The 209,391-nt window shown below is 41.0% G+C and overlaps 2 protein-coding genes and 1 long non-coding RNA gene across 9 annotated transcripts; 2 read left to right on the top strand and 1 right to left on the bottom strand.

Annotated features, from left to right (window-relative positions):
- The first annotated feature begins 8,186 nt into the window (after nt 1–8,186).
- slc37a1 (solute carrier family 37 member 1) lies at nt 8,187–113,496 on the top strand. 7 transcript variants are annotated; one of them, XM_033617347.2, is made up of 20 exons: nt 8,210–8,512; nt 31,968–32,219; nt 50,963–51,044; nt 55,806–55,935; nt 56,174–56,252; nt 68,269–68,404; nt 68,909–68,985; nt 74,990–75,156; nt 75,585–75,637; nt 84,378–84,452; nt 88,663–88,785; nt 93,409–93,499; nt 95,894–95,956; nt 96,177–96,262; nt 96,720–96,768; nt 98,987–99,060; nt 99,170–99,248; nt 106,510–106,607; nt 106,829–106,893; nt 111,036–113,496. In XM_033617347.2, the coding sequence occupies exons 2-20, from the start codon at nt 32,164–32,166 to the stop codon at nt 111,049–111,051; spliced, it is 1,599 nt and encodes a 532-aa protein (XP_033473238.1). In that variant the 5' UTR covers nt 8,210–8,512; nt 31,968–32,163; the 3' UTR covers nt 111,052–113,496. The 7 variants fall into 7 exon arrangements, with proteins under 7 accessions (XP_033473239.1, XP_078030397.1, XP_078030398.1 ...); XM_033617346.2 differs by lacking the exon at nt 106,829–106,893 and having other exon boundaries at nt 8,204–8,512; nt 32,041–32,219; XM_078174270.1 differs by lacking the exon at nt 106,829–106,893 and having other exon boundaries at nt 8,204–8,512; nt 32,038–32,219.
- A 9,603-nt stretch (nt 113,497–123,099) lies between these two features.
- Nucleotides 123,100–166,443, top strand: LOC144466843 (uncharacterized). Its single transcript, XR_013493246.1, has 3 exons — nt 123,100–123,387; nt 155,823–155,863; nt 164,195–166,443. It is a non-coding gene; the product is annotated as an uncharacterized LOC144466843 (long non-coding RNA).
- A 13,270-nt stretch (nt 166,444–179,713) lies between these two features.
- Nucleotides 179,714–186,908, bottom strand: LOC144466898 (uncharacterized). The gene is made up of 5 exons (XM_078174822.1): nt 186,774–186,908; nt 184,284–184,957; nt 181,055–181,062; nt 180,328–180,563; nt 179,714–179,995 (listed from the first exon to the last, which is right to left on the bottom strand). Exons 1-5 carry the CDS (start codon nt 186,801–186,803, stop codon nt 179,714–179,716), a joined length of 1,230 nt encoding a protein of 409 aa, XP_078030948.1. The 5' UTR covers nt 186,804–186,908.
- Nucleotides 186,909–209,391: the final 22,483 nt, after the last annotated feature.

Below are 209,391 nucleotides of genomic sequence, written 5' to 3'. Positions count from 1 at the left end.
TTTTGTACTTGTCAATGGAGCAAGCTGTCAATGGAGCAAACTGCAGATATGGCATCCAGATACTCGCGCCGGGTCGCCTCCAACCCGCCCCAACAGTGAAGGGTCTGGGTCAAATAGGTGACACTAAAAGGTAACACTAAACCACTAAACCCTGCAGGGTGAGCTTCGGCAACCACGCACAAGCAGCTAGGTGCCCGTGCTACCTTTATTTGGATGGGGATTTTATTTTACTTTTATTAGGGCCCGAGCAGGAGACCTGCGAGGTCCCTATTGTTTTTCTCCCGATTATTTATATATATATTTTTTTTCTTCCGCCCATATGATCGCATTTTTCACTGCCTGAACATACCCCAAAACTCACCAAACTTGGAATATAAGTCACACCTGGCAAAAATTTTTATAATCTATTGTCGTCCTGAATTTCCACCACTAGGTGACACTATTATTAAGGAAAGTGCGTTTTGGCTCATAACTCCCATATACTTTGTCGCACATTCAAAAACCTTATATCCACGTGTTCAGTGAATTGTGCTGAATCTTGTGGTATAGGCCACGCCCATTTCCGCCCGCCGTTTTTTTCCGCAAATTTGCAAAATGTCGCAAACCTACTTTTTCGAACTTCTCCCAGACAATTTCACCGATTGGCATGAAACTTTGCACACAGTATCTGTGGACCCTCCCGACAAAAAGGTATTAAAAGAATTTCGATATTCCAAACAATACTCAAGTTATTAAATAGCAACTTCCTGCAGATTTCATTCTAAACAGGAAGTGCTGCATATCTCCACATTGGTGTATCCGAATGACATGAAACTGAGGTTACCACTTCCCCATGAGCCCCTGAGGCTCTGTGCAAAATTTCGGGTGATGACCACAAGGTGGCGCTCTTTAAATTTAAGTATTTTATATCTCAACATCGGTTGGGCGGATTAACATGAAACTTGGTATAATTATTGTCAATGCCCTCCTGAGGATATCTGACGAAGGACTTACCAATCCACCACTAGGTGGCGCTGGTGGCTGTCTAATTTAATATTTGGCACTGTGCCAACACCATAACACTCATGGAAATAAAATTGATAGGGGTGGTATAGACTGGTGCCTGTAACTCACACACCAAAAATGACCAGCAGGTGGCGCTATTTTCAATGCAAAAGCGTTTTTGGCTAATAACTCCCACATAATATGTCGCACATTGTTAAACCTTGTATTTAAGTGTTCTCTGAATTCCGCTGAATTGTGTGGTGTAAGCCACGCCCACTTTCGTGGTAACTTTCCATTTGCAAAATCGTGACAAGTGAAAAACATACTTTTTCGAACTCCTCCTAGGCGATTTGACCGATTTGCACCCAACTTTGCATGTAGCATCTGTCAACCCTCCTGACAAAAACTTATTAAAAGAATTTTGATGGTCCAAAAAACGGCCAAAATATAAAACAACAAATTCCTGCACATTGTTTTCAAAACAGACAGTCTTTCATATCTTAACCAAATACAGTCGGATTACCACAACACTTTTACTAATTGTGTTCCATGGCCTGATGAGGGTTTGTGCAAAATTCGGTGCAAATCAGCCAATAGGTGGCGCTCTGGTGGCAGTCAAATTAGTGTGAATGGAAGTAAATTGGAAAATCTTCAAATCCTCTTCAAAACTCATCGACTTTCAACCTCTTCTTGTCCCTCATACTTTGAGCTAGAGACACCATGTCAACTTTCAAAGAGTTAGAAGACCTTGAACTATTGGGCATGTATTCAGCTTCTACTTTTTGGAAAAATACATACGTGGGTTGGGTGCCTACCTGTACATTGGAAATGTAAGTAAGAGATAACGTTTATTTTTTAATTTATTACAGCTGACAAGACATCTAGGTGCACGCCCCCCGACGGCAGCATGCCCCGACGTGCGTGGACTGCGAGGGCCCGTTCATCCCTGCTTGCAGCTTTAATTTTTAATTTAATTTATTATTTATTTATTTATTTATTTTTACTATTTTTATGCTTCTGCTAAGAGGGACAAAATCTGTCTCAAAGGGTTCAAATGTTCACTCTCCAGATCTTGCAAAACTGATGCAGCCTGTTCCATCAATGCCAAGTCTAAGAAATCCTTTATCCAGTTATCAATACTGAAACAATTTGGTTTCCTCACCTTCCAATTAATAAGTATTAATTGTTTCACTGAAAGAAAAGCTAGGCCAAACAGATAGTGTAATTCTTTAGAGAGTTGTACTCCTTCCATCTTGCTACCTAGTAAACATGTTGTTGGGGATAATTGAAAATTTATATGGAATAATAAACATAAATAATCCTTAACCTTAAACCAAAATGTTTTCACCTCTGGACAGCTGGTGCATCAGAGTGCCTCTCATTCCGCATCCATGCCAGCACATATCTGGAACATTATGATCCATTCTTTTTAATTTAGATGGTGTGATATATGCTCTAAATAAGATCTTCATTTGGATAACTTTATATCTCACACATTTAGAGAGGTAATTTGAGCGAGTTAATATCCCCCTCCATTGGTCAGGAGTGAGAGGTGCACCAAGATCATTCTCCCATTGAGTTTTAGTAGATGTACTGCATTCAACAAAGGTATAATGTATTAATTTATAAAGTTTAGACACCGTACCACTGCCAGAAGGTGCATCTTTTAATTTAATATCAATGGTTTCATTATTTCCGAAGATAATATTTTTAATTGAAAAGCTGTGCAAGATGGATTTCATCTGTAAATACTGGAAGAAATTTAAATTGTTCAAGCCAAAATTTAATTTAAGATCATTAAAGTTGATTATATCTCCCTTATTTAATAATTGACCCAACTCAGTAATATTTTTGTCTTGCCATTGAGCATTCCACAGAGGTTTCCCGCCAGCTATAAACACTGGGTTTTTCCATAAAGGACATGAGGGCAAGGACAGACCACTGATTTTAAGGCGTTTATGTAATATTATATGTCTCTGCCTTATAGAAAAAAAAAAGGTAGGAGAAAGATGAACTGAAAGAAGGCAGACATTAGAGCTTTAGTGCGTTAATCTAATCATACCTCTATCTTACTCAAACACAGACGGGAGACGTGCTGTCAAATCCCTGGAAGCTTCACCAGGGGTTGTGTAGATGGACTTTTCCTTATCCACAGTGACGATGAGTCTCAATGAGAATAACAGGCCATAGCGGAGCCCAGCTCCGCACAGCTGGTTTGTGATGTCGGCATACTCAGAGCATCTTTTTTGGATCTCCGGTGGAAGATCTTGAAACACTCGAAGGTGTTTATTCTTGCATTCCAACTTTTTTCCTTTCACTGCCAACCTCTTCCCCTTTTCCGCTGCAGCTCTCAGAATGAGTTGTCGGTCGCTCCATCGTAGTAGCCGGACAATGTACGGTCTCAGTGGTTCTTCAGGACCTGGGTGGGGCTGGAGGGACCGATGGTGCCTGTCCACCTCTGGCACTGGGTCCGTGTCATCCCGGTCCAGAATGTAGCGGAGGATCGCTGACAATTCTTCCTCTGGATTGCCGCTCTCCAGTAGGCCCTCCTTCACGCATGCAATTATCACATTGTTTCTCCTGCTCTGTGATTCCAGGTGGGACACTTTGCCTCTTAAAGTTTTTACCTCCGAATAGCATTCATCAGCGGCTTTCTTGTCAGTGGATTGTTTGTCCTCTAGGGAACTGATGTGTGTCTCAGCGTTTTCCCTTCTGATAGCCATGGCTCATGTATCTTTTTTGATGTCCTTCATTGTGGTTTTCACATCATCAGTCTTTGTTTGGAAGGAATCTCTAATGTTCGTAACTTGTGCCAGGAGTTCTTTGGCCCAAGCAGATGGTTCCTCTGTCTCGTTGTCCCCCATGCTTTGCTTAATTGAACGCCACAGAGCCTTGCGTTTCTCCGTCTGTCTTGTCTCACGGGTGCGTGTTTCACTTGACATGAAATCAACTTGGGTTTAAAAATTAATTCCCTTAGTTTGCACGCTAAACTTTTAAGAGATCAGAGGTATATATTAATCAATTCCTCTGGTATGTGGATGCCACACGACTCAGTCTGCCATACTCCTTTGTCACGTGGTATTGTATGATGAACTGATTGTGGTCTTTCATGCAAAATGCATGTCCCAGCCTTACAGGAAGATCACATTCAATAATCAGTTTCTGTCATCTAGTGGAGCTTTACAAGGCAAGATACCTCTCCTTGCCACGGCTGTAACACGTACATGAGCTCATTTTGACAACAGCAGCTACAAGGATAGGCACACCCACTTTGATCATACATGTATATGCATTTCATTTTCATTTATCTTGCTTTGTCCATAGATCACATCCCTTAGCTGATGCTCTGAAGTGTAGAATGTAGTGGCTTTAGATCTGAATATACTGGAGTCAGTCTTTCCAAGCTTCTTTAGTGTGTCCAGTGTTCTGGTGAGCTTTAAGTGCAATTTCAGAAAAAACAGAGCATGAAGAGCAAAAAGAGCTCTAAACTTTTCTGTCTGATTTTATCTCCACCAATTGAACTAACCTCCAAAAGCAGAAATTGAAAGCCACCATAGATTCTCACAGGCTGATATCCAACAGAGAAGTTAAACTTTGTATGGATCCAAGGATTAGAGCTTTTATAGCATAACCATTTGGGGATCAGTACATTTCTGAAACATTTATTTTAAGAACCTAATTTTAAACTTGCATTAGTATTACTTGGTATGCAGTAATGATTTGTACAAAAAGACCCTCCTTAAGCAAGGATAGAAGAACCAACCTCTATAAACAGATGTCTGCAGATGTATGCAGATATCTTTATCTTTAGGCCTATGCTAGTTTAAACCTAGTAAATTACTTTAGTAGGGTTAAATAAATGATTGGGTTGGCTGCAGACACAACGAAAAAAAAAAAAATAGGGACACATAGGCTACTTCCTCAAATTCCAGGAAAAATATTCAGTCTTATGTTCAACAGTTATGACTTGGAGAGGAAAGAGCTAAAATATACAAACTTCTCACTGATAGTGACAAAAAAAAAAAAAATAGAATTACCTCTGCATGCTTCTATGCCTCTGCGAACCCATCAAGTTGCACTTACAGTTTACATCCATGTCTGTGAGAACATGGATGCTGAACACACATCTTCCCCCAGGCAGCAAAGATCTAAACAATCAGTATAAAGGTGGACACCCAGGATTAGTGTCACTAATACAGTATCTGACCAAATGTATGCCCCTCTGTTCCTTGGATATGATGTTGAATAATGTCCAGAAAAGTGTTTTTGGAGAACATTATGATGTCCAGTGAAGTTGACCTTTGACGTTCAGATATGAAATGTCATTATTTTATTATAATGAAATACGGCATTTTAAAGGCACATTATTTGGAGACTGTTGTCTGTGCACTTTTTTTTTTAGCAAAGACATATTTTGTACTCATGGGTGCATTACTCTACATGGGGGTCCTTGGGCAAAAATCAGATGCTAATGACCTCCTGTTTTCCCCCTCTCTGTTTACTGTGTTCAGTGTTCTTTTGTTGGAATGTCACATAATCTCATTGCTGGGAGTCAATGGACCATAGATAATCTATCATTTGTTAAGATCTAAACTGGACATGTAAAGGTTTCTTCTCTGGGCCTTGCCATCTGAATTGGTGGCCAGAACCGCGTGTTTTTTGTTCTTTCTTTTCTCCCTGAACCATTGAAGGGAGCACTTGCCTTCTTGCTGTTCTTTCTCCTGAGCTGCTGACCGTCCCTCTTACTCAGACTTTTTGTTCTTTCTCCTGAGCCGCCAACTGACTCTGACTCAGACTCTTGCTGCTCTTTCTCCTGGACCACGATCGAGGTAGGACGTAGGCAGGAGGACCTGCCATGCCCTTCCCCTATTTTCACACCCCTGCATGCCCACAACAGGAGCAGAACCTGGAGACCAGAGACGTTAGTGTGCCAAACACAAGGTTTGCAACTAACTTTCCAACAAGGAGAACCAACCAACCACACGGCCAGACAAAACCTCCCCTTGTCTGAACCCATCTGTGATTCATTTACAATTACAATTACAATTTATTTATTTAAGGTAGGGACAGTACATATTAATAAACATAGTACAGTAATACATGTAAATATGCCAGATTGTAGCCCACGGCTAATTTCCATCTGTTGTCCCTAGGCAGGTTGTTGCTACATTAGTAACATAAAACCAAAATGCATAAATAGCACACGAGATACAGGAGAAACATGGAGAAACAGTATAAATATACACATAGTAAGTAGTAAACAGTAGAAAACATTCGAATACGCCAGGAGTGACTGAGGAACTAGATCAGGAGTGACCATAGAAATTAAAAAGAGGATGAAAATTGAAATTTCATTGTATTGCACATTGCATTATATTGCACATAGCCCTATTATATTGCACCAACCCTGTTGCACATAACCCTATTCAACAGTACAGTTAAGCATGGTCACATAACTGGTTAGCTTTGAGCCACACCTTTAGATGACCCTTAAAAGTGGCTAGGCTAGCACATTCCCTTATGGAGATTGGCAGGCTGTTCCACAAAGAGCTTCCTTTGTACGACAGGACATTCTGACCAAAGGATGTTTTTCTGAGGGGTACCACACACTCCCTGTTTGTTACGGCCCTTGTTACCCGGGTAGTGATTGGCCTAAGTGTAATGAAGTCGTGAAGTGGGGGTGGTGCCAATCCATGCAATACTTTGTACATCAAACACGCTGATTTCAATTTTTTAAAATTTTCAAAACTTAGCAGACTATATTGAGATAAAATATTACAGTGATGATACGAGAATGGCTTCTTACCCAGTATTTTCAGTGCTTTTTTGTATAGAGATTCGATTGGTTTCAGTGTTGTCGTAGCTGTCATTGACCAACTAGTTAGACAGTAACTCAGATGGGAAAAAACCATAGAATGCAAGAACAACATAGCAGCGCTATCAGTTAGTAACCTCCGTAGTTGCCTGAAGTTATACAGGTTGAATTTGACCATCTTTGTTACCATTTTAATGTGGCTTCTAAAAGACAGAGTAGAGTCCAGCATCACACCCAAGTATTCAAACTCTTCTAAGATTCGGCCATCTTGTAGTTCTCTCTTGTCAGCCATTTTGTTTTGTAGGCCAGATAGCCTTTTGTTTCACACATCCACCTTTTGTCTCTCTCTTTTGCATACACACACCCACACACACATATACACACCCATGCTTATATATAGTTAGTCAGTTAGAATGTGTGTGTTCTGTTGCTTTGCTTTCTTTATGAATAAATATATTTGGAGTCATAAATGCTGTCTGTTTGATATTGCACAAGAGTGAATGAATAGTCAATCTCTGCTATGTCAAGAACTCCAAAATCCTTCAGCCTTTACTATTAATTTGTCAACTTTGGTTATAGTTGCTAACTTAATTATTGAGTAGAATTCCAAGTTGATAGTTTAGTGTATTTTATCAGACTGATATCATTGACTGGCTATACTTTTTCCCCCCTTTTGAAGGTGTCTCACGAGGTGATTTAACGTAAATTAAGTCTCATTTTTTAACATAATTAATTATTATTGATAGTTAATTATTTCCGATAGCCATTTTGATACTTGAATTGGAGATCTGTTACGAGGTTAGATCACAACAAATGTTGCCATGTGTTAAGGCTTAGATCCCAGCATCATGTTCATTCTCACATGATAACACATATTGATTAAAGAAAATGCACAATGTAAATATATCATCTGGAATAATAAAGGTCTCATTAAAACTAGATGTTGACATAGGGTCCCTTACGTGTTCAGTGTCCCCGATGTTATAAAGAAAACTGCCACTGCCGAAGAATCAAAGGGCAATGCATAAAATTTGCTCCAATGATAATGTAAATTCGCAATGTGTAATATTTGATACAGATTAAGGTAAATGATTACCTTAACAATTGAGAGTGTGAGGTGAAATTGTGTCTTTCATACAGACACTCCTCGATACATCCAAACTGAGTCTAATCACCTTCTCCTTATGCAACAGCCTCTGAATAAACTGTGCCTCAAAGTCCACAACTTTATTCACAAAAGGAAACGCCATGTTTCTCCTACCTGCTACACGATCAGCCTCAGGCTTAGATGAAGCAAACCTGCGAACCAGCAGGTTTACAAAATTATTTAACATGACTTCCCCTTTTTTGCGCCACCTCCTCCCCCCTCATAAGTAAGGAACAGTCCCTAAATGCTGTCCAGTGTGGTGCCAGAGGTGGCTAAATCCGTGAATACTACAAATGATGTTACTGTCTATCAAACTCCCAGTAACAGAGGAGTTATCTGACTGTAGTGGATCGCAGGCAGAGACTCCGGTCAAAGATCAAACAATCATCTGAACGGCAGCAAGAGCCGGGGGTGACGTCACAGCAGCGAAGAGGAACGTGCGCTGCGACCTGGCCAGCTGTGTGTGTTTGAGTGGCTTCGGGGTGACAGTGGCTAGCTTTAACACAAGGAAGTCGAGGACATGAACGCAGAAACAAAGACAAAAACCGTCGACTTTCCCTCACGAGGTAAGCTCATGAGAAGAATGGAGTATTTGGCGGATTTGTGCGAGCACGAGACCGACCGACGTCTGAACGAGTGATTCCACCGCGCTGTGGTCTAGCTAGCTGTCGTTACAATGAGGAGGAAGCTCGGCTTAGCCTGTCATTGAACCGATGTATTGTTTCCAGCAATGTGTGGCGACGTTCAAGGTTTGTCTATCGAGAAACCTAATCTCTGTCGACTTTGTCGTAATGTACATTATTGATGGCCTAACTGGAGTGTTTTTGTTATGTTTTTTAGTGGCTGTTCGACATGATATGACGTTACATTAAGAATGGACTATAAAGAGGAAATCACCTTTCAGTCCCTACAGTAAACTCCAGTATCGTCCACGGCGAAAGTTTCAGATGCTCTTCTCCGTCTCAGCAAACAGTGCAGTCGTGAAGGACAAAAAGAATGATTTCAAGTATAAATTGACTGTTAGGTCTGTTGCTCTGGCTGGGTTAGATTAGTTTGAGTTTGGATTTATTGCTGGGATCTGGAAACTTTGATCAAGATGCAGCAGAAACCATTGGTCTGGTGAGATTACAGCTCTGACCCCCGTAAAACATGAGATGAAGTTTCGATGGTGAAGTCAGGAAGCTATAAAGTTATTTATATCACATGACATTTTCAGCTGTATATGGTAGCAGCGATTCTAAATGTCTCAGGACTGAAATACATACATTTCCTAGCTGTAACGTGGCCACGCTTCCTGGTTTCTGCTGTGACAGAGTGTTTATTCAGGCCGTCTCATGCAGTTCCTGGCTCATCATGTTTCCCTCTGCAAAGCACGTGGTGTTGGTGTGCTGAACAAACCTGAGGCCAGGTGTGTTTTGTTTAGGTAAGGGGAAAAGGCACCAGCATGGAGGTTAGAGATGAGGCTTTGTAACTCAAGTGAAAGGCATGACTTTGAATCTAGCCTTGTAAAATCTCAGTGGGGAAACCGGGTTGGGCTGCTCTCTGGTTAAATGTGTGTACTGACAGTAAACAACTTGTGTCCAAACATACATGGTTAAATATATGGTTTCAACAGGAGTACTCTAGTTGACATATTCAGGTTTCTCAACCCAACTTGTTTACCTGTGCTAACACATAATCAGGATTCACCAAAAACCTTAGTATAACTCGGACACTAATGCACAAGTATCAGTTTCATTTTTGTAAGTTGGAGAAAAGCAGCAAAGCTGTAACCAAGAAATATGTGACATTTTTACTCCATAAATCTTTTTAAAGAGTAAGTAATTATCAGAATTGTTGATTAATGTTCTGATGAGTTATTATTTCAGCTGTTAAGTTTCACCAAAGTCCATATGACAACACATTTTCTCAGCACAGGATGGCTCTACCTCTCCAGGGGCTTACACACAAAAATATCCTGATTTATAACACAGTGCACACTAGAGTTGGGTGGTATCCAAATTTTGTTACTGTTAAACCTTCCCCACATTTTCCTGGGGTATACAGTATTACAGTGACTAATAAAAAATCACTTTGTGGGGCTCAGAGGGAGTCGCCAAAATGTCAGCTTGTGCCTATACCGTTCAGAAACAGAATAGCAAACATTACATAGGCCTAAGAATACTGAAAAATAACACCAAAACATGTACAACATTAACAACTTTAATTAATAAATATTTAAAAAAGTGCAAACAGCAGTCAGCCAAACAGAATGAAATTACAACAAATTGTCTGTGGCTACAGTCCACTTCCAGTACAGTAATCGACACAAATCATTAAATTAAAACACAGCTCTATAGCATCCAATATCTGTTCATTGGTTTGTTTTTAGAGCCTACCTTTAGTTTGAAATGTTCACCCTCTCCAAGTCTGAACTGTTTTGCCCGTCAGAGGAGGCTACTCCTCTTTGAAAATGAAATAAGAACAAAGTATAATGATAACTATAGCAGCATCCTATGCTTCAAAACTGTTCAAGGTTTTTGGCCAGAAAAACCAGCATGTTTACATTTTCCGACTGGAGCAGGGCACGTAGTGGATTGACAACTTTGGCCGCGGTGCTGGTTGGTTCGGGTTGCGCTTCTCCCTCCTCCACTGTGATGGCCACTGGACCTGCTGCTGCTGCTTGCAGAAGTTGTGAAGTTGTTTTTTTTGTTTTTTTGGGACCAACTCGCTAGATGCGTGGCTTTCCATCTTTATTTCTCTTTTTCATGTCTGAGCTGTCACGTGACGACGTCACATCCAAAAACTTTATCAAATGTTGTCTCCCGACAACAGTTAAGGGCAGTTATAAGAGAAACATTATAGCCTACTATTAGTTTTAAATTGTAATAGTATTAAATTGAAAACTCAACCACACATACATAGGTGCTGGACAAACACTCATTATTTAGGCATTAAATAGATTATATTTAATATTATATCAGCTGTTTTTTTTATAGGCCTATGTGCGCAGTAGATTTTTTTTGGTGACGGTAATGAAACTGATACTGTTGCTATTTTTAGATACTGCGGGATACCTTATTATCGTATTATCGCCCAACCCTAGTGCGCACACATTTCCCACACCTGTTTCCCTTTATAAATCACAATCAACTCGAAATGTGGCGCAGGTGAACGAGCGTCTCGCCCCACCCATAGGTGCCTATAAATGGCCAGTGAAACACCCTGAATTAATATTCATTAACAAGAAACAGCATGAAGGAGAGCACAGCAAACACAGCAAGAAAGGGTAAAAAACAAAACTTCACACTAGGGTTGTCATGAGAACTGATACTTTGGTACCAAGTCGATGCCAACACGCAAAAAATACGTCGGTAGCTGTATTTTTTTCAGTACCGTAAGTACCGGATACAACTTTGCCCTCAACGGGCCGTGTCGATTCCTGTCGAATCTGATGGGGACAGTATACATGCGTCAGTCTGTGCCGAGGACGAGCCCCAAAGAAGAACACCTGTTCTCCATCATCTTTGCTAGAAACAATGGCTTCTATAAGTGCTAGAGCTTAGATCGGGCCCAAAAAATCCAGCCCCACCCCACCCGAACACGTGCATTTTCTGTCCGAGCCCGGCCCAGTTTAAACCCGACTTTTTTCTAAGGATACGAGTGTGGACATTGAAGGCTGACTCTCGTCTTTCTTTCCATGGCAAGCCTTCTTCATGTGCCTCTTAAATGTGAGGTCCCCGTCTTTTTGCTCTCATATACCAGCTTCGTGCTACGCTTGGTACACTTGACAAAGCCGACACACGTTGTCACTGTCAACAGCTCGAATGTGCATGAATTCAAGGTGAGTGGGTTTCAATTTCTGTTTTTTGATTTTTATCGTGGTATCTGATGAGTATCGAGAATCGTGGAAATTCGCTGGTATTGGTATCAACTACTGAAATTCTGGTATCATGACAGGCCTACTTCACACAATGTGAAGTTGAAGTTCTTTTTGGGGAGGTTGATAAAAGAAAGACAATGTTGTTTGATGGACTCAGTATGGACATTACTAAGGCTAAAAATACAGTGGAGTGGCAGCTGGTGGCAGATGCTGTAAATGCTGCTACCTCAGGCAGTTTTAGAGGTCAAGAAGAAGTGATCCAATATTCAGGTGTTAAGGCTATCTGCCCTGCTTTATCCTACTATTATCACTATTATTGCACATAGGCTTTCATCTTTGTCATGTGCAGACAGCCTCGATGCCGTTTTTGCATTTTTCCCACATTTCTACTGTTTATATTCGCGTTTTTGTCCACTACCCAGTCATACTGTGAGCACCATTAGCAGCGCGAGCTGCGCATGCGCGGGTCATGTGCAGACAGCCACGATGCCGTTTTTGCATTTTTCCCACATTTCTCCTGTTTATATTCGTGTTTTTGTCCACTACTCATTCATACTGTGAGCACCATTAGCAGCGCAAGCTGCGCATGTGCAGAGACCACTTCGAAAACACCTGCGATGGGACCACAGTTTGGCTGGGAAGCCTTCATCTCCAACACTTGCGGATCGAAACCTGTAGGTGTGTACCTGTGTGCCCGCGCATGGCCCCGCGCACACGCGTGCCTCCGTGCGGTCAGCCAAAACTATGCTCCATGTATTTTGCCATAAAGCATGTTTCTAAATACAGTGTGCATTGTTTGTCTTACATTAATATTTATTACACAGTGCATTTACAGTGCTCTGATTTTGCATCTCCTCTAATATACTGTCTTTGATTTCTTATTCCTCTATACATAACACATCCCCGGGGATGGACTAGTTTAGACAGAAAACAGAGGGATGTCAGTGTTTCGTCTAGGATTTTTTTCAGCAACGGGGGTGGCGGGGGGAGGGGGTGAGAGACATCCCTATTATCAATTATTTTACCCACGTCAACTTAGCGATTCACTGAGTTGGTGCCAGGCCAAACTAACTTAAGCTTCAATATTTTGTAATATCAATATGTTGTGATTGTCTATTTAACTTGTAAAATCTATTATAAGTTATCTTCAGCTAATAAAATCTACCTTTTTCTTTTCTCTGGTTCGCTGCCCTATTCTTCAAGACGACAGACTCTGACCCGGTGCTCCAGTGATGATGTCACTTTCAAGATCCCACGAATAACGTTAATTCCAATAGGAGCCTTCCCCCACTCCCCCCTCCCCTCACTGCTGCTCTCCTCACTACACTGGCTGTTGCGCTGTGCAAGTGCACAGATGTCTCAGAGTGGTGGTGGTGCATTTGCAAAGTAAATGTTTTGAAGGAGCGGCGGCGGCGGCGGCAATAATTTAGCATGCTGCTGCTGCTAAATGAATGTAGCGGAAACACTGGATGTTTGGAGCTGACTGTCAGTTTCAGTGACTGTCTGAAATAAACACTCTAAATGAGGGATACAGTTACCACAGCAAACAGTCTGATTTTCTTGGCTCAAATGATTTCTTAAAATTCCCAGTTTTCATAAACGATGCATCACATCCAGATGCTGGCACGCAGCAGCATATGGCTCAAATGTCCGGGGATAGGGGTCAGGACCAGCATTCGCGTCAGGCGGCAGTAGCAAGATTTTAAGGTGTGCCACATTGTGCAGCACAGCACCGGCACAGCTTGGTTCCTGCGAGTGTTTCTTTGTAGCGCTGGCCCTGACGCAGTACAGAGATCCAGCAGCACTGCAGTAGCAGTCGGAACCGGCTCATAAGCCACTCATCGTTGGCCAGTAGGTCTTGCTGGTCCCTGAATATCCGCTCCCTCCGGTGTCTCCCATCCACCACATCCTCTAACAGTGCCAAGTAAATTGTGCTTCTTTACGCACTATGTTCGCTGCTTTTTATACCCACCCATCAACTGATTGATTGCATGTTAAAAGGAATTCTCTGAATTGTAACTGAGGGGCAAATTTGGCCACTTAACACGTGAGATAAATATTAATACACGTTATTTGTTTACACTTTTTCTAACAGTGACACAGTGCTTTTCAATATATACAACCCATTTAACACACAGCGATAAAGAGAATTAAAAGCCATAAAACAAAGACATTATAAAACACAATGTCTTGGTTCATATAGGATAACAGTGACTCTCTGCACTCGGATCTGCCCAACTAAGGCATCGAAAACAGCAGCAGTTTCTCCTGTCTACAGTTTTTGAGCATACGCATGGGTCAGAGCTTCCGTGGAAGACAGCACATTTTCCCATCAAGTTAGGTTTTTATAAATCCCAAAGTTTGCTTAGAAAGTGGCATATGTCGCCTTTTGTGCATACGCCAGGTTTATAAATGAGGCCCCAAGTTTGGTTTTATGCTCTATCACTGTGGTGTAGTTCCTGCAGGAGCTCATCAGTCAAGTTTCTCAGCTGTCCTATTCTAAAAAGACTGCGTCAAACTTTGACAGGTGACCCTGCTCTGATGGATATAGGCTGTATGTGGATTAAGCTGAGCAGTAGAAACAAAATGTCAAATGACACCAGCTGGGAAAACTGGTGGTTTAAGGTAATTGTGGCCTTTTCATGCCCTCCACTAGGGTTGGGTGATAATACGATAATAAGGTATCCCGTGGTATCTAAAAATAGTAACGGTATCAGTTTCATTACCGTCATTAAAAAAAAAATCTACCGCGCATATAGGCCTATAGGGGCCTGATATAATATCAAATATAATTTATTGAATGCCTAAATAATGAGTGTTTGTCCAGCACCTATGTATGTGTGTTTGAGTTTTCAATTTAATACTATAACAATTTAAAACTAATAGTAGGCTATAATGTTTCTGTTATAACTGCCCTTAAAGGGATAGTGCACCCAAACATTAAAATTCAGCCATTATCTACTCACCCTCATGCCGAGGGAGGCTCTGGTGAAGTTTTAGAGTCCTCATATCACTTGCGGAGATCCGAGGGGAAGTGGGTAGTAGCACAACTGCACACCTAATGGCTGACGGCGACCCAGATTAAAACATCCAAGAACACATATTGAAACCACAAAATATCTCCATACTGCTTGTCCGTAGTGATCCAAGTGTCCTGAAGCCCCGACATAAAAAGTTGTTTGGAAAAACGTCATTTAAACTCTGTTTTTAGCCTCATTGTAGCCTGTAGCTCTAACTGCCTCTCTGTGGACCGTGCTCACGTATGCGCGCTTGCACGCGAGACCAGCGAAAGCACATCAACACACATGAAGGCGGTGCCCATGTCTCACGGTCTCGCGCAAGCGCACACATGTCAGCACACACGTCAGCACACATGTCAATCAGGAGTAGCCTGTTCGGACGGACAGAAAAGTTCTATTGAGTATCTTTAAGCAGTGAAAGTTATTATTTATTTCTTTTTTGTTTATATGCTACAGTGATTTGTTTTCCACAGAGCTCTACGGTGCAAGCATTTTACTCGCATTTGCGACTAAAAATAGTTTTGTGTGAGCAAAAGAAATCATTCAGGAGCACGCTGTGTGAGTACAGATTTCGACCAGCAGCAGAAACAAAAAGGCGAATCCTGTCGGTTGTGGGTTGAACAGGGGTCACAGACAGGAATACGGCAGAGCACTATGGTCACCGCAAGATAACACGGTTTACTGGCGAACGAGAAGCCCGGCTCCAGGTCCAGTAATTTCCTCTTCGTTGGTGTCATGACTGCCCAGAAGTACCTGAACAGCCAAGCCGTGGCGGCACACAGGTATGTCAAGTGTCAGAGGAGAAACAAGCCGTTCACATTTCTCTCTTTATTTATTTATTATTTATTTATTTTATTTTGATCCCCCCTGTGTTAATCACTAATTGATGATGTTTTTGAAGTATGAATAAGTCAGTAAGTAATTTATTCCATTGAAATATTATTGATGAATTATAGAAAAGTGATTTATCTTTTTATAAATGACAAAAGGCACATCTGCCTAATTTTTGCTGTGGTATCGTGATACTACTCAGAACCATGATACTTTTACTGGTATGGTACCGTGGGTCCCAATTTTGGTACCGTGACAACACTACAATAGTGGGATAGTTAGTGGGCTAAAACTGTACATTAGTAGTTGAGGCAGCACGTTGAAAGGCAGATAGTTAAAGTCATTGCCTTATAGAAGCTCAGTTTTAGTTTAGTTAAGTTTTCCAACTTTTGCCAAGGGGGATATTGGTCCCTAGATTATGTTCACCGAGTTTCATGCAGATCGGTCAAACTTCTAGGAGGAGATCAATATTAAGTGTTTTTCAAAAAATTCAAAATGGCGGAAAATATATATTACCGGAAGCTATGGATTCTTGAGGCAAATTTGTTCCTCATGAGGAGAGGCATCTCTGTGCAAAGTTTCATGTCTCTACGACCTACAGGGCAAGAGATATGCCCATTCAAAGTTTGCAATTTCAATTGGTTGCTATAGTGCCCCGCTTTGGCCAATTGTTGTAATATTGCTTCATTCGCATCCTCCCATTACCCTCTACCACTGTGCCAAATTTCACATGGATTGACCAAGTCAGTGAGGAGAAAAACGTGGAACAGACTAGGGATAGACCGATATGGATTTTTTAGGGCCGATACCGATTTTTTTCCATCACCCTTAGCCGATGACCGATTATGGACTGCCGATTTTCTTGAGCCGATATTTGGGGCCGATACTGCTTTTGTTCCCTCAATTTACATCAAAAAAATGACACAATGATAACAAATATTACAGGTCTCAAGTTTAAAATAAGAAACATTTAATGAACAGTAAAGAATACTAAAACAAGATAGAAAGTTGAGGTAGAACAGGTAGAATATTATTATTATTATTATTATTATTATACATTCAAATAAAAAAGAGTTCAGTGCTCTTAAATCTTCCAGTAATGTCTTTATAAAATAAACAAATATTTAAGCTGAAGCATAAATAAAACAACAACTAATGTACACAGTAGGATTCGCTGCATGTGCGCTGCAGGGTCTTCCGGCAACACAGAGCTGCCCGTGGATGCCTGTCTGTAAATCATGCCAGGGAAAAATAAATCTGCGAACCCACGCGCGTATTGGCCGATGCCGATACAAGTAAAAAACTCAAATATTGGCCCGATATATCGGCCGGCTGATGTATTGGTCTATCCTTAGAACAGACTAGGGTTGTCAAAAGTATTGATACTCAAACGCTGTATTCAGATACAATACTAATTTACAAAAGTATCGATACTAACAGTGCACGCCACCTCAGCGCCTCTCGGGTGCGCGCGACGGGTTCGACGGACACGCACTGTGCAGGCAGCGTCTGGCAGGCACAGAGCCCTCACTGCAACCCAGCTTGTTGTTGTTGCTGTGCATGCATGCACACATTTCTGTTGCTGTAATATGGCCAGCACGGCTGCAGGAGGATCAGAGCAGCCAGATTTGGTCAAAAATGATAAAGGAAAAAGCGCTTTTTGGAAATATTTAGTGAAGTGAACACAGCACGCTGCTGATGGCAGGTACAGCCCCTCCCCTCACTAGCAGCTGAGCAGCTGGTGTCACCAGCATCAAACTGAAATATAACTTCTAACGTTAATGTGGGAGCTAAGCAGAAAACTTTATCAGTCATGCCCGTCTGTAACATTAATAGACAATGTTAGTTTAACAGGACAACACAATTATGTGTGTCTGAAAAGTTATGTTAACTGTAAAGTCACAGATTGAAGCTGAAAAAAACGTTTGGTTTCTCCTTTTATACAGTCTATGGGTTTCTCCCGTAACCCCTGGTTCTCTGATCACATAGTGAGGTAGAAACAGGAGCATCCTGAGCCTAAACTACCAACTCTATTTGATCAGCAACGAAAATATGGTGCCAATTCACCAGAAGCACAGAAAATAAACAGGGCTGTAGATAAATACATTTGTATGGACAGATCTTGTTTCTGGTTGTTAATTATTTTGGGGGGATTTTTTGTTGTTGTCATTGATGTTACTGTTCTGATCTTTATTTAAAAAATGACATGCCTCTTAAGTTTTTTTTACTGCTGTATCGAAAATGGTATCGAGTATTGAATATTTCCCTGGGTATCGATATCGAGTTTGAAATTTTAGTATCGTGACAACCCTAGAACAGACACACCCACAGACAGACAGAGTTTTTGTCATTATATAGTAATATAAGCCTACCTTTATCGGCTGCAGCTGTGATGATGTCTGTTTGAGGTGGATGCATATATTAACGTGCATGCACAGTGTAACTCCACTGCTTGGCTACAGCTGATGTCCGTTTGAGGTTGGTTCAGGCTTCCCTTTCATTACAGTGTAGCTGGCTGCTCTGGTGTTTCTGTCGAGCGAGCTCGTCCCTGTGCATCTCTGTTGGCATAACAACTGACCCCGCTTAACAATTGACCCTGGTCTCCCCTAGCTACGCTCACGAACACACAGACACACAAAGTTGAGGGGTATGGGGTAGGGTTGGGAACGATTAACCGATACGACCGGATATCCAGTTTGACAAGCGAGAGATACGGCTGCGTCGGTAGCAGCCTCCTCAGTCGATATGAATCAGCCATGAATCCTTAGATGAATCGATTGTAGAGTCATGGATCGGGTATCGCGAGATTAGCAATCGGTTGACTGGCTTTAACAGTTTGCATCTCTAAAACAACGCGAGAGCCGGCGGCATGCTCCGTAGCAGGCATTACTAGGCTTGGGCGATTGGACGAATATATCGCCAATCGCCCATCGGCTGAGTCCATCACGGTTGGTTTCATTTTTGGCGATTTTTTGGGCGATTTTTGTCATTTTATTTTGCTAAATTAATGGTCTGTCTCCACAGAATTAAACTCGGTACATATAGTCCATAATAACTATGTAGAGCTAGGGGTGTAACGGTACACAAAAATAACGGTTTGGTATGTACCTCGGTACACAAGTCACGGTTCGTTTTTTTTCGGTACAGTAATGAAAAAAATAGACAACTATTAAATATCTTTTACTTATTGGTAACCTTATTAAAACATACCACCACAGCAGTTAACTCTTTTTATCCAATTTTTGAATGAAACAAATATATATATAAAATCCTGCTTTTTCACATTGTTTGAATGAAAATAGAAATATAAAAGTGAAAAATAAAATCCTGCTGTTTTTTTAACACATTTTTCGAATGAAAAATATAAATATAAATTTCTGCTTAAACAGTTTTACTCAATTAAAATAAAAAGTATAGTGCAGCTGGTCAGCTTTAAAGCCTGCTCAGATTCAGTTTTACTAGGAACTTACTTAGCTTTCCCACTTTGTTAAAGTGCAGTAAACAAAACATGCTTATATCTAAAGTGCAGCTTAAACAATTTTACTCAACTCCAATGGTGTTGGTTATTTCTTTAGCGCAATGGTCAGGGAAATGCTCTTTCTTTTTAAACGACGACGATATCGTAGTTTGCACCAGATTGCTTTTTCTAGTCGTGCCGGTTAATGTTCAAACTCGGGTGGTGTCGCTTTAGATGCGTTAGCATGTTAGACGTGTTTCCAAGTACATACCCGACCGCTGTTCTGCAGTGTCGGCACACTGCTTTTGTCTTGTCCACTTGTTTATTTCCATCTTCGTATTTTACCCTGAAACCAAAGTAGGGATGCACCGAAATGAAAATTTGTGGCCGAAGCTGAAGCCGAATATTATTAAATGCTTGGCCGAATACCGAGTACCGAATACCGAATATCATTGTTTAGTTTTTCATTAGTTTTTGCAGATGAACCCCCTCTAGATTAGTGTTGTCACGGTACCAAAATTGGGACCCACTGTGCGATACCAATGAAAATATCATGGTTCTGAGTAGTATGACGATACCACAGCGAAAATGAGGCAGACGTGCCTTTTGTCATTTATGAAAAAATAAATCACTTTTCTATAATACATCAATGATATTTCAATGGAATAAATTACTTATTGACTTATTCATACTTCAAAAACAGCATCAATAAGTGATTAACATAGGGGGGATCAAAATAAAATAAATAAATAAAATGAAAATCAACCAGCCACCCTCCTCCCCTGACAGTCCCTTCATAAGTAATGAACAGTACCTAAAGTGTGGTGAGGTTTGTGGGCCGTTACTGCCGGAAAGAGAGAAATGTGAAAGGCTTGTTTCTCCTTTGACACATCACATACCTGTGTTAGGCTGGCTCGGCTGTTCAGGTACTTCTGGGCAGTCATGACACCAAGAAGAGGCTATTATTGGAACCGACTTCTACGTCGCCCGGTAAGCTGTTGGCCGCCGTATTTTACAGGATTACATTAACGTTACTCTCTGTGTCTGTGACCCCTGTTCAACCCACAACCGATGGGATTCGCCTTTCGTTTCTGTTGCTGGTTGAAATCTGTAGGCTGCTCGCACAGCGTGTTGAATGATTTAAGCCTATTTTGCTCGCTCGAAACTATTTTTAGTCGCAAATGCGAGTGCCGTGACGGCCGGTTCGCCACACTGCCGACATTTTATTCCGCCCGTCACGGCACGCGTTATCAAAACGCTGCTATTATTCAGCCTTGCTTTTAACTTAGTCCACCGAATACCGAATGTGTGTTTTTTTGCAATATTCGGCCGAATATATTCGGTTACCTGTTAACTAGATATTTTAAATGGTTCGGCTCGCAAAAACGGAATTAAAACAAAACAAAACAAAATAAAACAATATCCTGCGCCCAGTAATTCGGTACAGGGTCGTGCTGAACCAAAAGTCGTGTACCGAACGGTTCGACACAAATACATGTACCGTTACGGCCCTATGTAGAGCACAATTCAAAGTGTGTGCGTATTGGAACTGGCAGCTTCACACTGATTTCCGACGAGTCTTTCACAAAACACGTCAGTGATGGCGGAGCTGAAAGTTACGGCCGGGGTCCACCGGCAACGGAAGCGGCGCGACACGTCTGCAGCGCGAGTCCCGTAGCAGCTCGCCCCCCCGTTAATCAGTTACAGCGGCTGCAACGGGTGCGGCGTGACAATCCTCTATTTTAGGATGCTCTTCTATTTTTGTCGCGCTACGCTCCCCTACGCGACCCTCCAGCAGATAAAAACTACATGAAATAGTGTGCTAAACGAGCACAATGTGTCTTTAAATGAATAAACCATTATCAGAGGTGATATGTGATGATTTTCATTTTCATGCATTTACCCATGTTTATCCGTGACATTGTGTAAATTTGGAAGCAAGTAGATGACAAACAGTACAGTAAACTTGTAGATAACTCAAATATATGTAATAACTTAGGTTGGAAATGCTTTAACTATCATCGCTCAGCAAACGGTAAACAAGACGCTTGATGTGATGCTTACGTTTGCAGCCAGTGGAACCTGGCCGTAACATGAATTCATATGCGCATATGGTTAACAATGTTACCAGCCGTGCTAAACACCCTCTCTGATGGCGTGCTTGTTGCTGGTAAGCACAGATATTTCCGCGCCATGTTGGACATGAGTGGGCTCGCAAAGCACGCTGCATTTTTTTGCTGCATTCATATGGTGTCGGGAGATCCGAGTTGCCAAGTTGTTTTTCTGACATGAGGTGGCGTTAATGTGAATTATCCCATTCTGAAAGTCATTTTTCGATTCTTTCCGATATCACATGAATGCAACATCCCCCCCCTTTTTTTTTTCTCCGCCACACACACAACTGCCGAATATATCGGCAACCACCAGTTGATGGGCTGACGGTGGCCGGTTGGAAATTTTTAACATATCGCCCAACCCTAGGCATTACTGACAACGATAATGGATGTAAACATCAGCGCCGGCTTGACCAGTGGAGATGAGGAACAGAAGCTAATGCTGGTTGGATAAACCAGGGAGCAGCCAAGCCGCAGCAGAAACGAAAGGCGAATCCTGCTGGTTGTGGGTTGAACGGGGGGGTCACAGACACAGACAGAAATACGTATTCCTGTCAAATACGGTGGCCATAGTGCTCCGCGGCGCAAGATAACGGCTTACCGGTGACCGAGAAGCCCGGCTCCAGGTCCAAGGAGTCTTCGTCGGTGTCATGACTGCCCAGAAATACCTGAACAGCCGAGCTGTGGCAGCACACAGGTATGTGACGTGTCAGAGGAGAAACGAGCCGTTCACATTTCCACAAACCTCACCGCACTTTAGGGACTGTTCTTTACTTATGAAGGGACTGTTCTTTACTTGTCAGGGGAGGAGGGTGGCTGGTTGATTTTTATTTTATTTATTTATTTTATTTTGATCCCCCCTATGTTAATCACTTATTGATGCTGTTTTTGAAGTATGAATAAGTCAATAAGTAATTTATTCCATTGAAATATCATTGATGTATTATAGAAAAGTGATTTATCTTTTTATAAATGACAAACAGAGAGTGTAGCAAACGCAGAGAAATAGTCTGACATGCTGTCAGTGATAAGCTGCTAGTCATCACAGTCCATGATATCAACTAATAACAGGAGATGTCAGATTCTGCCCCTACATTGCATGTTATTATTTTATTCTGCTTTATGTTTATATTGTACAACGTTATGATAAACTTTATTCCAGACTCAAGTCCATATAAGATACATACAAAAACACAGACAATACAATAAAAACAACACAACAAGTAGGTTTAAAACACTTAAATTTTACTTAAAGGTCACTTCACTTCAAGTTTAAAACTTCTTCTCATTTTTATATTGATCACATCCAACAAAATGATGTTCATTCAGCAAGTGTTTTTTTGGTCCATGTCTAAAAATAAATAGATTTGACATGTGATTTTGTTGTTGTTTGTCTTTATATTTTATTTTTGCCAGTGCCATACAGCAACAATGCTTGGGGATGTGGTCTTGGGGATACTGTAAGAATGTCACTTTTATAGAATTGGCTTCTTTATTTTATAATGTATGATTAATGTCTACATCAACAAATGTTAACCGTAGAATCGAATTGCATAGAATCGTATCGCTCCTACACTGTATCGAATCATATCGAATCGTTCTGTATTAAAAATATATCGTTTTTGAATCGTATCATAACCCGTGTATCTAGATACGTATCGAATGGTCTATCACAGAGAGATTCCCAACCCTAGTATGGGGCAACTTCCCACGTGCACATACACTTACACAACATGGCAATTGGTTAGCTTGTCAGTGTAACATTAATGTGCACGTTTTAGCAGTGTAAATGTAATTAAGTAATTAATAAGCCTACCTTTATCGGCTACAGCTGATGTCCGTTTTGAGGTGGATACATATATCAACGTGCATGTGCAGTAACTCGTGGGGTGAATGCATCGACTTTGTAAAACAATATACTAATGATAGTGTAATTTTTGGAAAAAGTAGCTCCATCACCTTCTACCTATGCCAGTCCTCAATGTCTATGTGAGTTTCACATAGATTGACCACGTCAGTGAGTAGAAAAACGTGGAACAGACACACCCACAGACAGATAGAGTTTTCGTCATTATATAGTAAGATGAGCCCTAGTACTGGATGCTGTATAGCTGTGCTTTTAATTTGATTTATGTTGATAGGTTCTAAAAATAAACCAACGGACAGTAGCCTACCCATAGCGTCTCATGATACGCTGTATAGCACACATTATCGTAACTGCCTTTGTTATTAGGGTTCTAACCCCGAAGGGGTAGAACCCTTCTAAGATTGTACCGGTTTATTATTATTAGGGTTCTAACCCCGAAGGGGTAGAACCCTTCTAAGATTGTACCGGTTTATTATTATTATTATTATTATTATTATTATTATTAGGGTTCTAACCCCGAAGAGGTAGAACCCTTCTAAGATTGTACCGGTTTATTAGGGTTCTAACCCCGAAGGGGTAGAACCCTTCTAAGATTGTACCGGTTTATTATTATTATTATTATTATTATTATTTTTTGTTGTCTGCCGCTTGAGCTCAAATTCCCGTGAGCTGGAATAAGCCAGAAACCTGAAACTTGGCCCAATGATTGGAAATGATGTGCATCAACTTTTATTAAAATATGAGCCCAGTCGGCCACATGGTGGCGCTGTAATTAAGGCTTAAAAATGACTTTTTTGGGAGGCCACGCCCCTCACACCATAAGTCTGATTGACTTGAAATTTGACACACAGGTCCAGCTCAATGTGCTCTACAAAAAAGCCTCTGGGACCATTAAGCTCCGCCTGACTAGATTTTTTGCTAATTTGCATAATTTGAAAAACAGTAAAGTGACATAAACTTTTACAATTTTGACTCCATCAACACCAAATTTGGTACACGGCTTTGGGGGATGATAAGACACATTTCTATCATAAATGAGCCAGATTGGTCAAAAAACATGGCCGCCACGGACCAATGAATCTTTGCTGTGGGCGGAGCTTAGAATTGATTGGCCATAACTCCCACACCCTTTAACCTATCATCACCAAACTTGGTGGGTAGGTCCACAATGAGACTTGGAAGCTGCCTACCAAAGCATTTTGAGCTCAGCCTATAGGGGGCGCTATAAATGCCACACATCTGTATCTCAAAGACCATTGGATGGAATTTCACCAAATTTGGTATGCATGCTCTAGGGGTGGCTATTAACTCATATCTTGAGTGCCATGTTGATAGGTGAAAGTGGGCGTGGCCTATTCGTCATTAACCGTCATAATTTGCGTTTTATTAATTTATGACCAGCTGGAAGGACCTAGGGACATGAAACGTGGTACATGGACTATAAATGACATCCAAATACTGCTCAAAAAATTTGGTCCCAATCGGCCTTATGGGGGCGCTATAACATAGAGTGTAAAGCTTGAAAGGCTCTGCCCGCCGCACCACAAGTGCTATTGACTTGAAATTTTACACACACATCCTCCTGATAGTCCTCTACAAAAAAGCCTCTTGCACCTGCACCTGAATGCCACCCTTACAGAATTTTTGCTAATTTTAATAATGTTAAAAACAGTAAAATGAATAAGCTTTTGAAATATTTGTGCTATCAACACCAAACTTGGTATGAGGCATCGGGGGACCGAGACACTCATTTCTATTATAAATGAGCAAGATCGGACGAAAAACACGGCTGCCATCAAGCAAAGTGTCCTTGGAAAGGGCGGGGCTTAGCGAATATCGGCTGTAAAATGTTAACCATTTTTCCGATCGTCACAAAACTGGGTAAATATCATCAGAAGGGGACCAAGAACACACCCAAAAAAAGATTTTGAGATTGGCACATAGGGGGCGCCACCGCCAAACCGTTTTCTCCATTGAAAATGAATTACGGAATCTTCAAAAATCACAAAATTTCAAACGGTAACTACGGATTCATACTTTCAGCTAGAAACTCCATTCAAACTGGAAAATATTCAGCAATTCCTTGATTTTTTACATATGATTCAACTTTTCAATCCCATTCAAACTTTCCAAAATATTCAGCGTTTTCTGAAACTTGGTTATAATGGAAGTCAATGAGAAAATCCTTCAAACTCACTCATCTTCACCCACACTTCACGAACTCATACATTCACATAGAAACTCCATTCCAACTCTGAAATGTTGACATTGCCATCGACTTTCAGTGACTGATTCATATTTTCCATATCTCTTTTAGTTTTTCTACACCAGCTGTTTAAAAATCATGAAATTTTCAGCCCTTCTCAGAATTTATAATGGGTGTGTATTGCGTGGAATGTTGAGAGTTAGAGTGGGTGATGTCATCGCTAGAGTGCACAGCACCTCTGAAATCATCAAGAAATTTTCTCTTAAACTCGCTGGTGCGGCCACATCGTTCACTCTACATACACAAATTGTACACCAAATTGTAGGAAAAGCCGTTCCGGTCGCAGAGGTGCGACCGCTGAAGAAAATGGATTTAGGGTTTTGGCTGCAGGTGGTCTAAAAGGACAACAAGTCCAACCAACTGCCCCATTCACTCCCACGTTAAGTGAGAGCCCAAATTTCTGGAAGAAAGCAGACCATTCCACTTATGTCCATCATGGCTCTGGCCTCATTTTTCACACCACAGAAATGAAATTTACACCTTTGTGATCCGCATCCTGTCCTCTCGCTCACGGTGTGCTTTTTGTAGCTGTAGCACTTACGGTTTTTCATTAAACAGTTGGAGTTTGAGAGGAACTTTTGGCTCAGTTTCTGCCTTTTCTTGGTGTATTTAAATTTGACTGTGCCATTGCCAACTGGTGATTGGCTGAATCAACTCCAGCCGTTCGGCCAATCGTCTGTGTGTCACAGCACAGTCAAATTTGAATATTTCAGCAACCTGACTTCTTTGCAGTTAAAGCCTCATCATACAGAGGTAATTACATATGTGTCAGTCTGCCTGTCTGGGTCTGTCTGTCTCTGTCTTTCTGTGTCCATCTTGGACATTTTAGACTGCAGTCTTTTTTAGCTGTTAAGTTAAGCTGTTTTTTCTATCTGTAAGTGGACATACACACAGACAGACAAACAGACTCACACATACACAAACGCGGCGACAGCACGTGAACATACACACATTCAGGCATGCACACACACACAGACACACAGTGATACATTTACTGCTATTAATAATTAGCGTATTGGTATGGGGATACTAGTTGGCAGCGAGCATCAGGCACACTCAAAATTTCATGTGAAATTTTCTAGTTCATTCATTCACTCATTCATTCATTCTTGAAAATGAAAATTTCATTCATGAAAATTTCAAATGCTCTGCAGAGATCAGATGAAAGCCACAGGATTTGTTTAAAGCCAATTTCCCAATTGCATATTTGAACCTAGCAACAGCTTTCTTTTTAATTTCACTCTCAGGTCCATGCCTTGATTTACCAGCGATAACCCAATTTTTAAAAGTTTCTCTGGCTTGCTGGTGGAGTTCATCCACATACTCATTCCAGCCTGGCCTGAAGCTGTACTTCTTTGCTTTTCTCTGAATGAGTGGTTTACTAGCCTCATTCAGACCCTGCACAATTCTGTCATATATTACACATACAGTGCCCTCCAAAAGTATTGGAACAGTGAGGCCAATTCCTTTATTTTTGTTGTAGACTGAAAATATTTGGGTTTGACATCAAAAGATGAATATGGGACAAGAGATCAACGTTTCAGCTTTTATTTCCAGGTATTTACATCTGGATCTGATACACAACTTAGAAGATAGCACCTGTTGTTTGAACCCACCCATTTTTCATGACAGCAAAAGTATTGGAACATGTGACTGACAGGTGTGTTTTGTTGCCCAGGTGTCTCCCAATTACATTGATTATTCAAACAATAAATAGCACTGGATGTCTGAGCTCAGTTTCAGATTGGGTACGATAGGTTTTGCCTGTGCAGACTGCATTTAGAGGTGGAACCAACATGAAAACCAGAGAGCTGTCTATGGGTGAAAAAGAAGCAATTGTGAATCTGAGAGAAGATGGACAATCAATCAGAGCCATTGCACAAACATTGGCCATAGCCAGTACAACCATTTGGAATGTCCTGAAGAAGAAAAAAACCACTGGTGTACTAAGCAACAGACGTCGAACAGGTACACCAAGGAAAACATCAGCAGTTGATGACAGAAACATTGTGAGAGCTGTAAAGAAAGACCCTAAAACAACTGTTAGTGACATCAGCAACAACCTCCAGAGGGCAGGAGTGAAGGTATCACAATCTACTGTTCGCAGAAGACTTCATGAACAAAAGTACAGAGGCTACACCAGAAGATGCAAACCACTCATTAGCAAGAAGAATAGGAATAGGAGGCTGGAATTTGCCAAAAGGTACAGAGATGAGCCTCAGAAATTCTGGGAAAAAGTTTTATGGACTGATGAGAAAAAGATTAACTTTTTCCAAAGTGATGGTAAGGCGAAAGTTTGGAGAAAGAAAGGATCTGCTCATGATCCCAAACATACAAGCTCATCTGTGAAACACGGTGGAGGTAATGTCATGGCTTGGGCTTGCATGGCTTCTTCTGGGACGGACTCTTTCATCTTCATTGATGATGTAACACATGATGGCAGCAGCAAAATGAACTCAGAAGTCTACAGAAACATTTTGTCTGCTAATTTAAAGAAAGATCCAACCAAACTGATTGGGAGATCCTTCATCATGCAGCAAGATAACGACCAAAACACACTGCCAAAACAACAAAGGAGTTCATCAGGTGCAAGAAGTGGAAGGTTTTAGACTGGCCAAGTCAGTCTCCAGACTTAAACCCAATAGAGCATGCATTTTACCTGCTGAAGAGGAGACTGAAGGGAGTAACCCCCCAAAACAAACAACAACTGAAAGAGGCTGTGGTGAAAGCCTAGAAAAGCATCACAAAAGAAGAATGCAAAAGTTTGGTGATGTCAGTGGGTCACAGGCTTGATGCAGTTATTGAAAGCAAAGGATTTGCAACTAAATATTAAGTCTCATTCACTTTAATCTATTTTAAGTTTATATGTTCCAATACTTTTGGTCACCTAAAAATTTTGTGTTCCATTACAAATAATGCTATCTTCTAAGTTGTGTATCAGATCCAGATGTAAATACCTGGAAATAAAAGCTGAAATGTTGATCTCTTGTCTCATATTCATCTTTTGATGTCAAACCCAAATGTTTTCAGTCTACAACAAAAGTAAACGAATTGGACTGACTGTTCCAATACTTCTGGAGGGCACTGTAGCTCTTCTTTCTGATTTGGCATACCACAGTTGAAATTATCACACATTATAGCATCATATGGAATTTCAGTGTTACCTATGGTCTTCTCAGTCAAGTCATGATAATGTAGCAGGTCGTTCTCTGAGAGTTTAGCCCACTCAATTTTCCCACCATGATTAACCTGATTATCATCCGTGGTCATTGTAGGTAGGTTTTCTACATTGAGCATAATGGAGACAGGCATGTGGTCCATTGTTGCAAACCCATACAAAATCTCAACTTTATCCACACATTCATGGGCATCAGCTGTGCTTACACAATGATCTAGCCAGGATGTTGTATTCCAAGCCTCACTGACATATGTATAGCTATCTGTTGGCAAATGGATCTTACTTGTTAACAAGAGCTTATTATCATGACAAAATTCAACTAGGTATCGGCCAAACACAGACTTCCTATCAGAGATATCTGCATTCAAATCACCCATTACATAAATACGGGTACATTCATTTTCCTCAATAAAAGAGCCAATAAAAGCAAGCTTTTGAAGATATTGGTCCTCGTTACTGGAACATTCATAAGGTGTGTAAACATTCAAAATGATAAGAACATTACCATTATAAGAAACTTTTATTGCAACACACCAGTCTACTCTCAATCTAATCACACTGATCAGAGGGTCATATTTTTTATGCCACATAATGGCCACACCTCCAGGTATTCTGCCTTGAACCAACCCCAAGCTCAAATCTGTGGTTGACTCCCCCACCCCATGGAAGTTACTATGAACAGAGTTAAGCTTGTCCAGGTCCTGTTTAGCAAGAAAAGTTTCTTGTAGACAAAGAATGTCAGTTTCCTCAAGGAGTTTGTCAGCAACAAGTCGCCGTGCCTTATCCGCTGCATTGTGTCCTAGACGCAGGCCGCGTGTGTTATATGACACAATTCTCATGAGAAGTAGACAAATCTTATGCATGTCACCCAAGTAAGCAGCGATGGACGAAATGATTACTGCATGTCATTTACCCAAGCTTTCTCTTTACATCATGTTTCTCTCCACTCTCCTTTCTGCTTACATGTATAACTCCTTGTATGTTCACACAGTTGATCCTGGGTTCCAACTCCAATGTAGTTACTCAGTCTTGTTAATCATTAATGATATGGTGCAGATTTTAAGTTTAATACTATTATGGCCAGGACAGTCTGACAGACTGACAAACAGACATTGCAGGTCTCTCTCACTCTGTGAGTTTTGCTAATATTTGATGACTTCCCATCCTACAACATAAGTGAAACAAACATGATGTCAGGACATTTTTTACCCTTGAAGAGGGCGGCACATGTAGGCCTATTTTAGATTTAGTAAAATGCCACAGATTAGCCTATGTTTTTGGAACTTCACCTGGTTGAACAATATGGTAAATAGGCCTACTATCATTTTGATTTCATTTGATTTGGAAACATAAAACATTACATAACATTTTTATAGACTAGTGGTTGTTCAGGTGGGGTTAAGAAAGATAAACACAAAAAGCAATGTTGTAGGAATTGAGCAGAGAGAAAACAATGACATAGAGTACTGGGCCTATCCTATTTGTACCTAGCTAATGCATCTGGGTCTCGTTTCAATTTGGTTTTTCCGTAATTTGGTTTTGAAAGAGAAAACGGGAAAACAGAAGCACTTCCGTTATTTCGTTTTGTGTCTCAAAACGGAATAACGGGAAAACGGCCGTATTTCCGTAAATCCGTTTTATTTTGAAAACAAAATATGAAACTATCAAAAGGTACACGGACCCTCACTACCACATAATACCACTTCATGCAAATGAAGCTATTATGTCATGTTTGAATAAAAAAGCCTGCATGTGCACATGTTGCTATAGTTATGTGACTTTTGAGGTCACGTGAATATATTTAGAATGGTTTGATAATTTGCCACTTAGACCATGGGGAGGAGACCAGCTGAGTAAACTGATCTGTGGATGAGAAACTTGCAACTGAAGAAGTTACCCCCACCCCCCGGCCTAGACACTGGGGAAGGTAGGGAATCTTGAGGTCACCGGATGAGGGAACTTCTGGGTTGAAGATCCAGATTAAGACAGTCTGTATCTTGATGGAGGTGGTGCAGGGGTGGAGGTGGGCTGGGAGTTTTGCTGAAATGACAGCTGGATGACAGCAGAGAGAGAAATTTGACAGCTAATGACGGATTGGTAGAGAACAGGGAGAGGCTGGCAGACTGTGACTTGTTGAAATATGTGAAGAAGGGTGGAGCAAGAGGATAGTGGGAAAACAGAGAAGTGGCTTTGAGGTATACTTAAGGTAAACATTAAAATACCTATTGAAACTTTGAAATACGCATCAATAGGTAAAATTTCAATTTATGTTTTGATGTTCAAATGGAGTCTCTATGTGAAAGTATACCACAAATGTTATTAGCATGTAGGCTAGCTGAAAACCCGATTTCAAGAAATGTGTGACTTGGAAAGAGTATGTATTGCTTGGAGCTTTCAGGGACAGAGTGGGGAACGTCTTGCACTACGGCAGATGAGGGTCACGGTGGGTGGTGAGGGTCACGGTGGCTGGTTTGGGGCGGAACAGCTTAGAACCCGCAGATTGCCGCTCGCGGCTATATTTTATTGTTACTTTTTTATTATTTGAAGCCTATAAGCCTATAAGTATTGGATGCTATAGAGCTGTGTTTTAATTTAACAGATTTATGTCGATTATTGTACTAGAAGTGGACTGTAGCCCACAGACAATTTATTGGTATTTCATTCTGTTTGGTTAAATATTTATTAATAAAAGTTGTTAATGTTGTATATGTTTTGGTGTTATTTTCAGTATTCTTAGGCCTATGTAATGTTTGCAATTCTGTTTCTGAACAGTATAGGTGCAAGCCGACATTTTGGCCACTCCCTGTGAGCCCTTCAGAGTGATTTTTAATTAGTCATGGTAATACCATATACCCCGGGAAAATGTGGGGAAGATTTAACAGTAACACAATTAGGATAATGATAATGATAATAATAATAATAATAATAATAATGATAATAATAATAATAATAATAATACATTTTATGTCTGGGCGCCTTTCATGACACTCAAGGTTGCCTTACAGAGTAAAATACAGATTAAAATACAATAAAATACTAAGTACAAGATAATTCAACATTTAACAACAAACAAACAAACAAATATCAGTTTAAAAAGCAAACAAAACAAACATAAACAAAACATCTGTTCAGGCTTACCCACTCAGAGAGTAGGAAAGCCTGAACAGGTGAGTTTTCAGCCTGGATTTAAAGTGTGGGAGTGAATCAATGTTTCGGAGGTCGGGGGGAGTGAATTCCAGAGTTGGGGAGCAGAGCGGCTGAATGCTCTGCCCCCCATGGATACCGCCCAACTCTATTCTCCACCTCCCCTTCTCCTTATTTATCTCTTAAATTATACCCTTTCTCCTTGCTGAACATTCTTTTTCTTTTTTCCTTTCTTTACTGCTGCTTTTCTTCACTCCCATTCCTCTCTTTTCATCTTCTCAGACTCCTGATTTTTCCATCCAGCTCAGGCACACAGTGTCAGCCATGTGTCCTCTTGTTGCCGATCTCCCAGCAGTTTCCTCTAAGATGGAGATGAGCCGAGGCAGCACTGCCATGTCTGTGTGTACCCCATCAGCCTTCTCAGTGTGAGCCACCATCAGCTGCGTGTCACTGTGATAGTCAAAATTTGCATTCGAACATGGCCACTGTTCCTCCTGGGATCCGCCTGCTAGTGGCCTTCGACAGGGACCAGTGGTGAGTCTGAACCTGACTGTGGATTGTGTGTGTTTGTGTTTGTGTGTGTACTTTTCAGTTCATCAATGTGAAACCAGTTTGAAAGTGTGAATTGTTTGCCAATTCTTTCTGTCATGGACAATCAGTCTATCTAAATGTGTGACACTTTATTAAGAGATTATGTATTTAGACATTTCTGTGCAGATTAATTTGGTTTAGTTAGTATTTACAGCACTAGGGCATTGCATGTGGAATTGACCTGTTTATGCAAATGTTGGTCAAAAGTTTGTTGAAATCTGTGACAGTGAGCGCTTCTCCTTTTCCATGAAAATCTATCCACCTGACCAGAAGTTGCGCTAGACTTTTTCGTCGCAGGTCATTTTAACCAACAGGGTTGTAAAAATCCGGTCATAATCTATTTTTACTGGTCATTTTAATTTTCGTTTTTAAATGATAATAAAGATAGTCAAAGACATTTAGTTTTCATTAGTTCGTTTTTAATAAATCCAACAAGCAAGTTATCAAGTGTGCATTAATAAGGACATGAACGAAAAGATAAACAGACGTCCACACACCGCAGTGCTTCAGTTCGGCGTCTGGTCTACACGCAAGCCGCGAGCGCTTCTCTCAAACTGGATAGAGCGGATCGTACCAAACAGGAAGTCGGACACAGAAAAGACGAGAGAATCCGGCCAATTTTCAAAATAAAATAACAACAGCATGCACTGAGGAACGTGAGTGAATACCATGTTTATAATTTAAAATAACACAACAGTGCATAACCGAACACATTTTTCAATACCCTAATCACTTCATTACAATTTTAATTTTGTGTCACCAAGCCTACAGACATAACTACATAAATAAAATGGTCAGAACAACATGCCCTATTCATTCAGTGTTAATCCAACACGCTCAAAACATGGACATGCAATGACAAATTGTCATTAACTTATTACATTATAAAAAACGATTAAAATATGGACTTACCCATGTTTAAAATGACCTGTTGAAGTGAAAAAACGAGTACTGACGGGAGCAGATGAGTGGAGTCGATGTTTAACCGGCGCGGAGAGCGCAGGAGAAATGCGCTTCCTGTGTGGACAGTCAAGCACCTGCGAGTATACTCGCAGGACTTCTGCGGCACTAACGCTTCTGGTGTGTCCAGGCCGTTATGTTAACAACGCTACATGAAGCAGATGAATGACTTTTTCTCTGCAGTGTGAAAACGGCAGCCACTTAAACCACTGACTGTTCACTCCGCCGCCAAGTGGGCAAGGGTGGTAATTGCAACTGGTCAAATGACCGATGGCCTTCAGATTTTCCGGTCATTGTTGTAAAAAAACGGTCAATGACCGAGAATATCCGGTTAATGCGACCCCTGCACCTGACGGCCATTACATGTCAAATTGTCAATGAAACAGCATCATGGGCCTTCTTCACAGCAGGCATTTTGACATGTCATAGCAGGAAAAGCACAAGTTGAATTGATAACATAAATGATGGCTTTTATTAAGTGTCCCTGTAAGCTATTCTAGTGTGCCAACACAATACCAGGGCCTCCCCTAAGTGGATTGTAGCTGTCATTCATGTTAGTAAATACACCTGTGCTGTTCCTACTATGACTTGTCAGATTGTCCACTGTGAAAAAAGTCTATTACTACACAGGTGTGACTTGTGCCTAGGGATGGGAATTGATAGGATTTTTGATATCAATGCCATTATCGATTCTGCTTATCGATTCCTCCTGTGAATTTTCTGTGTAGAAAGAGTAGACCTTACAGGTTTTCGGTGTCAGCAATACAAATTTTATTGAGTTTCTATTCTAAACAAGAGATAAGTGCTTGTGTAAGTAAACAAATATGACATTGGTCCACCGCTATCATCTAAAATGGAACAAATGAAAGAATATTTGTACAGCATTTGTTTTCACCTACGTCTTACCTACATTACACGACAACAAATGCTTCAGCATGTTGTGGCTGCACGATATTGGGAAAAATTGGCATTGCAATTTTTTTTTGCCCCCAGTGATATATATTGCGATTTATATATTTTTTTTAAGGATGTATTATTTTCCACCAGATGACTTCAGTAGCTCTACTTGGTGAGAATTATGATATTGCTTTGAATGCAACAGCATAAAATGTGCTGAAAATAGGCATTTGTTCAGTGAAACCACCATCTCATTCAGTGGTTCCCCTATATGCAGCAGCGCACTGCCACTGCTGAAATATGACCACTGCTGCTGTTTTTTAATTTTTTGTCTTAGCTCTGTAGTAACTACTGTTATATTATTATAGGGACTACAGATGGAAAGTAGCTAGAAGCTAAATCTGGTACAAAACATCTTTTTTCCTAGCAAGCTTAATGTACTTTGTGCACTGCCCCTGTTACAAATAAATTTAATAAACTAAACTAAACTAAACTAAATTTGGCGCTACAGACGCTTCATATCCAGGTCAATTCACACACTTGTGAGAGAGGAGAGGGCTCCGTCTTATCTCTTCATAAACTAAAGTTATATTATTTTGCGCGACAGACGCTTCATATAATAACATAACAATACACTATTTATTAGACTTGCACCGATTACAATTTTTTGGGCCGATACCAATTTCCGATTTGCAGAGTATTTGGACGGCCAATTCCGATTTTGGACGATTCTGATTTCATGTTTTTTCAAACCACTTTACAGCACCCAAGATATTGCAATATTTTCTGTCTTTCCTTCATTAGAACATTTTAATCAAGATACAACAGTAAGAACATTCACATGGAAGCACAACAAATAGCAGCATGTCATGTCCTCCCACGCAGGGATAACAAGACTAAACCTACTATTGTTGTTCGGTTTACAAATTGAAAGCACAAGATTGATGTGCTGAAACAATCAAAAAACCTTAAAGGCACTGGAGTATATGTGAATGAGCACTTAACAAAGAAAAATGCAGAAATTGCTAGAAATGGTCGAATGCTCAGAAAACAAAACAAGATTCAAGCTACATAGACAAGAAATGAAAAAGTGTATATTAAACTTAATGGGCCACCAGAACAAGCCAAGGTGTTTGTGGTGCGGGACTTGCAAGATCTGGAGCAATACAAGTGACCATGTGTACAGAGGAGACATCCACCATGGCAATAAACTGCACAGATGTAGAGTGATGGCATCGAATGTAGGTCAAAGAAACTGCATCTTTAGCTCGGTTTTGGTCAAGTCAGAACAGGCACCGGCACTGAAACTGATTGTGTCTAAAACCTATGACAGAGAATTAATTTCTTTTTCAATGGCATTTAATTATTTTATTTTTTATTTTTATGATAGATAGTGATTTACTCTTTCCATTTGATGAAACAGAGAGCAAAACTTCTGATAATGAAAATTTTTTAGTGGATGGAAACTTTGGTAAGAAAAAATATGTGGAGTCAAAATTAAGTTTTTCAAATCCATCTGAATACAAGCAATTAGTTTTGAAAATGATATTGATTCTGAGGCTAATCTTTATGATCATGAATTAAATTCTAAGTATTATTCTGAAAGCCAGTTTAGAAATCTTAATTTGCATGGATTTTCAGTAATACATTTAAATAGCAGAAGCCTTTATAAAAATTTTGTTCAAATTAAAGACTGTTTAAAGTCATTAAAACATTCATTTCAAGTAATTGCTATAAGTGAAACATGGTTAACAAATGAAAAAGGTGCCGATTTATTTTGGAAATCAGATAAATAAAAGAGGTGGTGGTGTGGCATTTTACGTACAAAAAAAATTTCAATGTAAGATAATTGATTGCACAATCGTCAATGATATCATGGAGAGTTTAACAATTGAAATTCATTCTGCTAAGTTTAAGAGTATATTCTTGAGTTGTATATACAGAACACCTGGTTCGTGCATAGATAATTTTACAAATACCTTATCTGATATTTTGGGGAAAATATGTGGTAAGAAAAATGTTTTTGTTTGTGGAGACTTTAATATTGATTTGTTGAAATGGAATGAACATAAATTAACAAATGACTTTTGTAACACAATGTTTAGTTTTGGGCTTTGGCCACTTATTGACAAACCAACTAGGATAACTAAGGAAAGCGTTACACTAATTGATAACATTTTTACAAATGCTCATGAAAAGTTGACAAGTGGTTTGCTCATAAGTGATATTAGTGATCACCTTCCTATTTTTGTAAATTTAGATAATTATAACGTTAATGGCTCAGTTAGCCTTACTGAACCTACTTATAAACTTCTGAGAATAAGGACACCAGAAAGAATTGAGGCATTGAAGTTGGACCTTGCTAACTACAACTGGGATGAGGTATATGTTGATGATCCAAACCAGGCATATGATGCGTTTTTGTTTGGATTTTTAGAAGTATATAATAAACACTGTCCTGTCAGGAAGTACTTGGTTACTGAGAATAAATATAATGGAAAGCCATGGTTGACTAAAAGTCTACAAAAAGCATGTAAAAAGAAAAATTCACTTTATAAGAAATATTTACAACTGAGAACTAGTGAAAGTGAAGAAAAATACCAGTAAAAATAACAGTATAAAAATAAATTGACTTCTATAATTAGAAATGCAAGAAAGAAATACTACAATAAAATATTAGAGGACAATAAAAATAATATCCAAAGAACTTGGAAAGTAATTAATCATATAATTTACAATAGAAATTACAAATCAGACTTTCCTAGTTACTTTGTGAACAAATCTGATGTTGCAGTGGATAATTTAAACAACATTGTTGACAATTTCAATGACTATTTTGTGAATGTCGGCAGTACACTGGCCAGTAAAATACTTGTGCCAGACGACAAAAAAGACATGTTTGATCACCTCATTGATGTCAATATTAATTCTATGTTCCTTTGTGGGGTTAATGAAATTGACATAATTGAAACAATAAGAAAACTAAAAAATAAAACATCATCTGATATATATTCTATTGACATGAAAATTATTAAAGAAGTTACTTGTTCTGTTGTTAGACCTTTGACCTACATATGTAACCAATCACTTCGACGCGGTGTTTTCCCAAATGGTATGAAAACAGCAAAGGTAATACCAATATTTAAAAGTGGAGATAAACATTATATGGACAATTATAGACCTGTATCCCTACTTCTCAATTTTCAAAAATATTAGAGACACTGTAAACAATTAGATGTATTCATTGAAAAAAATAAATTATTGAGTGATCATCAGTATGGATTTAGAAAAAACATAACTACTACTTATGGAGTAATGGAAATGGTTGAGGATATGGCAGAGGTAGTTGAAAATGATAAATTTTCTTTTGGTATTTTCATTGATCTACAGAAGGCGTTTGACACAATTGATCACAGTAAATTGTTGAGAAAATTGAACAATTATGGAATAAGAGGCATTGTTCATTTTTGGTTAAAAAGCTATTTGGAAAATAGAAAACAGTGTGTGCAAATAAATGAAACTGTGTCAGGATTTAAGGAGGTCACATGTGGGGTACCACAGGGTTCAGTGATTGGTCAAAAAAATTATTTTTACTTTATATAAATGACATTTGTAAGGTTACGGGTCTATTAAAATTTGTAATTTTTGCAGATGACACAATTTTATTTTGCTCTGGAAAACATTTTAGGGAACTTGTGTTTACTGTAGAAAGGGAACTTGAGGTTTTAAAATGTTGGTTTGATGTTAATAAATTGTCTCTTAATATAAAGAAAACTAAATTTATAGTTTTTGGAAATAGAACAAAAAGAGATGAGGATATTGAATTAAAAATTTGTAATGATAAAATTTAAGAGTTTTTGAGACTAAGTTCCTTGGGATAGTGATAGATGATAAATTAACATGGGGACAACATATTGATTATATAAAAAGTAAAATATCAAAATCAATTGCAATCCTTTATAAATCTAAGGATATATTAAATTACAAATGCTTCTATATTATTTATAATTCACTTATACTTCCATATATGTCGTACTGTGTAAAGTTGTGGGGATCAACTTTTAAAACAGTTGTCAATTCAATAATTGTGTTACAAAAATGAGCTACTCGTCTTATCAACAAGGCTGGTTATTATGATGACACAAATCCATTGTTCATGAAGTCACATGTATTGAAATTCAATGATTTGGTTTATTTTAAAATAATGCAAATAATGTACAGAGCAAAAACAAAGTCACTGCCAGATACAGTACAAAGATTCTTTTCTGTGTGGGAGGGAAAATATGATTTAAGAGATGTTTCTAAGTTTACTGTCCCAAAAGCAAAAAAGGGGATTAAAAGGAGATGTATTTCTGTTGTTTGGGTTAGATTTTTGAATGATGCTGACTTAAATTTGCGAATGTGTAATTCATTGTTGATTTTCAAACAAATGGTTGTGAAGGCTTTTTTTGAGAGTTATAAATTGGAATAGTTTTTTTTCTTTTTTCTTATAAATGACGTTTTGTGGGTAGCATAATTTAGGATTTTATGTAGGATAGGCAAATACAAGCATTATGCTTCAGCCTATACCTTTTCAGTCATTACATCATAATTAATTAGCAATTTTTTTGTATATAATCATTAGTATTGTTGTGAAATTTGTGTATGTTCCTATGTTGCATGTGCTGACGATGACTGAATAAAAACAAACAAACAAACAATAATCATCTCAAACAAACAAAAAAAACTTTGACACAGGTTAAGAAACATTTTCCTTTTTGCTCAAATATAACTTCAGGTACAGTATTAAAATAAATACGTAAAAAAGACATACATAAAAAAAACATACAGGAATTAAAGCTGCAAGCAGCGATGACCGGGACCTTGGGCTCTCGCTGTCGGCCTCCAGCTCACATAGACAGTGTGAATTAGCCTATTCGTAAGAGTCGAGATGTCGATAAAACAAGCAATGTCAATAGAACGCAAGGTCATTTTTGGCAGTGAACCCATGACTTCGGAGTAGAACTTTGATGGCTTCCGAAAACCAAACTACTGACGACATCAATCAATCACTCAATCAATCAATTTTATTTAAAAAGCCCAATATCACAAATTACAATTTGCCTCACAGGGCTTTACAGCATACAACATCCCTTTGTCCTTAGGACCCTCGCAGCAGATAAGGAAAAACTCCCTTTAACAGGGGAAAAAAATGGTAGAAACCTCAGGAAGAGCAACTGAGGAGGGATCCCTCTTCCAGGACGACAGACGTGCAATAGGTGATATACAGAACAGATCAACATAATACATCAACGGTAATCTGTATGACACAATGAGACAGAAGGGGAGACAGAAAGAGAGAGAGATGCAGGAGAGACGATAATGTTAATAGCGTACAACAACATTAATTAAAGTAATAATATAAGTATAATTCTGGCTACTGTGGTACAATATGTTGAAAGTATACAGTGCCCTCCAAAAGTATTGGAACAGTGAGGCCAATTCCTTTATTTTTGTTGTAGACTGAAAACATTTGGGTTTGACATCAAAAGAGACAAGAGATCAACATTTCAGCTTTTATTTCCAGGTATTTACATCTGGATCTGATACACAACTTAGAAGATAGCACCTTTTGTTTGAATCCACCCATTTTTCATGTGAGCAAAAGTATTGGAACATGTGACTGACAGGTGTGTTTTGTTGCCCAGGTGTGTCCCAATTACATTTATTATTCAAACAATAAATAGCACTGAATGTCTGAGCTCAGTTTCAGATTGGGTACGATAGGTTTTGCTTGTGCAGACTGCATTTAGAGGTGGAACCAACATGAAAACCAGAGAGCTGTCTATGGGTGAAAAAGAAGCAATTGTGAATCTGAGAGAAGATGGACAATCAATCAGAGCCATTGCACAAACATTGGCCATAGCCAGTACAACCATTTGGAATGTCCTGAAGAAAAAAGAAACCACTGGTGTACTAAGCAACAGACGTTGAACAGGTAGACCAAGGAAAACATCAGTAGTTGATGACAGAAACATTGTGAGAGCTGTAAAGAAAGACCCTAAAACAACTGTTAGTGACATCAGCAACAACATCCAGAGGGCAGGAGTGAAGGTATCACAATCTACTGTTCGCAGAAGACTTCATGAACAAAAGTACAGAGGCTACACCAGAAGATGCAAACCACTCATTAGCAAGAAGAATAGGAAGGCCAGGCTGGAATTTGCCAAAAGGTACAAAGATGAGCCTCAAAAATTCTGGGAAAAAGTTTTATGGACTGATGAGACAAAGATTAACTTTTTCCAAAGTGATGGAGAGGCGAAAGTTTGGAGAAAGAAAGGATCTGCTCATGATCCCAAACATGCAAGCTCATCTGTGAAACACGGTGGAGGTAATGTCATGGCTTGGGCTTGCATGGCTTGGGGGGACGTGCTCTTTCATCTTCATTGATGATGTAACACATGATGGCAGCAGCAAAATGAACTCAGAAGTCTACAGAAACATTTTGTCTGCTAATTTAAAGAAAGATCCAACCAAACTGATTGGGAGATCCTTCATCATGCAGCAAGATAACGACCCAAAACACACTGCCAAAACAACAAAGGAGTTCATCAGGGGCAAGAAGTGGAAGGTTTTAGACTGGCCAGGTCAATCTCCAGACTTAAACCCAATAGAGCATGCATTTTACCTGCTGAAGAGGAGACTGAAGGGAGTAACCCCCCAAAACAAACAACTGAAAGAGGCTGCGGTGAAAGCCTGGAAAAGCATCACAAAAGAAGAATGCAAAAGTTTGGTGATGTCAATGGGTCACAGGCTTGATGCAGTTATTGAAAGCAAAGGCTTTGCAAGGATATTAATTCTTATTCACTTTAATCTATTTTAAGTGTATATGTTCCAATACTTTTGGTCACCTAAAAATTTTGTGTTCCGTTACAAATAATGCTATCTTCTAAGTTGTGTATCAGATCCAGATGTAAATACCTGGAAATAAAAGCTGAAATGTTGATCTCTTGTCTCTTTTGATGTCAAACCCAAATGTTTTCAGTCTACAACAAAAATAAAGGAATTGGCCTCACTGTTCCAATACTTTTGGAGGGCACTGTATGTCATTAAGATGAAGTATTTGCTTGTTTTGTGGTTAATAATGCACATAAGCCATTTGACCCCATCATGAATGGGATTTATATTCGTTCCTGCAGACAGAGGAAAAAGGATCAATGCGCAGCCTCCGTTTCCTTTGCGTCCGTCTCGTTCATTCAAACTTTGTAAACACAGTTGGGATTTGTAGGGGACATATATGTGTATGCTGCTCACTATAAAATGTGTTTACTAAAATGTGTTTACTAGCCTCATTTCTAGTCAAAACAAATTTCTTTACACTTAAAAAATACTTGTTTCAAGCAAATTTTCACTTGAAATAAGTAGGAAAATCTGCCCATGGAGCAAGTTTTTTTTTCTTATTGCAAGCAACAAAAAAAAAACTTGCTCCACTGACAGATTTTTTTTTCTACTTATTTCAAGGGAAATCTTCCTGAAACAAGTGAAAATTGTCTAAAAACAAGTTACTTTTTACATTACATTTTTGACCATGTTGTGACTGTTTGAAGCAGGTCTTCATTCTTGCTGTTGTGGTTTGAGTTGTGTTGGGAGTTAGTGCAGCTCACTGTTCAATAAACAATTGAACTTAACTTTTTTTTACCTGCCTATCTGTTTGACTGACAGTTTTATTGATCAGTAAGATAACACTGACTTGGCACGAAGTTGGTTCAATTTAGTAAAAAGCTTGGATGTAGTTGCACTAGTTACTTTCATTTTGCTGTAGCTTAGCTTGCTACATTTTTGAGGGTGATAGCTTTGATGTAGTGAAGCTTCATTTAATATTAGAATGACTAGTAGCTTAGCTCACTACACTTTCCAAGTAGCTTGGCCAACACTGGAGGAACGTCTGGAAGGCATCCTTACCAGATGCCCGACCCACCTCAACTGGCTCCTCTCGATGTGGAGGAGCTGCGGCTCTACTCCGAGTCCCTCCCGGATGTCCGAGCTCCTCACCCTATCTGTAAGACTGAGCCCAGCCACCCTATGGAGGAAACTCATTTCGGCCGCTTGTACTCGCGATCTCGTTCTTTCGGTCACTACCCAGAGCTCGTGACCATAGGTGAGGGTTGGAACTTAGATTGACCGGTAAATCGAGAGCCTAGCTTTCTGGCTAAGCTCCCTTTTCACCACAACGGACCGGTTAAGCGCCTGCATCACTGCTGATGCAGCCCCAGTCCGCCTGTCAATCTCCCGCTCCATCCTACCCTCAGTCGTGAACAAGATCCCGAGATACTTAAACTCCTCCACCTGAGGCAGGACCTCCCCCCCGACCTGGAGTGGGCAATCCACCCTTTTCCGGCTGAGGACCATGGCCTCAGACTTGGAGGTGCTGATTCTCATTCCAGCCGCTTCACACTCAGCTGCGAACTGTCCCAGCAAGAGCTGGAGGTCACTGTTCGATGGAGCTAGGAGGACCACGTCATCCGCAAAAAGCAGGGACGAGATCCTCCCGTCACTGAACCTGACACCCTCCACCACTCGGCTGCGCCTAGAAATTCTGTCCACGAAAGTTATGAACAGAACTGGTGACAAAGGGCAGCCCTGGCGGAGTCCAGCTCTCACCGGGAACAGGTCCGACTTACTGCCGGCCACGCGAACCAGACTCACGCTCTTTCGGTACAGGGACTGGATGGCCCCTAGCAAGGGGCCACCAACCCCATACTCCCGGAGCACCCCCCACAGGATGCCCCTGGGGACACGGTTGTAAGCCTTCTCCAAATCTACGAAACACCTGTGGACTGGTTGGGCGAACTCCCATGCCCCCTCCATTACCCTGGCGAGGGTAAAAAGCTGGTCCACGGTTCCGCGTCCGGGACGAAAACAACATTGCTCCTCCTCAATCTGAGGTTCAACTATCGACCGGACCCTCTTCTGCAGCACCCTGGAGTAGACCTTACCGGGTAGGCTGAGGAGTGTGATCCCCCTGTAGTTGCAACACACCCTTTGGTCCCCTTTCTTGAAGATGGGGACCACCACCCCGGTCTGCCACTCCAGAGGCACTGCCCCCGATGTCCACGCAATGTTGCAGAGGCGTGTCAACCAAGACAGCCCTGTAGGATATACATATATATACAGTACAGGCCAAAAGTTTGGACACACCTTCTCAAACCTTCTGCAAAGCAGTAATGAGAGCAAAGGGTGGCTATTTTGAAGAAACTAGAATATAAAACATGTTTTCAGTTATTTCACCTTTTTTTGTTAAGTACATAACTCCACATGTGTTCATTCATAGTTTTGATGCCTTCAGTGAGAATCTACAATGTAAATAGTCATGAAAATAAAGAAAACGCATTGAATGAGAAAGTGTGTCCAAACTTTTGGCCTGTACTGTATATATATATGTATGTATATGTGTATATATATATATATATATATATATATATATATATACACACACACACACACATAGATAGATAGATAGATAGATGTTATGTTATGTTATGTATATGTTAGATAGATGTTAAGAGTTTTATTGTGACAAAGTTACAAGCATTTGAAAATGGCAGGGGGGTAAAAATAACCCCTTGCCGGTTCTAGTGTTAATAAATAGTAATAAACATTTTATTGCAAATTCCTCTTGCATCAGATCTTGTGAAATTTTGCTTCCATGAATCTGTTAAAACAGAAGGCGACAGATCAATGAGGTGAAGCCGTGCTGTGAGTGGCAGGCAGAGTGTGTGCACAGCACTGTACAGTCCAAAAATTAATTAAAAAAAAGATCTATGTAATAATTTCCAATATTCACCAGCTGTTTTTATCTAATGAAAGATTCTGCTTCAGTCCATATTTGTTGGTGTTTAGTCTTTGAAAAACAACATTTTAGCTGAGGTTAAAAAAAAATCCTCGTCTTTCGCACATTCTGTAAACAGAGTGTGGTGGTATAACAGCAATCGAACAGCACACTTACATTTATATACCCATAATAATAGTATTATATATATATGGTGATAATGTGCTCTGTGTAGGAAGCTCTTTCCCACTAATACTGGGGTTTCCATCCAAATGTATCGACATTTTTGAGCGAATTTTGTGAAAATGCGCAAAAGAAAATGCGAATTTATGTCCGTTTCCATTCGTTATTATTTTGCGATTACTGGGAGTCAACAGAAAGAGCAGTAGGTGGAAAGTGATGTCTCCAGACTTCATGATAAACTCTATCATGTTATAGCTTCCTCCTCAAATTTGAAGAAAAACAGAGTAGCGATTATTGCTAAACGTAGTTTTCAGTTTACAAATTTAGGTTCTGGGAAGGACTCTGAGGGTAGTCTATTTTAAAACTCTAGTGAATGGTAAAAAATTAGCTTTTATTTCTGTTTATGCCCCTAACTCATTTGATAGAAGCTTTTTTGATTATCTCACTAAACTTATGCTGGATTTATCTGATTTTGGTCTAATAATAGGAGGTGACTTTAATGCGGTTTGGTTGCACTCATTAGATAGAACTGGTGTAGCTGACGGGTCAAACCAGCGTCTTTCTTCCTCTGCATTAAGGAAGTGGGCATCGGACTGTGCTGTAGTAGATGTCTGGCGGACAGCTAATCCCTCTCTAAGGGAGTTCTCTTGTTTTTCATCGCGTCATAGATCTTTTTCCCGTATAGATTACATTTTTATTTCTAAACATTTATTTGAAAAAGCCTCTGATCTTGCTCTTCTTCCTATGTCTCTTTCTGACCATAGGGCTGTATTTGGCAGACTGGCAATCCCTTCTGGCTCCAGAAGGGTGGCCCGTTGGCCGTTCAATTCCACTTTATTGCAGAATGAATCTTTCCTAAGGGAAATGAAAGATCAACTGGACCAATTTTTAGCGATAAATAGACCCTCTGTTGATGACCCCAGGGTTCTCTGGTCAGCTGTGAAAGGGTTCATAAGGGACAAAACAATTGGATTTGCCTCAAATTTAAATAGACCAAGACTGCAACATATTTTAGATCTAGAAAATAGAATTGCAACTTTAGAGAGTTCTATGTCTCTGAATGTTACTCCTGACCTTATCCTTGAGCGAGGTTTACTAATAAAAGACCTTAATCAATTATTGAGGAACAAATCTGATTTTCTAATACATAGGACTAGGCATCTTGATTACTTGCATAGTGTGTCCCACCAAGTCATCTACTGGCTTTGAAACTCAAAACCAATGGACAATTGGCTAACATACCTTCAGTCAAATCTTCCACAGGTAAATTATGCTCTGATCCAACAGAAGTCAATGATATTTTTTGTTCGTTTTAGATATATACTCATATATATCTATTAAACAATCTAAGTTGAAATTTGGGTCTATTATCGCAGCGCTTACCTCCACCTGTCACTAGTGACTATTGTCACACAAGTATACTGTCAGATATTAATACATACTTTCAACATATTGTACCACAGTAGCCAGAACTATAACTATAATATTATTACTTTCAATAATGTTGTTGTAAGCTACTGTCATTACCTGCATCTCTCTCTCTTTCTCTCTCTCTCTCTCTCTCTCTCTCTCTCTCTCTGCCTCATTGTGTCATATGGATTACTGTTAATTTATTATGCTGATCTGTTCTGTACGACATCTATTGCACGTCTGTCCGTCCTGGAAGAGGGATCCCTCCTCAGTTGCTCTTCCTGAGATTTCTACCGTTTTTTTTCCCCGTTAAAGGGGTTTTTTTTGGGGGGAGTTTTTCCTTATCCGCTGTGACGGTCTTAAGGACAGAGGGATGTCGTATGCTGTAAAGCCCTGTGAGGCAAATTGTGATTTGTGATATTGGGCTTTATAAATAAAATTGATTGAATTGATTGATTGACCTGGAGCGCTGTTGAAAATTTTTGCAATGTGACTCCCAATTGGTACCTTCAGTCAGCCATATTTTGGAACCCTTGTCTCCAGCTGGGAGGGCGTCCTATTTATTTTTCCAGCTGGGCAAATAACGGTATATTTACACTTGCTGATATCTTTGGGGCTGAAGGTCTCCGCTCATTCACAGATATTCACAATCTATTTAATCTACCTGGTTCCTCCTTCTTCTTTTATCTTCAGCTGCGCACAGCAATGCGCACGTATAGGGTGCCCTGGGATGTTACATTAGGTTTGCATGCTTTACATAAGGCACTGATTGGGAGTAAGGGTTTAGTTTCTGTGGTTTATGCCATCTTGATACAGGCACCAATTAAGCCACTTTCCCTTGACAGAGTTTGGAAGCAGGACCTCCCATCTGATGACAATATTCTGGACTGGCACTTGATCTGGCAAAACTTGTCTTTATCTTTCAGAAACCCTAATCACTGAATTATTCATTACAAGTTCATACACAGGTCCTAGTTCACTCCACACATTTTGTTCAAATTTAAAGCCTTGCCCTCTCCTAATTGTACCCTGTGTTCTCAAAAGAGCTTAGGCACTTTTTTCCACATGGTTTGTGAGTGCCCAGGTGTTGCAGATTTCTGATAGAAAGTTTGTAGTGTGCTGTCCATAATATTGTCAAAGCAGATTCCTTATTTGCCTTCTATCTTATTACTTAATGACTCTTCCAACTTGGATCTACCTGTTAAACTTAAACGCCTTTTGCTGGCTGTCCTTACTGCTGCTAAAAGGCTGATAGCATGCAGATGGAAACCTCCCCATTTGTTATCTTTAAAGAAATGGTTGTTAGACTTCATAGATATAGCCATCATGGAGCGTTGGGCAGCCAATTTGCATTTGGCCAAACCCGACAACATTTTATGTTGGGATGATGCCATCACCACTTTAAAATTATTATTGTAGCCAACACTGGTTCTTCTTTGGGTCCTGTGGGTGGGTGGGTTTAGGGTAGGGGATGTGGTACTCCCTATTACTATTGTTACTGTCTTTTTGCTATTGTTTTTTGTTTATTTTTGTTTGTATTTATAAGGATCCCCATTAGCTGTGCCTTAAAGCAGAGCTAGTCTTCCTATATGATCATACCTTTTTTTATGTTTATTACTGTTTATTATGTTGTTATTTTGGTTTAATCATTGTGTGCCACATCTGTTTTATAAAATGAAAAAAACAATAAAAAATTGATCACAAAAAAGGAAGAACAGTAGGTGGCGCTTCTTGTGAAAAATGAACAAAATAAAACACCCCCGTAGAAGAAGAGTGCGCCATGAGATGACGTCATAAGAGAGCGTCTTATGCCCACTGTAAACAACAACACACTCAACTGATACTCAACAACTGACCATGGACAGATTCCTGATAAACCTGTCGGCTCTTGGGAGAACTCTGGTTAGCATTTTGTCAGCGTTCACAGCGTACCTAACCATCTTGAAGAAGAGACGACAAAGAAGAACTTTAATGTTAAGAGTACTGTTGGAAATAGCTGGAAGGAGACCACCGCGTAGTTCTCCGTGTGTATGGGAACGTAGGCGTGTGAAGGACTTTTGGGAAGTAGTTGTCCAGCAGCATTTCACTCACGAACTCTGGCTGAAACATTTCCGTATGTTAAGGGCCACATTTGAGGATCTGTGTGCCGGTGCGTCATCGTTTATTCGCAAAACCTGTTTCCGTAGCAAAAAGTTGCATTTTCCTTTTAACGATACGCTGACAAATCCACCCCCTCCAAGCGTAATTTTTTTGTGTGAATTTTCGGCGTTTTTTCGAATTTCTGGCGTTTCCATCCAAGTTTTTTTTCGCATTTTTTGAAAATGCGAATAAAAATAGGTGGATGGAAACCCCAGGCGCAGTAAACGGCTTCAGCTTCCACACTCACTGCTCCTCCTGGTGTATAGACAGACCAATGCAACTGGTTTCTACAAATTAAACTTAGGGGCATATCCAGTTGGCCCCGTATTCTCTACGTCATCGTGGGGGATCTCATTAGAGCTACGAGCCCAGCCAGGTGACGACAGGGACCTGTCACGGATCAGTCATGGCTCCACCACAGACCAAACAGAAATTTGAATTGGCTGCACCTGTATGACACCAGTATCATCACTCTAGCTTTAAAACTCAGGCCACTATAGCCTCTTAAAGAAAGGAGTGTCGGCTGGGATTGCTGGTGGCCGGTAGGTCTCAGAGCTTTAATCCATTAGTTGTCAACTATTAAATTAATGGTCAACTAATTTGATAATTAATTGATTGGTTTGAGTAATTGTAAAGAAAAAAAGTCAAAATTCGCTAAATCCAGCTTATTTAACTGTAAATATTTTCTGGTTTCTTTCCTCCTCTATGATAGTAAACTGAATTTCATTTCACCTGATTGACATTTTCACAATTATCAAACATTTTAAAGACCAAAGAAAGAATCTGTTAAGTGATATACATTAATTAACAATGTTTGCTTTTTGTGTTTAATGAGTTGAAGACAAATTTTCACCCTTATGATGATGGTATAGATATATTCTACTGTACTCTCTTTGGTCCTGACATTAATGTCCATAGTACATCATTTACTTAACTGTCTTATCAGACCATTGACAGCTGGGTTAGAGCGCTGCCTTGCCAGCTGTCTAGCTGTTATTTGTGGTCAGCCTGCTATAGACACACACTGGCACACACTGAAACAGGCTCACAGCATGCCATCCAGCTGTTGCTGTGTCTAGTTGCTCTTTTCAAACTACACTTCGGTCCATCTCCAGTGTTTGCTGCACAGCCTGAAAAACAGCCTAATGTGTGAACTACAAGATAGATGACAGGCGCAGTTCTGGCTCAGGCTCAACTGTTTGCCTCCCAGCCAACTGATGATTACTGTGCAGCACGTCATTACCACTGAATACACACATGCACACACGCACACACACACACACACACACACCCCACAATGGCAAACAAACCCAATTTGAGTTGCAAAAGTACACATTCAGGTTACAGGATATCCTGTACTGTATGAATAAAATAAATTGTAGAAGAACATTGACAAGTGATAAATGTTAAAATGTGTTTGGCTTTGTCACAAATACAAAAGGCTCTGTTAGTTTTTTTTTCCTTATCCGCTGTGAAGGTCCAAAGGACAGAGGGATGTTGTATGCTGTAAAGCCCTCTGAGGCAAATTGTGATTTGTGATATTGGGCTTTATGAATAAAATTAATCAGGTGGTGCTACTGTGACTCCAGACTTCAGCAGTAGACCTCCTAAACCTGTATCGACTCTTTATCCCTATGGCTTAACGTGGACAGCTTTGTAACTCAGCTGCTTCAGACATTCTGATAAGTCGGTATCTCTCTTTTACAGTGAACATGTCTGCAAGATAATTCTCTCGTCACATATATAACATGTCATTCAGACCTCGGCCATGTGTCAAACAGCTTATTCTTTATGTCTAGGGCAAAGCACAACACTTTGCCCCAGGGATGGGTGATATGGCCCTAAAATAATATCAAGATATTTCAGGGGTTTTTTTCGTGATAATGATAGTCTTGACAATATGACCAATTAGTACAAAAAATATATATATATATTATTAATTTAAGAACAAATAATTGCAACAAAACAAATGATACAATACTATTAGGTTGACAATGTCAACCTAATAGTTTGCCTTCAAATATTCTGTAAAAAATAAGCAAGAATGATCTCTCATTTCTTCAGTTTGTAAACAACAGTAGTAACACAGAGTGAGATTCAGATTCTATTTACAATATTAAAAGTACAACAAAATAAAATCTACCACAAATTACGCATTTAAATAGCTCTTAAATACAGCAAAAAAGTATCCAGGGATCTGTTTATATAAACCAACAGGTGATTTCCATCTCCTTTAGCAAAATCCTAAATGATTGAGTTGTTTTTTTCCCCACCTGGACTTTTATGCTTTGCCATTTCTCCCCTAATCATCACGCTGTAACCTGTGACAGCCTGCTATGCTATAACTATTGCACAATAACATATATGCACTTTTTTGTTGAGTCACGAGTGACACGTAGGTTTATCCTACTAGAGGTTTATGACAAAATGATACCGACTCCCTTGTGTGCATGGTGAGAGAGGAGAGGGAGGGACGCTGTGCTGCTGTCGGCCAAGCCGCTGAATGAGTTCCGTCTGAGCAGTAACTCGCTAAAAGAGTCTGAGAAGTCTGGGCCAGTTATAAAACATGCAGGACGCCCAGACCTAATGACGCCACAGTTTATTCCACACCACTGAAGCTGCACCTGTTTTTGGAACAGCCATGGAGTTGGTAATAATTTTGCTTTCAGCCATGCTAGTTGTTGCCGTGCCTAACAGTATGACGTCAATTTTAACAATACTAAATATCGCAAGTATCACAATATAATTTTTTCCTATGATACTAAAACTATATACCAGTATTATCATGAACGAGATGATGTGGCACATCTCTACTTTGCCCTGTCGTCTGACATGTTGTAATCCGTCAGGAACATGTGGAAGGTCGCATCAGTTGCAACACACTCATTCTGGCTGGAATTACATGTTTTATTTATTTGCTTTTTACATAATAGAACCAGAAGATGCGAAATGACAGCCACACACATTTGAGTATCTGTTAATGTTACACAAATATCTCTTAATACCATCTGCTTTCTTTGACTGCTGTGGATTGCGTTGATTGCTACTTTTGAGATAAGAGTAATCTTTGTGAAGTGATATCTGCAAATATGTGTGCTGCAATTAAAGCATGTCTTGTTGGCAATGAAGCTCGTAAAAAAGATATATAAAAAGATAAGTGTGAGCTGTGTCCTTTCTCCTTCTTACGTCAAGCTGAAACTGAACATGCAGGTGTCATTTCAAGGGGGTGTTTGATTTTGTTCTCTAGTCCGTCAGACCTCAGTGCTGCTCTTATGTTTCCTCTCTGCAGGTACAGAGCTCTCACATTCATCCTCACCTTTCTGCTTTACACCAGCTTCCACCTCTCCAGGAAACCCATCAGCATTGTCAAGGTACCTTATGTTCATTGTTACAACTTACTCTTTAGAACACATACATGAGCTCACGTGCATCTGCATTTACACATACAGTAAAACACCCTGAGTGTTTCGGACAATGATAAAGTCCAGTTTTAAACAAAAGTCTAAATTCAATTATTATTTCCATTGATAATAATATCATTTAGAAGCTGGGCTTTGGCTTTGTACAGGCAATTAGCCTTTTGTGGTCAACCAGCGCTGTTGACTATGATTCTGACAGTACAACAGCAGCTCACAGCAGCAAAGTGTACTATCAGTTATCTTACATGAGATAGTGTGTGCTCCATTAGACAAGGTTGAGGTGAAGGTGTGTCTGCCCTAAGCCACAATGAGCAATACTATACAGATATTGTACACTGCAGAATGTGTATGGATGCAAGAAGGTGGAAACCTGCAACATAACACCAAGGGCCTGTCCCAATACCCACACCCGTAAACTCATCAGCAACTCAATTGAACACAGCGTCAAAATATTTAAACAAATCAACTTGAACAAAATCGATCAGAACTAGAAGACGTCGTAGGTGCCTCCTGTTTTCAGCATTTCTTCTCCGTTGATTCATCAGACAGAGAAGAATAAACATAGCACACGCCGCAACACAAGCACTGAAGCCTGCATTTTCAAACCTGAATGACTACCAGTATCTTGCGTCGCTACTACGCATGGCGTATGCCTGCACATCTACTATGCGTGACGTATGCCTGCGCGTCGGCCACACTGATTTGCATGAAGTGGTGTCCCATAAGGAAAGATCTCCCTTTCAAGTGGAAGATTTAAGGCATAGAAAGAGCAAAGAGCAAAACAACTGATTTAATCCACACACTGTCTGCCTAATGCTGCAGTCATACTTCAAGGTGTTGGGATTCACTGGACCATAGATGATTTGTCATTTGTACAGATCTGAACGGGACATGTGAAGGCTTTCCCTCCGAGTCTTGCCGTCTGAAATGGTGGCTGAGACTTCATGTTCTTTGTTCATCAAACAAAGGACAGCCATTTGGTACTCATGTCCACAGGATGCCTCATGGTCACACTTAAGTGAGAGTCTGGTTCCACGGACGCAGTTTTCAAACTTGACTGGGCACTATTGTCACAGTGACATGTGGCCCTATGATGTCACCAAGCCAGCTTAAGGAGAAACTTCAACTCTCCATCACTCTCTTACACTGAATCTCTGAAGGGGGCCCTTGCTCTGACTCCCTTGCTCTTTTCTCCTGGACCTCGACAGAGGTAGGACATAGGCAGGAGGACCTGCTTCACCTTTCTCATGTTCTCTCACCTCTGCATGCTCACAGCAGGGGCTGCACCTGTGCTCTCAATATGGCCTGCTCCCAGCAAACACAGAACCCGAAGACCAGAAAAGTTAGTGTGCCAAACAAAGGTTTGCAACTAACTTTCCAACAACAAGGAGAACCAAGTCGAGTTAGCACCAGACCTCTAACTCTGCAAGGATACTGAGTGACCGGACTCCTTGGCTCTGCACCTTTGGAACCAAGGACACAGCAAAGATTGCATCTGGAATCACAGTTCTTTCCGGCCTTCAACTGCTGGCTAACAAAAGCAGCATGCCACAAAGCAACTCTTACCTACATTCAAGGATTGGTAACGTAACAACTGGGCATAGTTGATTGTGATTTAATGCTGTACCGTTGTGATTGTTTGCAGTTAGGTTAACTGGCCTCACCAAAGCTAAGTGATGTTCGTTTGCTAATGCTTTACACAGAGTTTTGCATGCAACTAGATATTGTCTGTACTAACCCAGACCCTTTTGCAACACATCGCATACACAAAAATAAAATAAATTAATAAAAATAAAATAGATTTATTTTTTGCCCCCATGCTTTATTATCAGTGTTCAACATGGGAGAGGGCGACGGGAGGTCGGCCACTTCCAGAGAGTGGAGGGGGAGAAAAATAATAATTAAAAAAATAAATAGATGGATGGATGGATACATAAAATGAATTAGAAAGATCTCTCTCTCTCTCTCTCTCTCTGACTTTTATTTTTTTCATGTTTTATTTTCAGTGAAGAGAAAACTAATAAAAAAAATAAAAAAATAAATGAATGAATAAATAGATATATAAAATGAAATAGAAATATTCCTCTCTCTTTGACTTTTATTTATTTATTGTACGTTCAGTGTTCAGTCTCCCTGAGAGGGGAGAGGGACAACAAAAGGATTAACGACTCACATTGTGACCTTAACGATTCTGAAACTAAGAGCTCACATGTGACCCCTACGACTCTGCCAGGGTCCATACCCACACAGGGTTTAAAGCCTGCAACTCTGTGATAAAATTAAATAGAAAAATGTCTCCCTCTTTTGTTTTATTTATTCTTGTTTTATTTTCAGTGTTTAAGACAGGTGAAGGCAGCGGGGGCCTGGGTTTGGGGCGGTCGGGCAGGCCACCGCCATCACGTAGTGAGGGAGGTACGTGAGGCAGGCAAGCAGGCAGGCAGGCCGGCCGTTCTGCCGCTGTAGCCGGAGTATGACGGTAATCACAAAACCAATACCGCCCAGCCCTAATAGCAACACTCAAAGAGGAGATTCAGAGTTCTCGTTTCATCTCCTTATCTCCAACTCAAATCATTGTCACGTTATGTGCCCTTATTACCTTTTTTATTTGCCTTCTTACTTATATTTTTATATTTCTTACTTATCTTTTTATATTTTCTTCATATTTTTATATTTATTATATATATTTGAATTGTTTACATGGGCTCTACCGGGACCTGAGAATCGAAATTTCGTTCCACTGCATGTAAATGTAATGTGAATGACAATTAAAGATCCTTGAATCCTTGTCTTTGTCCTGGATGACCACACGGTCAGGCAAAACCAGAAAGATGCCATCTTTGATTCGGCCATCTTGTAGTTTTCTCTTGCCAGCCATTTTGTTTTGTAGGCCAGACGGCCCTTTGTTTCGCACACCCACCTTTTTGTCACTCTCTTTGGCATACGTACACACTCACCCACACCCACACACACACACACACACATATAAACACCCATGCTTCTGTATAGTTAGCTGATTAAAATGTGTGTGTTTTGTTTTGCTTTGCTCTATTGTGAATAAATACTTTTGGAATCGTACCTGCTGTCTGTTTAATACTGCACAAGAGTGAATGAATAGTCAACCGCTCCTGTGTCAAGAACTCTGAAATCCTTCAACTTTTACTGTTAATATGGTAACTTTGGCTATAGTTATTGATTTAGCTATTAATTAGAGTTCCAAATTGATAGTTAAGTGTATTTTATGAGACTGATATCATTAAATAATTTTTCCGTTTTCAAGAATGGTGCCCCACAAGGTGATTTAATGTAAATTAAGTCACGTTATTTAACGTGACCTTGCATGTCACATTCTCGTGAAAGTGATATCTCAAGAACACCTGGAGGATTTCTTTTCAAATTTCGCACAAAAATCTACTTGGACTCAAGGAAGAACTGATAAGAATTTGGTGGTCAAAGGTCAAGGTCACTGTGACCTTGCATCGGTCTCATTTTGTTTAGGGGGCGGCAGTAGCTCAGTCCATAGGGACTTGGGTTGGGAACCGGAGGGTTGCCTGATCAAGTCCCCGTCCAGACCAAAATATGGAGCAAGGCACCGAACCCCCCAACCGCTCGGAGCGCCTGTCATGGGCAGCCCACTCTGACATCTCTCCACTTAGTGCATGTATAGGTCCAGTTTGTGTATGTGTGTGTTCGGACCTGTGTGTAATTGACAACAGAGTGAAAAATTGAATTTCCCCTCAGGGATTAATAAAGTATATAAAATTTAAAAAAAATAAATTAATTAAAATTTACGGGATATAAGAAGGCCTTGAGGGAATCTCCTCAAGTTTGACACAAACATCCACTTGGACTCAAGAATGAACAGATTAGAATGTGGGGGTCAGAGGTCAATGGTCAAGGTCACTGTGACCTCACAAAATATGTTTTTGGATCTAATTCAAGAATTCATATGCTTATTATGACAAAACTTCACACAAATTTCTAATAGGATATGATGAAGGGATGACCTTTTACAAAAGGTCAAAGGTCAGCTTCACTGTGACATCATACTGTTCTGCATAAAACACTTTTCTGTCCATTACTCAGCATCATAACTCAGGAACAGAAGGGGAGACTTTTGGTCAGTTACTGAATTGGTGACTCTAATCTTGACACAATGCTGTATAGATCTTCTGTTCTGCTAGTGGGAAGATGTTAGTGAAGCATCCGTGTTTTCACAGACATGGATGTAAACTGTAACTCCAACTGACGGGTTTGCATACAATTGCAAGGCATTTTTTCTCATTTTCTGTTATGTTATAGACCAAGCTGTTTTCTTAACTTTACTGTTTATAGATGCAAGTCCAAGTTCTAGAACCCAGCAGTCCTCTCCACAGAACAATCAGACATTATAGAAAACAGTACAGAGGTCACTTCTCTCAGACATTGTCAGACATAAATATATCCTGATGTTATCATATGATAGAACAGGTATTAAGAAAGAGCCAGTTGGTCATCTGTTCAGCCCAGTGGTGTCAAATTAGTGAGTATGTCATTCGAATGATCTTCCCCATTCTTTTGATATCCCCTAAGAAATAAACCTTGTATGGATTAAGAACACAGGTTTAGATGGAATATTAACATCTCAGGCACATATTTTTCAGGTCATATTGTGTGCCTGTTACACATCGTTTTCTGCCAGCTAAACATGGTGCCCTCATTGTTTTGTATTGACAGAGCGAGCTCCATAAGAACTGTTCATCTGTCAGTGAGCTAGCCACCATTGCCTCCAGCAGCAGCAGTAGCAGCCAGCAGCCCTTCCTGCCATCTCTTCACACAGACATGGACTGTAGCTGGAAACCTTTTGGTTTGTGTTTGCCTGACTCCTGTGTTTGTGTGTGTGTGTGTGTGTGTGTGTGTGTGTGAGAAATAAAAATGTAATGTGCAGAACATGTAGAAATGCACTGCACTGCTGCTTTTATGACTTGTTTTTTGCAGCTTTTGTCAGGAACAACCTGACCACATAAAGACCAATAAACACAGCTGAAGATGAACTACATCTGATGTGCTGTCCTGAACACTACATCTTTTCTTTATATTGTCAGATAAAAGGAACTACAGGCAGCTGCTGGGAGCCATGGACTACTCCTTCCTCTGTGCATACGCAGTGGGAATGTACCTCAGGTAAGATGGCAAGAACAGGAGGGCAGTTTGATCCATAGCAGAGGTGAATAGGTGAAGAGTAAATTTACCAAAGTTTGTAAATGTAAGAAAAGAATATCAAAACATTTAAGAACAAAAAATAAAGATGATTCATTTTGTTAACTGTTTACACCCTTATATAGCTTCATGAAAAAAAAAACACCAAAATGCAGCCTGTATATGGATACATTATTTATAAGGAAAACCACTTGTAGATTAATGCAGAACGCAATTCTAATGCTGTCAGAGCAGCCAGACCACATTTAGAGGTGGTCAAGCATTGTGATTGGATCTCAGCCATCTGTATATGCAGTCTGAAGGAAAAAAACTCTTTCTGCTTCTTTCTGTTAGCTTCAGCAAGTCTAGCAAAAACTACAAGTACCAGTAGTCACGAGCAAGTCTTCCTAAGCAAAAAGTGATGACTAGGTTGCTATTATCCAGATAACCTATCCAGATACAGATCACATGAATTTTGATACCAGCGGTGCCCTACATTAAAACCTGGTAATTAAAACCTAATTAACAATTTGACTTGTATTTTTTTTTGTATTATTATTGTTTTGGATCTGGTTGCTGTACGGTCCTGTAATTGATAATGGACTCCCTACCCCCCAAACTGTATTTATTGGGTTTCCAGACAAATAACAGTAATGTAGTATATCTAGTTTTAAATAAGGCTTTACGAGAAAGTAAAACAAACAGGAGAACTAAGAAATGACATAGTTATATGGCAACTATAAAAGTTAAACATTTAAGTGTGTGTCTACATACACTTGAGTATATGAGGAGTATGAAACATCACAAAGCAAATCATTTCAATTGATTTGGTTAGGGACATTAAAAATTATCTAAGAGTTTGTCAGTCAGGCATGGAAGTAAACGTCAGGTTATCAGCATATGAAAGAAAATAGTTGCCATGTCTTCTTAAACCAGCGCATGATCCTCACAGTGTACATCTATTTTTTTTCCATATTAACAAAGTAGAAGAGATCTCTAATCTAAGAGTGATGAGCTTCAAATCCTCCACATCATCTGAAATTGCTGTTATGAAGATGACTCTGAATAAGACAGTGATTACAGGTGGTTTGACAGAGACAGAGATAACTTGTGAGATTCTACTTAATATTTCCAAATAAACGTTATGCAGAGAGGAGTGTGTTCATAATAACGTGTATACAGGTAGCCGGAGGCTGGCGACATCGGTGGTAGACAGGATCAACATCCATATTTTACTGATAATCTGACCTTGTAGTTAAATGATAGTGGTGAAGAACCTTACATTATTGCAACCTGTGCAGTGAGCCCGCCGCAAACACTTAACCCATTCATTACCTTCAATTTCAAAAAAATGTAAATCATCCTGCCCACGGAGTTTTAATAGTGTGCAGTGACATATGGTTTAGTGAGTGGATGAGACTATACGAAGCAGAGATGTACCTTCATAGTAAGTAGTGAGGTCACAAAGGGGTCAACACTAGTAGCCACTGCTAAATTAGGAAAACTAGGGTAAGCATTTCTAAAAAAAAAAAAAAAAAAAAAAAAAAAATCACAAACCTGTGCTAGGGGAACAAGAAAAGAGAATATTGCCTGAAATTATTTCCATAACCTTAATGATAATTTAGTTATGGCATTTTTTGGACAGGGAGAGACTTATGCCTGGTTCATGCCTGTCGAAGTTGCGATTGTGGAGTCACAAAATCTTGCCGTGACTTGGCCGACAGACATGACAGACTACACAATGGTCCATTTCAATCATCCCCGTTCGTCTTTCACAACATGTGTGATGTCATCAGGTTATTCTTGTCCTATTTTTATTATCATTACTAATATTTCAGTCACCGTCTGTTCATGTGCCAGCTGAAATGTTGTTGTAGTAACATAAAAAGCACCACCAGATGGCAGGAGCTACATTTGATGTACCGCATGCATACATGCAAGTCACTGAATCCTCCGCAACAAGTTCCTGCAAATGTTTCACAATAAAAGCCTTTTTAGAAAATGCAGAGGTTCTCTCAATCAAATTTATAAGGAGCTTTTAATTTTATACAGATACAGGAAGTGTTGAGATTGAAATGACAGCGCAATGCATTAACTTTATCAAAGCAAACGGGAGCAGATAAAAAGTAAAAATATAAAAACATGAAATAATAAATGACGGACTGTTTATAATGTCTATTTCAAATGAAGCTGGTAGCCTCTGCAGTTGTGGTAAGTAAAAGCCCCACAACATTTTTTTTAGTTTATTACTTTATATCCTTCTTTATGAAAGCTAGCAAAGAATGTTTTCTTTGCTAGCTTGATGCTAATGGCACTACTTACCAGGTTGATAAAGTTCCTCTGCTGTTTCACCCCATCCCTTTTCCCTTTCTACTCTCTTGTGGTAAAGTCTAGGGCTGAAACGATTCCTCGGGTTACTCGAATAATTCAATTACTACGTGACAAATTAATTGCATGTGCATGTGCGCCCAGCTCCACAATGACTGAAATATAAGTGCACGTGAGGCTTTATAAATCCATACGCTCCATAAGTATAACATCCGGGCGTAAAGGTACCTTCATATAACTTAAAGGGATAGTGCACCCAAAAATGAAAGTTCAGCCATTATCTACTCACCCAAATGCCGAGGGAGGCTCTGGTGAAGTTTTAGAGTCCTCACAACACTTAAGGAGATCCGAGGGGGGAGTGGGTAGCAGCACAACTGCACACCTAATGGCTGACGGCGACCCAGATTGAAATGTCCAAGAACACAGAATTGAAACCACAAAATATCTCCATACTGCTCGTCCATAGTGATCCAAGTGTCCTGAAGCCCAGAAATAAAAAGTTGTTTGGAAAAACGTCATTTGAACTCTGTTTTTAGCCTCATTGTAGGCTGTAGCTCTAACTGCCTCTCTGTGGACCGTGTTCACGTGTGCGCGCGAGACCAGCGAAATCACGTGAACACACATGAAGGCGGTGCCCATGTCTCACGGTCTCGCGCAAGCACTCACACGTCAGCGCAGTGTACACAGAGGCAGTTAGAGCTACAGCCTACAATGAGGCTAAAAACAGAGTTTAAATGACGTTTTTCCAAACAACTATTTATGTCGGGGCTTCAGGACACTTGGGTCTACGGACGAGCAGTATGGAGATATTTTGTGGTTTCAATTCTGTGTTCTTGGACGTTTTAATCTGGGTTGCCGTCAGCCATTAGGTGTGCAGCTGTGCTGCTACCCACTTCCCTCTCGGATCTCCATAAGTGTTGTGAGGACTCTAAAACTTCACCAGAGCCTCCCTCGGCATATGGGTGAGTAGATAATGGCTGAATTTTCATTTTTGGGTGCACTATCCCTTTAATCAAGCAGCCAGCGGGCAGTGAGTGGCTAACAGTGGTCCTGAGCAGAGTCTTTGTAACCATGGCAATGATGACGCTGAGTGACAGACCTGCCATTATGTGACATTGTCCTCCACAAATCCTGATTTAATATTTCTCCGCTATGTCTCGTGTAAGTCTTTTGGTTTAATATTTCTCATGTCATTCATAGCAGGTGAAAACATAGTTTATGCAGTAGAGTATTGTGTGCACAGAAATATGGGTCAAACTGTGTCCCATATTGAATCAGTAAGGGACAGTATACATTTTATTTTTCAACTTGGGACTATCCCATACTATACGAGACGGGTGACGACCCTATCGTCTACATGCCTCAGTGTGGCGCTGGTGTCAGTCACAGTACTTATCCTCAGTTTTACTATCCTTGCTTTTATCCAGACCAATTATCCAGTGTGCGTGTGTGTGAGAATGCTGGTGCAGTGTATAAGGTGCGTAAGGAAGAAAGACAGGGAGAAAGGGGTGAACAGTAAATAACTATATACAAACAAAACAAACAAAAAAGGAAAAAAGAAAAGGGTTAACTGGCAGAATAGCACTTCTGCTGATAGTACTACCTATATACCTATAATGCCCAAGGAGGGTGACAGCAGCACATCTGCCCCTGCCACCGGGAGTGGAGCGGAACGGGAACGGGGCACTAGAGTGGGCTGGCAGGGCAGACACGCTAGGTCACATGTTTTGTTTGTTGTTTATTACTACCTTCAAATATTACTACTGTGAATATCATTTCCTTCCTGGTACCATATTTGTTTGTTGTCATTTTTGTTTTGTTTATTCTTTTGTTTTTATTTGTTGTATTTTACTGGTACCAATTTGGGTCACCTTCAGACCTTTAGTGGAGGGGGCTTGCCCATTTGGGTATGATGCCTTCCTAAACTGCCCCCAGACCTTGGGGAGGAGGCCTGTTTTAAAGGGAGTCAGCAGTAAAACTTCATTGTATCTTTGCTGAATTGAGGAACACAATGATCCAGCCCTGCCTCCCATGCCGCCTACTCCAGAGATACCAGTTACAGCACCCCAGATCAGTCCATCCCAACCAACCGGGACAGGGCGGGTGCCTCTGTATCTTCTGTATCTTACTTTTTTATTGTGCTGCTTTCTGTATCTTGTTTATTTTGTACTTTTTTATTCTACTGCACTCTCTTACTTTGTACATTTTTATTCTACACTTGTTTATTGTGTACTTTATTCTGCTGCATGCTGTATCTTGTTTATTTTGTACTTTTTATTCTGCACTCTGTATCTTGTTTATTTTGTACTTTTTTATTCTGCACATCTAGTTTATTTTGTACTTTTTTATTCTGCTGCACTCTGTATCTTGTTTATTTTGTACTTTTTAGAAGTGCTAAAAAAAAAAAAACTTTAGTGCTGCTTTACAGCCTTGGCTGCAGTAGAAGGGATGGGGCCCCTACTAAGGGGGTTTCAGAGGCAGTGGAGGTGCCGTTGCACAATGATAATAGCTTACAACAACATTAATTAAAGTAATAATATAATAATAATTACGGCTATTGTGGGACATTATGTTGAAAGTATATATTAATATCTGATAGTATACATATGTGCCAATAATCTTATGTGTATAACTAGAGCACTCGGAGAGCGCAGACCTCCGCCAAGCAGCTCGGATTTCCTGCCATTTTATTATTTTATCCACTTCGCTTCAGTCGATCACCACCAAAATTTTATCATCTGTTCCTTGTCCCATTATCAACCTTTACTGAAAATTTCATTAAAATCCCTTCAGAACTTTTTGAGTTATTTTGCAGACAAACAGACCAATGCCGGCGAAAACATAACCTCCTTGGCGGAGGTAATAACAGTAGAAGTATGACTAATGATAACAGCAGCAGCAGGAGCCATCAGGCAGAACCACGGCAGCAGCACAACCACACACGTCACACTATCCAGGCACCGCTGCGATATGGTTATATGATATGGTTGTTCAAATGTCTCCAAGTAAGCACAGAGAGGGGGATACAGGGACATGGCAGCCCAGGAATAGGGATAATGACTTGGTGGTGGCTTTCCGGAATTATTTAACTGGAGTGCAGTGCCAGGTGGCGTGAACATAGCTATCAAGGATGTTTTGTGTGCAGTGTGAACAGGTTTCTCATCCAAATCCCATTTTAATTTTTTTTTGCCCAGTGTAGTGAGTTCTGCAGAGTATCTTATATTGTATAAGTTGTAGGTTGGCATTTTTAGTCATGAAGTAGATGATTTTGCAGATATGGGTCCAGAAGTCGGCATATGGAGTGATGGATAGATCTAATTCCCGTTTTACTGCTGGTATGGTTAGTGTTTTGTCCGATTGTGAAATTATTCTATGTATTTTAGAGATGAGGTTTTTTTTTTGAGGAAGAGATGTTAGTTAGTTCTTAGGATGAAGGAGGGAGATCTAGGTTAGTGATCATAGTGTTAAGTTTTGTTTGGATGGCTGACTTGAGTTGCAGATATTCCAAAAAATGAAACCAGGGAGTTGTTGTGAAAGATGTGGTAAAGATGTGTGATACCTTTATCAATCCATGTGCGAAAGTTGAGTGGTTTTTTGTAAATTACAAAATCGGGGTTATTCCAGATGGGAGTATATTTGGATGGTGTAAGGGGGGTGTTTGTGATTTGGTGAAATTTCCACCAGGCTGTCAGAGTTGCTGCTATTGTTAACATTTTGAAACATGGATGGCGTTTGATTGTCTGACTGAGAAATGGTAGGTCTGAAATTGAGATGTCTTTGCTAAGTGTTTGTTCGATATCTAGCCATATGCTTTCACATGGGTTAGGGTGAATGCATTTGAATATGTATTGAAGCTGGTTAACCAGAGAGTAGTGGTAAAAATGTGGAGCTTCCAGTCCACCTTGTGTTTTTGATTTTTGTAGGGTGGTTAATTTAATTCTCAGTGTTTTGTTTTTCCAGTAGAATCTGGGGATGATTGAATCTAGAGATTTAAACCAGTTAAGTGTGGGTTGAGTTGGGATCATTGAGAATAGATAGTTGGTTTTAGAAATATTGTCATTTTGATGGTGGATATTCTGCCCATAATGGATAATGGTAAGTTCATCCAGTGCTGGAGGTCATCATTTACTGTTTTGAGTAGTGGAGGAAATGTTGATGCCTAGATAGGTGATTTGTGCTTAAAGGAATTGGTGGTGTATGGGCTGCCACATCCCAGCTATTGCTATGTAGGGGAAGGATGGATGATTTATTCCAATTAACTGAATATTCTGAGATTTTGGAGAATGATTCGATGAGATTTATTGTTTCTTGAAGTGATGCATAAAGACTGATCATATGATATGTGTTATGTGTTTGGATTCCTTTTATAAAGGCACTGTGACAAATGGCAGCTGCTAATGGTTCAATGAAAATGGTGAATGGGGGGGAGAGAGAGTGGGCATTCCTGCCTAGTCCCCCTGTGCAGTGTGAGGTTTTGTTTTGTTAGTCCATTGGTGATGACAGTGGCTGAAGGTGAGGTGTGGAAAGTTCGTCTTGAATTATTGGAGAGTCAGGTATGGGGTTTTTTTTTTTTGGTCTTCACTAAATTGCAGTAAGTCGATACTCTTGAGAAATGAGTGGATATCTTCTTCATTTGGATCTTTTTCTGATGAGTTTAAGTTACAGTAAAAACTTTGGAATATTTTATTTATTTCTTCTGGTAAATGTGTTGGCTCCCCTGCCGAGTCCTTAATAACTGAGATTGTTGTTTTTTCTTTGATTCATTTAATTTGATTTGCCAAGTATTTGCCTGATTTATTGCTATGGTGGAAATGTTCTTGTCGAAGTCTGTGTATAAAAAAAGATTGAGTTTGCTTATTCATAATTTCATTTAGTTGAAATTTATGTTTTCTTTCTGGGTTTCCTTTGTTTGGCTGCTTGCTTTGATGTTTTTAAGTCTTTTGATGTTTTTTTGTTCCAGACTTGTTCCTTTTCTTTCTTTTTTATATAAACAAAGAATGAGATTATTTTTCCTCTTAATACTGCCTTTGCTCTTTCCTACAGAAGGGTTGGAGATGGCTTTGGGTATAAATCTAAAGAAGTGGCTCAAAAGTACACAAACCTGTAACCACAATTAATGAACTAATGTACATTATATGTTTTTTTTTTCTTTTTTTCTTTTTTTGTGAGTGACTCTTTGTTTTTTTATTTATGGTTCCCTTCTTCTTTCTTTTTGTGTTTAGTTACCATGCACCTCACTATATAACTGACTCCTACAATCAATTACTCACAACTACAACAATAACTATGATCTGGACTTTGCATTGCTGCAGCTTCACACTCCACCTACATCCCCCAAACAGTCCCTTTTCCCCTGGGTGCTTATTATGGATTTCTTTCTTTCTTCTTTCTTTCTTTCTTTACTCACTTATTATTTAAATTTATTTATTATTGGGTTTTTTTATTATTATTTTCTTTTTTTTCTTTTTCTTTTTCTTTTTTTTCTCTCTGCTCTCCTATTTATTTATCTCTTTTTTGTTTCGGGTTTACTTGTTTACCATGTACTCTGCAATGTAACTGACAGCACTTGGAAACCAGCTCTACAGCACTTTAACTTCTATTGTTCTCCGTTATTCTAGCATTTTAACCCCCACTGTCCTTACATCTACTACTTTTATCCACCACAACTGATCACAACTACAACAAGAATTATGTTCTGCATTGCTACAGGCTCACACTCTATCCACACACCCCATACAGCCCCTTCCCCCCGTCTGATTATTACTTGGTTGCATCCAGAACCAGGGCGTAAAGTTTACACATACTTAAGGCACTGGAGGCAACACAATGTGTGAAATGTGTCTTAATGTATTTTATATTTTGTAACTGCATATTTTATGTGTACTGTATTGATTCTTTATTATTTCTTTAGGAACTATGCTGACAAACATCTGGCTGGGGGACTACCAATGTAAATCAGCCCTTGGCTGCAATTGGGTGCATCTACATTTTCTTTTTGTTTCTTTAAAGGGAATGTTCATTGATGTACACTGTCCCTTCTTAAACAAATAAATTATTATTATTATCATCCATTTCCAGGAAGAACGCCCACTCTCTTTTAATATAACTGTAGAATTCAGGGTCTTTAAGGAGAGCGGGGTAAAGCGCTATCTGGTGATCGGTTTATGTGGGCTGATTCTATTCCAAGTAAATTTAACAGGGGCATGATCGCTTATAATGATGGGGTGAATCTTTGACTCGGAGATATTAGATATAATTGAGTTGCTGGTGAGGAAAAAATTAATGTGAAAATATGAATGGTGAACTGGTGAGTAGAGCGAGAATTCTTAAGCAGTCTCAGGTGTTGCAGTCTCCAACTATCGCCAAGACCAAAATCACTCATGAACTGTTTTATTGTTTCTGTGAATTGTCAAGTACGCTTATTGTTTGCAATGTTAGATCTGTCTAGTGATGGGTCAATATCTTTGTTAAAGTCGCCTCCTATTATGACTGGACAATTGGAGATGTTTGAAATAGAGGGAAAAAAATTACAGAAGAAGGATGGCTCATCTATGTTTGGGCCGTACACATTGCTGATTGTTAGTGGGTTATTGTTGATTGATACACTGCCTGGCCAAAAAAAAAGTCGCCACCTGGATTTAACTAAGCAAATAGTTACGAGCCTCCTATTGGATAATTACTGCATGGGCGATTATCTTTCAGCTGGCAACAAGTTATTTAACCCCAACTGGTGCAATGAGTTGCTTCTCATTTCCTAAACAACCATGTCGAAAGACACATCCCGTGGTCGTTGAAAAGATGTTAGTCTGTTTGGGAAGGGTCAAATCATTGGCATGCATCAAGCAGAGAAAACATCTAAGGAGGTTGCAGAAACTACTAAAATTGGGTTAAGAACTGTCCAACGCATTATTAAAAACTGGAAAGATAGTGGGGACCCATCGTCTTTGAGGAAGAAATGTGGCCGGAAAAAAATCCTCAATGATCGTGATCGGCAATCACTTAAACGTTTGGTGAGATCAAATCGAAGAAAAACAACAGTAGAACTCAGGGCTATGTTTAATAGTGAAAGTAAGAGCATTTCCACACGCACAATGCGAAGGGAACTCAAGGGATTGGGACTGAACAGCTGTGTAGCCTTAAGAAAACCACTAATCAGTGAGGCTAACCGGAAAAAAAGGCTTCAATTTGCTAGGGAGCATAAAGATTGGACTCTGGAGCAATGGAAGAAGGTCATGTGGTCTGATGAGTCCAGATTTACCCTGTTCCAGAGTGATGGGCGCATCAGGGTAAGAAGAGAGGCAGATGAATTGATGCACCCATCATGCCTAGTGCCTACTGTACAAGCCTGTGGGGGCAGTGTTATGATCTGGGGTTGCTGCAGTTGGTCAGGTCTAGGTTCAGCAACAGTATGTGCTCAAAGAATGAGGTCAGCTGACTACCTGAATATACTGAATGACCAGGTTATTCCATCAATGGATTTTTTCTTCCCTGATGGCACGGGCATATTCCAAGATGACAATGCCAGGATTCATCGGGCTCAAATTGTGAAAGACTGGTTCAGGGAGCATGAGACATCATTTTCACACATGGATTGGCCACCACAGAGTCCAGACCTTAACCCCATTGAGAATCTTTGGGATGTGCTGGAGAAGGCTTTGCACAGCGGTCAGACTCTACCATCATCAATGCAAGATCTTGGTGAAAAATTAATGCAACACTGGATGGAAATAAATCTTGTGACATTGCAGAAGCTTATCGAAACAATGCCACAGCGAATGTGTGCCGTAATCAAAGCTAAAGGCGGTCCAACGAAATATTAGAGTGTATGACCTTTTTTTTTGGTGGTGACTTTTTTTTGGCCAGGCAGTGTATGTTAATGATGATAAAACACCCTTCAGGATCTGTAATTGTTTAATGGCTCTTTGTTTTGTGTTGTAATTAGCTGAAAACAAGTTGAAATGTGATGATTTTAATTTAGCCCTGCTCATGTCAATGCATCTGTTGGAGAGAGAAGGGGGTGGGGGTCTAGAAGAGCCAGGGGGTTATGTCCTTATCACGGTATAACCGTCCACTGAGATAACTGCTCTTTTGCCTTCTTTCATCAATTGTTTCTGGATTTGTAATAGTAGTTTGCTTCGTTGTAAAATGTCCCGGGGGTATTGGTCATTGACTCCATAGTTTGTTCCTTTTAGCTGTCTGCCTTGTCATTGAACTAGTTCTTTGTGTTTATAGTGCTCAAATTTTGGAATGATTGGTAGTGGTCTGTTGTTGATGTTCTTTGATCCCATACGGTGCACGCGGTGAAAAGTGATGTTGTTGATTGTTTCTGTGGGTAGTTTAAGCTGTGTGATCATGAATTCCTTAACAGATTTTTCAGGGTCGTCTGGGGTTTGTTCCGAGATGCCAGTGAAAACCAACTTGTCCCTCATGCTGTGTGTTTGCAAGTCCAGAATGTTCTCTTTCATGGTTTTGTTTTTGGCTGTGATGGAGGTGAGCTGAGTGGTAAGTGTTTTAACGAACTGTTTTAGTGAGTTATTTTCTTTGACAAGTGTTTCGATCTGGTCTTGGCTGAATTCCAGGCTGTGACGGAGTGCCTGGAATTCCCTGTGCAAAACCTCAATCAACGCAATTCTGCCATCAAGTCCTGTGAGTTTATTTTCAGTGGAGATTAGAATGTTGCTTACCTCTGTGCTGCACAGTGGTTTGGGGGGTAAGGATGGTGATGTATCCGGGCTGGAGAGTGACTCTGGACGGACTCGTTTGGCATTCGGATTGGAGTTGGATTTCCCCTTTTTATCATTGTCTGTTTTGTCCTTATTCATGATGCAGAATCAGTTGAAACACTTGTCAGTGTATTCTTCTAGGTGCTCCAGGTCGGTTGATGGTAAAGTCCGGTAGGAAAAAAAGAAAAATTTTATGTCCGATGAGATATGGTGTTTGGGTCTGGAGTCTAGCAGCTGGGGGCTGCCATGTTGACTCATGCACCATCCCACGAGAGTTGCGTTCACCAAGCAAGCACTGCCATGAGAGCTAAGCCTCCCCCATGACAGCTAAGCCTCACACTACTAAACTGCATCTCTAACCATGGCTGCCACTGTTTGACAAGAGGAGCACAAAGAGAAGACGCTACTGTAACTTTTGTCTTTGTGTTTTGGAAATCTGCAAGTATTCATCACAATTGCACTTCTTTTTCTTGCTTCTCTAACCTTTCAACAAATCATATGTAATGTCATCTTTTTTTCTGTTATCTTCACCAAGACTGCACAGACTGCACTGCTTCTATACTTTATTTTAACTTTAAAATGTATTGAATTAGATACTGCGTTACACAGCTATGTAGCAAAAATGTCACTCAGGTAAGTGAGGTTGTTGAGGGGTAGATAGCAGAAATATACATTTATAATACCATGATCTGTCAATGTCAGTAATTTCTTTTAAAGTTTCTGGACCTGGATCATCACTGTAAACTAATTACCTTTGGTTAGTTATTTCTCACTGTTTTTTTGAGCTTACTTGCTACTTAACAGACAGACAGACAAACAGACAGAACTGAAACATCAGCTCCTCTGTGATGATTCTGAGACAAAGCTTACATGCAGGGAGGCATTGAACAACCTTATTGATCAGAGTAAGTTTTTGTGGTTAATATGATGTCAACACTGCACCCATACAGTGGCATTATCGGGGAGCGCCTGCCTATCCGACTATATCTAACAGTGGGCATGCTGACCAGTGGCCTGTTCACCTGCCTATTTGGACTGGGTTATGTCTACAACATCCACAACCTGGGCTTCTATATATTTGTCCAGGTGAGACACATCACAGCACATTTGTAAATCACAAAAACACAACGTTGAAGCAGAGACCCTGAGGGTTATTGCTCCAACGTGCAATGCTTGCACTAGCCATAGCACTGTCATGAAAATAGAGCCAGCAGGCACATACACAATAGACATGTGACAACGATACACACAGATGCATTTGCTGGAAGGGGAATTCTCCTCAGCTCTCTGCATGGGGCACAGGTTAGCTAGATATGGCTGAAGCTGATAGTAAAAATATCCTGCACAAGGAAGCTTCTGTATGTATTGCCACAGAAAAAGATAAATGAATAACCTGTTCTGCCATTCCAAATTACAAATGAATGTTCACAGACACGGAGACACACACACACGCATACACATACACTACATAATCACAGGTTTATGTATCCATGCAATTACACATGGTCACACAAATAATATGTGTAGCTGTATTTCCAGTACCTTACTGTAAAATGAATACTGTCCTCATTCATCATCTTGTGATTCCAGGTGGCCAATGGCTTGGTCCAAACCACTGGCTGGCCCAGTGTAGTGACCTGCATTGGTAACTGGTTTGGGAAAGGAAGGTAAGGTCATACCATTTGTGACTGACTTTAGCAGGGGGAAAAAAATCAAATATGGAATTCAATTAAGCTTCTGTTGTAAAGTACATTTCATGACCAGATTGTGTTTTTGGATGATGTCTGGGGCAGTGTGTCAGGTAAGTTTTATTATTGCTGTGTTATTTTAACTCCTTATGACAAAGCTGGTAGTATCATTTCCACTACAGTCTGCGTATTTGCATAGTAAATCATGTCATGCTCTCTTTTGAGAAAAACCTAATGTTTAAAAAGGGCCTTTTAAAACTTTTTCTCTGCCTGTATGTACATGTATGTCCTTTGCAAATCTTTAGAACCATTTATCCAATTTACTTCACATTTGCAGGGTGTATTGCAGGAGATCCAAGGATGTGCAGTGTCAAATTTGGTGCAATTTGGACACACAGCATGCTTAATAAACTTTGAATAATCATAAGCTCTGTGGCTCTGGGCAGCGGTGGACGCAGGGCCTCAGGGCTCTGCAGTGTCAAACATTTTTTTGTTTTGTTTTGTTTTGGGGTTTTTTACTGTGAGAAGCCACGCATTGGGTGTATTTTTCTTTACAAAACTAAATTACAACGCTAATAGTGTTACTACCAGTAAAATAACTCCCCTACTTAAATCCATGTTCTACTTTGTAATCAGAGTACTTGTCAAAGCAAGTGACTAATACACCTGTTTGCAAATAAATAAATCAATAAAGTATTTCACTAGTGTTTCTGACTGTGAGTAGTAGGGCTGTCAAAAGCGCCATGAAATTGAGTTTGAATATTTCGAATTAATTTAGTAGAATTTGAATAATATTTTTTTTACAAAAAAACACACAAAAAAAAGCTGCTTATTGCTGGTGCAATATGAACGTGATACTCGCTCTAATAGAGGACATTGGTGAACTGTGTTACAAGTGTAACCAAGGCCAAAAAGGGTAGGCAGGGAGGCGGCAGGTGCAACACTCTCTCTGTATGTCTCCTCGAACAGGTCACACATCACGGACAGCGCAGTGGGTGGTGTTGGCGCAGCAGGCTCCTCTGTCGGCGCCTCTCCCTCCGTCTCTGCGTCCCTCTCTGGCCCAGCTTGTGCGCGAGCCATCTCCGCCCGAACGTTACTGTAGACAATCTGCTTCTCGTCATCACACAGATGTACTAGTTTGTGAAAGCGAGGGTGCTTTGCAAAGCTTGCATTTAACATGGCTTTTATCCACGAATCCAAAGAAATCCCACACAGAACTTCTGCTGCTCTAATGGGACCAACTCCTCCCCCTCAACTGTCGCCATTTTCACCTTTCCTATTAATATATAATAACGAATGTTTTTGGTTTGAGCCCCCAAAGTTGGCGCGCTTGATTGACGTAGGCCTACTATAGGGGCTGGAAATGAACGTTATGAACGTAAATATACGTGTATGAGCATGATTCGCCGTGATATACAACATTATTAATAGTATTAATTAATTATTAATGATATTTGAATTATCAAATTTAGGTTCGAACTTATAAAAAAATATATATATATTCGAATACATTTCGAACTTCGAATTTTTTTTGACAGCCCTAGTGAGTAGCCACGAAGAGTGTGTTTCTCAGGGGTGGATTTATTGTGAATATACTGATGTGGGAGCCCCAGGCAAAGAGCATCTTTACCTCTCACCCTTAATCTAACCGGGAATGTTGTTTCTGGACTTGGTAGAGGTTCTGCTTAAAACTTTTTATGCCTCCGCACCAGTGATAACCATGGCCGAAGGCATTATATTTTTGGGTTGTCCATCTGTCCACTTGCCCATCCAGCCATCAGTCCATCCATCCCATTCTCATGAACGTGATATCTCATGAGTGCTTTGACGGAGTTCTATAAATTTGCACAAATGTTCACTTGGACTTAACAATGAACTGATCAGATTTTGATGGTCAAAAGTCAAGGTCACTGTGACCTCATCTGTCGCATTCTTGTGAATGCGATACCTCATGATCACCGTGAGGGAATTTCTTCAAATTTGGCACAAATATCTTTTTGGACTCCAGGATTAACTGGTTCGAATTTGGTGGTCGAAAGTGAAAAGCCAAGGCCACTGTGACCTCACGAAACATGTTTTTGGCTATAATTCAGGATTTCATTGACAATCATGACATAATTTTACACAAATGTCTAGTTGGATATAATGATAAAGTGATGACATTTTAGATCCCAAAGGTCAACTTCACTGTAATGTCAGAATGTTCTGCAAAAACGGTTTTCTGGCCATTACTTAACGTCATATCTGGGGAACAGAAGGGGAGACATTTGGTCAGATCCTGAATTGGTTACACTAATGTTGTACAGATCTGTGCTGCCGGGGGGAAAATGTGTGTGACGCATCCATGTTTTCACAGACATAGATGTAAACTGTAATAGAAACTTGACAGGCTTTTTGAGGCATAATACCACACAGTTAAAAAAAAAAAAAAAAGAAAGAAAGAGAGGCATTATCAGGACAATGTAATTACATTTACTTAACACCCAATCAAGGATAGTATATTGAATAATAAGGCATCATGTTTTAATTGTTGGTAGTCCATACCCGGGGATGAGTTATGTATAGAGGAATAAGAAATCAAAAACAGTATATTAGAGGAGATGCAAAATGAGAGCACTGTAAATGCACTGTGTAATAAATATTAATGTAAGACAAACAATGCACACTGTATTTAGAAACGTGCTTTATGGCAAAATACGTGGAGCATAGTTTTGGCTGACGGCATGGAGGCACGTGCGTGCGCAGGCCGTGTCAAACCAATGCACACTGTATTTAGAAACATGCTTTATGGCAAAATACGTTGAGCATAGTTTTGGCTGACGGCACGGAGGCACGCGCATGCGTGGGGCCGTGTGCGGGCACACAGGTACACACATACACACGCAACACTGAGAAAGAATGAAAGAAACAGTGCAAAGTGCACAGCGCAATGTTTAGTTTGTAATGTTTGTAGGCTAATTTCAGTAAAGTGAAAATACGTAATGGCTGGCTCGCGCACACAGACACAGATGCGTGTACACAGACGCACGTTTGTTCAGTAAAATAATAACCTTAGTCTTCAGCAAGTGTTGGTGCTTGCAATTGCATGTCCCAGCCATAAACTGTGGTCCGAGTGCAGGTGTTCTCCGCGCATGCGCAACTCGCGCTGCTAAGTAGTGGAAAAAATGCGAATATAAACAGTAGAAATGTGGGAAAAATGCAAAAAGGGCATCGTGGCTGTCTGTACATGACCAAGATGAAAGCCTATGTGCAAGTTCAGAGAAATAGGTCAAAGCAGTGAGGAGGAAAACGGATGATGACAGACGCAGGGACGGAGGTTTCTCCATTTAATAGTAGGATATTCTGTGATTAAAATCTGACTGTGCAGTAACATGTCTCTGTCAGATAAATGTAGTAGTACAATATTTTCCTTTGAGTATGAAGTAAGTAAGTAGTATGTCATTGAGTTGCATTTTTGTTAAGTGCTTTGGGTGCCTTTTGTTTGTTATTTCAGGGCTCAGTGCTCAACATTGTTTTTAAAGTATTAGCTTAAAATAAAGACCATTACTATTCTGTTATCAGCTGACAGTGACACTGTCTAACAACAAGACCGCAATGACAGACACAGAAAAGAGCCACAGAATTTGAACCACAGCCTACATTAGCTTTCTGCCAATGACCTGCAGACATGAGAATGTCTTACGTTGCACCTTGGCTTGTTGAATGAGACACCAAACAAATACTCAGCAGGTAAATGTAATCTAATGTATGATCCTTGTTCTTCAATACCACTGCTAATAATTGGTTTGTGAACAACAATTTGTTGACACTGTGTCTGTACCCCAGCTCAAGGCTAAAGGTGCATTTCTGATTTAACTCAAAAAACATTTTCTGTCTACTTTGACATGATATCCAGCACTTGGGAAAGTCTGACTGAGTGCAGAGAAACAGTAGAAACGGTACATAGTGCTGTTGAAGGACTGTTCAGTTTACTGTTTCTGATGAGAAACATTTGCCTTTTACTGTACAACTGCACCCTCTTAGTGTTTTTTTTATATTTAGTGGACTGCAGTGTTGGTTGTTGGGGAAATGTTTTCTCTGTAGAATGCTTCTTATTCATTGTAATGTAGGAAACAAGTTTGGATTTCTTTTTTCCAGTGACTTAAAAAGTGTTCATACACATTTTGGCGAATATGGAGAATGTGCAGTATTTCAGTAAGTGGAGGTGTGATGCATTTGCCTTTGAGAGGAATGAACTGACTAAGTTTAGCACACAGGAAGATATACAGTACAGGCCAAAAGTTTGGACACACCTTCTCATTCAATGCGTTTTCTTTATTTTCATGACTATTTACATTGTAGATTCTCACTGAAGCCATCAAAACTATGAATGAACACATGTGGAGTTATGTACTTAACAAAAAAAGGTGAAATAACTGAAAACATGTTTTATATTCTAGTTTCTTCAAAATAGCCACCCTTTGCTCTGATTACTGCTTTGCACACTCTTGGCATTCTCTCCATGAGCTTCAAGAGGTAGTCACCTGAAATGGTTTCCACTTCACAGGTGTGCCTTATCAGGGTTAATTAGTGGAATTTCTTGCTTTATCAATGGGGTTGGGACCATCAGTTGTGTTGTGCAGAAGTCAGGTTAATACACAGCCGACAGCCCTATTGGACAACTGTTAAAATTCATATTATGGCAAGAACCAATCAGCTAACTAAAGAAAAACAAGTGGCCATCATTACTTTAAGAAATGAAGGTCAGTCAGTCCGGAAAATTGCAAAAACTTTAAATGTGTCCCCAAGTGGAGTCGCAAAAACCATCAAGCGCTACAACGAAACTGGCACACATGAGGACCGACCCAGGAAAGGAAGACCAAGAGTCACCTCTGCTTCTGAGGATAAGTTCATCTGAGTCATCAGCCTCAGAAATGGCAAGTTAACAGCAGCTCAGATCAGAGACCAGATGAATGCCACACAGAGTTCTAGCAGCAGACCCATCTCTAGAACAACTGTTAAGAGGAGACTGCGCCAATCAGGCCTTCATGGTCAAATAGCTGCTAGGAAACCACTGCTAAGGAGAGGCAACAAGCAGAAGAGATTTGTTTGGGCCAAGAAACACAAGGAATGGACATTAGACCAGTGGAAATCTGTGCTTTGGTCTGATGAGTCCAAATTTGAGATCTTTGGTTCCAACCGCCGTGTCTTTGTGAGACGCAGAAAAGGTGAACGGATGGATTCCACATGCCTGGTTCCCACTGTGAAGCATGGAGGAGGAGGTGTGATGGTGTGGGGGTGTTTTGCTGGTGACACTGTTGGGGATTTATTCAAAATTGAAGGCACACTGAACCAGCATGGCTACCACAGCATCCTGCAGCGACATGCTATCCCATCCGGTTTGCGTTTAGTTGGACGATCATTTATTTTTCAACAGGACAATGACCCCAAACACACCTCCAGGCTGTGTAAGGGCTATTTGACCAAGAAGGAGAGTGATGGAGTGCTGCGGCAGATGACCTGGCCTCCACAGTCACCGGACCTGAACCCAATCGAGATGGTTTGGGGTGAGCTGGACCGCAGAGTGAAGGCAAAGGGGCCAACAAGTGCTAAACACCTCTGGGAACTCCTTCAAGACTGTTGGAAAACCATTTCAGGTGACTACCTCTTGAAGCTCATGGAGAGAATGCCAAGAGTGTGCAAAGCAGTAATGAGAGCAAAGGGTGGCTATTTTGAAGAAACTAGAATATAAAACATGTTTTCAGTTATTTCACCTTTTTTTGTTAAGTACATAACTCCACATGTGTTCATTCATAGTTTTGATGCCTTCAGTGAGAATCTACAATGTAAATAGTCATGAAAATAAAGAAAACGCATTGAATGAGAAGGTGTGTCCAAACTTTTGGCCTGTACTGTATGTCCAGCAAAGAAGAGATTGAGGGAGAACTTGCTGCCTCTGAAAGTCACTAACACCTGGATGTGGATGTGTGTGTCTTTCTGTCAGGCGTGGACTCATCATGGGGTTGTGGAACTCTCACACCTCAGTGGGAAACATCCTGGGCTCTCTGATCGCAGGCTACTGGGTCTCCTCCAACTGGGGCCTGTCCTTCATTGTACCAGGGCTCATTATTGCTTTCATGGGCATCGTCTGCTTCCTCTTCCTCATTGAGCGTGAGTGCAGCCCCCCCATTGGTTGGAGGGCAGCGATATGTTTATATTTTACCAACTGGCTAGATTTGTTTCTTATTGAGTATTAAGTCTTGAGTGTCTTGTGCAATTAATACACTTACAAACAAGTGCACACATTAATTGGCTCTTTCTTCCTTAGTAAAGTAAGTTTCCATTTACTACATTAATTCATTCACTCATGGTTTTTACAAAGGTATCTGGCTTGCTGAAAAAACATGTTTAATTATGTAAAGAAAGAACTCTAACTAGCTGTCAGAGTGGTAAGTTAAGACAGCCTGCTCTGTGTTTTTTTTGTTTTTTTTTCTAGTTTGGTAGCTTGCTGACAAACAGCAGCAGCTCTTTGCAGGACTTCGCAGCCGTAAATGGACGAGTATCATAGTAACGTTATGACATCTTTTTCCCCTCTCCAGATCCAAATGACGTGAAAAGCATGTATGCTCAAAATACGTCTCCGGGCAAGAGTGTGAGTACAGAGAGTTTTTCTTGTTTCTTTTTTCAGTAAGTAGAAAGACAGTTGCTTTTTTCTTTGTATTTAGATTTTTATCAGCCGCAATAACAATCATGACAGCAGGTATTGTTTCCACCTTGTGAGCCTGTGTGCATCTCATCATGTGTGGTCAATGTGGTCTTGGTGACAACAATTGCAGTGGGAACTACCACAGAAGCTGTTTTGAGTATTTTGCTAGGTGCTTACATAACCCCTTTTTCACTGCCTGTTCAAGGCGTGAATTGTATTTGGTTTCGTATTGGCCGTTTTGTATAAAAGGTGTGATTGCAGAATGGGGAGACAGGGTTATTTTGCCGTTGAGCCAGCAGCGGAGATAGTGATAGCACCAAATTCGATGTCCGTATAAAAAGGACAGCCGGCAGGACAGGACCATAGATGGGATGAGTGTGACATTGTGGCAATGTGTTAAGTGTGTCACCCACCGCCAGGGTTTTTAAAACCAGCTAGAAGCAGTTAGCAGCTAACTCTTTCTGTTATCCGCTGTGAGGGTCCAAAGGACAGAGGGATGTCGTATGCTGTAAAGCCCTCTTAGGCAAATTGTGATTTGTAATATTGGGCTTTATAAATAAAATTGATTGATTGATTGATTAATTGAACTCAAAGAAGAAGTGGCTGTAAATGTCCACAAATGTGTAAAACTATGAGAACCAGGAGTCCCTTACCCAACCTCCATATAACAGAGACGATAAATGATTGTTGTTGCCATGTTATTAGGGGTTCAAGCCTGAAGGGCTGAAACCCTAATGTTTTTGTCCTGTTTTATTAGGGTCCGAGCACCAAGCAGTGCGAGGACCCTATTGAAATGCAAGGAATTTTTTTCCTCCAAAAAGAAGTGCATTTTTGAGGTTTAGGGTACTCAAAAACTCATGAAACTTTGCACACTTATGTAAACTGGCGAAAATCTACATTTGATATGGGTATGGTTGAGGGGTGTCACAAAATGGCTCAGTAGCGCCCCCTACAAAATTTCGACGATGCAGCCCCCGAAGCTGCTTTCACCTACTTGTATGAAACTTGGTAGACACATGTTGCAGTCCAGGGCATACTAAAAAGCCTCTTGGAGCCATACTCCAAACCCAATAGGAAGTCGGCCATTTTGAATTTACTGTGCATTTTTGGCCATTTCCAGGGCTCATAAATTAACGAACTCCTCCTAGAGATTTTATCCGATCAACTTCAAACCTTGGTCTGTCCCACCGGAAGACCTTGAAGAAGAAAAGTTATTACAGGCTTGACTTTTCGTCAAACTGTGTGACTGTGGCAAGGCGTCTAACTTAGGGGTCTCGCCACAAAACAGGAAGTAGTTTATAACTCCAGCATACATGGTCCAAACTTCACAGGATTGATGACAGTCCCGCCCTGAACACATCTACATGTCAATAATTAGTGATGAATATAGCGCCCCCTACTGGCAACATGAAATGTCATGTTTTACACTTTGATGTACACCTCCTACAGAGTTGACCAGGTCCACCTCAAAAACACAAGACCTTGGTGATGCTTTATTGTGTAAACTGTGAGTTTTCATCACAGGGCGTGGCCATGGCCTGGCGACGAATTTCGATATTTTGCCGTGATGATAAACATTGCTGTAACTTTACTCTACGTGGGCATATCTTTCCAAAACTTAAGACATATGATAACAGTCCAGCCTTGAACACATCTACAGAAGAATTTTGAGTCACTGTCATAGTGCCACCAACTGGCAACAGAAAATTACTGTTTTCATTCTTTGATGTCCCTCTTCTAGCAGATTATTCAGACCCACCTCAAATTTGCTGATAAATAGTCCTAAGACATTGATGATACTCAAAAATGAAGTTTTTGAGTTTTCATCAAACGCTTTCACCTTGGCAACCTCTTTTTTTTTTTTTTTTCTAATTTATTTAAAAGGGACAATGCACATTAATGAACAACAGTAAAAACAGAGTAAATGTGCTGAAGTTAGTGCAATGCTAATTCACATTCGGAGTCCCTTGGCAGTTTATTCGCCATAAAACACTAAGTAGTTTTTAAGGGACAAGGGATGCTTGAAAACTCACCAAATGTGGCACACACATTAGGAGTCGCAAATTCTGTTGTCTTTCTGCCTTTTCTGTTGTGTTATCATTTATGTGTTTTGATATGCCAAGATAGCTCAACAGTGCCAACTCCAAAATTTCGACAAAGCAGACCCCAAAGCTGGTTTCACCTGCATGTATGAAACTTGGTAGGCACATGTAACACTCTGAGACGTACAAAAAAGCCTGTTGGAGCCATGCTCCAAACCAAACAGGAAGTCTGCCATTTTGAATTTACTTGTGCCACTTTAGTGCTTTTTTGGCCATTTCCAGGGCTCTTAAATTAATGAAATATTCAAACATTGGTCTGTCCCACTGAAAGACCTTGAAGAAGAAAAGTTATTACAGGCTTGAGTTTTCGTCAAACCATGTGACTGTGGCAAGGCGTTAAACTTTCATGTGTCGCCATAAACAGGAAGTGGTTTGTAACTCCAGCATACATAGTCCAATCTTCCCCAAACTTCACAGGATTGATGACAGTCCCGCCCTGAACACATCTATTTGCCAATATTCAGTATTACACGTAACGCCACCTACTGGCAACAGGAAATATGTCTTTTGAGATATTAATCTTTTGATTTACGTGAAATTTACATGTTGTTTATATTTGATGTACAAAATCAGACATATCATTAGTGCATTCTTAAGGCCCATTTATGCTCCCTTTACCTACGAAAATGTATACGTCCGTTTCAAACGATGTTACCGTCACTGCCTACATACTTCCATGCGCCCTTTACGTTGGCATGGATGTTAACCAATACATCCACCAGGAGGCAGCCCAGCGTCAAAAGTTTATGACAACAACAAACTCAAAAACAAAGATAGCGACTGTGGAGGAGATATTGATAATGTACCTCTTACATAAAAGACAAAAACAGAGGCAGCGTTGTAGGAGGCGGTGGTCGGTGAGGCTGTTAAATACATCGCGACTGGAGGACGGAGAATTCTTTTCTCTAGTACTGCCGATGAGAGAAATTGAATTGTTATTTCTTCTTCGTGTCTCACTAGAGCTACGTATCGGGTAGTGACAGCAACACTGCCCCCACGGTTCCCGGTGGTACTGCTCCGTTTGGCCCGTATCCGTAAGCTTTATGGAAAGGTGCAGAAATACAGACGAAATGAACGCGGAGCACGGACAGAAGGCTCCCTCTGTATCCGGATCCGTATTTAACATTGAGCATAAATGGGCCTTTAAGGGTCAGGATTGAATGGTGTGGCTGTGGCATGGCGTCAGATTTTAATGTCTCGCGATGAAACACAAAATTGGTATAACTTTGGAGTAAATGGTCCAATCTGCACCACACTTCACATGTTTGATAATAGTCCCACCCTGGACACATCTATGTGACAATTTTCAGTCATAGACATAGCACCACCTACAAGAAACAGGAAGTACGTCTGTGTCCTGCCATCACCCCTGAGTTGCGTGAAGGTGCGAGGGCCCATTCATCGCTGCTTGCAGCTTTAATAGTTATTATCATTATTATTATTGTTATTATTCAAAAATGTGTTTGCAAATTCCCATGAGATGGTACATCATAGAGACCTATGATTGGAAGTTGTATGCAAAAGGTGCTCAAGAAATATAATACCATTAGGCCAGATGAGTTGCTATAATTAAGGTTTGACGAAATTTTGTTTTCAAAGGCCACCACCCTCGCACCGTATGTCAGATTGACTTTATATTGGACACACATGTTCAGGTGAAGGTCCGCCCACTAGATTTTCCACCATATTGAATTTTTTGAAAAACACTTGACATCTTGTCCTAAGGCGCCGGTTGGAATTGTACCAAACATTCTTTGAATCCTTATAAGATGAAGCTCTTTAAAAGTTATCAACAACTTTTTGTGTGTCGTTGCTTTTTGATGATATTGACCAATGAACATTAGAGGGGGTGTGGCTCAGCACATTAATGGAGTTTACTCCTTAACCATTGAGCCAATTGTCACAAAACTTGTAGGAAATAGCGACATACGTATCTGGATCATACCCTGAAAGTTTGATTCAAATCGACCAACAGGGGGCACTACACATGCAAATAGTTGATATCTCAAAATCAGCTAGAGATATTTGTACGATACTTGGTTTGCATCATCCAGGGTCATGTCTCAGTTGATGCACAAAATTTGAAAATGATTGCTTAAAGGGGGTGCGGCTTATTACATTAAATCTAAATTTCAAGACATTTCACATTCCATACTTCAGAAAATCATGATAAATCACCAGTGTGTCCTACACAGCTGAAATTTTTTCAGCACATCCACTGAATTGTGACAAAACTTGATGCAGCCTAAAGTCAATTCAGAAGTCCATATCTCTATATTTTTGAGAATATGCAAAATTAATTAACATCTATACTCCAAAAGTCTTCATCTAAATGCAACCACCATTGCCAAAAACATTCTTTGGATACTAGATGTCACGTTTGAAATGGTGTTCAGGTCTGTTTAACACTTAGCTCACAGTGATATTATTATCTTGTTGTAATTTGTTCTGTATGCACCACATTTTGTATTTCATCTCATTTTAACCAAATGTCACCAAAATATTTGACAATATACCTGAGACCAGCAGAATGATGTGCGATTTTTTTTTTTTTTTACAGAATTTTATCACCAACGCTTTAACTGTTATTGATATTAATATTTACCAAAGAACTTTAAAGGGGGCGTGGCTCAGCAAATGACTCCACAGCTTTTGGGCCAATCATCACAAACCTTGCAAGCAATGTCTTAAAGGACTACTCAGACGATTTGGGAGTTATGCCCTTTCTCTATCATTTTCATATTGAGACAACATGATCGATATCTTTTTTTTGTGTCGGTACGTCCAGTGGTTGGGCCTCAGCGGTTAGCATTGCGGCTTAGCTTAGCGAATACAATTGAAGTCTATAGGAGTTCGGTAGCCTACAGTAAAAGTGAACAAATAAACGTTACAGAAACCCTGAAGCTGGCATTTCTGCACATGCATTTAAAATAAACGTTTAAACATTAATTGGAAAAACGAGAGTCCTTTTTAGTCATTTTAGAAGAAGTTTGATACACGGAACTATAGTGTGTTTGTGTCCTGCACTGTGATCCGCGGAGGGATACACCGGTGAGCAGGCACGGGCACAGATGTAGCCTGTAAACAAAACTCAGTTGTTTATTTAGCCTAACAATATCTCCAGACTATAGTAGCTGCAATGGACGACTTTGAACGCGATTTTGAAGAGTTTCTTGTAGCGGACACAGATCCAGAGCCATACCTGTTTGAGCCGGAGTATACAGATTAGGAACTCCAGGTGTTGGATGCTGAGCAGGTGAGAAGAAAGGCTGAATCCTCCGAAGCGGCGGAACACAAGAGGCCGAGGGGAGACGGAGGTCAGGGGAGGATTGGTGGTGTAGCTGCGGGGCTTGCCAACCTATGCCTACGGAGGTGGAATCATTTTGCTGCACAGAATGGGATTCGGTGCTATCATTGTTGGGGAGATACATCATCAGGAGGAAAACCGCCGCAGAGAGTGCATCACAAGGAGTGAAAACTTTGCAGCAATCACTAATCCTAGCGTGATTGAAACATTTTTTCATGTTCCTAAGATAAACTGGAAAAAACGCCCCAGGCCTGCAGGAGCTGATGGACAGCTTTCAGTCGAGTGAGTAATATCGTCCGTGTCGTCTCTTTGTTTGCTTTTACCGAGTAACCTAGCATACCTGTCCCAGAGCCAGCTGCAGCTGTTGCTCACCGGTGTATCCCTCTGCACAGGGTGTAAACACACTATAGTTCCGTGTATCAAACTTAGGTACCAGGAAAGTTTTCACAAATTTGACCACTATGGGGCACCACAAATGCAAATGCCAGAAATAGGAGGATTGGAAGTAGGGAAGGGGTCATTGACCCCCTCAATTTGCACCCCTGGATGACATTTGCTTTAACTCATTGATAGCTTTATTGTGGCTGTGGTGACCCCTTCACAAGATGGTCTGTAGTGTTGTCAATTTTATTTGTCACCCTGAATTATGTTCCAGACATGGGGTCAGGGAATCTGCTTTATGCTGTGGGTGAAAAAGAGAATATAGGGAAAGATCACAGATAGATTACAGATAGTTTCACGCATATTTATTGATACTGTTTTAACATCTGACTTAACAGCAGGTGTTACCAGTGAAGGTATCTGAAATATGTGTTTTATCAAGATATCCCATTTGGGACAAGTTTAAACTGAAAATGTACCCACAGGTGAATCAGCAGCAAATGCCTAATACTGTACCTCCCATCATGATGGTGAAGACAAAATCAGTGGTGCACAATAAGTTTGTCTAACTGTTCTTCTGTATATTATCTATCTTTTCTTTATATTGGAGGTTAACAGACAACAATCTCCTTTCCTTTTATCTGTTGTATGTTTTTGACTTTCTAGTTATTTACAGTGAGAATCTGATTGACTTATTTAACATTTGGTAGCCAGTAGACATTTTATAATGCAATAATAAAAACTAACTGCCTTATGATTCTATTTTGAAGATCGATTGAACAAATACACATGAATTGGTTTATCAGTCATCTCTGCAGCTGGGAGATGAGGCTGTCTTACATACAGAGGTTCTGAATAAAAAGTAACATTTAATCTACAGTGTAAATGCAGCTTGAGGGACACACATGGTAGCACTCAACAAGAAGCATGGCAGCCATCACCATAGCTCATGTCTCCACATGTGTGTCTCTCAAACAACAGCTGTCTGATGTGGCAGCAGTAGGTTCACACATGCACACATACATGGGCATGCAATCGTATGCGCGGCTGTCAAGATTTACAATGCCTTTGTGACTGTGCAATAAAAAGACCTTTAAAGAAATGAAACTATACAGTACAGGCCAAAAGTTTGGACACACCTTCTCATTCAATGCGTTTTCTTTATTTTCATGACTATTTACATTGTAGATTCTCACTGAAGGCATCAAAACTATGAATGAACACATGTGGAGTTATGTACTTAACAAAAAAAGGTGAAATAACTGAAAACATGTTTTATATTCTAGTTTCTTCAAAATAGCCACCCTTTGCTCTCATTACTGCTTTGCACACTCTTGGCATTCTCTCCATGAGCTTCAAGAGGTAGTCACCTGAAATGGTTTCCACTTCACAGGTGTGCCTTATCAGGGTTAATTAGTGGAATTTCTTGCTTTACCAATGGGGTTGGGACCATCAGTTGTGTTGTGCAGAAGTCAGGTTAATACACAGCCGACAGCCCTATTGGACAACTGTTAAAATTCATATTATGGCAAGAACCAATCAGCTAACTAAAGAAAAACGAGTGGCCATCATTACTTTAAGAAATGAAGGTCAGTCAGTCCGGAAAATTGCAAAAACTTTAAATGTGTCCCCAAGTGGAGTCGCAAAAACCATCAAGCGCTACAACGAAACTGGCACACATGAGGACCGACCCAGGAAAGGAAGACCAAGAGTCACCTCTGCTTCTGAGGATAAGTTCATCCGAGTCACCAGCCTCAGAAATGGCAAGTTAACAGCAGCTCAGATCAGAGACCAGATGAATGCCACACAGAGTTCTAGCAGCAGACCCATCTCTAGAACAACTGTTAAGAGGAGACTGCGCGAATCAGGCCTTCATGGTCAAATGGCTGCTAGGAAACCACTGCTAAGGAGAGGCAACAAGCAGAAGAGATTTGTTTGGGCCAAGAAACACAAGGAATGGACATTAGACCAGTGGAAATCTCTGCTTTGGTCTGATGAGTCCAAATTTGAGATCTTTGGTTCCAACCGCTGTGTCTTTGTGAGACGCAGAAAAGGTGAACGGATGGATTCCACATGCCTGGTTCCCACTGTGAAGCATGGAGGAGGAGGTGTGATGGTGTGGGGGTGTTTTGCTGGTGACACTGTTGGGGATTTATTCAAAATTGAAGGCACACTGAACCAGCATGGCTACCACAGCATCCTGCAGCGACATGCCATCCCATCCGGTTTGCGTTTAGTTGGACGATCATTTATTTTTCAACAGGACAATGACCCCAAACACACCTCCAGGCTGTGTAAGGGCTATTTGACCAAGAAGGAGAGTGATGGAGTGCTGCGGCAGATGACCTGGCCTCCACAGTCACCGGACCTGAACCCAATCGAGATGGTTTGGGGTGAGCTGGACCGCAGAGTGAAGGCAAAGGGGCCAACAAGTGCTAAACACCTCTGGGAACTCCTTCAAGACTGTTGGAAAACCATTTCAGGTGACTACCTCTTGAAGCTCATGGAGAGAATGCCAAGAGTGTGCAAAGCAGTAATGAGAGCAAAGGGTGGCTATTTTGAAGAAACTAGAATATAAAACATGTTTTCAGTTATTTCACCTTTTTTTGTTAAGTACATAACTCCACATGTGTTCATTCATAGTTTTGATGCCTTCAGTGAGAATCTACAATGTAAATAGTCATGAAAATAAAGAAAACGCATTGAATGAGAAGGTGTGTCCAAACTTTTGGCCTGTACTGTATATTTATGCAGTGTTTTTAAAGATTTGTCTTCAGAAAGAAACAATGGATTTGGAACCGCAGACAGAGTAGGGATGTCAAAGTATAAGAGATGAACAAAAAAATTAAGTGAAACATGTGTGAACAATAATATAATTTTTTCCCTCCTCAAGCAGGTTCCAGCCAAGAGTTGGAGTGGTGTAAATGGACACACTGGGGTGTATCTGCAGTACAAGGACAACAAAACCCAGGTGTGTGTCACTGGGTGTATGATCATGCAGTGTGTATTGTACATGTGATCCTACTGTTGTATAAACATTTTTCAGCTATGCACAACTTTAAAACCCCTGAAAATGTGTTTAAATATTTTTTTCACTTTAACATTATATATTATTGAGGACATAAGCAACAGTTAAAGTTTAAAAAGGGTATTTAGGGTATTATTTATTTATTAAGAGTTTAACGCTCAAAAACTGAGCTAATATGCTTTGTCAGGACTGTGTAGGTTTAATCAGATGTGACCAAACACACACACACACACACACACACACACACACACACACACACAGTCATCAGATTCTGATTCAAGTGTTGCTGAATCCTGATTGGTGCACAGCAGTATGTCACATCACCTTTTTCCAGTTGAGTCCCACATACATTCAACCAGGCAGAAGAGCACAGAGAAAAACATGATTAGGAAAAAATCTGTCAAGTGGAATAACTAAACCAGTAAATGGTGTTCACGTTTGAGCCCAGTACTTAAAGCAAGAAACTGATTGGAAAAATGTAGTTTTACCCAGAGACATTTTTATTGTCAGTTAAGGAGACCTATGCGACATTTAAAGCATATCTATGATTCAGAGTCTGGGCCAGGGCTGGCTGCACACAGCTCTCAACGTGGATAACAGTGCAAACAGTGCTAACAGCAACAGAGCTAATAGTGTTAACCTGGGGGCAAACTGAGGGTGGTCGTTATGCTTCCGCTGACTTGAATGAGGATAAAATTAATTAATTTTGCCAATGGCAACACGTGATTTACCCGTAAGTTATAACTCTCAGTTTTGTCCATTGCAAAAATTGGCTTTAAAGCCTAGTACTTTGCCTGGGGGCTTGCTTTACATGCTAAATAGTTATTTACTTCTATATTAGTGCTCTCTGTGGCGTGTAGAGCTCCTTTGAAATTGCATCTGTTATTGTTTTTGAGCATATTAATCTAAGTCCCACAGACAAGTGGCCAAACCAGCCTCAGAGATTAGACGAATTAAACAGTTTAACTATCTGATTGCAGTTTGCAGTCCATTGAAAACATGATCAATAAATGTGACATTTTGGATTCAGTCGAAGAGCTACCTTATTACATTAACAGTTATCTTATCATATATGAAAACAAGAAATAACCAGAAGAACTCTTAAAATCATTGACAGCAATAGAGTATGAAATTTTTTTTTCTTCCTCCCAGCACTGTAGTAAATTGCATTTAAACATGTCATTGTAATCCAGACTCCATTTGTAGATACAGACAAAAACACAACAATTTTTAGTTTAAGGTGATTATACCCTCATGAAAACATTGTTATAGATATTATATTAAGGTTCTGCTAATATATGCCCATAAATCCTACACACTGGACCTTGAAAGCACTGGTCTATATGGCAAACACTGCCCATCCGTCACACAAAAGTCTAGATTAATGCTTGTATTCAGTGTTTACAGTTGGGGTCAAAAGTTTACATGTTTGCTATGGCTGTCATGAGTTTCTAATAACTTCTACAAGTCATTATCTGTGATTTTATGACTGGAACATGTACTATTTTGTCAAAAAAAAAGGTTAATCAAATTTGGTTCTTTAGTGAAATTATTATGGTTCTCCTGGAAATGTGACCAAATCTGCTGGGTCAAAGATACACATACAGCAATCTGAATTATCAATTTTGGTGATGTAGAAAGTTGTGTCAAACAAATTTGCTTTGTGACATGACTTCCTAACTTCCTGTGAATGATTATGATTGATGATTGATACAGCTGGTGACATCTCTGAATTGAATAGGGCTTGTTTGATACACTCAGTTTCAGCCACAAACACTACAATGGAAAAGTCAAAGGAGCTCAGCGTGTTTCTGAAAAAGTAGATCATTGATTAAGACAAGTCAGGAAAGTCACTTGGATCCATTTCAAAGCAGCTATAGGTCCCAAGATCAACCGTGCAAACAATTGTTTGTATGTGTAAAGTGCATGGCACAGTTGTGTCATTGCCACCATCAGGAAGAAAACACAAGCTATCACCTGCAGCTGAGAGAAAATTGGTCAGGGTGGTCAGGAGACAACCAAGAACCACCAAAAAGCAGGTCTGCAATGAATTACAAACTGCTGGAACACGGGTGTCATTGTTCTCAGTCAAGCATGTTTTGCATCACTATGGGCTGAGAGGCTGCCACGCAAGAAGGAAGCCTTTTAGCGGAAAGTTCTGTAGTCAGATGAAACAAAAAATGAGCTTTTTGGCCACAATGACCATAAATATGTTTAAAGGAGAGAGGGTCAGGCCTTTATCTCTAGAACACCATACCTACAATTAAGCATGGTGGTGGTAGTATTATGCTCTGGGCCTGTTCTGCTGCCAGTGGAACAGAATGGAATAATGAAGGATTACTTCAAAATTCCTCAGGAAAACCTCAAATCATCAGCCAGAAGGAGACACAGTTGGGTATTTCAGCATGACAGTGATCAAAAACATTCATCAAAAGTAGTAACAAAGTCCTGACTTAAACCCCATTGAGAACACGTGGCCTGTACTGAAAAGAAAGACTGTGTCAAAAAGCCAGTGAATTACTTGAACTTCACTGATTCTTTCCAGAGAAGTGGTCAAATATTTAACCAGCAGCTTGTTGGGAACTTAAAGATGGCTACAAAAAGTGCCAGATTGAGAGGAAAATGGCCAAGGGACAGTTACTTAAATATAGGTATTGATATATGTATATTTTTGACCCTGCATATTGGTCACATTTTCAGAAAATCCATCATGAATTCATTAAAGAACCAATTTATTGAACGTTTCCTTGTGACATAGTATGTAAAAATAGAAAGTTTTAGAAGCTATTGAAAACACAAGACTACCACGATAAGCATGTTTTTTACAAGTGTATGTAAATTGCTGACCACAATTGTCAGTAATTGGTTACTCAGTTAGATAAGAGAATCTTTTATTACACTTCAAATTACAGTTTGGCAAAGTCACCTCTGTTCTGCTCTTTCATTTATTGTCACACAATGTGTCAGAGGTCACCATTCCAATTATCCTTAAAGAGGCAACAGATAGGATTTGTTTTTTTTAGCTTGGTGTTGCTCACACTGTCGCAACGACCAAATTGACTGTGGGGATCAGAGATAATCAAAATGTAGGCTGTAAAGCCACCACTATACCTCTATCTAATGTAGAATGAGAAGGTGGACACTATACTAAATAAATGAGTAAAGAGACTGAGCAACAATTATCAGATTTATCTAAAGAAAAAACAAATAGTAATGCAAATAATTATAACAGAATGCACAGTACCAGTACAAACAACTCACAGTAAATTATACCAAGATGTACAGTATCAGTACAAACAACAGTAGACACGTAAGGGATAATGTATAGTGAGCCAGTGACTGTTGAAAAATAACTCCCGTCTGAGGGCTGCCGTAGAATGGCAACAAGGATGTCAGCCGACCAACACTCGCTACCCGGTCCCTGGTTGCTGCGATTTGCGATGCTGGCCAGCTAGGAATTAACTAGCAGCCAGTACAGTACAGTCCTCTCTTGTCTAGCTAACATTTAGCCGTGTAACTTACTGATCCATTAGAAAGAAAGCTAGCTGGACATCGCCTGACTGAGGTTTACTCTTGTTTTTCCTCTTCTTTTATCACTCTCCTTTGCCTCCTCAGACAGAGGAGCTCGTTTTCTTTTGCTAGGCCGTTTTTCACTTGTTTCCAAACTTTGTCCGTCTGCCATTGTGCTTGTGACTCAACTATCTCATGTCCAACTCCTCATAAGGACCAGCTCCAGTCCCTGATTGGCTGACCAACCAGTTTCGCAATACATGACGCGTTTCCTGCCATAAAGCAGATTTTTTCCGCGAAATTTCGCGCCCGATGGCAGAAGCTTATTGCAAAGATTGCAAAGCCACTAAGTAACCTATGTAAATGCTGATAGTCTGATTTTACTGTGGCCACTACCCTGTGCAGCCCACATTATTTTCATAATGATATATTTAGGAAAAAATGCTATTTGTTGCCTCTTTAAGTTTCTCCATCAACTCAATTGATTTGGGTTAAAAACCACCTAAAACATGTAAAACCTTACCCAAAGGTGCTGTGAACTTCTATTTACTGTTCAGTTAGTAGGTGAACGGGGTTGTAGTACAGTTACACCTGCAGCCTCTGATCATCGCCTTGCTTCTCCCTCCCTCCATCTCTCTGTCAGAGCTACGACACAGAGCTGCTGTTGCCCCGGGACAGTGTGTGTGTCCCCACACAGCCGGTCGTGGTGGTAAAGAGAGAATCAGAGCCGTCCGCCATCAGCTTCATGGGAGCTCTACGCATACCAGTCAGTGACATGCACACACAGACACACACAAATCCATCATTAAAAACATCTGGGACCTCATTTATAAACAGTGTGTAGAGAAAAATATATGTGTGCACAGAGGCCAAAAATTGCATGTGCAAGAAATATTCTGATTTAGAAATCTTTTATATACTTTAAAACCGTGATTATCCCTGCAAGTGCACAATTTCCTTTTATAAATCCTAAATCAACTTGGAATTGTCCATCCATGAATCAGCCTCATATCTTGCCCTCAACTATAAATGGTCAGTGCAAAGCACCTCATTAACGCTGATGATGAGCCTGCTAAACAATGGTCCTTTACTGTGATAAATGGCAACAACTGAAAGACACTAGAGCATTTCTGTTTACAGCATTCAGACTGATGTCCTCACACCTTGCAAAATGGTTGCAACAATCAGTTGTATTGTCTTGTATTGTATGAAGGAATAATTATCAACAAACTGAAAATATGTAGAAGTCTTGGTTACATACAGTATATTTAACTTTATGATGCATATATCTCCCCTATATTAAACTATGTTGCAGGGATATGCTAACTGCTGACACGATACAGAATAGAGCTGTACAATGTTTGCCGGGGGTTCATAGATTTGTTTCTGTTTCAGCAATTCAGGTAAACATGGGCTGTGTACCAGGACTGGTGCAATGAAAATGTGAAATGATCTCACTGTGGAACTGTCTAATTAAAATAGCAGAGGGCAGAATAAATAGGAAGGTGTTTATGTGGAGTAAATCCCACCGTTATCCATGGGCAAAAGAGCTTTGTTAAATTTTTTAAGAAGGTGGACATAGTATGTATTTACAGAAGTGACTTGTGCTGCAATGTCAATTCTATTAAGAAGAAGCTGTTACTGAAATCTGAAGAGAAATGGTTCCAGAATATTCTGACAGTTCCAAAATTAAGGACATATATGTGCATATAAAGCAGAAGTTTGTGAGTCCCATTTTCTTTTATACTGCGCAAACTATGACATGAAATGGCTCGTCTAATCCCTGACTCTCCTGGTGCTCAGATGTTCAATTTTTATGTGTTTAATGTTGCCAGTTTTGTGGCAAAAGCCTGGAAAAGAAGGCAAGAAAGTTTGTTAAATTATTATTTTATTTTTTTTTCAGTGCCAGCCAGTAAATGCCTCACTGAGTGATCCATGAACTTGGTCTTGCACAGTAATGTTCTGATTATGTACAGAGCTTTTGTTGCTTTGCTCCATTTTCCTTCCTTTTAATGTTGTCTGAGAATACGCACATTGGGCTCAGGTCCTTTATTATTTTGATTTTATGGTGTCTTGTAAGCCCATGCAGGCTGGGCATAACTGTTTACATGACACAATAATAAAAAATCTGTTCATTTGTTTATTCATTGTATCCCCAACCCTGGGATATCATTTTAAGATATAAGTTTAATAGGTGAACACTGTTTATTTATGTAACTTCATTGTGGTGAACTTGGCCTGCATTATGATTAGGAATCATATAAGGATAGGGAATGTAATGATTGTGTAAGAGCTGACAGTGGCTTTACTTCCAGACTTTGCTAATGACTGGAGAAAGCAGTGTGTGTGTAGCAGCCACAGAAGTGTCTCCAGTGACAGCACAGCAGTGTACCCTGTAGCCATTTTACACACAAAAACTGAAATTGCACTTGGTGATATATGCACAGTAATAGATAGATATTATTGGAAACTATTGATGCTTTGGGGCCTAATTACAGAAAAATATCCTAACTGCTCATCTTAATTTAAGTTTCAAAAATAGGAAAAATCCCATCTCCCTATTACAGAAGCAATTACTAAACCCATGGCTGTGTCTTGTCCAATCTCACACCTCCTGTCTTATCTTAAGAAATCCTAACTGTAACTGTAAATTTGATTCTTCAATTGGCACTTCTCCTGTCATACCTGGATAGCTAGCTAGCTATCATTGACAAAAAAGATGTGCCTTAAAAGTTTAGCTATAAGGAGTTGAAGGAACTTATATTGGTGAAGGAGAGGTAACCCCACCTTTTTGTTAAGTTTTCTTCTCAATTATTTAAATGAATGATTAATTCTAATTAAATTTTTGGGGGGCGTGGGCTTTTTGCCTTATTTATTTGACAGGAGAGTTATAGTGTGAAAGGGGGAAGGAGAGAGAGGGAATGACATGCAGCAAAGGGCCGCTGGTTTGAATTGAACCCTCAGTCAATGTGGCAGGGACACAGCCTTTGTACATGGGGTGCCTGCTCTACCAGGCTCTGCCTAGTGGGTACCCCTAGTTTTTTTTTTTTTTTTTAAAGCATCATCATATGGTTTCAAATTTCAAATTTAATCAGTGTATTTTGATGTCCATTGTTTCCCATCTTCATTTCCATGCAGACCTAACAACAGTGCTGCGGCCAATCTTGGCAGATACTTTAAATTTAGGACAAGGTCTGTGCCACCTTAAGGACTCCAAACTTGTGAAATCCCCAAGATAGGATGGTTCTATAATGGCCTAAGATAAGATTGGATTATTTTTCCAAATGTTGCAGGAAACATATTTCTGTAATAACAAAAATCCTAAATGTCATCCTAAAATGACATTGGATAGGATTTCAAATTTAGAAAGTTTCTGTAATGAGGCCCCCAGGTCTGCAGTGCTATTTGATGCCATCTTGTATCTCTACAACTGATGATGATAGTTTAATAAGTAAACATGGTTGAGGTAAAAAAAAAAAAATAAATAAATAAAAAAGAGCCAGACTTTCTTGAATCCTGCCACCTGCCACATCCTGCCATCATCCAGCATTTCAACAGCTGAGCACATGTGTCAGTGTCAAACAGTCCGGCCCTCTGGTCTGTGGTCCGAGGGTGACGAATGTGATGGTAAGACAGTGCTAATGAAATACTAAGCGGGAGTTGATTTAAGATTTTAGTTGGCGTATGTCTTTTATAACTTTCACAACTCCAAAGTCCATCCATCCCCTCCATCCAGGTTAAGAGTCTGGGTGTCATCCTCGACCATTGTCCTTTGAGGGCCACATCAATAATGTGACACAGTCTGCATACTGTCACCTACGAAACATTAACCATCTTCGCCCATCACTTACACCTCACAGCGCAGCCATCCTCATTCATTCTTTGGTTACATCCTGTATTGATTACTGCAATTCTGTCCTCTTTGGTCTTCCTCTCAAGTGTCTTCATAAACTTCAGTTGGTCCAGAATTCAGCTGCCCGTATCATAACCAGAAGCCCCTCCATGGATCATATCACTCCTGTTCTCCGGCACCTTCACTGGCTTCCTGTTAAATATCGCATTGATTTCAAGATTCTGCTTCTCACCTTCAAGGCCCTTCACAATCAAGCCCCTTCCTACCTGTCAGAATTCCTCCATATCTACACACCCTCCCGTACTCTAAGATCCTCTTCTGCACTCCAACTCATATCACCATCTGCCAGCCTGTCTACCATGGGTTCTAGAGCCTTCAGCTGCTCTGATCCCCACCTCTGGAACTCTCTCCCTCACGACATTCGCAATATTGACTCCCTTTCCACTTTCAAATCCCTTCTGAACACACCTTTTCAAGCTGGCATACTCAGTCTGATTTAATAGAGACACACATACTGATGATGCTTTTATTATTTTATACACTACCTAGTGTTTGTAATTATGATTTTGTCTAGTCATTTTATTAACTTTTATTGTATATTACTGAATTGTTTGATCTCTGGATACATTGCTGCTTGTTTTGGTTACTGTGTCTTGTAAAGTGACCTTGAGTGTCTTGAAAGGTGCCTATAAATAAAATGCATTATTATTATTATTATCATTATTAACTGAAAGGTGCTTATGGAATAGCTATGGTTCACTAGCACAAGCAAGGTAACACTGCTTCCTTCAGTTCAACTTCTGCGTTCCTGTCTCCAATATATTCATACACATAGGTCGGAGTTACTGTTACTGGTTTGTTTTTATAAATTCCAACTTTTGCATAAGAAGTGGCATACACCTCTTTTAGGCGACAATTTGTGCGTACGCGACAGTTATAAATGAGACCTCAGCTTTCCTACTTCCCATCATGGACCATGGTCCAAGCTAATGCACTTTAGGGCCATCCTGAGTATTGCAAGGCAGAGCTTCTTCTGTTTCCCCCGCTGATCTTACTGAGCATCACAAAGTCAGTTAATGAGATCTAGTCTCTGGACATCACAGATGTGCTGTTACTTAAATCCTGCAACAACTGATTTTTGGGAGCAGCGGTGAACACATCATTAACATATCACCTGCTAAGTTATGTCGAGTTTCTGGCGGCCTGATGAATGTAAGTCCATTTTTCACTCTATTTTAGCTCTGTTTTTTGTCTCTACCAGCTTCTTTGTCTGCTGATCGATGCCAATCAGGTTCATGTAAAATGGGTTTCAGACCCACTCTGGTTAAACCCTCGAGTCTATGAAAAGATTCTCTGCTGTTCCAAATGTCAGTGGTCTCTAAAATATGTTGTGGTAACATATTCTGACAGATGTGTGTGCCTCTGTATCAGTTAGGGTCCATAAGATCAGAGGTTGAGTGAGACAGGTATCACTTAGTCAAAGAACATCTTCTCTACCAACAACCTCATATTAATGCATGCTGTTTGTGTGTGCAGGGAGTGGTCGAGTTCTCTTTGTGTCTGCTGTTTGCCAAGCTGGTCAGCTACACCTTCCTCTTCTGGCTGCCACTCTACATCACCAAAGCAGGTGAGGACCAAACACAGCTACAACCAGTAATGTCCTTCTGGTTAGTCTGATTCTCCATAGAATTCTAACTAATGAACTAGAAAAATGTCAACATATGATTATTCCATAGAATCCTTGATGTTCAAGACTAAACAATAGCATACTATTCTGTATCTGCTTGTGGCATTGAACATCAAGGACATATTTAAACCCAGGGTGCCCTGTTTTTAGAGCTGCATAAACTTTAATTTTCCAGATCACACATGCATCGTGCCCCAAAATTCAATGTGACCTACAGTGCATTCAGAAAGTATTCAGACCCCCCTCACTTTTTTCACTTTTGTTATGTTGCAGCCTGATGCTACAATCACTTAAATTCATCTTTTTCCACATTAATCTACACTCAGTACCCCATAATGACAAAGTGAAAATAGAATTTTAGAAATGTTTGCAAATTTATTAAAAAGGAAAAACTGAAATGTCACATTGGCATAAGTATTCAGACCCTTTACTCAGTGCTTAGTTGAAGCACGTTTTGCAGCAATTACAGCCTCTAACCTTTTTGGGTATGACGCAACAAGCTTTGCACATCTGGATTGGGGGATTTTCAGCCATTCTTCTTTGGAAATCCTTTCAAGCCCAATCAGGTTGGATGGGGACCGTCGGTGGACAGCCATTTTCAGGTCTCTCCAGAGATGTTCAATAGAGTTCAAGTCAGGGCTTTGGCTGAGCCACTCCAGAACATTCACAGAGTTGTCTCAAAGCCACTCCTGTGTTATGTAAGGTAATTGTCTTGTTTGAAGGTGAATCTTCAGCCGAGTCTGAGGTCCTGAGCACTGTGGAACAGATTTTCATTGAGGATCTCTCTGTACTTTGCTCCGTCTTCCCTCAATCCTGACCAGTCTCTCAGTTCCTGCTGCAGAAAAACACCCCCACAGCATGATGCTGCCACCACCATGTTTCACTGTTGGGATGGTATTGGGTAGATGATGAGCTGTGCCTGGTTTCCTCCGGACATAACGTTTAGAATTGAGGCCAAACAGTTCAATTTTGGTTTCATCAGACCAGAGAATCTTGTTTCTCACAGTGTGAGAGTCCTTCAGGTGCTTCTTAGCAAACTCCAAGCGGGCTTTCATGTGTTTTGCACTGAGGAGAAGCTTCCGTCTAGCCACTCTGCCATGAAGCCCAGATTGGTGGAAGGCTGCAGTGATGGTTGTCCTTCTGTCTTCCATTTAAGAATTGTGGAGACCACTATGCTCTTGGGAAGGTTCAGTGCAGCATTGAGAGGCACCTGAGCGGAATTTGTTGTTGCAAAGGGTCTGAATACTTAGGCCAATGTGATATTTCAGTTTTTCCTTTTTAATAAATTTGCAAAAAATTCTAAAATTCTATTTTCACTTTGTCATTATGGGGTACTAAGTGTAGATTAATGTGGGAAAAAATGAATTTAAATGATTGGAGCATCAGGCTGCAACATAACAAAAGTGACAAAAGTGAGGGGGATCAGAATATTTTCTGAATGCACTGTTTTTAGGTATCTTTGGAAACTCGGAGATCCCCTCCATAAGACAAAGAAAGTTCCATAGATTTGAACAGTCAGCCAGTCAGGTTCCTCCACACCAAAGTGGAAATCAGTTTCTTTGTAGAGCTGGCTTTGTGCTAGGGGCATTGTTATAGGACTGTCATTCAAATCCAGTTCTAGGTTTGAAACAAATCTTCACTTAATAAAAAGAAAGGGCGCTATATTTTGGCTTTTACTCCAGGACATGTTCCAGCAGGAATCTGATCTAAAATTGGGAGGAAATTTGCAACATCGGCAACCAAGATTACATGTTTCCCTGACGTTAGCATGTAGCTACATGCAGCAGTGTAGGCTACATAATGTAAACACTTGAAGCAGCGTGACTGCAGTAGATCCGGCACATTATGACATCATACTTAAGTCGATTGGAAAGGGAGTGTTCAAAACGGAAGGAAACCAGAGGTTTTTACCTCTTTACTCGAAACTTTGGCCATGTTGATTTTGAACATACTTCACAACACAAAATAGGACACAAAATATGGAAAAGCATAGTAGGTCCCCCTGAAATACCCATCATCAAGACTTGAACTAATGTGGAGACAGAGTTAAGCAGGCCTTTCACTTAGCATCTTTATACAGTATTGCAACATTATTTGTAATATGATCACCAAGATGACGCAGTACCTCAGCCTGTCAGCTCTCTGTGGCTGCCTGAGTAATGTCACATTGTTATTGTGCCGTATAGTGTGAAGGCAGACCAACCCTCACATTTTACTACCACCGCTCATGTGTCAGACAGAAGACTGTGTCACAAACAGTAAATTAATTGTGTTTCTTTGTGTGTGTGTGTCTGTGTGTCTGTGTGTCTGTGTGTGTGTCTGTGTTTGTCACAGCTCATCTAGATGCCAAGAAGGCTGGAGATCTCTCCACCCTGTTTGATGTGGGAGGAATAGTGGGTAGGTGCTTTTGTTTACATTTTCCTTGTATCCTTTGTGTGTGCGTGTGTGTGTGTGTGGGCGCGGGCAGGCAGGCGGGCATGTGATTTTTCTTCCCACACTCACTTACTCCACTCACTGTCACTTACTTAGAATTTAGTTCTGTGCATTATGGTTAGTATGAAAGACATTATCCTGGCTCATTGGCTCTCTCTTTTTTTGTGCATGTATGAACCCACAGGTGGGATCTTGGCAGGAGTGATATCTGATAAACTGGGGAAGAGAGCCACCACCTGTGCAGTCATGCTGCTGCTGGCTGCTCCCACAGTAAGTTTCCACTGCACTGCTACGCTCATCCACAGTCCAAAGTCAGAGTCAAGACATCTGGCTCAGTGACTTCTAGCACTTCTTCATTAGGTCTATTTCACTATTCTGTGGCAAGTAGCATGATAGACACCAGCCGGGAACAGAAATGATTGATAAATAGATCAGGAGCCTGCTGAAAGTGTTTGTGCCTCTTTTTGCATCAGCTCCCCCTGCTGTGTGCCACTTTAAGCAAGCCAAATGTGTGTCTTTGTTTGAACTAGAACACTGCCAGGTTACACAGCATCTGTTGTTTATGATATACACAAAGAAGACCAGGCATATTTTCTAGTTTCTGATAATTAAAAAAACAAAATCCAGATATGCTCTTTGCACTTCAGCTGAATGTAACAGGCTGCTGCTAATGTCTTTAGACATGTGAATTATGAATGTGTGTTTATGCTTTCTCTTTGTGCTGCAGCTGTATGGCTTCTCCATGATCAGTGAGTTTGGGCTGGGGCCAACCATTGGTAAGAACCAATTCTCATAACATTTTTCTGGTTCTCAGATGTGAAAAGTGAGGTTTTCTGAATATAATGAATAGCTTTGGGTTTTTGGGTCCATTGATCAGACAAAATGAAATATCTGAAATAACCACTTAGTGTTTGAGGACTTTGTGTCAGCCATTTGTTGTTTTTGACATTTTATAAGCCACGATTCATCAGTTAAAGAAAACAGTGACATAATGTGTGTAAACAAACATTTAAAGGGTTTTTTTTAGTAACAGGCCTAGTTAATGCCTAACCAATATAGTTTGAAATGTAGGGCATTGGTGGCTTAGTGGGTAAAGCAGGTGTCCCATGTACAAGACTGTTGCTGCAGCGGCCCGGGTTCGAATCCAGCCTGTGGCCCTTTGCTGCATGTCATCCCCCCTCTCTCTCTCTCCCCCTCTCACACTTACCTGTCCTGTCCATTAAAGGCAAAATTCCCCCAAAAAATGTCTTTAAAAAAATAATTTGAAATGTGTGTTTAACCCACGGATGTAAACATGTTCTGTATCCAGGCAGTCTATTGATTCTTGTTCTAAAATGTTTCTATTTCTTTTGACTGAGGTCTCTTTAACACTGTCTTAGAGTTATATTGCATCAACACAAAACACTAGGGGTGCACGTTATGAATATTTTACAGCCGATGCCAATTTTACCTGCTTCTAATGGTCAATATTGATAAGATAACCAATTATTTTACATTTTTATGCCTTGGCACCAATGATAGTTGAGGCCAGAGGCATTATGTTTTCGGCTTTGTCTGTTCATATATACGTCCCATTCTCATGAACGTGATTTCTCAGGAATGCCTTTAGGGATTTTTTTCAACTTTGGCACAACTGTTCACTTGGACTCAACAAAGAACTGATTAGAATTTGGTGGTCAAATGTCAAGGTCACTCTGACCTTACAAAACATGTTTCCGGCCAAAACTCAACAATTCACACTCTAATTTTGACAATATTTCACCCAAAAGTGATCTATTTTTTCTAGTAAAGTATATTCAGAAAAATTCCCCAAACAAACTTTGTTTTTTTTAGAGCATTTTGCCTAAAACTTACAATTGAGTGCAATCAGCATAGTGTGTCAAAACAGACATGTCAGTGGGTTATTGAGCCTTTTTGCTGTGAGTTTGTTTGGACCGTTAAAAGGCGCGTTGTTGGATTTGAGCTGTTGCTGCTGTGTGAACTCATGCTAACCTGGCGGACACTGACCATTTGCAGGAAAGACAGCAGCTCTGAAGACAGTCCTGCGGCATGTCTAACCCATAGATTTTAATAATACCTAGATACTGGACCCCAAGATAGACCTGGTCATTCCAATGGAGTTGCTTGCCTGGTGCATACACCAAAAAACATTTTCAAGCTTCTAGGTTTACTTCTGCTCAATGTGGCCCACTGAATATGTGCCCAACCTGCAAGTTCCTATTCGGTGGATAGACTTTACATTGTGATGGAGTCATGGATTTTTAAAACTCTTTTCTCAGCTTGAGAAAGGTTTTACAAATATAAAACCACCGTGGATCAAAAAATTCAGAATAAAAGTCATATTCTGTCATGTCTGTCATAATTGACACATTGCAGTTTGAGGTGTCCTGTCAACAGTTTTACATAAATGTATTTTACAGTGGTGGCCTATGGGGAAAATGCTTTTTGGGCTGCAGGGAATTTTTTTGCTGCACTGCAAGTTGCACTGAGAAAAATTGGCTGCAAGGATGAACTAGGATTCCTGGTTTTCTGATGTGGTGGGGACTCATGTGGTGGAGGTCAGATCGTCGGCACTATCATGTTGTCTTCCTCTGAAGCTGTGCAAGCCATCCACACTAGCAACATGTTTGGTTCTCTAGTCAGCATGCTGCACTTGTTGTTATTCTTTTTCTATGTGTACTGCCATCTACTGTGTCAGGGTGTGTTGATGCTGCCTCACAATGTGCTGGAGGGGATCAGTAAATGTCAGTGATACAGTATGATACAGCTGAGGATGAGCAGCAGTATAATTATCAGAACGCACACTGACATCTGGGGAAGCATGTCTGCTCCATGTCTACACCACGTTGTTCCAGACCAAAGTAGTATTATATTTATCAAAAATCTGCATATTTTCAGCTTGAGGTGCACAACTCAGTTACATTAGAGCACAGGTGGCTGTAGGAAATCTATAACTGAAAACCAAGGTAAAACTAATCAGTCTGTGTTTCCCAGGCATGCTGTTAGTGTGTGGAGGCCTAGTCAATGGACCATACGCCCTCATCACAACCGCAGTGTCTGCTGATTTGGTAAGCATGTTTAACTCTAATTCCAGACTACTAAATTCGTACCTCACTGTTAACTCAATATGCACGTGCCCCCTCACTCATACCTCTCTGTTTTGACGTTTGACCCTAGGGGACCCACAAAAGCCTGAAAGGCAATGCCAGAGCATTGTCTACTGTCACTGCCATCATCGATGGCACAGGATCTGTAGGTCAGTGTCACTGATTGACAGACATTTAATTTCCTTTACTGAAACACACACAATAAAGAAGCCAGCATACACATTTATAGGCCCCTTTTACATTGCCTGTTCAAGACAGGAAAATGGGGCCTTTATGCCACCTTGCTGTTCTGTGTTAAGGTACAGTTGCGGAATGAGGGGACAGAGGTTTCTCACCTCTGAGCCAGCAATGGCGGTAGTAACAGCCCTGAAACGAGGTCTGTGTAAAAGGAACAGCTGTCAGGATGCGACTATAGGTGGGGCGAGTGTGACATTTTCATTACTTATTATGTTGCTGACCCACCACCGGGGGATTAAAAGTTGCGAGCAGCAGATATTAGGCAACTTAACTTAGCAGAGGAAGAAGCTAGCAGCTAACATCTAAATCAAATCAAATCAACTTTATTTATATGGCACTTTTCATACAACAGTAACACAAAGTGCCTCACAGAGGTTAAAAACAGCAAAGAACCAAAACAGAAAACAAAAAAGAAAAGAGAAAACCCACCCCACATAGAGATACATAAATATACACATGCACACACACACACACACACACACACACACACACACACACACACACACACAAGCTCACACCCACACACACTAGCTATCACTAAAGAGACATGGCCGAGCACCGAGACCTGAGTCAAGGAAAAAGCCACATCTGGGGGCCGTCCACACTGAGAAAGCCCACGGTCCACGGCCACAGGGAGTGCCGCCGCAGAGACCACCCCAACCCAGGCAGACAGGTGGCTCCACACCGAGATGCAGTGCCCTTCAGCCACCCAGGTCAGAGCTGTCCACGGGACAGCACCCCCATCGGTAGACCAGGAACAACTCTCAGTGTGGTAGGCCCCCATGAGGAAACACTGGGGCTAAAAACTGAGGGACTAAAACAGTAGGATAGGACAAAAGGTATAAAATTAACCAAATAAACAAAAAGCTATTTAGCTCATAAAATTAAGTTAATAGCTAGGTAAGAATGATCTAAAAGAGACATAAAATGCATCAAAACTAAAACCTATAACTAAAATAACAAAAGATAAAGATTAAATGAGATAAGAACGTAAAAAGAGGAAGTGTAAGAGCATTTAAAAAAAAACAACAAAAACAAATAGATAAATCGGTTAAAAGCCTGATAAAAGGAATTTAAAATAGATAAATAAAGAGATCAGTTAAAAGCCTGATTAAAAAGATGAGCCTTGAGCCTCTTTTTAAAAACATCAACAGTCTCTGCAGCCCTGAGGTTCTCCAGCGGGCTGTTCCACAATCAGGGGGCCATAATAACTAAATGCCGCCTCCCCGTGTGTTTTAGTCCTAACTTGTGGTATGGTTAAAAGGCCTGTGCCGGAGGACCTCAGGGTCCGCGAGGGTTGATATGGTAAAAGCAGGTCAGATAAATAAGAAGGCCCAAGACTGTTAAGACATCTAAAAACTAATAAAAGAACCTTAAAAGCGCACGGGGAGCCAATGCAGCGATTTTAAAACTGGTGTAATGTGCTCCCGCCCTCTGGTCCTTGTCAGCACTCGTGCATCTGAATTCTGTAATAATTGTAGATTTGAGATGCTCTTTTTTGGAAGACCAGAGAGCAGGGCAATACAATAATCTAACCTGCAGGAGATAAAAGCATGCATCAGCACCTCCGTGATGGCCTGAGAGAGAAACGGGCGGACTCTGGCTATATTCTTAAGGTGGTAGAAACCTACCTTTGTTATGTTTTTAATATGTGGAATAAAACAGAGCTCAGAGTCAAAAATCACACCCAGATTTTTTAGAGATTGTGTTGGTGTAAAATCTTGTAGTTTTGGTAAAAGTTTCTCTCTCTCTGGCCTTCAGGACCAATGACTAAAACCTCTGTTTTGTCCTGGTTGAGATGCAGGAAATTCACTGCTATCCATGACTTTATGTCTAAAATGCAGTTAAAAAGGGCATCAATTGGCCCTGCGTCATCAGGAGACACGGCGATGTACAGTTGCGTATCATCAGCATAACTTTGAAAGCTGATGCCGTGCCTCCTGATGACGTCTCCCAGGGGAAGCATGTAGAGATTAAAAAGAGTTGGACCTAAAATTGACTCCTGGGGAACTTCCTGAGGAACAAGTATCCATACTTACAAAGAAGTGTCAATCAGTAAGGTAAGAGACGAACCAGTTAAAAACAGTACCAGAGAGGCCGACCAGGTGCCTCAGTCTATTTCATAAAATGTGATGGTCTACTGTATCGAAGGCGACAGTTAGATCCAGTAAAACCAAGACTATGAGTTTATCGTTATCTGAATTGCACCTGATGTCGTTTCAAATCTTTAAAAGGGCTGTCTCAGTACTGTGGTTCATCCTAAAACCAGACTGATACTTCTCTAAAGTGTTATTTGTATTTAAAAAATCATTTACTTGGGTAAAAACCAGTTTTTCTAAAATTTTGCTCAAAAATGGTAAGTTGGATACAGGCCAATAATTATTAAAAATCAATCAATCAGTCAATTTTATTTATAAAGCCCAATATCACAAATCACAATTTGCCTCACAGGGCTTTACAGCATACGGCATCCCTCTGTCCTTAGGACCCTCACAGCTGATCAGGAAAAACTCCCCAAAAAACCCCCTTTAACGGGGGAAAAAAACGGTAGAAACCTCAGGAAGAGCAACTGAGGAGGTATCCCTCTTCCAGGACGGACAGACGTGCAATAGATGTCGTACACAAAAACGTTGGGGTCTAAATTGCTCTTCTTCAGAAGGGGCTTCACCACTGCCATTTTCAAGGAGGTCGGGAAGACACCCGTCTGAACAGAGCAATTCACCGTGTACAGTAGCTGTTCCTCAAAGAATCCATAAAATGTTTTAAAAGACGGTGTGGGAATTGGGTCTAAAAGCCAGGTTGTGGGCTTTACTTGGGAGAAAACTCCAACTCGACCAATCTGTTGAGATAAATGACTGGTTCTGATGTCATTGATTTTACTTCTGACGTGGTCTGCAAATTCCTAACAAAGGGCATTGGTTGTTGTCTTAGGCGATCTGTTAAAATTACTTTGTTAAAATATCAATTGTGAAGAAGAGGAATTTGGGATTGTTTTTATTGTCAGATTAGTTTTTTGAAGTGGGAAATTCTTGCCTGTTTGACTGCGTTATTGTAGGTTTTGAGATGTTGACGTAATATTTCGAAGTGGACTGTTAGTTTTGATTTTCTCCATCTCCTCTCAGCACTCCTGCAGTATCTTTTCAGTTGTTTGATTTCCTTAAACTACATGCACGAATGACTGCAAATTGGGGAGAAAATGAGGTCCAGGAGCTTCTTACTCTCCAAGCAGAAGACGAAATCATACCGCCATAAAACAGATGGTGAGGGATGGGCCTTTACTAGAAAGGCTGGCAAGTAAGCTTCAAGAGCAAAACCATAGAAACACAATATGACCATCTATCATGCAAATTTACCAAAGGACAATATTAAAACTACTGGATGTTTAAGGCTGTTGTTATCCAAAATGTTTCTAGCTGTCAGCAAAATACATAAAAAGAAACAAACCAACACTTTGTTAGTCCTTCTCTTCATACTTTTTAAAATTCTCTATCCTGTCTGTAGCACTCAGCCCAAGTCGACTGGTTCCACTAGAGACGTAAATCTTTTAAGAAAACAAAACACAAAAAACATATAATATTAAGTTGTTAAAAGGCTTAGTAATTTCCTTAAAAAGCTCGTCACTGTCGTTTTCATCAAATGTTACTTAAACAGAAGAAAACAGTGCATTTATTCAGAGCTAATTTTAGCAGTGGATTAATCCACATTTGGTGCTCTAGTTAGTAGAGCTGTAGACTCCTGGTCGACCAGTCGATTATTTGGTCGCTATGCTCTCATCTGACCAAATTCTCATTAGTCGAATAATCGCTGTGTTACTTTAATAAGGAGAAAAGTGCTACATCAACAGCTTTCCAGGATTAATCCATTATTTCCTGCGGAGGGGGGACAGGCAAAGTTACCTGTGAAAATGAGGTTGTTTTCAAAACACCCCCGTTGTTGACAGAAAGTTGAACTCGCCCACCCTCATGCTCAGCATCGCGGTGACGCAGACCTCCTGTCTGTTTCTGTAAGCTGAAACCATTTCCCTCAGTGGAAACGAAGCTTGTATTTACTTGTATTTCACAGATAAGAAACAATAAATTGTGAAGACAGTAAAGCCTCCACTAAAATAGCGTTTTAAGTCGTGTGTGATTTATCCTTCAGGGATTTCTCCTGGCTTCATATGAGCAGAGGAAATCTACGCTCGTCGCTAGGCTAATGTATACAATGTAAAATGCCATAGGCTGGCGCTAATAACGTTAGCATGTTGTATTTACTTGGAAAACGTGTTTAGTATAAGACAGTTGTTTTGTCCGTGAATGTTGTGGGTTGTAATGGAGCCAAATTATGTGCCGTTACCTTTGTTAGATGTTGCTGTTGTCCCTGGTTTTATATGAGAACAGGAAAAGATCACTAGACGCTAGGCTAGTTTATACAGTGTAAAACACCATAGACTTGTGCTAATAACGTTAGCATGTTGTATTAGTGGAAATGTGTCCAGATAAAGACAAGTGTTTGTCTGTCAATGCTGCGATTTATAGTGAAGCCAATTTGCATACTCGTAATCCCTATTAAGTAGGGATGCACCGAATATTCGGTAACCGAATATATTCGGCCGAATATTCGGAATTGCAAAAAAACACACATTCGGTATTTGGTGGAATAAGTGAAAAGCAAGGCCAAATAATAGCGGCTTGTTTTGATAATGCAATCAAACAGAGTGCGGTGACGGACGGAGTAAAATGTCGGCAGTGTGGCGATATTTTAATCCGTCCGTCACTGCACTCGCATTTGCGACTAAAAATAGTTTTGTGCGGGCAAAATAAATCATTCAGCAGGCTGTGTGAGTACAGATTTCAACCAGCAGCAGAAACGAAACGGTGCATCCCTACTATTAAGCCATATTTAATGTGTGTTTTGAATCAACTATATAAATGAAGTTTGATTTGAACTAAACTTTACAGCACTTAACACAGTCCTCCACCCCTGACTAGTGCTTTGGAGGTGTAACTGCAGAGTGACAGACACACCACCACAGAAGTAAAAATAACGTGCAGCTTTTTTAAAAAAAAATTTCCACGACTAATCAATTAGTTTAAGATTATGTGCGATTTTAGTCGACCAAGATTTTCTTTGGTTGACTACAGCCCTACTAGTTAGTATTTGGGGCTGCAGGACAGTGTACATTAGCCTGGTGAAACCATCCTAATCTCACGAGCTCATATTCTGTTTCGTTCTGCAGATCAGTCTGGCCATATAATCATTAAGGCGCATTCTGGCATCGGTTAAAGCTTACCAGGCCAATCACAACTGTTTATTACTTTGGGGCGGGCATGTCATCAGAATAGGAGGGACAAGGAGCGGAGTGAATGCATTTCGTAAACAACCAACATGGCTACTGATTTTGAAACTGCGAAGGTAAATGTGTCGAATGAACTGGCATGTACATTTTCTTTAAAAGCAGAGCAAACGGCTGCACTGGAAGCTTTTATTGAAAAAAAGGATGTGTTTGCCGTCCTTCCTACGGGGTTTGGTAAACGTTTAATTTACCAACTGGCTCCGTTGATCGGGAAAAAGATGGGACTCAGTGAAAACCCAGTGGCTATTGTTGTTTCTCCGCTAGTTGCTCTCATGGAGGAGCAGGTCAGGGAAGCAACCACGGTGGGAATCACAGCCATGCAACTCGGAGTCCACAGTGAGGAGGAAATCTGCAAAGACAGCAACACTCTTTCCCAGACATCATCACAGCTTATCTCCGCTGCAGCTTGCTGGTCTGTTTACAGTGGCGTTGTGCTAGCCTACGTCACACGTTTCGTTTACTCTGATTGGTTTTCCGTCTTTCCAGTTGCGTGAAGGGGCACTTTGAGTGACAGCCGTTGATACCGCCCCTCTGAAATAGAGGAAATGTACACTCCGTGTCCAAACCCATTCGCGTTTTGCGAATTGGGTCTGGCAACACCAGGCTAAGTGTTTATGGGATTGAGTCAAAATAAACTACTGTGTGTGTGTGTCTATGGTAATGAAGGAACATGTCACCCAGGTAGGGGTGTGCCATATCTTTTTTACAATAATACTGGTATGATTTTTAATATCATATGAAAAATTAATTTCGCGATACTCTGATATTTCAACTTGTTGGCATATTGATGTCATACTGTTACCCACGGCAACGACAAGCATGGCTGTTAAGTATTATTATTATTATTACCAACTTTGCGGTGGTTCCAAACAAAGAAGCAGCTTCAGTAGTGTGAAACAAACGATGGCGTCCTGAAGGTTTTATGAACAGCCCTGGACTTCTCAGACTCTCTTAAGCTACTTACCGCTTAGAGGGAACTCATTCAGCGGCTGCTCCAGCAGCAGCACAGCGTCTCACAGCAGTCAGTGTCTCAAGTGATTTTGTCATAAACTTTTGGTAATGTAAACTTATGTGCCACTCGTAGCTCGACAAAAAACTACATATGTGAATGTGCAATAGTTATCATATCAGAACAGCCTGTTACATGTTACAGCGTGACAATTAGAGGAGAAATGGCAGAGCATAAAGGTCCAGGTTGAAAAAAACGCAATAGGAAATCACCTGTTGATTTATATACATAGATTCCAGGGTACATTTTTTGTATTTGTACTTTTTGTATTTGTTGTACTATTAATATTGTATACAGAATCTCAATCACACTCTTGAGTTACTGTTGATGTTTACAAACTAAAGAATTAAGAGATCATTTTAGTTCAGTTTTTACTGAATATTTGAAGGCAAACTGTTTGACTGGCATGTAAAACTGTATAACGTATTTTGTTGCAATTCTATTTTCTTAAATTAGTAATAAAATATATATTTTTTACTAATTTGTCAAGAATATTGTTATTGCAAAAATACCCTGAAATATCGTGATATTTTTTAGGGAGATATCGCCCATTCCAACACCCAGTGCAACAATCTGGCTCACTGATGTGTTTTTACGAGTTTTTGGACAACAATGGAGCTCTATGGCACAAAGGAATTGGGAAATTAGACATAAAATTTCACCACCGTCATCTCTTATTTATATGTTTAGTAGTGATCATGTCTGTTATTTATCAATTAAATGTATAATTAACCATTAAATGTAAGATTCACTTGTAGTTCAACCTGTCCCAGATCCTTACAGATTGGTCATTCAAGTGTTGTCATGCTGCTTGTGTTAATGCTGTCAGGTGCAGCACTGGGCCCCCTGCTGGCTGGGCTGTTGTCTGCAGGCGGCTGGGATCAGGTCTTCTACATGCTGATGACTGCTGACTTCCTTGCTCTGTTGGTGAGTGCTTAAAAAACATAAACAACAGGAATTATCACTAACAATAATAGTAGTAGTTCTAAATGCTTGTCATGAAGCTGTCATTAAGCTGTTGCACCAAACAACACTCTTAAATCAAACTACTGTCCTACTCATAGTGATGCCACAATATGTGCGTGTGTGTGTGTGCGTGTGTGTGTGTGTGTGTGTGTGTGTGTGTGTGTGTGTGTGTGTGTGTGCAGCTTCTGCTACGGCTTGTGACAAAGGAGCTGACCTCAACTAAATCCCGTCCCATCTCCACTGTAGAGTGAGTCCTGCTTGTCTCCTGCTCTTCATTTGACTCAGCATGCTGTTTCTGTTGGATGTTCTTGCTTTCCTTCCAGTCCTTTACACCCTATATCTCACAGATCCACATTGTGGATAATTTTGATTTTATATTTGAATGTTGGGCTGTGGTTTCAAAAAAGTTTTCTTCACTACAGTACATTGAAAACTAGTATTAGCTAAATGTTTATTTTCACAGAATCATTACGGTACGTGCTTGCAGCGTTTATCCTGTAAATTAAATTTTTTCCAGCTATTAGTACTAATAGTAATAGTAGCATCCCTGTAAGACACAAGAGTGACAAGTAGGATTTGCAGGAATTTGGTAGTTAATGTAAGCAATATAAAAAAGTATTTTCTCTCAGACATTTGTCATCATTAAAGTCGCCGTTATATATATATATATGCAGCAAGCAGCAAATACCTTTGATTCTACTATTCTGTCATTTTCAGTTTCATTAATAAGATGATGGCAGAATTGTCTGGTTTTGAACTAGTTATTTGAATAGACATGAATACCATTTTGGATCAAAGTTCTGCATCGGGTCAGGTACCCGTGGATGGATGGTATTTTGTCTGTAAAGGCAAACCACAGACACAACACACCAACTTCAGTGAACTAGTGGTCCCCTGCTGTTTCGCCACCGACAGTTGACCAGCATGTACGTTCTGCACTTTTGTGAGGAAATACATCTCCATACCAGCAGACACCAGTAGTCTGTAATTACCATTCAAAAAAGGGAAACTGGAAGATGGTCTTGGCGCTAGTTAGCCAGTTGGCGCATTAACAAAACAGTTCAGTGTTGAAAGAGCAGAGCATATTTACCATGCATCAGTCAACAATAACACAAACCATCAGGAAATGTTTCTGCGTAAGAGCTCAGTGGATGAAGAAAAATAATCTGACCTTATGGAATAATTTTGTTTTGGTCTCACTCCCTCTTGACTTAAGCTCTTTGTTTACTTTCCTCGCTTCTGTTTCTCTCCTCGTGTTGAGCTGAACTGACAATCAGTGATTTCATTCACCCATGGGCTCCGCCGTCTCCAACGGCTGAATCAGCGATAAAAAAATGTCAAGGGCCAACGGTGCGGGACGCACTGCAGCGACAAGGGCCATGGACGCTCACTGATTGACCAATGACCGACCAACAGCTTGCTGTGTTAGGGCCTATAAAGGGATTGATTTTTTAAAGTAGTGTTGTATGAGGTACTTATTCAGGGCAGTCGTCACGCCCCCAGTTTGGAGAAGCAGGCTGGAGTCCAATATAAATACTAAGCAATATACTGCTGTGGAGGGGTCAGCAACAAAATGTTATTTAGCCACCTAAAAAACTCTATAACAGATTAAGTGTACATTAGATTGAGACTATTTGTACTGCTTTACCTTTCTGCCAGAAAACATGTTCCAATGGGAAAATTGTTATTGGTTTCAGATCCACATCTATGCTCTCATCAGAGCCACCAGAATCCATTGACAAAAACTAGAGCACTCGGAGAGCGCGAGAGCGCAGACCTCCGCCAAGCAGCTCAGATTTCCCATCATTTTATTATTTTATCCACTTCGCTTCAACCGATCACCACCAAAATTTTATCATCTGTTCGTTGTCCCATTATCAACCTTTCCTGAAGATTTCATCAAAATTCGTTCAAAACTTGCTTCGGATCAAAGAGATGCGCCCTGTCACTGTCAGCGCAGGGCTGACAGGGCACCCTCTGCTGAGAAGAGAGAGAGAGGAGAGGAGAGGAGAGGAGAGGAGAGGAGATGGATTGTAGGTCTGTTTGTAAACGGGGCTTCTCAGACCGTCATGGATTTCCCCAAAAAACATCTCTTAATGCACGGTAGAGCGCTGTTTTTTTTTTTTTTTTTTCCAAAATCGCCTTGACATCCAGTAAATCGCCTGGCAACCCTCCAATCGCCAATATAAAGTGCCGAAGCCACACCCCTTCCGGTGAAGCTCATGGGACCTTAGATCTGAAAAAATATGAATGGCAGTGAATGAGGAGAGAAATATTATTTTTTGGTCCTGTTTGAATTGTGACATGAAATCCAAATATGTCGTTAATGAATTTAAAACATAAATTTTAAGGTCAAGAAAGTCATACTTTGTGGTAAAACTGTTGAGATATAAGCTTGTGAAAAAAACGTAATTAGAAAAACTACACAGGAAGTGGTCGCGTATGTGACGTCATAGCTTTCGCTCGCTTCCTGCAGCTTGGAGTGACTGCAACCTGGCACAAAACACACAGACATCTTCAATCATAAATCGATTAATCATAAAACAGTGGAATTTCAGCTGCAGGAAGTGAGCGAAAGCTATGACGTCACATATGCGACCTCCTCCTGTGTACTCTTGAGTCTTTCTAATTAAAAAGCTTATATATCAAGTTTTACCACAAAGTATGACTTTTTTGAGCTTAAAATTTATGTTTTAAATTCATTAACAACATATTTAGATTTCATGTCGCAGCTCAAATGGGAACAAAAGATAATATTGCTCTCCCCATTCACTGCCATTCATATTTTTTCCGATCTAAGGTTCCATGAGCTCTACCGGAAGGGGCGTGACTTCGGCACTCTATACAATTTGATCGCTGATCATCCCAGGCCTACTGAACACAGAAGCTGCTGGTCAACTGACATCTACTGTATGTAATGTCTATGGATAAGTACCCCATACAACCCCACCTCAAAAAATCCAAATTATCCCTTTAATTTTACTTCCTGGTTCAGTTCTGGGTTAAACAAAGAACACACAGGTTTGGATCATGGGTGTTGGATAATAAAAATAATGAAATAAGATAGTAATGATAATAATAATAATGGTAATTTAATATATTTTCTTGACATTTTAATCCTCTGACTGCTTGCTCGGCTCTGTCTTCTGCATCAGCTGGAATATGAGAGCTGCTTCAATTAGATGCGTCACTAACAGGCTCTTTAACTGTGGAGATGTGCTGCTTAATGTGAGAATAAGCCAAAAAAAAAAAAAATTGATTTAAATCTCCTGAATTACTGTAGCTTTGAAATATTTTATCTTAGTTTCACTTGTTTATAAAATGTTCCGATAGGATCTCTTTAAATGTGCTGCCTAAACAAGTTATTTGATCATTGCATGGTTATTATAGGATTTGCAGTTCCAGATCAGGCCATGGAGTCGGGTTGTAGACAAATTGGTCATATGTCAAGTTGCTGGTGTGGGAGCGGGTCTTGAATATCGGACCAGTGCAGGACACTGTTATGGATGTTCTTGGTTGACTGAAAATTTACAGGGTTATTTTCAAGTGCCACTAGATGGCGACTCATTCTATCTTTACTACAGGACATTGCTTTTTGTGAACAGTTTCAGTTTGAATTGCATGTCTTTATTGAGATCAATAGATCATCAGTGGAAGATGCAGGAATCATTTTGGATTCAGTGAAAGATAAGATGAATTAGGGACGTCTAAATAAAGTCTATGTACTAGAAACATTATTGTCCTGTCTCAAGCAGTCTCAGTAGGCACATTTTATTTCATTAACCTGAAGTGAAGGCAGATCACAAAAATGTTTTGACAGAAACACAGAATGAAATGCATACATGAAAAAGATTTAATCAATGTTATTGTGGTAGCCATCCCAGTCATTTCCTGGCAAATAAATAAAAGGTGAAGGATTACTCTTCTGATATACTAGCAGCAGAGTTCTTCAACAGAGAATGAAGAAAGCTACGGGACTGGCTGCCATCTAGCCAAGGGTTCGTGTAAAAATGTGGGATTTTATAGCACCTCCACTTTTGGATAGGGTGCTTTGGGAGTAATGGAAAAGGCTGCCTCAGTTACTTTACTATTGAAAAAATATAAAGATCCTTCCTTCTGTGCTCATTAACATCCTTCATTACTGTGGAATGCAGATGTTGAATTATTTTAAAAAACTTTATCAGATGAACCAATGTTCTGAAGCTAGAACACAAAATGTGACAATAATTAATAGTTTGATTTATGTACTTAAAAAAAATTTTAAAAGAAAAAAAAGAACAGCGTTCCTTTGTGGGCAACAAGTTCAGTTCTCATATACCTCATTGCTCTACACTATAAAACTTAATGACACTCAACTCAATGGTGTTAATGTTTGTCTCTGCTTCACAGGTTGAAGGAACACTGAGCACTTTGATTGCACTGCCTCCACGCAGGAGATCACATACACACACATATGCTCACACACCCACACACACAGCAATGAAACCACTTGTCTTAGCCTGAATTGGACTGTGGCTCTGACTGTCCTGGACATGAGATATTTACCACACACACACACACACACACACACACACACACACACACACACACACAGGCACATGTCAACAAAGCAACGTGTGTGTGTGTGTGTGTGTGCATTGCCAGCTACAGTAGTTAAATAGACTGTATTTGCATCCCTGAGGAAGAGCTCAGGCTCAAGTTCTGGCTGGTGGACCAAAAAGACCTGCAGCAGATCTCTGTGTGGAGGATTCAGAAATGCACAAATATTCAACTTCTCTCCTTCTGTTGACCTATGGCAGCCAGGTAGAGCTTGAACACACTACCTGCTTGTCTCCTCAAAGGACTGGCACAGATATGAAACTAGCCTTACTTTGACATGTATAATAGAGCTAGAAGTGACAGCTATTTATTTTGGATAGCAATCTTTGAAAAAGCAACTTCCATGAGACTGTGTCCTTGCGGATCCTGCTGTAGTTGTCCACCTATTTTTAATCCCTTAGCTAACCATAACATCTCTGAGCTAAACAGTCAATTTTATATCTAAATCTAACCATCTCAACTATTATACCTATTTACATATTTTATCTTTGAACCATGTTGTGCTCATTGGTGGTTTGAAAAAACAGCCGAGCCAGTCAGAGCTTTTATAAATATAACTTGTTAGTTAACAAGAAAACGCCACAGTGCACCTTTAAAGGGTCAGTTCACTCAAATTTAAGAGTTCTGCCTCCACTCCAGTACAATGGGGCTGATTTAAATTCTTTTTGTGGTTCAACAGCAATCTTTCCAGACATACTGCCTGTTATTTTAGATAATCCACAGAAGACACTGTCAAGTTTTTATAGGGACTATGTCTGAAAAAGAAAGTAGTTCAACCAAAACTACTAGTGTTGTGCATTATCTAGAATACCAGGAACACTGTTTCTGTATGTTTCTATTGACATTTGTAAATGTCGTATTTTAATGCTTTGAAAAAATCAAATTTTGATTGAATTGGGGTGGAGACAGGACTCTCTGCTTGGACAAATAAAGCCAAACCTGTGTAGATGGATGGATGCCACTAGAGAGTGGTGTAAAATTATAATTGTAATTTATGCCAACTGACCCTTTAACTTGAATAAAAAATAAATTAAAAACAAAACACTGGTATCTTCTTATGTTTACACCAGGCAGCAACCTTTGAGGCTGAAAAATGAAGCAGGTGTGGAAGTGCCAAAAACTGCAGTTTACTGAACGGCCACTTGAGGCCGGCTCCCAAACAGAGTCTATCCCCAAAGATCCCCATGTTAAAATGCCCAGCTTTACAGCAGAAATAAACATTTTTACATCCTGGAAGAAAAAACTGTTTTAGACTCTATAGCTAATTTCATCATTCATGACAACTGTACATGCATGACTAATAACTCACCTGTTCACATTTTAATAAGGCCCAAAGTAACTCATAAATAAGGTCAGGGCAGCTTAAGTGACAGGCTGTCTGCAGATATTGTCCTTCCTCAGCTTCTCATTCAGATGCCAAACTAGGGGCTTCAAAACGGCAGTCCACAGACCAATGGGTGACAGTAGCTACATCCATTATTTACAGTCCATGGTTCACACTATTAAGCTAGTGTTTTGTTTTGTTTTTTTAAATTCTGTTTCGATGTGATATGACAGTCCTAGATGAAATTTTCTCTCTTTACCATTTATATTAATGTTGTCCTTTGGTCAAATAAAGAGTATTTTTTTTAATAAAAAGAAAGAAATGAACTGTCCAGCTGAAAAACTGCTCTCGGTAAACACATGAGTTTGTCAGAGGGGTGCTGGACCTAAATTCTGGGTGAAGCTGTATGTGTAAAAGGAACACAGACCAACAACAACAATAGACAACTCGCCTCTTTTGTGGAAGTTGCTGTTTCACTGTCACCTTTGCCTTACTGAACCAAAGAGATTGCGGGGATCATGTTGTAATTTAAGTAAGAGACTACCTATTTTGAAAGTCATTTAAGTTATTCCTGTTGGTTATGTGGTGGTTTCTTTTTTTTCCTTGAATTTGTTTGTAAAATTATGGCACCAAAGTTGTATTTTTATATCAGAGCTACAGATGATAATGTATGTTTTTCTGTGGATGGGATCTGAGATATTGTGAATGTAAATTTCTTCAAATTAGATTACTTAAGTTTTCAAACCTCATATGGATATATTTTGCAGTGCAATGTTGATAAGTTAGGTTTGTGTTTATGATAGTTGGTCACAGTAAATGAATGTCATCTCACACTTTAAACTTGGAATATCAGGAAATTATTCCAATGTCTGATCTTGTGAGCATAAAAAATCCTATCTTTGAGAATCATAAAAGTCAGACACAAAATACTGTGTTTGTTTTTTTCATGAGATTTATTGAACATTGATAAAGATATACTGTTAATTTAATGGTTGTAACCTATTGGAGTCAAATCCATAAAATACACCTTGTAATGTTATATACCTTTTTATTTTAACTTAAAGGAACAGTTCACCCCAAAATCAAAAATACATATATTTCCTCTTACCTGTAGTGCTGTTTATCAGTCTAGATAGCTTTGGTGTGAGTTGCAGAGTTGGAGATATCAGCCATAGAGATGTCTGTCTTCTCATCTATATAATGGAACTAGATGGGGCTTGTCTTGAGGTACTCAAAGCACCAAAAAAAAATATTTGAAAAACTCAACAGCAATGTCTCTTTTCAGAAATCATGACCTAGTTACTCAAGATAATTCACAGATCATGTTGTAAGCAGTTTTATGTAGGAACTATTTTCTTTTGACCTAACTATATCCACCAACTGTATCACCGTGCAGAAGGAAACATGCATCTACTGCTAGCTTACCTAGCACCAGTTAGCTAGCTAACATTACAGCTCAGCCAAGGAGGATGCCATTAAAGTTACATGTGGCACTGCCACGAGAATGAGCCTCATGTCCATTAGTAGATGCACACTACATTCAATACAGGTAAGAGGAAAAATGTATGTATTTTTCATTTTGGGGTGAACTGCCCCTTTAAACTTCATGATGGTATCATGGAGACATCAATATGCTTTCCATAGAACAAGAAGACATGTAGGGTATTTCTATTATGTGTCAGTGGAAGGCCTAGTATTTGAAACATTGTGTTCCTTGATCGTTTTTTGTCTTTTTGTTGGGCAGTTGATTTTGTGAAGAAAAAAACCATATCCAAATATTTTCTTGCTTCTATGGGAATGAACTTGGTATGAGGATGGTTTACTCCCAAAGCACTGTGGGGGAAAAAAAAAACCTTTCTTCCTTCACTTAACTGTTGCAGGAATGTGTTTTTGATGGCTCTTTGCAGCATAGTACTACAGGTCAGCTAAATTGGTCTAATTCATGGCATGAAGTGGCCTAAAGTCTCAGCTGGAGGTGACAGGTGTCATCCATAATGGTAAGCTCCTGGCAGACAGAAATCCACTTACTGACACAGGCAGACTAGAAATCTCTCTCACACACACACACACACACAAGGATTGGAAAGGGGTAGGTTCCAAGTATATATATCCCTTATTTGAGCCAGAGCTCCACTAATCTCTATAAACAGATATCTGCATCTGTATGAAGAATTAGTAGGCCACGGAAAGAGATTTTGGTTTCAGAAGTGTTCTGTTTCCTGTATGTAGTCCATTTGTGGTTTGAGTAGTACTGACCAATAATGTTTGAATGGCAGGTAAACAGTCTGTGTGGAGAGGCAGCAAAATGCAATCCTAGTACCTACCAGCTATCATCTGATGACGATTTAGCTTTAACCTTTTAATTTTTACAATTAAATTAATTAAATTAAAATTTTTGCAATTTATACAAATTTGGCACAAATTTGGCTCCACTTAAGCTGAACACACACTGGCGGCATAGTGCATCATATGTTGTGCGTCAAGTGCTGCATCCAACACCAATAGGAAGCGTTGCACTGCAGCTCATCAACAGAAGACCACACAGTTACACAAAGTTATTCCTACTTTTCCCTAAAGATCGGTACTTCTTTCACCTCTGCATTAGCTTAAAATGTGTGTACACCCACTAATTAAACTTGACTGAACATCTAAAGCGACAATATCCAGAATAATGGCTTTCCAAGCTATACCTCTTTTGCAATTATCTTTAAAATGACCAGATTGTGGGTCATATAACTTAGGGATATTTCTCAACCTTAATAACAAGTCTGTCCTCAACCATACTTAGACACACATGAGAGACAGCAACAGAGTTCTTGTTATATCCATGGCGAGAAAAGGAGTTGAGCTGCCACGGGAGCCTGTATGTACAAGCAGAGCAGGTCGGACAAAATGCTTTTAATTCAGATGCAGCAAAGATGGAAATAGGACAGTGGTGTAAAGTGTTGCTGGGCAACATGTTCATTAAACGCTGGCGTGCTTCTAGCCACTGCGGGGTTGTACATAGAAAATAATAAGGGCGGCTGTTTTGATGCATGCCGTTCTGCACCAGTGTGTTTTGGCCTTTAGACTTAAAGGGCCACTGTGTAAAATGGGTTGAAAACAGTGACATCAGTGGTCAAATTCTAGATTGCAGGGCTCACTCGCTCACCCCTCCCATCGGGTAAATGACGGTGGCCTCGTAGGGACAAAAAGCCTTACGCACGAGTTTTTCAGGAGTAGGTCTATCTAGCGCCGAGGTGAATATTTATTTAGAAATCTAAACCATGTTACAATATTGTAATGAATCCCTCACAAGCAGGAGACCAGAGGAGCGTTCGGGAAAAAGGCCAGTTTATTTGAGCACTCCAAAAACTCTGGTAACACTCCAGGGGGTAAAAGACTCCGTCCCAAACTCTGACTCTTCTAGTGTAACACACACACTTCATACACACATACTCGTTTACCATACCGAGTGGGGACCCCCTCCCCTCTCTGCTCCACCAACCTCCAGCCCGCACACTGACTGACAGCGTAGCCGGTAAACAGAGCTCAGCTGTTTATTTAGCCTAGCAATATCTCCGGACTATAGTAGCTGCAATGGATGACTTTGAACGCGATTTTGAAGAGTTTCTTGTAGCGGACACAGACCCAGAGCCATACCTGTTTGAGCCGGAGCATACAGATGAGGAACTCCATGTGTTTGATGCTGAGCGGGCGAGAAGAGAGGCTGAATGCACAGAATGGGATTCGGTGCTACTGCTACCATTGTTGGGGAGATATATCATCAGGAGGAAAAGCGCCGCAGAGAGTGCATCACAAGGAGTGAAGTTGCATCTTCTTTTCCTCGCAGATGACGGTTTGGGTTCATTCTCTCCTGTTGCGTGGTAAATGTGGTCCATTCGCAAACTTTATAACTAAAAAAACTTTTCACTACTCTCTATCGACGAACTACTAACACTCTCTGCTGTTTCCTCCTCCTTCTTCCTTCCTTCCGCTGTCTTCGTTGGTTTATTTATACACACAAAACGCGTTCTCTGGCTGGCTGGATTGTCCGCTCGGTCTGCCGTACATACATGGCGGCGCAAGATGGCGACCTCTCTAAAGCAAGGCCCTTGCTATATATATATATATATATATAAAAGCATAATTATAAGGCTACGAAAACCAAACGAATTTTATTTTATAGCGATTATACACTTGTATAAACATATTAATGGGTAGAATATTCAGATTCAGATTCACATTTGACAATAAACCATGCCAAATATTACACACTGGCCCTTTAAGGATGAACTGATTCGATATTGCATATGTCTCATTCTTGTGAAGGTGATATCTCAAATGGCACACACATCCATTAGGACTCAAGGATGAATTGATTAGAATTTGGTAGTCAAAGGCCAAGGTCACCTTGACCTTAAAAACATGATTTTGGCCATAACTCAAAAAAATCATACATTTCATAATGTTCTGCAAAAACACTTTTCTGGCCATTACTCAGCATCATATCTCAGGAAAAGACGGGAAACATTTGATCAGATACTGAATTGGTGACATTAATCTCGAAACTGTGTTGATTGTATAGATCTTCTGTGGTGCCAAGTTCAAGATGTGTGTGAAGCATCCACATTTTAAAATTTGTAGCTTCTTTGCATTCACATCCGTATTTGAAACATTGTCAACTGTCATGACTACATATGAGTCTGGACAGTTATGGACATAAACTGTAACTGCAATTTGCATGGTCTGTGGTAGTGTACAACCATGTTGTTTTGATTCTAGTTTGTTTTAATTTATCTGCATACATATGCAGACATCTGTTTATTCAGATAAGACAAATTGGCTGGCACACCAAAGAGGAAGTCTTGTCCCGGATATCCACTCATTACACCGGATCTCCCGGTATATTGTTCGTTGCCTGTTGTCATCAGACTGATAGCCAATGGGTTCCAAGACTGGGACTTTACTCAGTGCCACAAAATGAAAAATTCACCCCTTGCTTTCACTTTCATCTGTCAAAGGTCTAACGTGAATAGAAATAACAGTTCAAGTTACAGTAGGTGAACAACCAAAGAAGTTTAAAGGAACAGTTTACAATTTGGAAATGCACGTAATTGCTTTCTTGCCAAGAGTTAGATGAGAACTTTACAATTGATTTCAATCTCGTCTGTGCAGTAAAGGTTCAGATTTTGTTCAAGTCTGTCTTCAATCAATACTTAGATGGCATTTATGGTAAATGGTAAATGAACCTGCATTTGTATAGCGGCTTTTTATTTATCTAGTGACCACTCAAAGCGCTTTTTACACTACGAGTCACGTTCACCCATTCACACACACATTCATACACTGGTGGCCGAGGCTACCATACAAGGTGCCACCTGCTACTCAGTTTTAACGCACTCACACACCGATGGAACAGCCATCGGGAGCAATTTGGGGTTCAGTATCAGGGATACAAGGATACTCAAGGATACTTCAACATGCAGCCTGGAGGAGCCCGTGATTGAACTGCTGATCTTTCTATTGGTGGACGACCCGCTCTACCCCTGAGCCACAGCCGCCCCAATTTATGTAAGTTGAATGTATTATTGGTCATTGTAAGTGATTTTTTGTTCATATACTGGCTCTGAAGTAATCCTTTCTTGAAGGACTCCAGTGGAAGAGGGGGTTACAAAACCTACAGTCCTTGATCTGTTCAAAAATGCATGCACAAGTTTAGTTAATATGAAGCTCTAACAATCTGATATAACCATATGAGTATGTGAGTATTGACAGAAAATAATCTGAATCCTTTTACGATGTAGCTAGTATTAGGAGGGAATCATTTTAGCTTAGCATAAAGACTGGTGGCAGGTGGAAACAGCTACAGTAACTTGGCTCATTCCAAGTTTCACAATAAAGGCTTCCAACAATGCTAAAGGTGACTAATTAGCATGTTACTGTATCACTCTGATTTTCTTAATTCATACACCTGCAAGGTATTGAACCAGCTGCTCAGAATACTTTGCTGGAGAACCACAACGTTTTAATATTTTGGTTGATAATGGATTTAAAAACAAGATAAAATGTGTTAAATGAGCTTTACCGGTGTTGATAGGTGTGTTTTTGAACTTCGACCGGTGAGACAGTTGATTTCCCTGCCACCAGACTTTATACCAAGCTAAGATAATAGCTAAGCTGCTCTAGCTCCATACACACAGACATGAGCCTGGCATCTTCCAACTTATTCCAACCTTATTCCAACCAAGCAGCAACCTCCAGGACTGAAAGTTTTTTTCTTTTTTTTTTAAAGATATTTTTTAGGGCATTTTTGCCTTTAATTGATAGGATAGTGAATTGTGAAGGGGGGAGAGAGAAAGGGAGAGACATGCAGCAAAGGGCTACAGGCTGGAGTCGAACCCGGGCCGCTGCAGCAACAGCCTTGTACATGGGGCGCCTGCTCTATCCACTAAGCCACCAACACATCATTGTGTAAAATAAAGACAGATCTGTCCTCTCAGGTTTTACATATGAAGAGCACACTTGCAAAAATGGATAAACATGAATTGACGAACAAACATGTCTTCGACTGATAGTCCCTGGTGTGCACACATAAAAACACGAGTTAGAAGACTAAATACAAGCAGATATCTTTATTTTAAAAGAACTCCTCAGGTGTATTCTATAATCATTAGATAATCTGATGAACTTCAGTCTGTGAAATAATGATGTCCCTCAGTTACAATTCAGGGAATTCCTTTTCACATGCAATCAATCAGTTGATGGGTGGGTATAAAAAGCAGGGATCACAGTGCGTTAGAGGATGTGGTGGATGGGAGAGTCCGGAGGGAGCGAATCTTCAGGGACCAGCAAGACCTGCTGGCCAGATGATGAGTGGCTTTTGGGCCGGTTCTGACTGCCACGTGCAGTGCTGCTGGATTTCTGTGCTGCTTAACACCTTAATATCAGACCACTTCTTGACTTCTGAAACAGTCTTAGGTGGCAGCATTTACAGCATCTGCTGCCAGCTGCCACTCCACTGAATTTTTAGCCTTAGAAATGCCCATATTGATGTCCATGACAGGCGCTCCGAGCAGTTGGGGGGTTCGGTGCCTTGCTCAACGGCACCTCGGCAGTGCCCAGGAGGTGAACTGGCACCTCTCCAGCTACCAGTCCACGCTCCATATTTTGGTCTGGACGGGGACTTGAAGAGGCGACCCTCTGGTTCCCAACCCAAGTCCCTGTGGACTGAGCTACTGCCGCCCTGGTGTAAGGTGTAACAGCTGAATCAGGATATAGGTGTCTTCTCCATCAAGGACAGTTATTTGTTTCAGTGCTGCTGTCACTGCTGTTTGATCTATGTTGATATCAGAATTTTTTGATTTTGCCCTCTAGTGCCATCTCTTTGCTGTACAATGCAAAGGACACATGGAAGTATGAAGGCAGTGATGTTTACAATGTTTTGAGCGTACATATCTATTTTTGTATGTAAAGGGAGTATAAATGAGCCTTTAAGGCCCGAACATACTCGGGCGGAATGTATGCAGAGCGGACTCCGCGGAGGTCCGCCCGGATCAAAAGTGGACGTCCGCAAGCCCTGTACACGCAAAGCTCAGATTTTACGACCGCGCGGACTCTGCTCCGCACACCAATGACTGCTCGGCATGTATTTTTCACATCGATGCACAAGAATTGTGGGTAATGTAGTGTGTTTCACGGACATTTTTACAGGAAACTACAACGCAGAAGTGCGCTCGACTATGGAAGCCCGAATGACTGCGGACATTCCTCGCGGAGTCCGCTCCACTTATAGTACGCCCGAGTATGTTCGGGCCTTAAGACTGCATTATCAAGAGGCACAACGTTCCATATCACACACGCACTCCATATCTTCACATCAACCCAACCCTCTGTCTCCCCTGCACTATGATCCCCTACATACAAGGAACAGTTTACACCCAGTTTATAGACAGATACATCTGGGGGTTCAGTGTGGTACAAACTGTAAGAAGATTTAGCATAAAATTTGGCTGTTGGGAAGTAGTAGAATACATTAGAATATCTTCTGAAAAGGTGTTTTAATAAAAAGACTGATCCCAAAATCTTATAGAATAGACTCCAATATTAACAACATTTTACCCTTAACATGTCACTACAAAATGTTAGAACTTTGCTTTTGACCTTGAAAAACATATGTTCCACTAAATCCATGATGGTATATTTTTAATTTATGATAAAGGATGGGAATTGGGACCAATAAAAACTGTTAAACATTACAGTTGCAATTTCTCCTGGTTCAGGCCGTTTTTGAGCTGGATTGACTTGACTGTTATTTTCTATGATCTGTTTCAAGCAATCAGAAAGAAGGATTCTTCATACTATGGTTGTCTTACATTTACTTGTAGTATAATTGTTACATACAGTACAGGCCAAAAGTTTGGACACACCTTCTCATTCAATGCGTTTTCTTTATTTTCATGACTATTTACATTGTAGATTCTCACTGAAGGCATCAAAACTATGAATGAACACATGTGGAGTTATGTACTTAACAAAAAAAGGTGAAATAACTGAAAACATGTTTTATATTCTAGTTTCTTCAAAATAGCCACCCTTTGCTCTGATTACTGCTTTGCACACTCTTGGCATTCTCTCCATGAGCTTCAAGAGGTAGTCACCTGAAATGGTTTTCCAACAGTTTTGAAGGAGTTCCCAGAGGTGTTTAGCACTTGTTGGCCCCTTTGCCTTCACTCTGCGGTCCAGCTCACCCCAAACCATCTCGATTGGGTTCAGGTCCGGTGACTGTGGAGGCCAGGTCATCTGCCGCAGCACTCCATCACTCTCCTTCTTGGTCAAATAGCCCTTACACAGCCTGGAGGTGTGTTTGGGGTCATTGTCCTGTTGAAAAATAAATGATCGTCCAACTAAACGCAAACCGGATGGGATAGCATGTCGCTGCAGGATGCTGTGGTAGCCATGCTGGTTCAGTGTGCCTTCAATTTTGAATAAATCCCCAACAGTGTCACCAGCAAAACACCCCCACACCATCACACCTCCTCCTCCATGCTTCACAGTGGGAACCAGGCATGTGGAATCCATCCGTTCACCTTTTCTGCGTCTCACAAAGACACGGCGGTTGGAACCAAAGATCTCAAATTTGGACTCATCAGACCAAAGCACAGATTTCCACTGGTCTAATGTCCATTCCTTGTGTTTCTTGGCCCAAACAAATCTCTTCTGCTTGTTGCCTCTCCTTAGCAGTGGTTTCCTAGCAGCTATTTGACCATGAAGGCCTGATTGGCGCAGTCTCCTCTTAACAGTTGTTCTAGAGATGGGTCTGCTGCTAGAACTCTGTGTGGCATTCATCTGGTCTCTGATCTGAGCTGCTGTTAACTTGCCATTTCTGAGGCTGGTGACTCGGATGAACTTATCCTCAGAAGCAGAGGTGACTCTTGGTCTTCCTTTCCTGGGTCGGTCCTCATGTGTGCCAGTTTCGTTGTAGCGCTTGATGGTTTTTGCGACTCCACTTGGGGACACATTTAAAGTTTTTGCAATTTTCCGGACTGACTGACCTTCATTTCTTCTTCAAGTAATGATGGCCACTCGTTTTTCTTTAGTTAGCTGATTGGTTCTTGCCATAATATGAATTTTAACAGTTGTCCAATAGGGCTGTCGGCTGTGTATTAACCTGACTTCTGCACAACACAACTGATGGTCCCAACCCCATTGATAAAGCACGAAATTCCACTAATTAACCCTGATAAGGCACACCTGTGAAGTGGAAACCATTTCAGGTGACTACCTCTTGAAGCTCATGGAGAGAATGCCAAGAGTGTGCAAAGCAGTAATCAGAGCAAAGGGTGGCTATTTTGAAGAAACTAGAATATAAAACATGTTTTCAGTTATTTCACCTTTTTTTGTTAAGTACATAACTCCACATGTGTTCATTCATAGTTTTGATGCCTTCAGTGAGAATCTACAATGTAAATAGTCATGAAAATAAAGAAAACGCATTGAATGAGAAGGTGTGTCCAAACTTTTGGCCTGTACTGTATATCAAAACCACATTGTTTTCTTCAAAGTGAACATAAATCAGAGGGACTTAATCCATGATGTGCTTTAAAGCCAGGCAACTCAGCATGAGGGTGCTGAGTGACATCACTGAAACTGTCTCTGGTTGGTGCAAAAATGGACATGTTACAACCGTTCTCCTCCAGGTACTGCCCAAAATAACAAAGTAGTGTGTGTGTGTGTGTGTGTGTCTGTGTGTGTGTGTGTGTGTTTGAGAGAAAGAGAGAGCAAGAGAGAAAAAGAATAGGCTATGGTATGTTAGTATATTTAATGTATCAATCTTAATGTGTTAATGTTCACATTCTACTGTTACACTGTGTACTGTCCACATATTTAAACTGTATCTGGGTACTTCGGTAACATTGTTCTCCAAACTTTCATGCCTTTTGAACTGAACATTGTATTGAGTATGAGAGCGTGCCTGTGACTGAGCGCGCGCAGACCCAGGAGGTCTGTTTGTGGTGGGGAGGCGGGGACGCGTGAGGGCCGGCTGTATGAGATGCAGTGGATAGCGAGGTGACAGAGCAATAGAGCCGAGGGAGTTAATGAAAACGAGAGAGTTTGTATCGGTGTTTTTGACAGACAGACAGACACGCAGGCGGGATGTTGTCGGATCGCTGATTTCACTGTCACCATCCTTTGGTCCGTAAAGCAGCGGTGGGAGTAGGACCGGAGCAGGAACTGCACAGCGACTCATCGACGCCGTGGAGAGGGGAGGGAACCACGGGCTCCGCTTCGTCCTCCTACGGGGTCATTTACCTTGACGTCGACGGCAGGATTCAGAAGGTAGCCTACATATAGCTCACTGTATAGCATTAAGTGTATTAGTAAGAAGGGAGGGGTTACTATCAAGAAGATAAGAAAAGTCACAATATCAAGCATTAAAACGTAACCTTTTCAAAATGCCCATTTTCGGAATAAAAGTTACTATAAAGACATTTTTTAAAAGCTATGTAAAATGGTAAATAATTGTTCAAATAATGTGTTATTAAGTATTTCAACTGGTTCATGTATGTATTTTCTGTAGGCTATTTAGTAATTCTTTATGTCATTAAGATTATGATTTGATAATTAATTCTTAATTAATTTAATATTGCCCATTGCGGAGTTCTGCAATACTTTTCTAGAGACAACAGAGGAGTTGAAAAACAACAACAAAAAAACACGTAGGCTATCCATACTTGTATACAGCAGTACTTAGGAACTATCCGTAGTGCAAAAAGGGGGAGGCATGTCAGATATTTTTTTTTATTTTATAATTGATTTTTAAAAATCACAAAAATTACACCATTTATCATAGCCAGAAACTGTAAGACCAGTCACTGGACACTTCACTCTACATCATTCATGTTACATCTCATTTAAACTTTTGAAAAAAAATAAACTGTTTGCATGAACTAACCAGCATGCACCACAAAAGTGAAAAAAATTCAACTTAACTTTGAAACATCAGAGGGTAATTCTTAAAAATGTAATACCTCATTTATGGCGGAGGGATGGTTATGAATTTTCTTCCAGTCTCTCAAGGAAGCTCAAGAAAGAAAAAAAACACCCCCCTCCTCTGATTAATAAAGACCAGTCCCTTACAATGATATTACACAAGTGCAGTAGCCTAGGTAAAATGACTTTAAAATATTGTGATGTGGGTAAAACATTGAAAATCATACTGCAAATATCTACAGTAATATCTGTACAGATTTTTTTTTTTTTTTTTTTTTTAAAAAAGGAGAATAATGCCACCTTAAATCTAATATTGAGGACCACCACCATTGAATGTTACTGTGATGTGTTAGGGGATTATTAAATGTCATTTAACATCATAAAATTGCTATAAATTCAGTGTGCACAGTGGATGCCCTGCAAGGCCATATATATGGATTATATAAAAATATATATAAAAATTGGATGTAGTGAGTTTTATTTTGTTAGCAGTAGTTTGATCTTTTCTGGACTACCTAGGTGATCGAGTGACCATCCCAGGGAGCATTAGGTCTGCTGCATTGTATGCTGTGGATAATTTACAATACTCGTACTCGTACTCGTACTCGTCGTCCTCCGCTTATCTGGGTCCAGGTCGCGGGGGCAGCAGCCTCAGCAAAGAAGCCCAGACAGTCCTCTCCCCAGCCACTTCTGTCAGCTCTTCCGCGGGAACCCCGAGGCGTTCCCAGGCCAGCCGGGCGATGTAATCCCTCCAGCGTGTCCTGGGGCGGCCCCGAGGTCTCCTCCCGGTTGGACATGCCCGAAACACCTCCCAAGGGAGGCGTCCAGAAGGCATCCTTACCAGATGCCCGAACCACCTCAACTGGCTCCTCTCAATGTGGAGGAGCAGCGGCTCTACTCCGAGTCCCTCCCGGATGTCCGAGCTCCTCACCCTATCCCTAAGGCTGAGCCCAGCCACCCTGCGGAGGAAACTCATTTCGGCCGCTTGTACTCGTGATCTCATTCTTTCGGTCACTACCCAGAGCCCGTGACCATAGGTGAGGGTTGGAACGTAGATCGACTGGTAAATTGAGAGCTTCGCTTTTTGGCTAAGCTCCCTCTTCACCACAACGGACCAGTTAAGCGCCTGCATCACTGCTGACGCCGCCCCAATCCGCCTGTCAATCTCCCGCTCCATCCTACCCTCAGTCGTGAACAAGATCCCGAGATACTTAAACTTCTCCACCTGAGGAAGGACTGTTACTGTTAATTAAGGACCTCCCCCCCCGCCCACTACAGGTCGGGGGGGAGGTCCTTAATTAACAGTAAAATGAGTAAATTATACACAAACACTGCAATGGCCTTTAGTCTAAATGTCATGTGAAATGGTAAATGGACTTGCATTTGTACTATGATTTCCCTTATTTTTTCAAAACTTTTTATGGCTATACTGAAATTTTTAACAACAATTGCTACAGAATACTATGACATTTTTAATGAAAAAAAGGCATACTATTATATGACTGTTTTAATGGTAAATGGACCTTCATTTGTATAGCACCTTTCTTATCATCCAACCATTCATAGCGCTTTTTACACTACGAGTCCAGTGCTTAATTTGTAAAATTAGGAGTAGGGGAACGCTTTGGGCCTCTGAGAGAGCAGTGTTCCCCCACTCCCAAAAGTGGGGGAACACTTTTTAAGCGGCACCTGAGCCGCCTCACTGCGCAACTCCGAATGGAATGGTTGTGACATCTAGTGTTCCCACAGTATGATACCAGTGAAAGTATCACGGTTCTGAGTAGTATCATGATGCCACAGCAAAAATGAGGCAGATGTGCCTTTTGTCATTTATAAAAAGATAAATCACTTTTCTATAATACATCAATGATATTTCAATGGAATAAATTACTTATTGACTTATTCATACTTCCAAAACAGCATCAATAAGTGATTAACATGGGGGTGTTGAAATAAAATAAATAAATAAAATAAAAATCAACCAGCCACCCTCCTCCCCTGACAAGTAAAGAACAGTCCCTTCATAAGTAAAGAACAGTCCCTAAAGTGCGGTGAGGTTTGTGGACCGTTACCTGCCACAAAGACAGAAATGTGAACAGCTTGTTTCTCCTCTGACACGACACATACCTGTGTGCCACCACGGCTCGATTGTCCAGGTACTACTGGGCAGTCATGACGCCAACGAAAGAGGAAATTAGGCTATTGGACCTGGAGTCGGACTTCTCTGTCGCCGGTAAGCCGTTATCTTGCACCGCGGAGCCACCGTAAGCTATTTGACCACCATATTCCTGTCTGTGACCCCCGTTCAACCCACAACCGGCAGGATTCGCCTTTTGTTTCTGCTGCTGGTTGAAATCTGTACTTGCACAGCGTGCTGAATGATTTATTTTGCTCGCACAAAACTATTTTTAGTTGCAAATACGAGTAAAATGCTCGCACGTAGAGTTCTGTGGAAAATAAATCACTGCCGACAAGTAAAAAGAAATAAATAATAACTTTCACTGCTCAAAGATACTCACATGTCTGGAAAAGAAACCACTGCAGCAGCATATTGAGTGCCAGGTGGCCAGCGCGCGCCATTATTGAACGGTGCATGGACACTCACCCTCTTGCAATTGGACTTTGAACTTATCCCACAGTCGTGGTACGTGAGGCACCGTAGTACTACGGTACTCCACCCTGCAACACTAGTGACATCAGCCAATACTGTATGTAGTTTTTAGATGTGAAAAGTTCTAGACCCATGCAAATTAGTTCCGGAACGCACCAGGGCCTTTTCTGAAAAGATCCTGGTATGCGTTCCAGTACGTTCCGGCTCAAATTAAGCACTGTACGAGTCACATTCACCCATTCAACTTTTCATGGTATGGTATACTGAAAATTTTTTAACAACAATTGCTACAAAATACTATGACATTTTTAATGAAAAAAAGGCATACTATTATATGACTGTTTTCATGGTAAATGGACCTTCATTTGTATAGCACCTTTCTAATCATCCAACCACTCATAGCGCTTTTTACACCACGAGTCACATTCACCCATTCACACACTGGTGGCCGAGGCTATTTAACACACTCACACACACCGATGGAAGCATCATCGGGAGCAATTTTGGATTTAGTATCTTGCTCAAGGATGCTTCGACATGCAGACTGGAGGAGCCGGGGATCGAACCGTTGGTCTTCTGATTGGTGGATGACCCGCTCTACCTCTGATCCACAGCCGCCCCACGTCTGCTGATTGCAGTAGATGTAATCATACAGAGCACTTTATTAGTTAAAAATAATGCGCATAAGAGAGACCATAGTTATGATGATGTGTATGAATCATCACCATTCACTGTAACCTTACAATTATTGTGTGTGTCTGTGTGTCTGTGTATGTGTGTGTCTGTGTGTGTGTGCGTGCTTGCTTGCATGCGTGTGTGTGTGTGTGTGTGTCAGATGCATAGAGAAATAGATTGCTGAGTGCGTGTGAATTGGTGACTATTTACAGTCCACACAGGCAGAGTAACAGGTTCTGATTTCTAAATACACTCAGTCACACAACTTATTCATCCAACAAAATACACAAGAATCACAGAGTGAAGCTTTAACCTACCAACATGACAGCTATTGTTTTTCACACCTCAGAGCCTTCCCTTAGTGTTGGATGTCATCGGTTTTATATTAAATCTTGCAAATATTGAAGGGAACTCACAAATGTTTTCGCAAGTCTGCTGCAATGAAACCAAATTCATTAAAACTATAGCTGTGTCAGTTACTGATGACTTATCTCACTGTTGTTTTAGAGTACTACACTAGTACATGACAATGTATCTGAACTAAACTGAACTAAATCAAAAGTTCTGTCTTATGTTAAATAAAGACCAAAAAAAGGAAGAAAATCAAGACTAAAATTAAAGCTGCAAGCAGCAATGAACGGGACCTCGGGCTCTCGCTTTCGGCCTCCAGCTCACATAGACATTGCAAATTATTAGTAAGAGTCAAAATGTCGATAAAACAAGCAATGTCAAGAGAACGCAAGGTCATTTTTTACAGTACATTACAATATGTATTTAATTTTCAACCGATGTATTAACTAAAATGTAACTGTGACATGTCAACTATGGAAACAAAATGTCTTGTCCAAAACATCCACATTGAAATGAAATACACTGTCATGATTAAGTAATTATATAATGTTAACAGCAACATGGTGTCTGTCATACTGTTAAGAATTGAAGTGTTCCCCATGTACTGTAAAAAACAAAGGTCTGTGGTGACAGTACTCTTGCTTTGTTGTGTAACACATTGTGATGTAAGTACATGAATATATAAATACATAATATACATTTAATATATATATATATATATGAATATTAACAAGGACAAAACATGAATTATAAAGGAGAGTAAATCATCGATTTTTACAAAGACTAAAGTGGTGATTAAACAACGGAGCTTGTAATTTTGGAGTGTAACATTTCTTCAAAGATGTGTATACTTTCCTGATGTAACAGCAGGCAGACACTAGTTGATTTCAGTGGAGAAACTGAGCAGGACTACATTATTTGATTGTGTAATGCTGCAGCACAGTTTTAGCTACATATCTGATTCAGATTCTAAATGAGGCAAAAGAGTTTGACCTGGAAATCTTGTATTTACATGTTTTTGCTATCAGGCATTTATTTAGGAAAAATGTAGGAATGAGACACATGAGCTGGTCAGTTTGGTCAATGTTATCCTGTCAGGTGTGTGTGACCACACACACACACAGGCCTGTGTCTGTCAGAGTGAAGCCATTGTTATGCTAATTAATGACTGCATGCAGTTGAGTGAGAGGAAGAGGGAGAGGGCAAGAAGATGGCTTTCAAATTTCTCAAACTAGTCCTTTCTGCTCCCAAACCATGGGTCCGATCATCAATCTGAAGATATCACCAGAGAGATACACACACGCAGACATATAAAGCTTTCATGTTTGTGGAGTCAAAAAAGCGATCTTAGTCGCAAGTTTACAATGTCCAGCTCACAGCTGACACATTTGCTCATGTTACTTTCAGAGGCACTAGCTCATTTCCTGTTGGATTTAGGTCAGTGGTGTCAATGAGTGATTTGTAGGTCTCGAGGAGACAAAGAAGCCAGTTTTGTTTGATCTTCCTACGTCATTCCTACAGGGCGCAACAGCCATTTTAGTGTGTCTAGCTGGTGCAAAAATTGTCAAAAGGTTTTGTGACATGTCACCTTAAAGAGGGCATAAAATCCAAACCATTCGAGTAATGACAAAGTCCTTCACAGGTAATGTTCACCAGGGGTAGAGCTGTAATGTATGCAAGTTTGAAACCGCTAGGATAAACGGTGTAGGAGCAAATATTTTTTGAGAGACAGAATTTGTGAAAAACATCATCTTACATTGAAAGGGCAATAGCGCACTTCCTGTTGGATTTAGGTCAGGGGTTGCAGCGCGAGATTTGTAGGTCTTGATGACACGAACAAGCTAGTTTTGGTTTGGTTTTTCTAAGTGATTCCTACCGGTCGCAGCAGGCATTTTAATGTGTCTAGGTGGCGCGAAAATCGTCAGGAGGTTTTGTAAGACATCACATAGAAGACGCCATTAAATCCAAACCATTCCAGTAATGAAAAAGTTATACAGAATATTTGATAAGGACACGTTGATCAACAATGTGTGCAGGTTTGAAGCCAATACGATAAACGCTGTAGGAGGATTTGATTTTTTAAAGAATTCTTAAAAAGAGCATTTTTGAAGCGAAATCTTACTTTGAAAGGGAAATAGCTCACTTCCTGTTGGGTTTAGGTCATGGGTGTCAGCACGTGATTTGTAGGTCTTAATGAGAGGAACAAGACAGTTTTGGTTTGATCTTTCTAGGTCATTCCTACAAGCCACAGCGGCCATTTTAGTGTGCCTAGACTGCTAGGTGGTGCTAGAGTGGCCATTTTGGCACTTTTCAGATTATTTTTTTCATTTCCTAAAATTTGTCGCCAGTCCTGACATGCGTGCCAATTTTGGTGAGTTTTGGAGCATGTTTAGGGGGTCAAATTCCAGTTTAAAGAGGCAGCGGGAGAAAGAAAGAAAGAAAGAATTAAAGCTGCGAGCAGCGTTGTTGGGACCTCGGCTTCACGCTTTTTTGGCTTCCAGCTCATGTAGAGATTTAGAATTATTTGTGAGAGGCAAAATGTTGATAAAACAAGCTATGCCAATACAACGCAAGGTCATTTTTGGCAATGAACCCATGACTTGGGAGTAGAACTTTGATGGCTTCTGAAAACCAAACTACTGATGAAGACATCAATCAATCAATCAATATCACAAATCACAATTTGCCTCACAGGGCTTACCAGCATACAACATCCCTCTGTCCTCAGGACACAATGACACAGAAGGGGAGACAGAGAGAGATGCAGGACAGACGATAATGACAGTAGCTTACAACAACATTAATGAAAGTAATTATATTATAATTATAATTCTGAGAGACAGAGAGAGAGAGAGAGAGAGAGAGAGAGAGAGGGGGGACAGGGAGTGGAGTGTGTGTGTGTGTGTGTGTGTGTGTGTGTGTGTGTAATTGTGTCGCTAAAAATTGCAAATTATGAGCTGCAGGTTGCTCTAAGGTTACATTATTTTTTTCTCCATGTCTCTCTCTCTCTCTCTCTCTCTCTCTCTCCCCCTGTCTTTCTCTCTCATACATACACCCACAATGAATATTTGGTATGTATACTCTGAGTAGGAGTTCAAAATAGAAAAAAATATTAATATTTTTATGGTTGTTTTTCACCAAAGACAAAAAAAGTCCTGAAGGGGAACAGTGTCTGTTTTTATTGAAAAATTGAAACTGCCCCAAAAAATGATAATGCATCAAAATTGGTGTTGTTATTTATCATTCACATATCACAGACTGTGATAAATAAAATAAAAAAAAATCCATTCAACATTTATTATATAGGTAATCTTAATTCATGTTTTTTTTTCATTAAAGTAACTGACTTCATGTAAATAAAATGGCAAATAAATTGTGAAAATCCTCACAAGGAATGAATATTTGATATGCATAATCTCAGTAGAAGTTGGTTAAAAGTTTTAAGCAAAAAACAATGTAGAGAAATATATTAACATTTAATATTTTTATGGTTGTTCACACCATCCTGAAGGGGACAGGTGTGATTTTTTTATAAGGGGGCCCGCAGGGTTAAAAAATACAGGGTTCTTATGAAGGTGGTGTGAGCGTATATTTTAAAAGTTGTAGACATAAGCCATGTGACCTAATGAAACTTTGCCATGTGTGATGATCAAACAACACATCCATATTCATTTGAAATCATGTGACTTATAGTGAAAGCTTGAGTGATGTGTACTGGCTGCTGTGAGGATTTAAGTGCAGCAAGTAGACACAAATATATACTAGTTAATGTCAGTGGAGAAACTGAGCAGGACTACATGTATTCCAATTCTTAATGAGGTAGAAGAGTTTCACCAGGACATCTTGTATTTACAGGTTTTTGGGATCAGGCATTTCTTTCAAAGTTTTAGGAATGAGCACCATGAGCTCGACAGTTTGGTAAATGTTATACTGTCGTGTGTGTGACCACACACATACACACACACACACACACACACACACACACACTTCACTCTGACACACAGACTGTCAGAGTACTTACGAAGCCATCAAAATAAGAACTTTGATGGCTTCTGAAAACCAAACTACTGACGAGGACATCAATCAATCAATCAATCAATCAATCAATCAATCAGTATCACAAATCACAATTTGCGTCACAGGGCTTTACAGCATACAACATCCCTCTGTCCTCAGGACCCAATGAGACAGAAGGGGAGACAGAGAGAGATGCAGTACAGACAATAATGACAGTAGCTTACAACAACATTAATGAAAGTAATAATATTATAATTATAATTCTGGCTATTGTGGTACAATATGTTGAATTAATATCTGGTGAGTTGACTAATGACTAATGATAACAGAATCAGCAGGAGGCATTTGACACCACAGCAGCAACATAACCTTACACGTCACACTGTCCAGGCACCGCTGTGATAGAAGTGAACCTGCGAGACAGTGGAGCACAAAGGCTCTGGAGAAGAGGCCGAGTTACTGACATGCAGTACGGCCGAGTTAGTGACATGCAGTAAGAGGACACATGTGAGAGAGAGAGAGAGAGAGAGAGAGAGAGAGAGAATATTAACAGTAGAAGTATTTCCATTTTCTCCTGCTTCCCCAGTAGAGCAAACACACACTAAATAATAAGCAATAAAATTACCTGTATTTTTCTCCTACTTTTCCATTATTGAGGTTTGCAAGCCATTGTTGCAAAGAAAATAAAATAAATGCTATGTTAGTGTTGATATGGATGTGTGGGTTAGGGTTAGGGGTTAGGCAAAAGAGTTTGACCTGGAGATCTTGTACTTGCAAGTTTTTGGTATCAGGCGTTTATTTCAAAAGTTTTAGGAATGAGCCATGTGAGCTGGACAGTTTGGTAAATGTTATACTGTCACGTGTGTGTGACCACACAAACACACACACACACACACACACACACACACACAGTCAGACACAAATATATACTAGGCTGAGGCTTAATGAGTCCTTAATTGGGTGAAATCCATGTTTTGTTTTCAATGTAACACTGCAAAAAAGTAAAAATGCATAAAAACTGATATTCCTCAGAAACATTGCCTGAGCTCAGACAGTTGTAATCATTTCAAAAATTCCCTCTCTAACTACAGAATATTTAATTTTTGGCCTGTGTTTTTGTATAAAAATGAGTGGTGCGTCACATAATCCGGCCTGTAAAGGGTTAATTAACAAACTTTATTTTTTTTAATTTAACAGTCATGTTGAGAGATAAGTGAAATAACATAACCAAAAAAAAAAATCTCTGAATATAAAACCATTACAAAGTTATGACTTCAACCATCACAAGGACTTAATGTGTCCTTACTGGGTGAGAGCTATAAATGTAATTACACAATGAAAAAAACAACTTTTATTTATTTTTTTTATTTCAACATTAACAGATGAAGGCAAAACTTCCCCAAAGCATTCTGCTAAACCATGATTGCAGCCAAAATGCTGCTCAATAGAGGAACAAGCGAGGACTCATTGAGTCCTTGCTGGGTGTAAGGGTTAATGGAAATACTTTTAAGGTCATTTTTAAAATACTTTAAAACCTCTTGACCTGTTGAAAGCTTGAGTGTACAACAAATGAATGCAATCATTGTCAAGCTCAATTTTAAAAATGTAAAAGGTTCTTATGAAGGTGGTATGAGCTTATATTTTGAACGTTGTAGACATAACCCATGTGACCTGGTGAAACTTTGACATGTGATGATCAAACAACACATCCATATTCATTTGAAATCATGTGGTGCTGCAGCACAGTTGTAGCTACAGATTTGATTCCAATTCTTAATGAGACAAAAGAGTTACACCAGGAAATCTTGTATTTACAAGTTTTTGCCATCAGGCATTTATTTAGGAAAATGTAGGAATGAGACACATGAGCTGGTCAATTTGGTCAATGTTATACTGTCACACACACACACACACACACACACACACACACACACGCTTGTGCCTGTCAAAGTGAAGCTTTTGTTATGCTAATTAAGGACTGCATGTGGCTGACAGGCAGACAGAGTGAGAGCAGAATGGGTTGAAAATGTCTCGAACTAGTCCTTCCAGTTCCCAAACCGTGGGTCCGATCTTCAATCTGAAGGCATCACAAGATAGATAAACTTGTTCTGAACGCAGACGTATAAAGCTTTTATGTCCATGGACTCAAAAATGTGACCTTAGTCACAAGTTTACAATGTGTTGGCCCTCATCTTTTCTTACAGAGATCATCATGAGGAGTTGTGTCCTGCACATTAGAACGCTTCTCAAATCCAAACCGTTCCAGTAATGACAAAGTCCTTCACAAGTAATGTTCACCATGGGTAGAGCTGTCATGTGTGCAAGTTTGAAACTGATAGGATAAACGGTGTAGGAGCAAATATTTTTTGAGAGACAGAATTTGTGAAAAACGTGATCTTACATTGAAAGGGCAATAGCGCACTTCCTGTTGGACTTAGGTCAGTAGTTACAGTGCGTGATTTGTAGGTCTTGATGAGACGAACAAGACAGTGTTGGTTTGGTCTTTCTATGGGATTCCTACAGGTTGCACCGGGCATTTTAGTGTATCTAGGTGGCACAAAAAATCGTCAGGAGGTTTTGTAAGACATCACCTGGAAGACGCCATAAAATCCAAACCATTCAAGTAGTGTAAAAGTTATACAGAATATTTGATAAGGACGAGTTGATCTGTCATGTGTGTGGGTTTGAAGCCGATACGATAAACGGTGTAGGAGGAGTTGATTTTTTAAGAAATTTTTAAAAAGAGCATTTTTGAGGTGAAATCTTACATTGAAAGGGAAATAGCTCACTTCCTGTTGGGTTCAGGTCAGAGGTGTCAGTGCATGATTTGTAGGTCTCGATGAGACGAACAAGCCAGTTTTGGTTTGGACTTCCGGTGGAGCGACTGAAGCGGATGGCCGCATAAATAATCCCTCCCGGTCGGTCGGAGTTTATTCCCCAATTTAAATACAAATACTCTCCAAGCTTTGCTCTAATTAATGATGGAGGGGGAAAAACACAAGAAGGGCAAGGGTAAACAACCCGGGAAAGCGGAGAAGGGCGACAAATTGGCGACAGAGGGGACCATAGCAGAGGAACACGGAGACGGTAATGGCGGACGAGGACAACACACTGAGCTAGCAGCAGTGGATATGGAAGCTAGCATCGCCACCATCCGCGCAGACATAAAGACTATGGTCACGGAGATGAAGTCTGAGCTGGGTAATTTTTGAGACAGCATCAGAGAAGATTTGAAAAGGGAACTGGCCGACATAAGGGAGGAAATTCAACATAAGCTAGGTGAAGTAGCAACCGACCTTAAAGCTACAACCGAAAGAGTGTGCGAAGCTGAAGGCCATATAGCCGACATCAAGGAGTGGACCGTGGATTTAAGTGAGGCGCTGAGTCAGTCACTACAAGCCCAGGATAGTTTGCAGATGAAGCTAACAGATCTGGAAGCACGTTCGAGGCGTAATAACATACGCATTTATGGCATCTCAGAGAGAGCTGAGGAAAACAACATCCAGCAATTTATTGACAATATGATCAAAAAAGAGCTGCAGCCCCTCGCCGAAGTTGAACTTGGAATACAACGGTGTCACAGAGCACTCGGCCCTAAACCCCCAAAAGAGGCACAGCCAAGGTCAGTGGTTGTATACTTTCAGGAGTTTAAAACCAAAGAACTGGTGTTGCACTCTGCATGGAAGAAGAGGGAGATCTACTATGGCGACAGGAGGATTTATTTCGACCATGACTACCCTGCAGAAACGTTGGCAAAAAGAAAGGCGTATGCACAGATTAGGAGACTTTTGCGGGAAAAAGGAATACGGTTTCAGACACCACCGCCAGCCAAGCTACAAGTTTTCTTCGACAGCGGACCGGTAACGTACAGGAGTGCAGCGGAGGCGGCGGAGGATTTGAAGAGGGGCTTCCCGCTTGAACGTGAGAGCACTGATCAATCCGGGATTCCGGAGAAAATACGGAAAAACACCTGGCAGCGTCCAGCGAAGGCAGCCAGCACCCAGTCCCACCAGGAGTGGATTAAGCAAAGGCTGCGAGGTTTTCAGCGGCCGTGATAGACACAGTGACAACGTAAATGGGAGGTAACAGACTGTGTAACGATCTTGCATTATAAGAGCAGAGACTCGACTGAGAGCTACAGTCCAGTTAAAAACGTTAGTGATATGGGGCCGGGGGATGGAGGTGTACTGTATAGTGTCTGGGAGTAAAAACTGTATGTCACCTGCTGTTTTGTTGTTTTCTTGTAGCTGACTCCCCCCCTCTCCACTAAGACTGAGCACCTTTTGTTTCTGTTTTCTCTCCATTTCTCATTTTCATTTAATACACAACTACCAGCTCCTAATTTCATGTGGTGCCAAACTTTAAATTTATTACTGTGTGTGTTCGCCCTTAGCCCATAGTGAATATAGTTGACCGACAATTATGGGAAAGAGATCAGATCTTGACGAACTTAGTGCACAAATACACCCTTGGAGCAGGGATATTATAGGTTGCACTGAAGGGGGGCTCTGGTGGTTCACTAGACTACTCCCTCCACTTTAAGAAGTGTTGTACTACTTCAAAATGGAAGTCTACTTGAGTTTTTTAATGTGTTGGTTTATTTTATCTTGTAATGTTTCGAGTTTGTTTTATAGTTCAAAAACAGTTCAGGTTTGGTCACCGCTAACATGTCCTTCACCTACCTGTGTTAACTGTGGGATTAAATGCAATGTCAGGAATATAGGGTAGTTACCCTTAATGTAAATGGCTTACACAATCCAATTAAAAGGGGCAAGGTTATTGCAAAGATGAAAAGAGAGAAACCGCATGTAGTATTCTGGCAGGAGACCCATCTCAACCGAATTGAACATGAAAAGTTAAAAAAATATGGTTTTAGAAATACATTTTACTCATGTTGTAAGAAAGGGAGAAGAAGAGGGGTAGCAATACTGATTCCAAATAGAGTGAATTTTCGAGTGGTTGCTGAATTCTGTGATAAAGAGGGTCGGTATGTATTTGTTAAGGGGTTCCTTGAACAGAAATAAGTTACACTAGTTAATGTGTATTTACCACCTGGCCAGGATAATTCCTGTATAAGAGAAATTTTTGATTTGATTGCCTCTGAAGCCACTGGAGTTTTAATATGTGGAGGAGACTGGAATATCCAGCTACAATGTAAGCTAGACTCCTCTAACACATTAAAGAGACCTGCTCCCAACACTAGAGTAATGAAGAATATGTTGACAGAGCTCGGGATGATTGATGTATGGAGGGAGCTCCACCCAACAGAAAGACAGTACACATTTTACTCAGGAAGTCACAGAGTGCACTCAAGAATTGACTATTTTTTTACATATAACTCAGACAGACACAGACTCAAGGAATGCAGTATAGGGATTCGAGATGTCTCTGACCATTCGCCTGTTTATCTAACCCTGCACCTAGACAATAAAAAGAAAAACACGTTGTGGCGACTTAATACAAGTATCTTAAATGATAACACATGTAGGAATTATGTACGAAAGGAATTTAAAGACTACATGGATAACAACAATAATGGGGAAGTATCACCAAGTGTTTTGTGGGACGCTGCTAAGTCAGTGATCAGAGGAAAGCTTATTGCCTACACATCACATAAGAAAAGGAAAGAGATAAAAAGCTATCTGATCTACAAGAAAATCTGAAAGTGTTAGAGAGGGAACATGTTGAAGGGAAGGATCCCCACATTCTAAATAAAATCAAGACCATCAAAAAGGAATTAAATAGACTCTATGAGAAGGAATTAGAGAAAAAAGCCAAGTTTGTTAAGCAGAGATATTATGAGAATGGCCCTAGGGCCCTGAAACTCCTGGCATGGAGGCTAAGGAAGCAACAGGCAGAGAGTTCCGTATTTGAAATTAGAGACCCTAGAACTAAAAAAGTGTGCCACAAATTAGAGGACATACAACACATTTTTGAAAACTACTACAGAGAACTATACAGGGAACCAAATACAACTAGTCCTCAGGAAATAAATACATTTCTAGAATCACTAGATCTACCCTCCATAGGTGAAGAACAGAATAAAGCCCTAACGGCAGATATCACAAAGGAGGAAATAGAAAAAGCGATTTCTAAGTTGAAAGCCAATAAAGCGCCGGGAACGGATGGTTTCCCGGCCGAATGGTATAAGGCCTTTAAAGAGCAAATAGTGCCTATACTTTTGGACTGCTTTAACCACACACTTAAAGAAGGGGATCCACCAAGAACATGGAGGGAAGCAATAATTTCAGTTATTCATAAGGAGGGGAAGGATAAAAAAAGAATGTAGTGCATATAGACCAATTTCTGTACTGAATATTGATTATAAGCTGTACGCGTCAATACTGGCTAAAAGACTAGAACATATAATACCAGACCTAGTGGATCCAGATCAAACAGGCTTTGTGCGTGATAGACAGATGCAAGACAATATTAGACAGGTGCTGCACGTACTTGATCATGTGACTAAGGGGAATAACAGAGCTGTAGCACTCAGTCTAGATGCTGAAAAGGCGTTTGACTCGGTTCGCTGGGAGTACTTATATCTGACGCTGAGAAGATTTGGATTTAAAGATGACTCAATTAGATGTATTAAAACACTATACTCCTCTCCAGATGCCAGAATAAAAATGAACGGACATCACTCACAGCCCATTGAGCTGGAGCGAGGCTGCCGTCAAGGCTGTCCTCTCAGTCCAGCTCTTTTCTCGCTATTTATCGAACCCTTAGCACAGTCAATTAGGGATGACCCGGCAATAAAAGGAATAATGGTCAGTGGCTTGGAGCAAAAGATTTGCCTATATGCGGATGACGTGTTATTGCTTATAACAGCGCCAGAGTTTAGTATCCCTAGGTTGATGTCTACACTGAAAAACTTTGGAACCTATTCTGGACATAAATTAAATGTGCAAAAAACCCAAATTTTATGTTATAATTACACTCCTCAGAAAGACATGCTAAATAAATTTGATTTTAAATGGAATTCATCCGAAATTAAGTACCTGGGGATTCGAATACCTAAAGATCTATCCGAGATCTATGAAAGCAACTATGGCCCCATAAATAAAAACATCAAGTCAGATATTGAGACGTGCTGACGTATTGCGGTAAGCGAGTTGTGTCATTTCCGGTGTTTCTGTGACAGCGTCTCTGTACTGCTCTGGTGAATTCTGCTAGCCTGCTTTCTCACTTCAGTTGCTTTAACGTCTACTTCAAGTCTTAACCCACAGTGGTTCTGTTTAAGCACTTATAGCTCTCCTCCTTTCTACGACTTTCTCGCTAATCTCTTAGCTGTTGTTTGCACGTTACTAGCCTTGGTAGCTACATTAGCTTTACAGCTAGCGATGGCTTCTCCTTCTGCTCTTTCTTGCTCGGTGTGCCAAATGTTCAGTTATGCCTCTGCCTCCTTTAGCGACAGTGGTAATTGTAATAAGTGTAGCTTATTTGCTGCGTTGGAGGCGAGGCTTAGTGAATTAGAAGCGCGGCTCCACACCATGGAAAACCATTCAGAGCCACATAGCATAGCCTTAGCCTCTGCTAGCGGTCCTCCGGCAACTCCCGTTCAGCCGGGAGGCTGGGTTACGGTTCGCCAGAAGCACAGCTCCAAGCCGAAGCCCACGGCTCACCACCAGCCTGTTCACGTTTCCAACCGCTTTTCCCCACTCAGCGACACACCCGCTGAGGATAAAACTCTGGTTATTGGCAGCTCTATTCTGAGGAACATGAAGTTAGCAACACCAGCGGCCATAGTCAAATGTATCCCTGGGGCCAGAGCAGGCGACATTGAGTCAAATTTAAAACTGCTGGCTAAAGCTAAACGTAGATTCAGTAAGATTGTTATTCACGTTGGCGGCAATGACACCCGGTTACACCAATCGGAGGTCACTAAAATTAATATTGCCTCGGTGTGTGAATATGCAAAAACGATGTCGGACTCCGTAGTTTTCTCTGGACCCCTCCCAAATCTGACCAGTGATGACATGTTTAGTCGCATGTCATCACTTAATCGCTGGCTGTCCAGGTGGTGTCAAGCAAACGATGTGGGTTTCGTTAATAATTGGCAAACTTTCTGGGGAAAACCTGGTCTTATTAGGAGAGACGGCATTCATCCCACTTTGGATGGAGCTGCTCTCATTTCTAGGAACCTGGCAAACTTTATTAGTAATTTAAATCCCTGACAACCCAGAGTTGAGACCAGGACTCGGAGACGCAGTCTTATATGCCTCTCTGAGCTTCTAGTTCAGTTACCCAGCCATAGTTTTCATAGTTTTATACAAACGGTGTCTGTCCCCTGACCACCTACATTATTTAAATCTAAAATTAAACAAAGAGGAGTTGTGCATAACAACCTCATAAAAATTAAAACCTCTTCTGTGACAGAAAGACAAAACAGGAGAATTAAATGCGGACTGTTAAATATCAGGTCTCTATCGTCTAAAGCAGTGTTAGTAAACGAATTAATATCAGATAATCATATTGATTTACTCAGTCTCACAGAAACCTGGCTGTGTCAAGATGAATATGTCAGTCTCAATGAATCCACTCCTCCCAGTCATAATAATACCCACATTCCTCGAGGCAGCGGCCGAGGAGGGGGAGTTGCAGCCATTTTTAACTCTAGTCTGTTAATCAGCCCTAAACCTAAACTAGATTATAATTCATTTGAAAGCCTCGTTCTTAGTCTTTTACATCCGACCTGGAAAACCTCGCAGCCACTTTTATTTGTTATAGTGTACCGTGCTCCTGGCCTGTATTCTGAATTTGTGTCTGAATTCTCAGAGTTTTTATCCAGTTTAGTTCTTAAATCAGATAAAGTTATTATTGTAGGCGATTTTAACATTCATGTCGATGTTGATAATGACTCCCTGGCTACCGCGTTTATCTCATTATTAGACTCCATTGGCTTCAGTCAGGGTGTACATGAACCCACTCATTGTTTTAACCATACCCTCGATCTAGTTCTGACGTATGGAATTGAAATTGATAACCTAAAAGTCTTTCCACAGAATCCCTCGCTATCGGATCATTATCTAATTACTTTTGATTTCTTTTTACCCGATTACACGCCACTCAGCAACAGTTACTATACTAGATGTTTATCAGATAGTGCTGTCGCAAAATTCAAGGAAAAGATTACTCCGTCGTTAAATTCAATACCAAGTCCCTCAGTAACAGAGATTTCCTGTACCGACTTTGATCATTTTGTCGATAGCGCCGTAGGCTCGCTGCGAACAACACTTGACTCTGTAGCTCCTCTTAAAAAGAAGTTAAAAAAGCAAAGAAAGTTCGCTCCTTGGTATAACTCTTAAACCCGTAAGTTAAAACAAATATCGCGAAAATTTGAAAGGAATTGGCGATTGACCAAACTGGAAGAATCTCGTTTAATCTGGACAGACAGTCTCAAAACTTATAAGAGGGGCCTCCGCAATGCCAGAGCAAACTATTACTCAGCATTAATAGAAGACAATAAGAACAACCCCAGGTTTCTTTTCAGCACTGTAGCCAGGCTGACTGAGAGTCAAAGCTCTGTTGAGCCTTGTATTCCTTTAGCCCTTAGCAGTAATGATTTTATGAGCTTTTTTAATGACAAAATTCTAACTATTAGAGGCAAAATTCATGACCTCTTGTCCTCAGATAGTACCTATCTAACCTCAAACACAGCTGTAAAACCTAATATATATTTAGATTGCTTCTCCCCAATTTCTCTTCAAGAATTGACCGCAGTGATTTCTTCATCTAAATCATCAACGTGTCTCTTAGACCCCATCCCAACTAGGCTACTTAAGGAGGTCTTTCCTTTAGTTAACACTCATATATTAGATATGATCAATATATCCTTATTAACAGGCTATGTACCACAGTCTTTTAAGGTAGCTGTAATTAAACCTCTACTAAAAAAGCCCACCCTGGATCCAGAGGTGTTAGCCAACTATAGACCAATATCTAATCTTCCCTTTATGTCAAAGATCCTTGAGAAAGTAGTCGCAGACCAGCTGTGTGATTTTCTCCATGATAATAATTTATTTGAGGAATTTCAGTCAGGATTTAGAGGGCATCATAGCACTGAGACAGCACTAGTTAAAATTACAAATGACCTTCTGATTGCTTCAGCCAAAGGACTCGTCTCTGTACTTGTTTTATTAGATCTTAGTGCGGCGTTTGACACAAATGACCATCAAATTCTACTGCAGAGACTGGATCACTTAATTGGCCTAAAAGGTTCTGCACTAAGCTGGTTTAAATCTTATTTATCTGATCGTTTTCAGTTTGCTGACGTTCATAATGAATCATCCTTACGTACCAAAGTTTGTTTTGGAGTTCCGCAAGGTTCTGTGCTCGGACCAATCCTATTTACTCTATATATGCTTCCTTTAGGTAACATCATTAGAAATCACTCTATAAATTTCCATTGTTATGCGGATGATACTCAGTTGTATTTATCGATGAAGCCAGAAGAAAGTAATCAATTAACTAAACTCCATAACTGCCTTAAAGACATAAAAACTTGGATGAGCACCAATTTCCTGATGTTAAATTCAGACAAAACTGAAGTTATTGTTCTTGGCCCCAAGCAACTCAGAGACTCTTTATCTGATGACATAGTTTCTCTAGATGGCATTGCTCTGGCCTCTAGCACTACCGTAAGAAACCTCGGAGTAATATTTGATCAAGATTTGTCTTTTAATTCTCATTTAAAACAAACCTCACGGACTGCATTTTTTCATCTGCGTAATATTGCGAAAATTAGGCCTATCCTGACCCGAAAAGATGCAGAAAAATTGGTCCACGCTTTTGTTACCTCTAGGCTGGATTACTGTAACTCTCTATTATCAGGTAGCTTTAGTAAGTCCTTAAAAACTCTCCAGCTAATTCAGAATGCAGCAGCACGTGTACTAACAGGAACTAAGAAACAAGATCATATTTCTCCTGTTTTAGCTTCTCTGCACTGGCTCCCTGTAAAATCCAGAATTGAATTTAAAATCCTACTGTTAACTTATAAAGCTCTAAATGGTCAAGCTCCATCATATCTTAGTGAGCTCATAGTGCCATATTATCCCACCAGAACACTGCGCTCTGAGAACGCAGGGTTACTTGTGGTCCCTAAAGTCTCCAAAAGTAGATCAGGAGCTAGAGCCTTCAGCTATCAGGCTCCTCTCCTGTGGAATCATCTTCCTGTTACGGTCCGGGAGGCAGACACCGTCTCCACATTTAAGACTAGACTTAAGACTTTCCTCTTTGATAAAGCTTATAGTTAGGGCTGGCTCAGGCTTGCCCTATACCAGCCCCTAGTTAGGCTGACTTAGGCCTAGTCTGCTGGAGGACCCCCCCTATAATACACCTTCTCTCCTTCTCTCTCGTATTCTATTACTGCATCTTGCTAACTCGGCCATTCTGGATGTCACTAACTCGGCTTCTTCTCCAGAGCCTTTGTGCTCCACTGTCTCTCAGATTAACTCATATCGCAGCGGTGCCTGGACAGCGTGACGTGTGTGGTTGTGCTGCTGCCGTGGTCCTGCCAGATGCCTCCTGCTGCTACTGCCATCATTAGTCATTAGTCATACTTCTACTGTTATTATACACATATGACTATTGTCACACAAGTATACTGCCAGATATTAATACATACTTTCAACATATTGTACCACAGTAGCCAGAACTATAACTATAATATTATTACTTTCAATAATGTTGTTGTAACCTACTGTCATTACCTGCATCTCTCTCTCTGTCTCTCTCTCTGCCTCATTGTGTCATGCGGATTACTGTTAATTTATTATGCTGATCTGTTCGGTACGACATCTATTGCACGTCTGTCCGTCCTGGAAGAGGGATCCCTCCTCAGTTGCTCTTCCTGAGGTTTCTACCGTTTTTTTTCGGTAAAGGGGTTTTTTTGGGGAGTTTTTCCTTATCCGCTGCGAGGGTCATAAGGACAGAGGGATGTTGTATGCTGTAAAGCCCTGTGAGGCAAATTGTGATTTGTGATATTGGGCTTTATAAATAAAATTGATTGATTGATTGATTGATATTGACAGATGGTCTCAGCTGCCTTTAGATATGCACAATAGGATAGAAACAATAAAAATGAACCTACTTCCTCGACTCTTATATCTTTTTCAATCCCTGCCAGTAATGGTTACACCAATGCAATTTAACGAATGGGATAAGTGGATCTCAAGATTCATATAGGCGGGTAGGCCAAGGATTCAATTCAAAACATTGCAACTCTCTAAAGAGAAAGGGGGTAGATCATTACCGTGCTTAGCAGACTACTATAAGGCAGCGCAATTAAGACCACTGGCTTGCTGCTGTAACCCAAATTATATAGCAAAATGGAAGGATTTGGAAACTTCACAATTAGATATACTGTTACAATCTATACTGGGTAGTAAAACACTGTATGAGCAGTATTCTAGTAGCCTGAATCAATGGTCTAGAGTTTGCCTTCAAATTTGGTTTAAGGAATGTAAATCACCATTACTTGAAAGACAGTCTAAACTGCTAAGATGGGTTGCTTTTGACCCCGAATTCAAACCCGCTAGGATTGACGGGAGGTTTAAACACTGGTATAGAAGGGGAATCACTTCTTACTGCTCAATTTCATCGAAGGGAGAATTTGATAGCTTTCAGAAAATTTCGGATACATATGGGTTAGAAAAACTGGATTTTTTTAGGTATCTTCAAACCAGGACTTATTTTAATGATGAGATAAAACCAACAGAGGAATGTGAGACTAACCTAATTGACATATTTATTGACATGTACAAAAATAAGGACAATAAGAAACTTGTTTCAACACTGTACTCCCTTATTCGATCTAATAAGAAACACTCAACAGATAAGGTTAGATTAAAATGGGAGAAAGAATCTGGAACTATCATCACAGAGGAAGAATGGTTGAATATGTGCTCTGTGCAGTCAACTTCCACTAGTTCTGGTCTTTGGAGAGATTTTTGCTGGCGGAATCTGGTCAGGTATTTCATAACTCCTAAGTTAAAAAGTGTGCAGACAGGGGAGACGTCAGAGGTCTATTTTGGAGGAACTGTGGAGAACAGCTAGCAGACCATTTTCATATACAGTGCCCTCCAAAAGTATTGGAACAGTGAGGCCAGTTCCTTTATTTTTGTTGTAGACTGAAAATATTTGGGTTTGACATCAAAAGATGACTATGGGACAAGAGATCAACATTTCAGCTTTCATTTCCAGGCATTTACATCTGGATCTGATACACAACTTAGAAGATAGCACCTTTTGTTTGAACCCACCCATTTTTCATGAGAGCAAAAGTATTGGAACATGTGACTGACAGGTGTGTTTTGTTGCCCAGGTGTCTCCCAATTACATTAATTATTCAAACAATAAATAGCACTGGATGTCTGAGCTCAGTTTCAGATTGGGTACGATAGGTTTTGCCTGTGCAGACTGCATTTAGAGGTGGAACCAACATGAAAACCAGAGAGCTGTCTATGGGTGAAAAAGAAGCAATTGTGAATCTGAGAGAAGATGGACAATCAATCAGAGCCATTGCACGAACATTGCCCATAGCCAGTACAACCATTTGGAATGTCCTGAAGAAGAAAGAAACCACTGGTGTACTAAGCAACAGACGTCGAACAGGTAGACCAAGGAAAACATCAGCAGTTGATGACAGAAACATTATGAGAGCTGTAAAGAAAGACCCTAAAACAACTGTTAGTGACATCAGCAACAACCTCCAGAGGGCAGGAGTGAAGGTATCACAATCTACTGTTCGCAGAAGACTTCATGAACAAAAGTACAGAGGCTACACCAGATGATGCAAACCACTCATTAGCAAGAAGAATAGGAAGGCCAGGCTGGAATTTGCCAAAAGGTACAGAGATGAGCCTCAAAAATTCTGGGAAAAAGTTTTATGGACTGATGAGACAAAGATTAACTTTTTCCAAAGTGATGGAAAGGCGAAAGTTTGGAGAAAGAAAGGATCTGCTCATGATCCCAAACATACAAGCTCATCTGTGAAACACGGTGGAGGTAATGTCATGGCTTGGGCTTGCATGGCTTCTTCTGGGATGGGCTCTTTCATCTTCATTGATGATGTAACACATGATGGCAGCAGCAAAATGAACTCAGAAGTCTACAGAAACATTTTGTCTGCAAATTTAAAGAAAGATGCAACCAAACTGATTGGGAGATCCTTCATCATGCAGCAAGATAACGACCCAAAACACACTGCCAAAACAACAAAGGAGTTCATCAGGGGCAAGAAGTGGAAGGTTTTAGACTGGCCAAGTCAGTCTCCAGACTTAAACCCAATAGAGCATGCATTTTACCTGCTGAAGAGGAGACTGAAGGGAGTAACCCCCCAAAACAAACAACAACTGAAAGAGGCTGCGGTGAAAGCCTGGAAAAGCATCACAAAAGAAGAATGCAAAAGTTTGGTGATGTCAATGGGTCACAGGCTTGATGCAGTTATTGAAAGCAAAGGATTTGCAACTAAATATTAAGTCTCATTCACTTTAATCTATTTTAAGTTTATATGTTCCAATACTTTTGCTCACCCAAAAATTTTGTGTTCCATTACAAATAATGCTATCTTCTAAGTTGTGTATCAGATCCAGATGTAAATACCTGGAAATAAAAGCTGAAATGTTGATCTCTTGTCTCATATTCATCTTTTGATGTCAAACCCAAATGTTTTCAGTCTACAACAAAAATAAAGGAATTGGCCTCACTGTTCCAATACTTTTGGAGGGCACTGTATTTTGGTGCTGCCCAGCTATTCAGCCATATTGGCAAGAGATTATACGAGTAATACAAAACATTTTTGGTGACGAAATTTACTGCTCTTTCTCTACAATCTATTTGGGCAATATTGCACCTCATTTACTGATACAAGACAAATATCTTTTAAAAATATTATTAGCAGCCAGCAAGAAAGCTGTAACCCGAAAATGGTTGCAGGCGACACCTCCAACAGAGAGACTGGATAGATATTGTGACTAATATTCAAAATATGGAAAGGATGACCTTTTCGCTAAGTCTACAGATGGATAAGTATTTGAAATACTGGGAAAAATGGATTATGTTTGTGACCACAAGAGATGATAACTGAGCCATTACTGTATGAACTGACTTGTATCTCCATCAGTATAATGTATGTATGAATGTGTAGGTGACCAAATGTTTGTTCTATGGTTTGTTTTTGTTTTCTATGCTGTATGTTGTGTTTGTTCTTTCTATAAAAATAAAGTACAAAAAAAAAAAAAAAAAAAAAAGCCAGTTTTGGTTTGATCTTTCTACGTCATTCCTAAAAGCCGCAGCGGCCATTTTAGTGTGCCTAGACTGCTAGGTGGCGCTAGAGAGGCCATTTTGGCACTTTTCAAATTAATTTTTTCATTTCATAAAATTTTTCGCCAGTCCTGACACGCATGCCAATTTTGGTGAGTTTTGGAGCATGTTTAGGGGGTCAAATTCCAGTTTAAATAGACGGCGGGAGAAAGAATAATAATTAAAATTGCGAGCAGCATTGGGCGGGACCTTGGACCCTCGCTGTCGGCCTCCAGCTCACGTAGACAGTGTGAATTAGCCTATTCATAAGAGTCGGATTGTCGATAAAACAAGCAATGTCAATAGAACACAAGGTCATTTTTGGCAATGAACCCATGACTTGGGAGTAGAACTTTGATGGCTTCTGAAAACTACTGACGAGGACATCAATCAATCAGTCAATCAATCAATCAATCAATCAATCAATCAATCTCACAAATCACAATTTGCCTCACGGGGCTTTTTAATGGGCTAATTAATGACCATGTAGTTAGGTGACAGCCCAGGCACTTTAAGATCAGTTTGACTAATGAGTAATGATAACACCAGCAGCAGGAGGCATTTGACACCACAGCAGCAGCACAACCTCACACGTCACACTGTCCAGGCACCGCTGTGATAGAAGTGAACCTGCGAGACAGTGGAGCACAAAGGCTCTGGAGAAGAGGCCGAGTTAGTGACATGCAGTAACAGGACATGTGAGAGAGAGAGAGAGAGAGAGAGAGAGAGAGAGAGAGAGAGAGAATATTAACAGTAGAAGTATTTCTATTTTCTCCTGCTTCCCCAGTAGAGCAAACACACACTAAATAATAAGCAGTAAAATTACCTGTATTTTTCTCCTACTTTTCCATTATTGAGGTTTGCAAGCCATTGTTGCAAAGAAAATAAAATAAATGCTATGTTAGTGTTGATATGGATGTGTGGGTTAGGGTTAGGGGTTAGGCAAAAGAGTTTGACCTGGAGATCTTATATTTACATGTTTTTGCTATCAGGCATTTATTTAGGAAATTGTAGGAATGAGACACATGAGCTGGTCAATTTGGTCAATGTTATCCTGTCAGGTGTGTGTGACCACACACACACACACACACACACACACACACACACACACACACACACACAAGCCTGTGTCTGTCAGAGTGAAGCCATTGTTATGCTAATTAATGACAGCCTGAAGTTGACTGAGGGACAGGGTGTGAGCCCAAGCACTTTAAAATTTCTGGAACTAGTCCTTCCAGTTCCCAAACCGTGGATCTGATCGTCAATCTGAAGACATCACCAGATAGATAAACTCGTTCTGAACGCAGAGATATATAGCTTTTATGTGTGTGGAGTCAAAAATGTGACATTAGTCGCAAGTTTAAGATGTGTTGGCCCTCATCTTTTCTTCCAAAGATCGTCATGAGGCTTTGTGTCCTGCACCTTTGACAATTATAAAATCCAAACCGTTCGAGTAATGACAAAGTCCTTCACAGTGACTTCTCCAGTGCTTTCAATACCATCAGGCCTGCTCTACTGGGTGACAAGCTGACGGCGATGCTGGTGGATCCCCCCTTGTGTCCTGGATTGTGGATTACCTCACTGGCAGACCACAGTACGTGCGCTTGCGGCACTGTGTGTCAGATACAGTGGTCAGCAACACCGGGGCCCCACAAGGGACTGTTGTCTCTCCTTTCCTCTTCACCCTTTACACCACGGACTTCAGCTACCAGACAGAGTCTTGCCATCTTCAGAAGTTTTCCGATGACTCTGCTGTCATTGGATGTATCAGCAAGGGTGAGGAGGTTGAATACAGGGCTGTGGTGGATAACTTTGTCTCATGGTGTGAGCTGAACCACCTGCAGCTCAACACAACAAAGGCAAAAGAGCTGGTGGTGGATCTGAGGAGAACAAGGACACCAGTGACCCCAGTTTCCATCCTGGGGCATAACGCGGACATCGTAGAACACTACAAGTATCTGGGTGCGTTCATCGACAATAAACTGGACTGGACTAAGAACACTGAAGTCCTTTACAAGAAGGGACAGAGCCGCCTCTATTTTCTGAGGAGGCTCCGCTCCTTTAACATCTGCCGGACTATGCTGAGGATGTTTTATGAGTCTGTGGTGGCCAGTGCTATTCTGTTTGCTGTGGTGTGCTGGGGCAGCAGACTGAGAGTAGCCGATGCCAACAGACTCAACAAGCTGATCAGAAGGGCCAGTGACGTTGTGGGGGTGGAGCTGGACTCTTTGACACCAGTGTCAGACAGGAGGATGCTGTCGAAGGTGCGGGCGATACTTCAGCATGGCTCTCACCCTCTCCACAACGCTCTGGTCGAACAGAGGAGCACCTTCAGCCAGAGACTGATTGCTCCTAAATGTACCACTGAGCGCCACAGGAAGTCATTCTTACCTGTGGCCATTAAACTGTACAACTCCTCCCTCTGATGATTGGACTCATTTGGCTATTTATAAAACAAAACAAACAATATAACTACTCATTCTCATTTCATTTATAACGCTACAACCATTTCATTGTATATTGTATATATTTCAGATTGTCTACTTTACTATTTTATTATTTATTTTTATTTTGTTGTCTACTTTAATATTTTATTTATTTTATTTTAATGTCTACTTTAATATTTTATTTTATTTATTTCATTGTCTATTTTAGTATTTTATTTATATCTTCATCTTTATCTCTTGTTTTCATTCATGCTGTATTTCTATTTCTACTTCGCACGGAGCATTGGAACAAAAACAATTTCCCCCCGGGGATTAATAAAGTATTCTGAATCTGAATCTGAACAAGTAATGTTCACCAGGGGTAGAGCTGTCATGTGTGCAAGTTTGAAGCAGTTATGATAAATGTGTAGAAGCAAATATTTTTTTGAGAGAATTAGTGAAAAACGTCATCTTACATTGAAAGGGCAATAGCGCACTTCCTGTTGGAGATAGGTTAGTGGTGTCAGCATGAGATTTATAGGTCTTGATGAGACGAACAAGCTAGTTTTGGTTTGGTCTTTCTACGTGATTGCTGAGTTAGTTTGCTAATGCTTTACACAGTCAGAATCTTACTTGCAACCAAACATCCCCTGGACTAACCCAGACCCTTTGCAACACATATCACATACACATATGCTCACTCACAAATTGGCTTTCAACATGATTACACAAAGAATAGAATCAAAGTTCCTGCTTTATCTCCTTTGTCTTTGTCTTGACTGACCACATGGTCAGGGAAAACCCTACCCTGTCTGAAGCCATCTTTGATTCAGCCATCTTGTAGTTTTCTGTTGCCAGCCATTTTGTTTGTAGGCCAGATGGCAGCATTGGTTATCAAATCAAATCAAATCAAATCAAACTTTATTTGTACAGCACTTTTAATACAATAAAAATGCAGCACAAAGTGCTTCACAGAATAAAAACATACAACAAAAATACTACATACATACTGAAAACCCACCCCTCCCACCCCCACATATAAACACACACACACACACACACACACACAGTCAATATAGTCAATATAGTAACATGGCTCATCCACACTGAGAGGTGTCACAGCCTACAGCCACAGGGAGCACCGCCACAGAGACCACCCTGACCCAGACAGACTGGGGTAGACTCCACCCATGGTGCAGAGCCTCCCAGTCCTCTGGACCTGAGGGATCTCCAGGACGATGTCCCTGCGGGCAGACCGGACACACCTCTCAGTGTGGAGGCCCCCCATGAGGAAACACTGGAGCTAAAACCTAAAAACTAAAAACTAAAAGACTAAAAGGCAATATGATAAGATAAAACAAGTATGAGATAAAATAATGATAAAATGTATAAAAATGTAAGGATTTAGAAAAAATTAAAGATTTAAAGATTAAAATAATATTAATAAGAAATAAATAAATGAAGATTTAGAAATTTAATAATAATAAAATGCATAAAGATTTAAAAATAAATCATTTAAAAGCATTAGAAATTAAAATGACATATAACAGAAGAATTAAAAGAGTAAAAGAAATCAGTTAAAAGCCAAATTAAAAAGGTGAGTCTTGAGCCTCCTTTTAAAAACATCAACAGTCTCTGCAGTCCTGATGCTCTCCGGCAGGCTATTCCATAAGGGATGACGACGTGCTGACGTATTGCGGTAAGCGAGTTGTGTCATTTCCGGTGTTTCTGTGACAGCGTCTCTGTACTGCTCTGGTGAATTCTACTAGCCTGCTTTCTCACTTCAGTTGCTTTAACGTTGCTTTAACGTCTACATCAAGTCTTAACCCACACTGGTTCTGTTTAAGCACTTATAGCTCTCCTCCTTTCTACGACTTTCTCGCTAATCTCTTAGCTGTTGTTTACATGTTACTAGCCTTGGTAGCTACATTAGCTTTACAGTTAGCGATGGCTTCTCCCTCTGCTCTTTCTTGCTCGGTGTGCCAAATGTTCAGTTATGCCTCTGCCTCCTTTAGCGACAGCGGTAATTGTAATAAGTGTAGCTGCGTTGGAGGCAAGGCTTAGTGAATTAGAAGCGCGGCTCCGCACCATGGAAAACCATTCAGTAGCTGCGGTAGTTAGCCAGCCCCCTGTAGCCGGTGCGGAGCCACATAGCATAGCCTTAGCCTCTGCTAACTGTCCTCCGGTAACTCCCGTTCAGCCGGGAGGTTGGGTTACGGTTCGCCAGAAGCACAGCTCCAAGCCGAAGCCCACGGCTCACCACCAGCCTGTTCACGTTTCCAACCGCTTTTCCCCACTCAGCGACACACCCGCTGAGGATAAAACTCTGGTTATTGGTAGCTCTATTCTGAGAAACGTGAAGTTAGCAACACCAGCGGCCATAGTCAAATGTATCCCTGGGGCCAGAGCAGGCGACAGTGAATCAAAGTTAAAACTGCTGGCTAAAGCTAAACGTAGATTCAGTAAGATTGTTATTCACGTTGGCGGCAATGACACCCGGTTACGCCAATCGGAGGTCACTAAAATTAATATTGCCTCAGTGTGTGAATATGCAAAAACGATGTCGGACTCCGTAGTTTTCTCTGGACCCCTCCCAAATCTGACCAGTGATGACATGTTTAGCCGCATGTCATCATTTAATTGCTGGCTGTCCAGGTGGTGTCCAGCAAACGATGTGGCTTTCGTTAATAATTGGCAAACTTTCTGGGGGAAAACCTGGTCTTATTAGGAGAGACGGCATTCATCCCACTTTGGATGGAGCTGCTCTCATTTCTAGGAACCTGGCAAACTTTATTAGTAATTTAAATCCCTGACAACCCAGAGTTGAGACCAGGACTCGGAGATGTAGTCTTATACGCCTCTCTGAGCTTCTAGTTCAGTTACCCAGCCATAGTTTTCATAGTTTTATACAAACGGTGTCTGTCCCCCGACCACCTAAATTATTTAAATCTAAAATTAAACAAAGAGGAGTTGTGCATAACAACCTCATAAAAATTAAAACCTCTTCTGTGACAGAAAGACAAAACAGGAGAATTAAATGCGGACTGTTAAATATCAGGTCTCTATCGTCTAAAGCAGTGTTAGTAAACAAATTAATATCAGATAATCATATTGATTTACTCAGTCTCACTGAAACCTGGCTGTGTCAAGATGAATATGTTAGTCTTAATGAGTCCACTCCTCCCAGTCATAATAATACCCACATTCCTCGAGGCAGCGGCCGAGGAGGGGGAGTTGCAGCCATTTTTAACTCTAGTCTGTTAATCAGCCCTAAACCTAAACTAGATTATAATTCATTTGGAAGCCTCGTTCTTAGTCTTTTACATCCGACCTGGAAAACCTCGCAGCCACTTGTTATAGTGTACCGTGCTCCTGGCCCGTATTCTGAATTTGTATCTGAATTCTCAGAGTTTTTATCCAGTTTATTTCTTAAATCAGATAAAGTTATTATTGTAGGCGATCTTAACATTCATGTCGATGTTGATAATGACTCCCTGGCTACCGCGTTTATCTCATTATTAGACTCCATTGGCTTCAGTCAGGGTGTACATGAACCCACTCATTGTTTTAACCATACCCTCGATCTAGTTCTGACGTATGGAATTGAAATTGATAACCTAAAAGTCTTTCCACAGAATCCCTCGCTATCGGATCATTATCTGATTACTTTTGATTTCTTTTTACTCGATTACACACCACACAGCAACAGTTACTATACTAGATGTTTATCAGATAGTGCTGTCGCAAAATTTAAGGAAAAGATTACTCCGTCGTTAAATTCAATACCAAGTCCCTCAGTAACAGAGGTTTCCCGTACCGACTTTAACCTCTCCCGAATTGATCATTTTGTCATTAGCGCCGTAGGCTCGCTGCGAACAACACTTGACTCTGTAGCTCCTCTTAAAAAGAAGTTAAAAAAGCAAAGAAAGTTCGCTCCTTGGTATAACTCTCAAACCCGTAAGTTAAAACAAATATCGCGAAAATTTGAAAGGAATTGGCGATTAACCAAACTAAAAGAATCTCATTTAATCTGGACAGACAGTCTCAAAACGTATAAGAGGGGCCTCCGCAATGCCAGAGCAAACTATTACTCAGCATTAATAGAAGACAGTAAGAACAACCCCAGGTTTCTTTTCAGCACTGTAGCCAGGCTGACTGAGAGTTAAAGCTCTATTGAGCCTTGTATTCCTTTAGCCCTTAGCAGGAATGATTTTATGAGCTTTTTTAATGACAAAATTCTAACTATTAGAGGCAAAGTTCATGACCTCCTGCCCTCAGATAGTACCTATCTAACCTCAAACACAGCTGTAAAACCTAATATATATTTAGATTGCTTCTCCCCAATTTCTCTTCAAGAATTGACCGCAGTGATTTCTTCATCTAAATCATCAACGTGTCTCTTAGACCCCATCCCAACTAGGCTACTTAAGGAGGTCTCTCCTTTAGTTAACACTCATATATTAGATATGATCAATCTATCCTTATTAACAGGCTATGTACCACAGTCTTTTAAGGTAGCTGTAATTAAACCTCTCCTAAAAAAGCCCACCCTGGATCCAGAGGTGTTAGCCAACTATAGACCAATATCTAATCTTCTCTTTATGTCAAAGATCCTTGAGAAAGTAGTCGCAGACCAGCTGTGTGATTTTCTCCATGATAATAATTTATTTGAGGAATTTCAGTCAGGATTTAGAGTGCATCATAGCACTGAGACAGCACTAGTTAAAATTACAAATGACCTTCTGATTGCTTCAGCCAAAGGACTTGTCTCTGTACTTGTTTTATTAGATCTTAGTGCGGCGTTTGACACAATTGACCATCAAATTCTACTGCAGAGACTGGATCACTTAATTGGCCTAAAAGGTTCTGCACTAAGCTGGTTTAAATCTTATTTATCTGATCGTTTTCAGTTTGTTGACGTTCATAATGAATCATCCTTATGTACCAAAGTTTGTTTTGGAGTTCTGCAAGGTTCTGTGCTCGGACCAATCCTATTTACTCTATATATGCTTCCTTTAGGTAACATCATTAGAAATCACTCTATAAATTTCCATTGTTATGCGGATGATACTCAGTTGTATTTATCGATGAAGCCAGAAGAAAGTAATCAATTAACTAAACTCCATAACTGCCTTAAAGCAACACTTACCTTTCTGGAAATTTTACACTTTTCTTTGTTTAGGTTAAAATGCTATTAATAAGCTGATGGCACACTAAAATGTAAGTGAATTCCACCAGAAATAAAAACTCATAATTATACCATTCTCATATGGTTCTGAGAAAACTCATTAGACATTAGAAACCGCTGCAGAGATCTAACACTACAACCAAGAGAGCTCAGGATGTGTAGCAAGCTTGGCCTGCTACATCGAGCTAGCCCTGAGCCTGGAGCTGTGCCTACGGGGACTATGACTTTTACAGCAGACATATATCGGTTAAGCAATACCACACGAGAGGGAGTGATGTTGTACTGTATATCGTCATGGCTGTGATTCGGTCATAGGTACGAGGCCGCAAGCCAAGTGCCAAAGACAATTACAGCCGTGACAATATACAGTACAATGTCAGGACCTCGAGTGTGATATTGCTTTTATACAACAGTTCAACAACAGCTTAAACAGCAATGCTGAGTAAGTAAATGTTAACAAAAGGCGATGAAGTAAATTATTTAAGCAGCTCCGCGAAAAAAAACAGTTCCCCCACTCTGTTGCCAGGCAATGCAGCACACACGCCAGGAACTCACAAGCTAGCCTACTTTGTATTTACATTGATCTGCAGCTGTGTAACTTCGTCCAGTTCAGCTGATGAAACATTGGCAAACCTGGACATTGGCACGGCTGGATTCAGCTTCCACTCTCCCTCATCCTCATCAGTACCTCATCAGATGATCATTGATTATTCCTGACCGTGTTCGCTTAATTCTTGCTCCTCTCCAGTTTGTCGAGGTTGGCTGATGTTACACAAACACACCTGGAGGTCTGCACAGAAGAGTCCTGGCTTTGCTTTTCCTCGTCCTCTCCTGACGACCACTCATAATTTAATTCAAATGTAATTTTGGGGAAAATATCCACCTTCTTGGTGTAACGCTATAGTGCCTGTTTGTGTCAATGTAGCGAGTGTGACAGTTGGTTAATTAACGGTTGTATTTATAACACCTGTGAGCGGAGTGATTTTACTGTTACAAGTCCCAGTGATGTTATACTCTATATCAGCACTCAGGGAATGCCTCTCGTCCAATCAAATTACTCAGTTGGAACTAACTGTTGTATAATTGTAAATATCGGCTATGGGAGGAAGAGTACAGCATGTCATCCTAGAGGACAGATGGGGAATTTATTTACACTCACAACACCTCTGCTCTTAAATCTAACCTGTGTGCGTGTCTTTTTGTGTTGAAGGTCGCCGTACAGAGTGGTGCCTGTGTCTGGACAGCTGGCTGGTGAGTTCCAGAGACACAGATTCACTCAGATAGAACCACTAAAGGTTTACTATGCAGGACTTTCCTAAAAATAATATATACGTTCATACAGAACAATGATGGTGTATTTTTCTGCAGAGACTCTGCCCTAGATCCTCTATGTTGCCGTGTTGAGGATGGATGTAAAGCAGGGCTAATCAATTACAAATTCAATTGGGCTGTATTTTAAAACCAGAAAATGTTGCTGGGCCAGACATTTTTTAGCAGCGAGCAATGTGTGTGTGTATAAGAGCTGTCAATGCACAGAAGCATGACAAGTGGCATAAACAGTAACTAATAACACACTGTATCTCTCTACCGGCATCTCCTGCTCCCCTCTCTACCCCACACAAATACATACACACACATCACCTCCTGACGTTTTCCTTTTAGGTCAAATACACAGGATATAGTTTTATACAGTCCATGGCAGCAACAGTCATGTTTACAACAACAAAGTCACTATATAAACTCAATAATATCTCACTGGAAACAAATCTGACATTTCAATAAAATAAATATTCCTCCTGTGTGAAATGTGTGAGACGACTTACAAACAGCTTTCATTTTAGTTTGTGTTAACAATTTGCCATTAGCCGTGCTAGCGTGATGGGCTTGTGTAAACCGCGATCATAGACCATAATAGCGGTGAATGAGAGACTGCGGACAGAGCAGAGTGAAATATGGCTTTCTACATGCTGAATACGTGGCCTCTCTGCTGTTGTCTGACTTCACTCTGTTGGGTTTGTGTGTCTGAGCTGTGAGGAGAAGATCAGCCCCGACATGCAGAGAGCAGAAGAGAGGCTGCAGCATGCTTATACATACGATAAAAGAGCTGATAATGTCGGAGCTTATTATTACTACAGTCTTGATTGATTTTGCCCTGGGCCATTTAATACCGGGTCGCAGTACCCATCCCTGCCTGGGCCACTCAGAGGTTGCTTCTGGGCCGGATGTGGCCTGCGGGCTGCCAATTGAGTAGGCCTGGAGGCATCCATGTTTTAGAATATGTAGCTTCTTTACAGCAACATCCATATGTGAAGCATTGTCTAATGTCTTGTCATGGCTACATATTAGTCTGGACAGACATGAATGTAAACTGTAACTGCAATTTGAATGGGTCACAGGAGTATACAACCATGATGTGGTCATTCTAGTTTTCTTATTGTGCTGTGTTTGGGATGTTCTTAGACACAGTGCTCAGGTAAGCTCAGAGGCTTTAAAAAAAGGTAGTGACTGAGTGCTAGACCATAAGCAGCATGCATCAATTCCTGCATAGTATAACTTAAAATGACATAAAATGTGTGAAAGCACATAAGTGTGTAGAAAATGTAGACATCAGAAGTGTACTGGGAGCAATTAGGGGTCTTTCTCTCCCACCTGAGCAACAGCTTCATTTAACAATACATTTCATGGCAACTGCTTTTTCATACATCAGAATGATATTTCCTTTATGTTGGCTGTCTAACTTACAGTATGGCCAGTTGAAGAAGACTTTCTGACTGGCTAGTTACATTTTTGGTTAGATGTCACTGGTTGTTGGTTGTGTAAGAGGGATTCAGACAATTTATTCCACATTATGATGTGGAAATGATGAATGGAAGGAAATGATGTGTGTAAATTTGGGTCAACAATTCCTATTTATCATCTAGCTCTACTCAAATGCCTTACTAAAGGGCAAAAGACAAAGATTCTTTAGCTTCCTTGGACCAGATTTACCATCAGTTCAGAGATTTGAACCACACACTTTCTGGTAAGAAAAGTTAAAACTCTTCTTAATTGCAATGAACCAAACCACATTACTGAAAATAGTTTTACATTTTGGGAAATGTGTGATTGCTTTAATGGCCACTGTCACAGAGAGTGTGCATAACACCCCTACTGCAATAATTGCAGTGGGTCTGCAGATTCACGATTTGACACCTACTAATGTAAGGGCAAAAGACAACACAATGCTAAAAAGGGCTAAAATACAATTTTATTATCTACACATATATTAAAATCAGAGTTAATCTAATGCTGGGGAGGAGGGAATGGTTAGTTCTTTGGTTCCAAAGGGGCAAGGCAAGGAGAACAGCAGGCCAAGGTCCACTTTTGCTGCAGGTTGGTTATTTGTCCTTTGTTGTCACAGATAACTGTTACTTGATGGCCGACTTCAGACTGCTGCCATACACTAGGCCGGCATCACTCTTTGGCCTTTCTGGGGGTGAAACTCAGACTTAAGGCTGCGGCATGTCAGGGAGACCTTGGCCTGCAAATTAAAAGCACACAGAGAATAAGAGCACATTCACATTGTTAACTTTACATTTAACACAATGGTAAAAACCCTTTCACTTGCAGTAAACATGCACATACCTGCAGATTAAAAGCACCCAGAGAATGAGAGAGAGAGCAGTGTTTGCAGCCTACAGCTTAAATACCCCAGGGAGTGAAGCACCTGAGTCACACCTGTCCTCAATCATTAACTGCCCCACAGCCATTGGCTCACAGCAAATCAAGTCCACCCACACACACAGACAACACCACAGCACACACAAACCATACCCAATCAGTACCACTAGAACAGGTCAGGTAAGATTAAGGTGCCAATACAATTTACCCTGTCACATGAGTGTCGGAGCTGAATGACAGGCTTTGGCTGATCAGTGGTTCAATCCCCGGCTCCTTCAGCCTGCATGTCGAAGTATCCTTGAGCAAGATACTGAACCCCAAATTGCTCCCAGTGATGCTTCCATCTGTGTGTCAGAGTGTTACAAACTGAGTAGCAGGGGGCACCTTGTATGGTAGCCTCAGCCACCAGCGTATGAATGTGCGTGTGGATAGATAGATAGATAGATAGATAGATAGCCTTTATTGTCCCATGGGGAAATTTGTTTTCACAAACTGTCACAACAACATTTGGGTACACAAAAACACCACCGACAAACACAATGCACAAACACCACCAGACATGAACAACCGACACATATATCACACTCAGGAGGGCTGGGTCCATACAAGGTTATTGGGGGAGGTTATTGAGTGCAGAGATGGCAGACGGGACAAAGCTCTTGTTGAAGCGTGCTCGTCTCCATCTCAGGGTCCTGTATCTGTGCCCAGACGGCAGCAGTGTGAAGTGTGGGTTGAGACGGTGATCCGAGTCATTGGTTATTGTTCGTGCGAGACGTGTGACAGATCGGTGGTGAATGATACTGGTGTACAGTAGAGACAGAAGGTGGGGGGCAACAGAGAGGGCACGGAGCTTGCGAATGACATGGAGTCTCTGGTGGTAAGATGGCATGACACAGTCGAGTCTACAGCTGTTGAAATCACCCATAATGAACACCGGGGCATCGGGATATTTAGCCATCATGTGGCTAACACCCTCGGCTACCAGCTCCGCTGCTGCCCCAGTGTTAGCACTTGGTGGGATGGAAACACAGCTGATTACAACAGTGGGGAATTCCCTCGGGAGGTGGAAGGGGCGCAGTGACAGCATCAGCATCTCCACGTCAGGTGTACAGACTGTGCGGTGGACCTTGATGTTTGTGCACCACCGTTTATTAACAAAGATGCAAACGCCTCCGCCTCTGTCCTTGCCGGACCGGCTGGTCCTGTCACCTCACAGGATGGAAAAGTTGTCAAGACTGACCTCCGTGTCCGTGACATCCCCGTCGAGTCAGGTTTCTGTCAGGGCGATGATGCATGCATCTCTGAAGGCCCGCTCCACCCGGCATTTGGCATGCAATAGATCCATTTTATTCCGGAGGGAGCGTACATTTGCCAGTAAGATGGAGGGAAGAGGACGTCTGAAGGGATGCTTCCTCAGCCTGGTGCGTACACCTCCTCGCCTACCTCTTTTCCTCGGACGGATATCTGGAGGCATGCATGTAATCCAGAAAACCTTGTACAGATCTAGCATCCTGAGTGTGTGACTGAACAAACTAACAATAACGGAAAGGACAGTAACAGACATTAGACAGAAAACACCAACCCAAACGAGACGCCAACAGGACGCGTGACAGAGAGTGTCGTCGCAGCAGAGCATGCGCCGTTAGCAGTCCTGAATGGATGAATGTGACTCGCAGTGTAGAAAGCGGTTTGAGTGGTCAGATGACTAGAAAGGCGCTATGCAAATGCAGGTCCATTTACCATTTACCATTTACTTTGTCCAGCTCAGGTAAAAAGTGCAATTAAAAGTAACTGCATTTTGATATAGATCTTAGAGCCTCTTGTCTGAAGTTTCCTCTTTTGCACATTTCAGTTAACATTTGGAGGTGTTCAGTATTAGCGCTGAAAACATCACAATAAAACATTCACACATTCTAATCTTGTTAAAATGGCACCAGTCAGAAGGGATCCTGGTTGAAACCCACCAGCCGGCTGGGGCCCTTCTGAGTTTGCATGTTCTCCCAGTGTCAGTGTGGGTTTTCTGTGGGTGCTCCGGCTTCCTCCAATAGTTCAAAGACGTGCACACAAGGTTAATTGGTGACTCTAAATTGGCTGTAGGTGTAAATGTGAGCGTGAATGGTTTTCTGTCTCTATGTGTTAGTACTGTGATAGTCTGGCGACCTGTCCAGGGTGTACCCCGCCTCTTGCCAATGTTAGCTGGGATAGGCTCCAGCCTATGAGTCTGGACAAACATATGCTCTCTGCTGCTAGAGCCTCTTATCTGTCAACTCTTAATAACACAAATAAAAATAACCCAAAATTCCTTTTCAACACTGTTCCAAACCTTACTCGCCAACCCTCTTCTGATACTAACTCTCCATTTACAGCTGATGATTTTCTTGATTTCTTTAACGGTAAAATCTCCTGTATTAAAGATGAAATTAGCAGCCATCTACTCAATAAGTGTGCAAACCCATCCCCTAGCCCAGTTTTAAGAATCTTAGATAAGACTATGACACTCTCACACTTTGAGACCATCTCTCCAGATGTGTTTTCTAAATTAGTACTCTCATCTAAACCTACAACCTGTTTATTTGACCCTCTCCCGGGAAAACTAATTAAAGAACTCCTTCCGATTCTAGGCACCCCACTACTCAACATTTTTAACAGGTCCCTCTCATCTGGCATTGTCCCCACCTCTTTCAAATCAGCTGTAATCAAACCACTACTCAAAAAACTACTCTTGATCCTGAAGTTCTGAACAATTTTAGACCAATCTCAAATCTCCCTTTCATCTCCAAGTCCTTGAAAAAATAGTCTCGAGTCAACTTACCGATCACCTTTCACGCAATAGCCTCCTCGATCCTTTTCAATCTGGTTTCAAATCACCACATAGCACTGAGACTGCTCTCACAAAAGTAACCAATGACCTTCTCCTTGCATCAGACTCCAATTCTTCTTCACTTCTCATTCTCCTGGACTTAAGTGCAGCTTTTGATACGGTCGATCATAACATTCTGCTAGATCATCTGTCCAACTACGCAGGCATCCATGGTACTGCACTTTCCTTGTTACAATCTTATCTGAGTGACAGAAAGCACTGTGTCTCATATAAAAACACTACATCCATATCCTCCTTAGTGCAGTTTGGCGCACCACAGGGATCTGTCTTGGGTCCCCTACTTTTTTGTATATATTTACTGCCCCTTGGTGACATATTCCGTAGATTTGGCATTAACTACCATTGTTATGCCGATGACATGCAAATTTACATTCCACTTACACCCGACAATCAATCCCAACTTACAAATCTATAATCCTGCTTAGCTGTTACTCACTGGATGTCACAATTTTTTTTACAACTGAATGCCAACAAAACCGAATTACTAATCATAGGCCCGAGCACCCAACTACCACTCCTCACTGACCTTAGTTCAAACATCGACAACTGTGTTGTCACCCCAAACCCAACAGTTAAAAACCTGGTGTGACTTTTGATTCATCACTGTCTTTCGATGCTCACATCAAAGAAATCACTCAGATAGCATTTTTCCATCTCTGCAACATCTCAAAGATCCGTCCCCTGCTAAATACCTCAGATGCAGAAATCTTAGTTCACACCTTTGTTTCATCTAGAATTGATTACTGCAATATCCTCTTCTCTGGCCTACCACACTGCAGCACAAATAAATTACAACTCATTCAAAATGCAGCAGCCAGGATACTAACCAAAACCAGGAAATATAATCATATAACCCCAGCTTTAATCACTCTTCACTGGCTCCCGATCCAGTCCAGATCACACTTCAAGCTGCTTTTACTCACCTACAAATCTCTACATGGCCTAGCACCCTCATACTTAGCTGAGCTAATCATCCCATACGTTCCAACACGTGCTCTCCGCTCAAAGAATGGTAACTACCTCACAGTCCCCAAAGTTAACAAAAAATCAGCAGGTGGTAGAGCATTTTCCCACTGTGCCCCACTTCTCTGGAACCGGCTCCCCCAGTCAGTTAGGGATGCAGGCTCCATTGACATCTTTAAATCTAGACTAAAAACCTATTTATTTTCCCAAGCATATGGTACAACTTGATAGCACTTTTGCATACTTTCATTTATTTTAACTGTTATTGTAAATAATTGTGCTTATTTGTAATTTGTATTTGTAACCCAGGTCCCATGTAGCTATGTTAAATGTATCTTGAGTGTGTAGTACAATGGGACAGGGCCTGAGTTCGTTGTTGAACTGTTATATGTAATATTCCCCTTTAATTTACCTCTTTTGAGTTTTACCACAATTTTGATTTTTAAACTTCCTCAACAAAATTAATAAGGACACCACACAACTGTACTTTAAATGCAATAATCCTTTCACAGGTATTTATTTGCAAAATGAGATAAAATAAATTTTGGTAACTTTCTTTGTGAAACAAAATATGAACAATACTCAAAATGTTATAAATAAAAGTGTACAAAATGAAATGTCACGTTTCTTTAGTTTTTAAATCTTTTCCTTTTAGTTTCAAAATGCTCTTCTGTACCTTTAAGTTCCATAAAAAATACCCTTTTGTACCTTTAAGTTCAATAAAAAATATCTTTTTGTACCTTTAAGTTCAATACAAAATACCTTTTTGTACCTTTAAGTTCAACAAAATACCCTTTTGTACCTTTAAGTTCAATAAAAAATACCTTTTTGTACCTTTAAGTTCAACAAAATACCTCTCAAATGTCTCTTAATCGAACAGTTACCTTTTGAATGTGGTTGATATTAACAAAACACAGTTTCAATCACATGCAAATAATCAGCATCACTAAATGTATAACTGTGGGCCCACACACACACACATTCACTCTTTAATCATGAGATCTAACCCTGTTGCAGGCCTGATTTGAAGTTAGGGTGCGGTGAGGCCTAAAAACTTTAATGGCCGCTTCACTCTGACATGAGCAGAAACAAAAAAGCATGTGCAAGTTCAGTTAGTTCAGTTAGTACTCACAAATCCCAAACGAATTGTTAGTGGGGATAGCAGTCACAGCTGAGCAGTTAGTACACAGCATCACAGGAATCACAGGAAGAAAACAGCAGAGTCCATCCACTGGGAAGACCGGGAAAACCGCTCCGACCTCTCTTCATCTCTTCACATCTCCTTTCAGCATATTAACTCAGTTAAGCCACAATACCAAACGCTATTTCATGGCGAATTAACGTGAAGTCCGTTTTAACTGGGAAGCATTACAATGCTACAGTAACAGTATGATATCAAGGCACATTTACATGGTATGCTAAGCTAACTAGCAGGTCGCTAACTAACATCACACATCATGTCTTATCACTACAACAGTTAGTTACAGCACAGAAAAGAAGGCACACACTTATCTACCTTTTTTTGGATTTTAAACAAGTTATTATCAGGACCACGAGTAGTCGACCTTGCAGATAAAACTTGAAAATACTCTTAGCAACACGCTGCCTCGTCTCTCCTTTCTCCGGACAACAGCACATCTGCTAGCGAAAACCCAACACTACCCTGGCCTGCCCCACTTGTCCCGCCCCTTATCGAGGCAAGGGAATGGCTTGGATTGGCTGTTAATTTGTTAAAGCCCTAATGACAATACAGAAACAAATTGACTGACATTAAACTGGCAACAGGTTAGATTGCACGGCTGATTACACAGACTTTAGATCAAACAAACTCCTTTTCTCCTGAATAACGGATTTTTTAAAAGGAACATAAATCTTTTTACAAATATTTAACTTTTTAAACTGTACATATGATATTTATGCATTTTTTTCAGTACATATTTTAACCAGTTTAGTATTATTAACTTTGGGGTTTTAATACAATTATTTATAATTTTTATTTAATTTTTTTTTATATACTTTATTAATCCCCGAGGGGAAATTCAAATTTTTTTTTTCGCTCTGTTGTCAATTACACACAGGTCCGAACACACACATGCACAAACTGGACCTATACATGCACTAAATGGAGAGATGTCAGAGTGGACTGCCCATGACAGGCGCTCCGAGCGGCTGGGGGGTTCAGTGCCTTGCTCAGGGGCACCTTGGCAGTGCCCAGGAGGTGAACTGGCACCTCTCCAGCTACCAGTCCACGCTCCATATTTTGGTCCGGACAGGGACTTGAACAGGCGACCCTCCAGTTCCCAACCCAAGTCCCTATGGACTGAGCTACTGCCGCCTCTGATGCTGTGTTACTGATTTTATGCACTGTAGACTGATTGATTTTAGACAGGGCTACATATTTTTTATTTGTAATTTGTATTTTTGTAATGTATTATTGTCTATGTGAACTGTAAAGTGTTTCGATACCATGTTTGTGGTGATTTTACACTTTAAATAAAGCTGAATTGAACTGAATTGAGATGTAACCACTCAAAAGATGAGTGAGTAGCCTATGCTTCCTACTTTGTAATGTTGCTTTTTCAATAGAAAAGATGTTGTGTTTTTTATGTAATATGTTACATGTTATATTGTGATTACAGAGGATTATTTAGTGCACCAGAAACTCTGCTCCTTGGTGATCTATCTCCAGCGAGCTGCTATCTTATTTAGCTTTTTGTAATGAAATGAGAGGGTATGCTGTAAATATTTTCTCATTTTAACCTCATGAATCAGCAATTCCTCAAAAAAAGACATACTCTTCACTTCCACTCATACGGTAGGTAAAATACCACATAGAGGCCACAGAGATAAAGATACAGCCTCCAGCAGGCACTCAATTGTGCGCACCTGTTACTGCCTCACTAGCCCGGTAAAGCCTCGAGCATCCTCGGCAGGCTCCGGGTAGACTCTCAGCCGTCTGGCTCTATCCAACAGCACCTAGCAGTAATCCCCACTAACCCTGGCACCGTATTGTAAGAACTCCCCAGTTATAAAACATAGAAATAAATCAAAAAGCGAGCCAAATTGTAGGCCTATCTGGTTCGCAATCAAACATTTCTAGCGCTGGTGTGTTTTATTTTTTTCTCAATGCCCCTCTGCGGCTCCGTAGTACACAAACATAAAACAAAAAATAAAGAAATAAAGAACTCAATTTGTCTGACTTACATTTATCTCTTTCATATCATGAATGCATAGATCTATGCTTTTGATGTGATATGCAGCCTGCCTGACTACATAGGCACATTGGATCGGGCCCAAAAAAATCCAGCCCGACCCGGCCCAAGCCCGTGCACATTATGTCTGGGACGGGATTTTAATTATGACGGAATTTTAATTATGATTTAAACCCGTCATTTTTCAATAAGTTGGCTGTTATAATTATTAGTATTAAACCACAATTCTTGTTATTTGAATGACAGAAATAGGATCTTTATGAATGGTGCAACACGGAAGCATGATTATGTAGTAAAACAGGTGTTTATTTTAGGATCCAGGTGGTGAAGGGCTGTGCGCGCACAATGTTCCAACAGGGGACAGCCCTCCATTCCAAAACACTGCCGTTCCGAACCAGCCCCACTCCGAAATTGATTTTCAATCAAGTTTGAGAATTGTATTGCGGAGTTTTGCACAGCGGCGACCAAATCTTTGCTCTCAAACCACAAAAAATGTGATGGCACAACAGTCTCCTTCAGTACATTATTCTATGCTTTCTTTTAATTTTCACATGGGCTAGTCATCCTGTTTAATTTGTCTTCTGAGTAAATCGGAACCATTGAAACAAGTTGTAGGAAGCCTCTGCAAGTAATTGGTTGCTGGCAGACACTGTGCTGCAATAAAATGGTTAATCAGCAGTGCTGTGCACTGTAGAGCCGATGCGCTGCTGGTTCTGCCGGCCTGAATAGAAAATAATGTCTATAGCCTTACTGTTGTGTACAGCCTTTATAGACTGAGCTGAGTAGTGATGCGCGGGTCAACCCATAACCCGCGGGACCCGCAAATGGACCTGCGGGTCGGGCAGCAGTGATCGTCTGTTAAATCGGTCTGTAAATGATAGTTTGACATTATTATTATTATTATTACAATCATTAGGCTATTACTGTCACAGCATCCGAAGGTACTGATGCGTTGAGCAGGTGACAGTCCGCGGTCGTTTTCAAAACGCACTTGTGTCACACACTCCAAAAGAAACTTGTTGAAACTTTAAACAATAATTGTACAAAACGGGGGAAACAAACGTTGACAAAAACGGTTCCATAATTCATATTAAATTCAAAAGATAATGAAAAAACAGCTATATAAAAATATGTAACAAAAAGAAAAAAAAATATTGAATACCAAATTTTCATAACGAATACCTACCCATAGAAACGAATATTCGAATATCTGAATATTTGGGTACAGCCCTATCCATAAAGGGTTCAAAGTGTTCAGGTTTCATGCAAACACTGTTAAGAAATAAACTGTTTGCTTTTTCCTCCCAAGATAAAGTTTGTGATTAAATACATTATCTGACTCTTTTCTTCACCATCTTTTTAATGAGAGAGGACGAGCGTGTAACTTGCTGCAAGATACTGCTGCTTTCACTAAAACACACTGCTGCCGCTGTTGCGCAAGCTCACACTCAACTCAGGCTGTACTTCAATCCCTGATCACTACGCACCTTTAACTAGTCCCTATTATTAACTGGACATTACACCGGTCGCCACGCCCACACGGTGACAAGCCCCAGACGCACAGCACTTTTTGCCCCCCCCACTTCTGAAATGAATCCGGCGCGCCTGTACGTGCCTCCAGTCTCTCCCTGTGTATGTATTGTAACGTCCGTCAATAACCACATGCCGAGACACTGGCGATTTATTTCTGGTTTTCACACAGGCTACTGTGGGCTGTAGCCACGCCAAAAACAACAAAAGCCAGAACAACAGAAAAGTTCACTATCCACACGAGTGCCACCGTCTTGTTTTTCCGAGAGAAACACACACCTTCCCGCTCGCCTGCTGCAGCGTCTCGCTCACGAGATGCGTTCGCAGACACTCAGGAAAACCAGCACTTAACTTAACATTTCACTAACACTCGGAAATATCAGTACTTCAACTTAATAGTACAGAATCTGGGCTAAATCACTCTTATTTATAACACACATAACAGTAACGTGGCCCAGTTCGTTACAGTATGAAGCATCCATGGTGGTATGAAGAGGGTCCAAGGGAAAAAGAAAGCTCAACTAACAATTTTAAGTTGTAGGTTGGGCAAAAGAATGAAAATGTCTCCCCAACAGGAGGTACGCTACTGCTAGGGCTCCAGTGCCACCACTCACGAGTCAAATAATGTTAACTGAATGAAAGTTAGTCCTGCTTTCTGCTGTGTTGTGTGTGTCTTAGCTGTAATTCAAGCTAGCCAGTTAACCGAAGCCACAAATTACCGTAACTCCTCGATCATTCACGCTATCAACGTAATTCCAACGGATTCTGAAAGCTGAGAAGCTTTCCAGTGATATACAATAGGCTACATTATGGTAGTGGCCGGAGTGCCTGTGGGGCAGCGTTGCCAGGTGTACGATAATTATCGTATTTGTACGATAATTTGGCCCTCTGTACGATGTACGATCAGTAATCCCAAAAAAGGCCAAATGTACGATAATTTGACCATTTCATGAATGTGCGGTTGTAATCAGTATGCCAGAGTTTTTTTGTGAGCCCTGAAGGCATCTGTTCCCATGTGACATGTTTCCAGCCAATCGCACTTTGCTTAGCATGCGATACGAGTGACGTTTGTCTCTGAACAATGAGCACGATTGGCTGAATGGTCAGCTGTACCCACCCCACGAGGTGCTAGGACCCATCAGGGGTCCGTTTCAGAAAGGAGGTTCAACAAACTCTGAGCCTAACCCTGAACTCTGAGTTTAGTAACTCTGAGATGGGAAACTCTGGGTTACGGGTTTCAGAACAGGTGATTTCAATCGGTTCAATCAACACAGAGTTTGTTCACTTTGAGTTAAGCGCATGCACCACGACTTTAAAAAGCCGTCATCAATGGAGCCCCGATACCACGATTCACCATGGCAACAAGCTACAAGAAAAGGTCTGCATTTTTTTTACTCTGCTGGAGTTGGATATTTTAATGCGCTCATACAGCGAATTTGAAGCTGTTTTCAGGAAGAAGAGTAACATGGCTGCAGCAGCGAAGGAACGGGAGTCGGCGTGGGAGAAAATTAGCCTACTGCTCGAGTCAATGCGAAAGTTTAAATTTATTTTAAATATTTATGCAATCACAATAATATTAGGCTACAGATGCAAACAGGTGGAATGGTGTTAAAGCTAAAATTTAATTCACTTAGATGCAGTCCCACCTAATTATTTTTCAAGTGAAAATGGTCTCAAAACAAGTTACTTTTAGGTGTGATTTGTTTTGACTAGAAATGAGACATTTTGACTAGAAATAAGACACATATTCTTGGTATGATTTTGAGTTTTTGCAGTGTGATGCAGTCTGACATTTTGAGACAGTCAATCTACCTGCACATTAATGCTGTGAATGGACTTCATATTCACACAGTCTCCTTCATTTTGTGAAGGAGCAATGATGGGAATGTGGGTTCCATCAATGCACCCTATCACACCGGGAAATCCTAAAAGAAATTAAAATGACTAATCCCAGTCTGAGGTTGCAGCACCATGTCATTAACTGAATATGATTTATAATCATAAATTTTAACTGATTTCTACATCATTCACCTGCAATCCTGTGGAGCTCCTCCTTGATGACCCTCACAGGTTTATGTCCAGGGAACACAACAAAAGAGTTTAATAGACGTTTCTGAGCTAGAGACACTTTTCTCACGGCTCTGCAGACAGTGGTCTTACTGATATATTCTGCATCTCCGATATTATACAGAAAACTCCCGTTTGCAATAAAACGAAGAGCAACACAAAGAATCTGGGTAGATGAAAGTGCACGTCCATGGTTGGTGACGTTGGTTATGTCACGACGGATGAGGTTATGGATATAAATGATGGACTGTGATGTGAAACGGTACCGTTCAAAAAGAAAATGTTCTGGAAGTGATAATACGTCAGTTCTGGGCCTGTGAATAATCTCCAGACGAATGCGTAACTCCCTCCTCAGTAACACTGCCTCTTCGTCCACAGGGTCCTCCAAGAATGGACATGCCATGGTCGAAAAAATTAGATTTAGAACTAGAACACACTTTAGGATCCGACTTTACCTTGAGGACAGATGATCAAACTCGCTGAAACCCGCACGACACTAAACGAATGAATGAATGAATCACACTGCGTGTGTGGCGTAAGAGGGAGGAGACAGCTAGAAACTCGAGGTTCATTGAAGAAAAATTGCTCCCGACCAGGTTAGGTTCACAGAGTCAGTTGCCATAGTAACTGACACCGAGCTTCAGTTACCTCTCTTTCTGAAATGGGCTGGAGTTACTCCGTTTCAGGGTTAACAGACTCAAAGTTTTCACTAAACCTGCTTTGTGAAACGGACCCCAGGAAGTCGAGCGAAAAAGAGATTCAAAACAGAAGAAGAAGAGGAAAAACAGAAGCAAGGAAAATGGAAAATAAAGTAAACACTAGAGTGACTATATTTAAGCAATATCACACGAGAGGGAGTGCCGAAGACAATTACAGCCGTGACGATATAGGCCTACAGTACAACATCACGACCTCGAGTGTGATATTGCTTTTATACAACAGTTCAACAACAGCTTAAACAGCAATGCTGAGTAAGGAAATGTTAACAAAAGGTGATGAAATAATTATTTAAGTAGCCTATGTTATGTAGTTCCGGGAAAACAAACATTTCCCCCAGTCCGTTGCAAGGCAACGCAGCACACAAGCCAGGAACTCACAAGCTACTCAGTTTTGAAGTATTTCTTGAGCAGTTTTTGCTGTGTTTTCTCCATGTTTTTTGCCGTTTTTTCTCTATAGTTCATCTATGTTTGCTATCGTTTGTCTTTTTCGCCATATATACAGTACAGGCCAAAAGTTTGGACACACCTTCTCATTCAATGCGTTTTCTTTATTTTCATGACTATTTACATTGTAGATTCTCACTGAAGGCATCAAAACTATGAATGAACACGTGGAGTTATGTACTTAACAAAAAAAGGTGAAATAACTGAAAACATGTTTTATATTCTAGTTTCTTCAAAATAGCCACCCTTTGCTCTGATTACTGCTTTGCACACTCTTGGCATTCTCTCCATGAACTTCAAGAGGTAGTCACCTGAAATGGTTTCCACTTCACAGGTGTGCCTTATCAGGGTTAATTAGTGGAATTTCGTGCTTTATCAATGGGGTTGGGACCATCAGTTGTGTTGTGCAGAAGTCAGGTTAATACACAGCCGACAGCCCTATTGGACAACTGTTAAAATTCATATTATGGCAAGAACCAATCAGCTAACTAAAGAAAAACGAGTGGCCATCATTACTTTAAGAAATGAAGGTCAGTCAGTCCGGAAAATTGCAAAAACTTTAAATGTGTCCCCAAGTGGAGTCGCAAAAACCATCAAGTGCTACAACGAAACTGGCACACATGAGGACCGACCCAGGAAAGGAAGACCAAGAGTCACCTCTGCTTCTGAGGATAAGTTCATTCGAGTCACCAGCCTCAGAAATGGCAAGTTAACAGCAGCTCAGATCAGAGACCAGATGAATGCCACACAGAGTTCTAGCAGCAGACCCATCTCTAGAACAACTGTTAAGAGGAGACTGCGCGAATCAGGCCTTCATGGTCAAATAGCTGCTAGGAAACCACTGCTAAGGAGAGGCAACAAGCAGAAGAGATTTGTTTGGGCCAAGAAACAAATATCGCGAAAATTTGAAAGGAATTGGCGATTAACCAAACTGGAAGAATCTCGTTTAATCTGGACAGACAGTCTCAAAACTTATAAGAGGGGCCTCCGCAATGCCAGAGCAAACTATTACTCAGTATTAATAGAAGAAAACAAGAACAACCCCAGGTTTCTTTTCAGCACTGTAGCCAGGCTGACTGAGAGTCAAAGCTCTATTGAGCCTTGTATTCCTTTAGCCCTTAGCAGTAATGACTTTATGAGTTTTTTTAATGACAAAATTCTAACTATTAGAGGCAAAATTCATGACCTCCTGCCCTCAGATGGTAGGCCTACCTATCTAACCTCAAACACAGCTGTAGAACTTAATATATATTTAGATTGCTTCTCCCCAATTTCTCTTCAAGAATTGACAGCAGTGATTTCTTCATCTAAATCATCAACGTGTCTCTTAGACCCCATCCCAACTAGGCTACTTAAGGAGGTCTTTCCTTTAGTTAACACTCATATATTAGATATGATCAATATATCCTTATTAACAGGCTATGTACCACAGTCTTTTAAGGTAGCTGTAATTAAACCTCTCCTAAAAAAGCCCACCCTGGATCCAGAGGTGTTAGCCAGCTATAGACCAATATCTAATCTTCCCTTTATGTCAAAGATCCTTGAGAAAGTAGTCGCAGACCAGCTGTGTGATTTTCTCCATGATAATAATTTATTTGAGGAATTTCAGTCAGGATTTAGAGTGCATCATAGCACTGAGACAGCTCTAGTTAAAATTACAAATGACCTTCTGATTGCTTCAGACAAAGGACTCGTCTCTGTTCTTGTTTTATTAGATCTTAGTGCGGCGTTTGACACAATTGACCATCAAATTCTACTGCAGAGACTGGATCACTTAATTGGCCTAAAAGGTTCAGCACTAAGCTGGTTTAAATCTTATTTATCTGATTGTTTTCAATTTGTTGACGTTCGTAATGAATCATCCTTACGTACCAAAGTTTGTTTTGGAGTTCCGCAAGGTTCTGTGCTCGGACCAATCCTATTTACTCTATATATGCTTCCTTTAGGTAACATCATTAGAAATCACTCTATAAATTTCCATTGTTATGCGGATGATACACAGTTGTATTTATCGATGAAGCCAGAAGAAAGTAATCAATTAACTAAACTCCATAACTGCCTTAAAGACATAAAAAATTGGATGAGCACCAATTTCCTGATGTTAAATTCAGACAAAACTGAAGTTATTGTTCTTGGCCCCAAACAACTCAGAGACTCTTTATCTGATGACATAGTTTCTCTAGATGGCATTGCTCTGGCCTCTAGCACTACCGTAAGAAACCTCGGAGTAATATTTGATCAAGATTTGTCTTTTAATTCTCATTTAAAGCAAACCTCACGGACTGCATTTTTTCATCTGCGTAATATTGCGAAAATTAGGCCTATCCTGACCCGTAAAGATGCAGAAAAATTGGTCCACGCTTTTGTTACCTCAAGGCTGGATTACTGTAACTCTCTATTATCAGGTAGCTCTAGTAAGTCCTTAAAAACTCTCCAGCTAATTCAGAATGCAGCAGCACGTGTACTAACAGGAACTAAGAAACGAGATCATATTTCTCCTGTTTTAGCTTCTCTGCACTGGCTCCCTGTAAAATCCAGAATTGAATTTAAAATCCTACTGTTAACTTATAAAGCTCTAAATGGTCAAGCTCCGTCATATCTTAGAGACCTCATAGTGTCATATTATCCCACCAGAACACTGCGCTCTGAGAACGCAGGGTTACTCGTGGTCCCTAAAGTCTCCAAAAGTAGATCAGGAGCCAGAGCCTTCAGCTATCAGGCTCCTCTCCTGTGGAATCATCTTCCTGTTACGGTCCGGGAGGCAGACACCGTCTCCACATTTAAGACTAGACTTAAGACTTTCCTCTTTGATAAAGCTTATAGTTAGGGCTGGCTCAGGCTTGCCCTGTACCAGCCCCTAGTTAGGGTGACTTAGGCCTAGTCTCCCGGAGGACCCCCTATAATACACCGGGCTCCCTCTCTCTCCCTCTCTCTCTCTCTCTCTCATCCTATTACTGCATCTTGCTAACTCGGCCATTCTGGATGTCACTAACTCGGCTTCTTCTCCGGAGCCTTTGTGCTCCACTGTCCCTCAGATTAACTCATACCGCAGCGGTGCCTGGATAGCGTGACGTGTGTGGTTGTGCTGCTGCCGTGGTCTTGCCAGATGCCTCCTGCTGCTGCTGCCATCATTAGTCATTAGTCATACTTCTACTGTTATTATACACATATGACTATTGTCACACAAGTATACTGTCAGATATTAATGCATACTTTCAACATATTGTACCACAGTAGCCAGAACTATAACTATAATATTATTACTTTCATTAATGTTGTTGTAAGCTACTGTCATTACCTGCATCTCTCTCTCTCTCTCTCTCTCTCTCTCTCTCTCTCTCTGTATGGAGGAGGAGGTGTGATGGTGTGGGGGTGTTTTGCTGGTGACACTGTTGGGGATTTATTCAAAATTGAAGGCACACTGAACCAGCATGGCTACCACAGCATCCTGCAGCGACATGCCATCCCATCCGGTTTGCGTTTAGTTGGACGATCATTTATTTTTCAACAGGACAATGACCCCAAACACACCTCCAGGCTGTGTAAGGGCTATTTGACCAAGAAGGAGAGTGATGGAGTGCTGCGGCAGATGACCTGGCCTCCACAGTCACCGGACCTGAACCCAATCGAGATGGTTTGGGGTGAGCTGGACCGCAGAGTGAAGGCAAAGGGGCCAACAAGTACTAAACACCTCTGGGAACTCCTTCAAGACTGTTGGAAAACCATTTCAGGTGACTACCTCTTGAAGCTCATGGAGAGAATGCCAAGAGTGTGCAAAGCAGTAATCAGAGCAAAGGGTGGCTATTTTGAAGAAACTAGAATATAAAACATGTTTTCAGTTATTTCACCTTTTTTTGTTAAGTACATAACTCCACATGTGTTCATTCATAGTTTTGATGCCTTCAGTGAGAATCTACAATGTAAATAGTCATGAAAATAAAGAAAACGCATTGAATGAGAAGGTGTGTCCAAACTTTTGGCCTGTACTGTACATATAGGCTATATATATATACTATATATATATATATATATATATATATATAGCTATATATAAGGATTTTCTCATGCAGAGCGGCTACCCCACACAAGCCGGCCATCCCCACCATCGTACTGGCCAACGTACGCTCTCTAGACAGTAAACTGGATTACATACAGCTGCTACGGACTAACCAGAGGACTGTGAGAGATTGTTGTGTTCTTGTGTTTACGGAGACATGACTCAACGTTCCGGACCACGCCATTCAGGTTGAGCTGCTAACATGCTGCCGGCCAGACAGAGCTCTCACTGAAGGAGGTAAGACTCGCTGTGGGGGACTCTGTGTTTACATCAATGATGCCTGGTGTCGTGACGCAGCTGTGGCCTGCAAATACTGCTCACCGTTAGTGGAGCTTATGATCATTAAGTGCCGACCAGTGAATCACTAAATGAACTGTATCAAATCAAATCAAATCAAACTTTATTTGTATAGCACTTTTCATACATTAAAAATGCAGCACAAAGTGCTTCACAAAATTAAAACATAAAACAAAAATACTACATATTGAAAACCCGCCCCTCCCACCCCCACATATAAACACACACACACACACACACACACACACACAGTCAATACAGTAACATGGCAGGGCACACACACACACACACACACACACACACACACAAAGTCAATAGGCCCGTTTCCACTGAAGAAGTTCCTGGTACTATTTGGGGGGCAGGAACTACTACAGGAACGTCCTCTCGTTCGGCCCTCTCAACCGCCATGTCTCCACTGAGAAAGCGGAGTACGAGGAAGGTTCCTGTAAAGTTACAGGTTCTGGATGTGACGTAATCGTTGCGTGACCATTTTGACCGGGGCGACGTCGGGACACCATTAGCCGATAGTGGTGTCTGTAATAACTCTCTAAATGGCCCGTGAGCTAACTGGAGTAGTTTCATGTCGTATCCGACAACGGGAGGCTTTTAACAGATGACGTCCTGATGTTAGCTTTGCTGCTGCTGTTAGCTGTCCCTGTCAGCTGATGCTTTCTAGATATCGTGATTTCCCAAAACTGAATAAATACCACACATAGCAACACAAAACTGCTTTGCTAGCTCAATCGCGTTGTAACTAAGATATCCCCTGGAAAGAATAATTTTTTCACGGGCCATTTAGTGAGTTTTTTTTACACGGCGGCGAAAGCTATATGAACGAGCTAATCCTCGTCTGCTGAGTGCCGGCTATTTTGTTGCTTTCTGTTGACGTCACATCCCTCCTTGAGTATATCCAATCAGCACCAAGTAATCCCCAAGCCCCAGCCAGGAGTCTTTCGGGGCCGTTCTGAGTACCTACCCCGAGGCAGGGACTTGTTTAGCCCCCGTAAAAGTTCCGGAACTCTGTCCCTCGGGGGTGGTTCCTGCGGTGGAGACACCCACCAACGGCCCCAGCCCCGTAAAATTACCCCGAAGTTCCTGCGGTGCAAACGGGCCTAATATAGTAACATGGCAGGGCACTGAGGAACCAGAGGGGTATCCCAGGTAGGAGGTTCAACAAACTCTGAGTCTAATCCTGAACTCTGAGTTGACTTACCCTGAGCTGGGAAACTCTGAGTATCTGGTTCCAGAACAGCTGATTTGAATTAGTTCAGTCAGCTCTGAGTAGGTACACCTTGAGTTAAGCAGGTGCACAACCACAATAAAAAGCCATCATCAGTGGAGCGCCGATACCTCGATTCACCATGGCAACCAGAGAGAAAATGCAATCAACTTATTTTACACCTCTGGAATTGGAGGTGCTCATGAATGCCTACAGTGAATATGAGCATATATTTCGTAAAAAAAAGTAACACCACTAAAGCTGCCAAGGAGAAAGAGGCGGCATGTGAAATTTAGCAAGCAGAATCTCCTTCAAAGGGATGTTGATGGCTTAGTGGATAGAGCAATCGTCCCATATGGCTTTTGCCGCAGCAGCCCGGGTTCGACTCCGGCCTGTGGCATCTTGCTGCATGTCCCTCTGTCTCTCTCCCCCTTTCACGCTTAACTGTCCTGTCAATTTAAGGCAAAAAGAGTCCTTGCTAATTTCAGCAGCTGTTAAAGGGATAGTGCACCCAAAAATGAAAATTCAGCCATTATCTACTCACCCATATGCCGAGGGAGTCCCTGGTGAAGTTTTAGAGTGCTCACATCCCTTGCGGAGATCGGCGGATAGCACACCTAATGGCAGACGGCGCCCCAGACTAACGTCCAAGAACACAAAATTGAATCTACATAGTATCTCCATACTGCTCATTCATAGTGATCCAAGTGTGCTGCAGCCGCGACATAAAAAGTTGTTTCGAAAAACCTCATATGAACTGTTTTTAGCTTCACTGTAGCCTGTAGCTCTGACTGCCTCTCTGTGCTCTGCGCTCACGTGTGCGCGCCTGTGCGAGACCAGCGAAAGCATGAGCTTTGCTCACCCGTGTTTACATCACGTGACACGTGCACCGCAGGGGGAGACAACGGTAGCCACAGTCGCTAAAAGATAATTTGCACTACGGTCTTTTAGCAAAGGACAGCCCAACATGTCTGAAGACTTTGCACTTGAGGAGGAACAGCATTTCTTTGTTGAGCCGTATTTATTTGAGCCCGAGTATACGGACGGAACTCAGGCTACTGGACGAAGCAGCCGCCGCAGCTCATGAGCCTAACCCTCAGCCAGCCGCAGAATACCGGAGTCGAGCACTGGAAACCTGGTGGTGTAGTTGTTTCAAATGCAAAGCAATGCCAACGGATGAGGAAAGTCTTTGCTGTTCAGACTGGGAATTAGCAATGCCTACACTTGAGAATCTGGACATCAGTACTGACGAGACTGCTACTCTTCAGAGACCGTGCATCACCGATCACCGTGAGCGCGGAGCACAGAGAAGCAGTCAGAGCTACAGGCTACAGCGAGGCTAAAAACAGAGTTCATATGACGTTTTTCGAAAAACAACTTTTTATGTCTGCAGCACACTTGGATCACTACGGATCAACAGTATGGAGATACTTTGTGGATTCAATTTTCTGTTCTTGGACGTTAGTCTGGGGCGCCGTCTGCCATTAGGTGTGCTGCCCGTTCCCCCCGTCGATCTTCGCAAGGGATGTGAGGACTCTAAAACTTCACCAGGGCCTCCGTCGGCATATAGGTGAGTAGATAATGGCTGAATTTTCATTTTTGGGTGCACTATCCCTTTAAGCACATAGCTGACATCAAAACTTGAGAGCCCTGCCATTAATTTACATTACACTTAATTAAAATCGTAGCTTACAGGTGAAAAAGTGGTTTTGAATAAAATCTGATTTTCATGTAGGTGCAATCTCACAGGGGAAAAGCACACTTGAAAGCAGCTTAAAATGAAATATTAAAACATCATTCAAACAGGTAAGGCATATTTTACTTGACCATGACTGTACCTTTCTTTAGTTTTATTCATATTTGATTTATTAAACAAAGTAGCTTAAATAACCTGTCATTCAGTGGCTATTTCATTATGTACTGTAGGCCACCAATTAGGCTTGGGCGATTGGACGAATATATCACCAATCGCCCATCGGCTGAGTCCATCACGGTTGGTTTCATTTTTGGCGATTTTTTGGGTGATTTTTGTCATTTTATTTTGCTAAATTAATGGTCTGTCTCCACAGAATTAAACTAGGTACATATAGTCCATAATAACTATGTAGAGCACAATTCAAAGTGTGTGCGTATTGGAACTGGCAGCTTCACACTGATTTCCGACGAGTCTTTCACAAAACACGTCAGTGATGGCGGAACTGAAAGTTACGGCAGGGGTCCACCGGCAACGGGAGGGGCGCAACATGCCTGCAGCGCGAGTCCCATAGCAGCTTGTCCCCCCGTTAATCAATTACAGCGGCTGCACCGGCAACGGGTGCGGTGCAACAACTCTATTTTATTATAACTTATGAAACTTTATGAAATCATTCAATTCACAACGACTTTGTTGTTCAATGGTGTACATTTTTCCCTCCGATTTTCAGGCTGTGAGGTATGTTATATTGTGTTGTATATTATGATTAGATTTATAGTTGATTAAAAAGGAAACTTACATCTGAGAACAATCCCAAGTCGATTGCGAGCATGATGTACCGAAGACGGCGGGCCGATAGTCGTCTCAGAGCTGACAAGACTCTCCGGTGAGGCATTTTGAACAGTCAAATTCCATTAACGGGACGAGATCGGTCAAAACGGCGGTTTCAAGCTAGCTACATCAAGGGTAGGTTCGCCTCCCGTTTTCAAAGTAAAAGCACAAATTTTATCGTTATGGTTTTCTGTATAAGAAAGGGCAACGGGTGTTTTATTTTGTGAAAATAAACGGAAGTGTGTTGCTCACTACGGCTAGCTTGAGTAGCGCCAAAATCTCCAAAATCGTCCGAACAAAATTGTAAGCAGCTGGTATTTGGTCAGATTTTCAACACGTTGTGGATCTAAACGGCTACTTTCTCGCCTAAAAATGTTTCAAATGTTGCTAAAGTTATATATTTACAGAGTTTAGAGCTTAAGTGAAATCAGCTTAAGGTCGGCTGATTTCGGCTCGGGCAGGAGCGAAATGCATTGTGGGTTATCATGTAGTATGCTACGGTGTAAACGGTCTGCATACTGTCTGTTGATTGAGTATGTAGTATGGCAGTATGGCAGTATGTAGTATGCGGTTTCGAACACAGCAAAATAGTACAGTAAACTTGTAGATTACTCAAATATATGTAATAACTTAGGTGGAAAATGCTTTATCATGGCTCAGCAAACGGTAAACAAGACGCTTGACGTGACGCTTACATTTGCAGCTGGTGGAACCCGGCCGTAATGTGAATTCATATGCGCATATGGTTAACAATGTTACCAGCCGTGCTAAACACCCTCTCTGATGGCGTGCTTGTTGCCGGTATGCACAGATATTTCCGCGCCATGTTGGACATGAGTGGGCTCGCAAAGCACGCTGCATTTTTTTGCTGCATTCATGTGGTGTTGGGAGATCCGAGTTGCCGAGTTGTTTTTCTGACATGAGGTGGCGTTAATGTGAATGATCCCATTCTGAAAGTCATTTTTCGATTCTTTCTGACATCACATGAATGCAACATCCCCCCTCTTTTTTTTCTCTCCGCCACACACACAACTGCCGAATATGTCGGCAACCGCCAATTGATGGGCTGACGGTGGCCGGTTGGAAATTTTTAACATATTGCCCAACCCTACCACCAATATCATATAAAAAGCTACAGTTGATACGGTTCAAACAGATGTTCATTGGGGAAAGACAGTACATCTAAACGGGGTCTTAAGATCCTCTCCCGGCGTAAGGCATTGTGAATTAATTCTGCCTCGATATCGATCAGACTTCCTACATATGGACAACCCATATGTGTCTGCCAGCTTGCTTCAGGCTTGGCAGTAGGGACGAGACAGGGTGAACTCAGGGTTTCTTAAAGAAAACCTGCCAGCAAGCAGGTTAGGTTCACAGAGTCAGTTGCCATGGTGATTGACTCAGAGTTTGACTTACCTCTCTTTCTGGAGCTGAAAACCCAGAGTTTCCCTCATTTCAGGGTTAACATAACACTAAACCCGCTTTCTGGAATACCCCTCAGGTGAGGAAAGAACCACCTATGGGGAACTCATGCACACTGAGAGGTGTCACAGCCTACGGCCACAGGGAGCGCCGCCACAAAGACCACCCCGACCCAATCATTGGTGTGTATGAAACCGATTGGGGACGGAGTTTTGACGTTCTTAGATTGCTCTTTTCTCTTAAGACTGGGGCAGACGGCAATGAAGTGACCCTGCTCATGGCAATAGAAACACTCACGTTTCTCAGTGTCACCAGTGGCAGCAATGGGGTTACAACGGGAACATTTGGGTGATAATGCTTCGGCCGACGGAGACCGCATCACAGCAAGCTGGGGGAGAAAAAACACTCTTGTGCGTTAACAAAAACTCATCGGCAAGTACGGCAGCATCATTGAGACACGGGACTTTTTGCTCATTCAGGTAAATGACAATTTTCTCAGGGAGTTTTAAATTCCTCTAGCAAAATGAGTTCCACACACTCTTTGGCCAATGTAGTGTAGCGGCGATGCGTTCAAATGCACTAAAATACGAATCTACTTCAGACTCTCTGAAAGGAGGAACTAGTGCAATGTGCCTGCTCACATCGAAGCTGTCATGGGGACTAGGCATGGATGTCTGTATGGATAAAGGACTAGCAGCTACAGTGGCTCCCCGCCTTTACTTTCAGGTGCATGGCTTCCACCTCCAACTCCCGGTGTCTCACCTCCACCTCCTTTATACGCAGGGTGAGCCTCAGCTCCTCTGCAGACATGCCAGTTTGGGACTGGAGGGTTGGGAGTGGGGCAGGAATACCAGCCAGATCACCCAGCTCAACTCCACCTGTGGGAGCTGGCTCACCAATCAATCCCCTTTCACTCAGCTTTTCAGAGGAGATCCTGTAACTCCTTTTTCTTTGCGCTAGGTGCCACATGCACATCAAATGAACTGGCAATGAGGATCAGATCAGCCTTTTTACAATTTTCTAATATCTCTGTGGTCGGATTAGCCACAAACTCTTCTAATTTGAACTCCATTTTCTTACTTTTGCCACTACCACAAAAAAACAACAACTGCCAAACAGACAAGCAGAGACAACAAGAAGGAAACAAATCAACTTTCCCGACATAACGAAACAGAGAAAGGACTGACGAGCCCCCAATTCATGTTACGACCGGCCTAGGGGAACCGGTACATAACACAAAAAAGATGCTCCCCTCTTTCCCCACTCCCCAAGGATGACCAAGGCCACACAGCTGCAGTCAAACAAAAGATAATTTATTTACACTCAAAGAGAAAGGTAGCAATAAGCTTCAGGGTGGGCATGGCCCAAAACAACAAACAAACAATCTACTTTCCAAAACTAACTTGCCTACCCAAAAGTAAAGAAAATGAAAATACAGGTCACTCACCTGACTCCCTATAAATAAACAGGAGAAAAAGGATTAAACAAAAAGGGCTACCCACCCCTATGGCTACCTGGACTGCTGGACTAATATCACGACTGACACAAATTTAACACAGTACAACAAAGCATGGTGCAGTTGGGAGTAGGGCCAAGAGAAGAGGAAGAACAGCTCAAGCAGCGGCCATTTTATACCAGCTCCACCAATCTCCAACCACCAATCAGCAGCCAGCACCTGGAGAGAGAGAAACACACTAAGGGTGGCAGCACCGCCCTCAGGCAGGGAGGAACAACAGAACAGCAGAATCACAAATAAATGACCCAGGGTCATAACACAAGTATGAGATAAAATAATGATAAAATGCATAAAAATTTAAGGATTGAGAAAAAAATGTAAGATTTAAAGAGTAAAAATAATAATAATAAATAAATAAATAAATAAATGAAGATTTAGAAATTTAATAATAATAAAATGCATAAAAAATTAAAAATAAATAATTTAAAAGCATTAGAGATTAAAATAACATATAATAAGAAAAATAAAAAGAGTAAAAGAAATCAGTTAAAAGCCAAATTAAAAAGGTGAGTCTTGAGCCTCCTTTTAAAAACATCAACAGTCTCTGCAGCCCTGATGCTCTCCGGCAGGCTATTCCATAAGTGAGGGCCATAATGACTCCCCGTGGGTTTTTGTTCTGACTTTTGGAACAATTAAAAGGCTGGTGCCAGATGACCTCAGGATCCGCGAGGGCTGATATGATGAAAGCAGGTCAGATAAATAAGATGGCTCAAGACTGTTAAGACATTTAAAAACTAAATAAAAAAACCTTGAAATCGATCCTGAAACTCACGGGGAGCCAATACAGTGATCTTAAAACCGGTGTAATGTGCGCCCGCCCTCTGGTCTTCGTCAGCACTCGTGCGGCTGAGTTTTGGAGTAGCTGCAGATTAGAGATGGTCTTTTTGGGAAGACCAGAGAGCAGGGGATTAATCTAAACGACAAGAGATAAAAGCATGCATCAGCACCTCCGTGTTAGCCTGAGAGAGAAACGGGCGGACTCTTAAGATGATAAAAACCTATCTTTGCTACATTTTTTATGTGTGGAATAAAACTAAGCTCAGAGTCAAAAATGACGCCCAGGTTCTTTACACATTGTGAAGGTTTAAAATCTTGTAGTTTTGGTAAAAGTTTCTCTCTCTTGCCTTCAGGACCAATAATTAAAACCGCTGTTTTGTCCTGGTTGAGCTGTAGGAAATTCACTGCCATCCATGACTTGATATCTAAAATGCAGTTAAAAGGGGTATCAATTGGCCCTGTGTCATCAGGAGACACGGCGATGTACAGCTGTGTGTCATCTGCCTAACTGTGGAAGCTGATGCCGTGTCTCCTGATGACATCCCCAAGGGGAAGCCTATATAGATTAAAAATAATTGGACCTAAAATTGACCCTTGGGGCACCCCACACCTAATTTCATGCGTTCTGGAGGAACATGTATCCATACTTACAAAGAAAAACAGTACCAGAGAGGCCCACCAGGTTTCTGAGTCTGTTTAATAAAATGTGGTGATCTACTGTATCAAAGGCAGCGCTTAGATCCAGTAGTACCAAGACTGTGAGTTTTTGTGAATCTGCATTAAACGCGATATCATTTAAAATCTTTAAAAGAGCTGTCTCGGTACTGTGGTTCATCCTAAAACCAGATTGATATTTCTCTAAAATATTGTTTCTTTTTAAAAAATCATTTACTTGGTTAAAAAACTCTCCAGTGTTTCCTCAGATAAAAGCAGCTGTACATGTGTGTTAAAAAATACATTCTGTTGAGATAAAAGACTGGATCTGATATCATCGATTTTACTCCTGAAGTGGTCTGCAAAGTCCTTGCAGAGGGCATCTGTTGACATCTTTTAAGTTTATTAAGTTTATTTACTTTATTAATCCCCCTGAGGGGAAATTCAATGTTTTCACTCTTGCTTGTCAATTACACACAGGTCTGAAAGACATACACATGCACAAACAGGACCTATACATGCACAAAGTGGAGAGATGTCAGAGTGAGGGGGCTGCCCTTGGTGAGGCGCCCCGAGCGGTTGGGGGGTTCGGTGCCTTGCTCAAGGGCACCTTGGCAGTGCCCAGGACGTGAACTGGCACCTCTCCTGCCACCAGTTCACGCTCCATATTTTGGTCCGGACAGGGACTCGAACAGGTGACCCTCCGGTTCCCAACCTATGGACTGAGCTACTGCCCTGAGCTACTAACCCTAACCCTAACCCATCTTGGATACTTTATTAATATTGGTGTTGGTTAAAAGATCGAAGGTGGAGAAAAGGAATTTGGTGTTTTTGTTATGATCAGAAATGAGTTTTGAAAAGTGGGATATTCTTGCCTGTTTGACTGTTTTTTTGATATTATCATTTCTCCACGGGGGTGTATGTTTTGTTTTTATTGTTTTAGTTAAAAGTGGAGCCACTGAGTCAAGTGTTGACTTCAATTTACTGTTAAAATTGTCCACAATAAAATCACAGGGTGCAGGTAAAATTTCAGCAGGAGTGATCTGTAAAATCTCAATAAAATTTGCAGCCACTTCAGAAGTTAGGTAGCGTTTCCTCACCGTTCTCACCGGGGCCTCCTGATGGCTAAAACTGGTGATGTTAAAATACACACAGTAGTGGTCAGACACAGCCAGGTCAACAACAGAGGACACTAATAGACAAAGTGTATGCTATTATGAGAGGTTAGCTGTTATGGCGCATATATAGTAACAGAAGCAGTATAAAAATGTGTGGATACTGCTAACAAGAGCTGCAACAATTAATTGATTAATCAAACAATAATAAATTATTAAATTACTCGTCAACTATTTTGATTTGATTCAAATAATCGGTTTGAGTAGTTTTTTTAAGAAAAAAAGTCAAAATTCTCTGATTTAAGCTTGTTAAATCTGAATATTTCTGGTTTCTTTGTTCCTTTATGACAATAAACTGAATATTTCTTTGGTTTGTGGACAAAACAAGACTTTGACAACATCATCTTGTGGTTTGGGAAACACTGATTGACATTTTTCAACATTTTTTCAATTTTATTGACCAAACAACTAATTGATTAATCGTTAGAATAATCACCAAATTAACCGATAATGAAAATAATTGTTAGTTGCAGCCCTAATAACAACAATGTACTTTAAAAAACACCCTTGAAACTCAGACATTTCATGAAAAAGATTGCTAAATATGAATTTACCGAATCAATTTATGGTTCATATCAATGTGCCACAAAGCCTGGGGTCCGGGTACTGAATAGGTCCGTCTAGCTAGACACCCAACATGGACCATTCGGTTTATGACACCAATGGTGTCAACGCGGTGCATGGAGGCTCTGACACGGTTATACTGCACCCTCAGTCCTCTGGCTTGCAGGAGGCCCTTCATCATCCGATATCCAGAGTTAGGCTGCCTAGATTTAATCTCTCTCACACACTGATCTAACTCATCATCTGTCATTGGGCTGTAGAGTGCCTTTACTGAGAGATCAGACTCAGCCATGCGTCGGTATACTGTACGTCTGGACACCCCAAAGAGTTTAGCAATACATGGAACAGACAAATTAAGTTCCAGAAGTTTGCTAAGGTAGTCTGGGGATATGGTCATCCGCTGTCGCCCTGCTGGTCCTTGCTCAAACTGCACAACTGCAATGTGTTGCTCCCTTTTGTCTTTTTCCAAATTGATGAGACTGTGTAGCTGTGTCAGTGCATCTAAAACAGCTTGACAAACAGTCACTTGACTGGATACAGCATTTAAGAACACAAGTTCTTGTGTGCAAGTGAACTCTAAGAAGTCCAGGTCCAGAGGCATGCGTTCCACAATATGTTCCAATCGAGAGCGAAGTCTTTCTAAAAGATGATTAAGCAGTTGTTCCTAGGAGAGAAAAATAAAATAGAAAATTAACAATAGAAAAGCAAATCCATGACTGTAACAGCTGATGTTTGAAAAGTGCAATTTGTAATAACAACAGCTTCATCAGATACTTGAATAGTTCAAAATCCAATGCCTGCATTAAAATGATTGCACAATAAACTCAGGTTAAACTCCGTGTTCACATAAACGGACTGCGAGCTCGATTGTAGCCGCACCGACTCGCGCGCGTGTACTGCCCGTGTAAGTCCTGACAGGACTCGACGAGGCGCGGAGAGGGTAAAGTTGTATATCCGGTAATCACGGTACCGAAAATGCAGGTACCAACGAATTTTTTGCGTCTCGACATCTACTTGGTACCAAAGTATCGGTTCTTGTGACAACCCCAGCCTGTATGAAAACAATAACTAATGAGAAAAAATAGACGAGCGAATGGAAACATAGTAATTCTGGGATGCAGCTGGCCACAGTGGTCTATAACAGTTGTTTAAGGAGCGCAGTCCAAAGAATAAATACTCAGAAATTAACTATGTTTCATTTTAGTAAGAAGTATGGAAAAATATGGGAAATGGGATCGTTCAGTCAAAGAGGAGCTGATGAATGCGGCTTCTGGTAAGCAGGCTGGGCCAAGTACAGGTAAAGCAAGGAGAGTAGGCCAGCTAATGGGAGGACTGGTGGGTATAGACTGGTTTGGTATTACAAGGGTATTACAAACCAGCAGCACAAAGATCATGTTAAACAGCTAAATGTTAATGGACTTTAATTAAGGTGACCATATTTTGATTTCCAAAAAAGAGGACACTTAAGGAATGCCTCCTCTTTATGGATTACACAACGATTTTATACAAGTTACACAATAAAATAATATCCCTCAATAGGTAAAGACACAAATTCAGATAGGCTTTTTCAACATGCTTGATTATGCCTAAAATAATCAATGTTCAACTTTCAACAGTACAAACATAAAATAAAAACAAAAACCTATGGAATTAAATAATAATGCAGTAGAAAATCAACCTATAGCCTAAACATGTTGTCCTGTTAAGTGAGAACGAACTCGAATCTGGGCCACTGCATGAAGCCCTGGTGATACCGGCTCTATCAGGTGAGCTACCGGAGCGGGGAGGTCCAAGACGTCGGGTCCAAGTATCAACACCCACATTTCGGGCTGGTTGAGTCAAAGAGGAGCTGATGAATGCAGCTTCTGGTAAGCAGGCTGGGCCAAATACAGGTAAAGCAAGGAGAGTAGGCCAGCTAATGGGAGGACTGGTGGGTATAGACTGGTTTGTTGCTTGTAGCCGTTTGTCAACAGCTGCCATCACTAACTTAGAGCAACCACGATATGCTGTCACCCAGTGTTTCCCAACAGAAAAAAAAAAAACTGCGTTTCACCATCTATCATCTCTGCCAGTCAGCCCCTCCACCTGCCGTCTCTCTCGCGTGCGGTCGCACCGCACGTACACACACACGCACAGACAGGCCGCTAATAAACGGTAAATGCGCTATATCGCGGTAATTGTACAGTGTTAAAATTACCCCCCCGTCTCCTAAAATCCTGTGGGAAACACTGTGTCACCAATTAACACTATCACGGTTTAATGTACTGTCAGTCGTCATACTCGCTGCCTCAGAACCGAAAGCCTAGCTCACATACCATTAGCTAGTTACTAACGCAGTTTTCACGAACGCCACCTCATTAAAAGTTCATTGTAGATATTGTTCAATAAATCCGGTTAATGTGCAACATGTCGAGTAATATCTATTACTAAATTTATTTTAAATTTTTAACACAAATGGCAAATAAAGTAAACAGACTCACCGAAGCACCATCACCTGCGTTTGTGGCCATGACCGGGTGGGTGTCACATGACCAATGGAGCGTAACATGATTGGCTGGACGTTGGCTGAATTGAGACAGGGATCGATTGCTTCTCCCTGGTGACCCGGATGTTGAGTCTGGATCTTTTTACACTGAATGTTTTGACGTTGAATTTTTTTAGACTGAATTTTTTGATGTTGACTTTTTTTACACTGAATTTTTTGACGTTGAATTTTTTTACACTGAATTTTTTTTAGAAATTGAATTTTTTTTTACACTGAATTTTTTTGAGATGTTGATTTTTTTACACTGAATTTTTTTGGGGTGTTGAATTTCTTTACATGTTGAATTTTGAAAAACTGAATATTTTGAGACAACGATTTTTTTTTTACACTGAATTTATTTCAACAAAATAAAATTCAAACAAAAAACAAAAAAATTTCAGTGCTAGAAATTTGATGGTTTTTAAAATTCAAAGTCTGATTTTGATGCTGAAAAATTTCAGTCTTAGAAATTCATATTCAAACTCAGATGGCAAAGAAATACTTCCATACATGACTACGATTGGTAATGTTGCAAATGTAAGGACGGATTAGGTTGTGTATGTAGATGATGAACTGTGACGTGAAACGGTACCACTCAAAAAGATAATTGTCTGGAAATGCTAGAACATCTATGCGTGGTCTGATAACCATCTCCAGATGAATATTTAATTCTCTGTGCAGTAATGCTGCACCTTCATCCAAGGGATCGTTATCAAAAGGACATGCCATGTTAGTGAAAAAAGTCGCCATCTACTGTGCCTAATGGACTTCTAATATACTGACTCTGATTTTTTTTAATGATTTTTTTAAATGACAGACGGCAGAACTAGGCTATGCCAAAACTCGCCTGCTGACTGAATGAATGAGGAAATCACATGGAGTGTGTGGCTCTGAAAGAGGGCGGAGACAGAGAGAAACTCAAGGTTCATTGAGAAAAACCTGGTCCCGACCAGGTTAGGTTCATAGAGTCTGTTACTACGGTAAATGACCGAGAGCTTACGTTACCTCTCTCTAAAACAGGCTAGAGTTACCCCTCTTTCTCTGGTTTGAGTTACCTCCCTTTTTGAAACGGAAAACTCAGAGTTTCCCTCATTTCAGGGTTAACAGATTCTAAGTTTTCACTAAACCTGCTTTGTCAAATGGACCCCAGGACACTTTTAACACCACAGCCTGGGATGTATTCAAACAGGCTGCCACCTACAATAATTCCACTGACCTCCAGGAGTACACCGACACCGTCACTGCCTACATCACCAAGTGCATCGATGATGTAACAGTCCTTGAGACCATCACTGTTAGGGGCAATCAAAAGCCATGGCTGACAGGGGAGATCTACAGGCTCCTGAGGGCCCGGAACACTGCCTTCAGAGCAGGAGACCAGGTGGGCCTAAGGACAGCTATGACCAACCTGTCCCACGGCATCAGAAAGGCTAAGAGGCAGTACTCCAGGAGGATAGCCCATCACTTGAGCGACAGCAGAGACTCACAGAGGGAGGGACGAGGGATACAGACCATTACGGACTACAAGCCCTCACCGCAGACCTGCGACAGCACCATCTCTCTGCTGAACGAGCTGAACTAGTTCTTCGCTCGGTTTGAGGCGCACAACAGCATACCTGCTCAGAAGTTCCCATCCCTTACTGGCGACCAGGTGCTGAGGCTGTCCTCAGACAGTGTGAGGAGAACATTCAGCAGGATCAATGCTCGCAAAGCCTCTGGTCCTGATAAAATACCAGGTCGTATGCTGAGGGACTGTGCAGGGGAACTCACTGATGTCTTCACAGATATCTTCAACACCTCACTGAGTCAGGCTGTTGTCCCAACATGCCTCAAAACCACCCTGTCCCAAAGAAGTCGTCTCCCACCTGCTTCAATGACTACCGTCTGGTTGCACTCACCCCCATCCTCATGAAATGCTTCGAACGGCTAGTCATGCAACTTCTCAAGACTGTCGTCCTCCCCCCCGGACCCCTGTCAGTTTGCATATCGGTCAAACCGCTCAACCGATGACGCCATTTCCACTGCTCTCCACTCAGCCCTCACACAACTGGACAATCAAAACTGTTACGTCAGAATGCTGTTCATCGACTTCAGTTCAGCATTCAACACAATCATCCCCCAACAGCTCATTCTCAAATGAACACCTCGCTGTGCAACTGGCTGCTGGACTTCCTGACCGGGAGACCACAGGCAGTTCGGGTCGGCAAGAACACATCCAGCACCATCACTCTGAGCACAGGGGCCCCTCAAGGATGTGTGCTGAGCCCCCTCCCCTTCACGCTGCTGACCCATGACTGCACACCATTGCACAGCTCTAACTCATTAAGTTTGCAGACGACACGACCATGGTGGGTCCTGGGGGTGCATGTCACAGAGGACCTCTCCCGGACCCTCAACACTACTTCTCTGGCCAAGAAGGCTCACCAGCGCCTCTACTTTCTCTGCAAGCTGTGAAGAGCCAGAGCCCGAGCCCTAATCATGTCCACATTCTACAGAGGCACCATCGAGAGCGTCTTGACCAGCTGCATCACGGTTTGGTACGGCACCTGCACAGCATCCGGCTGCAAGACCCTCCAGCGCATCGTGAGAACAGCTGAAGAGCCAGAATGAATAAGCTACATCTGTCTCTGCATTACTGTTACATTTCTTTCTTTTTGCACTATTGTCACACCAAAGACTCTTATCAGTTGCGTGCCTCATGTCTCTGCATTCTTTGCATTTTGCATTTTATCTTTATTTTTGTTCTATTATTTAAATTTGTAGTTCTCGCCAGACTTTGTTTTTTTCTGTATAGCTTAGTTAGATCTATATTGTATATTTTGGAATTATATTGTATATATTTTCTTTATTTTTAGTTCTAGATTTATGTGTACATCGCTACAATATGGGTCTGAGAGTAACATAATTTCAATTGTCTGTATGTCCAGTGCCTATGTGATATTAACAAATAAAGTTGACTTGACTTGACTTGACTTGATGTTGCCAACACCGGCTTCTGCTCACAGCCGGTCAGACACTAGTGGCTCCGTTAGTCCATTTATGGACATAATGTTATGTTGATCACATTGTCATATTGCTCATTATTATTGCAATACATGTTGAATTCAGTACCATATTGCCGTCAGCACAGGTTGCCGATGTAGGCTGCTATTTAATTTATCAGAACTAATAGCAAGATCTAGGTTAAGCTTGCACACCGGACCGGTCCAGCAAAATCGGAAATCAACCCAACTTTACTATTGGCCAAACACACACACACACACACACACACAAACCTGGGAAAACATCTATAAAATGCTCCTGATTTTACTGACTTTATTCCAATAGTTCAAAGTCATATAACTCATTTTATGGAGACTTAAAGGATAACTTCAGTATTTTTCAACCTGGGCCCTATTTCCCCATGTGTATGTGTGCGTATGATTCATAGGTACAACTTGTTTTAAAATTGGTTCAGTATTGAGGGAGGCGGATGCAGCCGGCAGCCGCGAAACGAGCTAAAACAGTAGATATGGGGGCAAATGCGTCCCGTATAAGTTTGTGCATTAAAAGTGCTTTTTGTCGCCACTGACCAGTTCAGATCGCCAGTGCTATCTCTGTAAATAGCATACTAAGCGTTTCCCTTACTCTTCACTTCCTCTGGGCTGTGTGTGACGTCATCTCACGAGAGCTTTGCTTGCAGTAAATGTGCGTCTCGGAGACAATTCTAGGTATCAGTATTACATGCATAAAGACATATTAGTTATACTTACTTGATGGATAGTTGACTATTTGGTCCCTGTGTTTTTGGCCGCCTCCTCCAATTTATTTTGGGCACATGAAAAAAGGTATCCAGCACTGCCCTGTTGATCAGAGGGGGGAAATCCTCTAACGTAGTTACACAGCGTTTGCTAGTTTTTGTATCATCCCAGGACACATCGAGACCATGAATATTGGGCAACAGGTCCCACTCGTTGCAACACAGACATTCTTCCTCTGTGGGCATGGAGTCACAGCAACCACAGGAGCACCACCAGTCCTCAGAGATTCGCGTTCATGCAGCCGCTGCTTCACCCTCATCTGCTCGTTGGCCCTCTCTCTCTATCCTCATCTGCTCTTCAATTTGTAGGAGCTCCTTGTCTGTATACTTGGGCTCAAATAAGTACGGGTGGCCATCGTAATAAAAGGGCTCATCTTCATCTTCATCTATTCATCCTCTAACCACTTCATCCTCTTGAGGGTCGCGGGGGGGCTGGAGCCTATCCCAGCTGACATCGGGCGAGAGGCAGGGTACACCCTGGACAGGTCGCCAGACTATCGCAGGGCTGACACATAGAGACAGACAACCATTCACGCTCACATTCACACCTATGGACAATTTAGAGTTATCAATTAACCTAGTCCCCAATCTGCATGTCTTTGGACTGTGGGAGGAAGCCGGAGTGCCCGGAGAGAACCCACGCTGACACGGGGAGAGGGCTCATCTTCATTCTCGAAATCGGGTAAATATGCAGCCGTGATACCGATGCAGTAAAACTCTCAACTGTACTCCGGGACAATCAGCGCCACTCTGAGCAGCGCTCAGCATGGGTCCTCTGTTTTCTCCCGGCAACAAGCAAAGCTCTCGCGAGATGATGTCACACACAGCCCAGAGGAAGTGAAGGGTAAGGGAAACGCTTAGTATTCTATTTACAGAGATAGCACTGGCGATCTGAACCGGTCAGTTTGTGCATTAAAAGCACTTTCAATGTGCAAACTTATACGGGACGCATTTGCCCCCATATCTACCGTTTTAGCTCGTTTCGCGGCTGCCGGCTGCATCCGCCTCCCTCAATACTGAACCAATTTTAAAACGAGTTGTACCTATGAATCATACACACACATACACATGGGGAAATAGGGCCCAGGTTGAAAAATACCAAAGTTATCCTTTAACTTCACATCAGAGGTAGTGCTGAACTTGCGCGCAGTTCTCCTAAAACTCTGTTCTCGACATCACTCACATTATTACAGCTCCTCACTATTCTCACAACAACCCTTATCACATATCCCATGATCAGCCACAACAATTCACTGACTGACAGAGACTGTGTATTCATTTCACCTACGTTAACAGGGTAAAGTGACAAAGACGTAAACAACTGTCATAGCTCATGATTGATGTCTAGGTAGTGTGGGGAAGTGCCATAAAAGAAAGGTCAGGTGTTTTTTCAAATCCTCACAGCATGCTCGTTCTTCAGGTAGCTGAAGAAGGGTTGTACTGTACTGTCAGACTGTACCGACGGGCATATGACACAAGAACAGTTAGACGCAACACCGCAGTCAAAGACAATAACAGATGGTAAATTAGTTGCTCATAAGGCCAGAAGGTACACAAAATGTGTGTAAACATGATATGTTAGGTTCCCAATATTAATACCATTTCCTGTCAGGTAAATGACACTACAGAAGCAGTACATTAATTGTTTCTGTGTGCTATAAAATATTTACCACATTTTATAGACAGAGTTGCATGATAACTGATTCACTACACAACCATCACCTTTTTAAAAGAACAGCACCACCGCTGACAGGAATGCACACTGAACTGTGCGGCATAAGTTGCACAGCAAGGCAAGGTCAGACTGTACTGACTGGCGGAACAAAGACTTCAGACAGAGTACGGATGGTTGAGAGCATACCGATGGGATGAAAAGAAAAACCATAACATAATGTGATGCATTCTTGTTTTGACGATCACTTCACACACAGTCCAACTACTGGCAGCTGCCTCTAGTATCAGCTGCTGAGCATATAGTGACTGTCCTCTTACCGTACAGTACCTTCAGTAAATGAAACACAGTAAGATCAGGATGATTTCTCTGACTTTTCCTGTCTCCCATACACTCTAAAAACTCTAACTAGTGTGTACTCAATTATATTGGTGTAACATTTTTACACTGAGTAAATTTAAAAGCTGTGAAATCATTTACATATACTTTATGACTTGAGTAAATCCAAGTGAAAAATTTAAGTTGATCAGTATAACTACATTTAGTACCATGACTTATAAAATTGAGTATTAGTAATTAAAATCTTAAGTCCATGTAATAGTAACTGTAAGTCAAAACCACTAAACATGATGACTAGATATAACTGAAATGCTAGGCAGATGTAACAGAAAATAACACTCAATTTAACAAAACAACTGTGCTATATTTACTGAATGTTTTTACTGGATTTAAGTCATATATCAATTACATTTACTTAATATATCAGTTACATTTATTTTTATTTTATTATTTCTAATTTTATTTACTCTTTATTCTAGAATACTTTACTTGTGGTCAACATATATATAAAAACCAAATGATAAACAAAGAAAAAAACAAAGTACAAGAGAACAGTAAAATTGAAATTTAACATTTATTGTCAACTTCGACCAGTATAAAACATGACATTAAGTCTAAATTCCACTTGGACTACTTTGCAAATGACATGTCACAATGTCAATGCTATAAAAACAGTGGACATTTTAAGAGGTCCCTTAAACTAGGGTGAAATGCACAAACAGGGCTCAACAATAATGACTGCCCGATTGCCCAGGGCAAATAAAACTCAAGGTCGGGCATGTAAACTAACAACTCACTTGCCCAATCGGGCAAGTTGCTAAAAATAGTAAAAGTTAATAACTAATTGATAAAATAAATGTATTTTAAAACGTGCTCCTTCTGCTCTGATGCAGCGGTCTCTCTGCTTGAAGTCACAGGCACACGCTGTGTAACAATGTCCTGCCCACAGCCCCCATTGATATTATTTTGCGCGACGGATGCTTCATATAATAACATAACAATATACTATTTATGGTGTTATGTCATCGTGTCATTTCTGTCTCACACACACTGGTGAGCACACTAGAGCGGCTCGAGCTGCATTTTCTTGACCAAACCTGACCCCGAGCCTGGTGCAGTTTGTCAGCTGACAAAGTTATTGTTATGGACAGTGTGTAAATAACCATCAAGAGACTGCCGTTACGCACAGACAAACACGCTGCTCGCACAGCAGCGCAGCACAGCACTCGTGCTGAGCTTGTGTTGCGTTCAAGCGTTGTCACGTAAATAACAACTTCCAGCACTTATGTAAATAGGTCATAGCACAAAACAGCAGCATGTCAAGTGAATTTTTACTTTTATTATATTCAATAAAATTGTATGTTCCTAAATCTTGAGACACCTCATATGTAAGCTAGACAGACATTTCACCTGCTCATTACTGTGCACACATGTACTGTATGTACTTAGTCCTAAAGAGCCCTTCTGGTGCCAGTAGATACATAGAAACATCCCAGCAGGCTGTGCTGTGCAAGCATACAAAAAGTTTCACACATGTGAAAATTATTTTTCATGAGTGTGCTTCACCTCCACTGCTACAACTCCATCCTAGGGGAAACACTGCTGTGTGTGTTTTGTGCAACAGACGGATGTGGTAATCTACTGGTAGAGTAGAGAGAGAGCTAAGTAGCGTTGAAGTAGAGTAGAGCAGGGCAGCGAGATGGAAGCAAAATATATTAAACCCAGTGTTAATACAACAGAACTGGAGAGAGGGGTGAAAAATAAATAGAGGTGGGCATGGCTCAAGTAGGGTGCAAAATTATAGACAGAGAACAATTGACAAAGATGGCCATTTCTATTACATGTTAATTATTTCTGCAACTGGGTCATCATCATGGTTGTGATCCCCATGAAATAAGACAAAACAACAAGCCATCTATGTTGCCTTATGAAGACATAACATTTTACAACAAAATTAATATTACTGACCAACCAAGTCTGGTCTCCAAAATCAACAACAAAAGAATGCATAATATGGGTTAATTTAAGTGTGGCTATATCAGGTGCTTATGAATATTAAGTATATTATATACAGTGGACAGCAGTCTGCACATCCCCAGTTTAAGGAAGCAGACGGGAATAGGACCAGACCAGAGATGCCAGACAATATACTTGTTTGTGGTAGGGCCAGCCCCTAAAGCAGATTTTAGACAAATAAAAAAGGCCCATTTTAAAGAATTTAAGTGTATGGTATACTAAGAATATGTTTACTGTGTTACCTTGCTGCCAGACAGGAACCTGAATTTAAAAACATGAACCACTTCGTCCCTGCCACCAGAGTCCATTTATTTTGTGACTTCGGTGTTTAACAGCAATAAAACAATGACTCACGTGGTAGTAAGCTAAAATTGCTCCTTTTCTCAATGTACTCTGGTAGCTGGGACTAATCAATTCAACTGGTGCTTTAAAAAAAATGCTGTCTGGTGTCAAGGTAACGAGCTAAACATATTCTTATTATAGCGTACACTTCAACAAAAACTGATTCTTGTAAGAAGGCCTTTGTTTATGTGGCTAAAATGCATTTTAGCTACCGACCTAATAGACAGCTGTATATAGCCTAGCATTTCTGGTCCACCTCCCCTTTGCTTCTCCAAAATGGGAACATGCTGACAGCGGCCTACTGTATGGAATACACGTCCTATGCACAAGTACATCACACAACCCCACTGTAAATAACTACTTAATTACCCTTTAAGTCACCATGCATGTATCGGAAACAAACCCAGAACAGAAGACTTTACATTCACGTAGAGTAAGTAAACAGCAAACAACAACAGTCCAAAAGGCAATTCCCAAGTAAGGAGAGCATCTTGCTAAAACTACATACGCAGATAATTTTTCAGTCTCTGAACCTTGTTTGAAAGGTTTCCAGGATCAAGCTCCAGCAGTACTTTTTGGAATACCTCAAAACTGAATTTGAGATTCTAGGGGTATCTCAGATCCAAGACATAGGTTAGTCCCAACAGATAGCAGCAGGCTCTGCTAAGATCTCCAAGGCTGCTGAGGACAGTGATGCCCTCAGTCACAATCCCTACATCAGTAGGTTCCTCGGCTGACCCATCTTGGTTGCGGCTCACGTAAATCTTCATCACCTCCTCTGCCAGTTCCAACTCTAAGGTGGTATCTATGTCCACATGTCCATATAATTCCAACACTGGAAAGTCGATATCATTCTTATTACGAACGGGATGTCTTTCAATCACATCAGCCTTAAAATCTTTCCATGAATAGGACTTGTGTTTCCTACTTCTGTGTGTCGCATAAGTCCCATATATGTTTGTCTTGAAATCACATCCATCAAAAGCACATTCTATTGTTTCACGTCTTTTCAAGTGGGAATTAATATGTGGAAAATAGTCTTTGGTATTAGGATAAAATGAGTCACAAATTTTACATACATACAAGTGTACGTGCAAGCTAACCCAGGTCTTAAAGGAGCAAGGACAGTTTAAATGAAGACAGGGTACTGAATATCCATGAATAAAGGTTCCATGTTCCACTCCATAATGCTTCACTAGTCCTCCTTTTGATGAATCCACAAATGTGCACCTAAATAAGGATGATAAATAGTGTTACCATAGGGAACTAACAGACTAGTAGAAAGGGACAGCTCAGATATGTCAGACATATAAAATTAGTAAAAGTTTGTATTATGTCCAAGACTTTTGTAACTAGTAAATGCTCCCTGTCCAATGCAATCAAACATGGCCAAAATCCAGGTGCTACTCATGTCATTCACTACTTCCCTGAAATTGTATTAAACCAAATAAATATCTTAGAATCCTTTTTTTTAGTGTTTACACATTTTATCCTCCTGGAACAATTAAAATATGACATTTACCTTCTCTGTTTCGTTATCTTTGTTCACCTCCTCTCCATTAGCGGTCGTGGTGCTGTGAAACAGATATTGAAAATATTTAACATGTTTGAGAAAAAAAAAAAAAATCAACTTTACTTGCTCTAGCCATTATCAAGTGTTCCCCCCAAAATATAACAAAACATAAGGACTGTCCAACTTATCCAAATTATGAAATAGAAAATGCCTTAATAGAACAAGCAGACTAATAATTGAAAAGTTCTGTGAATTTGAAATTTTGAAACCCCAAAATATAACACTGGATAAACAAGGCATATAGTGAAGGGATTTGAACCATGATTTTCTCATCCCTCCAAACTAAAAGGTGGGTATTATTAGGATTTTTTCTCATCCAAACTCTTATTGCCCTTGTTCTTCAGCATAACTGTTATTTCTTAATTTGATTTTTTTTCTTTAAGTTTTTATTATTTAAATTTTGAGCAGGACTGGAGCAGATTTATATTTTAAATATACCGGTAACCAAATATCATCTCTTGCGCAGCAACAGCAAAGTTTTTAACAACAAAATCACAATAAAAACTCAATATCTGAGTCAGTAAAATCGATAATATTTCTGATATCAAAATACTGCGTGAGGTTTAGAAAGAGTGCAGAACACAGACATCCTCCTGCCCTCCCTCTGCTGCAGGTACAGAGGGAGGCTGTTCAACAGTAGCTAAGTTTGCATTAATTTACCAAACTATATGAATCAGTACAAACTAAGATAGGCAGTTAGGCTAACGTTACGAACACAAACACTGACAGTTCGCTAAGTGACCCAACATGCGAGCTGTGGCTGAAACAATAAGAAATGTGGTCTAAGCCAAGTGGAAACGTGGCTTCAGCCTGACTGCTCTGCGGTGGTCAAACACACCGAGGAGGAGACAGAGAAGCGCTGCCATTAACGACAGCAAAACGAGATAGAGAAAAACACACTTACCGCAACCGTTTAACACAACACGTTAGTCGAATGAAAAGAAGAACATGTATAAGCTGAGCTGGAACAGACTTCTCTATCAGGTGTAGCAGTCTCTAGCTAGCTTCTCTGTCGCCGCTGTCCGTTACATATTTGAATGGTAAACCCCGCAACGTTACGACAGCAAGGCTGCGACAGTATTCAAAACGTTACACCTTATAAAGTTGCATGTAAACAGAGACAGATTCGATGTTTGACCGCTGGTTAATCTTTGAAAGCTGGCTACTTACCAGGATGAAAAAAATGACTCGTTCTGTTAATGGCCGCCATTGGTCCTCTTGCTTGTTTCCAGACGTTGAGCAGACGGAGAAGCAGCTTTCCCATGAGCACGTTCGCTTTGCGCGGCTGTTAATGGCGTCCATGTCATAACGTTAGGCGCGTAACTTACTCAATTTCTTAAATTGTTGTTAGAGATGAAGAATACTGATTTGGAATGAGTAATAATTGTAGTTCTTGAAGCTGATCAGTACAATTACTCCATCGCAAATATTTCGATTAAAGTATATAAGAAATATTAATGATATCTGATAAATGTAATTTGTTAGTCAAATACTAATTTTTTTCTGTGAAATAAACTTAGACAATACATTTACATTTAAGACAAAAGTAACTGTTGGATTTTTAGGCATTTATTTTGGTATGTCCAACTCAAACAACCACTTAAAGCTATAGTTGGTAATGTTGGAGAGCTAGCAAGATTTAAAAGCGGCACCTCCTCTAAGCTCCACCCCCTCCTCCCCCTCCCGTCAGTGCTCCGTCCAAAGCCACGAGCCCAGACATGCCTGAACGCGGAGCCTGCAGTGAGCAGAGCAGAGGAGAGTAAAATAACAAATCCCCCCAAAGCAAACAAATAATTACCTGTCCAACAGAAAGACAGCAACCTCTGCATCAGTTTTCAGCTCCCTCAGTTGTCTCCACCGTTCAAAAGCTGGACTGCTGTTGATGTCTGGTTTGTCCTCTCACTTTATCCAAAGCCTTTTCTGCTTCTGACTTTGTTTTCTCAGCCTGTTTAGTGGGGTGAGCCATTACAAGTAACACTGGAAGTGGTACTTTTGGCTGCATTTTCTCTGCCATTGTACAACAAACTCCTGCTTACTTAGTATTTCTGCTGAGGAGTGTGCTGAATATTTCCGGCAACGGTGACATGTGATGAGTGCGCGCAGGGAGGAGGGCTCAGGCAATACGAGACGTGAAGGCATCTGATTGGTTCTTTCCATTCGCACCGAACGGCAGAGATTGGTCAGAGTTTTTACAGGCCTGCAGCTGCCACAGTCGTCTGATTTTTTTCATTCCTTTTTCTGAACACATTATGTATTGACTACTCTCAGGATGGAAGGACCATTTTACCCAGTATAACAAAAAGTGTTTCTGAATAGGATTACCAACTATAACTTTAAGGTATTATAGCTTTTAATTATTGTGATATTTATTAAGCAGCTGAATTATTTTTTAGAGTGTATTTCCCAGAGACCTGTTTGTACAGTCTGGATGTAAACGTATTCAGTGGGCAACATTATCATTTCAAATTTCTCTTTATTTTTTGTCAAGAAAAAAAAAATAAGAGAAGTCAATTCAAGATGCACCAAACATTCTCAACCATCCAAATCTGCTCTTAACAAGGGGTGCTGAATGATGAATCCCACTTGATCATAAGTCACCTACTAGTATAGGTAATGCCTCCTAAATGTAGTTTTATAAGCTAGGTTTGGGAACAAAGACCATGCCTTGAACACATCCCATTTCCACCCAAAAGTATTTACACCTGATGCATTCTCTTTCTCTTCAACACAGTTCTCACATTGACAGACCGTGCAATTAACATGTAATCACAGGCTTACCTCAATCTAAAGATAAGACAAATGCTAGCATTGATTGTATCAAATAATCAACTCACCACGGTCGCTCAAGCGTGTTATCCACCTGTTCCCAACAATTCATCCTCAGCCTCCTCCATGCAATAGCATTCTCCACATCACAATCCAAATTGGACTTCAGAGACCAGACGCCAGACAGTCTCTGATGCGTCCTGAAAAAAAAAAAAAAGGAATTCCTTTCAACTGCAGCCACAAGCCAGGTTCCAACTCCGCGCCACTCTGTCAAATGCTTTGCCTGTGGAACTTCTGGCATCTAGGGATCCTCGCCAGAGACATCCACGTCTAGGATTGCTGTCTGTGACATCACATCACATTGACCATTAGCTCCCACTAGCAGGGAGCCAGGTTTATTGCTTCAAGTTTTAATTTCCTCATTGTCATGTGGAATTAGAGGAAGCAAGTGTTATTTGGAAAACGATTATCTTAAATCTCAGGTTCCTCTACCAATGCTCATTTTACATGTATTAAATGAAATCTCTCAACTAGCCATTGCTCATTTAATTTGTACAAAAGGAAATCAGACAAGTTTAAACAAACAAAATACAATAACCTTGTGTTTGCCCTTTCATTTCATCATTCTTGTCATCGCTGAGTTTGAGGGCTTCATCACATTGTCACAGCTGTCTAATCAGTTTACTCTGCCGAAAAACCCTCCATCAGCCTCATTGACCTTGTCCTAAGCACACCCTTGGTCTATCTTACTAGCCAGTGTCAGCTTCCCTTTTCCTCTCTAGACGTTACATTCATATGCAGATTGACCACTCATTGTATCCTTAAAAAAACGTAAATAAAATTTCATTTTCTACCCATAACAACTTATTCGGAACCAGCTTTCAATTAATCACTGGCAGATGTGAACCACTACCAACATTCCCATGTTAACCAACACTTGCGAAAAGGTTGCCACCCACTTCTGACCTTCTTAGACCTGCATCCATTCTCGTTCAGGCTACTCATCCCCCCAGTCAACCCTTCTGTAGCATCCATGGTCCTGCAAAGTTTTGGCTTCCTGCAGTGCTCCAAATTCGCCCCAATGCATCTACAACCCCCCACTTCATCCCAGTTTTTCTAACACAACTTCATCCTTCCGACTCTCGTTTTCACTCCTGAGAAGTCAATCAACGCAGCCTCCGCCGCTGGACACCTCATTTCGCTCCCACTTCTGTAACAGTCATAACCATTTCCTCCTCCCTGACCGTCATACATCCATTGCAGACCAGCATTAATGGACAACCTCCTGCCCCACGTTCATCCCCTTCTTCACATTCATTTATCCTTCCTCAACTTTTTGTACTTCCTCATCTTATTCAAGTTGTTGAAGTTGTAGTTGGCTTAGGTCTGGGAGCAGGACCACCTCACTACTTAAACATTGTTATTCCTCCCCATACTATTTGTTTCCGTTTTCTTTTTCATTATTAAAATTTTCATAGATTTTTTAACAAGAAAATCATTAACAAAACACAACAATCAAAAACAAACAGGCCTATTAGTTAACCCTTGTGTTACCCCAGGACATTTTTGTTCATTTCCAAAATTAAAAACTCCCTCACAGACAAATTAAAAGGTCACAGGGACAAAAATTTCTAGAAAGTGTCCAACAAAAGGGGGCGGGGGGGGTGATTTTTTGCATGGGGGTGTCATTCTGGGTGAAATTTCAAAATCCCAACTTTCAGCATGAAAATCCGTTATTTGACCCTGTAATGCCTTTTTATCCCAGCAACAATAACAAATGGCTAAATGACAGGTGGACATTTTTGTCCACTTGAAGGGTCACGGATAGGATAAAAATGCAATGAAATTTCACCCAGAATGACACCCCCATGCACAAAATCACCCCCCTGTGACCTTTTGTTGGACACTACAAAAGTTTCTAGAAAATGGACATTTTTGTCCACTTGAAGGGTCATGGATGTAACTTTTTTGAAGGGGAACACATTAATCTAGTAAATATTGACATACATTAGTACAGGAAAGGCAGCTATTTAGTCACAGTGGTGAGCCAATCATTAGTGCAACGTGTCAGAAGTTGCCTTTACATGACCACATTGTTCCCTCCTGTCATAAATCTGCTGAAACTGTCCCATTGTTCATTAACCATATCATTTTAACAATTTAATCTTCCCAGCATCTTCTACATGCAGTAGTTGCATCGTTTGAACTATCCATATATTCAGTGTTGGAGTTTGAGGCTCCTTCCACACCTTAGAATCGTCAGAGCACAGGTTATAAGGCCAGTTTTCAATATTCCAAATACAAATGTATTTATATTTGGCACAGTTTTGTCACTAAGGAAACATAGTCTTGGCAAACTAGGCAATTCACATTCTAACCATTTACCAATTTAATCCAGAACGTTCCGCCACAAGGGAAGAACCCTAGGACATACCCACAGTGCATGCATATATGTGCCATGTTCTTTCCTGCATTTCCAACTTAAATTGTCTTTAAGTAGACCCTTGTTTCCGTTTTCTTGTCCCACCTTCACTTTCCCTCTGACTCATCCTTTCCTTCAATACCCTCTCTCCCTCGGCATTGTCTTCATTCACTCCCCTTGACACCATCTCATTCCAAGCATCCCTGCCTAACAAGGAAATCTGACAAAATTCCACCAGGCATTTTCATATTAGGTACAAGTGATTCATGCTGTCCCCAAATATGATTGCCCAGCAGTCCACTTCCTTTTTTTTGGTAGAGTTGATTTTCACCCTTGACACGTACTGTGCTGGAACCTTACTGTGTACTGTGAACTCTACTTGAGACCAACCTTCCAAGTGGACTTGAGCACTGTTCCCTGATGTGTTCACACTTATCCAAAGACCCAGACTGAGGTCAAGCATGCACAGAGATGGGCCCTGGTCCCTGTGTGAAAGCCCCCCCTTGGTCTTTTCAAATTTCCTTCGAGCCCAACTTCTTCACTGCTAGGACTCATTAGCTACTTAATCTCCATCATCACTCAAGCTTGACTAAGCATGCAAAATGGAGCTAAAATTGTAGCACCAGTCCCATTCCTCCCTGAACAACATCCCCTTTCGTGATAATCACACCACCAATCCAGAAGTCATTCAGCTGTTCAGCCACCCCCACCCCTCCCCATCCCTCTTTTGACTGCTTTCACTTGGGTTGTCTCTTCGCAATGGAGCCACCTCAACCGCTTATAGGCAGAAAATTCTTGACCACATTAAAGTTCTAGGGTGCTGCCTTCTTTCGTGAACATCACACATATGCGCTACAATCCAAACAACATCTGAAACACCTATGCGTTTTTGACAGTTTTTCCTGGGGGCTCTATCTGAAGCCGAGTTCATGAAGCACTCCTCCACTCAATCTCACTCCCGGTATCCCTGCGTTCTTGCTTTCATCCCAGCGCACTGGTCCACGATCCAGAAACCCAGCCTTCATCCCTAAACCCTCAATTTTCCATTCCCTCATCCCTCAACCCTCATCCCTTCATTCCCCACTCTTCATCCCGTGGTCATCATGCTGTCATCCCTAACCTTTCATCCATTTGTTCCCCTCATCCCTTCGACCCTCATCCCTTCACCCCTCATCCATTCGACCCTCGACCCTCATCCATTCATCCCTCACCCTCCACCCCCTCATCCCTCCATCTTCATCCTTTCATCCTGCACCCTTCATCCCTCGACCCTTATCCCTTTGTCCTTCATCTCAGACTCTCATCCATTTGTCTTTCATCTCCAACCTTCATCCCTTCATCCCTTACCCTCCATCCCCTCCTCTCCTCATCGTACATCCTACCATCCCTCCATTCCTCCAACCCTCCATCCTCGTACTAGTACTCGTACTCGTTGTCCTCCGCTTATCCAGGTCCAGGTCGCGGGGGCAGCAGCCTCAGCAAAGAAGCCCAGACGGTCCTCTCCCCCGCCACTTCCGTCAGCTCTTCCGCGGGAACCCCGAGGCGTTCCCAGGCCAGCCGGCTGATGTAATCCCTCCAGCGTGTCCTGGGGCAGCCCCAAGGTCTCCTCCCGGTTGGACATGCCCGAAACACCTCCCAAGGGAAGCGTCCGGAAGGCATCCTTACCAGATGCCCGAACCACCTCAACTGGCTCCTCTCGATGTGGAGGAGCAGCGGCTCTACTCTGAGTCCCTCCCGGATGTCCGAGCTCCTCACCCTATCCCTAAGGCTGAGCCCAGCCACCCTGCGGAGGAAACTCATTTCGGCCGCTTGTACTCGCGATCTCATTCTTTCGGTCACTACCCAGAGCTCGTGACCATAGGTGAGGGTTGGAACGTAGATCGACCGGTAAATTGAGAGCTTCGCTTTCTGGCTAAGCTCCCTCTTCACCACAACGGACCGGTTAAGCGCCTGCATCACTGCTGACGCCGCCCCAATCCACCTGTCAATCTCCTGCTCCATCCTACCCTCACTCGTGAACAAGATCCCGAGGTACTTAAACTCCTCCACCTGAGGCAGGACCTCCCCCCTGACCTGGAGTGGGCAATCCACCTTTTTCCGGCTGAGGACCATGGCCTCAGACTTGGAGGTGCTGATTCTCATCCCAGCCGCTTCACACTCGGCTGCGAACCGCCCCAGCGAGAGCTGGAGGTCACTGTTCGATGGAGCTAGGAGGACCACGTCATCCGCAAAAAGCAGGGACGAGATCCTCCCATCACCGAACCTGACACCCTCCACCACTCGGCTGCGCCTAGAAATTCTGTCCATAAAAGTTATGAACAGAACCGGTGACAAAGGGCAGCCTTGGTGGAGTCCAACCCTCACCGGGAACAGGTCCGACTTACTGCCAGCCACGCGAACCAGACTCATGCTCCTTCGGTACAGGGACTGGATGGCCCTTAGCAAGGGGCCACCAACCCCATACTCCCGGAGCATCCCCCACAGGATGCCCCTGGGGACACGGTCGTAAGCCTTCTCCAAATCCACAAAACACATGTGGACTGGTTGGGCAAACTCCCATGCCCCCTCCAGCACCCTGGCGAGGGTAAAGAGCTGGTCCACGGTTCCGTGTCCGGGACGAAAACCACATTGCTCCTCCTCAATCTGAGGTTCAACTATCGACCGGACCCTCTTCTCCAGCACCCTGGAGTAGACCTTACCGGGTAGGCTGAGGAGTGTGATCCCCCTGTAGTTGGAACACACCCTCTGGTCCCCTTTCTTGAAAATGGGGACCACCACCCCGGTCTGCCACTCCAGAGGCACTGCCCCCGATGTCCACGCAATGTTGCAGAGGCATGTCAGCCAGGACAGCCCTACAACATCCAGAGCCTTGAGATATCCAGGACGAATCTCATCCACCCCCGGGGCTCCGCCGCCTCGAAATTGTTTCACTACCTCAGCAACTTCTGCCCCAGAAATTGGACGACCCGCCCGCGAGACCCCCGTCTCTGTTTCCTCCAACCCTCCATCCTGCGGCCATATGTTCTGGACACTCGGGTGAAGAGAGGAGCAGAGCTGTCAACTGATCACCACCTGGTGGTGAGTTGGATCAGATGGTCGGGGAAGACGCCGCGCAGACCTGGCAGGCCCAAATGAACAGTGAGGGTCTGCTGGGAACGCCTGGTGGAAGAACCTGTCCAGATGATCTTCAACTCCCACCTCCGGGAGAGCTTCGACCGCGTCCCTAGGACAGAGGGGGACGTTGAGTCCGAATGGGGCTTGTTCCGCTCTGCCATTGTTGAGGCGGCGGTCGCGAGCTGTGGCCGCAAGGCCGCTGGGGCCAGTCGCGGTGGTAATCCCCGAACCCGCTGGTGGACACCAGAGGTGAGGGGAGCCGTCAGGCTGAAGAAGGAGGCCTACAGGGCATGGTTGGTCTGTGGGTCTCCAGAAGCAGCTGACGGGCACCGGCGGGCCAAGCAGAGCACAGCGGCGGCAGTCGTGGAGGCAAAAACTCAGGCGTGGGAGGAGTTCAGTGAGGCCATGGTGGAAGACTATCGATCGGCTCCAAAGAGGTTCTGGCAAACCGTCTGGCGCCTCAGGGGGGAAGGCGGCAACTTGCTCACACTGTTTACAGTGGGGGCGGGGAGCTGCTGACGTCAACTGGGGACATTGTCAGGCGGTGGAAGGAATACTTTGAGGAGCTCCTCAATCCCACCAACACGTATTCCAACCCTCCATCCCTCCATCCTTATCTTTTCATTCTCTAATCCCTCAATCCTCACCCTTTCATGCTTTCCTCCAAACCCATAATCCATCATATGTAATAAACCATTAATTGAAATGCCACCAAACAATGGCTGTAAGAAGAAGTTCTGCAGTAGTAAACTATGTAAATGTGATTTCAGAGTGTCACCACTGCCATTACTGGAAAATCAAAAAAACAGCAATGACAAAACATTTGCTGTGTCACAGCAGTGGTGTACTGTCAGTACAATCAGGAAAATATATTTAAAAAAGTTTGAAAGTTAAAGTACTCATGCAGGAAAAAACATTCAATAAATCAAAAATAATTACTTTACACCACTTGACAAACAATATGTGAAAACAAGATGTTTTCATCTCATCTTGATAAGCGCACTCTCAACTACTCCATAAAATTTTCTGTTAAAGAAACAGTAGCCGCTTTTACACTGCCAGATTTTCCGCGAATGTTGGGCCGATTTGCCGGCCAGCTGCAAGTGTTTATACACAGAGGCAGAAAGGCGAGTTGATCTGAGGCGCCCAATTTTCCGTCTTGTAGGGTAGTCATATTGGCAGAACCCTTTCAGTTTATACAGACCGAGGCGGCTTTCTGCAACAGGAGGGGCTGTAGATGACTTGTGGGAGGAGCTGTTGATGATGCCACATGTGCGAGCCACTTGCGGTGGATAAACAGGAAACAGCTGATAGCAGGAATTAGCGAGCAGCTAGTAGCAACAGACACTGTAAAGATGAGCAACTGGGGAGACAAAGAATTGCGCGCCTTCCTTGCCCTCGCAAACGAAGAGGCCATTAACTGTCAGATGACGGGGACGGTGAAGAATGAGCCAATTTAAGAGAGAATCCTGGCCTGACTACCGCCGCCTGACTAGCTACAGCTTCCCTCCCACGTCTCTATTCACATCACACACTGAGCTACATGTTTTGTTACTTGCTCATGCCCCCCATTGCCCAGAAAAAGGCACATTCTGTATAAACAAAAGTAGGTAGGCGGCATTTTGCTGCCCTCCCCGATTTTGTTATTATACTGCCAATGCTGAAAAAAGACTGATTGGGCTTTCCTGCAAATTTGCACAATTCCTATCTAAAAAGGGCTAGTGTGTATGTATTATTGGCATCTAGTGGTGAGGACTGTAGATTGCAACCAGCTTTAACTTTTCTCATGTGCCCAGCATGAATTCCAGGTTAGGATTTCCTCAGTGTTCATTGTTCAGGAGATTTTTACCAGGAGCCGAATTCTCTGCAGCAGTCTCTGAGACGGATGCAAGGTCACAGTGAATGAGACAGATGCAAGGTCACAGTGACCTTGCATTCGTCTCATTCTCTAAATGTGATACGTCCAGAACACCTTGAGGGAATTTCTTCAAATATTCACTTGGTCTGAGAAAGTAACTGAATAGAGTTAGGTCGTTGAAGGTCAAAGGTCAAGGTCAGTGTGACCTCACAAAACATGTTTTCGGCCATAACTTAAAAATTCTCAGTTTAATTATGACAAAATTTCCAACAAATGTCTAACAGGATAAAATGATGAAGTGATGACATTTTATATCCAAAAGGTCAAAGGTCAACTTCACTGTGACATCATCATCATGTTCTGCATAAAACACTTTTCTTTCAATTATTCAGTGTCATATCTCAGGAACAGAAGGGGAGACATTTGGTCAGATACTGAATTGGTGACTCTAATCTTGAAACTGTGCTGATTGTATAGATCTGAGTGTAAAGCATCCAGGTTTCAATCAATCAGTCAATCAATTTTATTTATAAAGCCCAATATTACAAATCACAATTTGCCTCACAGGGCTTTACAGCATACGACATCCCTCTATCCTTAGGACCCTGACAGCAGATAAGGAAAAACTCCGCCTTTAACAGGGGAAAAAATGGTAGAAACCTCAGGAAGAGCAACCGAGGAGGGATCCCTCCAGGACGGACAGATGTAGATGTCGTACAGAACAGATCAACATAATACATTAACAGTAATCCGTATTACACAATGAGACAGAAAGAGAGACAGAGACAGAGACAGAGAGAGAGAGAGAGATGCAGGACAGACGGTAATGATAATAGCTTACAACAACATTAATGAAAGTAATAATATTATAATTATTAGGGCTGTACCCAAATATTCGGATATTTGAATATTCGTTTCTATGGGTAGGTATTCGTTATGAAAATTTGGTATTCGATATTCTTTTTTTTTTCTTTCTTTCTTTTTTTTTAATTTATTTTTTTACATATTTTTTTTGGTGCTAAATGTAGTCTTTTTGTTGTTGATAAATGTAGGTCATCAATAAAAAACAAAACTTTTAAATTGCATTGTTAAAAATATAGTATATCTTAACAACTGAGCTTGTGCACATGGCGCTCTTGAGCGCATCCGTCTGAGGCTGTGGATCAATGCCAAGTTTTACCACTTTATCACTATTCCCTCTAACTTGTAGCTGTTTTTTTGTTATCTTTTGAATTTAATATGAATTATGGAACCGTTTTTGCCAACATTTGTTTCTTTTGGAGTGCGTGACACAAGTGTGTTTTGAAAACGGCCGCGGACTGTCACCTGCTCAACGCATCAGTACCTTCGGATGCCATGACGTAATAGCCAATAATGTCAAAATATCATTTACAGACCGATTTAACAGACGATCACTGCTGCACGACCCGCAGGTCCATTTGCGGGTCCCATGGGTTACGGGTCGACCCGCACTTCACTACTCAGCTCAGTCTATAAATGCTGTACACACAACAGTAAGGCTATAGACATTATATTCTATTCAGGCCGGCAGAACCAGCAGCGCATTGGCTCTACAGTACACGGCACTGCTGATTAACCATTTTATTGCAGCACAGTTTCTGCCAGCAACCAATTACTTGCAGAGGCTTCCTACAACTTGTTTCAACGGTTCCGATTTAATCAGAAGACAAAGTAAACAGGATGACTAGCCAATGTGAAAATCAAAAGAAAGCATAGAATAAATAAATAAGCATAATAAATAATTGTGGTTTGAGAGCAAAGATCTGGTCGCCGCAAACCCCCCCCCCCCCCCCGTTACGAATATTCGTTACGAATTCTGCCGAAGGTCCGAATGTTAAAAAATGGTATTCGGGACAGCCCTAATAATTATAATTATAATTACGACTATTGTGGTACAATATGTTGAAAGTATATATTAATATCTGATAGTAGCACATATATGACAATAATCATATGTGTATAATAACAGTAGAAGTATGACTAATGATAACAGCAGCAGGAGGCATCTGGCAGGACCACGGCAGCAGCACAACCACACACATCACACTATCCAGGCACCACTGCGATATAAGTTAACCTGCTAGACAGTGGAGCACAAAGGCTCCGGAGAAGAAGCCCAGTTGTCGAGTTGTGCGGCCGAGTTGTGCGGCTACCTGGAGCTATATGATAGTACATGTCTACTTTACAGAGACTGCAACAAAAAGGAGCAGGCTTGAGTGAAAGTCGCCGAGGAGACTGGTCTACTTGGTAAGTTCTGTAAATATGTGTCTTTAATTAGTTTGCAGAACGGTTGTACTATGAACGTTAGCACTAGCTTAGCTCCAGTTAGCACAGCCGGCTTCCCCGCTACTCGTGCGAATGACGTGATAACGCGAATTAACAAAATGGTCCAGCGTCCAAACTCGCGCGAGTAATTCGCTTCACTCGCGCCCGGTGTGAACGCAGCTTAAGATATGACACCTCGCGAGAACTGCCACCTGCAGTAGCCTGGGTGGCAGTTGTCGTGAGATTAGTGTCGACAGCGGGTCTGGTTGACAAGTGGTTATTTTAGATTTCCTGTACACCTGTCATAAAATGTAAGGGATACTGGAGCTTGGTTGGGGTGGTGGGTGCCGGAAAATTATTGTATATTAAAAAAATTAAAATAAATTA

Source organism: Epinephelus lanceolatus, chromosome 14, assembly GCF_041903045.1.
Source record: "Epinephelus lanceolatus isolate andai-2023 chromosome 14, ASM4190304v1, whole genome shotgun sequence".
In the NCBI taxonomy this organism is placed as follows: domain Eukaryota; kingdom Metazoa; phylum Chordata; class Actinopteri; order Perciformes; family Serranidae; genus Epinephelus; species Epinephelus lanceolatus.
Note: the sequence above shows the minus strand (reverse complement) of the source record. Positions and strands in the feature narration are given on the sequence as shown.

Bases quoted from the DNA above. Each gene is read 5' to 3' on its own strand.
- slc37a1 (XM_033617346.2), top strand. From the start codon at position 32,164: ATGGCCACTGTTCCTCCTGGGATCCGCCTGCTAGTGGCCTTCGACAGG. The intron at 96,263-96,719 runs GTAAGTTTCCAC...TTTGTGCTGCAG, and splicing joins TGCTGCTGGCTGCTCCCACA to CTGTATGGCTTCTCCATGAT. The intron at 99,061-99,169 runs GTAAGCATGTTT...GTTTGACCCTAG, and splicing joins CCGCAGTGTCTGCTGATTTG to GGGACCCACAAAAGCCTGAA.
- LOC144466898 (XM_078174822.1), bottom strand. From the start codon at position 186,803: ATGGCCACAAACGCAGGTGATGGTGCTTCG. The intron at 184,958-186,773 runs GTGAGTCTGTTT...TTTCTCTCCTAG, and splicing joins ACGCAGGTGATGGTGCTTCG to GAACAACTGCTTAATCATCT. The intron at 179,996-180,327 runs GTAAAGGCGGGG...TTTCTCCCCCAG, and splicing joins TGGAAGCCATGCACCTGAAA to CTTGCTGTGATGCGGTCTCC.